This window comes from Gasterosteus aculeatus, chromosome 14, assembly GCF_964276395.1.
Source record: "Gasterosteus aculeatus chromosome 14, fGasAcu3.hap1.1, whole genome shotgun sequence".
NCBI classification, from domain to species: Eukaryota; Metazoa; Chordata; class Actinopteri; order Perciformes; family Gasterosteidae; genus Gasterosteus; species Gasterosteus aculeatus.
In genome coordinates this window covers 16,409,717-16,670,489 of record NC_135702.1, presented here as the reverse complement: position 1 = coordinate 16,670,489, position 260,773 = coordinate 16,409,717, and the positions used below count along the sequence as shown (strand labels likewise).

General features: G+C 46.5%; 15 protein-coding genes and 1 long non-coding RNA gene across 33 annotated transcripts; 7 read left to right on the top strand and 9 right to left on the bottom strand.

Annotated features, from left to right (window-relative positions):
• Window positions 1–29,641: 29,641 nt before the first annotated feature.
• lyz (lysozyme) lies at window positions 29,642–33,274 on the top strand. The gene is made up of 4 exons (XM_040198603.2): window positions 29,642–29,877; window positions 31,037–31,198; window positions 32,876–32,954; window positions 33,037–33,274. Exons 1-4 carry the CDS (start codon window positions 29,751–29,753, stop codon window positions 33,101–33,103), a joined length of 435 nt encoding a protein of 144 aa, XP_040054537.2. The 5' UTR covers window positions 29,642–29,750; the 3' UTR covers window positions 33,104–33,274.
• Window positions 33,275–41,432: 8,158 nt separating this feature from the next.
• mbd2 (methyl-CpG binding domain protein 2) lies at window positions 41,433–60,087 on the bottom strand. Of its 4 annotated transcripts, none has more exons than XR_013452576.1 (8): window positions 59,600–60,087; window positions 58,274–58,327; window positions 56,160–56,319; window positions 53,454–53,594; window positions 50,774–50,864; window positions 50,518–50,695; window positions 46,748–46,921; window positions 41,433–42,119 (listed from the first exon to the last, which is right to left on the bottom strand). XR_013452576.1 is itself a non-coding variant. In XM_040197733.2 (8 exons), exons 1-7 carry the CDS (start codon window positions 59,707–59,709, stop codon window positions 46,804–46,806), a joined length of 852 nt encoding a protein of 283 aa, XP_040053667.2. In that variant the 5' UTR covers window positions 59,710–59,877; the 3' UTR covers window positions 41,433–42,119; window positions 46,761–46,803. The 4 variants fall into 4 exon arrangements, 2 of the variants coding, with proteins under 2 accessions (XP_040053667.2, XP_077944505.1); XM_040197733.2 differs by having other exon boundaries at window positions 46,761–46,921; window positions 59,600–59,877; XR_013452577.1 differs by lacking the exon at window positions 58,274–58,327 and having other exon boundaries at window positions 59,600–59,736.
• c14h18orf54 (chromosome 14 C18orf54 homolog) lies at window positions 59,719–70,335 on the top strand. Of its 2 annotated transcripts, none has more exons than XM_040197730.2 (14): window positions 59,719–59,860; window positions 63,673–63,809; window positions 64,078–64,219; window positions 64,306–64,473; window positions 64,574–64,721; window positions 64,827–64,896; window positions 64,984–65,185; window positions 65,681–65,769; window positions 66,258–66,366; window positions 66,635–66,715; window positions 66,914–66,963; window positions 67,076–67,246; window positions 68,363–68,418; window positions 68,525–70,335. In XM_040197730.2, the coding sequence occupies exons 2-14, from the start codon at window positions 63,675–63,677 to the stop codon at window positions 68,664–68,666; spliced, it is 1,563 nt and encodes a 520-aa protein (XP_040053664.2). In that variant the 5' UTR covers window positions 59,719–59,860; window positions 63,673–63,674; the 3' UTR covers window positions 68,667–70,335. The 2 variants fall into 2 exon arrangements, with proteins under 2 accessions (XP_040053664.2, XP_040053663.2); XM_040197729.2 differs by lacking the exon at window positions 59,719–59,860 and adding an exon at window positions 62,958–63,311.
• Window positions 70,336–72,428: 2,093 nt separating this feature from the next.
• On the bottom strand, window positions 72,429–75,826 carry spag16 (sperm associated antigen 16). Its single transcript, XM_040197901.2, has 3 exons — window positions 73,821–75,826; window positions 73,290–73,394; window positions 72,429–73,207 (listed from the first exon to the last, which is right to left on the bottom strand). Exons 1-3 carry the CDS (start codon window positions 74,697–74,699, stop codon window positions 72,551–72,553), a joined length of 1,641 nt encoding a protein of 546 aa, XP_040053835.2. The 5' UTR covers window positions 74,700–75,826; the 3' UTR covers window positions 72,429–72,550.
• A 3,835-nt stretch (window positions 75,827–79,661) lies between these two features.
• On the top strand, window positions 79,662–114,149 carry LOC120831945 (ras-specific guanine nucleotide-releasing factor RalGPS1). The gene is given in 20 exon segments (XM_040197898.2): window positions 79,662–79,689; window positions 79,692–79,762; window positions 80,877–80,981; window positions 81,286–81,336; window positions 83,387–83,470; window positions 83,992–84,081; window positions 85,541–85,633; window positions 87,404–87,530; window positions 103,468–103,605; window positions 103,692–103,785; window positions 105,065–105,132; window positions 108,112–108,238; window positions 108,873–109,024; window positions 109,723–109,771; window positions 110,072–110,152; window positions 110,458–110,530; window positions 110,620–110,712; window positions 110,821–110,926; window positions 111,011–111,102; window positions 112,143–114,149. Coding segments are annotated over 20 exon segments (1,752 nt in total). The 3' UTR covers window positions 112,173–114,149.
• LOC120831947 (angiopoietin-related protein 2) lies at window positions 88,145–98,085 on the bottom strand. Of its 2 annotated transcripts, none has more exons than XM_040197902.2 (5): window positions 97,829–98,085; window positions 92,513–93,414; window positions 91,625–91,818; window positions 89,757–90,027; window positions 88,145–89,533 (listed from the first exon to the last, which is right to left on the bottom strand). In XM_040197902.2, the coding sequence occupies exons 1-5, from the start codon at window positions 97,876–97,878 to the stop codon at window positions 89,334–89,336; spliced, it is 1,617 nt and encodes a 538-aa protein (XP_040053836.1). In that variant the 5' UTR covers window positions 97,879–98,085; the 3' UTR covers window positions 88,145–89,333. The 2 variants fall into 2 exon arrangements, with proteins under 2 accessions (XP_040053836.1, XP_040053837.1); XM_040197903.2 differs by having other exon boundaries at window positions 92,513–93,411; window positions 97,829–98,012.
• Window positions 103,792–105,030, top strand: LOC144388255 (uncharacterized). The gene has a single exon (XM_078088377.1). The coding sequence runs from the start codon at window positions 103,867–103,869 to the stop codon at window positions 104,770–104,772; it is 906 nt and encodes a 301-aa protein (XP_077944503.1). The 5' UTR covers window positions 103,792–103,866; the 3' UTR covers window positions 104,773–105,030.
• An 808-nt stretch (window positions 114,150–114,957) lies between the features above and the next one.
• Window positions 114,958–127,968, bottom strand: fbxw2 (F-box and WD repeat domain containing 2). 4 transcript variants are annotated; one of them, XM_078088374.1, is made up of 13 exons: window positions 127,627–127,927; window positions 125,808–126,797; window positions 125,336–125,542; window positions 124,917–125,155; window positions 124,723–124,823; window positions 124,433–124,602; window positions 123,896–124,090; window positions 123,491–123,577; window positions 122,901–123,154; window positions 122,694–122,819; window positions 122,320–122,460; window positions 122,069–122,177; window positions 121,583–121,966 (listed from the first exon to the last, which is right to left on the bottom strand). In XM_078088374.1, the coding sequence occupies exons 2-13, from the start codon at window positions 125,938–125,940 to the stop codon at window positions 121,755–121,757; spliced, it is 1,974 nt and encodes a 657-aa protein (XP_077944500.1). In that variant the 5' UTR covers window positions 125,941–126,797; window positions 127,627–127,927; the 3' UTR covers window positions 121,583–121,754. The 4 variants fall into 4 exon arrangements, 3 of the variants coding, with proteins under 3 accessions (XP_040053840.2, XP_077944501.1, XP_077944500.1); XR_013452573.1 differs by lacking the exon at window positions 127,627–127,927 and having other exon boundaries at window positions 122,680–122,819; window positions 125,808–126,448; XM_040197906.2 differs by lacking the exons at window positions 121,583–121,966; window positions 122,069–122,177; window positions 122,320–122,460; ... (6 more) ...; window positions 124,917–125,155; window positions 125,336–125,542 and adding exons at window positions 114,958–116,060; window positions 116,258–116,427; window positions 116,529–116,615; ... (1 more) ...; window positions 117,500–117,694; window positions 118,135–118,357 and having other exon boundaries at window positions 126,505–126,797; window positions 127,627–127,968.
• On the top strand, window positions 118,988–121,699 carry LOC144388256 (uncharacterized). Of its 2 annotated transcripts, none has more exons than XR_013452574.1 (6): window positions 118,988–119,695; window positions 119,812–119,945; window positions 120,209–120,356; window positions 120,452–120,700; window positions 120,810–121,078; window positions 121,385–121,699. It is a non-coding gene; the product is annotated as an uncharacterized LOC144388256 (long non-coding RNA). The 2 variants fall into 2 exon arrangements; XR_013452575.1 differs by having other exon boundaries at window positions 119,293–119,695; window positions 120,185–120,356.
• A 3,509-nt stretch (window positions 127,969–131,477) lies between the features above and the next one.
• crb2a (crumbs cell polarity complex component 2a) lies at window positions 131,478–152,848 on the top strand. The gene is made up of 13 exons (XM_040197897.2): window positions 131,478–132,059; window positions 138,591–139,283; window positions 139,853–140,048; window positions 141,670–141,809; window positions 142,354–142,524; window positions 142,607–142,720; window positions 143,002–143,955; window positions 144,788–145,365; window positions 146,908–147,073; window positions 147,692–148,562; window positions 149,365–149,481; window positions 150,195–150,321; window positions 150,549–152,848. Exons 1-13 carry the CDS (start codon window positions 131,750–131,752, stop codon window positions 150,768–150,770), a joined length of 4,659 nt encoding a protein of 1,552 aa, XP_040053831.2. The 5' UTR covers window positions 131,478–131,749; the 3' UTR covers window positions 150,771–152,848.
• A 665-nt stretch (window positions 152,849–153,513) lies between these two features.
• dennd1a (DENN/MADD domain containing 1A) lies at window positions 153,514–170,356 on the bottom strand. Of its 6 annotated transcripts, none has more exons than XM_078088368.1 (23): window positions 170,191–170,356; window positions 166,845–166,909; window positions 166,403–166,446; window positions 166,267–166,316; window positions 165,783–165,902; window positions 165,555–165,624; window positions 164,796–164,876; window positions 164,562–164,615; window positions 163,345–163,455; window positions 162,269–162,369; window positions 161,818–161,863; window positions 161,635–161,736; window positions 161,434–161,559; window positions 160,903–161,004; window positions 160,710–160,797; window positions 159,895–159,935; window positions 159,401–159,472; window positions 159,256–159,312; window positions 158,807–158,956; window positions 158,315–158,379; window positions 157,474–157,611; window positions 156,487–156,733; window positions 153,514–156,284 (listed from the first exon to the last, which is right to left on the bottom strand). In XM_078088368.1, the coding sequence occupies exons 1-23, from the start codon at window positions 170,205–170,207 to the stop codon at window positions 155,268–155,270; spliced, it is 2,964 nt and encodes a 987-aa protein (XP_077944494.1). In that variant the 5' UTR covers window positions 170,208–170,356; the 3' UTR covers window positions 153,514–155,267. The 6 variants fall into 6 exon arrangements, with proteins under 6 accessions (XP_077944494.1, XP_077944495.1, XP_077944497.1 ...); XM_078088369.1 differs by having other exon boundaries at window positions 158,819–158,956; XM_078088371.1 differs by lacking the exon at window positions 157,474–157,611.
• On the top strand, window positions 169,877–180,528 carry LOC120831948 (serine/threonine-protein kinase Nek6). 2 transcript variants are annotated; one of them, XM_040197904.2, is made up of 12 exons: window positions 169,877–170,451; window positions 170,740–170,837; window positions 170,936–171,095; window positions 173,908–174,008; window positions 175,289–175,429; window positions 176,088–176,150; window positions 176,382–176,492; window positions 176,815–176,923; window positions 177,099–177,206; window positions 177,373–177,467; window positions 178,307–178,420; window positions 179,376–180,528. In XM_040197904.2, exons 4-12 carry the CDS (start codon window positions 173,931–173,933, stop codon window positions 179,484–179,486), a joined length of 930 nt encoding a protein of 309 aa, XP_040053838.2. In that variant the 5' UTR covers window positions 169,877–170,451; window positions 170,740–170,837; window positions 170,936–171,095; window positions 173,908–173,930; the 3' UTR covers window positions 179,487–180,528. The 2 variants fall into 2 exon arrangements, with proteins under 2 accessions (XP_040053838.2, XP_077944502.1); XM_078088376.1 differs by having other exon boundaries at window positions 169,896–171,095.
• An 839-nt stretch (window positions 180,529–181,367) lies between these two features.
• On the bottom strand, window positions 181,368–186,012 carry psmb7 (proteasome 20S subunit beta 7). Its single transcript, XM_040198203.2, has 8 exons — window positions 185,875–186,012; window positions 185,135–185,228; window positions 184,355–184,452; window positions 183,790–183,930; window positions 182,637–182,752; window positions 182,277–182,335; window positions 182,028–182,179; window positions 181,368–181,572 (listed from the first exon to the last, which is right to left on the bottom strand). Exons 1-8 carry the CDS (start codon window positions 185,934–185,936, stop codon window positions 181,461–181,463), a joined length of 834 nt encoding a protein of 277 aa, XP_040054137.2. The 5' UTR covers window positions 185,937–186,012; the 3' UTR covers window positions 181,368–181,460.
• A 1,879-nt stretch (window positions 186,013–187,891) lies between these two features.
• Window positions 187,892–196,409, bottom strand: LOC120832366 (nuclear receptor subfamily 5 group A member 2-like). Of its 3 annotated transcripts, XM_040198601.2 has the most exons (7): window positions 196,275–196,409; window positions 196,086–196,188; window positions 195,853–195,994; window positions 192,268–192,881; window positions 191,686–191,805; window positions 190,553–190,694; window positions 187,892–188,445 (listed from the first exon to the last, which is right to left on the bottom strand). In XM_040198601.2, the coding sequence occupies exons 2-7, from the start codon at window positions 196,185–196,187 to the stop codon at window positions 188,144–188,146; spliced, it is 1,422 nt and encodes a 473-aa protein (XP_040054535.1). In that variant the 5' UTR covers window position 196,188; window positions 196,275–196,409; the 3' UTR covers window positions 187,892–188,143. The 3 variants fall into 3 exon arrangements, with proteins under 3 accessions (XP_040054535.1, XP_077944492.1, XP_040054536.1); XM_078088366.1 differs by having other exon boundaries at window positions 195,853–196,188; window positions 196,275–196,403; XM_040198602.2 differs by having other exon boundaries at window positions 196,086–196,367.
• Window positions 196,410–213,138: 16,729 nt separating this feature from the next.
• LOC120832334 (LIM homeobox transcription factor 1-beta.1) lies at window positions 213,139–241,033 on the bottom strand. The gene is made up of 8 exons (XM_040198535.2): window positions 240,510–241,033; window positions 239,198–239,384; window positions 218,569–218,801; window positions 218,297–218,472; window positions 218,081–218,158; window positions 215,843–215,909; window positions 214,755–214,922; window positions 213,139–214,114 (listed from the first exon to the last, which is right to left on the bottom strand). Exons 1-8 carry the CDS (start codon window positions 240,574–240,576, stop codon window positions 213,957–213,959), a joined length of 1,134 nt encoding a protein of 377 aa, XP_040054469.1. The 5' UTR covers window positions 240,577–241,033; the 3' UTR covers window positions 213,139–213,956.
• Window positions 241,034–249,146: 8,113 nt separating this feature from the next.
• mvb12ba (multivesicular body subunit 12Ba) lies at window positions 249,147–259,308 on the bottom strand. The gene is made up of 10 exons (XM_040198035.2): window positions 258,922–259,308; window positions 256,412–256,534; window positions 255,493–255,600; window positions 255,289–255,385; window positions 254,354–254,483; window positions 254,069–254,206; window positions 253,586–253,680; window positions 252,798–252,853; window positions 252,002–252,061; window positions 249,147–251,373 (listed from the first exon to the last, which is right to left on the bottom strand). The coding sequence occupies exons 2-10, from the start codon at window positions 256,520–256,522 to the stop codon at window positions 251,287–251,289; spliced, it is 882 nt and encodes a 293-aa protein (XP_040053969.1). The 5' UTR covers window positions 256,523–256,534; window positions 258,922–259,308; the 3' UTR covers window positions 249,147–251,286.
• Between the last annotated feature and the right edge of the window lie 1,465 nt (window positions 259,309–260,773).

Here is a 260,773-nt window from a genome sequence, read left to right as displayed (position 1 = left end):
TGCATTGAAACAGCACAGACATCGTCTTCTGTCTATTGGTTAAAGTTAGTAACGATAATCATTACCAAATGAACATGTTATGTTTTATTAGTGCATTCATCCTGGTCAGCTGCATTTGCTTATGTGCAAGTCAGATGGTCAAAAGATTGATCTTTTGGAAACCCACTTAATGAATCACAGCATTATTTAGATCATTTATAACGCATATTTGAATACCCGTGTTTAATGCAAAACATTTCTTTTCATATTTGAAGTAGTTCTTAATACCAGATGCAAGAATATAACAACGCGGCCATCTTGGTGCTGGGAAATTCCTGACAAGCATTGCCGCAAATGTGTCACTCAGGCAATCAGACCACTTCTTCTATTTTATTTGCATTTGCTCTGAACGCACCCTTAAGGTCTGTTGCTCTCATCCCTGAGCATTTGGTCTTTCCGATCTGGTTTTGGCCACGTTGAGGTCATTGCAGCTCCAAAGTGTCTGTCAGTGTACTTAGTTAGTATAATAGTTGTGAGGCTGTGTTGTAAATCTCTTTCTTAGCTGAGGAGAATGCACCACATTCAATATTCTGTAATAAAACACTCTGTCACTACTCTGATGCTCATTCACTGCTGCTGCTGTTTGCCAGATAGGGGTTTGTCACATATTCTTAAATCAAATTGAACCAGCACTAATAAAGCAGTAAAGTGTGTGTGTGGGGGGGGGGTATATGTAAAAGACTACGTTTGGATACTCTAAATTATTGCATTGATTTTTACACAAAACCAACCTCTTGTACAGAGAAGCTCTCTAATAATTACACCTCTCCTTTTCTCTTTGTAAGTGGTGTTAGTTTAGATTCTTGTGTGTCAAATGTTGTTTCTTGCTCTAATCAGCATTCTGAGAGGAATGTAACTTACCAACTAGGCCTCTAATCCATACGACAAATGTTCCCATACAGGTCCTATATGGCTCTACCTGGGTACGTTAAAAGTTATCTTACTTCCTTAACTGGATCAAGGAACATGTCACACAAAAATCTACAATGATCAGGTTTTAAAAGTAATGTCAGCCAGTGCGAGAAGGTGAAGGACTAAAGAGGTTTGCGTTTGTAGTATCAGCTGTCAGAACGGGAGGGTTTCTTTCTCGAAAGATGAGCAAAGAACATAACTTTTTTTGACGTGAAAGATGGTTTTGATCTTTTCAAAGATGTACTGATAGACTCTTGTCCATTCACTAGAACCGAGTATTGAGTATTGACAGTGTTCGATGGCAGGCTTCTCAGACGATCCCCCAACGCCACCAAAGAAAGGCGATAGGGGAATAAGCTCACATCCCAAGGACAAGTTGCTTAAACCTCAACAACAGAACAATCATCAAATAAGCGTGATCGCAAATGATGATTGGTGTCATCTTGTCCGTCTGTCATCCCCCATCTTCTGTCTCTGTGGACGCAGGGCTCCTTCATTTCTGTTATCATGGTACAGAGAGCTACTGATTTGCCTCACAAAGAAATAGACTTTCAGAACACAGTGAGAAGATGGCTGATCACCTGAAAACACAAGAGGAGATGAGATGGGGATCAAAGAAGAGGTCACGGAAAATTAAGCAATGTCAGGCCACACAAAATGGGACAAAAATGAGATGGAATAGAGTGGTTGAGATTGCGACCTAAGATAGGTACGGTAAGAACAGGAAAGAAGAGCCATAATAGATTAGATGTATGAAGATTAGAATTTGAGCTAACAAGCTAAAGCCATATAGCAAGACAGATCAGATGAGCTTAAGATAAAATGATCAAATGAGCTTAAGATAAGCTGAGGTCAGATTTCATGTTCCAAGGTGAGATCAAATGAGATGAAATTAACACAAGATGAGAGCTGATCAGCTTAGGTGAGTTAAATCAGCCTGCGACAATAAGTTAAACAAGAAAGGAAGCGATGGGAAATACCAGGTGAGATGAACAAAGACTAGATAAAGATGAGATTAGACATTGTCATATCAAACAATCACAAATATCACAAATGTGTGTGAAGTCCCTCCCAATTCTCCCAAAAAAAATCTGTTAACGCATGATAATAACATTGTCGGAGTTAATGGATTGCTGCGTTAACGTTTTTATAACGCATTAACGTGCACAGGCTTAATATCTATATACATTTCACAGCTATAAATATTACTTCCTGCCATTAAAATGGTTGTATGGCTGATCCAGAGCTGAACCGCTGTATTCCTGAACCCAACCAAGGAAACCAACATTAGAACTTCATTTCCCTTTTCTCATGGGAGTATGGATCCAGGGGAGGGGCTCGATGTTAAGTCGGATCAGATGGACAGGTCATCAGAAAGTAAACCTGTAAACAGACTACATAGAGAGGGTGAACTTTGAACGTCACAAGGTCAAGTATCTTCGGGGTCTTGGTCACAAATTAGAGTAGAATGGATCTTGGGAGTGAGCCATGATGCAGGCTTTGACTACTCGTATGGTTGACACCGGCGCATCCAAAAACAGTACACGGAATGGGCTTCTGTATTTGACGAATTAGGAGTGGGAACGGGATGTCCGTTACACAATGGGCAATGTGCAGATAGAGAAAAGATAAATTGATTATGAATATATACTTATAACTCTGAATAAATAACAAGTGCACAGTAAAACACTTGTGTCACCCCATGTGAGAGCTTTATGGTACAAATTAAGCACATAACTCCAGGAAGGATGGCAGTACATCTAAATGTAAAACCACAGCAGCGTTCAGATCATCAGTAGCATTTCACCTTCGGGCCTGTGTTACTTGGCTAAATGAATTCTCCAGCAGAGAACAGAGAACTGCTCCGCACAGCGTCTGCTGCTTCATTTTGACATAAAAGCTATAATCATGCCCATCAATAACGCATCGTTTCAGCGTGGCACTTTATTCCTGCTAAAGGGGACTTCTGTATAGGGAAGGCCTGTATTTCTGCTCGGATTGACTCAATGGCGCCCTGGATCCACAACAGAAGGCCTGCCTGATTGTGACCAAGCAGACACGTACAGGGTTTACATTACCGTACAGTTGACTGTCATAGTTCCCTCAGAAATCTGTGATGGAAGCCTGTAGATTGACAACCACCGGTCTTCAGTGTCCCAGTGGACCATTTGAAACAATAAGTACCTCTGTGTTGAGTGTCTTGAGAAAGACAGAAGAATCTTTAAAAATAATAAACCTCCCCATTTATGCGGCTGGCTCAGAACAATATAACATGTACTGTTAATATATTGCGTTGCTCGTTAAATCAATGCTTTCAGGATTGCTGTGTGGTTTGTGCTCAGCTCTGTAAAGTCAAAACATACGACATTCCAGTTCCATAGATCTTCTAAACGTTAATGTGGCTGTCTGGCAGGTCTTCCAACCCCAAACGCTGGATTTTGTTAATGAGTCCTGTAATTAATTAATACTAATAAAAACGAGTCATTTGGCGGTTTGCCTCCCTCACGTATCCTTGGCCCACCCCCACATCCCCCCTACACAGTTACGCACGATTCTCTACATTCGCGTTCGCCGGCGTTCCACACCAAACGGACGCCAATGTTAATTTGAAAGAAGCCTTAGGAAGGACATCAAAGTTAAGACCTTCCTTCTCAGAAAAAGGAGAGCTATTGTCTACAGTAGTGAAAGAGTTAATAAGCTCCAACCAGAGCAACACAGCTTTTAGTCGCATTGTGCTAATTGGGTACATCAAGCTGATTTGGGCGTGTGAGTCCCCACAACCTCCAAAACCTGTTCGTAAAAATGTATACAAAAATCTTGAACGTACAAATTCGTAGTGATACATACGAAATAAATACGGACTGCAACTGATGAAGTCCTATTCAAAGTGAATGGGGACCTGCACCCTGTAAACACACTTTGTGAAGGGTAACCATGTCAAATAAACGTGTTATGATTGCATTTTTAACGAGAAATCATTTTTAACGAGAAATCAATGTTAAATCGTAAGAATACAATACTAACCCTAACCCCCTCCAAAAATCCAACATGGCGGAGAGACGTTCACTCAAGAATCCGACATGGTCCGCCATGTTGTTCACTCAAGGGGGCGTGGTTAACCACCGCCAGTTCGTATGTATTGTTACGAATTTGTATGTCCAAGATTTTTGTATACATTTTTACAAACAGGTTTTGGAGATCACGTTGCAGTCCCAACATTTATCTGACGTATTGGAATTACATTTTGCTTGGTTTTTGAGCAAATACAAGCAAATCCAATTACCTCTTATTTTGGGCAAACTAGCAAATGCATGAAATACTCTATAGAGAGAACAGCCCTCCTTATGCTGCGTTCACACCACAAGCGACACAAATGATTTAGATTCCATGCAAAGCCAATGCACAGGACGCAAAAGCTTTAATTATTACTTCTTCTACATCATTCAAAATAAACAATACCTTATTGAATAAAAAATTAACATCATTGTGGTCCCATTTTGGGGTGTGCCATATACAGTTTAACTGTAGAAACACCCGTGGTGAACAAACACCGACTCCTCACCCGCACACGCCAGACATGCTCCCATACAGCGGCCAGACTTGCTGCGATACCCCTTTTGTTCAGCGCACGGCTGCTGCTCCCGCTCACTGTAGGGTAGCATATAAATATAAAGTAACTCGTGAATGTGAAGGTAGGCAGCTATTTGCGACCAGAATTATAAATTCAATCCAACCTGGACAACTGTGAGCACCCGGGAGGTGTGGGGGGGCAACTCGAGAGCAGAAAGATGGTAGAGCGTCTCAGGAGCTGGACGGCATGATGGAGAAAATGGGATGCCGCTGGACTGTGTGATCATCGTACCTGTTAAGGAGCTGATCGATTCGGAGGCCGGAGGCTCATTACCCTGTCCACTCGATACTGAGACCGGCTCTGACATTTACTGTATGGACCCTGAAGGAAATGACCTGCACGGCTGTCGATTAGACACTGAACCAAAAATACTGATTTGAACAGAATTTTTTTTATTTTCATAGTTGACAATTGTTTGTTAATCCTGTTTGTATTGCTTTTCGTTGCTCCATTTTTTCAAAAATCCCAAAAGATCAGCCTCAACAACTTTTTTTATCATCGTGCAGCAGAAGCTTTTAAAACCATTGCCCGAGCTATAATAAAAGTAGAACACACCGGGGTTAAAATGGTTTACTGGGGTTATTTATACTAAACCAGGGGTACCCAACACTTGTTTGGCTTGGAGCATCTTTTCAATTGACCAAGTCATGACAAACTACCCCACACGTCGTCCGATCCATTCACCTGACTACTAAATAAATTTATAAAATTAATAATAAAAAGTAGTTTTAGCAGTAGTGCAAAAGGAGCTTTGGTGTTTTGCAAAAGTGCAAAACGAATAGTTAGGCATAAGAAACAAAAAAACAAGCCACTCGTCTGTCAGAAGCGAGGGAACCAGGCCTTAAGATGTTTGCTCACCAGCCACTGTGGCTAGCGATGTGGATAGCGATGTGGATAGCGATTTCATTAGCCACAATTACTGTTGTTGGGAAATTGTGTTTAAATTTGATTAAAGTTGACTAGTGTTTGCTACAATTACTCGAATAACTCCATTTACAATTGTTTCAAATGTCAGTAACCATTGTAAACGGCCAAATCAAGTGTATATGTACAGTCACCTGCAGGCCAGCCCTATATTAGCATACATCTTTCTCTCAACAACATTGATTAACAAAACAAAATGAAATAAAACCATCATTGAAACAAAGAAACACCCCCCGCCCATATGTTGAAATATGTTTTTGGGGGGGGGGCGACGATCCCGGGCAGCGGACCTCATGGTTGCGTGCGTTGCAAGGCAATGAGCACTCTCAGATCAAGCTAACGTAATATGAAAAGGTCCAAACTCTCTGGTGCAGATGGACGAAAACGAAGAAAAGAGGAGGAGGAGAAAGTATAGAGGTATGTATTTTCATCTCAGACAAGTCATTTCATGTCACACTTACGATGATTTAGATTAACACTCTGGTTGTGGGCTATCGTTCACATAGATAACGTTGGCCTTTTAGCCTTAAGGAGCCGTTAAGGACATTAAGCATTATGAAGCTGTACCCGAACTTTTGTGCATAGACAAGTGAAATGCTAATGTACTTGTCCAAATGAAAAGTGCCTCAAATCGTTAATGTTCAGCCATTCTCTTCAGATTAGCTTTCCATTTTTAATCTGATAGTAACTGGTTTTATTGTTTGTAATTGCATTTTATGCTTGTTTTATCTGTTGGTTTTATTGCTTATCTGTTTGTGCTATATCTGTGCTGGTTTTACTTTAAAGTGTCTTTGAGTACCATGTAAAGCGCTATATAAATAATATATCATTATTACTGATATTTTGCTGACAAAATTCTCTCCCGACGTGTTTAACCCCCTGCAAAGTAAAACCGCTTCTTCATCAACCGGATCGTCCAGAAAAGGATGCGCCATGTTTGAGAAAACACTTTAGTCTTTAAACATTACAGAGATCTTATTATTATTTTTTCAAATGCGGAAACTGCGTTAAAATCCGCCTGAGTAAAGAAACTTGAGGTTTATTGAAAAAAATCTGCTCCCGACCAGGGCCCTGTTCCTCGTACGTGGCTAACTGAGTCAGCCGGATAATCTTCAGGATGAGATGACGTAGATCAGGCTTTTCGGTTCCCTGAAGCAGGTTTGTCTAAATCACCACAGCAACACATCGACAAACTTGGAACGTGCTCCGGCGCAGGTTCATCTGAGCTGCTGGATTAGTTCAACACTCCCCGGAAAAAAAGGGCAGCTCACTTCCTCATTGATGAAGGAGCGACATCAGTTAGATTAACGTTTTATAGGGAGAAACTTCTCCCAGATAAAAGACCCGTTTATGTCCTCTATGACGTCCTGTACGAGCGCTACAGATGCTGAGGACAAGGAATCATTTATTTACAATATTTCCTCGTTACGTTACGTGATGAACACCACACGCTGCAGCCGAGCGTCCACTGTCCCACGGACTGTCTCACACCCTGTCTCACACACCGTCTCTCATACGATCTCACACACTCTCATACGGTCCGACACTGTCTCATGTCTCACACAGTGTCTGACATCACGCTGTCCTGTCTGTACAGTGTTGCGATCTGGAAAGCCGCTGCATGTCGTGCTCTTCGTAACGTCCTGTTGGTTTATTTGTTGCTTAATACACTTCCACAAATGTCTGATTATGAACAATGGATATATGATTCTCACATTCACACACATAATAAACTCCTAGTTCTATGTGGTCATCTACATACATATGATACATAAGATGATACGGTACATAGATCCTATTCATTCGTATCAATTTGATTCTTTGGGCTTGTTTTCATCTACATACTCTGAAAGCGTTGAGATCATTATTCTCATTGGATGATGATCATCCATGAAGCCTCCTGCCAGCAGACACATTTAAAGAAATATAATCTGATTTAGAGTGACGAGGCACTTAAATGAGCAGTTACATTTTACCAACACGCATATTGTTAACTTGTCTACGATAATTTGTCGGGTGTGTAGCCTCGCAGGGGGGGGCGCTGTCAGTTTTGATTATATGATTCATTTAATTTTATTTTGTATCGCACAATATCGCAAATTTGCCTCAGAGGTCGTTACAGTCTGTACACATGTGATGTCCTCTGTCCAGAAACCTTCACATCGACACAGGAAAAACTCCCCAAACAATGAAAAAGTATTTGATGGGAAGAATAAAAGGGAAGAAACCGCTAGAGAGACACAGGACGATCCTCCAGGGACGGACAGACTGCGATGGACGTATAGAATGAACAACGTAAAATATGTATCATACATTAAATTCATCCGACAGAAATTATTAAAATGAACATATTATCTCATCATATGTGTTCATGATCATTTCCTGGTTGTCAGCGGAGAAAAAAGACGCTCTTCCTTTAAGTTTACTTGCCGTTATACCGTTAATCTGAAATCTCAAAAAATCTTTACGGTGTCAGGTGCTCAAAAATGCAGGGTTCAGGCACAGATTCTCACACACTGAACTACAATCCGACAGGGGACTACAGAAAGACATACCTATATATAGAAGGGGAAACTAGCGAGACACAGGAGAAACAAATCAGGCACACAATCAGGGAGATGATAGTTGACAGGTGAGTGACAACAAGGCCGGGAAGCAGCAGAGGGCGGAGTCTCCGGACGATGACAGAAACACAGCACACACATGAGGAAATAAACCAACGGGGAAACACGTGGCATAACACAACACACACAGCGACCCCAATGAACAATGTCTCTTAGAGCGCAGGGATCTTAACCAACGGATCTGTATTAAAAGATGAACATCAATTTGCCAACAGGTGAGGGAGCAACAAACACAACCCGCCCTGATTCTACATTACAGCCTAATTTATCTTTTAAATCTTATTTGTATTTATTTGGCACAGACAGCAAAAAATGTATGAACGAGGGGCACATAAAGCCAGAAAGCTAATCAATTTGTTGTTGCCGTGTGTAGTTCTAAAGCTACTAAAAATTCAAACGTTGAGACCATTATATATATGTACATTTATCAAATATAAATGTATAGTATAATACATACAACATTGTGTACCTATGATGTATATCAGAATGATGACGTGGAATGGATGTGGCTCAAAGTGGGCTTGTCTTGGTATCTTAGTATCGCCTGGGACTAAGATGTCATGGTCCTTTATTGTCTCCATTGGGAAATTGCTTGTTCCAAATACAAAAAAGACCCCTTAACCTTTTCACTGCCGTACATCCTACAATCAGATCAATACATTTCTTTCTTTCTTGCTGGATCATAAACCAGCCGTTCTTGAATTTTCTTCTTCTTTGTCTCCTCTTCATTTTTGGTTTCATCGCCAGTTTTTGTCTTTTGTGTGTCCACCCTCCGAGTTTTCTTACACCTGCTATGTGCCGCCACATCCTTGTCTTGAGCAGATCTCCTCACGTTGTATGAAAAGCCTTCACATGTCACGTGTGTTGCATCAATGTTGCTTAGTAACGATGCAGGCAGCTCCACTACACTACGTCCTACATGGCAGCGAGCGCCGTCTCCTGCTGATCAGACTCTTCTGTCGACTGATCGTGCTGTGGAGAGGATGGTTTCCATTGTCCATGATGGTGAGCAGTTTGGTGAGGGTCCTTTTGTCGGCGACTGAAGTGATGCACTCCAGTTCAGCACCAACCACAGAGCCAGCCTTCTTCACCAGCCTATCCAGTTGCATCCTTCCCCTTAGTGCTTCCTCCCCAGCACACCACCGCGTAGAGGAGGACGCTGGCGACGACAGACTGGTAAAACATCTGGAGGAGTTTGCTGCAGACGTTGAATGACCGCAGCCTCCTCAGAAAGTACAGCCGGCTCTGCCCTTGTCTTGTAGATTGCGTCAGTGTTGGCAGACCAGTCCAGTTTATTGTCCAGGATCACCCCAAGATACTTGTATGTGCCTCCCACCTCCACATTGATCCCCTCAATGGAAACCGGTAGCATGGTGGGCTTAGACCTGCGGAAATCCACCACCATTTCCTTGGTCTTAGCAGTGTTCTGTTGTAATTGGTTGTGCTTGCACCATTGCACGACGTCCTCCACCAGGCTCACATACTCCCCTCCCTGGTTATCCCTGACACACCCCACTGTTGCAGTGTCATCTGAAAACGTCTGCATGTAGCAAGACTCTGTATTGTAACAGAAGCCAGAAGTGTACAGGGTGAACAGAGCAGGAGAGAGCACAGTTCCCTGTGGTGCTCCGGTGCTGCAGACCACACTGTCAGACAGGCAGTCCTTCAGTCTGACACACTGTGGCCGCCCTGTCAGGTAATTGGTAATTCATGATACGAGGCGATCGTCCACGCCCATCTGCATGAGCTTGTCTCCCAGTCTGAGGGGTTGGATGTTGTTAAAAGCACTGGAGAAATCAAAGAACATGATTCTCACAGCACTTTCTCCCTTGTCCAGGTGAGTATGCGTCCTATGCAGCAGGTATGTGATCGCATCGTCCACTCCTACCTTCTCCTGGGATGCGAACTGTAGTGGGTCCAATGCGTGTCGTACCTGAGGTCTGAGTATGTGCAGTAGCAGTCTCTCCGTGGTTTTCATTATGTGTGACGTGAGGGCTACCGGGCGGATTGATTGTTATTCATTTCAAAAGCCTGATGTTTCTGGGGGAGAATTAAAGGTTGATACTTCTAAAACAATCCTGTTTTTCACCCATGGTGAGGCCAAAAAGACGGGATGACGACAGCACCACTGAGGACTTCTCATTTGTCCGTGCGGATTTTTTTGTCAACTGGCCTCTCCCCATTTCCTTCATTCTTGCACCCAGAGCTTTTCTGTCGCCTCTCTCTGCTGCCGCAGCAAACGAGGGTCAGAGGAGCTTCATCAATTAGCAGCCTGTGTTCAGCACTCTGCAGCTATCCTGCTTTGACAGAGTGATCGATCTCCAGTCTGCACACACATTGCATCAACCCCCCCAAGACAGAAGCAACCAGCAGACAAAGCTGTTGGACTTCAGAGCAAAAAGTCTCACATTTACGGTGGCGCTGAAGTGCAAAACACAACAGCAAATAGGAAAACACAACGACATTAACTCCTTACGGAAAGGGGAGGGCCTTATAGCAGATAGCAGAGGACGGACCCTTCTGATTGGACAGACGGACTGTCTGTCTTTTAACCCTCTTAATCCGAAGCCTTTCGCCGGCGACGAAAAGTGACATGAAGGATTCAAATGACCGTGACTCCTTTAACTATTTGCACAATCGGAGCGCGGGACGCTGCGGCCGACACGGCTCGGCGACCGGAGTCCGATTCCTTGGCGTGACTGTCTCGCTCAATGCGTGACACTTGAGAGCCCTGTTTCATTTCCTGTTAAAAGACAGACAGTCCGTCTGTCCAATCAGAAGGCTCCGTCCTCTGCTATCTGCTATAAGGCCCTACCCTTTCCGTAAGAAGTTAATGTCGTTGTGTTTCCCTATTTGCTGTTGTGCGTTCTTATTTGCCGTTGTGTTTTGCACTTCATGGCCACCGTACACATTACATGACAACAAGACAGAAGCAACACCAGCACCAGAAAAAGGACATCTCGCCAGAATATGTTTGGGAAAGGACTCTGCCGAGGGTGCAGAAGAACGAGGTGTGGAGGATCGGGACGGTCAGGGAAGACAGGAGAAGACAGGTGGGGAACAACAGGAGGGAGAGGAGGGACAGGAAGAGACAGGTGGGATCAAGCAGACAGCAAGGGACTGGTGGGGTCCAGCAGGGTGGGGGGAGGCGAGTGATGGGGGCCAGGAAGGGACAAGTGGAGGACAACAGGTAGGGCGAATGTGTGGGGAGGGGACAAGTGAAGTCCAGCGAGAGAGTGAGGGGTGTGAGAGGGGGGACGGTGGGGGGTGTGGTGGAGTCCAGCCGGCCTGCCAGGGGAGCGACAGAGTGACTGAGGGGCTGATTGAGGCCCAACAGGTGGGCCAGGTGAGTGTGGGGGTGAATGAAGAGACAGGTGGTGTCAGACAGCTCAGCCAAGAGAGAAGGGAAGGTGTGAATGGGGTTCAACAGGTGGTTCTGGGGGGTGAAGAAGGGCAGGAGGAGCTGGAAAAAAGTCAGGAGACACGTGCTGAGGAAATGCTGTCTGAAAGCAGCGCCGAGGACATGGAGGGGGAGGAGGAGGAACGTAAAGCCCCCCTGAAGAGAAGGAAGACGAGGAGCAGCGGAGGAGCCTCTCGAGCCAAGAAAGGGTCAGAAAACAGAAGGAGCACAAGAGGGAAAGCGGGTGAACCCGGGTCCTCTGCTGACTGGGATTCCACTGACAGCGCCTCTTCTGGTGGGACGGTGACCAGCAGGTACGGGGTGGGGAGAGTGAAGCTCTTCCTGAAGGTAACAAAGAACATGAAGGGGGTGGACATGGAGGAGTATTTTTCTGACCTAGAGAAGTTATCTCGCACTGCTCGGGAGGGCGTGAGAAAGAAGGGTAGTGGGAGATGCACCCAGCAGGAAGTCTTCCGGATGAGGAAGATCCTCCTGAAGATAAACAGAGGAAGCGAAGGTGCTTCTGTGGACTCAGAGCGGCGTCCATCCGGTAGACGAGGAGGATCCTGGCCGGCTGACGCATGAGGAGATGCTGGTGGGGAATGACTGAGGAGTGGAGCCAGCGTCCAGATTGACGAGCAGCTCAAGCATTTAAATTTTCGTGTATGTGACATGTTTGTGCCTTTAAGAAAATAAAGGTTTTTCAAGAATCAAAAACTCGATGAATTTGACATATGTGCGCTGAAGTAAAGGGTATAATGTGAAAATGTAAGAAATGTCTGTCATGTGTATAACAGAGAACCAATTGTTTAAAATCCCAACTGTCAGGTGGTGAGTTGAATAGAGACAGAAAAGGAAGATTACTTGTAAGAGGACGAGGAGGAGTGCTCATGGAAATGTCTTTTCTCTTCTGGTCAGTAAAGGAGGGCAAACGGTATCTTTCTTTCTACAGTATTTTATTTCAGTAAAGGCTATTAGTATTTTCTTTTCTATGTATATTTACTCTTCCAAGAGTATTTTCCTTTTGTAAAACTGCATGTATGACACTGTGATTCTATGTTCTCCCTGTACAGCAAGGTGTTCTCATTGATTGTGTTGTCCTCACGTGTGGATCGTGTGAAATACAGCGACTTATCAAAGCCAAAGTCAATTTGGGAAGAATCAACAATGTCAGCCTTTTTTTTACAATCGACCGTGTCCTCGGCGCCGCGGTGGACACACAGAGACGCTTTGTGAGCACGGCTCAGAAAGTGGTTTGACGGCACGCGGCGTCGGCGTGCAGCGTTTCTGTGATGCTCACTGTTACTGTCGAACTGTCACCAGAAGGTTCCCTTCACTAACAACTACTGACACGATGCGGTTAAAGATGTAAATACCGACCGATGGACTGCATCCACTTTGCTTTCCTCCAATGCTGCACAGATGTATCGTACATGTTCAGGCTTCCTGATGTCTCTTGCAGGTTGTGGGACTGAAGAGCGGATTCGGACTCTTTACTCTCAAACAGTCACTTAGAAGACTGAAGATCTGTCCTCGGTCCCCAAAGTGAAGGACACTCTAAAGAGCACAACTTCAAATTAGTTGTGTTCTAAAGTGAACAAATACCTTCAAATGTCAACTGTACTAATACTGAGTGCAATCCACTCTTAAGTAGGAGATTAACCCTATAAAATATTTTAATAATACTTTGTTTACTTCCGATAATCATCACCGGGAGCTGCTGCTCTTCTCACACCCGTCAGACTATAATCACTTCGTCGCTGGTATTACGGATCATTTGAAAGTGGACGTCAGACTCTCTGTTGTGAGACCTGCACTGTTTTAAGGTTTACATTTGACTTTCAGTTCGTTATTTGACTACTGATTTAAGTGAATATAACTTTGTATTGGATGTATTTAAACATGGGTAATTGCCTTTCATGTGAATTGATTGTTTCATTAATAGGAGGTTGTCGTGGCGCAGCGGTAGAGAGGGTGTGCTGGGAACCACAAGGTTGGTGGTTTGAGTCCTGACTGTCCCATGTCGAAGTGTCCCTGAGCAAGACACCTGACCCCTAATTGCTCCCGGGGCAAAATGTAAAAAGCCATGTGTTAAAAATGTAATGTTGCTGTAATGTCGCTGGATAAAAGCGTCAGCTAAATGACCTGTAATGTAATTAATACTGTTGTACCCCAACGTGCACTAAAGCATCTCCTCATCAGTAACTGTCCACACACTGCGGCTCTAGCTGGTTCCTCCACACTGACACATAAAGGGGTTCCCCTTTATCCTGACAGAAAATACATTTGATAATTAGGCCATTTTTTTGGAGCAGCCCAAAAAATGGACATGGGTTAAATGAACTATTTTAAGTTTTCTCAACTTTTTGTATTGAAGAGCGGAGTCTTGACTATGTGGTTATTTGACAGCAGCGGATTAGCTGCCGGATCAGAGCGGCTCCGGCTGCATCTTGTAGCCTTTTGTTCCAGCTTGGTTTTTTGTCGCTTGGCGCTGTGGCACGCAGCTTTGATTCTTCATCACGCCATCAGGTGACAGTCTGACACTCGTAGCTCAGTAGGTCGGGATCTTGAGTCTCTGTCACCAGCTCTTCTTCAGAAAAGTTGAAGAGCTTTTAAGATTTTGAAAACAGGGACTGTGTTTTGGCAGCAGTGTGCTGCAGAAACACAGGCTCAGCTTCAAACTCTGCTTTAAACATTACACACTAAACCGCAGTAAAATTACACACGGACTGTGGTGTAATGACGATGCGAGTTCTATATTTTGTAATACTAGCAACGGAAGAAGTCGTCCCTGGTGTGTCTTTATTCTGATTGGACAACACACCGGACAGACATGGTGTCCAGAGAGACTTCTGAAAACCACAACTCAAATCTAAACTATTTACAGTTGGTTTGCATACGAGTATGTAGTCATTCGCCAAGTGACAGTTAAACAGCACTTGTGGAAGTCAATTCTTCAATTAAAAAATTATATTTGCAATAAAAAGCCTTTTCATTTTTTTTAACCAAAGGCCGGAGTTCTCACTTGATTCAAGTAGCTCGATAGTCCGCTGTACGTATCAGCCCGTGTGTGTGTGTCTGTGTGTGTGTGTGTGTGTGTGTGTGTGTGTCTGTGTGTGTGTGTGTGTGTGTTTTTTTCAGTTGCTCTGACCTCTGTTAGCTGGAGTCTCACACTGTCTGTAATTACATTTCTAACTTCTACAAGCCTAATACATGCACACACACACACACACACACACATGCGAACAGCACTGCCCCCTTGAAGCTGCTAAGCTACATTTAATCATCTTTGCAATTGTCAAGAAGCACTATTATGATGGAGGGAAGATGATTATTTTAGAGCTAGTTAACACTAGCTCACCCCCTATGGGAGCACGGGGGGGGGGGGGGTTATACAGGGAGGGGGGCGAAGAGAAACAGCAAGAGGTAGAGGGTGAGTCTGTGAATAAAATGAACGACTAAACGTCCACAGAGACATCGAGGCCGGTTTTTCCCTTCGCTCATAAACAGCTTGTGGAGATATTTTACATCCTCATATCCGATCGTTTACTGGTTCAGTCGAAAGCGTTCTGTGTCGTTTGGGACACTGTACTTACCCACCTAGTGGTACACTTACATCAGCTAAAGGTTTATTTAGGAAAATCTGATATTTCATTTCATTCATCGTCTGCTGTGCTCCGACACTTCCTTATTATTATTATATTACTATATTATTATATCTTGTTTTGACTTAATTCTACATACAGAGTTTTATTGCATTCTTTACTAATTAGCACCAAATATTACGTCTCCTAGTAATTGACCCAAACAGCTGCTAGCTCCGCTCATTTTTCCTCTGTGAGTAACATTTACCAGCTAGTGAAGGCTAGTGTGGACAATAATTGTTATGCTCTCCGGCTGCAGATCTTCAGCAGGAACCAGTGACTTTGGGGCTGAGAGCAGAGAAGGTCTTTAAATGGGATTTGTTGACGACAATCAATAGAATAAAAACATTTAGTTTGAATAAATATATTTAGATCAGAACATTTTCTCACATCACACAACAATGAAGGTGTGAAGGACATTTATATGTGTCTGACTCGCCACCAAGTCGATTCATCTGGCTGGAGACTAATTAAAAGGTAAATACTAAAAGAAGATGATGATCAGCACACATGCACACTCTCACACACACACACATGCAATGGGACACACTCTCACACACACACACATGCAATGGGACACACTCTCACACACACGTGCAGTGGGACACACTCTCACACACACACACACATGCAGTGCGACACACTCTCACACACACGTGCAGTGGGACACACTCTCACACACACACGCAGTGGGACACACTCTCACACACACACACATGCAGTGCGACACACTCTCACACACACGTGCAGTGGGACACACTCTCACACACACACGCAATGGGACACACTCTCACACACACGTGCAGTGGGACACACTCTCACACACACACGCAGTGGGACACACTCTCACACACACACGCAATGGGACACACTCTCACACACACGTGCAGTGGGACACACTCTCACACACACGTGCAGTGGGACACACTCTCACACACACACACAGTGGGACACACTCTCACACACACACAGAGGGGGACACACTCTCACACACACAGACAGTGGGACACACTCTCACACACACATACAGAGGGGGACACACTCTCACACACACACACAGTGGGACACACTCTCACACACACACAGAGGGGGACACACTCTCACACACACAGACAGTGGGACACACTCTCACACACACATACAGAGGGGGACACACTCTCACACACACACACACACGCACGCAGTGGGACACACTCTCACACACACACACACTCACACAGTGGGACACACTCTCACACACAGTGGGACACACTCTCACACACACACACAGTGGGACACACTCTCACACACACACACACACACACAGTGGGACACACTCTCACACACACACACACGTGCAGTTGGACACACTCTCACACACATGCAGTTGGACACACTCTCACACACATGCAGTGGGACACACACACACACGTGCAGTGGGACACACTCTCACACACACATGCAGTAGGACACACACACACACATGCAGTGGGACACACACGTGCAGTGGGACACACTCTCACACACACATGCAGTGGGACACTCTCACACACGTGCAGTGGGACACACTTTCACACACGTGCAGTGGGACACACTCTCACACACACGCGCAGTGGGACACACTCTCACACACACATGCAGTGGGACACACTCTCACACACATGCAGTGGGACACACACACACGTGCAGTGGGACACACTCTCACACACACGTGCAGTGGGACACACTCTCACACACACATGCAGTGGGACACTCTCTCACACACACGTGCAGTGGGACACACTCTCACACACACGTGCAGTGGGACACACTCTCACACACACGTGCAATAGGAGACACACTCTCACACACACATGCAATAGGAGACACACACACACAAACACGTGCAGTGGGACACACTCTCACACACACATGCAGTGGGACACACACTCACACACACGTGCAGTGGGACACACTCTCACACACACGTGCAATAGGAGACACACACACACAAACACGTGCAGTGGGACACACTCTCACACACACATGCAGTGGGACACTCTCTCACACACACGTGCAGTGGGACACACTCTCACACACACATGCAGTGGGACACTCTCTCACACACACGTGCAGTGGGACACACTCTCACACACACGTGCAGTGGGACACACTCTCACACACACGTGCAATAGGAGACACACTCTCACACACACATGCAATAGGAGACACACACACACAAACACGTGCAGTGGGACACACTCTCACACACACATGCAATAGGAGACACACACACACAAACACGTGCAGTGGGACACACTCTCACACACACATGCAGTGGGACACACACTCACACACACGTGCAGTGGGACACACTCTCACACACACGTGCAATAGGAGACACACACACACAAACACGTGCAGTGGGACACACTCTCACACACACATGCAGTGGGACACACACACGTGCAGTGGGACACACTCTCACACACACATGCAGTGGGACACACACTCACACACACATGCAGTGGGACACACTCTCACACACACGTGCAATAGGAGACACACACACACAAACACGTGCAGTGGGACACACTCTCACACACACATGCAGTGGGACACTCTCTCACACACACGTGCAGTGGGACACACTCTCACACACACATGCAGTGGGACACACACTCACACACACATGCAGTGGGACACACTCTCACACACACATGCAGTGGGACACACACTCACACACACGTGCAGTGGGACACTCTCTCACACACACGTGCAGTGGGACACACTCTCACACACACGTGCAATAGGAGACACACTCTCACACACACATGCAGTGGGACACACTCTCACACACACGTGCAGTGGGACACACGCAGGAAGCTGCTGATTGGCTCAGAGTCTGTCTGTCACACTAATCGGCTGCTGTCAGATCGCCGGAGCTTCAGTCCGACAGAAGGAAAAAGGGAGAGAGAGAAAGTGGACGAGTGCAGTGTCACTCTGTTGTTTACACACACACACACACACACAGACACACACACACACAGACAGACACACACACACACACAGACAGACACACACACACGTGTACCTGGTGGGCTCAGCTCAGGGCTCGTATGCTGATTGTCTGCTTTGAAGTCTAATGAAGATACATTTTTTGGTCTTTGGTGTTTTTCAGACTGCACACTTAAGTCAATAAAGCAGAAAAGCCTTTTTGAAACTGGTCCACTGTAACTAAACTATAACTACTACACTATAAGTATAACGCTACTGGCAGCTTGCAACGATACGTCCAATACATAAAAAGTGTGTTTATCAATGAACCTGGCAACACGTTCAGCATTAACCTGATTTTAGAAAAATAGAACAGTAAACGAGATTATTTCATCTGTTATTGCAACATCTTTAGGAATGACATTTACTCTGTGAGAGAAGAATACGTTTCAGCTTTTACCCCGTGAGTCTCGGACGCAGAATAGCAGAGATACAGGTTGATCAGGTTGGTTACAAGTTTTATTGGCAAACAATTCGTGGAAACCGTGTAGACGCCAGGTCACGCTTTTCACTCCCATCCTTCCTTCTCGGTCCCTGCTGCCCTTTGTTGGGGAGACACACACATCTATACACAGATTATCCCGGCACCGTTCCCTGAACCCCCCCTCGCTATGTTCCCCCTCTGCAGCTGAGCTAACCCCGCCCCTCCACCACCACAGATCGCAGGTGTATGTAGGTAAATAAAGGATTGTAAAAGGCTCCAGCAGGCCGGGACTCCTGGACCCTCTGATTCCCTTTGTTTCAGGCAGGAACAGGGACTCTGAGTCTGAATGATGATCAAACTGACTCGTCAGCTCTTGTTTTCCCTCAGACACCGCGGAAGCCTTCTGCTGCAGGATGAAGAGTGGAAAATGAAGGTCAGATGTCTAATTCATGTTTTAATTAACATGTATTAACCGAACCGCTCTTTGTAATTCCAGGAGGAGGACTTTGACTGCCTGACAACCGTGTTGGAGTGAAAAGAACCACACTCGCCACTCAGTGAGGCTGTACAGCTTCCTGCAGGAAACTAAGATATAAAGGCGCTGGTCCAATGTTTGCTTATGATCCTTGGCAGTCATGGTGAAGTAAATGTTAAGTTTAATTTCATTAAGCTGGTAAAGGATTCATCTTGTTTTACAAGATGTGTGGGCTCAGAGACACATGTGGCCATCTGTGTTGCATTGCATTAATTTCTTCTACTAATGAGAGGTTTTGGAGGACGTGTAATTGATGGCTGGATGTTCTCTGGCCATGTCTTTGTCACTCCAGCAAATGTTACATGCTTGTGCAGAAAGCACTTGTTTGGTTTAGGTCTCTTAACAAAAACAGTGGTGTCTTTTTCAATTGTCAGCCCAGATCACCACTATTGCAGAAAGTGCTGAGAGCTGCATACGTGGGAACTATTAAAAAATCCATCAACCGGTGGGAGGGGAAAAGAGGAGAAACTATTCAGATGAATGTTTTGTGGGAACAGTCATTGTTTTCTGTTTTTGTAGGACAGCTTTTAAAAAAGATGTGGGAGATCATTAAATATGAAGGTAGATTTGTGTCTTTATTATGCAAACAAACAAAAAATGTTTCGAAAGCAATTTTCTGCATTGCAAACAAAGTTTGTAAGTAAAGATATTTAAACTGAGAATAAATTTTTAGTTTTGCTTATGAAACTATTGTTTTTGCCTGCAAAACAAAAAGTGTTGCTCTGGAAAAAAAACAAAAAAACTTTGGTCTCGGATCAAAACGTTTTGCGATCGGAGTTTGTACGTAGTGGGCGGGGCTTATGCAGCTGAATGAACTAGGAGTTTCTATTGGTGGTTCTAATTTGTCAATCAATCTCTACTGTAGCACAGACAGTCAACTCAGACGGTGCCGTGCAACTCTGTCATACCAGCGTATTATCTTACAAGCATTAGCATCGAACTACTCAAATGTGACTTGGTGTTCTTTAGTGCAAAGGCACATAAGTGTAGCCCCAACGAGCTAGCTAGCATGGCTTCTGTGTATGTCAGAGGTCAACTAAAAGCTAAAAACCTTCACCTAAAAAAATAGACGGTTGTGTTTTAACGTGACGGCGGACTTTTCGACCGCGCAGGACCAAATGGCGCTCTGCTAAAAGACACAAGTGGACAGCAAAAGTAGATCATTTAACACTCAATAGACGGACTGCAGCACTAAACCAGCGTCTCATGTACTCGTTGAAACGCCGTCATGAGGCTCAATGAGTGAGGAGGAGAACCTGATGCCTTCAGACCAGGTTAAACATCTTGGCAGGAAAAACTGGATCTTACCAAAAAAGTGGGGAGGTGGATATATAGATTGTATTAAACTACTCAATTGTTAAAATATGTTTAGATGTATTATTTATAATTTGCTGTGGCCAAGTCAAAATGTGAAGCAGCAAAGGAGAAATACAAGCTTATCTTCCCGTTATTTTATTTTATTATTAATAGAAGCACTTTATTTCAACATGCAGACATTTGCAGTAATAGTATTAGTATCACATACAGTGCATGCCAATCTGATGTGGCATGTATGGCCTCTCAGGGCCACAGAAAGATTCAAAAGTGAAGGGCGACATAAATGTAAATATTTGACGGGAAACAGATTTTACCAACATCTCACATAATTATTCCTGTTTTCCTACATGGGACATCATTTGATAAACCTTGGCAGCATAGTGTCATGGGGCCAGAACGAAGGTTGAACTCAAAAGCAGGATTCCGAGGATAAAATAAAAGATTTTATTTTGGCAGCAGAGGGATTTAAATAGTTTGTTCGGGATCCGTGGCCGGGGAAGACGCAGGAGAGGCAGACAGGCACAGGGGTCCAGGCGGCAGGAGCGATGCAATAGATGGAGGGAGAGGTAATGATCCGGCTGGCTGGAGGGGTTCTCCAAAGCCGCGGAGGGCAAAAGGGGGAAGCCGGGGAATCTATCAGGTTCCGGGGAAGCAGGCTGGGACGAGGCTGAAACACGAAGAAAGGTCAGTGCAACAAAAAAACTCTTTCTTTTGAAAATCAATCTCGGGTGAGAGCTGGCCAAGTTACCACTAGGAGGGCAAAACGATCTGGCGAAGACTGGTGCTCCTGCTGCTCCTTAAGAGGGGTTCCTGACGGTCGTATATGCAGGACAGGTGTGACAGCAGGCAGCCACCAGACTCCGCCCAGGTAACCGGGGAAACCTGCTCGCCCAGCCTGAACCACACCTCCAAAGCCAAGTCAGATCATGACACATGGAGGTCTGAGGGAAAACGGTCACCTGTTGAAACTGTCCAGCATCTCACCCGTTGCCATGACAACCTATATTACCTCAATTTACTCATCCAAGCCCGTGGGAGTGAGTGAGGGTTGCCTGGGTACCATCCACACAAACACCCCCCGGAGACACTCACATACTGTGGGCATCAATTTCCGGCATGTTTCAGCATACTTAGATTAGCACACACTCAGTGAGTCTCAGTAAGAGTTTATGAGGCAGCGTCAGAGTGGGAATGATACACAATCCGCCGCCCCGGATCACTTGTAATCCTGCAGTCATTAACGGGATAATGTCCACGGCTGTGGCCCAGACGGTTCTTTCAGCACCAAGGACAGAGACTGATCAGCGCTCCGTTTGCTTTTGTGTTTGCTGTGTTCGGGGAGGCAACGGGGATTATTTTCAAATGGAGTTACATTATATTATAGTGTGTGTGTGTGTGTGTGTGTGTGTGTGTTCTGCAGACCTACTGACTGTAGGTCAGTGCAGTGACTTCCTAAGCTTCAGGCTGAACTTGGTCCCTCATTTTCTCTAGATTCCTGTCATTGAGGACTGTTTTGTTACTGTTTCTTGCCAACGATTCCTTGAGCTTCAGTGTAAAACCACCATCCAGATAAGAGGTGGAACATTGGCGGCAGGATACTCACCTAATTGTGTTTTCACCCTAAAAGCAAAACAGATATTTTGTGTGTTTAAGTTACATATTGCATGTTGATGCTTGTAGATTCATCATTTGCAAGAGTTGAATATACACGCATATATAAAATATTTTAACTTTAATAATGTGTCAGGCCTAATAATGTTGAGACAAATGGCAGCTGTTTGTGGCACCTGGGGCGCGACAGTAGGACCGGATAAACATAAGCGACCGGATGTGTGTTGTGAATAAATGTATGCGGCCCACTATCACGATTATCTATAGTTTAATCAATAACTTTGTTGTCTTGTTGACCAAAATACGTTTATTATGAGGAATGATGAATATATATCAGCATAGCCTAGCAGCCATTCTAAGGAGCCCTTTGAAAGTGATTCCGGTGACTGAGGATGTCAGCGGCTGGACTCAGTCCCAGAGTACAGTAACCAAACACAAAGTGGACGTCAGTAATCCTGCCTGTTTAATCCCAGTGGCACTGAAGTCCCCATAATTACTTCAAACACGGCCAATCGCACCATTAGCGCCTCACGCTTTGATCTCTGTCTCTCTGAATTTCTACAGTTGGATTTTTTGTGCATCTCTGGTTTTGACGTTGTTTCCCCTCGTTATTTTTCTTTGAATTGAGGGTTGAGTTATTGATTAAAAGCTTTCTCCATTGCATCTCTAGTCTTTTATCTTATGTTAATGTGAACCGAACAATGTTTATTAATAAAATAACACTCGCTTCTGCAGAAGCATCCCATCTAGATTTGCAGATGTGCTTCCTGGTTGCAGGAAAAACAAGCGCAGAGGAGAGAGAGGATGTGCAAACATTGTCCGTGGACTGCAGGATGGGCGAGACAGACTCAGGGGGGTCTCGGGCTTTATTGATGAGCCCAACTGCTGACGGGAGGAAGGTGTTTTTTTGGCTGGAGGTCTTGGACCTGATGAGGGGCTCAAACGGTTTGTGTCCGGGGTCAGAGGGGTCGGCTACAATCCTCCTTGTTGGCTTCAGGGTCCACGAAGCGAACATTTCTTCAAGAATCCAGCCAATCACAATAAGGCATTTCAAATCTGAATCTATATTCTATAACAAAACCCCAGTCGCGCCCCAGTGTGAATCACAAACAAAAGAAACATTTTGTTTCACGACATAACTGAAAAAAATGTGTAAATATAATTTTTTTTTGCCAAATATACTATTTGTAGTAATCTGAAATCTAGTGGAAAACATTAGAAAAACACAAAATATGTATATTCCTTTGCCAATATTCAAAATATTGGCAAAAGTTGGCATATATATATAATCAGTCTAAGCTGAGAAAAATAATGACAATCAAACTAATGTAGTGTAATTAATTATTATTTTGTTATATTTCATTTCGCTTTTTATGTCACATTTTGTGCCATTGTGAAGTTTGCCACACTTTTTTCATCTCATATTTCATGAAACGTTGTAATTTGTAGTTTTATGTTATAAAACATTGTCTTTGTTAAGTGACTGTGTGGACTCACTTTACTGTTACCGTGTACTAACCTCATGTCATTGATTTGTTTTACATTTTGACGTTTTTTCTATTGTTACATGTTACTTTGTTTTGCATTAGCTTGTTTTTAGTGTAAGTTACGTCGTGTTTTGAGACAATATTTTGTGGTATTTGTAGATGCAAATGTGTTTTTCATTTCAAGCAGAAGGCGAGGATCTAGTGTTTTGTGGACCGCAGCTTAAACTGCCCCCCCACACTCCATTAGCGTGCGTCCCATCCAGGGTCAGCCTGTCTATTTCAGCATGAAAGTCCTGCGGCAGCCTTGTGACCCTGAAGGTTCTGCTGCCTTGGAGATACCAGCCCTGAAATGAACCTTCGCTCCTCATCCTTCACCCCCCCACTTCCACTCAGCGCCTCTTTTATCTATTTCCATTCCTTCACTCTGTCGCCTCGCTTCTGTTTTCCTCTGAGTTCTCTTGCCTTCCTCACCATGTTTTAAACACTTGCTTGTCCGTCCATCTGTTTTCCTCTTCATGGACTTAATACAAAGGGAGGTTTCTCTGCTTCAGTCGCCTTGTTTCTCCGTCGTGTGAGTCTGACGAGGGAACGGATGCTGGAATTAAGTGTTAGAATTATCTATGGAAAGCTAGTAGGGAACCGGAAGGTTGTGCTAAATGTTTGATTTTGTTCAAGATTGAAATTTGTTGGTTTGAATGTTGAACAATGAAATATATGAATATATGATCAATTGTATAATTTAACCTCTGGTCCCTTTATAATAAATTTCTTATAACATTTAGGCTGTCTAATAAAACTCAACTGAGAGAGAACATTTCTTCTATTCAATAACATGATATTATATAAATATCTACAGTGTATGTGTATCTATTTTTATTTATTTTTTGATATCGGAGCAATTGTAGGGGGAGGAGAGTCCCGTTTGTTGTTGTTGTTGTTGTTGTTGGTCCAGCAGTGCTGGCTGCTTGCTGCCGATCGTCTCACTTTTCAAACCACGTTTCAGGTGTTGACGAATGTATTCTGTCAAGTGCTGAACATGAAATGAAGACAAACAAATGAAAATGGGACATGTGAGATACTGGCCGCAGCATTTAAAGGCACCTCATCAAACCGCTGCATGAGGGTACGTTCAGTTCTGTGACCTCCTGCTGTGTCTAATTGAGATGCAAAAGGCTTCTCTGCGCCTCGGTATCAGACACCAAAGGCCCGTGACAAAACGTCGCCATCGCTCGCTCGCTAATGAGACCGCCAATAACTGAAGAGCTGTGTTCACACACACACACACACACACAGATGAGCAATGGGAGTTGAATTGCGTTTTCCAGTTCATTCCGCCGCAACCAAACTCATCATCCTCTGCATCATTCCTCTTCATCCTCGCGCTCGCTCCCTCTTCATCCTCCTCCTCAAACCAATCAGTGACACAGAGAGAGGGGTCATCGTGTGTCTCTATTGAATACTGGAGTCATTATTCTAACTCACAGTGAATATAAATAAAACATCTCTGGGTCTTAATTCAAGCCGAGGTGTCTGCGAGTCTTTCATTCAGTCCAGATGTGAACACAAACATAATTCACTCAATAAGTGAGTCGCAGGTTTCCAGGTTTCCTGTTTGTTGTCTCACTGTCCTCCTCTTTACTCCTCATTGATTTATGTTCCAGCGCCTTCATTAGGTTCTTGTAAATAAACACAAGTTCTCTTTTCATTTAGTGTTAACTGTGACAAACCACCACATGCCGCATTATTTAAGGCCTTATTCAGGATTATTACCCTTTTTCTCAGTCGCTTTGGTACATTTCTTAGATCAGATTTGAAATTCTCAAAACTACCTGTTCTTCACATCATTGTTTCATCGTGCACATTAAAAAGCATTTTCTCATTTCTTTGAACAAGTTGTAAATGCTTTGGTTCATCCGTGCAAATGATTATGTACAATTCTCTGCTGTTTCCTGCCTGATGTCAATGTTGGAGACATGGAAACTGACATTGTTCCAAACTCTCACGTACTTTGGGTCGATGTGAGGCTTTCGGGACAGAGGATGTCGCATGTGTACAGACTGTAAAGACCTCTCACGCAAAGGAGTAATTTGCGATTTTGGGTTACACAAAATGAAATGAATTGAATTGAACTTTGGCAACTCATCTCCAGTGTGAGCCTCTTGTTCGGGGATGAGATGCCTGCAGAATGTAAAAGCATCTGGATTGTGTGGCCCAATAATGTGTGCACAGCTGGCTCATCAACTCACATGTCCTCGGCCTCTTCCTCTGTTTTGCCTCCCAACTCCTCTTCCTCTTCTTCTTCTCTCTGAATACTTGTTGACTCCCTTGAACTCTTTGTCCTTCCACTGTAACATTGTGTTGTGATATTTATATACTTTGTATTTGATGGTTCATGAGATGCACCTTTGTTGTAGAAAGTCAAGATTCACCTGCCAGCAAAAAAAAGTCTAATGGAAATATGTTTGAGATTATGACAACTCGTTCAACCATTTTGCCTGTAGAGACTTATGTGATGAACTAATGTCTAAATGTTATAAGACATTTTGATCAACACGTCATAAGGAATTGATAATGTGGGAAACAGCAGAGAATTGTACATAATCCTTTGCATGGACGAACCAAAGCATTTGCAACTTGTTCAAAGAAATGAGAAACTGCTTGATGTGCACAAGTCACACAATGATGTGACGATTGAACCGGTTTTGAGTTTTGAGAAATCTGAGAAATGTACCAAAGCCACTGAGAGAAACTGTACCAGGTTGATACCTGGGAAGTTTGTGGAAATTGATTTGATTGCCAAGAACATTTTCCACCAGTGGCCACTGATTATGGCTTAAGCTTTGTTTTAAATAGTAGTAGATAGTCCAGCTGCAAATGAGCGTGGCTGAGGGTTAGGGTTAGGGTTAGGGTTAGGGTTAGCAGACTCGCACCATATCGAGACGTGAAGGGCTCATTAAGTTAACAGGTCTTATTATCAGGGGATTACACACTAAGGAAAACTTACATTAATTGGACAGAAGTAACCACATCTGGACGCTGAGGTAGATACTTTTTTATTGAAACAGTAATCTATTCTTTACAATGTTTACCCAGGTAAGAATCAAGTAAGGAAAGTATTTTTCTTGTAGATTTATCTGCAAACAGACTTGTTTTTGGAGTCGCCCCTTATGAACGAGTTTGGGAATTTCAGAATGAGATGTTGCTGCAAATTGCAGAACTAAGGCAACAACTTCTATCATGTTATTAATTCCTAAATGTCTGAAGTTGAAGATGTTTTGGTTAATAGCCAATAGTGTGAAACGATTCATTGACATCAATACAATTATTATATCCTAATAGCTAAAGAACGGATAAAACATTAAATGATTTATTTATTCCTTTATTTTAATGCACACCAATCAACAGTTGTAAGTGAACCAGAGAGGCTAATTTTCACCTGCTAGCCAGATGTTTTTTAAAGCAGCATAAAATAAAGAAAATCTCAAAAGGAAATGTAATGTACGTATAAACAAAACCAATACACATTAAAAGAATAGAACACGACAATAGACTGGAGCAACAACAGCAGGCTGCAGCATGCATGAGTCCTTCATCCCATTGAGGAAGAAGAGGAAGCCATTTAGCATTGTTTTACACACACAGAGAATAGTTCTCTGCATTCAACCCGTCCCACGCAGCGGGAGCAGGTAGGGGACGGGTGTCTTGCTCGGGGACACTTGGACGGACCCTCACATCAATGCAGGAAAAGGAAAAGTCCAGAACAGAGGAAGCCCTGTGGTGTCTGTGGCTTCACCAATCAGATCTCAGGTCTGTTTCAGCGAGAAGGAGAGGAAAGATTCCTTACGGGGGTTTTAAGTCCTGCAGCAGCAATGCTTTGCAGAGCTCGGCCTTGTTCTATGCTGCGGGGGATGAAAACAAAGGGTCTAAGGATAAAGGCTGTCGCATAGTGTGCTAAAATGTGTAGCAATGAAATGTGCTTGACTCGACAAAATGAGATCAATTCCATTAAATTACAGAGAAAGATAATGAATAAACAGCTGGTCCTTTGCTGCAGAAGCGTTTTAGAACTACACAGCTGTATCTGGACAGGCTCCGTGATTGTTTACACCGTTTTAAACATCTCCTCAGGCTCCCTCTCTTTCCCTCTCAGACGAATCCATTCACGTCGCCCCGCTCGCTGAGCTTAATTGATCCAACTGCCTGTGCTCGGCCCGGCTGATTAATTGCACTCTGTGCCGGTGTTTTGTGGTTTTGAGACGAGACCAAGAGAAAGAAAACGAGCGAGTGCGATTTGATGAAGAGCGGTCAGAAAGCACAGAGCGGCCAGAGCAGAGAAATCTCGTGCCGCAAATGGAGTTCAGGAACTCTGAACTCAGAATGGAACCAGCAGCAACTGGCAGCTTCTCTTCTTTTCTCACTTTCTGTAAAAATGAAATTGGGTTCTCAGAAGAACGAGCAAATCCTGAATAACACAACTTTATTTTGCACTTCCATCAAAGTAGATTCACTAAACACTTATATCACCTTTTACAATGTTTGACGTTCGGTATTTGCACACAAACACACCAGGTGCAAAGTCTAATGCTTCACCCTCTGAGCGGTCAGAACCCTCATTCTATAAATGTGATGTGACTTTATAAACATCCCTCTCCAGAAGGTCTCTGTGGTTCGGCTGCAGAGAGGACGCAGCGGCTCAGGGACACTGCAGGGAGGTGTAAGCGGCCTCCGCTTCATCTCCTTTAATTCATCTTGTCTCTATCATATTTATTTAGTATGTTGTTGGTTCTGACTGTGTGAGCAAACATTACGAAAAGTGAACTTTTCTTTTTTTTTCTTTATCTTTGGGAAAATCCCCTAAAGGCCAGGGTTCAAAAACTTTTTTGAGTAGGTCATAGGTCAATGTAAGTAGTTTTCTCTAAAATGTTATAGAACAAGGTGAGTTTAAGTGGGAAGCTTGACAGCGTTTATTTGTGTCCCGATGTTGTTGAAGCAGGAATGGAGAAATAAATATTGCAGCTATCTTAGAGTGAGAGTAACTCACATATGTGTGCAGAAGCCGGATGATCGTCCAGTCCAGCAGGTAGAAACAGGAAGTAACATGGCGTCACATCAAATGACACAAGTCCTGGGATTAAGGGCTGCTCTTAGAACTTGTGAAATTATGAAGGTTTATATATATATATATATATATATATATATATATATATATATATATATATATATATATATATATATATATATTTATATATATCTCATGCCCGTCCTTCCTGACAAAGTCTTTAAATGATGATTGATTTTAGCATCATGTCATGGTAGTCGCACTGGAGTGAATTTGTCGTTCGAATTCTGAATAAAAAGAGTCCTGAATGTAGACGTACCCGTGTTGGAAAGCTGCTAGTAAACCGATTGCTAATATCCATATTCATAACCTGAACTATATTGAGACGGTGTTATGAGTTATCGCTTTGAGTGATGGTGACAAAAAAACTTTTTGCAAAAACTTTTACTCCGACTAACATAGTCAACAGTAATTACGGATCTCCGCTACTGAGCGAGCTCGCCGGCCAGCGCCACCTAGTGTCTGCTGCTGACATCACATGGTCTCTTCTCACGCCAATGAAACAAGATGACGGCCTTCAAATCCCCAAAGACATTGGGTGACATTCCTGTGAATTTGTTGTCTTCTTACGTGACACATTATACTCAGATGTCAGTGACACACATGCCACTGATTTACAGAGAAAGTACTAATGTGGCATCAAGGGATGAATACAGAGTAAATATGAACACACTTAAAGCTTTTTGATGACAAATACTGATTGAGCATTACTTTGTTCTTCACACCTGCTTCTGTTAAACACAGTCGGACACTTAATTGACCGAGATGAATTAATTTATAAATAAATTTGTATCGTTGCCACATGAATTTCATAGTCATGACAAATAAATCTGGTCCAGACCTTCTGTTTTTGTATATATACTTTCACGTCTTTCTCATCACACTAATAACGTAGTCAGCATGAAAACAAAGTTCGAGATCAAAGCTGGAACACAAAACCGACGGAAAGTCTAAGCTCCCCCCTTTTACAGGACAAGGTTCAGAGAAAACAAACAGACACGGTGATTCCAGCTGAGCTTCTTGACTATAAAAAGGATTAGCAGCAGCTGTTGAAATATCCCGTCCATTATGAGGGCTGTGGTGTTTCTGCTGTTGGTGGCCGCGGCCGGTGCGAAGGTCTACGAGCGATGCGAATGGGCCCGCGTGCTGAAGGCTAATGGGATGGACGGATACAGAGGCTACAGCCTGGCCAACTGTGAGTATTCTTCAAAAATACACAAATATATTACTCACTTGCTGAACATTTTTACTATTGTGAAAGATAACCACACAAGCCTACCAACTTAACTGTATGCGTATCTTCTGCACTCTAAGAAATTTCACCATAAATTAACGGTATTTTACAGGGAGCAAGGACGCCAGGAATGTACCGTTATTTTACGGTATAATACGTAAGCGGTTTTACATGTTACCGTATGTTACCGTAAAATGGATTACTGTATGTTACCGTAAACTTAACCAATTTTACTGTGAATTAACTGCAATTTACTGACTTTTATTTACAGTGCCCTACCGTTATTTACGGTATGTTGTTGTATATTGGATTGCAGTTCGTTACCATAAGATTACTGTTTTTGTGTTATACATACCAGAATGTTACCATTTACTTATAACCGTATACTTTTGCATTCAATTCCCCACAAATTAAAGAAAGACAACTCATTTCGGTCACAGTGGTTGGAGTTTATTAGATGCCTTTAAGACAAAAATGTTCGGCATTTGTAACCAAGAACAAAACATAAAATATGCCGCATGTATACAATAATAAAAAAATGAATCATAAAATTATTAGGAACAAGGTAAACTAATTGCAACAATACGCTATGGAACACTTTCAATTGACCGCAGCAAACGGCTGGCGTCCTTAATCCAGAGCCTCTGTAAAACAAACCAAAATGTAATATTTAGAAACACTGTCATTGGTAAAATATTAAAATTACAAAGATGAAGACAACAAGATGTAAGGAAAGAGAATGTTAATCAGTCTGCTATTATTGTAAATTGACAGGTTTAACTGTTTATTCATGACATTGGCTGTTAATTTACACGCAAGGGATGGAAATTTAACTGTATGTTACAGTTATTATGACATACTGTAAAATACCATTAGAAATGCACCGTAAATTTACAGCAATTTGTTACAGTGTGTGTATGAGTGTACTTAAAATCTGAAAAACTTGTACCAAAGAATGTACTGTAACATTAGAAAGACATTTGTCTCAGTTAAAGAGCAGCCGTCAGTTGTTTTCCAATTGTTTTGATAATGATGTCATGGAGGCTTTTGTGTCGTCTGTGTGTTTCCACGCCAATGTTAAGTTCTCAGGGAGTGTGTGTGGTCACCTGCTCTGCTTCAGGGGTCTGTCTGAGCCAATGGGAGTCCGGTTACAGCACCACCGCCACAAACTTCAACACCGACAGATCAACTGATTACGGCATCTTCCAGATCAACAGCCGCTGGTGGTGTGAAGACGGGCGGACCCCCCGCTCAAAGAACGCATGTTCCATCCCGTGCAGCGGTCAGTGAAAAACACCCAAATGTCAGGACCAAAATGAGGACTCAGATGCAGAGGGTTTGGCGTCTTTATTCGCGTCGTGAAAAAACAAACAAACGGCTATGAGCTGTCAGCGTTTCTGACGAAAGTTAACAAACTAAAATCTCTCTTAAACGAGGAAAACGAACGGCTTCGAAAGCGCGCTAAAACTAAATCTAAGAAGCTCAAAAACTGCAGCGAGATGTTATGTTTCCAATATTACCAGTAAATGTAAAGGTTCTGTATTAAGGAATTGTGTCCAGTCTTACCAGCTCTGCACCTTTAATGGCCTTTGTGTAGTATGATGCCTTTGTGAAGCTTTTTTGTACTAATCTTTATAAAAGCGCTGTATAAATATTGTACGTATTAATTGCACTGTGTTGAAAGAGCCGAGAGAACAATTTGGTGTCCTCCATCATGTGAATGTGGATGTTGTGTACCGTTTAGAAGCGTGTTTGGTTATTAGCTCAATGGAAATGAAACTAATTGATACATTATTATATTCACAAATAATAATAATATTGGGAAACCAGCCAGGGATCTCAGACTAATAACCAAACTATAAATAGAGTTTCACAGTCAGTGCTGAATCTGAATGGATAAAACAAGCTGCAATAATACATGTAGTGTATTTATAAAAATGATAAAATAGCTATCCATTTTAGCAGAACTTTATTCTTTCATTGAACAACAAAAACATGAACATTGAATAAAACACTGTATTCCCTATGATCACCCCCCCAAACACGTCCACTTCTAAATGTAAAATGAATTACGTTGTTTCTCCCTGAATCTACGTCTCTGCGTCAACATCGAGTGAAAAAACACACCGAATGTGCTGCATTCCATGCATTTTTAAAATATAATTGATGACGTTTTCATTGCTCAGCATTTCATTTGCAGTAATTTCTTTTATTTTTGATAAGTCACCCAACTCAAGCTTTTTGATCTCAACTACATTTAAGTTGCCTGAAAATTATTTAGAGTGCGTCACAGCACAGAGACGCCACTGATGAACCCCACAAACTAACTTGCACTTTCCTCTTTGAAAATATTCATAGTTAGGCCTAGACCAGCCCTTAGCTGGGCTGCTGTAGGCCTAGACTGCCTTTTGGAGACGCTGACCTTCTCTTCTCCCTCCTTCTATTCACATCTCATTAATGCACATCACTAATTCAGCTTCTTCCCCGGAGTCTTTGTGCTTTCTCTCCTGACAGGTTTGCATGTATCATGGCTCTATCTGGACTCTGGTCCTTCCTCCTGACATCATTATCATTAGCCGTCAAATTACTACTAATGACACGTTACTATTTTTGGTGTCATTGTTAATCTACTATATCCGCTACAGCCACACTTATCATTATTCATTCTTCATTATTACCAATTATTCAGCATGATTCTGTGTGCTACTGTCAATATCATGATATATGAATCCTCTCTGTCATATGCTTTGAACATATTCTAAATCGTTTAGGTTCATTCTGTACACATGACATCTATATATCCGTCTAGATCCTCCTCTGCCGCTAGGATTTCTACCTTTTTGGGGGGTTATGACTCTTCCAGAGGCTTCACTCATTACGTAGCATGTGCTGTATTCACAGTTAAGTTGTTGTCCAATTTTAGAAGGACCATTAAAAGCCTGTTTTTTCTTCACCCCAGCACTTGTTTCTGATGATGTCGGAGTGGCAATCAATTGTGCCAAACGTGTCGTCAGGGATCCCAGCGGCATGGGAGCCTGGTAGGATCCGAGTCTCCAACCTTCATGCTTATACAGCACAAACCTTTGCATATGGAGAGATGACTGTTGTCTCTGGTTCCAGGGTGGGCTGGCGCAATCACTGCGAGCACCGTGACCTGAGCTCCTATCTGGCAGGATGTCGTCTTTAATGACGGCATAGAACCAGAATACTGTTGTTGCTTCGTCAAAGTCAAATGATTACATTCACATCACCACAGCTAAAATCTTGTGGTTATTTCAGCGTGTATCTGTCATTTCAAATTCCCGCTCATGCCGGTTGTTCATCAAAATGTGAAAACAATAAAGGGATTTTGAGGTAATTTCTTCATGTTTTTCATTTTTGAAATGACAAGCGTGCAAATGAATCAACTTCTCTTATCATTCAATCATTTTTTTAACAAGCTCTTTCAAGCGGCCTGACGCAAGAACAACTCGTACATGCAAAGCAAACCTTGATCTTGGTATTTATAAAGCTCTGTGAGCAGACAAGCTTTTTATTTGTAAAGGTCCCAAAGACTTAAGCAAACAGAAATCTTCAAATATTAGTTTTCAATGGTAAATAGACTGTACTTGTATAGCGCTTTTCTTGTCTTGTGACCACTCAAAGCGCTTTAACACTACATGACATCATTCACCCATTCACACCCATTCATACACTGATGACAGGAGAACCACACACAGTGACACCTGCCATCAGTCACTAACATTCACACACTGTAGTCGCAGCTACAGGAGCCATGTTGGGTTAAGTGTTTTGCCCAAGGACACATGGACATGCGGGATAGCAGAGCCTGGGGTCGAACCGACAACCCTCTGATTGGAGGACGACCGTGCTCCCTACTCACTTTGGGATTTGTTATACTGGCTTTGCAAAGGCTTGACTGCCCAATCAATCAGGTAAATGGAGACCTGAATGAACATTTCTTTTATCATTTTTTTTGATTGACTGTAGACTGAGATCATGTGTGATGGAGTACACCATCCTTTGAATATAATATTCTGTACGGTTGCACATTGAGATTTCCTATATTTCTTGGTGCTCTATTTAGTATTATTTGAAAAAAAATCCAAGGTCAGGGAAACTTGGAACCATACAAACTGGGTTCAGCTGCTATACTCACTAGAAGGCTTGTCATATTCCTTAAAACGACAGTAACAGATATTGCATGGGTGCATACAACTTGTGTACTACTGAACCTGTAACAGATCCAAAAAAAACCTTGGCAGATAATTGGTTAGAGGACAGCGTGGTGTTTTCTTATAGTTTATATATTTTTTCATAATTCAAGGCATCAGTCATTACAGCACAAAACTATTCCCGGATGCTTTTTATCACAGATTCAGTAAATAATGATTCAAGTTTTAGTGGGACATATTATAAACTAGTACGTGACGCAGATAATCAGCAAAAAAAACAGCTTCCTCTTCCTCCAATTGTGAAAAGTAAATGCGGAGGTGCCGTGAACCTGCACTCTATTCTTCATGGCCACTAGGGGGACTCCTTTAGTAGCATAGATGTCACAGTGTGGGTTTGTGTCCTGTTTTATTTTGTAGTTTCCTGCCTCTTGTGACTTCCTGTCCGGTCATTCCCTGTGATTGTCTGCTGTGTCCCGATTGTTTCCACCTGTGTCCAATCACCTGCACCTTCACATTGTATTTAAACCATGTGTGTCTCTTGTCCCTTGTTGAGTCATTATGTTGAATGTGTTTTGTATGTTACATTACACCACATGTCATTTAGCTGACACTTTTATCCAAAGAGACTTACAATAAGTGCATTCAACCATAAGGATACAAACTCAGAAGAACGAGAAACAAGAAAGTGCAATTTCCTCAAATAAGCCAATTTACAATTTGCTATAGATAAATGGCATTAAAAGTAAAATGTAAGTGCTACAGTTAGTGTGTTAGTGGAGTCTGAAGAGGTGTGCCTTTAGTCTGAAGATGTGAAGGCTCTCTGTGGTCCTGATGTCTTCAGAGACCTCCTTCCACCATTTAGGAGCAGGACAGCAGAGAGTGGTGATCTAGTCGAGTGTTTTGCTCTCAGTGAGGAGGAACAAGCAGTTTATCACATGCAGAGCGGAGAGTGCGGGAGAGTTGGCTGTCGAGTTTCACGCCGAGGGTCCCAGCAGTCAAAGTGGATGTTAACACGGAGTTGCCAAAGTTAACCGCCAGGTCCTGGGTCGGAGAATCTTTTCCCGGAAAGAGAAGTAGTTTAGTCTTGTCGGGTGAGCGGACATCCACTGAGAGATGTCAGTCAGTCAGACAGAGATCTGTGCCGCCACCTGTGTCCAAGTGAGGGAAGGAGAGAATTAGTTGTGTGTCATCGGCATAGCTGTGGTAGGAGAAGCCATGCAAGCAAATGGCCTGAGAGAGTTGGTGTAGAGCGAGAAGAGGAGGGGACCCAGGACGGAACCCTGAGGAACTCCAGTAGTAAGAGGACAAGGTTCCGACACAGATCCTCGCCAGGTTACCCGGCAGGTGCGGCCGTCGAGGTAGGACGAGAGACGGGAGAGAGCAGAGCCTGAGACACCAAGTTCCTGAAGGGAGGAGATCAGGATCTGGTGGTTGACTGTGTCAAATGCAGCAGATAGGTCCAGAAGGATGAGGACAGAGGAGAGAGAGGAGCTCTAGCAGTGTGGAGTTGTTCTGAGACAGCAAGGAGAGCAGCCTCTGTGGAATGGCCTTGAAGCCTGACTGGTGGGGGTCGAGGAGGATGTTATGGTGGAGATAGGAGGAGAGTTGGTTAAAGGTCGCACGTTCAAGGGTTTTGGACAAAAAGGGAAGACGAGAGATTGGTCTGTAGTTGTTTTCTTCCGAAGGGTTGAGGGTAGGTTTCTTCAGGAGTGGGTTAACTCTTGCCTCCTTCAGAGAAGTGTGAAAACAGCCAGATAACAGAGCATTGTTGATGAGACAGGTGAGGAAAGGAAGAAGGTCAGGTGCGATAGATTGTAGAAGATGTGATGGAAAGGGGTATGTCGTGAGTCCTGGTCTGCGTTTTGCCCTCAGGCACTTCAATTTTTTGAATAATGTCTTTATTATTTGCAAATCTGCGATTGAGTCCAGGCTCCCATGCCGCTGGGATCCCTGACGACGCGTTTGGCACAGTTGATTGCCACTCCGACATCATCAGAAACAAGTGCTGGGGTGAAGAAAAAACAGGCTTTTAATGGTCCTTCTAAAATTGGACAACAACTTAACTGTGAATACAGCACATGCTACGTAATGAGTGAAGCCTCTGGAAGAGTCATAACCCCCCAAAAAGGTAGAAATCCTAGCGGCAGAGGAGGATCTAGACGGATATATAGATGTCATGTGTACAGAATGAACCTAAACGATTTAGAATATGTTCAAAGCATATGACAGAGAGGATTCATATATCATGATATTGACAGTAGCACACAGAATCATGCTGAATAATTGGTAATAATGAAGAGTGTTTTCAGGTCATGAAAGTAACACTTTTCTTTTAAAAGTCAACACAAAAGGTAGTTCAAAATATGAACCATACTTCGGTCTCTGGCAGGCATATAATAGTGTGATAATTTGACTAAATCCCTCACATAATAATTACAGTATAGCATTGTCATTCATCCAGGAATGTATCAGATTACAGAAGCTAAAGATGATCTGCCGTCCCAAATCACTCTAAGAAACGAAAAGTCTTGGCAACTTTTTTGACGTTATCTTGGGGCTATTTGAAAAAAAAAACTATTCCACAGCTTTCAACTCAATCTCACGGTTTGGTAGATACATGTTGTCCCAATCGTCACAAGAATCAAAGTATATAGGCTTTGAGGAAGGACCTTCCCTCACTAGTCAATGATACCATGCGCAGTACAACCTGCCACTTATTACCTCATGCAAGCACAGCTGCTAGTGTGACAAACCTCCTCTTTTCTATGGAGCCTGTGGTGTTTTTGCTGTGAGCCTTTCAACCCAACATGACTAAGACTTTTTTCTATAACATGTATATAACAGATCCTTGACGTAGGCATTTCATACAGGTGGACAGCCGGAAAACCCAGCAAGGTAGAAAGACCCATTCATGGCTTCAACGATTGGGCGTAAATATATATCATGATGATAAATATCATCATAAAGCGACGTTATCGGCTGCAACTCCCGTTTAACTTTGGCAATGTTTTCTGATGCAGAGCACGATCAGAGCTGCTGTTACGGGATTGAAACCGAATTCCCTGGACCAGAGAGGTAGAGAGAGAGAGACAAGCATCTGGCAGTGAAGCAGACATTAAAATGTGTAGTTGCAGTGATCAGAAACTGGCATCATAGAGGCATTAGCAGATGCAAATGAGGGTAGAGCGGGCAGGCTGCTTCATCTCGTCTCTAAAGCCGAAGCACCACACACAATGCGTAGTCACACATAGGAGGTCCAACATCTGGACTGGGAACAGTTTGTGCCACGGATCAAACAGAAGCAACTCCACATTGTTGATTTAGATATTTTAAGAGTCTACCCAATATATGAGCTCAAATTAAAAATGTTCATTGTGCCAGAAGAAAGGCCATGGGGTTTTTAAAAAGGAAATGTACACGATGAAATATTCAAGCCAAGTGTGACTGTAGAACATACTGTTTACCGTCACATTTTTCCACCAAAGCAAATTTTTATACACAATTTGTTTGTGGTACTTGTGGTACTACTGCGGAAGCTCAAGCACAATCGGCTGAGAATATTACTCTGTATCACTATCTCAACTTATTTTTTGAGTAAAACCACTTTATTATATCTTAACAAATCCCAGAGTTTTTTAACCCAGCTAAATATTTTGTACACGCCAAGTGCCATCACTTCTTTTACAATTTGTCACATGAAGAGGAATCAGTAAAGAACCGAGCAGAGAAGAACAGGGGAAGTGAGGAGATGCACATGGTTATGGTTTAGTATGTCAGCAGTCATCCAGTGGCATCGCCTTTTGAGTAAAATTAGTAATAAATATAATTTTGAGTGCGTACCAGCAGCACCTGAATAAAGGTGCTGCCGGTACGGACTCAACTTGTTTAAGTTGTACTTATTGGATACGGCATGTGTACTAACAAGAACTAAGAAAAGGGATAATGTACGCTGTATTATCTTCTCTTCACTGGCTCCTGTTAAATCAATAATAGCATTACATGAAGGCGCTTATAACACTATATTACACTACTGGAGAGCAGCGCTCCATAGATGCTGGGTTACTTGAGCTTCCCATAGGCTTAAAAAGTAGGATGAGAGCCAGAGACTTGAGTTATCAAGTTCCCCTTTTTGTGGAACCAGCTTCCACGTTCAGCCTGGTGGGCAGACACGGTCACCTCATTTAGGATGAAGCTTAATGGTGCATCCACACCAAACGGGAAGCTGCGATTACATGCAAAGTCTTTGCACCAACGCAACGAGACTGGAGCAACTTTGGGAGGGCGTGACGCTATGGAGCGATAGCTTGTCAGCGTTGAGATGCACCCCGTCGTCACTGACTTCCTGCAAACAGACATCAATGATAACGTGTGTGGCTGTTAAAAGAGCCGTTTGGTTGTGTTGACCACACGGTGTCTTGCTATGGGGCAGTTCCCTTGCCAGAGAAGTATAATGTGAAGGCGGTAAAGTCCAAGCCAACGAGCTATCAAACGGTTAGTGTCATGTACCGCTGGAAGCAGGAGTCATCCAGACACAGTTCCTGTAGAAGTTGGTGAAATTTACTGAGGTGTCTGCACCTACGGATGCTATTTAGTACAAAAACACAACGTCGTTGGTGGTCCAGCAACAGGTACAGATGGTTCCATGGTTGATGCGGAAGAAAAACAATGCCGATTTCACGGTGATAAACCACGCCCGTCTCCCTCGTGTCTAGCGCAAATACGCGGTGCATGCAAACAGAACAAACATGATGCCCCGAGAGTCCTGCAGGGCATTTAGAACGTTTGAGACAACGCAAAATATTCACATTGCGTTTGGTGTGAACGCAGCATAAGATTTCCCTCGTTGATAACGCGTATCTAAGGGCTGGCTCAGGTTAGCCAGGACCAGCCCTTAGATACGCCGCTTCTTAGGACTGAGCTCCTCTCTCTCCTCTTCTCCCCTCCTTCTTTAAGAATTCACATCTCACTGCACATCACTCATATAGCTTTTTCCAAGAGTTTTAGTGCTTTCTTGCCTCACAGTTTGCATGGTTATGTGTCCATCACTATTACTGTCAACATTAATGCATATCACAATCATTATTTGTGCTTTCTCACCTCACAGGTTTCCATGGATCACGGTTCTGTCTGGACCCTGTTCCCGCCTCCTTCCTTTCATTCTCAGAAAGCATTTCCTGCCCACTACTTGCCCAGAGTACGGAGGTGGAACAGAACTAGAACGCAACGTTTTTGAATTTGTTCTCCCTTGGTGCCCAGTAAATTAACTACAGGTCAACTTAAAGAAATGGTTCCCAAACTGGGGAGGCGCAGTAGAACTACAAGGGTGGTGAAACTTCCCACAACAACCCACACACACACACCGGTATAATAATATACAATCAAATTATAACAAATTGCAAGGATAGGGCACAATATCATGTGGTTGCACCTAATAAATACAAATTAAAGAAAGAAATCAAGCAGAACCGATGCGACATTGGGCACTGTGTTCCAACTACACTCCCAAAGGGAGAGAGAGAGAGAAAAAGATAGACATAGATAAGGTTGTAATGTGCCATGGTGGACAGATTTCTGACTGATGTGAGGTGTAAATCAGATGATGGTCTGTATCTAGCTGTAACAGGCAACTCGACCACCACAACAACGACACAAACAAAAGTAAAAGTATGGCAATATAACAGGACATATCTGTCCCTAGGCTTTACAAGCTCGGCCAAAAAGAGAGACCCCAGTGTCATCAAATATTGATCGCAGACAGTATGAAGCCCACTAAATTGATTGGTACTTCATGGCACTTATTGCAAGGCAAGGCAATCGTATTTGTGTAGCACATTTCAACAACAAGGCAATTCAAAGTTAAAAGGCAATGAAGACAAAACCCAAATTGAACATTGAAAATTCACTAAGTGGGGCTCTAACCAGCCGCCATACTTTGACAACATTTGTGAAACAAAGCAAGCCCACACCAGTCTGATCAGTATGATCTTGCTGTTAAATGTGCGAAAATACGTCGTTTGCACAATTTTAGGTTAAATTTAATACTGTTTTATTTTAGGTGACGTGTACTTTTAGAAAGACAAACTAATATTTCTATAGTGTATATATAGGCTTGCAAAGGGATGGAAAATTCCTAGTAAATATACGGTAACTTTCCGTAAACTTTGGGGAATTTTGACCTTTTTGCAGAAGTTTTTGTGGGGGAACCTAAATGCCGTTGAGAACACGACCATGCAAGCCTGGCTCAGGCTTTTAAACTAAAAACCAGATACCGGATACGGAAACGTTTTTCCACGACCGAAAATGCAGCAGGAAGTATGTACATTTTCACAATAAGATTCAAAATGAAAAGTTTGTAGACTATAAATGTGTCTGCGATGCAAGCAAATAGTACAGTAACATTAGAAGAGAAGTTAATTCATAAATAAAATAAAATGATCGGGCCAATATGAGAGGGTCAGCAACAGAAGTTACTACACGCTGCAATACTCATTAATTGGTGCACTGTTTGATGCAATACAGTTAATATTATAGTTTATCAAGGACGTTTATGGTCGCAGACACTGATGTTTATTTTTCCACATGTTGAGCTGTTGCGTCAGTGAACGGAGCAGAGACAGTTTAAAGAGACACAGAGTGAATGTGTCTCTACCAGTAGGTGGCAGAATACGTCCATTTAAACCATAGATTTAATCATATTTACTTGTGTCTTTGTTAATTCTATCAGATGCAATGTGAGTGCATGTGAGCGCGCCTCCCTGGTTAGCTCACATGCGCCGCTCTGCACTGCCTCTTACGCTTATCACTGATTACAGCCCTGGTCCCGGGTCCTCCTCAGGTAAACCAGGTGAGCTCTGCCTGCGTTTAGCCTTAGTGTGCACTGTGAGCACAGCTGTTATCACCATTAGTGCTGTCGACATGTCGAGAGCCATTTAGAGGCAATCAAACGCTCCCGTACTCGATCTTGCACCTTTAGGCAAAGTGATAATTTATCATTTTATTGGGAGTCGGCTGCTTAAAACTAACTTCGCAGAAAGGCTCTGTGAGGCCGGACGGTTCTGAACACAAAGTCAGGCTTGTCACATAGACCGGCGCTCAACCCCCAATAAAACCACAAAATGTTGTTTTTATTTATCATATGTACAGAGAGACCTTTTTCGGAGCCGCACTAGCTGTCTGCCCCGACTTGTGTGCTAAGCTAGGCTAATCACTTAGACATTATCATTCTTAATCATCACGCTCTCAGAAAGATGGCAAGTTGGTGCAGCCTTCCTCTAAAGGTTGAGCTAACTGCACAGTATTGATTAACCACATCAGAGGAAACACGGGTCTCACACCGACAGACAATTGTGAATATAATCATTTATTTACTACAGTCCAGGAAATGTACACATTTTCTCTCAAAGTATAAAATTTGTCTTAAATAAGCAATCTTTTAGTTCATATTCATGTAAATTATTATTTCATCAAAGACCCTTGAAAACTGACAACAAATTCAACACCACAAACAACCAAAATCATCAGCGAGCGCAAGAAGAGTTGGTAGAGTTAGCAAAAGCCGTCCAGCAGTTTGCAATCTGACTTTGGGTTTGTTGAGGGCTGCTCAGTGTGTCCTTAAAAAATAGAGATTTTCCAGCATCATCTCCAAATCCAAGAAAAGTGATATCTGAATCTGAGAAGTGAGTCAAAGAAAGCACTTGTTGTACGGATGATAAAACCCCGCGAGGATTAAAGGCTTCGGTTGTTGCTTTAGATGCTCCACTCATTGCTGCTGTTGCTCCTTTCTATGTTGCCGTTTCTGTTGTTGCAACTTTTAAAGCTGCAGCTACTTGTTGTCTTGTTGCTGATGCCATTATTGCTTTGGTTGCTGAGATTTCCATAAATCCTGAAAATGGTTTCCTTAACGGACAGGATGACGGAGACAAGCGATCGCTGCAGATGCGTTTCAGTCTGAGGGTGGTCTGGTTTTGGTTTGTCATCTGGATTAAGAGGAAGCTGATTATAAACCTGAGGCTGGTGAACAGAGGAAACCTGGAGAGAGAGAAGAGTTATTGTCACAACCATTTCTTTAGCATTTGAAGTGACAGTGATCGCAGGAATATACAAGAATACATCAGGACGCTGTGAATGTGGGTCATTAGAAGCTCCTGAGTGATCTTTGCCAATGACCAAATTTAAAGAGGGACGTTTTTTCCAAACGGTTTGACCAGTTCTGTTTCAAAGGACATTTATTAGAAGGGGGGATTTTGTGAGCTGTTTCATTTGAGAAAGGACCCTCTCATGTGAAGAAGAACACGTGTGTTGGTGGGCACTCGGGTGTGTACCAAGTCGTTTTCTAACAGAGTATCTCACGCCTCTAAACACACCTCTTCCTCCTGCTTCCATCCTCTCTTGAAGCCAAATTGACTTGTTAAGCTCGTCTTAAAACCTACTTAATAAAAACGGAAGAAACGCTCTCTGCCACCTTCATCCACCTCCTGCTGAACAATAAACATCAGCCTCTGGACAAAAAAAGTCCAATTAGTGTGGAGAGTCTCCGTGCTAATCATCCGCTTCCCCATTAACCCCCCGACACCTCCTCCCGTCGGCTGCATTAATGAGGGGGCGGGGCTGCGGCGGTGACCCCCGGCCTGCGGAGGCCCGGTTCCCTGCGCAGAAACGTTTCAATTATACATGAAACACCAGCGTGAAGCACAGACGGATTGATACCCAACGATCGGATGTCCGTTGTGGATCCCAGGCTTAGTGATTCCCTCCATAAGGGAAATATGTCATGAGTCTGAAGTCACCAACCAGCCAACTACTTTGGTCCCTCATTTGAACAAATGAACACATTTTAAATCTATAATTGTGCCATTTGAATCCCTGCTTGTTGCAATTCGAATCCTATGTTGTGCCATTTTTGAATTTCTAATTTCCTCTCGTGCCCTTCTGAATAATTCATTTCCTCAATTCTGTTTATTTCGTTATCTCATGTTGGTCCGTCCTTTTGTTGCCATTTTGAAAACATTGGCATGTTTTGAACACCTCGTTTCCTCTTTTAGTCCTTTATGGTGCCTCTTTATTCCCTCTCTTTCCATCTACGGAGAGATACTTTTTTTAAATATTCCAAATTCTCAATTTGAATCCCATCAACTCCACCATTATAACGTTTCCGTGACCTCATCCTTCCCATTGTGACTCCACCAGTGTTCAGAATTCACCACACAGGGATGAACTCTTTGTTTCACTGTATTGATTCATTGTTTTACTATTTCAGCATATTAATGTGTCCGTATCTGAAAGTGCTCCTTCAGTGTTTCAAAATGTTCATGTTTAAGTGTGATAATCCTCAGCTCAGTCTTAATTACTCTCTAATAATTAGAAAATCCTGATAATCTGCAGCTTAATCGAGCCAATTCAGCTGACTGACAGCACACACGCACACACACACACACACGCGCACACACACACACACACACACACACACACACACACAGCAGTTATCAGCCTTGTGAATGACTTTGAAGCAGATAATTCTCTGTGTCTCAACATCCACTAATTACCAGCGGCTTGAAAATGCTGCAGGTGTCTGAATCAGTTCCTCTGGAAATTACAAGATACACAGCTAATAATCACGCACACACACACACACACACGCACACACACACGGGCCAGTGTGTTTGCATCAAACGGCTACAGTCCTTCCTCAGTCAGCAATGTGAAGCGTCTCGATCAGATAAAGCCGCTCTGCACATTTAAAGGAACAGTGTTTGACATCCACATGGTCATCAGATCAGTCGTCACTAATGTCCACGTTCAAAGAAACGTTTGACCGCGTGTGTGTGTGTCGTCCATTTTGCCCCGTTGGACGGAGGCATTAGGGTTACTGCGTGGCATGCGGACACTGTCGACATGCAGCCGAGTCTGATCAACGTCAGACGTTTGGTGTCCTGGTGAAACTGAATTTTTGTGTGACGACGCGGCCGTTTTTCACCTCCAACTGGTCCACCGGCTCGTACTGACGCGTCTCCGACGGTCGGCACGAGTGAGCCACACAAAGCCAACGGAGACATTTGCCGTCCCGTCACGAGGAACCCTCGGTTGTGACATTGATTGTCGGTCGGCGCTCTTTCACTCAGGCTAACTGAACTCTCTGTGGAGAGGACAGTTGGTTATTTATAGATAATGTACGCATTTAGCTGACGGCACTTTAACCTTAAAGCGACCTTTTGAAAGCAGGAAGCCGTGGAACCGCCGCCACCGCGCCTCCGACGAGGGTGAGAAAGGGTGTAGCGAAGGAGCTCCGTGCCTCCCGGTTTCATTCCTGCGGAGGAAGCAGCATTGCGTCTGACTCCCGACGTGTTTCCCTGACAGAGGAAGCGAGAAGCCACAGAGGAGGAAGAGAACGGGAGACACGAGCTCAGCCATAAAACCCACATGAATAAATGAGCAGCAGGGAACCAACAGAACGGGCCGAACGGGCCGAGGCTCCTGCAAAGATTTACAAAAGGTTGTTTCAACAGCTGGAAAGCAGCCCGAGAGACACACACACGCACGCACACACACACACACACTCACTGGCTGGCCGCAGCCCTTTCTCTGTGCAGCTATGAACCCCCATTAGTAATCACTGCTCGACCCTCAGCGGCGCTTTTTGCCCAAACGACTTCCATCCAGCCAATCTGCATAAATCTGCATTAATGGCCGATTTTTCCCTCCGCAGAAAACAAATGTGCTTTAAAGAAAAAAAACGCTCCTTATCTGTGAGCTTTCAGAGGAAACACACACCATCCATCTTACAACGCACACCAGCTATTAACAGCTGACAGCGCACGGCGCATCAACAGCACTCACGGGGGAAACACAACGCGAGAGGTGAATCGACTAAAGTGTTTTAACTATTCTGAACCGCACGATGACATCAGATGAAAAGTCAACGCAAAGACACCGACGGACACACGAATGAATCAACGCGTATCGATAGCGTACAAAACAACACGGATGCTGCGGTATTTACGCCCCGTGACCAGCGTGAGCGTCGCCTGCCGCCGACCAATCAACCAACTAAAAGTTCATTCCGGACAGAAACACAAAGTTAGATCGACTACTGAGCTAAAATGAGGCTTCTTCGTTGTAGAATATTAATGCTATTGTGTGTTCATGGAACGCCAACAAATCAGTCCTCCAATTGCCTTTAGAGCAGAACACGAGTAACTGCAGCTAAAGCTTCTCCAGCTCCATCAAATCCTTTGAGGGTATTTTTCTGTGTTTTGGGGCACAGTGGAGATTTGCATTGAAAGGCTCCCCAGAGGATGATCCTCTGTGACCTCGCCTTCATTCCACCGTCAGCACCAACGCACTCCCGCGTTAAATGGTGTCAAATGATGAGGCTTTTCTGCTTTCTCTGGGAGAACCAGGAGAAAAGCTTCCAGATGCAAAACCGGTTTATGCCAAAAGCGCTGTCTGTTGCCACGGCGACCCTGACCCGGATACGCAGCTGGAAGCGGGATGATGGATGAACGCAAGAACTTCATAAAGTAAATGTTCTTTAATTTGGTTTTGTTTACAGGCTCTGCAGAGTGAAATATAACCAACAAACAGTAACACAACACGCGCACACACAGAGGTAACACAATAACCATTAACACACAATCCAACAGCCCCACGGCCCATCAATCACACTCGCACACACACGCACGCACAGACACACACACACACATAGTCAGCTGCTTGGCTGAGTTTCAATCAGACGCCAAGAGTCCCATCAGCACACACACACACACACACACACACACAGACAGACACACACACACACAGACAGACACACACACAGACAGACACACACAGACACACACACACACACACACACACAGACAGACACACACACAGACAGACACACACAGACACACACACAAAGACACACACAGACACACACACAGACACACACACACAGACAGACACACACACACACAGACAGACACACACACACACAGACACACACGCACACAGACAGACACACACACACACAGACAGACACACACACACACAGACACACACGCACACACACACACACAGACAGACACACACACACACAGACAGACACACACAGACAGACACACACACACACAGACAGACACACACACACACAGACAGACACACACAGACACACACACACACACACACACACACACACACACACAGGGTTTCTGACAGAGCAGATGTGCGTCTGCATAGTTTGGAACTTTCTTTAAGCTGCAGCTCTGAGTGAATAATATCACAATAGTATAATAGTAGTAACTGCGTTAGTATCACCGAGTTACTAATATGTAGTTCTGTGGATGAGCAGTTACTTCCTGCAGTATTCCTGTTGGTAGTATTTTAAGTACTGTGGTGGATTAGCTGTTCTTCAGTAGTTAATAGTTCAGTAAATACACAAACTAGTGTTTTGGTTCAGTAGTTTGGTGGTTTTGTAGTTCAGCAGGACTTTGGTGGTTAGAAGTTGTACATTAGATGGATGTATATATATATATGTATATATGTATATATATATATATATATATATATGTATATATATATCCCCTTGTGAGACAGCATATATGGAATTGGCCACATGAATATGTAATTGTAGATTATGCCCTTTATGGGACAGGGATGATGAATTCCTCGCTCCGTCTCACCTGTCCGTCTCACCTGTCCGTCTTCAGGCCGTCTTCAGGCCGTCTTCAGGCCGTCTTCAGGCCGTCTTGCCCTCCAGGAGCTCTCGGGTGTTTTCGGCGGCCCGCGCCAAACCGTCAGCCATCAGCGCGTCCTCCAGACTCCTCCTGGCCTGGTGGACCTTCAGCTCCTGCTCCCTGAGGACACATTCACAGAGGAGCATGTCTCACTGAGGCCCCTATGCAAGCACCACACCGTGCAACAGACGTCCCACAAACCACACAAGCAGCCCGTGCACTGCAAATACAACACACGAACGACGAAAGACCACTTTCAACATCCGGCCTAAAACCAGGAGAGTGCAGAGCAGCAGCAAAGGAACCACGCAGTGTGCTTGAAGGAAGCGGCGGTCAGCAAGGCGGCTTGAATGCTGTGATGGAACGATGGCTGAACAGTAAATGACGTTGAGCTTTTGAGTGTTTACTGTAAAAAGCCGTAGTCTGAGGTGAAAGTGGGAAGCATTGGCTGTTCTGCTGAGGAGTGAACGGTTGGTGTCTCCATCCTGAGAGTCCACCTCTAATGGGGCAAAAACAGAAAGGGGACAAGGAAGCGAGTTGTCCTGTGAATAAAACCTGCGTTTATACGTGAATGTCGCCAGGCGTGTTTCTTCACTGAGAAGAGGAGAAGATGTCCAGCAAGGAGAGAAGAATGAGACACGGCCGCGCAACACAATGCGATCTGCTTCTGTTAAAGGTGATAAATCACCGGGAAAATGATGCAGTTCAATATCGGTATTAAAGAAAAATTAAAAATTTGAAAGCTTGATGGAAGGCTGAGAGAAAACAAAAATAAACAAAGAAAAGAATAAAACCAGTTTGATAAAGCAGAGGATGTAAGAGGAGGGAGGAGAGGAATGAGAGCGATTTAGGATGACAAGCACATTCCACTGAGCAGAGAGGGGGAAGAGGCAGAGAATTGGAAATTAATGGAGGGGAGAGATAAGAAAACCAGGAGGAGTGGGAGGAAGGGAAGGAGAAGGGAGGCAGGAGGGGGAAATAAGAGCAGAGGAAGAGGGGATGAAATGGAAAGAGAAATAGAGGAGAAAGACAATAATGCATTGTTAGAGGCAGATGGGGATGTAAATAAGTAAATAAAAGAAAAACACAATGGCGGTAGCGGAGGAAGAAAACACTGAAGAGTCACATGATTCAGGAGGAGATGTGACGCGTATGGAAGGACACCGCTGCACGATAAAGGAAGGAAATAAGGAAAAGGAAAGAAGCAAAGTAAAGCAGGAGCAGGATAAATACGGAGGTCAGAAAATGTAAAGTGTGCTGAGAAAAATGCAGGAAATCAGTGAAATCTTCAACATGAAAAGGTGAGGAAGAAGAAAATCTAAGGGAAGGACGGAAGGAGGTAGAAGAGAGCCAGAGTAGAGAAGGAGATAAGGAGATACGAGAAGGGAGCGACGAGGACAGGGACACCGACGTGATATATTTCTGCTGTAATGGCTTCGGCCAGCTGTTCTCTGCCACGTTTTCACCCAAACACACACACACACACACACACACAGACTCACACAGCCTGTGTGTGTGTGTGTGTGTGTGTGTGTGTGTGTGTGTGTCCACAGCGCCCCCTCCTGTCAGGGCGCAGTAGCGATCTACGGGGTTTACAGCCACTAAAGGACGGAGCTTCTTATTCGCATCCCCTTTCCTTTTAAAATGGATGTAAGCGTTGCTTTATTTTATTGGATTATATAATTGTCACAACAGGGTGATTAAATATACGTATAGAATTTGTGCTTCTGCCAAAGAATGTAGTTGAACAAAGGACGGGATGGAGCTTGACAGTTTGATTCACCCAGCTGACTATTTTCCTTTTTCTCCCATCACTCATTCACACTTACTTCCATTATGCACTTGTTGCTTTTAGTTGAATTCAATCTTGCGGTAAAACAACTTACATACGACATTTCAGTAAATCTAAAAGCTCAGGTTGAATTGTCTCTGAATACCAACACCAGAAAAATGATCAGCCACACCAAACAGCGAGCCGTGGAAACATTTCTACACCCTTAAACTACGTCCCAACACGGACCGACCACCACCTACTCAGTGTTGTGAACTCGTTAGCAAACCACACGTATTCCCACAGAGAAACGGTCGCCCTCTTTCAGCGTCGTCCATTCTTGTGCATGGGGAGAATAAATGAAGCCTTAAACTTGCTACAATGTGTCTCTTCTTTCTCTTTCCATCAGGCCACAATCCTTCTGAAAGCTGATTGGATGCTGGAGGTCCATGTGACCCGGGGCTAACGCCTGCAGAGAGGCTGTGCACCTCTTCATCTTCATTCATACCGTGTTGCTCCTCATCTCATATCGCCCATCGCTCACTCTACTACTTATTACTCCCACTACCCAGCATGCATCAGCTATCTGCACTTCTCATCGGCCTCCAGCTGCAGCTTCTCCCTCTTCAGGGTTTCTTACATGGCTGACTTGACAGAGAAACATTTGTTTTTTACACATTTTAAGCATTGCTCTCCTCACGCATGTATACTAAACTAAAAGAAGATTTGTTGAGGAAGATAAAAGTCCATATGAAAAATAATGACAGTGAATAAGGATGTTTGGGGGCTTCAGAGGCGCAACGTTACAGATAATACGGTAAAAACACATTACGACGTGCTCAAAAATACTGCCAAACTATAGCAACTATCTAGAATAGTTATGGACTAAAATATTGGTAGTAAAATACAATAACAGCCAAACGTTTGGACACATTTCCTCATTGAATTAAATGAGAAAATGTCATTTTTATTAAATGTAAAGCAGACTTTGGTTGAATCTCTTTCTGCAGAGAGCAGGAGGATGATGATTTAGGTTTTTATTGGTCTAATTAGCTGACGTTGAGCCGTGAAAAGGAAAGACGGGAAGTTATAATCTGCTTTGCCAAAACCAAACCGAAAACAGGATCTCTAAATGCTAAAGCATCGCGCAGCAGAAGCATTGACTCAGTTACGACTGTGAAACGCTGCAAGATTTATCAGCAGTTACAGCCAAACCTGAGAGAATTGAATCTAATTGAAGGAGAGGGTTCCTTCTTCTTTCAAAGGTTAAACGTTCAGGAAACTATGAGCTCCACAGACACCTGATGCAATGTGATGAAACGCATCTTATCAGTGAACATTTCCCCAGATCATAACACACGTTGCCGCGGTCAAAGTGAGAATGTCTTATCGGAAACATAGTTACTGCCGTATGAATCATCTATGAAGGAACAACAAAAGAAAGTCTTTCACATACAAAAAAGAAAGCAGTAAACGGGGTTTCTGGCCAGAGAGGCAGGATGTCCAGAGAGAGCGCGAGAGCACATCCGTGAGTGTTTCACCATCATCAGATTGGCACCATTGCAAAGCATGTCGAATCAGCTGCAGTTTGCAGTGTATCACGGATGCACACACAACTATCACTGCATGACGTTGATGCTGAAGAGTAAAACATGGTACTGTTTATTAAAATAAGTGTATATTTGTGCAGAAATATCCTCAGAGCCTGGATCTATAGTATGTACATCGTGTTTGCGACTCCAGTTGGGGCAATCGGACACAAACAGATATAAAGTATCTTCATCGCCTCCATGAGCTGATGTTTGGGAACAATTACAGAGACTCATTTGCTGTTGTGTGCAGCTTGCAGCACGCATGAACCCATTCTTCTTCTCCTTATCTGTCAACCTGCAGAACAGTGAAAAAAGACGGCGGTGTGGGACCAGGCGGCGGCCACGTCGCTCACCGGATCTGTTCGTCGGTGACGGTGAAGGACTTGCAGAGCGGCTGGGACGTGTTGAGCCAGATGGCCGGGTTCTTTTCGGCGGCCACGGTCGTCTGTCCCGTTATGGGGGCGGAGCTCATGTGCAGGGCGCTGGCGATGGCCGACAGCAGAGTGTCATCGCTGGAGTCCGGCCCGACGCCTGCAGGGAGGGAGAGACCTCGCAGGTCAGAGGTTGCGGCTGCGTCATGGCGCGTGTTCTGACCTGCTGGAGACTTACCCTGCAGGCCTTTGGGCAGGCTCATGGTCCGCAGGACTTCTTCTGACACGTCTGATGACTGCAGGCCTTTCAACCGCCTCTCCCAGAACAGCTGCCGGCAGACACAGTTGAGAATGCGTTTCAGTTCCCTTCATAGTTTTCTGATTGGCTCCCTGCCCCGAGTCTGCTGCCCTGTTAAGACTGTGTTACGCCAAGCAAACACTTCCTGCCGCTGCCGCTGCCTCTGCCTCTCACCAAGAGCTTCCTCAATGTGAAGCATGCACAGGTGAGTCCACCCACCAATACTGAATACCACGTTAGAACTACTCGGACGTTACCCGACAGCAGGCACGTGCACAGCTGGACCCCTAGTGGGGCTCAGGCACCTGCCCTTTTGCCCTGTGTAAGAAAAGTGCCCCTTCTGCTGGAGCCGAGCTTGTTCTTCATTCAATCAATATTTAAAAATATTGAATATTTAAAAATATTGAATATAAAAATATTTAAAAATATTGATTCATCGATTCCCCCCAAATGTGTTACGATGTCAAAACACATTTATTCTTGTGAGAATTCTGCCCCGACATGCTGCACACAAGTCTCCGCCCTCTTCCTCCTCCTCCTCCTTCCTCCTCCTCTTCCTCCTCCTTCCTTCTCCTTCTTCCTTCCTCCTCCTCCTCCTCCTTCTTCCCTCCTCCTCCTCCTTCTTCCCTCCTCCTCCTCCTCCTCTTCCTCCTCCTTCCTCCTCCTTCTTCCTTCCTCCTCCTCCATCTTCCCTCCTCCTCCTCCTTCTTCCTCCTCCTTCTTCCCTCCTCCTCCTCCTCTTCCTCCTTCTTCCTCCTCCTTCTTCCCTCCTCCTCCTCCTCTTCCTCCTCCTTCCTTCTCCTTCTTCCTTCATCCTCCTCCTCCTTCTTCCTTCCTCCTCCTCCTCCTCCTCACCCCTCTTCCTCCTCCTTCCTTCTCCTTCTTCCTTCCTCCTCCTCCTTCCTTCTCCTTCTTCCTTCCTCCTCCTCCTTCCTCCTCCTTTTTCCTCCTCCTCCTCACCCCTCTTCCTCCTCCTCCTTCTTCCTTCCTCCTCCTCCTTCCTCCTCCTTTTTCCTCCTCATCCTCCCCCCTCTTCTCCTCCTCCTTCCTTCACCTCTTCCTCCCTGCTCCCCCTCTTCCTCCTTCCTCCTTCCTCCTTCCTCCTCCCCCTCTTCCTTCCTCCTCCTCCTTCCTCCTCCTCTTCCTTCCTCTTCCTCCTCCTCCTTCCTCCTCCTCCGCGCTGAGCGCCAAACGGACAAACACGTGATGACGTGTTTTCTCCCCCCGACAACATTAGCACCTCTGAAAACATTACGTCGCATCTGGTTTGTCACGTTTAATGAAGAGAGACAGACAGACAGACAGACAGACAGACAGACAGACAGACAGACAGACAGACAGACAGACAGACAGACATACAGACAGACAGGCAGACAGACAGACATACAGACAGGCGGTGAATTTAAAGGCATGTTTTACTGCTCTACAAACAAAAAAAGTTCACAGTTTTGTTTAATTTAAAATTGCAAGTATTGAAATGAAAGGTAGGCGTTAAGTTGAGCTACATGACGGTCGGTGAGGTATCTGGTGGTATGTTATTAGTGTAATGCTGCTTAAGCTTCAGAAAACAGTGTGTGGTCTGTGTTTCTCAGCTTTATGTACAATCATCAATCATCTGGTCCTTCCACTCTCCAACAGTGTGTCCCAACTGGACAAGCACCCCTAACGCAGAGGAAGCCGTCCGTGTTCTCTGGGACCTCCATGAGGAAAACGAAGACCAGCTGAAGACAGAGCTACAGGCGTCCACCCGCTTTCCCTCAAAGAACCTGCAAGAAGTCCTTGCATTGTAGAGGAGAACACTGGCCAGCACATCTTTCCCATTTGTGAAGATGCTAAAGATCTATGCAACACTGCCACTGCCAACAGCTTCAGTGGAAAGATCCTTTTCAAACCTGAGGAGAATAAAGAACCGGCTCAGGAGTCTCTGTGGGGAAGACTCCCCGGCCTTCTCCCGCTGGCCATTGAAATAAATCACAGTGAAGTGATGCTCCTGTGAAGATACTTTAATTTATTCAGACCAGAGTTTTGAGAATATTAGAATATTTTTGGATTATTGAACATTTGGTTATACAATATGGCCTTGTTTTGTCTGTTTTGGCCCGTTATTCATTTATTTATTCAATTTCATAATTTGAGTTAGTTGGTTAACGAAAATACATATTTAAGAAAGAAAATATCCTACTGTGTTTTTTATTTATTTATCATTATTAATTTCAGAATTAATTTAGGCAATGGGTTCCTCTCTTTTTGGTTCTATTTTGTCTTCAGAATACAGCCGTAGAACTTTGACGGTGAGCCCGTCCATCGGCGCGTCTGAGGGGGGGTTGGGTCGGAAGGTTGATTTTAGTTTTATACCTTTACTAATAGGAAGATGAGATGAGATCTCCCACCACGCTTCTTTCTCTCCTTTTCATCATCAGCATCCTTCTTTCCTCCTGCCGAACACACCGTGTGAGAGCCTTTTTTCCCCATGACACCTCAGCACCGTCTAGAGGCCCCAGTCCCCATGACCACCTGCTGTACCCCCTGCTCCCCTTGTGTAGCAGCCTGACCCCGCCCCTGGGCGTTGCCATGGCGACACCAGAACGTGTGTGGAAGTGTGTGTGCGTCAGCCTCTCACCTGTCTGGGCTGCTCACTAGCTCTCTGCAGGTCTGCCTTCACCTTGTTGCTGGGGTGGCTCGTAACCTTGGTAACGGGCTGTTTAAAGATGGATGCCGTCTGTCTTATTGGCAGCGCTGTGTTCAGGTCAGGTTTTCCTCCCTGGATGAGACGGAGACAGAGTCTGTGTGTTGGTGTCATGTTTCTTTTACCTTCTTTATCATTCCTTTTTTTCATTCCCACCATCCCTCATTCCCGGCCTTTTCTCACTTTTACCTTCTCACCTTCCTTTCTCTCTCTTTCCTCCCTTTGGGACTGATAATGGACCTATAATCTGTGTGTTTGGGCTCTGTTATGTTTGCGTGTTAAAGGGTTAACAAACGACAGGAAGTGTGTGTGTGTGTGTGTGTGTGTGTGTGTGTGTGTGTGTGTGTGTCTGTATTCCCAAGTGATGAGTGATGAGTAGAGCAGCATCCGAAAGTTACAAACTGTGTCGATACAGCTCACACACAAAAGTCTCACACAGACACACACCCTTTCAGTAAGTTCACGTTGGTTGCTTGTATTGAAAACAACATACGTGTGACAGAATAAAAGGTGTGTGAATGATCACCTGAGTGGTGGTTGGTTTCATTACCACATGCAAGTCAAAAATGTCTGCCGTGTTAAACGCCTTCTGCTACCGATCTTCTCACATTCACTCTCACACTCTCCAAATTGTCCCAAACAATTGCCTTTAAACAGAAGTCAAACCAGCTCTAATGCCCACCTGCCCTTTTGCCCTGGATAAGAAAAGTGCCCCTTCTGCTGGAGCCAAACTTTTTCTTCATTCATCAAAATTTAAGAATAAAAAGTTCTCATTTATTCTTTTCGCCGCGCCCCTCCCTCTTCCTCCTCCCCCTTCTTCCTCCTTCTTCCTTCTTCCTCCCCCTTCCTCCTCCTTCTTCCTTCCTCCTCCTCCTTCCTCCTCCCCCTTCCTCCTCCTTCTTCCTTCCTCCTCTTCCTCCTCCTTGCTCCTCCTCCGTGCTGAGCGCCAAACGGACAAACACGTGATGACGGTGTTTTCACCCCCCCGACGTTGTTTGGTGATAAATTAACCACAACATTAACACCGCTGAAGACATTACGTCGCATCTGGTTTGTCATGTTTAATGAAGAGAGATACAGACAGACAGACAGACATGCTAGAGCTCCTCTCTCTCCTCTGTCCTCGTCCTTCTGCACCTCTCTGCTGAATTTGACACAGTCAACCACCAGATCCTGATCTCCTCCCTTCAGGAACTTGGTGTCTCAGGCTCTGGTCTCTCCCTTCTCTCGTCCTACCTCAACGGCCGCACCTGCCGGGTAACCTGGAGAGGATCTGTGTCGGAACCTTGTCCTCTTACTACTGGAGTTCCTCAGGGTTCCGTCCTGGGTCCCCTCCTCTTCTCGCTCTACACCAACTCTCTCAGGCCATTCGCTCGCATGGCTTCTCCTACTACAGCTATGCCGATGACACCCAACTAATTCTCTCCTTCCCTCACTCGGATCTCTGCCTGTCTGACTGACATCTCTCAGTGGATGTATTTTTATTTTACACTCACTTTTATTGTTTTGGATGGTGTGTTTGGGTATCAGCTAAAATAAATACATGAAACCACAGAGTGCATCTTCATAGCTAACGTAGCTAACAGAGCTAAACACACTGCTGATTGCATTGGCCGCACTGCTGATCAAACACACCTGGAGAACATCTGCCCTCTACCTACTGCTCCCGACTAGGTCTTCCTGATTTTGTCACTGTGTGTGTCAAGTTTCATTTTTCTACAGAGCAACAGATTTTGTCTCAGCAGCGTAGCTGCTAGAATCGCTGCCAGCGTAGCTGCTATAATGGCTGCTAGCGTAGCTGCTAGAATCGCTGCCAGCGTAGCTGCTAGAATGGCTGCTAGCGTAGCTGCTAGAATGGCTGCCAGCGTAGCTGCTAGAATGGCTGCTAGCGTAGCTGCTATAATGGCTGCTAGCGTAGCTGCTAGAATCGCTGCCAGCGTAGCTGCTAGAATGGCTGCTAGAATCGCTGCCAGCGTAGCTGCTAGAATGGCTGCTAGCGTAGCTGCTAGAGTCGCTGCTAGCGTAGCTGCTAGAATGGCTGCTAGCGTAGCTGCTAGAGTCGCTGCTAGCGTAGCTGCTAGAATGGCTGCTAGCGTAGCTGCTAGAGTCGCTGCTAGCGTAGCTGCTAGAATGGCTGCTAGCGTAGCTGCTAGAGTCGCTGCTAGCGTAGCTGCTAGAATGGCTGCTAGCGTAGCTTCTAGAGTCGCTGCTAGCGTAGCTGCTAGAGTCGCTGCTAGCGTAGCCTAAACCACAGTCATTGGAAAGTTGGGGCTACTGATGTTTTAGGGTGTTTTTCTAGTTTCGGGTGGTATTAGAGGACAAATGACCTTCTAGTGAGTGGGTCAGCTGACCAAAGGGTCAAGTACCCACATGGCTAAGAAGTGAGAGTCAACAGGCCTATGAGACTTAAGACAATTCAGAGTTAATACTGCAACATCTGATGTTGGAGCACTTAGAAGAATGAGAAGTGCCTGGAGACCTGTGAGACCGAGACACGTCTGAGATCATTGACTGGACCTGAGCACTTACAGCCCCGGTACCAATGATGGGGGCAGATGACAGACCAGCCTCACTTGTCCTCCGTGGTGAATGGGTGTCAACTTGGTGCCCAGCCCCCCCACAGCGATTCATCAGTGTTACCTTGGCCAGGCCGAGCAGGTCGTGTCGAAGTCTTTGTTTGTTCTTCTGCATTTTTCCGGGCAACATCTTTCCCGTCCGGAAGTCGAAACATCCCAGATCCACTTCGTTTCCGAGGTAACGGGACAACTGAGGCTTACTCCGGAACTTCTTTCCTGAAGGACTGATGGAAGAAAGAAGAGAGAAGGAGGAGGGAGTAAGACGGATAAAGAGAACAATATCTTAGTGTTGCATTTCAAAAAAGTATCATTTGTATTCTTTTAATTGTCAGGAAGTACAGTTATCCTAGTTAGAACACAAGTGGTGATAGCTTGAAAAGGAGTTGTAGTATTATCAGTGATAGAGGTATCTTGAATTCACATTTCAGGCAGACCAAAGTAAACTTTTAAGATCGGCTCCTTAAACACTTGGAGGGCCAAAGTCAGAATCAATCCTAGTCAGAAGGTACTGAGAGATAGAACCATGATCACACAGGTTATGGGCGCACACGCAACTCCTGCTCCTCATTATCACCGCCGGCAGCTGCCATCTTTACTTGTCTGATGGTGCGATCACTGGAAACGCCTCGTGTCACATTTAGTTGAGGACGATCCACCCAGAGGTTGTGTCTCCACCAGCTAGCGTGTCTATACAACCATAAGGTTTGTTCACTAGCACCTCTAATAATACATATACATGCGCACACACACACACACATATATATATATATATATATATATATATATATATATATATATATATATATATATATATATACATATACATATATATATATATATATATATATACATATATATATCTGTATATATATGATTACCCTCCATGACCATAACAGGCAAATTAACTTGTTGATTTGTTTTCTTTTTTTCTGAACCAGCATAAACATCCATCAATGTTCAGTAGCAGTAATATAATATCTATGTATTAAATACATACATAGGTTGTATAAGTTTATATTGATATATACTGACATTAAATCTGACACCTGCAAGAAGTGACGAAGCAAACCAAGTTATCACAGATGACCCACAAACATGGTCTGGGCTGCTCTATATATATATATAATATATATATTATACATATATATATATTATATATATATATATGTATCCATCCGCCACTCAACTTGATGCCTTTATTCACAATGTAAACGCTCAGGAAATTGTTGGATACTATATAAAACACGTCAGGTTTTACCACCTAAGTTTTGCATCTATTCATGACAAAAATAAAAGGTTTTCATAAATATATTTATGTGCGGATTATTTGCACAACCCCCCCCCTGAACCTTTATGTTCAAACCCTTCAATAAATAAGTGGGCACCAGACAGAATGTCCCTAAAGGTCCTAAAGGGCAGTTCGTCCTCACAGAGACTAAAGAGCCAGAGAACAGTCACTCAGCTGCGTCTGACATGTAGGTCAGCGGCAACAAAGCAGAGATCAGAGGCTGTGTGCGTGTGTGCGTGTGTGTGTGGGTGTGTGGGTGTGCGCGTGTTTGCAGGCGTGTGCACATGTCTGACGGTATCATAGATATTGTTTGTTCTTTATCTCACTGCAGCTCCGTATTGAAGCTCCACGCCGCCATAACGGAGGGAAGCGGTGAAAACAGCTGAGGTTCCGCTGTATTCTGAAGCCGAGGGACTGAATGTGAAACGGCTTCCTGTGGAGCAGCGAGGGTTTGTAGCGTCGGAGCCCTCAGAGGCCCCGGCGGCCTGTTTACTGCTCTTCCAGTCAGACGGCCTGCTGACTGGTTCCCTGACTGGAACCCATGAGTCACGTCGCAAACTGAAAGCAAAGGCGAGCAACAGCTGCGGAGGCCTCAGGGTGTGACGGAGCCCGCCGATAAACAGGAAGTGAGCCGCCGCGGCTCCGCGGGCGTCACGGCCTAACCACTGCATGCGCGACATCGTTTCCGCTGCCATTTTGTGCAGCTGCAGCTGGAGGAGACACATAAAAAAGCCTCGGAGGGAACTGGGATCTGCCTCAGAGACGTGAGGGGGATTCAGGAGCACGGGGACAGAGAGGAGCTCCTCGTCGTTCCAATCCCCTCCTTGTTGGTGTTGTAATGTGCATGAAAAGTGCATGAAGGATGAAACAGAGCTGACGCTGAAACTTACTCATTACTGATTTTCTTTTCTTTTTTTGGATTGCGCTTCCATAGAGTTGGGGGACTTGTGAGAGAGAGATTGATTAAAATAAAAAGAGAAAAGGTCAGACTTTAAGCAGGACGGGCTGAGGCATCCCGACTTCACTCCTTTTTGTAATATTAAGGATTGCTTATACGGCCTACTGCAATCTTTCATACGTCACATATGCTATAAGAATGCTACAAAAGGGGCGGACAAATCAATAATGAACATATCAATTCAGTATGGCAGCACACTAGTTATATACATGAATTCAAAATACCACAACAAACTACAGCCACCAAAACGACCGTACATCTGGATCAACACCTGGCTGAATGTGTAAATATCAATAATATGATGATACGCTGGAACCTGATACATGGCTGGACCATGTGTGGCGCCTACCAAGCGGCTCCTTCTCCTCCACCTCCAGCCTGCGTCGACACTGCCTCCTTTCCAATACGTTTTTACCCCAAGGGCCCCCGTGATGGGTTACGCGCACTCGTCTCAGTAATTGAGGACATCTTTAAGGGCCTGCCTGCCTTTCCCTTCTGAAAGAGGAACAGCCGATGGGGAAGCTCCAGACACTCGACCGACCGATGGTGTCACTTTATCAGCCAAACTTTCCCCTTTACAGGGCCGCTGGCTAAATGTGCCAAAAGCATCCCTGAATTATACCAAGGAAAGTGACTTACTTTAAGTTAATACTGAATGCAACTCGATTAAAGCTATATTGCTTACAATGACAGTTTGATGTGGTGAATAACATGCATTGGTACTCTGTAATGAGCTCCTTATAGAGTAGTTAGCCTGGATGGCGGAGTCCGCCACCTGCAATCTCAACCAATGACTCCTTTAACCAAACGGCGTGAATTACCACCATTAAATGTGTCGATTCAATCGATCTTCCATGTCTTCATTCAGCACATCACGGTGAAACAACGGACGCCAGCGCTTTGTGACGAGAGGGCCTCGCCGTGCGAGCTTCACCCCCCCCCGGCACCGGGTGTAGCTAACTAGCCCACTGGATCAGCGTGACTTCTGATGGGAGAACTTCTGATCCCTGACGTGCGAACAGCGGAGCGCCACGTGCGCCAATAGACGCTAAAACAAACAACAATAGTGTGTGTTGATCGTCAGATCCACGGGGCTGGAACATCTAAAGAATGTTACAGTTGTGAATAAACGTGTTATGACGACATGCCTGACAGCCACTGAGTCATCCAGCACCTCCCGATCAACGTGTAAGTGCACGTTCACAAGAGTGAGGAGCGCGTCCCCCGCGGGGGGTCGGGGGGGTCGGGGGGGGGATACCTGTAGTAGTAGACGTCGCTCTTTCCAGCGCTCAGTCCGGACTTCCTGATCACCTCCTCTTTCTTCCAGCCGGGAGGCAGCGCGGGGCAGTCCGACCTCTTCTTCTCCATCACCGCGCGCTTATGCGTCGCCCCGCGGCGGCGCTCCGGCCGGGCCGGCGGATCGGTTCGCCCCGGCGGAGGGACCCCGGCGGACGAGCAGCGTGGCGGCGAGCCCCTCGCGCCACAGCGGCCCGGGCGCACTGACGTCACGGACGTTACAGTAACGGCGGCTCTCCCTCCCTCCCTCCCTCCCTCCCTCCCTCCGCCCCGCCGGTCTGTGCCGCTTATTTCGCGTTAAGTACGAATCAAAAAAGTGCCCCGGTTCAGCGCGCGAGCTGGGCTCCCCCGGGGGGTAAACTGCATCCGGCTCCGGGTTGAGTTCGGCTGAGCAGAGCCGCGAACGTGACGAGCCTCCGGAGGGAGCCGAGCGGCGATCGGAACTGAACAGGACCAAACGGCGGCGGGCTGTGACGTCGGCGCTGCCGCACGCGCACACGCGCACGTACACAGAGATCGTCTGTTGAGACAAACGGGCGACCCGGCGGGGAAACCGAACGCCCGTTAAAGGGCCAGTGCGTTGCCCCCGTTCGTCTCCCGGTCACTAATCAGCCGGTTGCGAAGAAAGACGTTTTAATGATTCAGTGTGATCTACAAATCAGAGTATACTACAAAGATGACATGTTTTTACTTTCTTACAACAAGATAATATGTTGTTCTTATCCTGTACAGAAGTATTGTGTAATTACATTACGTGTCTCAAACCTGCATTCTGTCCTCTGCCCAGCAGGGGGGGCTCTTCTGATTGAATAGAAGTCTACGAGAAAACCACTTTTCTCTTGATTTATTCTCTCAGTAAACGTTGTAAAGATGAATCTATGGTCTCGGTCTCTAGTTCCAAGTCTTCATCAATGCAGCATGATGTTCATTTAGTGAATTATCGTCTATTTAGAGCGAAATAGACCATAAAGCAGGGCAGGGCGAGCTCGCTGGGATGCTGCTTCCATGGCTGTATGCAGTGTCTCTACCTCACTCCTCCGCAGTCCAAATAGGGAAACTTCCTTTCATTCGCTGTATTAAAAGAAAATAACATAGCGACGGCAGTAATCCAAGATGTCGATAGTACAATAAGAACACAAGGCTTCAAATCCATTTTGGGATACAGCCAGGAGTGTGTGGCCTGGACGGACACCCAGCTTCACAAGTGCCCTTAAGTCACCCGTGTGGATGATGAAAGACTACATCCATGTTCATGCAGTATTTGGTTTACATTTACTTGCAGTTTAGTTTTACAAAATACTTTTAGTACATGAATGTAATATATATATATATATATATATATATATATATATATATATATATATATATATATATATCTCAGCATATATCTCAGCCCTACTACCAACAGTTAGGATGAGTACGAGGTGCAGGGACGTCATACATCCGCTCCTGTGAAGAACAAGCACCAGGGTGAGTTCTAACAACGGGGACCTGGTTCACAGCAGAACTCAGACAGCCACGGTTCCACAAAGAACAGGCACAAGGATCACAGCGAGCGGAGAAACTCTCATTCCAGCTGTCAGCAAGTGATTCTGCTCCGTCATGAGAGGCCTCAGATAGATCCCCGACACTAGAGCCCCCCACCCACTCCAAGAGTGACCTCCGCCTGGCAAACGAGCTGGACGGGTTTTTGGTTGCTTTGAACAACAGACAATGGGGCAGTGGTGACACCATCCCCCACGACCCCGTCCACCAACCCTGCATGCCCGGGGCCCCCTCCCCCCGCACAGCAGGAGCCCATGACCCCGGGGGTAACATGACAGGGTGGAGCGACGTAGAACCAAACGCTTAATCGAGCTACCGAAATGTCCACATCCTGCAGGTCATCAGCGTGAAGAAACACGGGCGGCAGAAAGCAGTGAGCGAGGCCGCTGGACGTGTTGCACCACTTACACAGAGGACGTCTTTAAGAAGAATACAAGTAGGAGGAGGCGATGCAACGTTGCTGATGCCAACACAGAGAAGAAGAAGGAACAAACATCCATAGTGTTTCTTGGGTTGTGGGAAATAACTCGGACTATAACTAACGGAGGTTATGTCCTGTGCAGCGCCGGCGCTCCGCACACGCACATCACGCACTGCACATGGGCACCAAGCGTCTGGGGGGGCATCCAAATTTCTGGGACGTGAAAAATCATCACAGTAGGCTACTAGTATAAATAACAAATAAAATATGTCTAAAGCATGTTAATATGCAAAAGCAATACAAAAGTAATAGTCCTAGACCAAATTAGTGGAGAAAAAGGGGAAGCTCCTGTGCGCCCCCCCCCCCCCCCCCCCCCCCCACCTCCCACCTCCCAGTGGTTTGTTTGATTATGCCTCAAATCTCAAATGTGGCAGACAGCTTTGAAACGGCTTCGAAAAGGCATCAAGAGTTGGGGCGGAAAAAAGAAAAAAGAAGAGACAGCGGGATGATGCTCGCGCGTCGCTCTCGGGTAAGACAATGTTTTAAATCAGGGGTCCCCAAACTTTTTCTTGTGGGGACCGTTGCCAGCGGTCAATTGGCGGCCAGCTGGCCACATATACTTGCGCTCATACTCGCCGGTGGGCCGTATTCGGTACTCGTCCGCCCAAAGTTTCTGTTACCGTTTTTGTTATCATTTGTTTTTTTTGACCTGGTAGCTGATTTTGCAGCTAGGAAAGGCAGGCGTGGGCCTCTGTAGGGCCTTTGACAACTGATGGTAGTGAAAATGTTTGTAATATAGTTCTATCGCATAGCAGAAATGTCTCTTTTATAGAGATGGTAAAGTAAATTCTACTGTGCAGTTTGTACTTATGTATGGTTATTTGCACTTTAAAATTTGCACTTTATTATTGTTATTTTTACTTATGTATATTATTTACTGAAGAAATGTGCACATTATTACTTACACGGTTATATACTTCAGTTCCAAATCTGTGTTTTTAGTAATTGTGGTGGTATTTGGTATTTATAATTTTTATCTTTTATATAATTTATTTCTTTTCATGTTTGTTTATGTAAATTATTTATGTTTAGAAGTTCTTTGGGGAATAAAGAGAACCTAACTAATAAATTCTGAATGGTTGTTATTGCTTTGGTGGTGGTGGTGGTTGGTTGGGGTCGGGGGCACCACCAAGCACTTGTGCTCAGGGCACCCAAATGGCTTCTTACATAAGCCAAAGGAATATATTACATATAGATCAAAGGATTCAGGCCGATGCCCCTTAAAACATCTGGACTCGGCATTCATTCATTTGTCTGCCCTGATAGTTTTGTTCCGGGTGTCTCTCCTGAGGACGCGATGCGTGAGACTCGCGCGGCCGGCAGGGGGCGGAAGCGTCCCTCAGCAGGAGGTTTGGTCCGGTGGAGCTCGAGATGCTTCCAAAAGTTCCCGAAGAAGCCCGAAGTCCATCGCACGCAGAACGCCGGCCCGCTGACCGCCGAGCCGCGCGGGTCTCCGCCCGGTGACCACGAGCCGAAGTCCGCTCACAGCCGCCACATCGCGGCCCAACGTCTCCGGGGCCAACTGACGCGGCTAAGCTAGCTGCTAGCTGCTAGCTTGAACCGCGAGTCTCCCGCGGCGCGGCGGGGACGCGCCTCACTGCGCGTCACCGCCTCCGATGCAGAAGCCGCGTTGACCCTTTGGATTCATGTAATTAGCCCGTACTGCTAACTAAAGTTTATTTTCGTTGTCAGTTTATTTCTCTAGTGCCTAATAACGTCAGTTAGTTGGTGAAAGTGAACTAACAGCGTACCGACGTAAACTTTTGATGTAGTATTATTTTATGTTTCTTACACACATTGTGAACACAAAACGTTAGTTACTGTTTGATGAAGGTGTGTTTGTTGACTTGTAACTTGTTTCAGGCTACTTGACAACAGATGCTCCTCTGCTCCCCGGCAAAAATGTTTTAAAAAAGCCACGGGTTAAAAGTGTAATGTAATGTAACGTGATGTGATGTCACAGCTGCTCCTCCTCTTCCTCCTCTGTGCTTTGGGCTTGTTTTGGTCAGCAATGGAGGCCGGCGGCTCGGTCGCAGACTGCGTGTCCCCCGAGTCCACGGTGACCTCCCTGCTGTCCAGCTCGGGTCACCTGAGGAGCGGCCTGCTGGCCCGCGAACACGACGCCACCTTCGCCTACAGAGAGCAGGTGGGCCGAGCTCCTCCTGGTCGCCCCACACTGACCACGAGGAGCCAAATGGTTAATGCCTCACGGCTCCAGCCGGACACTGTAGATGCAAGTTCTGCACAGGAAATGGTCATTTTACATCTCGAAGGCGGTGTTTCCGATTAAACGTGTGGTAACCTCTGAGGGATTAAAGCCCTCCGGGTGTTTTGCAGTGAAGACCTGCCAGTGGTCTTTCTCATGTGGCCCGGCTTTCTAAAATACATGACTGAGGCTTAATGACTATTTGCAGAACTACATCTCGGCCTCTGCAGCGCTGGACGCCTACATCACAGACTACGAGAGGAGTCGGCCGGGCGGCGTGGCGTGGCCCAGGAGGCCTCTTCCCCCCACATGCAGCCGAGCCGGAGTGAGCGCGCTCCGAAACAGAGATGGTGGGTCACCACACTCGTCGTGGGAACCACTGTTGTTTTGGGAGCGTTTGTCTGTTGTTGTCTCCGTGTGATTTTGTGTGTTATAGTTCTCAGGGAGCGCTTGACCGACAGGGAGCTGGACTTCCTCAACCTCCCCGTCAGCTCTCTCCATCACCGTGGCAACCGAGACAGACTTTCCATGACGACGGACGAGCTGCTGTCCATCCCGTACGACGGCTCGATGCCCGTCACTCACACCTCCGCCTTCATCCAAGGTCTCCGAACGCATCACCTCCGCCCTGCCTCCATCAAATGGCTTCAAATGTGCTGTCAGTGTGTCTCGGTTCTTCTGACGCGTCCCGTCTGCTGATCCAGGTCTCCTGTCCCAGTCTGGATCCTCAGAGCCCTGCTTCTCCTCCTCCAGACCGGCACAGAGAACCTCTGACAGACTCCTTGGCAGCCAGGGTGCCCCCCAGATGAAGCACCACCAACACCACCACCTTCATCCAACCAGGAGCTCCAGGTTCAAGCTGCTGCCACTAATCCTTCTAGTGTTCTGAAAGATATCGGTTCTGACCTGTAAAAGGTCGACCTCACATTTGACCTTTCATAACTTCCTCTCTTCCAGGTGCAGAGAGAGGCCGGCGGCGGCCATGTTGAATCCACGTGTTGACGTTTCCTCAGTCAGCTGCCCCGCGGTGACCACCAGTCACATGTTTATTCCTGCTTTTGGATGTAATTCTGAGTACGACTCGTGAATGACTGGTCCCTGTTTCTGTCTGCAGTCCGCACGCAGAGCAGCGAGGTCAGAGTGGGCGGAGCCTTCTTCGTCCCTCCACTTCCCCCGCTGGCTCACCACAAACAAGACTGACCTGGACTGCTCCGGGATCACCAGCGTCCCGGATCTGACGTACCCGGCCTGGGTCCACCGCTGTGACCTCAGTGAGACGCCCCCGGCCTCCGAGGCACAGCTGTGGGATGAGCCCGGTAAAAAATGTTGTTTTTATAATCCCATATGAGAAACTGGATTTGCTGTCAGGTGCAAAATATAAAAACAAAACAAACCAAAAAAAGGAAGATTAAAAAAAAAAAGATAGATAATAATAAAATAATAAATGTGTGCGTGTGTGTTCTGTGTCCAGCAGATGGCAGCAGCACAACACAACTCTGATAACACACAGCACTGCTGTATTTGCTCTATGTTCCTTTTATGTTTCAATAACTACCAGCCTTGTATCATGATCCTTTGTGCTATTACCTCGTAGATCTTTAGGTACGTGCACATTTAAGATCCTCATTCATATTCGAGTCAGCAGCTGCTGGTAAAGTCAGCTGTGTCTTTAGCCAAATCATGGAGCTGTTTGAGTGTCTACTGAGAAGAATTCCTTTGACTTTGGTTTGAAATATATCAACAAGATGATTATCTGAGAACATTTGTTGTTAAAAACCAAAATCGTATTTCTTTTTGGTCGGGCTCTTCAGGTGTTCTTCTGCCCGGAGCTCCCAGGAACAGAGCTCCGTCTTGGGTAGCAGACGTGGAGGAAGAAGAGCACGACCAGACGCCTGCTCAGGTGAGATGATCAAACACGTCATTACAATGTCTGACGCGTGCGTCGCCCGTCTACTATTTGAATCAGATAGATAGGAAATAGTAAACACACCCAGAAACCGTTATAAGATTAGATTAAAGCGGGACACTTATTATTTAAGACAATGAATTGAAATAAAAACAGGATGAGAAGTGTATTTGCCTTTGTGTTGCACTATGCTGGATTGAAACAAATAACGTTTATTCTACACCCTTTTCATTGTGGCCTCGGCTGAGCACGATGCCGGGGGGGGGGGGGGGGGGGGGGGGGGGTCACTGCTACTTCTCACACAGGCAGTCCTACTAATATATATATATATTATTATATTGCTGATAATTCACAATTTATGGAAATATTTCACTTTGCTAACCACGCTTTTTTTATACATGTACATGATCAGAAAAAAGGGATGTCAGAATGGTCCGTAGCATGTGATGTTACTGACGGTGTGTGTGTGTGTGTGTTACCAGGTTGACAACCAGCAGGCTCTCCGAGATCTCAGGCTTCATTTTGCTGAAGAGATTTCTCTTCTGGCTGCGGGGAGACGCGGCCCCGACGCCACGGAAACGCTCCTCAGAGGTAATCAGACAAATTCTCAACCGAGTTTCTCAATCTTTATTTCAACAATGTGCAACCTTTTGTAATTAAGTATTTCTTCAGCCGAGTGTCACCAGTGAGGATTGTTTAATGAAGAAACAAACACAAAGTGATTTGACATGACATGGGTTTATCACACAGATGATCTCTGACCCCTTGCAGTACTCCAAAGTACACCTAGTGGTACTAGTACACCTTTTTCACAAACCTTGTTCCAAACCAATGCTGCTGTTTGTGTCCTTCCTGTCAGACAACAGGATGGAGTCTCTGATCCAGAAGGCCGACCAGGTGTTGACCCGTCTCTCTCACAGATCCAGAGGAGCGGAACCAGGTGAGGTTCTGCTCTGATTCACAGCGCTCCGACAACGTTAACGGGTTGTTGCTCAGAACAGTGTGACGGTTTAGTTTTTGTTCGTTCTTTACAAGTTTAACCTGATCACTGCATCAAAGAGGTTGATCGCATGTGTTGTCCACACGGTGATGCTTTTTCCTTATTGAACGACACTCGTTGTTGTTGTTGTTGTTGTAGTTGGACCTACAGAATGTGCTGAAGACGTCCGGTTCTCAGCTCAGGCTCAGGTAGCCACTTCACCGTTACCTTCCATTTAACTGCACGACCAGTCACACTCCCTCTGCTCCAAGTCCAAATGACCCCCCCCCCCCCCCCCCCCTTCTGCCCCCCTGCCTTCAGGGAGGCATCTCCGGTCTCCATAGTGACGTCATCTTCAAGCAGCCTGGTCCAGTGGAGGCTCTGAAACAGATGCTGTTCAGACTACAGGCGGTGGAGGCGGAGCTTCAGCGACAACAGGTCCCGCCCCCGCCGCCCGTCGGGCTGCAGACGGAGGAGGCTCCAGTTAAGCAGGTGGGAGCCCTCTGACCCCCCGTTTAGAAGTGTTGATGACAATGTGTAGCTTGTGTTGTAGCGTAAAGAAAAGCTAAATAGGGTTCTTGTCATCCGTTCGTCGGCCGCAGTCATTGAGGACACCTCAGGACACGCCGCTGTGTTCCTGAGGAGCGACGCCCCCGATCCTTCTTTCCCACCAATAGCAGCCTGTCCATGAGCCGGCTTCTCCCCGATCGCACATTATTCCTTCAAACGCCGATCGATCAAAGCACCCCGACAACAAACCTCACTCATACGGAGCCAACAGACATTTCAATATTTGATCATCCTTCAAAGACACAGCTGGGCTCACAGAGCAAACCAAGGAGCTGATCGTTGACCTTGGGTAACAAGAGGCACCCCCCCCCCCCCCCCCCCGTCTACATCAACAGAGCCAGTTCACACCTTTAAATGGTGAATGCACTGTACTTGTTTAGCTCTTTTCTAGTCTTCCAACCACTCAAAGCGTAACATGACACCATTCACCCATTCACACCCTGATGACAGGAGCTACCACACACAGTGACACCTGTCCATCAATCACTAACATCCACACACTGTAGTCACTGCTACAGGAGCCGTGTTGGGTTCGTGTCTTGCCCAAGGACACATGGACATGCGGGTTAGCAGAGCCTGGGATCCAACGAGCGCACTCCCCACTCACCCACAGTCGCCCGCCATGACGTTCCTGAGAATCAACAACCTGACATGGTCCTCACACATCCCGGTGAACAAAGACCATCAACAGCTGTGTTGAGAACATTCTTACATGGGGTGTACAGGACAGCAGCGCTCTACAGCTGGTGATTAAACATCGCTGAGCACCAATCACATTGGTCAGATGAGGAGCCTGAGAAGACCTTAATGACACAAGCTGTTCAGAGACGCTGAAGGATCAGCTGATCTCCAGACTCCTCCACTCCTCCTCTACTTCATCATAGAAAACCCAGACTGTTGTTTATTTTCTTGTTGTTTGTCTTGTGTACCTCCGAAGGGCCTGCAGCTCTTATTTCCTAGTCCAGCATGTGTCATCGGACCGTGGACCGTGTACCGTCCCAGTGTCGACGTTAACGTGTCACATGGTTTGTGTTCCAGAGGCTTGAAGATGAAGCGCAGCTGGAGAGTTTTGCTGGCGGCCCGTCACTGCAGAGGTAACCAACACCGACTTGCTGTGCCTGACATGTAGAAGATGTGGTGTGGAACCAAACGCGACCATGAGTGGGGAGCAATCTTCTTAAAGCAGATTTCCCTCCTCAGAGCAATGCATCACCTGAGCCGCCTGAAGGTGCTGGTGGAGGAACCCCGAGAGAAACACGCGGAGGAGGAGAGGGACGAAGATGAAGGACGCTACTCTTCTTCTTCTGTTGACAGACTCACCGCTCAACAGAAACCCTCCTGAAGCCAACGGACTGTTGACCAGAACAAGGGACATCCTGTCCCCGTCAACCAGGGTTCTCTGTGTCCTGTTGTTTCCACGTCCTGTCCTCTTCTCACCATGTCCTCCTGTTACCGCGTCCTCCTGTTACAATGTCCCCCTGTTACCGCGTCCTCCTGTTACAATGTCCCCCTGTTACCGCGTCCTCCTGTTACAATGTCCTCCTGTTACCGCGTCCTCCTGTTACCGCGTCCCCCTGTTACCGTGTCACCGCGTCTTCCTGTTACCGCGTCCCCTTGTTACCGTGTCACCGCGTCCTCCTGTTACCGCGTCCTCCTGTTACCACGTCCCCTTGTTACCGTGTCACCGCGTCCTCCTGTTACCGCGTCCTCCTGTTACCACGTCCCCTTGTTACCGTGTCACCGCGTCCTCCTGTTACCGCGTCCTCCTGTTACCACGTCCCCTTGTTACCGTGTCACCTCGTCCTCCTGTTACAATGTTCTCCTGTTACCGCGTCCTCTTGTTACCGCGTCCTCCTGTCGCCGCGTCCTCCTGTCACTGCGTCCTCCTGTTACAATGTCCTCCTGTCACCGCGTCTTGTGATATTCAGCAGCAACAGAAACATTAGATGATTCTGGATGTGGTTTGACTTAAGAAATGAAAAAGGTGCAATTTATTTGGACAGTTACACAATGCAGGAGGAAATCCATGACAGTGTCACATTAAAGCCGTCTGGTCTTTGAGAAGATGAAAGGATGCTTTCAGGGGCTAAGTTGCTAAAAGCCGACTCTTTTTACACGTATGCTACTTGTCCAGTTTCTCTGAACTGTCTGTGTGCTTCATCCTTCTCACCAAACAAGAGGATTTTCTTAATCTTCCGATGCTGCGCTTTAAATTGTATGACGAGTATGAAGCTCTGCGATGGCGAGGACGTTGACGCTGAGGAATTACGAGACAGACAAACACATCCATCTTTTTAGCCCCTGGAAGCATCTGCTCAGCTGCTGAGAAGTGTCAACTGTATTTGTACAACTGCCAATACGAATGAGGGATATTATGTTGTTTGTTATTGCGCTGATGTTTTAATGTAAATGGTAAATCTATCTATTCACAGCTGGGCTAGCAGTAGAACGCAGAAGACGTTTTCACAATGCTGGCTGGAGGTATATAAAGTGTTAGCATGCAGAATGTTAAACCAGCTTGATAAACTTCAAAACGTCAACTGTGAATAGAGCCTTATTAATAAACACTGTAATGCTTCTCACAGTGCCATGTTAGAATGCTAAGCGTTACCTGTTAAAGGTATAATATTCCTAAGTGTCTCATGCTAAACGTCAGAAGCTAAACCTCTACAATAAGGATGTTGTGATCTAAATGAGATGATGAAAGGTTTTCCTCTATAAAGATGCACCATTATTTATTTAGGCAAAGTTTCTTGATACATAATTGATGTATTCGGCATGTTTAGTTAAATTCAAAAAATGTTTCATTATTTATATTTTGAAACAAACATCAGATTGAAATTGGGGAAAGTGGGGATTTTGTAAAAATAGTTCTACGAATTTGCATCATATTTGTTATTTACAAAAGATGGGGCAGAGCAGAGCCTTTGTTCCAGTCTTAATCTGATGAATGTTGACCAAGTGTAACGATTAAGAGTCCACCATGTACAATACAAATAATACTGATTTCACATTGTTTTCTCATTTTTCAAAGCTGTAAAAGTGTCCTTGAACCCTCAGATGAAGTGCAGACATAAAGGACTGCCTTATTTCACCAAGTAATATAGTGTTGATTCTAGACTAGATTACTGCAATTCTTGATAAGTACTCCTATACTCTTAAGCCTGATGGTGGTCACATCTGATGGTGGTCACGTCTGATGGGTTTATATCTGATGGTGGTCACGTCTGATGGGTTTATATCTGATGGTGGTCACGTCTGATGGGTTTATATCTGATGGTGGTCACGTCTGATGGTGGTCACGTCTGATGGTGGTCACATCTGATGGTGGTCACGTCTGATGGTGGTCACGTCTGATGGGTTTATATCTGATGGTGGTCACGTCTGATGGGTTTATATCTGATGGTGGTCACGTCTGATGGGTTTATATCTGATGGTGGTCACGTCTGATGGTGGTCACGTCTGATGGTGTTTATATCTGATGGTGGTCGCGTCTGATAAGGTTTATATCTGATGGTGGTCACGTCTGATGGGGTTTATATCTGATGGTGGTCACGTCTGATGGGTTTATATCTGATGGTGGTCGCGTCTGATGGTGGTCACGTCTGATGGTGGTCGCGTCTGATTGTGGTCGCGTCTGATGGTGGTCACGTCTGATTGTGGTCACGTCTGATGGTGGTCACGTCTGATTGTGGTCACGTCTGATTGTGGTCACGTCTGATTGTGGTCACGTCTGATGGTGGTCACGTCTGATTGTGGTCACGTCTGATGGGTTTATATCTGATGGTGGTCGCGTCTGATGGGTTTATATCTGATGGTGGTCGCGTCTGATGGTGGTCACGTCTGATGGTGGTTGCGTCTGATGGTGGTCGCGTCTGATTGTGGTCACATCTGATGGTGGTCACGTCTGATGGTGTTTATATCTAATGGTGGTCACGTCTGATGGTGGTCGCGTCTGATGGTGGTCACGTCTGATGGTGGTCACGTCTGATGGTGTTTATATCTGATGGTGGTCACGTCTGATGGTGGTCACGTCTGATTGTGGTCACGTCTGATGGTGGTCACGTCTGATTGTGGTCACGTCTGATTGTGGTCACGTCTGATTGTGGTCACGTCTGATTGTGGTCACGTCTGATGGTGGTCACGTCTGATTGTGGTCACGTCTGATGGGTTTATATCTGATGGTGGTCGCGTCTGATGGGTTTATATCTGATGGTGGTCGCGTCTGATGGTGGTCACGTCTGATGGTGGTTGCGTCTGATGGTGGTCGCGTCTGATTGTGGTCACATCTGATGGTGGTCACGTCTGATGGTGTTTATATCTAATGGTGGTCACGTCTGATGGTGGTCGCGTCTGATGGTGGTCACGTCTGATGGTGTTTATATCTGATGGTGGTCACGTCTGATGGTGGTCGCGTCTGATGGTGGTCGCGTCTGATGGTGGTTGCGTCTGATGGGTTTATATCTGATGGTGGTCGCGTCTGATGGTGGTCGCGTCTGATTGTGGTCACGTCTGATTGTGGTCACATCTGATGGTGGTCACGTCTGATGGTGTTTATATCTGATGGTGGTCACATCTGATAGTGGTCGCGTCTGATGGTGGTCACGTCTGATGGTGGTCACGTCTGATGGTGGTCGCGTCTGATGGTGGTCACGTCTGATTGTGGTCACGTCTGATTGTGGTCACGTCTGATGGTGGTTGTTCTGCAGATAACCCCCTTTTACTTTTTTTAGAACCTCCTTTAACAATATTACAAATTTAAAATGTTATGTAACAGAATTGCAGCACAACCTCGAGTTGTTTGCTAAATTACGTGAGTGAACAGTACATTGTGGAAGCGTGATTCTGTTTGTAGAAACACAGAATAGAGCCTGTGTGTTTCCTCAGAAGTAAAGTAAGTGATTATTAGAAAATTCCTTTAAAAGGTGGTTATGACGACAGGAGCTGGGCACCAAGCCTCAAGACTACAGGGTACCACTTAAGTTCCTACTAGGCTCCTTCTTAATCGGGTTTATTTTTGCTTCCTATTTTAAATTACAATAAAGTCAGATGTCTTATACAGCTGCTGATGCGAAGATGGCCTTCAAAATTCAGGAATCTGGTCTTCTATTTCATAAGGTTTTAATGTTACACATTGTTTCGAAAATATTCATGTATCCATATAAGTAATGCTCTCAAATAGGTTTTTCTTTGCACGGGGAACTGAAAGCACGGCAACCGCTGGTCTCACTGTCCCGCCCAGACGCTGATCACCCCGTCTCTCCCCGCGCACGTCACACTCTCTCCCTCGTGGTCGAACGTCACGCTCTGCACTCCATCGCCGGATCCCGACAGGCTACTCGTCACGCCGGAATCCACCTGCACCACCCTGAGCACGCCGTCAGAGCCGGCGACGGCCAGCGCCTTCCCCGACGGGCTGAACGCCACCTGGTTGGCAGCCAGTGGCCCGGCATCAACCGTCGCTGTCGGCAACGCAGGCTTCCTGGCGTCCCACAGGTGGACGATGCCACGTGTGTCGCAGGAGGCCAACGTGGCGTCGCCCGCTGGGCTGAAGGCGGCGTGGCTGCATGGGTGCCGGTGCCCATGGAAGCTGGCGGTGCACGCGCCCAGTCTGGCGTCCCACTCGGCGAGCGTCTTGTCAGCCGAGGCCGTGAGGAGCAGGTCGGAGAGGGGCAGGAAGCAGACGCTGCTGACGGAGGCGGCGTGGCGACGCAGCGTGAGCCTGCAGCGCTGGCTGTTCAGGTCCCACACCTTGGCGGTGCGGTCGGCGGAGCAGGAGGCCAGGACGTGGCCGCGGCAGTGGAAGGAGCAGCCCCAGGTGGGCCGGCCGTGGCCGGGCAGCGACAGCACGCAGCGGCCGCGGGACAAATCCCAGAGCCGCACCTGCAGGCGCAACGGAGACCGCGTTGGGGTTGTCCTTTAACGTGTCCCCCCCCGCCCGCCCCGTGCATGAAGAGGAGCTCACCGTACAGTCTCCACCGGTCGTTGCCAGTTTTGCTCCGTCGGGGTGGAAGCTGCAGCCAGACAGCCAATCGGAGTGACCCTCACCCGTCAGCAGCGTCTGGCCAAGCTGACAACACACGCACTACGTTTCAGTTTATCATCACATTCATCTTCCTATTCCTTTTACTTGTTTTCTCTCATCTAGTAGTCTTGGAACTTGTCTCGTTGTATCTCAAATTATTGTACATTTTAGATCATTCAAACAGGCAATTAAGTAGAACAAATGATATGAAAGTAGTTGTCTTGTCTCATTTGATTGGATCTCATCACATGACTTCATCTCATATCATATATAATCTTCTACTTGATCTAATTTATCTAAGTAATCTCATGTGTCATCTCCTTTCATGTTATCTCATCTCGAGTGACATTTCATCGCATGTTGCATCTTGATTTATTTGATCTCATATTTCATTTTCATCTGACATTCACATCTTATCTCATATGTCACCTCATCTTATATTTAACCTCATGTTATCTCATGTTATCTCACCTTCTCTCCGTTGGGCAGCAGCTCCCACAGCCTCCAGCTGCGGTCATCACTGGCGGTGGCGAGGATCAGTTCTTGTGGATGAAGGTCAATGCAGCTGATGGGAAGCTCGTGGGCTCTGAAGGAAATGGTGTTTTCCCATTTTTGAAATGCCCCCTGAGCCAGAGGAGGGTTCCGCCTGCTGCAGACGGGAAACTCCGTGTCCTTTGGATGTCTGGCTACGGTGCGTTTGGTTGGTGATTTGTTACCACTGCCGCTCCTTTTGATGCTGCTCTTTTTCAGGTTTGGGGATTTCTCTTCATTCAGTCTTGCGTCGGTGGGGTTTTGAACTCGGTCCTTTTCCAAAGTGATGAGCGTTTTCTGCCTCAGGGCTGCTTGATATTTATCCTCCAGCTGCCTGAGCACCGGCTCGTAGGACTCCAGGTGTTTCTTCAGCTGTTGCGAGTGCTGGATGAGCCTGTTTTTCTCCTCAGCGACTCGCCGGTGCTGTAGCCGGTGGAAGTCCCTCTCCCTCTGCGTCCTCACCAGGCGCTCTCCTGCAACCAGCACGTCCTGTCTGAGGCGGTCTGTCTCCACGCGGACCGTCTCCAGCTCCCTCTGGAGGAGCTGCCTGTGTGTGAGAGCATCAGGAATGAAGACGCCCGTCCATGCCGTCCTTAGAGTTTCGCTCAGGAGCTTCTGAGCCGATCCATACCACTCAGGCTCGAAGACATTCAGAGTTTGGTTCAGTCCGGCCCTCCGCAGGAAGTTCCTCAGGAAGTCGTCCACTGCCTCCGGGGTTTTGGGGACGATCTGTCGTTTGGACGGGGTGGGTGTCCTTATGGGAACCGCGGAGAGGGCAGCCTCCCTCATCTCCTCTTCACATTCCTCCTCAACATTCATCCTCTCCTCCTCCTCTGAAAAAAACCTCCTTAGTTGCTTTGTCTGCTCGCTCTTTCTTTCATTTTCTCTCTGCCTTGCACTTCCTTGTGTACCCGTTGTCACGGTGACAGCCTGCCTTCTGTCTTGCTTACCCGCGCCGCCATAGCAACTCTTTAAATATATATAATAACTTTTTCATAGTTATTTCCTTTAGTTCATTTACTATTCCTATAGTATAGCTTTACGTGAATAACTCTTTTTTGTGTTTGACAATGTGAGTCTCTTTAAAAATGTATATATCAATATTACAGTAACAAAACGAACACAACATTAATTGGGTATAATTTTAGATTGAAAAAAAACGAATTGCTGCAACCGCATCAAATGAATGTGCCGCCAAAGAGCGAAACGTTTACATGCGCCGTCGTCTCGCTGGGAGCCGAGCGAGGAGAAGCCGTGATGTACGAGCCGGAGGACGGCACGTGAAGGCGTCACAGATGCACCTGCGCCTGAAGGACGCCAGCTCACAGCTGCGCTCTGATTGGCGCCCAGAGGCGCGCTCCGATTGGCTGCTGTCACGAGGGGCGGGAGCTGTGCGGGGAGCCCAGCGGACGGTTAGGCAGAACACCTGCCCGTCAAGATAAGCGCGCCGCACCTGTCACTTCCTGCTGTCGGTATTTATTCATTTCACGTACCCCCCCCCCCCCCCCCCACGACTACGGATAACTAGGCGCGTCACAGCCATGTTTGTATGATTTCGGCTAATGTATCCCGCACGGCTCGTGGACCCTGCGGACCACACGTTACGACCTTGGCTTCACGTTCGACTCAAGGAGGAGGAGGAGTAGCCCCGCCGGGGAACCTGCCGGGGAGGACGCCGCTCGCGCTCTATCGACCCCGGGGACCGGACTCCTCACGCGGACTCCTCGCGGCGTGTTTTTAACGGAGCAGCAGCAGCGGCGGCGCGGGACTCCGGGGGACGGTAGGTACCGCGGGGCGCTAGCTCGCTGTAGCTCCCTCCGGCGGCGGCGGCAGGCCGGGCGGGCGGGCGGGCGGGGGGTTCGTGGGGGCTGCGTGGCGTCGTGACGGGACACCGTGCGGACCGATGCGCCCTGATTCATGGTGTGTGTCACTGCGACACTTGACACGAATCTCGGCTCGGCCGTCACAACGTGTTTGTGTTTGGATCAGTGGCGCCTCCAGCTGTTTGTCGGGCCGTAGGCGGTATGTGCCCCCCCCCCCCCCACACACACACACACACACACACACACACACACACGAGAGAGACAACGCTCAGTTTCACTCGGTCATCAATGACTGCGGATTTGACCCTGTGTAAATGCATTAACATCTCCCAACAAAACCCTGCACAGTAGCATTAAATGTTATATTAGGAGAGATTTATGATCAGCTGGTGATCCAAAGGACTAAACGCATATCTAATATCAAATGTCCCCAAGCTTCTCTCATAACACACAGATATTTAATCAACATTTGAATGCTGTTCTTTTTTTATTTTGTTGCATACCGATTCATTCTGCCTCTCCATATGGGATCACTAATCCGCAGGATTCTGATTCAATTTGATTCAGCAGAAATTGTACAATTATCATCGATGTCCTCCGAATGTCCGGCTCTCCACAACAAGCCCCCAAGAGGAGCGCCGGGCTGCCATATCGCATCCAGTGCGTGCTGTGGCATAACCCGGTGGGTTGGGTGGTCCCCGAGGCAGGTATGAGGCCTGCAGGCGGCCTTGGAGGAATGCCTGCTCGAAGCCCCTTGCATGGCAGATCGCTGGGTATCCAGTTGTCCTCACACAGTCTACAGCCAAGGGGGGAGCAGGAGGAACACATCAGCAGGCCGCTAACGGGCTAAAATAGTATCGCGGCGTTAGATCTCCAGTTTGCGTTATGGGTTCCATGAAGTCTGAGCGTTGTGAGGTCAAATTACAAGAAAAGCCAGTGGGAGGAAATTTGAAGGAGAGAGATGGAACTTTCATTCCTTTTTATCTGGTGTGTGTGGACTATTTTTATTTATTTACACCTGTAAATGTAGGCACACACCTTCTCATTCAATGGTTTTTATTTTTTTATTTTATTTTTATTTTTTGGGGTTTACATAGATTTTAGATTCTTCAAAGTTGCCCCCTTTTGCTTTGACCGCTCTGCACACTCTTCATGAGGTATTCGCCTGAGATGGTTCTCCAACACTCGAAGGATTTCCCAGAGGTGCTGAGTAGATGTTTGTAGATGTTTGCTGCTTTGCAACTTTGCGGTTCAAGATTCTGACAGTATCCCGGCGTAGAAATTGTTTATATGTCACAAGCTGTCGTGGTGTTTTTACCCAGTTGAGCGTTATTCATTGTTGTTAGTAGTATAAGTTATAACCATGACTCAATCTTTACACACGAAAGACAAGAAGCTCCTCCATGACGTGTAGAAATAAAATCTGCCGCCTGCCGACGAGCAACGTCAGTTGTTGTGACGTCACACCGGTATGAGCGGCACGGGAGGAATTCATACCCTACGGAAGTCTGATACCGTTTGAGCCGCTACACCGTGCAGCACGAGGTTCAACTCATCCCAGACCCTCTCCATTGGGTTTATGGATGGCAAGTCATGTGACGCAGCACTCCGCCGCCGCTCTCCTCCGTGGGCAAACGGCCCCCTCAGAGCCTGGAGGCGTGTTTGGGGTCATTGCTTCACGGTGGGAACCACACGTGTGGAAACCATCCGCTTACCTTCTCTTACAAAGACACGGCAGGTGGAACCAACGATCGGGGTCATCAGACCAAAGTGCATCTCCGCTGGTTCAGTGTCCATTGCTTGTGTCTCCTGACGCGAGCTCGTCTCTTCTTCCCTTTGTTGCTTCTTTGGAACAATTGGACCACGAAGGCCTGATTGACGCCGTCTCCTCTGGACAGTTGATGTTGATGTGTTGACCTCTGCGTTTATTCTGAGGTGCTGTTAGTTTCTGGGGCTGATGAACTCAGCAGAGGTAACTCGCCTCACGAGAACCAGTTGGCGGCCGGCCATTGTGGTGGAACTCCATTCGGAGAGAGCATCATACCTGAGTGATGGACCGTAGACAGGCTGGCTGTGGTAGAGGGTGGTGCTTCGCCTAGCAGAAGGTCGTTAGTGGAGATGTCCTTTGTTGGCTGACCACACCATACTGCAGCCCCTGGTTCATGCATTTCCCAGAATGCATCTTCTTAACATGGCGACAACCTCCGGTTCTGCAAAGACGTGTCTTTCCTTTGTATCTGGCCTGTCCACGTCCACATTCCAGATCAATAACTTCCATTCATGGGTTGAAGAAAACCACAACATGGTGCCGGCTGGAATCCAAGATACTCGCCGGACTCGAGGCTTAAAATGGTCGTCGACAAACCGTTGGGTGACGTCACGGTCCTCTTTTCATCCATTTGTGGTCTTCTTGCAAATAGTGTCTTGTGATGTGTTAACTGACCTTCATGAAAGGAAAAAGCCGAGCTAAATTGCTCTATTATGTGTTTCAAAAGAGAGAACCTTCCCTTGTTCTCCATGAATCACACAGCAGAGGGCCTTTAGATGGAGGGTAATGTCTAGCTGCTGGATTCCATTCCCCCTGCTGCAGGATGGCTCCTCAAGATGTGATGACCCTGCTGCTACAGACATAATGTAGCACCGACCCCCTGATCCGAGCCTTGAGGATGGAGCAGCAGGCAGGCGGAGGGCAGCATTGTTCCGTTGAGGGAACACTGGTATATTACAGATCAGTGCACAGGTACTGGTTTATGCTATGAGGCCTTTCTGATACGAGTGCTTATCTCCGCACGTACGTGTTGCACCACCCAAAATGCCCTCTTGCAGTGCATGGACACACAGATATTCTTTTCAGCACAATGCAGCAACAATCCGTTTAGAATGAGTGCGAATGTATGTAAGTAAATTGTGGTTTACTTTCTTTGTTTGGCAACTTGGATAACAAACATCTCTAAAGGTTAATTTGTTTTATTTCGACTTGTATTTCACTTTCAAAATGATGGACTCTAAAGACAGATTCAAAAGTCAAACTTGAGGCACGCTTTATCCTTGAAATTAGCCCAACTCCATCAACACTGTGCCGGACGATTCTTCTCACATGACTCCTGATGGGAAACCTGGCACTCCAACGGGCTGCGTGGTCGTCCTGAACCCCCCAGTGAACCCCCCAGCTCCTCACAGAGTACAGGGGTACGTTGCTGTAGCGGTGAAAGGGGCCACCGCCATCTGGTTGTCACAGACTAAAACCCTTTAATCCTGGATTATAATCCAGTTTCTGAATGAGGGATTGTCATTGCTGCGAGTTGGTAAACGGGCCGGTCTCATGCACGTGCTGGGTCTTGTCATGCGTGATGGTGTAAGGGTGAGTGCGTGTGTGGTTGTAGTGGTTCTTCGCCCGTGCAGTACTTCAGATGCACGTTGGGGGGCGTCGTAGCACTAAAGACGCTCCGACGCTGTTCTCCAGCTTCTGAGTTTAAGCGAATATCGTCCTCACTTCAGATGAAAGTGTAACTTCTTCCCTGTGGAGCAAACGCCTTTCTATACATGGAGGATCAACTAAGGGTGGAGGTGTTTGTTTGGAACAGATTGAATCACCGCCGACCGACAAAGGACATAAAAGTAATTCAATTAGGATTCTGCTTTCTTTTTGTGATTATATAAACTGCTCTTTCACACCCACACAACTATGTAGCTTCCAGCCATGTAGGAATGTGGTAGAATCAACAACAACAAAGCGCTGCAGATCAACAGGCCTAATATAAACAATCATATACACGCATCCGTCTTACTGTCTTTGTCTCGTTGTCATTTCTCCCATGAGATGCGCTGTTTCAAGGAATAAATAATGTTTTATTCTTGTGAATATTTAGACATTGGGATGGCTTCTACCAGCAGCTCTGAACGCTGAAAACGAGGTTGGCGTCTTGTGTCCTCCGTCTGCAGGCATGGATGAGCGGTTATGTGTTCCCGCCAGCTAGAGGCTCCTGTCCCGCGCACCCCGCCATGTATCGCCGGAACGGCCTCTCCGATGGCACCAGCATCCACTCAGTCACCTCGGAGGTAAGAGAGACCCTGTGCGTGTGTCAGGGTGTCAAACCCATTTCAGGTTTAGGCCCGATGCTGCCCACTTTGATCTCCGGTGAGAGGGGGGGGGGGGGGGGCGGCGCGTGGATGGTCCGGCCGACGGGGGGGGGGGGGGGGGGCGGCGTCATCGTCAAGCGGGCGCTGCCGCCCGGAGTGACGCCGCGGTCGAAAAGGTTTCCAGGCTGGGCGCCCACGCTTTTACGCCTCAACCTATCAACCCTCTTATAGAAATGCACTCGATGTCTTGGCAAAGTAGCAAAGTCGATAGTAAAAGCACTGGACCCCCCGGCGGCCCTGAGTTGGACACCTATGATTTACATGGTAGAAGTGTCCGTATCGGAACAAGAGGACAAGCTGTAGTTTCCACATGCAGACCACTTCCAGGTCCGTCTCATTCCAAAATGACTTGTTGTACGTGTCTCTCTGCAGCCAGTCGTCCTCTTTTTCCATTATAAAAGTTCCTGTGCATTTGGTTCTTCTTGATTAAAGTGCCAGAGCGGAGTCTTATTAGCCCAGGAGGGATAAGAGGTATTGAAAGCACATCAAATCAAGGCTGAACTGGCTCATGGAAACCTCAGAGGCATACATGCCATATTATCATATTTAAAAAAAAAAAAATTGATACTATGCCAGGGACCAAGCATCTGCTTTGACTTTGTGGACTCCTTCATGAGCGAATAAAGTGTGTGTGTGGAAATCTTTATTCTTAACGCATTTTCAGAGCCGTCTGACTGGAATAATGTGTTCAAAGGTTACCGTCCGGACTGATTTTTAAACAAAAATTTTAACAGCAATAAATAATAATGTGCTCTTTATTGGTGGACCCGGGGCATCGGGGGGCTGGCAGGTTTCTAGTTACCTGCTAGGTAGGGTAGCAGCTGCTTTCCTTTATTTGCTCGCCAAAGACAACAAAAATTGCCAAAATCTCTCTTGCGTCATTCTCATTCAGGCACTCCCACTCATAAAACAGCACTTCTTCTAAAATCATTAATGTGCAAACCAAAGAACTAGACTCCATTTTTGACTTTATTGCCCTTGAAGCCTCAGAGTACAGTTTAAGTGTGTGTGTGTGTGTGTGTGTGTGTGTCAGGCCAGCAGCAGCTCTGACTCTCTGGATGCGCCGTGCGTGGACTTTGCCAAGAGCTACGACGCCGTGGTCTTCGATGTGCTGAAGGTGACTCCCGAGGAGTTTGCCGTAAGTAAACGTACAACATGACGCATCATCAGTTTGCTCACCGCTCTTTGAAATGCTAAAGAGAAAGATGTGGACATTGAAAGCAAAGATGTAACAAGGGGCTAAAGGGTAGTTTGGTAGGAGGTTTGGGCTATCGGCAATCCAAGGAGAAGAAGGTTCCACAAAGACTTCAATCCAAGGCCGTTGATGACTCTTCCAGATGTCTGCGGCCGCTTGACGGACTAAAGGAGAAACTTCATTCCATCTTCTCAGACAGTCGATCATCGTTGATCCCATATTCTGCGATTTCTTTTTCTTCTGTCAGAGCCAGATCACCCTGATGGACGCACCGGTCTTCAAGGCGATCCATCCAGAGGTAAGAGACCCGTGTCGTCAGCTAGCTGCTCTCCTTTCACCACGTAGGAAACCAAGTTCCTGTTCGTACAGTCTGATCACCGACATGAACAGCCAGACTGGAGTTGATGCATACCTGCAAGCTTGTTGCTTTTTGTGTGTTTTTATTGAGAGCAGGGGGGCAATCAGCGATGAGACCTCTGCAGCGTCTTCACTTCCCCTCCAACCTTTTATCCTTTCACTCTAAATCAGTGTTGGCGACTTTCTAAATTAACACAACATGCGTAGTGAAGGCACTGTGACATGAACAATGGTGCATAAGCCCCCTGAGTCGACACCTGGTGGAACCCCTTTCACTGCCGTCACAGCTGCTGTCTTTAGGGGTCTGTCTCCACCAGCTCTGCACATCTAGAGATGGAAATGTTTGTCCGTTCTTCTGAAGCTCAGTCCGATTGGATGGAGACGGTCTGTAAACGGCACATTTCAAATCTAGCCATAGATTTCCATCGGATTGAGGTGCTTTGATGTAAACCGTTCCATTGTAGCTCTGGCTGTGTGTTTAGCGTTTGCCGCCATCGGCGTGTATTGATTTAAATGAAAACGTTGATAAAACTCAATCCATCCATCGTCAAACGGCTTACCCTGCACACAGGGTTGTGAGGGGCTGGAGTCCATCCCAGCCAACTTAGTTATAGTCAGGGTTCATCCTGGACCGGTCACCAGCCAATCGCAGGGCTACGCAGAGACAAACAACCATTCACACTCACATTCACACACCTACGGGCAATTTAGAGTCACCAATCACCCTGATCCCCAGAGCATGTCTCTGGACTGTGGGAGGAAGCCAGAGAACCAGAGAGAACCCACGCAGACACGGGGAGAACATGCAGACTGCACACAGAAAGGCTGCTGGGCGGAGTGGAACCAGGACCTTCTTGCTGTGAGGCGACGGCGCTGACCACCACGCCGCCGTGCCGCCCCGATAAAACTCAATCACACTAAATAGTTACATGATAATCTTTAATAAAAAAATAGTTTCTCTAACTCGACCTCTTTACATTTCAGCTGAATCCTTTGTGTAAACAGTCCAGGTGTAAATCCACAGCAGTCACATTATGATGCGTTCAGGGTCTGTTTCATCGGGCGAAGGTTAATTATGAAGTGATCATCATGTGATCTCGTAAAATGTGTGTTGGTGAGAAACTTAAAGGAGACACTCAACATGAGTAGATATTAGCGATGTATTATGAGAAGTTTACACTAACTAAGCAGCTTATTTTGAATCAATGAAAATCTAATCTTGTAATCTTATTTGATCTGTGACTCTGATCCGATCTGAACCGGGACTTTTATGGATTATTGTACCACAATTTAAAAGTAATTTCCCTCAGATTCTACAAGTCCCCAAGAGTCTTTTTCCCTCCTCACAGAATGATTCCAGTCCTCCTGTTCAAATACTTGTAATACCTTCCCAGCTGTTGGCACTGGGCTGAACCCGGACCGGTTCCCCTCGGTCAGTCAGTGACTTTCCAGGCACTGCTCCCCCCTGAAGGGTTTCCTTCCTGCCACAGAATGCACTGAGACATTAGGGACCGGGGATTAGAAATGAACACATGCCGTCTATTCAAGTTCCTCCTCCTCTCCATCGTGGTCCTTTATGTGTAAGAAGAGGACTCCGCTCCGTCCTCCACGAGGCGAGCGAGTTTCCAGTGGTACACGGGATCCAAGACCAGGGTTAAGACTCTATGACCCCGTCTGACCCTTTCTAATGATGCACCTTCCACGTTGAGCCAGGAAATGAACACTTGGTGTCGCTTGGCAAATATGTCAAGAATGAAAAGCGTCTTTAGGAGACACGCTGGTCAGTTTTCTCAAATTAAAACTTGTTTTGTATTCTCTCTGTGGTGCGTCCCGGTACTACAGCCGAGTTATGTTGAGCGTTCATGAGAACGAATGAGCACATAAGGGCTCGTCAAATGTCAGACGCCTCTCATTCCCAATGCAAGTCAATGGTACTGCTCATGGGTACAGGTTCCTTTAGACGGGCGTTAATGTGCTGGTCTGCTTGGCAGGAGCTGGCCAGCTGCGGATGGATCGGGAAGGAGAAACACCGTTTGTCCCCTAATGTGGTGGCATTCACGCGCAGGTTCAACCAGGTACGTCAAACCTCCATGACTATAGTGTGAAATCCAGTCATTGAATCGGAGAGCGTGAAGCGTGTTGGGCCCAAGGATCTTCAGGCTGTTGCAGTGAGCCAACATCATCATTTGCTGTTATATGGGCAGAAGGTGGCGACGCTACAGTCAAGTTCTTTCCCTACTTGAGCTCAACCCAAGGAAGCTCGTGGATGGATTCCATTGCTGTTAGCTTCAACTACGGCGCTATGAATCACATTGACAGTACGTTGGTGGAAAATGGTGACGCGTTGCATCAGACCGCCACCGTCCGTCCTCCCCGGGCCACGTTGATAGAACCCAGCGTGACCCAGGACGAGGGACTAGACGTTGTCATGTGTCGTCCTCTTCCTACAAGTCCACGTCTGCTGTGTTTTCAAAACACATCTCAAGAGTTGATATTTCAGTTCTGATAAATTCACAGAAATGAAATGTCCGACATGGACGTTCTACATCTGTGCGGCTGTGATTCCACTTTCAACGTGTACCTTGTTGTGTTTCAGGTGAGCTTTTGGCTGGTAAGAGAAATCTTAACGGCCCAAACGCTGAAAATCCGAGCCGAAATACTGAGCCATTTTGTCAAAATAGCCAAGGTGAGTCGAAACACATTTCACAGTAACACACATAGGTTACTTATAGGTTAATAGGTTACTTATAGCTTCAGAACCAGAGGACTCAGTTGTTATGTCTGTTACTGTTCCAGTGGGATTTGTGTCACTGAGATGTTTGGTTATCCGACGTGGATACGTTTGTAGTAATGAACAGCTGGTGACGTGGTTTAAGTGTAGCTTTTTATTTATCATGGGCCACTGTCTGTTGCTTGTGAAGCAAAGAATCAATAACATCCTGTGAAGCTGCAGCATGAAGGAGCTGGCCAGGTACTTTATTACACTAAAAAAGGATTGATGGGGAAAGCAGAAACAAACTGAGCTGGAAATAATAGCAAAGGGAGCTTATTTTCCTCCCTGAGGTCAGAGTGCAGGATGGGAAAAAAAAAGAAAAACTATGCTATGACGTAATGTTCTTGACAATTTGCAAAAATATTGACGAGCGAGGCGAGACTAGTGAAACCGCACCTGGCTGCTCACAGACCAACGAAGTATCAGCAAATCCCGCCCCAGGACAGCTGATCGTAGGAGATGAGGGCTGCTGGGGAGGAATGTTGGGCTAGATCGCCTCTGAACACCCGTGTGTCCGTTCAACGGTCAACCCCTTGAAATATCCCAAACCCATGAAACATAGATGGGATTTGGAAAGGCTCGCAGAGGTCAGAGGTCAGAGCGATAGGCCACAGGTCCGCCAGGGATCAGGGCGGGTGAGGTAGAGGTTGTGAACCGCAGTCAACGCTCTCACACGTGTGCCAGAGAGAAAATTGGGCTGCTTGAGTTGTTCCTTCATGTATGTTGTGTTTGCATGTTAACGTTTTATGCCGAAGACAAGAATGCACACGTGATGGGGAATGTCCCAGACGCCAATAAACACGTCGAAGGTTGAGACACTTTCTCATTGAATTTAATGAGAAAATTTGTCCAAACCTTTGACCGGTACCTTGTATATGATGTCTGTAACTAATTACTTTAAACTGACTAAAACAGGCATGTATTGGATCATTATGTTCATATATATATATATATATATATATATGTGTATGTGTGTGTGTGTATATATATATATATATATATATATATATATATAATTATAGTGTAATCTCAATGGAAACAAGAATAACCGTTTTCTTTTTACAATTGAAAGTAAATTTCTGAGAAACTGAATATGCTGACATGGCTGAATAGAAGTAATACAGACACAAAGCTTCAGGCCCATTTTGTTTTCTATTACCTCACACACACACGTACCTTATTTATATGTTTAGTGATTAACTTCAAATGCCGCTCAGCGTAGTTTTTGGTGCATTTGTTAGGGACTATTTTCAGCAGCGGATGAATCCACAGCGGATGCTGAAGTGACTCTCACCCTTTTCACTGGACTAACTGGCCATGAGCGCACTGGGAGAAGCTGGTTGGGTGAGTGAGTATCTGTGTTTGTTCCCAGAAACTGTTGGAGTTGAACAACCTTCATTCCCTGGTGTCAGTGGTGTCTGCTCTGCAGAGCGCTCCCATCTTCAGACTCAGCAAAACCTGGGCGGTAAGACTACATGACAACTCGTTACCATGACTACCGCGCCACACCCGAAGGTCCAGGTCCTGCTCGGAACCCGTACATTGTTAACATTTCACAACGTGTCCGGTTTGCAGCTACCTGGCCTCTAGATATCATCCAGAACAAGCCAGTAGGGCCCAGTGTTTTCTCAACAAGCCGCATGACGGGGTTCATTCTGAACTTTGTAAAAAGAAAACGTGTAAAGTGAATGCAGAAATACCAACACATGGACGCTTTTATTATTCAAATAGGGTTTATGATTGGCCTATTTTCACCAATACCACGTCCAGCTGTTTCAGTCCGTGTCAGACCAATAGATCGCTTTATCTCGGGAGGAAAAGATTCCTGTGCTTGGCTGCAGAGCTCACTCGACCCTTGAAGACCAAAGTGCGTTTTTCCGGCCGGCACCAGAGTCTGATCACACCAAGGACCAAATGCTCCTAAACCAAGCTGGTGTGAAGGTGCTCTAAGACCGATGATGATGGTCGCCACATGAATGCATTGACAAAAACACCAAGGATGTTGGTCAGATTTGCGTGCAGTGGTGCTTCAGCATGAGTTGGATTTATAATAATAATAATAATAACGGGTCAGGAAACTTGTAGGTTTGAGGTGGATCAGAGCGGACGGCTATGACCGCATGTTTCGCTCTTAAGGGGCTCCGTTGGTTTTTTTCCTCTTCTCCAAACCGGGTCACAGATGGATGTTCGTGACCCCTTACAAGCCGTTTCCCCTGCAGGCCATTTGAGTGCAAATTGTCTGCTCCTGGTTTTAAGTTTTGAACATAAGGAGTTTTACGGTGCTGCATGAAAGACCATTAAAAGTGTTCATGCCGCTCACCGAGAAATCCTACAGGAAGGCTGACTGGGGCGGCTGTTGATGTACACAGAGACATTTGCTTTAATAATCACTCCTTGATCCCCCTTTTAATGCAAAGAGAGGGTTTGTAATAGCTGGCATGCCAACTTAAACTATAACGCTTTTAGAGCATGCTCACTTTTACACCTTTTAGTTTTTCAGCACCTTTTGGATCCAACCAAATTCTAAAGGTCTTGATTTGTATCTATTAGGATTATTGATCCGATCACTTCTGCGGTTTAACTATATATATATAATAAATATAAATATATATATAAATTATACTCGGAATGTGAGTTTTTCTTTCTGGTGTGATTCAGCGGCCGGGTCTCGAGTTTTTCTTTAGTACAGCTGATGGAAACCAACACCACTTAGTGCCCGAGCCAAAGTATTGGCTCACATATTGGCAGAAAAGAATAAAACTGGTTTTGCCAGATGAGTGTGAGTTGCTCCGGACGAGCTCCTCTAAATCAGTGGTTCTCAACTGGTCTGGATCCAGGACCCACCATCACCCCTTAATGACAAGATAGAGACAGTATGGAGACAGAATACGTATTCCAACACAAAAACAAGTTTCATGAAAAAACAAAACGGCCAGCTGGTAGCGATGCTAGAGCTTTTTTTTTTTTTTATTATTCTAATTTTTATTTTCCCAGGCAAAGGCAAAGACCCATTAAAAACCCATTAGACCCACCAGTTGAGAATCACTGCTCTAAATCACTGTCCATGAACTGGGCCAAAATCCGACCAAACGGGAACATCTGGCGAGAGGCAGAGAGGTAGCAGCTACAAAGGCTGCAGGTGGTGCCACAGACTGGGTCAGATGTGACGTCTGTGCTTCGCACTGAGTAGCTGCAATCAAATGTGTGTGTGTGTGATGCTTCTTCTTTGCTGTAGCTGATCAGTCGGAAAGACAAGGCCACATTCGAGAAGCTCAACTATCTGACATCCAAGGAGGAGAACTACACCCGCATGAGAGAATACATCCGCTCGCTGAAGATGGTGCCCCGTATCCCATACCTGGGTAAGTCCTCCGTCCGTGGTCCTTGCTTCATGTTGTCTGTCTCAGGCCTGACTATATGCCTTGTTGTTTAACTTTAGAGGGTAGAATACATTGTGCGTTTCCACAGAAGCTCTTAACATGTGGAGTTGTGTACCTTCACATGTTTGGCTGCATGGTCCATGATTTGGGTCCAGAAAGGGCTTGAACACCAGAAGAACTTCATGAGAGAATCTTTTTCTTTTCTGTTTCTCATGAAAAGTGTGTATGACGTGTGGAAAACGCACAACTCACAGACTTCATCGGACTCTGAGCTTTCCAGAAGCTTTTTTGAACCTTTTCTGTCCACGTTGAATTAGATTCAGGTCTTCTGTTTGGGGGCAGCGGCTCCACTGAGTGCACTTTATTACTACTCTGAATGGTAGTGTTATCAATAAGTCCTTATAATAATATTCTTGACTAGATGGTGATTAAGTGCAGGAGGCATCATGGTCTCTTGAGTATCAATTAAAAAAACTCCTTTTCACACTTTATCCAATAACTGATGAGCCGCCAAAAGAAGATGACCGGCTGTTTTCAAGTTGTTGCAGTTATGAGGTTGTGATGGGAACCGATTAGAATGAGATCAACAAGACGCGCAGAGTTCTACATATTTATTGCGAGGTTAATAACATAGACTATAAAAAATAATTTGAATGAGACTGCATATATATACACAGAATACCTGGTACATACTGATTCTGCACATTGATGCAGTGACAACATTTCCAACAGACCAGGGCGCGTTGGTGGGTAGAGGGAATAACCTTTACTCTCATAACGTCGGGTGACTAAACGTACTGTAGTTCACTTGCTAAAACCGCTGTGAAATTGTATTTGTAAATCTGCTCCTCATTCAGTTACAGGGGGTCGTGAGGCCGTGGTTAACCTAAAGGACCTTTCATGGAGATCTGCCCGGTTTAGCTCCTGCAGTCCACCAATCCTGCGTGACAGGATATTTTATTTTCTAAATGGCAGACAATCGACTGGTACTTCCTTTGACCTATTGGGCTCCCTGGCCTAAAGTATGCACATCATGTGAAACCGCTAGTTAGAAAAATGACTAGGTCGAGTTAATCTGAGGTGTTTTTTCAGTCAGTCCAGCCTTTATGTGGAGCTAGCTTGGCTAATAATGACTTTAGTGTTCCATTAGGATTTTATGCTTGTTGATGTTCTTAAATTAAGTGATCAGGAGACCAATTGTTTACTATTGGCCATTCCAAATTTACTTACCAAATCTTAATATTTTTTTGAAGCTATATTGTGAATATAAGGCAACTGTAAAAGAAAAAAGAAAAAAAGAAGCAAAAACTAAAGGTCAAAATGATGTGTTTCTGTGCTTTTTGTGATGTAGAAACCCTCTGATAAAACCAATTCCCTTTGGAATGACTTTCCATGACTTGAAGCGTTGGACTTTAGCCTCTTTTTGGGCCTCTGCTGCAAAAATGGCGTGAACATACTAAAAATGCTCATTCTCTGCAACTACAAGGTCTGTCGGGACATTTTTTGCTGTCGGGATGAAGGAAAACGCACGAGTGGGATCCGATGTGTAAATATCTGTATATATGTTACTGTTTAAGAATAAATGGAGATGGCACACAGCAAAACATTTTAAAATTTCTGATTCTCCTATATAAAAAGCGCTTACATGGTATCCCTGCGCTTTAATACATGGAGATACCTTGTAAGTCATCCCAGCATGTGGACGGTATTTGGAGTATTTTCAAACTGAGTGCGCTTTGTAGCCAAGTCTCAAATCTGTCCAAAGGTGTGGGGCAACCACAGGTTTTAATGGAAGGTGTTTGCATTGGGTCTTATCATCATGGTCACTTTCTTCAGAGAATAAGCTCCTCCTCTGAACTCGGCCCAGTAGACGCCGTCCTGGTAGCGGCTGCGGTAGTGCCCACCGCGGTACCACACGCCGCTCAGGTTGGAGTGGGCGCAGGCGTTGTACCACCACCCTCCCTTCTGGTAGTGGGCACAGTTACCTGGAGGCACAAGGAATCAAATCAGACCAACCGGATTCGCTCTCTCCTGGGCCGGACACTGGAAAAGATCCGTATCGCAGAGGACTGAAAGTCCCCAGGCCCATGGCAGGCTTTACCACCAAGTGTATCAACGGCAGGAGCGGCGTTGTATGCAGCGTTCAGCAGGTGACATCCCAGCAGCGGTTAAGAAGGCCTCTGCTCTCTGGCGCCGCATCGTACTCACCCGCGTACACGTCGTGGTCCCGGTCCAGTGTAGTGAACTGCTTGCCGTTGTGCCAGGTGAGCGAGTCCCCGGCACTGCCGTGGTATCGGCCCACTCTCAGCCTGTAGAAGTCTAACTCCGACTCCACGCGGAAGCTGGCGTACTCGGCAAAGGTCTTGCGTCCGCTCCAGTCCTCCAAGGTCACCAGCAGTTTGTAGGTGCCCTGGTTGGTCAGCCAGTAGATGTTCTCCAGGCCCAACCAGTATTCGCCATCAATGTTTCCAAACCCTTGCTGTGAAGGGGGAAAGAAGTGGAATTAGTTGGGAGTAATCCATTCCTACTGTTCCTAACCCATGATTCAACGTTTTCCAAGAAAGCAGCAATTTCTCCTCCCCTTGGAGACAGCCGGGACCTTCCAACAACAAACCGCCCGTGTTTTGCAAGCATCTGGAAAGGCCTGTCATGTCGAAGGGAGAAGCCGGGAGCAATGCCATAATGGCAGGTCACGTTTAAGCTCCTCCCGCTCGGTGTATCTCAATCACTGGTTTCCATTACACCACACATGGGTGCAATCAGGAGGGAGTCCTCGGCTCTGCCAAACTCGAGTCTGTAATTGGCTTTAAGTGCATTGTTTTGTGCATTAAGGTTAGGTTGGGGACTGATTGGGTCTGAGGACAGCTTGGCAGTATTCCTCCCTGCTTTGGTCTAGAATCAAAAGTATTGAGAAAGAGTATCCATATTTAGATGTCCTCACTTAAGGCAACAAGATGGAAACTAAATGTCTCACCCCGTGCACCAGTGTTTATGGATCGTTTGGTGGGAAACACAGCATGAAGTCTGATCACTGCAAAACAATATGAGCATTTCATCCCATGCATTGGGTTTTGTTTAGTTCAGACTCGATAGATATGCGACTACGGGGAGTAACTTTATAGTTTTTAGGGGATGAGTCTTTGTTGAACGTTTGGAGCAACACGAGAGTCTGAAGAAACATTAGCAGAATAACAATCCCATCAGCCGCCGCTGTGATTTGTACATTAGCATGCTAACCCACTCAAACAGATTAGCATCATGTCGATGCACGAGAAGTCTACGAAACGCAGAACCTCGCTGGTGCGCAGTAGTAGGCAAGGCAATTTTATTTGTATAGCGCTTTTCATACGCAAGGCAGGCTCAAACGCTTCACATCATTTCATACAATAAAGTGAAAAACGGCAAATAAGATTTTAATTTTATCTAAATTGTTTAATTAAAGGCAGAGGTTAAAAGTCCAATGTAGGTAAAATTTAGCAGAAGGCGAAGCTGAACATAAGTTTTCAGTCTTGTTTTAAACGTGGTCAGAGTTGTTGCGTAGTAACTAAATGATGCTTTCCCATGATTTGTATTTACTCTGGGAATCACTAACAGATTGGTGTCAGATCTTAGTGATCTTGAAGGCTTATGTAGTGGAAGCATATCAGTGATATACTTTGGCCCTAGTAGTAGTAGAAAGTTAGGTTGACCACTGGTCACCCTCACCATCATAACTACGTAGTGGAAAGGGAGGAACCTAACTGGCAGAGATGGTACCTTCCATCTCGTGTGAAACGGTCATAATATTATAAATCCGTCTCAGCCGTGAAGTCAGCGACCATGTTGGCTGGCAACAATCTCTGCAAACGTTAATGTAGTCTGGTTGCAATTGCCAAAAAGAACATTGTAATTTCCAGTAATGTCACTTTCAATATGAGACGAAACTACCATATGGAAATTTTCACAAGTGCACAGAACGAGTGTGTGTGGTATAGAGAATTCATTGTGAGCCGGAGATGAAAATGCTAAAACATGAAACCCTTCTGCTGGGTAGAAGCCATATGGAACCTTATGATCTCAGCTGAGAGCTTCATTACCTTGTAGGTCTCCCAGTTTCTAAAGAAGTTTACTGAGCCGTCCTGACGTCTCAGAATGACACTCCAGCCGCCGGGGTCATGTCCCTGGTCACACCAAACCTGCATGAGTCGGTTGCCATTGTCTGGTTTTAGGAGGTACATGCCGCTGGTGGTGTATCCGGACTCCAGAGCCTCTAGACAGTCTTTGAAAGGACCTGCGGGAGAGATGAAATGCTCGCTAACAAAGCTGTGTACTGCTTTCATGACTGGCATTTATTCCCCCCAGATGGCAAAGGGATCCAGTGTAACATGTGCCAAATATGACAAATGCTTTCCAGTATTTGTGTTCCTAACCACAGAGGACATGTAACCGGCACATTTAAATGGTCATGTCTCATTATGCCTTTGAGTCCAGTAGTTCCTGGTGTCATCTGTCCGCTTACTGAAAAACTGTGTAAACGCACATCAGGGTATGGACGGGTCCACACTTCATACCACACGGGGTTCATATCATTTCTGACTGTTTTTTCTCTCCAACTGGAAACGTCTGTAAGCTCGCTGCTAATTCAGTTTGTGTATTTTTGGGCTGTGAGGAGAGGTTCTGCACAGTCGTGAGTTTGATTCCTGATTCTCCGGATTACGCTTCCTCCCACAGTCCAAAGACGTACTGCATGCCAAATACTAGCCGCGACTATCTGGTACAGTTCATATCCAGGTGTCAATATGGTTATATATTTAACACAGAGGCTAAAGTTAAAATGAACTGTTGCTAATTGCATCTCTGCGGGTATGAATAGTTCTGCCGTTATTTTCCCACAGTTTAGTAAAAACGAGGACCATGTGTGGCTAGAGTCCGCTGCAGTGACCAGCGAGGACCACATGGACGTGTCTGTGACGGCACGGACTTACCGGACGGCTCGCTGGTGAAGCCGTACGTCGCGCTGGGCACCGTGGCCAGCGGGGGGGGCAGCGCCTTGGTGTTCTGGTCGTTCTGTATCTCGTTGGTCATGGGGTTGTTGGTGTGGCGGGTGAAGGTGGGCGGGTGGTAGGGCCTGTAGCCTCCGGGGGACAGCGGCGGCATCTGTACGGCAGGCTGAGGGATGGCGGCGGGCCGCGGGCGGGCGGGCCGCGTCCTGTCCTGCACCACGGGCTGCTTTTGTCCCCCCCGCTGACACTGCTCCTCCAGCTGCACCAGCAGAGCGCTCTGGTTGTTTGCGAGCGCCGACAGGTGCTGGTACTTGTGTTCCAGGTCGCGGTAGCGCGAGGCCAGCCTCGCCATCTCGTGCGTGTGGTTGAGCGTGCGCGTCTCCAGCTGCGAGGCCTCCAGCGCCGTGTCTCTCTTGCGGATGATCTCGTGCAGCAGCTGCATGTAGAGCTGCGTCACTCTGGAGTTCATGTTGCGGCTCTCCTTGCGCAGGAGCTTGACTTCGTTGACCACCCCCCCGTCCACCTCCACCATCTGCTGCAGCGCTTCGATCTGCTGCCGCTGCTTCTGCAGCTCGCCGTTGAGCAGCTCCAGCTGCTGCTTGCTGACCCGGTTCTCCAGCAGAGCCTCGGGCTCCTTGGAGTTCACGCAGATGGCCCCGTGGCTTTTCTGCTGAGGGACGATGAAGGTGTAGGAGCATTTGTCCGTCTGGGCGGCTCCTTGGTCAACCACGGCCCGCTTCTGCCGCTTGGCCGCGTAGATGAACTCTCTTTCAAAGATCTCGTCGCTGTTCCCGATTTCCTGAGCGTCTCCCTGGAGAGACGACGCGGGTCCAGAGAGCAGCAGGAGCACCAGCAGAACCGCGACGGGGACCATCATAGTCCTGCTGCAGCCAAGAGTGGGCGAAGGATTATCATTAGTTGTCTCCTCCCATCGTCATGACATCATTCACTGGAGTAATACTGCGTTTCACCCAATATCTGCGCTGGATGATTATTCGCTCTTTTCCGTAGTGAGCTGTACCCAGCATGCAGTTTGGCGGGGTCATCTTTATAAATGTACAATTATTAGTCTTACAAATAGTGTGTGTCACCAGCTGTTGTGTGGTGGTGTTTTACCCCGTTAAGTTTGCCGCTTCTCGATGACGATGATCAGTATTTGGTCTCCGTGATATCTCTGAACTAATCAAATCAATCAACTCCAATACTGATGTCCATCATTTGTAGCACTGCGCCGGTCTAAACGATCACACTGCGATGAATTGCTCAGGCTTCCTCGTTTCCATTCTGTAGCCAAACTCGTGTAATATGCCGTCTGTGTGATGTCCGTCTCAGGACTTTCTCTGTGTTGGCGTTGACTTATATGCTCATTAACGTGGGGCTCTGAGCTAGAGATGACTCACTTAACCCGAATGATCAGGCATCATTCAATATACATATCAATTACATAAATAATAAAACCGTGTCTTTAAATATGACGCATTGTCTCTGTCATACACCAAATGTATTCTGGTTTGACACAAGAAGACATTGAAAAGTTCCCACTTACTCTGGGAAGTTGTGATTTCTTTTTGTTTACATTTAGATTGACTGATCAATTCATCAAATACCTGCTGAAACCAACTTTCTGAATATTTCAGTTTTTAGTGTCTGTGTGGCAAATGAAAATGACAGCAGCCATCCTATGCGTTCTCTGTGGTTCTCTGTCGCTATGTGGACTGCGTCGCTCCTCCAAGGAAACACCAGCATTCACTTAAGACTTTGACATCATAGGCACCTACTTTGGATTTAACGAATCCAACGTGTGTGACACGTCCGGCGTGAAGCTGTGAACATGGAAAGTGGATGGACGCAGCTGACGAGCTTAAAGAAATAATGGTGTTCAGTGTGCATTTTAATAGTGTGAGTCTGTTTCCAGCCCGTAATGTTAATGCACGCGGTGGTGATGATGGATGTGCCAGCTGTGGGAGAATCTGTGGATAAGCCATTTTTTCCATTTCATTTCTCGGCCCTGACGTCCTGTAAATGTCACATAACAATATTACACATCCCACAGTTAACTGTGCAGAATGATCGACCTCTTCTAAAGCCTGAGATGCTGCACAGTCCTGCTCTCTGCACTCGTTCACTCACACAGAGCGTTATGATCTGCTTGTCCTCGTTGGCAGATTGTCATGTGATCGGTCTCCTGCGTGGTTCGTGCTGCAGGGACGTTTCTGAGATGAATTGTTCATTTCCTGAACACAACGTAATCCATCCCGGAGCGGGAAGCTTCTTTGTGTCGCTTAGCTTCTCCTCGGGGTGCGGTGTCGCTTATTAACGCTGAGCGATGACTCGCACAACGCGCTCTAGAATCTGTTGCTTCTGTGTACAGCGACTCTGATTGTCCGTATCGTGTTGCGTCGAATGAGCCTCTTCAGAGCAACGTTATATTAAAAATAAAAACAAAACCACTGAGTCTCGAATAAAGATCAGGTTGGGACTCATTATACAGTTCGGATCAGGCCACAAAGCTGAACGTTAACTTCAAATGTGGGTTAATTAACGTAAACTAAAAACATCCTGCTTATCTAGTTTTACTGGTTCAGCAACGAAACCACTACGGTGTCGAGCTCCGGCCTCGTGGCTGAAGGCCGAGACTCTGTCTCTGTCCACATGGCTGCATCTCATTCGTGTCCACATGAACCGGGACCCGAAACGATTGGAAAAACAACCGGTCATTTGTGTCCATCGTGCTGGACCAAAGCTCCCCAGATGCATTACCAAGGCAGGTGTGCGGAGACAGGGAGGTCAGTCCGTGGCTACAATGTGTCGGGGCACCTGTCGCCTCTCACACCGCCATCTGCCACCACCACACGGAGGACTAACGCAGCCCTCTGCTGCAACTCTCCGTCTCTTTGTCACCATGTCGGTTTCTGGCACCCCTTCCTTCACACACACATGCACACCCAGTAGGAACAGTTGCCACGGTGACGCATGTTGGTTGCCGGACATAAAGGCCATGACCGGCACGGGGGGACACACACACACACACACTCGATTGAACTCGCTAAATGAACAACTTAAAGTACGTAAATGGTCTGAGTCCTTCCATTAGTGTCTTCAGTAGAAGTATCCGTCATGAGTGGAGCAGAGGTGTCCTCCCTGCAGCTTTGTATACAACAAAGGAAGCATCCTCAATGAAGATGAAAGGTGTGTAGTTTTTTTGTAAAACGTGTCTGTTCCCGTTTAGTTTGTCTCGCACTCGGAGGTCCGCCTGCAACTCGTGTGTCCGTTGCCAATAGTTCACCGTTATTCAATCCGTCCTCACGCAGCGGTCAACTGGCAGCCGTCACTCACAGCGAGTAATCAGGGGAGACGTGTCCTCATGCAGCCGACTGCGATGCACAGGCCCGTCTGTAAAGCCTGCTTCAGATCCACCAGGCGAAGGGCGGGAACCCTTAAATATGACCAAGCACCTTTCAGACGCCCCGAACTTATCAGAGAGCTCAAAGAACGACAGGTTAGCAAATGTGATATAAACATGAACACCCCCAAGCTGTCCCACGTGCAGCCCAACACGAGTAGCTTAGCCTGGTTTGGCCCGGGTGACCAGACGTCCTCTTTTACCCGGGTGCATTTTTTAGGTCTGGAAAAGAGGAAATGTCCGGGTAACAGAGTGTGTTGCACTTGATGTTTGACTGCGTTTGGAAAACTGTTGACTTGCTGGTTTGTCATAAACAAAGTAAGCGAACAGGTTTCGCTAAGTTTAGCCGCTAGCAAGACCTCTCGTTAGCGGCGTTGACAACCTTGTTGTAGCACGCTTGGACATGGATGCCAGTATTACGCGCTCTTGGGTGTAATGTTGTGAGCTGGAGGGAGGAGGAAGGGAGGTGTTGTCGGGTGAAGCTACAGCCGACGGGGTGTAAGTTACGCTTCGTGCAGCGAATCGGGTCAGATGGTTGGAGATGAACCAGCACAGGGTTTTTTTTAGCGTAATGCTACGTTTGCACCCAACGTGACGCGAACGCGTCTAATCAAAAACTCTATATAAGCTCCGCAGGACTCTCAGGGTACATTGTGGTCCGTTCACGTGTATCGCGTATTTGCGACTGAGAGGGCGTGGTTTACCCCCCTGAAACACTTGCTCATGCTTCTGCGTTTTCAGAGAGACTCAAGGAGTCCCTTACGTGTCCCTTGCGTGTCCCTCGAGTGTCTTTTCACACCTTCTTGTGTGCGTCGACCCATTTTTCTCGACTAGCGTCTAAAGCGACGCAGCCTCCTGCAGCACCAGGCTGTGATTGGTCCGCTGACTACGTCTTTTACAGAGTCTCACGTCTCCGTTTTCACAGCACAACACGGCCGTTATTAAAAGGAAGAACGTTTACCAGAGAACGGATCAGATTGAAGAGCTTTTAAATATGAGCGCTTGTACAAGCCGTCATTGGCGGACTATGAGGACGCCGGATGGCCTCTGATTCATGGAGGGAGATCTCCACCAACGAGGGGGACAAAGTCGTGGAGGAAAATACGGGACAAATGTGTCCGTGATGAAAAGCAGCAGTGTGGATGCACGGGGCAATAAAGTCTATGATCAATATATAAAGCAACCAACTACTTCCACACACAAAGACGTGACTCGCAATAAAGGTCCGAGGATGTATCGTACAGCTCGGGATGCTGCTGTCTGCAGGTCGTCAGTGACGACTGGGAGCATCTCGGCGCTGATAGGCTATCGCGCCGCAGCGTCACGGCGTTTAGTCGCCAAAGATGCAATATTTCAACTTTTGCATTTGCTGCGTTTGGGCGTTTGACGCGACTTCGCCCGAAAGTAGTGGCACCGTAGTGGCACCGGTAGCTCTGCTGGCCCCGAGCCGTCTGCAGGGCGAGTCGCTCGTCTGCGAGCCGCGTGTGGAGATGCAGTCAAAATGTTCATGTCACTAAACACGGAGCAATGCACATGCATGCTGGGAAATCTACTAGTGCGGTAATAATGGACCCGAGCGAGTCACTTTGAGGGAAGTTTTCCTTACTTTATTTGTGATGGAACCTTTCATTTAACCAGATAAGTTGATTGCAAACGAGTTCTCGGTGATTACGGAGACCTGACGTACTTTCACAGAACGACCTGCAGTCAGAACAAAGTCACACTGTGCAGCAAATCCTTTTCTTATCATATGTGCCGAGCTTAAAACTGTGAATAATAATATGCACATAAGTCTTTCTAGTTCCCCACATATAAAGCATGCGGTCAGATGGAGGCTTGCTGGTACGACAGTCTTCAGTGTGTTGCATTTAATGTCCCATAATGGCTCCACTCACCTCCACTTGTCTGTTTCCTTACGCTTCCTCCCTGCTCGGTCTCTCCTCATTTCCTCCAGCTTCGTGCGTTGTTCTGTCAGAGGAACGTCCTCATAATGTTCCCGTTACCTGCTCGCACAATGGATTCTCCGAGGAGCATAAGGCTGTGATGACGCCTTTACTCCGTCTCCACGTGTCCAATCAACGGCTCATCTGCTGCAGAGCATTTGTCTCCCTGCGTCTCGTCCTCCCGCCGACTCGTCCTCCCTCCGTCTCCTTGCCATCACAAGTGAGGTCTCTTTTTCTCAAAGTAATTGAGCAGTAAGCCGTGGCGACGCCCCTTTTGCCCCTCCCCTCCCCCTGCAGGGAAACCCCCCCCACCCCACCTGCATATCTAAGCCCTCCTCCTCCCACACGATGAGGTCTGACCGGCGCAGCGAGGTCACGGGTTGGACGCTGCTCTCTGAGGGACGCCACTGGGGACAGAGGTGGTTACTCTGCGTCTTCTACGGCACCAACGCGTCCGTGGTGTCGAGGAAAGAACTTGGCCGGCAGCGTTTCTGAGCCCTCTCCTGAACTTGACAACGCGGTTCTCACATTACCGGTCTGAATAAATGTTGCTTCAGGGGAAGCAAAGCTTGCACATAATGCGAGCGTCCTCCAACAAACGTCCCCCGGGGCGTCGCGGCGCTTGTGGATGTGGTTTTTCTACTGTTGGATAATGGTATCTGTGCTTGTGTGAAGACGAGTGAGGTCAGCAGCCACTTGATAGCGGGACGGGTGCTTTACGACGCATGTGCGGTTCCGTGTCTCGCTACCGGACGGGCCCACAGCCGGAGCTTCCACCGCTCCTCCACCGCTCCTCCACCCACTCACAGGGCTGCGGGCTGAAGGTGGGGAGTGATTCCCGCTCTACGTGGATACTCTGTGTTTCTGTTCAGGCTTTGGCTGGAGTTTGTTATGTTGTCATAGTGATTTGACTGGTTACATAAAAGCTGACCAACCCTTCTCAGCGAACATCCACAGGCTTTGTGTTTGCTTGCGTGTTGTGTGATCGGCTTTCATCCCCGGATTAAAAACAAGCCGACGCGTCTCCGTCGTGGTGACTCCCTCCTCTGGGGGCGGCGGTGCTCATGTCGACCTGCGCCGTCACTTTTCATTTGTCTTCAGAAGATTGTTTACACATTTTCGTCTTTTCAAAAGTCAACATTGAGTTTGACAAAAGGAACCCAAGAGGCTCGACGGCGGCAGATTAGAATCCGGAACGGAAACCCGATGACGTCCATTTAAGTGCGGTCACGCAGCGCGGAAGCGGAGCACATCCAGATGCAGCAGAGCGCGACGGGTTCCTTCCTTCGTCCGAGTGTGTGTCCCGACAAAGGGACCCGGGACCTTTTGTGTCCCGTGTTGAAAGGAGGACGTGTCCCAGCCCGTGACGTCTCCTCCATTCAAGTCCCTCAGTCTGACCTCTAGTTACAGTTGCTGTGCATGAAAGTAATACAGTAAATATACGTGAAGTTGCTGGAACACTAGTCCCCATGTAGTGGTCATGTGACTGTTGTTAAGATGCGTATCATAACCTTGTGGTCGGCGAGCTTATTGAGCGCTCTGGCTGGAGTCGGAGCGCCGAGGACACGGGAAGCTGCACAGCTGCAACGCATTACCAGGGTGACCTCATCGGCAGCATTGTGCACAGGCACTGGTGTTGTGTTATGCAGATGTAATGTTTGGGTCCGAGCTGCCAGCGCAGCTGACCTCACGGACAGCAGTGTGATTTTGGGTGTAGCGTGGAGGAGCAGGCAGCCGGCTGAGGACGCGATTCAGCCCATTGGAATTAGGTTTGTCATTCCTGGACGTTTTCTTCTTTTAAACCGCAGCGTGTCAGTTGATTCTCCTTCATAAGGAGTCATGTTGCCGTGTCAGCGACATGCCGGCTGGCTGGTGGGCCTGAAGTGAAGTTTCTCATCACTGCCTGATGCTTTCCATCTCTTCCTGCCCTCATCAGTGGAGCTCCTCCACGTCCTGTACACCTGGCCGTGCTGCCTGACGCGCTCTGTGCTGGTAGCTAGTCCCCTGACCCCCGCGCCCTGCCCTTTGACCTCCGCTGCCCGACCCAGGCTTGGCCGAGTGTCATCCGTGCGGCTCACCATACGAGGTATCCGCGGGTGCGTTGGTGAAACGACGAGCCGGGGGGGGTGTTTAGAATATGTGAGTGACCACAGTTCTAGTTGGTCTGCAGTGCTGTCCTTGGTTCTGGACCAGCAGATCTATAATGTTCTATATCTACAGCGGGGGGGTTATTACTAACAAATAAGAAGCATTTCATGAAGCGTTGGCTTGCTGCAGGTAAACTATTGGATCTGCCCCAGATGTTAAATTGACAAAGTCAGGTGATGTGTAGATGAAGAACAGGACTCAGGACCCAGGAGACACGTGTCCAATGTGGAAGCAAAGGTCAACAATGCTTTGTTTACATGTGTAAGTAACTCATCAGACTTAATCAGACATCGACTAAAACACTTTGAATATTTACTTGCTCCTCTGAACTCATTTTCATAATCTTCCTGTGTGTGTTTTTATTCCCTCCCGGTTTCCCTTCTTGTCGACAGATACAATATGCATCACATTCTACGTGGTCATCACAACCCAATATTTGGTTTCGTGGGATTTGTTGACCGTTTGAAAAGAACGAGACTACATGGCGGCTTGTTGAGCTGGTGGTCGCACGCAAACAACGTGCTGCATCATTAAGAACAGCGGTAATGTCGTCATGTATGTCTGTCTGGGAAGGCTATGGAATTTTAGATTAATAGCAGACCCCACATGACGCACCTACACACACACACACACACACACACACACACGCACACACACGTGCTTGTTGCCCGATGCAGAGAGCAGCCGGCTGCACCAGGACGGCCCTTTTGAGCGCTGCAGCGCATCACAACCTTCAGTATCGTCATGTGACCAACACGCACAACGAAACATTCTACATCTGATTCACTTCAACAAAGCTTATTCAATTTGTAAAAAGTTTGAAAGAATATACTGTTTGCCAAAATGAAATCTAAATCTAAATTTGTGGTAGGCACAACGTTTGAGATCAAAGTTTGTACCACAGTAATTAAATTACTTTAATTTGTTTGATTTTCATTTGGGCATTTTGTCGTTGTGCTATAAATACCAGTCAAAGGTTTGGCCCGACTGTGAGAAATACTGAAAGTTAGTGTGATATCGACATGCATTATGATGGTCTAGATGTGTCATGAACATAGTGTCAGTATTCAACGATATAAGAACTATCTGTTCATGAGCACATGTATAGTTGGATACCAAGTGTTAGCGTTTCTTAATCTCCTAATTTATTGGGAAAATGAACACGTCCACCTGCATGTCCACTTGTCCCCTCTGGCCTTTTCCAAAGCCCCATCTCCATGCACGTCCCATCGAGTCACTGTGGGCGTATTCTGGTCCCGGGTCTGCAGATCACTTGAACCCCCGCGTGTTCCTGTCTGCCCCCTCGGGTCTGGAGGGGGAAGCAGGCTCAAACATCTTGAAGCCCTTTTCAGGATGGAGGCTCAAAGTGGCTCCGTGACGACGGTCTGTTGGCCCCCCGACTCTAACGGGAGGATTTGAGGTTTATGTGGTTGCAGGATTAACTTATCAGAGTGACGGCTGATTCACTGGGTGGAATCTTTCCTGCTGGGGAGCCATCGTGCTCCTGCAACTCTCCCATCGTGTTGTCAACTCCACATCATTTCCCTTCACACATGTGGGGGTTCAGGTTGGTTTCTGGTGCCGAGCGGAAAGGCTCCACATGGAGTACAGGGTGGAGGTGGATGGGTCCAGCACCCAGTGGGGAAACGTGACACCGCTGTTCACTTTAACTATTTCAAGCCAAACAACAAATGAAGCTCTTTAAGCCGGTTAGATGCATTGCTTTCATCATCTTGGCCTGATATCAGCGCGTTGGAGGCGTATCTAGTGGGTCCATGACAGATCAACAAACCCCCACAGGAAGAAATGATGTCACGGGGATTTGACCAGAGAAGCTCCACGACCCGAATCCCTCACAGACGAGAGCGAGCCTCCACGTGGGCTCCGTTGGTCCCCCTGCACAGCCAGAGGAGATTGCCATGGACCACAAGATGAGCAGCACGAGAGCAAAACCTCAGCTAAAATGTACACGATGCTTCTGTCCTTAATTAACCGTTAATGATGTGAACCAGCCTGTCACACCCTGCTGCTCACGCAGCCCTTTAGTGTCTGCCGGGACGTACCGCCTCTTAACCAACTCCAGGTGACGCTGGCGTCCCCGACACACACGTGGGATCCGCTCACGGCTACTGTTGGTCCCCCCGCCGCCTTCATCTGCTCGCCGTGAGCCGGTTGCTTACTGCTGATGGACGGATGGGCTCATGCGACCTCAGCAAGGTCTTTTTCTCATCCTGGGACCGGGTTTGAGGTTTGGGACGGACCACACGCTCCCCTCTGAGGACCCGGTTCACTGGTCACATCTCAATGCAGTGTTTATATCCGTCTGTTTATCCTTCGGCCACCATGAACGCTGCTATTCAGACCGAATGCAGCTGCACAAATGATCATAAGTGGTTGTTAAAGTCCTGCAGTAACACAAATGAGCAGTTAGTCGTCGGCCCTGTTTTTTTACGGGCGTTTTCCAGCTCTGGATTCAGGGGAACAAATTGATGTCGTTAACATCGCAGGCAGGATTCGTTTCCCATAAACACATCGTGCAGCGTGGTGCCGCAGCGTGGGCACAACCTGCTTACTGAAACACACGCTCCACGTCACCCGGGTCACAGCGTCCCGCCGCCCCCCCCCAAGCCGCCCTCCTCACCGCCGCCGAGTTTCCAGTCTGGTATTTAGTAACCGTTACAGGGTAATTAAGACAAATTGTAGGAAAGTCGTTGACTCGGCAGATGTTTTCCAGGTGACTCTCGACACGCGCGCTCTGCTTTTTCCTCCGTTAAAAGACGCCAGAATCCGACTGCCCTTCAATGACCAGTTGTTCCACTTCATTCCCTTTGAACCCTGAACGAGATTCCTTGGCAGATCCAAGCGCCCAAAGTTAAAATCCAAACCATTAATCAAAGGTTCCGATGTATATTCATGAAATGATACAGTAGAATCTTTGCTGTGTTCATATTCAAGTGTTTCCACTTGTTGTGTTTGTTACATTTTAATTGAGTGGGTTCTTCACACATGGACACAGCATTGAGTCCATTTAAATGCTTTTAATAAGCCAATCATTCACTGTAATGTCAAACCTTAAACCGTTTAATAGGGATTCTCTTGCTGTGACTGGTGGAAAAGTGTTAAACCGTTAGTTGTGTTTCCCCCATCAGGTGGAAGCCTTTCATTCCCCAGAGGAACACAAGTGGCCCCGTTTCACTTCTGACTGCGATGCTTTTCTTGTCGTTAGACGTTAGACGCCGCGGTTCTGTAATTCCTCATACGTGAACCAAGAGGCTCGTTAGGGTTCAGAAAATCGATTGTTTGAGGTCGGGTCGGCCTTTGAGCAGCCGAGAGCCTGACTTCAATCATCGGGTTACTTTGAGCTGCCGGGGGCATCCCAGGATCGGGGGCCCCACTAGTGCTCCGGAGTGGGTGCTGAGGGGTCCCTGTGCTGTCTCCTGCAGGGATCTACCTCTTGGACATGATCTACATCGACTCGGCCTACCCGGCATCGGACAGCATCCTAGAGACGGAGCAGCGGACCAATCAGATGAACAACCTTCTGAGGCTCATCTCCGACCTGCAGATGTCCTGTAACTACGGTAAAGAACCCGCTGAGCGGGTGTGAGGCGCCGATTCGTCCTGCGTCCCTCTCGTTGTACTTACGTCCTCCCTTTTGTTCCTCCAGATCACTTGGTCACGCTGCCACATGTCCAGAAGTATCTGCTGTCCGTCCGCTACATAGAGGAGCTGCAGAAGTTTGTGGAGGACGACAACTTCAAGTGAGTTCTCTCTTGTTCCCCAGAGGATGAACCCTCGTCTGTGGACACTCTGTCCAACCTCGGTGCCACGCAGCCTGGTTCATGGAATCGGCCGCGAAATTGAGTCCGAGCACAGGAAGCTGGACTGGAGAAACCACAGGCAGCTGGTTTAATGCGTCCCCACAGGGAGCTCGTTGGTCCACTCGGTCTCTGTCCCACTATGAGCAGTCCTCTCTGTCCCACTATGACCAGTCCTCTCTGTCCCACTATGACCAGTCCTCTCTGTTGTCCCACTATGAGCAGTCCTCTCTGTCCCACTATGAGCAGTCCTCTCTGTTGTCCCACTATGAGCAGTCCTCTCTGTTGTCCCACTATGAGCAGTCCTCTCTGTTGTCCCACTATGAGCAGTCCTCTCTGTTGTCCCACTATGAGCAGTCCTCTCTGTTGTCCCACTATGAGCAGTCCTCTCTGTTGTCCCACTATGAGCAGTCCTCTCTGTTGTCCCACTATGAGCAGTCCTCTCTGTTGTCCCACTATGAGCAGTCCTCTCTGTTGTCCCACTATGAGCAGTCCTCTCTGTTGTCCCACTATGAGCAGTCCTCTCTGTTGTCCCACTATGACCAGTCCTCTCTGTTGTCCCACTATGACCAGTCCTCTCTGTTGTCCCACTATGACCAGTCCTCTCTGTCGTCCCACTATGACCAGGCCACTCGGTCTCTGTCCCATTTTAACCAGTCCTCTCTGTCCCACTATGACCAGGCCACTCGGTCTCTGGGCGCGGGTGGTCTGGTTGACGGGGGTTTTCACGCGGTCATTCCCGAGGCGGCGCTGCTGTCTGGGGGACGCTGTCGTCCTGGTGTGACGCGTGTGCTCACTCAGTGCGTCCCCCCAGTGGACTTCTTAGGAATAGCAGCTACTTTCATAGAAATGCAATTCATGTCTTTGTCATTTTTACCCTTTTTACAGTCATCCAGCGGATCTACTGGACAAAGGGGTCCAAACATCTGAGATGACCATGTCTGGTGTATATACACCATGTATGACCATGCTGTAACATAATGGAAGCAGTCTTTAGAGTTTCACCGCACACAACAGCTTTGGTCCCGTCGTTCCCCTCTGGCCACAGAGACCATATGAGACCTATCGGGTGAACTTATAGTGATATATTATATCAGTAAATGGTGCAACACAAACTGTCTTCATACCGGTACGTCTCCTGAAAGCAGCAGAGAGGCTGGTTGAGGACGCTGGACGTGTGTGTGTCTGTGGCGGCTGGTGATGGAAACCGTTTGTGTTGCAGACTGTCTCTGAAGATTGAACCTGGCAACAGCTCCCCTCGCATCGCTTCTTCTAAGGAGGACCTGGCAGGTAAGACGCACTCCTGGTAGAGCTTCTCTCATGGAAAGCTCCTCCAGGAGTTTGACTCTTATTGTTTACCAGGAGTTTAATCATATTTCTTATTTAGTTTTTTGATTCAAAGAACAACAACATTCCAGGACCCACCAACACCAATATCACGTTACGGGTCATTTAGCCGACGCTTTTATCCAAAGCGACTTACATTTTTAACCCATTGCATTTTGCTCTATCAAACTCCTGCGTCCTCCTCCCAGCGGGGAGCGAGGGCGTCCCACAATGTGACCCACCGGGCCTCTGCACTCCCTCTGGTTGTCCCCTGATGACCAACTGACAGGTGTCATGACTCCGTTTTACCTGAAGTCGGAGGTAAACGGGTAGACGGAGAGGACGGCCCGCGTCTGACTATGGGATGAAATACACATCCTCAGAGGGTGCAAAGAGAAAGGAGCGTTCTGAGAGGGTTAGAACACAGAGCAGGTGATGAAACGTCTTGGTACTTGCAGTACACGAAGGTGGTCAGATACTGTTGTGTCTGTGTGGGCCACATCTGGCTTAGAACTAACCGATGTGTCTCCACCTCAGAGCAACAAAGGGGGGGAGACGGATCAGACTTTCCATTGAGCGAGTTCACCCTTTTGTTAAAGAAACTTGCATACTTCTAGCACAGTATGCAAATGTTACGCAACATGTGTTCTTTCTTTAACAAGCGTATTTATTTTAACCCTGATCCTGATGGGACCAAGAAACGCTGAACGCTGAGTATAGATGATTGGATTCTGTGGAAACGTCACTGAGTGTTTAACGATGTGCTGTGTGAGTCAGTGATTCCATCAGTTCTGTTTGAAGACGTAGTAAAAGAACACGCTGTGGGTTCACTCATATGTCGCTAATAATCCGCTTCATTTACGCCTCTATCGTTGGATGGAAGAGGGCCTGTGATCCAGCGCCGCGTGAGCCGGGTCCTCAGGGACCGGACACGTGGGTCCGTGTCTCACAGGCCGCCCATGTGTGTGACGGTTAGGAGCAGTGTTTCCCCCACTGGTGATATGATCCATCTTCATGAGGTGCTCATCACTGGACTCATTGCTTACAGAACCATAATACCCTCGCAACCCTCGCTGGTCATGTGATCGCGAACTGGCAGGAAAAGCGCGTTCTGGTTCTGTTTGCTCATTCAGAATAAACATGGCTCACATTTGTCAGGCGGCCGGACAGATGTTCATACATCACGGCGTGCCGGGTGTGCAGAAAGCCCGCCGCCGCAACCCAAACCAGCGCACGTGTTTACGAGCCGAGGGCGTCATTGAGGGGCCGCTTCGTGCCGCCACCTTACATGTAGTCACCTACTTCCTACGTTGCCACATACGTTCGCCCATTACGCTTTCCTCTGTTCGGCCGAAAGATTTTAATTTGAACGAGTTCCACAGAACATCATCGGTTCCCCCGTCAAGCACCCCGACGGCACGGCGGCGCAAACTTCATGGAACGCCACCAACAGGCGTCTGGCGCGGGATGGGCCGCGGGGCCGCGGCGCTTGGCACCCTGCGCGCTGCCTCCGGCGGCCCGAGCGGCCCGGTGGGTTTCCACTGAGTGACTCAGAAGTTCCACCTGAGTCAGTTCACCGACGCGGCACAGGGAGCGCCGGCCGGGTGATCTGCGTCCCTGCGCGTCCCATTCAGGACGCAGTCAGGTGATCCGACAGCGGGGAAGAGTTCACGTTTAAATGTAACGTTAATAGAATTCACTTAGTTGATGACGTTGGTAACCGATCGTGTTTTTGAAACTAGACGCTCAAACGAACGGCTCTTGAGGTTCACTCCCCCCGTACAGCCCCTGAGCCCCCCGGTGTCCACGCTCTGTCCCTATGGGCATCAATGTAGCAGCACACGTTTACTGTGCTGCTAACGGCAGCTCGCCTGTACTTATTAGTCCAAAGACACTCTAGAGGCCGACTAACATTATATATAGTTTGTACTTCATATCAGGAACAGAAATGGATGAAAGTGAGCTCAGGGAGACGAGTTCTGAACCTGAAATATCATTTTCTACGTCAGTAATGTTACAGAATAAATACACAAAGAAACTGAACTGGCTTTGCTCCTTTTGTTGTGTGATTCTAAAGTTTACATTTAGTCGTGTTTTATGGAGCAGGAGGAGAACGATGTGTGTGGTGACATTCAGCTGCTGTAGTTTGGACCCATTCTGTAATATCTTAAGGTTAAAATAGCTTCTTTCCTCTGCAATAGATAAATAAGTCCTTGTTTTTATTGACAACATTGATGGAATCTCCTCAGCCTTAATGTATAATACTTTTTATTTAAAATTACGTAACTATTTAAAATTCAAATGAAATCAAACAGAAAATGCGCAGCAGGTTGCTAGGCAACAGGAGCAGCGGAGGAAAAGCTGATGACGCAAACAGGAAGTCCCCCGTAGGACAGACCGTCCCGCTTCAGAGACCGCTCGGTTCAGCCCACGCAGTTGTTGCAGGACCAGTCCAGGTCTACCAAGGATGCAGCCTTGGTAGACCTGGACTGAGTCCTCTCCTGATGTGTTCCACCAGTAAACATTGTAAAATGAGTTTATGGTCTCAATCTCCAGTCTTTTTCAAAACAGCATGATGCTCATTCACACACACCATAAAGGGGGGGATGCTTTAGGGCGGGCTTACTGTGATTGACAGCTCTCTACCAGGCCCGTGCAGAGCATCTCTACGTCACTAAACATGGTGACTTCAGTTAAACTAAACCGAACTCGTCACAGCGGCTTGGTCGGTGTGTTTTCCACGGATCAAAATACAAATTGTGCCGTTAGTTTCTGCTTGTTGAAAAACTTCCAATGCAGGTTCACTTGGTTTTAAGGTCCACTGATACAACGGTGATTGTGATGATTTACTCACCGAGTAGAACACGAGAACCTGGTCTCTGATGATGGTACTAGTACTAGTAGTAGTACTGTGGCAGTGATGATTACTGACCTGTTTTCCAGGACTGTCTGAGGTATCTGCCTCTCTGAGGTATAACCGGCGCCCTACGTGCCCCGACGCCTCCGTGGGGGTTGGTGTTCCCACCCCCCCCCCCTCTCACCACAGGAAGAGCCACAGTCTGGGAAACAAGTGAGTATGAGAGGCCTTTTCCTGCAGCACGTACAGCCCCGACCCTCTGTAGGCGTGTAAACGTCTAACCGACACGCACGCACACACACACACACACCCACACGCACACCTCAGGGTGTGAAATAAACCTCCCACTGCTTTACTGCTCAGGATGGTACCTGAGGTGTTCAACACTCTGATGAGGTGGGACACACGGGTACAGAACCCTGATGTCACAGGAAACAAATACTATACAATTTGACTGCTTGTCTTTTTTGTAATAACTATCCAGTAAATAGTTCTCATTTAATCTGATCACCTGCTTTCTTTTATTTGTAGTTTTTTTTTTGTGAAGCAAAAATGATTCATTATTATGCTACATACACGTATCGTTATTAGTATTGATTTTGATGTTATCACTATTGTTATGGCGAATAATATTAATAATAACCAATAGTACTAAATATAGCAATAATGGTGGTAATACAGCAGCAGTATCTACCACACACACACACACACACACGTAGCCATGCAAGCAACCGACAGCAGTAAAACACTGATGATTTGTTGAATAAGTCTGATGTGAGGAAAGTGGTACCCGCTCGCATGCAGAGAGGATGGCGTGACCTGTAACCGGAGGCCCGTGTGTCTGCAGCATGATGTGCCAGTACGGCATGTCACACAGCCGCAGCGCCACCTTTCCCACCGAGAAAGCACGACACCTGCTGGACGACAGCTTCCTGGAGTCCCAGAGTCCCGTGAGGACCGAGCCGCACAGCACGTCCGTGTCCAACGGCCTGTCCTTAGGTATCGCCACAACACGGCCTCCTTCACACACTGACAATGTTTTCATGTGTGCGCAACAAGTAATGCAGCGTAGTTTGTACACGAGCCTCGACATGATGAGCCGCTAACAAAGTCAGTGACTTAATGGCAGCCGAGTGCCCGTAGGTCCTGGGGGGTGGTGGCGCACACACACGGGATCCCTTTGACTTATTTTACCTGAACTCTTGTATTCTACTGAGGCCACATGGGTGAGTTTTGTAGTTGTGTAGTAATTAAACTTACACATTTGAACCCAGAACCACAACACACTTCACACACTGGTCCTCGTGTGGCTTCATAAGATCCCATAGTCACTTTGGCGACAATTTGGGGCGTCTGGTCTGTTTTACAGTACAGGTCATTTAGCTTTTATCCAAAGCGACTTACATTACACTTTAAACCCGTGGCTTTTCACATTTTTGCCTGGGGAGCAATTAGGGGTTAGGTGTCTTGCTCAGGGACACTTCGACATGGAACATGGGACAGCCTGGACTCGAACCAACAACCTTGTGCTTCACAGCACACCTTCTCTAACCCCTGCGCCACGACGACCCACTTTTATTTATCACGCAGCGAGTAAATCAGACAGGAAGACGCGGAAATCTACTATAAAATGATATTTTTGGTGTGATGAAATACGCCTGGTTGTCTTTACTCATAAGCGCGCTGTGCTTTGACAGGCAGCAGTGAAAGCTCCTTTGGGGAGGAACTGTCACCCGGCATGGAGAGGTGAGAGGCAACATCTCGTATTCTCAAATTCATATTTAGACATTTGAGGCGTGTTAGCTAATAAAAATAACGAATCACTTTGAATTTGTCACCACTTTTAATCAGCCCCCATGCTGCATAATATCAATGTCTTTGAATGTCAGCTCAGTCATACTGTATATTTATGTTGGTTCCAGCAAGAACATAGAATGAATATTTCCTATAGATCCATGAGAGGCTTTTAATTCGCTTTACTTCTGGTGAGATGCATTGAAAAGTAGAAGTAAAATCTGTGACTGACTGACTACGTGTGACAAACAGGGGCCGTATGTACGCAACGCTGGGCCCCAACTGGAGGGTCCCGCTTCGCAACTCTGCCTGGAGCCGCAGCTACGTGTTCAGGTACATGTTCAGGTGCGCCTTCGGGTACAGTAGGACAGTCTGAGTCCCTGCACTCTGACTGTGGATTATCGGGCCTCGTGCACAAGCAAAACGTACGTATTCTGTGTTGCATTTAAGTGACAGCAAGGAGCCCAACAAGTGACGTGTACACAGATGATTGGAACTATAGTTGCTGCTAAGATACATACACCAACTGAGTGGTGCAGAAATAGACTAGTTCATCTCGTATAACGAGTGACCTCACTGTCAGATCATCACGTTGGTTTGAGTCTCTTACTCCGCTCTTCTCCTCTGCGTGGCTGCAGCGAGGCCAGCAGCGTGACTGTTGAAGGCCCCCTGCGGAGGAAAACGATGCTGAAGGAGGGACGGAAGCCCAAGGTGCGTTGCTCTGTCTGCTGAACGCCGGCCACGACACCACAGATGTGCCGAGAGCTTCCAGCCTGAGCTTTTCTCTTTCCTCGTCGCAGTTGTCGTCGTGGACCAGGTTCTGGATCGTTCTGTCTGGATCAACGCTGACGTTCTTTGGGGCCAAAGCACTGAGGGCCTCTGAAAGGAAACACGTGAGTATCAACCTGCTGTGGTCACACGTCCAACGAGACGTTACAGGGACGAGTGAGCTGCTTAATGGAACAAGTCCAGTTTAACGTCAATGCTGTGACCGTACACAGTACAAGTCCAGCCCCTGTAAGAAGGTGTGTGTGACCGGATGGATGGTGGTGCTGCCAGATGACCCAGCCAGACCCAACATCTTCCATCTGAACGACCCAGACAAAGGTCAGCCCCGCCCACACGGCGCCCGCCGTTTGTCTCTTCTTTAAATCCACGTCATCACACGCAGACGTTTGTGTCACTTCACAGGCAACGTTTACAAGTTCCAGACCGGCTCCCGGTTTTCAGCCATCATCTGGCACAAGAACCTGGAGGAGGCGTGCAGGAGCAGCAGACCTCAGGTGTGTTCAGCTCGGGTCCAGCAGTGGGGACACATCGTCTCCGTCCATCCTGTCCATTCTTTTGAACAGGATGTCTCAACACCTTCAGAGAATGACTTGTAGATTTAGTATCAAATGATTCTGACTTGAATGGGAAAACAGCGGCGGGTTAAATCTAGTTTCTCGCAGTCTGACTGCAGCCACTTCTAGAAGATGGCTCAACGGTCCATGTGGATGCTATCACGAGTGCTAATAACGTGCTAACTGGTCCAGGTGTGTCTGTAGAGGCTTCCTGCAAGCAGTCGGGATGTTGAGTGTTGCTCTCTGGGGAGCAGAGCGAGCGTTCAGGGACGACCGTGTTCTGGATGTCGACTGGACCTGACAGTACGATGTGTTTTTAAATGGAGGCGGGCATCAACTGGTTACCAGTGAGCGGAGGATTGTGGGTGAACTCGGGTCAAAGACCAGTGGAGCTGCTGGATGAGCCGCAGGCCGGATGGCGCTGGCGGCGTTTGGAGCTTCTGAGTGAGATCTCCTGGTGCCGGTCAGCATGTTTCTACAGGGAGCTGTTGTAGCGGCAGGGAGGGAAAGTTGACATTCAGTAGCAGGACGTTAGTCAGGTCCTTGGCCGGAGAGTCTTTAGACCTTTAGTCTGGTCGATGTAGATCTTCAGGTGTGTTCGCCCCCCCGCTGGGACGTCTGTCAAACGGGCAGAGATGTGTGGTTCTACTCGTGTCTCAGATTGGGGAGGAGACGGGATCAGCTGGGTGTCCTCAGCGTATCTGTGGTGGGAGACAGAGCCGAGGTCGTTGGTGTTCAGGCAGAAGAGGCGGGGACAGAGACAGTCCAGGGGTGAGAGGTCAAGGTTCAGAGACAGATCCTCTCCAAGCTGCCTGGTAAGTGTGGCTGTCAGATGGATGAGAGGGTTTTTTCTTTGCACCAGGGTAACCGTCTGTCTCCTGTTCTAATCTAATCAAAGGTATCACCTTGGCAGGGATGCTAACGTGGACTAGCCTCTGCTGTCCGCGCGCTGACTCAAATCTGTACCGTTGTTTCAACAGATCCCAGCGAACCTCATGTCGTTTGAATGAGAGCGGACGTCACCCAGCGGCACCAAATAAAGGCCACGAGGTACAGTGGGATTTAATGGTGGAAGAGGCGAGAAGCATCTGACAATGCAGAAGAAGCTCTTGGATGCTGGACGAGTGACACTTCAGCTCCAGGACTTGATATAATGTGTAAGAGTCCGTTTCATCACTTGACGTCTGTCATTCTTGGTTCTTCCGGCCCACGTTGGGTTGCTGTTTGGGTGGAACCACCTGTGGACACCAGTGTTATTTGGCTGTTACGTGTTGCACTTGTGAAAGTGCTACTGCAACGTTTTCTGTATTCCGACATCCTACCGGAAACGTGGAGAGCAGTAACAACGCGTTTGGGAAGGATGAGCAGCAGGACGTCGTCATGTAAGAATTCGTAGTGGAGCCACCGTGGAACCAGGACGTGCCGGTGAAGAAGTGAAGAAGCAGCCTCAGAAGGTCCTCTTGATGTTTGCTGATGCACATGACAAGCGTTACAAAAAAGCCAAATTGCTATTTTCTACAGAACAAATCCTCACCATAAAAATGAACCAATGGGAGTGCAGAAGAGAGCCAGCTGTGCACATCAGGCGGCCGCAGGCTGCTGGATTTACAATGAAGTACCAAGTGTCAATCACCTGTATGTAAATACTGTATTTATTTGTAAAAGAGTTTATTTTTTGACAGTTGGCCATCAAAGGGAAACGGTACGATGTTCATCAGTTGGTGGGAATCACCCTAAAACGACCGCGTCAGCTGCAGGACGTTAGAGCCGAAGCTGACGGAGTCCGTGTGGTGACCTGCTTCAAAAGCCAAACGTTTGCTTGAATTGACTATTTGGCATCATTCCAAGTATTAATAATGATGTTCAGGGTAATTACTTACTTAATTACATCAAGTGAAATATTCTGTGAAAAAAAGTCTCACAATTGAGCTTAAGAGGAAGCAGAAGGACGAAGGTTGGAGCTCGAGATGATCTGGATTGGTCTGGATTATACGGCACCTTTGTAAGCATCACATGCAGACCGCTGACTTCCTGTCCGGGCCACGAAGCGGCTGTGACTCGCGTTATCAGACTTCCCACCGCGGCCTTTTTCTCTCCGTCACCATCTTTGTTTCTGGCGACCAGAAGCTCAACCTGAGCAGATTACAAGAGTCGTTTAACTGTCAGGTCAAAGGTCAAAGGGCAAAGGTGCCTGTGTAGCAATGGGTCCATCCCAAAGCGGTCTATAGGACTCTAAATGGGACCTTAAAACACAAACTAAACATTGCTGTTTACAAGAAGATTTGAAGTCCTCTTTGCGGCGGTAATAAGTCAAGGTTTGTTGTCTCTCGGACGTCTTTCTGCACACGGAGGACTCGTTAGGGGACATTAGAAAGAAAAGCTGAAGAAACTTCTGCACTGGCTTCACTTTTCAGACCAAATATCTGTTGCTTTGTCCCCAAAATGGTGACGATGATTTGATCTGATGTTCACAGAACAAAGCCATGAATAAAGATCCAATTATCCCTCAATAGAACTAAAAAATACGTCAATTAAGTTAAACATTTACTAATGGACGCCATGTCAAACGTTTCCTGTTGTAAATCACAGCAACTGTCCACCATCTGTAACATTATCACGACGGTCGAAACACCGCAATGAAAGAGAATATTAGTCTCTTCAGTTGGATGTTCTGTGTCGCTTTTCAGATCTTTCATCAGTTGGACTATTTCTTCAGTATTAAGTCACTAACGCTGCTGACGCCCTTTATTAAAGCGCAGAGCGGCTTCTGCTCATCGTGCCAGTGACCCACTAGGGAACGGGACGTCCCGGGTCCTCTACACACGCCTGTGAATGACTGAGCCGGTGATTCTGTTTACTGTCGCATCACATTTTTGAAGAGTGGAAACTTCTGTACAGAATACTTAACTTTGCTTCATGCTATCTGAAGGGTAAATGCAGTAAATATGTAGAATGAAATAAACAATTGAACATGTTGAATTTTTAAATATATCTGATGTAAAATCTGTACCAATGTCATGTTCTGAATGTTCTATGCAATCTGAAGGCACGGTAGGTTTCTGTGTGGTAACACACTGACAAACACGGGGAACGTGATGGGACTGAGTGACTGCTGGACATAATGTCTACACGTGAGGGACGGTAATGGTACATGTTCAGATCAACAGCATTTAAGAACTAACTGGGACATACAGGCAGTAACTTAAGGTCCCGCTGGAGGCCGAGACTTTTAAAGGACACGTCTGAGGCAAAGTCGCTAGTCACAGTTCTAATGCAGTCAGCGCTCCGTATACCAACGTCCTAGTGGGCCATGAGGTCTCATTTACTCTATTTAAAATCTTTGCGTCATGCTGATAAGACTTGAAACGCTTCCCCAGCCCCTACCTGCCGCCCTGCTGGCAGGAAGTCTGCCGTCCATTGGACTCTGAGCTGGGGGGGTTCGGATGGGAGGACGAGGGCGACACCGGAGCCACACAACAGCAACGAGACCCGCTGACGTCGATGACCGAACCTGTAAGCGCCCACGCGTGTCCTAAAGGATGTAGGACACGCGTGGCGTTCATCACACGTTAACAGGGAAAACGCTTATTGTCCCTCTGACACATGAATGGACTCATACAAAGTACCTCGTGTCTCTACACAGACAGTTTAGTAAATGATGCTTTTATAGCAAATCCTGATGGATCGTTCTGCCATTTATCAAAATATAAATAGCAATTATTAGACAGGAGAAAAAGTAATATAACATCACTGTGTTTGAGTCATGTGGTGCATCGGCCAGACAACAGTACAAAATACAATTTATTGGTGTTTTAATTAGATTTGAAAAAACCTAAACGCGCACACACAGTCTGTACATCCGCCGTGTTCCGTATGGTGAGTGAGAAACATCGTTAGTCTGTACACGAGACAAAGGAACCGCCCGTCAATGCAAAAGTCAGGCAACAAAAGCACTTAACGAAGAACTGAGACGTGGCGTTGAACTGGCGACCTCGCGAGGGAAAATCCTCCAATCTGAAGTCTACACATCCGATTGGCTGAAAGTCCCTCGGCTGTGCGATGCCGTACAAAAATAAACTCAATGCTTCCACGCGGTCGGAGATGTGAAAACGCAGCTATGAAACGAGGGGCGATAAATAGGAGGGAAAGATCTGCAGCGCCTGGTGGGTCACATCCACTCAACTGAAAAGGCACATCGCATTTCTCAAGCGCGTCCAGTCGTTCACGTGAAGGTTCAAGCAGTCGCTCACAGCGGCTGACTTTCTTCAGCTGGTCGCCAGGGCGACACAAGGGGAACCGCCGTATCGCCCCCGGCGACCAGCCCGCGCTGCTGGTGGGTCAAAGGTGGCTTCCAGGTCAGGTGGGGATGTTGCTCCGTCCCCACGACCAAACCAGGGCCGTGTTTATTGCAGAAGCTTTTGTCACGTTGTCGTTGGGAGTTTCTTGGCTTCCCCGCCGGAGACCAAGTGGAGGCTGGCCGGTCTCTCCAGACGGGCCCTGTGAGGATGTCGGCTGCTCGTGTGGTGGAGGACAGAACGGATGAAATCCAGGCGCTTTGGTCCGTGCGTGACCCACGTGGGCTGTGGCGGTCCATGTTCCCCGTTGGCGGCTACCCGTTCTCCTTCCACAGTACCAAGTGAATGCTATGGTCGGGCATGCTGGTGGCAAACACCAGTCCCGAGTCATTGTCCCCGTCCAGGCCGTTGAGCCAGGACGTCACGCCGGCCAGGAAGCTGGACCCCCGTTTGGACTTCCTGTAGGCCGGCAGAGGCCAGCGGCCCGAGATGGCCTCCGTCCTCAAGTCCATCACGTACAGGAAGTGGTTGTCGAAAAGGAGCGCGAACACCTCACCGAAGCTGAGCAGGGACAGGTTGCCGGGGTCCTGGGTCTTTATCACCCTGCAGGACGGGACAACAGAGGAAATATCACCACTCATCCATCTGAAGGGTCCTTGTTTCTTCACACGTCACTAAATACGAGTGAGACCAAGATGATAAAAGCAGTGGAGGAGTTCTTGTGTGTTTAGCAGCCAGTCATCTCCATGAATACAAGGACACATTCATGAAACCCGATGTGCTCCTTCTACTACGTTTACCTGAGGATCTCAAAGCTGGCAAAGTCCCACTGGTACACGCCGAGGTCGGAGCTGCAGACGATGTGGCGCCCATCGAACTGCAGGCGGGGCTGGAGGCCGATGCTGCGGTCCTCCGACACCGACAGCGTCTTCAGACACTTGCAATTGATTTCTCTGCCCAGGGGCCACACCTGCAGGGGGCACGGGGGGGCACAGGGAGGGCATGGGGGGGCTCCGATCAGGCTCAGACAACAGCAACGACGGCCGGCGCTTTACTCTCAGAGGGCGTTACCTTTATCTCATACTTATCAGCACTCAGGAGGATGTGGTCACCAGGACTGTGCACCACCGACTCCACCTCACTCTTCTGGAGCAGCACCTGACGGAGAGGAGAACAGCTTCATGCTTCTACTGAGGTGTTTGATGATGTCACGTATCGTCGTCACCCTTCTTAATCTAAAAGGTTTGATTTCTTTGATAAACAATGAAATAACATGCAATGCGTCTGTAAGTTATTAAAGTCATGAAAGAAAATGATTGACAAATGATGTTTGAGTTGGTTCCCATGGAGAGGCGAGAGCTTTGATATGTCCACATTATATCGTCCCGAGGAAGCGACCCGTCCCTCACGCAGTAAACGCGTAGAGTCACGTGAGATGAGGCGGGGGGGGGGGGGGGCTGACCTTGGTGACCCACTCCGTGTGGCCGGTCAGGGTGTTGAGGCAGGCGCCGGCCGACAGAGCCCACACCTTCACCATGAAGTCCGCCGAGCCGCTGACCAGCACGTCCAGCTCGTCGTTGTAGTCCACGCTGAAGACTGAGCACACGGGACAGTTACCAACAGGCCACACGGGCCGCCGTCCACACGCCTTCTACATGCGACCCATTTGGACACACACGTGAAGCGCTCGGGGAGAGTTAGCTCGACTGCTAATGGTGAGAAGTGCTTGTCTGTTAGATGCTTCCCACTTTCAATAAGGTTTAAGAGGCGGGACACAGAATCCCTGTTGTCCCTCGGTTGTGTCCTGCAGCGTAAGCTGGACCCTCAGAGCATCAAGTCAAGGCAACTTTCTGTATATCGTTATTTTAATCATTTTTTAAGGTTTCTGAAAGATGTTTCTGCTACGATTCCGAACTATTTGATGGTTTATTTAAAGATGAATACATAATTAAATATAATATAATTACAAACTCAATCTGATTTATATTTTTTATCTGTAGGTTTCTTTACACAAGCTTCGTGTTTGTTGAGTCTGAACCGACCTGCTCCCGTGTGGCCACGGAACTGCTGGATTTTAGCTCCTGTGCTCCACTCCCACGATGCAATGGTGTTGTCAAAGGACCCGGTCACCAGCTTCTGTTCGTCGAACTTCACCGCGGCGCAGGTGTGCGTCTGAATGCCGTAAATGCACTGACCAGTGCGCACGTCCCATAACTTGGCAGAGAGGTCGTCGGAGCCTGAAAAACAAGCAGCGTTTGGCTCTTTGACAAACGCGGAGACGTTCTGCACAACAAACAGGCGGTTTGCTAACATGACGAGGGGGCAGAAAGGGACACGAACGCAGCCGACCCGCTAGCACCTCGTGTGCTGCCCGGCTGCCTGCACAGACTCATGAGGCAATGAGGCAAAGAATCATGTCCTGGTCACGTAGTGTCTGGCTCAGTGGGGGCGACGTGAGTCGTCTCTCATCAAACCCTCAAAGTGAGAGAGGAACAGCCGCCGTTTATCACAACATAAGACCAGGAAGCAGAAGATCAACGTCTGTGGAGCGTCTGTCCCTTCTCGTCCACTGAGGCGACCTCAGGGATGAGACGTTTATTTGGCCTGGAGCGTTTATGTGAGAGTGGATGAAGCAGATCAACGTGATGTGTGCGTGAGAGTCCCCGGCGTGCCGTACCTGTGCAGAGGAGGCCGTCCTTGTAGTAGAGGGCGTACACTCGAGCGCTGTGGCCAATGAGGGACGACGTCTCGAAGGCCTCCTGGTCCTGCAGCTGCACCATGCGCAGTTTGGCCTTCAGGTAGACGGCCTTCCAGTGCGGCGCGTCCGGGATGGACTCATCGATCCTCCAGCCCAGCTCCCGACACACGCCCTGCCACACCTCCGTGCACGAGTTGATCAACTGCCAGGAGACAAGCGCTCGTTGGAGCATTTCAACCCTTTATGGATGAGTGACACGTTCCCTCGGAACTAGAAAGGCTGTTTCTTTGCATTCGTTTGTATATTTAATCTTTATATTCTGTGCCTGTAATATTTTACCAGTTTGATAAGCATCACAATAGAAATCTTCACTGCACAAAACCTTAACGTGGTCAGAACTTCTAGACCGCGCAGCCCAAACGTCAACTACAAGACCTGAGGAGAAGTGACACAAAGTTACAACTGGCACAAAGGACGTCCTGTAACTCTGTGCTACCAGGGACAACTCCTGGGTTTACATACAAATGCCAAAGGATTTTACTGAAGTGAATAAGCAGAAAACCTTCATCTAAAACAAGAAGTCACGGTTGTCAAATGGGGGTCGTGGGACCAACCACAGAGCGCCTTAAAGCAGCGTGACACAAGTGTGCGCTCTGAGCGACTGACACGTCTTCTCCCTCCCTTTGTACGCCGGCATCATCAGTCACCGCTCTGGAAGTCGGATTCAAGCTACTTGGCTTCCCCCCCTTAATGTTTCGACTGCTCAGCTACTTTCACACACGTTGGGACGTTCACGGTCTGAAACCAGGTTTTGTGGACCAAGCAGGGGAACTATGGAGGACTAAAAGTGCCACAATTAAATAAATAAATACACCATTAAATAATTACTTAAATGTGTCATTCATTAATTAAAATTGGAATTAAATAAATAAATGTGTCATTAAATGTGTCATTAATTAATTAAAATACCGATTCATTGTATGTAAAATGCATATATAACTATTTCACTATTTACATTTACATTTCATGATCCTGCGTTGCAGCGCTTCATGAATTACTTAAAACTGTCAAACTGACCCATCAAAGTCAGTGGGCGGGGCTAACGCGAATCTAGTCTGATCCATTGCTTTGGTCTGAAGTACCTGGATAGAAACATGGAGGATCTCCGTGAACTTTCCAGGGAGTTGGTGAGAGACATTTTAAACTTAGCAGGGGATGTAGAAGCAGGACCTGCTGAGTCCGAGCATGTAGCTAGTAAAGCAGAGGAACTTATTGAAGTTGTTGGAGTCATTTCCGCACTTTCTGACGAAGATATCGACCACAGAGTAATTACAAATCTAGAAGAAGTTGTCCACCGCTTCTCTGGTACCAGGGCGCATCAGGCCCAACACACACAGGGACCGGGCCGTTTGCCGTTTGACATACCGAGTGCAGTTCTGGAGCATCAAGTTCTTTGTGGAGTTCCCGCAGTTCAAATCGCAGCGATGTTCGGAGTGTCAAAGAGGACCATCAGGAGGTGCATGCAACAACACAGTTTAAGGTATTTACACTAAATTCATGAGGTTTCTGTTTATCAATTGCTGCTCTCATACACTCTGAAAGAATATGGCGTTTAAGGTAACATTACTTGATGTTGTGTTTTTTTTGTTTCTACAGAAAAACAGATCTCTATTCAGCTGTGAATGATGAGGAATTGGACCATATTGTAAGTGAAATTCACAGAAGTCATCCAAACACCGGCTACAAGCTAATGCGTGGTCACCTGAATGCAAGAGGTGTGCGTGTTCCAAGTGAGTATAATAATATGGGCATTATTTAAATGTATTTTTAATTCGGAGCTCTGCCCTTTTGAAAGGTGAAGGAAGCCCGCTTTTGGAAAGACATCGCCTCTGAGATGTAGAATGTGTATAATAGAAGAGAAACACACATTTCAGGACAGCTGACTTCTATCATCAGGATAGACATGTCCTGTGATTTTTAGCCTCCTGTTTAATAGAGGTGGAACAATATCTGACAGTAATATTCTCAGCTGTCCGGATGTTCCTCCCCTCAGTCTCAAGACTGCAAGAGTCTTTACGCAGAGTAGATGCAGAGGGAGTCTACATGAGACGTCTGAGGCTGCGTGTATTAAGGCGACGGCAGTATTTTGTGCCTGGCCCAAACTCTTTGTGGCATATAGATGGCCACCATAAGCTCATCAGGTCAGTGATATTAGCAGATAAACAATTCATCGTTCTAGATGTTTCATTACAATTGTTTCACAATAAAGTTGTATGTTTTCATGTCTTTGCAACAGGTGGAGATTTGTTGTCCACGGTGGGGTGGATGGATTCAGTCGTTTAGTGGTCTACCTGACTGTGGCTGGCAATAACAGAGCTCATACGGTCTTACAGAGCTTTATCGCCGCTGTTGAGCAGTATGGGCTGCCATCAAGGGTACGGTCTGATAAAGGGGGGGAGAATGCAGATGTAGCAGAATTCATGATCAGAAGCAGAGGTACCGACAGGAATTCACACATCACAGGCAGAAGTGTCCACAATCAGCGGTAAAGAAATATGTTTGGCAACTAGGCTCACACAACTAAAATACCAGTTGAATGTACTTTAGCATATGTCACATAAATTAACAATTTGACAATTTTATCCTAAACACAGAATAGAGAGGATGTGGAGAGATGTTTATGAACATGCCCTGGACCTCTTCTATCAGATCTTTACTTCATTGGAAGATCAGGGAACACTGAATCCAGACAATGAAGTCCATCTTTTCGCTCTGCACCGGATTTTCCTTCCACTGGTTCAGCAAAGCCTAGACTCTTTGAGATGCTTGGAACTTTCACGGTCTGAGAACTGAAAGGAATCAGTCACCACAGCAACTCTGGAGACGTTACAGAGAGCAAGGCCCTGAGGAGGATCCTACTGAGGTTAACAATCAACTTTAAACACGTTTCTAAAGTGTTTGCCCAAAAGGAATTATGGGAGGAAAAAATTGTGCTAAATGTGGTACTTTAAATGGAACATTTACTATATTGTCTTTAAAATCTCCCAAGCTTTTAAAGATCAACCTGTGAGCTGTAGTTTCTACAGTGCATACTACAGCTGTATTATTTCACAAAACTTTAATAACTAACAATTTCTCACTGACTTGGTGACCAAAAATAACAATCTTGTGTTAGGACATGTCAAACTATTTTTAAGTACAAGTTTGATTATGCTTGTCATCTTTTCAGATTCCTGAAGAGTATGGGATCGACTGGAACGGACCTCACAGCCTTCATGGAGGCACTGTGTCAGTCCCCGAGGTTCAGCTGGCCCGTGAGCTCTCAGATGAAGAGGTTGCAATTTTGCCAGCTCCAGGAGTTTCTGTTACTGATGCGCTTAGACTATATGTAGAGACTGTGGAAGTGTTATCAAGAATCTTAGACTGATGTCCGACACGTTTTTATTTTTTGTGTTAGAACAAGCAGTCAAAAACTGAAAGTTTGCTTTCCTTTAAAAAAAAAATATATATATATATGCCGAATAAAAATAAAATAAAAAGTCAACTGCTGCAGTGTGTTAATCAGTTTTCAAAGACACTGAACTTGTGTCTGAAAATACTTAAACAAGCCCAAATCCAGTACTTTTTATAGCAGCGACAAGTGCTTTCTCAAAGTCCATGTAGATCTTGAAATGAGCTGGCAGCTTTAGTGTTTCAAAGCATGTGGAGGACGTAGGAAGGGTTCCCTCAGAAATCACCACTGTCAGTTCAGGAGGAAGCATCTCCCAGCCAACCCAGGATGTCAGCAGCTGGGCCAGGGTACCTGATGAAGCTAAAAGTCATACAATGGATTGAAGACATTTAGTTCAACTTTATTTGATCATATCTATCCATGAGACATAGAAGCATTTTTAAAGAGAAATTAGGTTTATACCCGTTTCAATGAACATCCTTAGAAAGCCAGTGATGCGGCAGGTGGTGTCCAAGTCAAAGTCTTCATCATCACTGTCCTCAACTGGCCATGTGATTTCTTCTAGGAGCATCTTAAAGAAAACAAATTGTAATTTTAAAAAGGGAGATGCAGATCACATTATTGGAAAATGGAAAAATAGCCAGCTCAGTCATGGAAAAAAGACGTAAAATTCATTAAGTTAAGTCACAAATATAACTAAATTACTGACTTACCTGGGGTGTGAACTGCATTTCAGCCATTTTGGGGAAAAGAAGTGGGACAACATCTGGCCTAGATGTCAGCAGGGGCCATACCATCACATCTTTCAGTCCCTTTCTCAACTGTTTAATTTGGCGCATGGTCCTCCCAACGACCTAAGAGACAGACAGACCCATATTACAGCAGAAATCCTTAACCCAAATTTGACAAAAGTTGGCACAGTAGAACAAAATGTTAATAAAAGCACAATAAAGTGTCTTATAAAAACCCATTAAAACTTGAGTACTTAAACTCTTGTGTTAACATTAACAAGCCAGGGTTCAGAATACATTCTATAATTTCAACAAGTACAGCAATGAGTTCTGTCACTTAACCAGCAGGAACTCACTGCATGGAGTAGAAGTTTATTATGTAGCCATCTCCGATTTGTTTTGGTGACTGCCGGAAGATCCCAAGACATGGAAAGATCTGAAACTGTGGCTTTCTGTTCCGGTGTAAGTTCTTCATGTTCAAGCTAGAATAAGGACCATACCATTTATTATATCTGCCCAAGCAATATTTTTTTACATGGCAAATTATCTTTTAGGTTACATACCAGTTCTATGATGCTCCTGATGTGCAGATCAGGACAGTCTTCAATAACAACAGTAGCCATTTCTGGGTCCCCATTGAGCAGTACATGAATTACAGCAGGACTTAATCCTGTAACATGGGGACCGTCATGCAGAAAAGTGTGGGCCAACATCCTTCCTGCAACCCGGAAGAGGTTGCTTTCAATAAGTGCCTCTGATGCTGCTGGAACAAGATGGTCAGGTTCACCCTCAAATAGCAGTGTTCGGCCCATTCCTCCTGTAAAGTACCAAGAGAGCAGGGAATAAAGTCACAACAACTAACCTCTTAAATACATAAAATTACATCATACTAGTGCAGTGCCCGTTGAAAATGTGCCTGTTTGGAACGGGCGATTACTTGGCCTGTGGTATTGCTGCTTGTAGAATTCACTTAAACAAAATTGTAGCCTACTCCAAAATGACTTACAGACCCCAAACCACTTCAAATGCAACCCCCCTGAATATCCTACTACTGACTTACTGATTTACCTGACACAAAACATTGCCCACCGGCCCTCTGCTAAACAGCACATATCTGCGTTCATCAACCACCAGAACGTGTGCGAGTACTTACCAAGATCTAGACTGAATCCAAACTGGAGTTTGGATATGATTGTTGTCATAAAGTACCGCATCACTCCCTCTCCGATAGCAAGATCACCTGAAATAAAATACTGATAATAACACAGTGGAAAAAAGTGGCAGACAAATACGGGTAACTTGATTAGCTAACATTTAACAAGCAAGGGAGAAAAATAGTCAAAATTATATTGGCTGTAATTTAGAACAGCATCCTTAATATTGATTATTCCAGATAAGAGTATATTGTGCACAATATTCACATACATAACATTTTTTATCAATTATATAATTTTGTGCATTCCATTCTCCCATTTTCCAATGGGACAATTCCATATATGCTACTTGAGTGGTATAAACTGTACTGATGTATTTATATTATAAACTTTATATTACTTACCAACCAGAGTACAATGAAGTGGACATGCCCATTCTTGCTGCTGTTTATAGAATAAGAGAAGCTCCCGTTCCCGGTCCTCTTCAGACTCCCTTACATCCATCTTCATTCTAAGCGGTTTCCCAGTTGCATGTTCCCTTAGCAGATTTTCTTTGAAAACTTTGGCAGCTTGAGTGGGTTCCTCAATAATCTTCCATTCTAAACAAACAACAACAAAGTTATCTATTCCAGAGACATATTGTGAGTTGGCATGTTACCTGCATATACAGATACCCTCTCACTCTACACAACAGGAGGAAAATTATGTTATTTCACTGATAAAACGCGGGACCCAATAGCTTAAAAATCTGTCACAACGCCGAGTTGACATAAAAACGTCATTCAACAAAAACTAAATATTAGAAAAATAAAAAAAACAGGTGCATGTTATTAATTGCCTGTAACTATTATCTTATCCAATTCTATATTAAAAGTGTTCGCTTTCTATTGACTTTTCAGTTACACACAATCTTATAGCAACACTATTGTGATGACACATACCACTGTCTGTTTCTTTGCGATCCAACTCCTCGTTGACAATCACTGCTGGAACTACTGCACTCTCAGCTGATGTTTCAGACCTCACTGGAACACTGTCACTGACTAGGGCTGTCTCACTATCATTTTCTTCCCTTTGGCCTCCCTCTTGTTCTCTTTCCTCCATGGGTGTCCTCGAAGTGAACAGAATCAAAATGGTCATACTGGCTTATTTGTGTGCACAACACTCCAAGAGGACATATTCCCAAAGAAAATGAATATGCTACCCTCGCATTGCTTTAGGAAGTACATACCCATTGCAGCTCAATCTGTGCAGCTTCATCTCTGAAAAGGGAACTTCCATCTGACAAGTGATGCAGGGGATGACTGGACCAGAGGCAGGACGTGAGCTCTCCTAACAACAAATGGCTTTTAATTAATGATTAAAAGTCACCAGTAATCTTTGTTTTGATTATGTATTAAACTAGGTCTCTGTAAATTTATGTACACAATCTAAGGGTAGATCCTGTTGAAGTGGACGTATGTAGATTGTAGCCTGCCCAATCATCGTCGATGGATCTTTCAGATAGGCAAGGGTGTATCCAGTGCTGGGACACTGAAGCAATGCAAGATTTCGACTGCGAGTAGATCCTAAAAGTTTTAGAAGTTCAAAGCCTCCCCCTTGTTGGAGCTTCGGAAACACTTCCATCAGTTTATTTGTTATAACCATGGGATCGTGGTCATTCCCTGGAGAAAAACAAAACAAAATCATAACTCACCTCACCTTAAATTAAGCAAATAAGCCTGTGATAACTATTATTCACAGTATTAAAATGAATTACGTTTGAGTCACTATACAATTAAATGCAAATAATTTCAATGAACAGAATTTGTTTTGTTTTGGTAAATGCCTAGTTTCGCACTGACCTGAAAATGTTACTTTTTGCTCTCCAAGTCCTGAATGAGGAAGTTCAGCTATAACCAGTACGCTTGGAATTTTATCCGCATTGTGGTCAGCCAAACAACAGACAGTATGTGTGTAGCTTCTTCGGCTAACTTGGACTTGTGCTGGTCGTCTCGTCATATTCCTTCTGGCTCCAATGTTGTATGGCGCAAAGAGCCTTGCTACCTCCGCTGCAACACAGAAAAACGTCACCGCTCAACGGTCACCAGTCAGCTAAAACAGTCTCTACTTCTATCTTGGGATGCTCAAACCAGCTAACACCATTAGCTAACTAGCGGGTTTTATGCTCCACCAATTAACAACGAACGTGTCGCGCACGAAACATCATAATACCACATACAAATACATTTTCGAGTCGATCTAATTTAACCCACACGTGTGTCCCGAATCATTAATGAGTAGCACACCTGGCTAACATGAAATTACTTAGCTTACCTTGGACAGGTGTACGTGATTGAGCGGCCGGTATCTGCTGTGACTGAGCCGCCGGAGCCGTTGGACTTCTGCTCAGAGCTTCCTCAATCAAATTCGCTGCTTCTCTCAGCAGCTCCGGGCAACTTTTTGACATTTTGTCCTGCACCTCGCACGGCGTCTGCGTCCTTGGTCATTGGGGCTAGCAGGACCGCGTCATCTCCTTGATTTTTAGCCGTTGCAATGAAAGTTCTGTTTAACAGCGTATCCAAACCAACGTAGAGGTGAATAGCGCCACCCAGTGTATTGGAATGTGTTCAGTAGCTCTGCAGCGATCCATTATCTGGAATTGATTTGTCTTGACTTGATGCACAGGGTAACCAATCAGGCGTTATGTTCCGCCTACCAACTTTTGATGGGTCAGTTTGACAGTTTTAAGTAATTCATGAAGCGCTGCAACGCAGGATCATGAAATGTAAATGTAAATAGTGAAATAGTTATATATGCATTTTACATACAATGAATCGGTATTTTAATTAATTAATGACACATTTAATGACACATTTATTTATTTAATTCCAATTTTAATTAATGAATGACACATTTAAGTAATTATTTAATGGTGTATTTATTTATTTAATTGTGGCACTTTTAGTCCTCCATAGGGAACAACGCAGCGGATTCATTGTCAACGACGCCCCCCCACCCCTCCCAAATTCACCTTATTCCACTGTTTGCAGACCCGGCAGCAGATGAGCAAGGTCTCCGGGTCCAGCCAGTGGATCAGGTAGAAGGCCAGCTCCAGGGGAAGGAGGCGCAGGAAGTCGCGCTTTAGCAGAGTCTCCAGTCCGTTGGACAGATGACGGAGCTGCACGGCGCCGCTGAGGGAGATCAGGTGGTCCAGAGAACGGTTGCGCTGCTGGTCGCTCAGAGTAAGGAAAGCGGCAGAGACTGACTCCAGCCACCCCTCAAAGGCTGCCTTCTCCATGGGCACATGGGAGCGACCTGCAACACCTGCAGCAACACAACACAAGCATCTGCAGCTGGAATCTGGAGTTCAGCAATAAATTGAGGAATTTGAATATGATGTTTTGTTATATGATGAATAAGAATGTCTTATCTTTGACACGCTGTAACATGATCAGAGTTGGTTTATATAACAATTTTTGTCCAAGTTTGCAAATACGTGTTTTAACTGTGAATGTTGGGACATTAAAATGGACAGATGCACAATGTTAAGTGAGTAGTTATCTTCTGACTGTAGATCATCAAGCTTTACCTCAGCAGGACAACTGCGGCTTTGGGAATTTTCCATTAATAAATGAAATCACAGTATTTTTCTATTAAATTGCACTGTGCAGTGACCCAGTTTAATGATGATTAATGTTTCTTATATTTGCATAGTAATCTTGTGTTATTATTCAAACCATCCGTCAAGTCAAATTCCAAACATCAGCAGGTAACAGATGCATGACGTCATGTTTATCTCCCGTCCCCCGGTTACATTCTGCAGTGCTTGTGTCTTTTTAAAAATTATTTCCCTATTTTGAAGAAGTGTTGGATAATAGACACATTTACTTACACACTACTTACATAACCTGACTATATTAAAGTGCTGTCAATGACATCAGCTAATTACTTTACGAGTGTATCCATCTGTTTATACATTAAGTCTAAGTTGGCTAACGTTACCTGGCTAGTTAGCAACTTTTATTGGAAACGTTAGCAAGTAACGTCATTTAATGGGAAATTAGCTGCGACTAGTAACAAGCGATGAACACTACGCGCTACTGCTAGTAAGTAAAGTCGCACGTAAACGTGTAAAGTCGAAATGTCCACCAACCAGAGAGTTGCAGGTCGTTTCTGTCGGCTCGCTGAGCTCACATAGCGCAGCTAGCTGCCGTAAGCTAACCTGTCAGCGGGCAAGTTGAAAGGATTGTCCAAGTGACCTAGCTTCGTAGCTAACGCTAGCTAACCGCCAGGATGAGAGCGCTTGAGTCTGTTGGTTGTGAATTACATAGTATCCCCAATATGATAGCGGCGGTCTTCATTTATTCAGTTTTCATGTCCGTGCAGGGTGTGTTTGAGTAGTAGTGCGGACGGATAGCGGCTCTGTTCTGACAGCATGAAGCCCGAAAGATAATGGAAACGCTATCCGAGCCCGGCGCCATTACGCCCTCCGCACTGTCTTACAGGAGAGGGACCAGCAACATTTAAATCTTCTACAAAAACAAACGGACATAATCAGAACAGGAATACTACCTTCCTTCCTTATACTTCTCTGACAATAAAAGCTGTATTACAACGGAGCGTTACAGACAGTAGCTGCCTGGGTATTATTTATATTCATAAGGCCTAACTCGTCTGTAAGACAACGCTGCGGGCTTTTAGCTCCGGCTCGAGCAGGTAAACCCGCTTCCGGTGTCACGAACAATGTGGAACTGTGAGAAATATGTGACTGGGACCAGTTTGTTCTCTCCCGCTGGTCCCACAGCAGATATGTAGTCTTTGGACACCAGGGCTCATCTCGGACTTGGTGGAACTTAAATATCTCAGAGTGCCGCTGTGCACGTTACGGACCACTCGGTTGGGACACGTTAAAGCGCGCGAGATAAGAAGGTGTCACGCGTAAAGCGGCTCGCTGGACTGTGGTGTCCAACCATCACCACCAGAGGGCGAACACGTGACCGACGGAACAAGCATTAGACGCCAGGAAGGTGAATCCCATCACAATCATGGACCTGATTTTGGAATCACTATACTTATATACAATTTATTTTCTGTAAAATTGTTCTATTTATTATTCCATTCCTGTTTTATGCATTCCCTGTTGCTGCTTAGTCACTGTAACGTATAAAAGTAAGAGGTTGTTAGTCTGCTGTTATGTAAGTTTAGGTTTATTAATACATGACGGGTCAACGTGGTCTTTCTCAATGTGTTGGTTTGTTGGATACTGTATTACATCATGACATATTATGGGTTCAAATGTTGCCCGTATTCAATTGAAAATAGGTGTACTTTATTTAAATTTAAATGATTCATCATGATGTATAACAATATATCCTGAAGTATCCTGACCTCAAGCTTCAAGAACTCCCCCACAATGCTACATTAACATGTACAACCAACAATCATCATTCCAAATCCGAATGGGAAAGAAATACCAAAGAAATAAGATATCATTCATTTATTTATCTTGCACATTATTATTTAGTTTAGTTTGTGTACAATAAACACATATTTGTATTGTAGATTGTGTAGGACACTGGAACCATGTGTGTAATTAGTTCATGTTTTAAATGAAGTGTTCCATTTCTCAAAGGGCCCAAAACTGTGTGATTGTGTGTTGACAAAATTGGACCTGTTTTCCAAATCTCCTCACCTTGAAATACAAGAACACATTACCATTGAATAACCATATTGTACACAAAATGAATGGAAGCTTTGAGAGGACTTATTCTGAAAACTAGATGCTTTGTCATGCAGTACATCATTTCAGCCAACGCTGGGACCGATTATGTATTCTTTAATTTACCCGATCAGTTCATAACTCTGGGCTGGTGTTGTACTGCATGTGTTCTGGGATGTGTGTGACGCCTGCGGCTTCCTTCTTACATTTCTTACACTTACAACAAGCCACTACTTTGACTTGACTCCGCACTTGTTATTTTCTAGCGACAAAAGTGACTCCAATACCCAAAGCTCTAACTTTCAAATAGATGATTGACAGTTCCCTCCTCCACTCAGATGTCAGCATGAAGTCTTCCTGTACCAGGTGCCGCATCAATAACAGCTTCACAGCCCACGTGGTGTTCAGACGCTCAGGCGGTGGCCGTCAGCATCTGCTCCCTGTGGGTCCTTCATGAGGGGACACGTTCATGCTGAAGGTGCTGCTGACAGCTTGTCCACTCCAGCAGGAACAAAGTGAGGAGAGACATCTCACAGCACGCGGTGTCGTGTCCTGCTGAGCTCAGCGTGCCGCTGACCCCCAAAAAAGGCAGACTGATCCGGTCCAAACCGCTGCTGAGCCCAGCGAGGCTGGACGTTGTCTTTCAGTCGGCGTGACGGGTGACTAACGGACGGTCTTAACTTGTTGCTCACTCACTCGAGAGCGGTTCACCGCTGCACCCGTATCTGTCGCCGATTAGGGAGGAACCTCCCAAGGACAGAAGATCAGCAGATCTGCTGCGGCGGCGTTTTCCCTCCGCTGCGTTCAGCGGTGCAGCGTTGTGTTTCTGCACAGCTGGCATTCGTGTGGTTTCACGTACTCAGAGAACATCCAGAGCACGGACTTGGTGCCCGTGTCTCAGTACGTTTTCCCTCTCGACTGCAGGTTCAGTTCAGCGACAGAGCAGCAGGGATGCACGGGTTCTCACGGCCTTCAGCACCAACCTGTGCTCAGTGGCCTGCGCTTCGAACCTTTCCACCTCTAGATTCCCCTCTAGGGTGAGTTTTAGAAATCTGACACAGTGTCTTCCGACTTCACGGGAAACGTACAGTTGTTGGTATGAAACAGCTTTGCTGCAGAGATCGTTTTCCAAATGAACTTCCAATGTAGATCCGGTTAGCTTTTACGTTTTTGTATGCAACAAAATAACTGATGGTATGCTGGTTTGCGTCTATAGTTCTACTGTAGGAAGCAATGTACACCTTTTCACGTTGGAAAAGTCCAAAATGTCCAAAACTTTAATGCTTCATCGCCACCACAAAGAGTTCCAGTTCTGATAAGACTCACGATAAATACTTGATCGCGAATGGGTTTAAATAACGTATCAAACATCCGGTTCCAAAGACTGAAGCCAATGCAAACCTGCATCCTCACTACTGACCACCAGGGGGCGCCGCCACTGATCGGATACATGAGAAAATCTCCATTCTACAGATTGATACCTTAAACTCAATCACAAGGTGCGGGCCACCTTGAAAAAACCCAGAATGTCCGCAGGCGGAAAGATGGAAACAGTCACGGCTTTAGAGTCCTGGAGCACGTTTGGCCAAATCGAAGTGACACCTTCCTGGCAGGTGATTTTAACACGGTTTGCCTCATGAGTGCTGACGACTCTCCAGGGTTCAAGATCCAGTCTCAACTGCTGGGAAGCATTTCGTTGTCCAAACAGCCTCCCAATTAGACGTTCTGGGTGAAGGCCGTCTACGGGGCACTAACACCGTTATCCACACGCACAACTATGAGTGACTATGGGTGACACAAAGTTCATGGGTGCAAATCTGCCTGTTGGGCTGTGGGGTGTCAGGCCCAGCTGGTGTTCAGGGAGGGATGTGGGGGGGGCAGAGGGGGGCAACGAGTCGCCAACAGGCCAAGTGATGGATGCCTGACTGCTAAGCTCCACGCTACAAAGGAGCCACCGAAGCTGCTGAAGACACTAAAACCCGACCTGGATCGGCTGGACTGCGCCGGTCAACGCAGCACCAGAGCCTGATTGGTTCACACGAGCTCGCCGGGTAAAAGACAAAGACAAAGCAAGTTGAGCATGTAATCAGTCATGCATGTGCTCAAAATGTCATGCAGTTTGGAGATAATAACAACAATGTGCACACCACGATTAATAACAGAACAATAACTAAACAGAGGTCACATAATTGAGTTATTGACAGCTGAACATTGCATCGCATTAGATTCACATCGCATTAGTATTACTCTTTGGACATTTTTAGACTTGTCAGCGATGGTTTGCAGGAGAAACATCGCCAAAGGAAGCGATGTCCTGTGCTGTGAGACACAGACTGTCCGTATCAGCTTAGTTTGCCTGTTTTATCAGTTTCACAGACGGCTCCTGTCCACACAAAGAGACGAATTCAAAAGGTGCCTTTTATTTCACTCCACTGTTCTTTCTATGTGCACGACACTGGAAGTTCAAATGTAGCTGTGATTTGTGTCATTCTACCAATACCAATACTTTAATGGGATACAGTCTTGATGCACAAATGACTCCTTAAATAGGACGAGGATGAAGCAGGACGAGGAGGAGCCTCGCCAGCAGCAGGCGTTGATCCAGCTCACGTTTTGCCGTCGCCTCTCTGCCCTCGCGGCTGATTGCGCTCGGAACGGGGGAGGAGGCCTCGTCCGCCGGAGCTCCGGTCGCTCAGTCGCGCCGGCGTCTGGGCAGCGACAGCAGCTCGGTGAGGAGCAGCAGGATGTAACCGCTCGAGGACTCGTCTTCTCCCACCGCGCCGCCGTCCAGCTTCTCACCATGGAGCCGGGGAAGGTTCACCCCAACCTGAAGACGCTGCTGCTGACCACGATGATGTTTAAATGGGGTGAGTGGAGAGTTCGGGGGGGCCAGTTTGAAGTGGTCCTCGTACCTGGAGTTGAACGCTGCGAGGACTTGATGGAGATCCCACTGTGAATCCCAACGGAGATTCAGTGTGAAGTTACTGTTTAATCCTCTTTGCTGCCGAAGCAGCAGGTTGTCACAGGGATTTAAACAGCGTCACAAAATGCATTTTGTCTTTGCTGCTCTTTGGTTGGGCAGCGTTCAGGAATGTGTCTCTGAGAGCTGCTGCTCTCAGGACGGGGCACAAGTGGGCCTCGCATAGACGTTGGGGGGGTTGTTACAACAGTGAGGAGAGGTCCGGCCGGTGCACAGTGCGCTTCCACCGGACTGACAGACCTGGAGTCAGTGAGGATGATTATCGCAGAGGTGGTTTGTTAGATGCATCGTCACGCGAGAGAAAGGCTTCGACGTTTGAACTGGCTCTTTTATCAGATTTGACACACGACTGGTTGAGAATCAGAAGCTCCGCGTCCTCCTCTCACATCCGTCTGCGCATGAATGGAGGCGCAGAATGAGGTCGCACAGGCGCCGGAGAGTTTGCGTTTTTGATTCCAAATAGAAGCTCAGGCGGCAAAAAGTCAGCTCACTTATATCTCACATATGGGTTTTAATTTCGGGTCGTCTTTGATGGGACGAGAAGGTAAATGCTCAACTGTAAGAAGGAATAGCGTTTGCATATTCTGTAAGATTACAATACGTTTGCAGCATGTATTTAAGTCCAATGGAACCGATCTGTGGATAAGATGACAAAGTGCGCAGCCGCTTCCCTAGACTCGTCAAGAGAGGGTGTGTGTGTGTGTGTGTGTGTGTGTGTCAGTGAGCGTTTATGGGATTCAATTCAATTCATTCATTTTATTTTATTTTGTAGAGCCCAAAATCGCAATTCGCCTCAGAGGGTTTTACAGTCTGTACACATACGACCTCCTCTCTCCTGAAACCTTCACCACAAGAGTCCAAACTCGACAAAGCAGACTACAGGACATGTAGGTGTATTTGATATATACTAGTATATGTACTAAAACGTGTTTCTCAAACTAATTTGACTCCTCCAGGAACACAGAGATGTTTTCAACGTGCAGAAAGCTCGTTAGTTGTGCTCATTGTGAGAGAACGCTTGAGGGCCCTTGTGGCCCCGTCGTCTCACAGTTTATGGATAAAGTATTTCATTGATCCTTTTCACCGAGATCAGCATTTCAGCAAAGTTCAGAAATGAATCAACCGGGAGGTTTCATGACCAAAGAAACACTGCAAAGAACTGCTGAGCAAGTGGGGGATGAGCTGTGTGATCACAGGTGAATGAATACCTGCTGGATTCATGCACCTGGCCCCGCCCACTAGTTAAAAAAAAGTCCCATTGCCATAGACATCATTTTATACAGAGTTGACGTCTATAAGCAACGGTTCAATGTGAGTGAGATGTGAAGATCCGCTTTGTGTCAAGTGCGGGGTTGGTGTCAGGAAGTGATTAGCCTAGCTTAGCATAAGTAATCTCTGTTCCAGAGAGAATAGAACGCACATCAGATCAGATGGTGACTTGAGCATTGAAGTGGCGGGAGGTGAACGCTGACGCTCCACACGTCAGTTGCATGTGACGGATGTTATTCTGCGCACAGTTTTGTCAACAAACATGAAACAGAATGTTGAAATAAACGCAGTCCAGAATATGATCTGGTTACTCCACGGCTGAGGACGAGTGAGAGGACGAAGAGCATGTGAGCGGCGACGTGGTGACGGAGCGGTTGGAGCTGGTAATCTGCAGGTATCCTGCTACTCAGAGATTAGAGGAGCACAGAGATTGACCCAAAGAGACCAGAGGGATTACAACATGCAAAGGCTCTAGAGGTCAGGGAGGCCATCAAGCCTGCTATGGGGAAAAGGCAGGATGGAGATTAGCAGTGGGGGGTTGGGCGGGAGGAGGAGAAGGTGGAGGATCCGGGAATCAGAAAGGAGGTGAAAGGCGCGCAGAGTGGACCAAAACAACAGCGTAATATTCAAACCACCACCAAAAATAAAGTAATCCAAGGTTTAATAACCATAGTTAAATGAATTACAGTTAAGTGAAAATCACAGAGGCAGATGCATATAAATGCATGTGATTAAAGATTGAGACGGTTCAAATCTAATTAGTTCACGGAGGGAAAAGAGGCCTGAAAACGTTCCTCCCCTCACCGCGTTTGGATAACAGCACTCCCGTTAAGTTTCTCAAGCGAGGGATCACTTCAATCAACTGAGCTGTTTGTCCCGGTCGCCTTCGCACATCAAGGAGACTTGATCCTAATCTCCCAACACCCGTCCGCCACCTGGACTGGTCCCACTTTAATGCCCCCATCTCCCCCCCCCGTAATCCGTAACCTCCACACACCGCTTAGGCCGACAGGAAGATGAACCTCGATTGGAAATGACAGCAGCCTTCTGCTTGTGGTCAGAATACACCTTAATTATATCAAACCTGAGCCATCATGGGGGTTATGGACTATGAGGTGTTGCTTATGGACTATGAGGTGTTGGGTATGGACTATGAGGTGTTGGTTATGGACTATGAGGTGTTGGTTATGGACTATGAGGTGTTGGTTATGGACAATGAGGTGTTGCTTATGGACTATGAGGTGTTTGTTATGGACTATGAGGTGTTGGGTATGGACTATGAGGTGTTGGTTATGGACTATGAGGTGTTGGTTATGGACTATGAGGTGTTGGTTATGGACAATGAGGTGTTGCTTATGGACTATGAGGTGTTTGTTATGGACTATGAGGTGTTGGGTATGGACTATGAGGTGTTGGTTATGGACTATGAGGTGTTGGTTATGGACTATGAGGTGTTGGTTATGGACTATGAGGTGTTGGTTATAGACTATGAGGTGTTGGTTATGGACTATGAGGTGTTGCTTATGGACTATGAGGTGTTGCTTATGGACTATAAGGTGTTGCTTATGGACAATGAGGTGTTTCTTATGGACTATCAGGTGTTGCTTATGGACTATGAGGTGTTGGTTATGGACTATGAGGTGTTGGTTATAGACTATGAGGTATTGGTTATGGACTATGAGGTGTTGCTTATGGACTATGAGGTGTTGCTTATGGACTATGAGGTGTTGGTTATGGACTATGAGGTGTTGGTTATGGACTATGAGGTGTTGGTTATGGACTATGAGGTGTTGGTTATGGACTATGAGGTGTTGCTTATGGACTATGAGGTGTTGCTTATGGACTATGAGGTGTTTGTTATGGACTATGAGGTGTTGCTTATGGACTATGAGGTGTTGGTTATGGGCTATGAGGTGTTGGTTATGGACTATGAGGTGTTGGTTATGGACTATGAGGTGTTGCTTATGGACTATGAGGTGTTTGTTATGTACTATCAGGTGTTGCTTATGGACTATGAGGTGTTGGTTATGGGCTATGAGGTGTTGGTTATGGACTATGAGGTGTTGCTTATGGACTATGTGGTGTTGGTTATGGACTATGAGGTGTTGCTTATGGACTATGAGGTGTTGGTTATGGACTATGAGGTGTTGGTTATGGACTATGTGGTGTTGGTTATGGACTATGAGGTGTTGCTTATGGACTATGAGGTGTTGGTTATGGACTATGAGGTGTTGCTTATGGACTATGAGGTGTTGCTTATGGACTATGAGGTGTTGCTTATGGACTATGAGGTGTTGCTTATGGACTATGAGGTGTTGCTTATGGACTATGAGGTGTTGGTTATGGACTATGAGGTGTTGCTTATGGACTATGAGGTGTTGGTTATGGACAATGAGGTGTTGCTTATGGACAATGAGGTGTTGCTTATGGACAATGAGGTGTTGCTTATGGACTATGAGGTGTTGGTTATGGACAATGAGGTGTTGCTTATGGACAATGAGGTGTTTCTTATGGACTATGAGGTGTTTCTTATGGACTATGAGGTGTTGCTTATGGACTATGAGGTGTTGCTTATGGACAATGAGGTGTTGCTTATGGACTATGAGGTGTTGGTTATGGACAATGAGGTGTTGCTTATGGACAATGAGGTGTTGCTTATGGACTATGAGGTGTTGGTTATGGACAATGAGGTGTTGCTTATGGACTATGAGGTGTTGGTTATGGACAATGAGGTGTTGCTTATGGACAATGAGGTGTTGCTTATGGACTATGAGGTGTTGCTTATGGACAATGAGGTGTTGCTTATGGACAATGAGGTGTTGCTTATGGACTATGAGGTGTTGGTTATGGACAATGAGGTGTTGCTTATGGACTATGAGGTGTTGCTTATGGACAATGAGGTGTTTCTTATGGACTATGAGGTGTTGCTTATGGACTATGAGGTGTTGCTTATGGACTATGAGGTGTTGCTTATGGACTATGAGGTGTTGCTAATGGACTATGAGGTGTTGGTTGGACTGCTGATGCGCCGCCTGTGACTTTTTTATTTTTCATTTTGGATTTGTAGAATCTGCATGTTGTTTTCAAACTGCAATCATCTTTATACTTGCAGCTTGCAGTAACGAACTCGCTGTCTAATCTGCTTCTGTCATAATCCGGGCAGTTTGGAGTTGTGGATTATGGATTTTTACTTTAACTAAACCAATGTCTGAGGTGCATGCTCGTCCATCAGCGCCATATGCTGCAGACACTTTTTATTTCAGGTTATAACGAGAAATCCCTCATCAGCAGTTTTCTCTTAATAACTTAACACAAAAGGGCTCATTTCAATCTCACAAATAAATAACGTGTCCAGAAATGACGGTTCTTGGTTGTAATTACCCGCTGATAGTCCTGACCACTCTCTTCTAATGAGGGGAGATTAGAGGCGTGACGGTGTAATCTGTTCCTGTTCCTGCTGGCGGAGCGCTTGGTGGTGTCACACACACACACACACACACACTGTTCAGTGGCAACAAAAACAGTCACATTTTATCATATATTGTTCCTGTGCAATTCTTTACAAAGTGACTCATCTCATTAAATACTCCCTCCCTCCCTCCCTCTCTCTCTCTCCCTCTCTCTCTCTGCCCCCCTTCCTCACCCCCATAACTCCCTTCACTGTTAATATCTTCCACTTCAGTGGCACTGTGGCAACAGAGCAGTGATCAAAGTGGTGGAGCGGGACGTTGGGAGTGCTGGATGGGGGAGTGTTGGGATTGTCCTCACAAAAGGAATGTGGACTAATTCCCCAGAGACCTCGTGCCGCTGGCCGCTGAGGGGAGACAGCGTTTGTATTGTGACTCCTCACTCGAGCTGCTGTTCACATCAACTGTGGGACCAGGGGGAGGACAGGGGGGACCAGGGGGAGGACAGGGGGGGGGGGGGGGGGGCAGGGGGAGGACGGGGGGAGGACAGGGGGAGGACAGGGGGGGACAGGGGGGGACAGGGGGAGGACAGGGGGAGGACAGGGGGAGGAGTGGCTATTCATAGAGCACAAAGCACAATTATAGCTCACGAAACCTTCAAACCCATTAAAACTCTGCTGCAACTCCGTCCTGCAGGCCGATAGGGCCTCATTTTTTCTAAACTATGAAATATCCTTGTAGAATGTGGACATTGTTGGACATATGTGAAGATGAATATCCATTAAAATATCTCTTTGTGATAATTGTGATAATTTGTATAATATAGGCAAGTTAATTTGCATATGTGTGTGTGTGAGCCCCCCCTTTCCCCCCCACACACACACACATATGGGGTCAATAGTTTGTCCGTAATCCCGTCAGGATACAAATCGAACGGAAGCAGACAGCGGGACACGTGTGGGACGTCTGCACATGTTGGATTTAACACGTCTGCCTCAGGAGAAGAAGTGAAAGCAGATTAGAGGTCGAGAGGTGTGGAGACGTCCAGACGAATAAGAGTGGACGCTCTCGGGTGTCCTGTTGCGTCCCCACTATGTCGGTTCCCGTGTTTAAGCTGCTTCCCGTCCCAGCAGCACGTGGCTCTTTACGCGGGTCCACGTGAAACGACGTCTCACCTCACCGGACTTTCTGTTCATCTTCACGTAATCACTCGGTGACACTTCAGTGTGAACATGACAGATTATTCCTATGACAATACACCGCTTGGTTTAAGCCGTGAGGCCCAACGCGTAGCCGTTACCCGCCGCTCAAAGTCACTGCCCCCAAACATCAACGTCAAGCTGTGAATGACCACTGACGGTCGTATGATGTGGAACGTAAAGCAGGTGCACGGTACTTTATGGCTCAACACAGCGATTCGCTCAATCACAACGCTTGATTTTATCTCCCCGTATTATAATTAAGTTTACAGTGGTTGGTACTTGTTTTTGGGATCTATAGCAGAAGCCGTTGCCTTTCCAGGTCCAATCAAGGTCTTTGACGAGAAGATCCTCGTTGATGCACCAGGCTTTTTATCACCTCCAGTGTATCTGGTCAGCTTTAGAGGAGCAGCGTGTGCATCAGAATGGACTTGCATGCACGTGTGGACTGACAGTGTCTGATTCGTCTGAGACCCCCTTGCCGCTCTCAAGTACCCACAGTACGCCCTTAACACACATGAAGTAACATCGCATTCTCTTTAGGAATCCTCTGCAATGCCACGTCGGACAGGTGTCTGTCCGCGCCCTGCCACAACGGAGCCACCTGCGTGGACTCCATGGACGACTACGCCTGCATCTGTGCCCAAGACGGGGTCCGCCACATGGGCAAGCACTGCGACCAGCTGTACGACGCCTGCGCCTTCGCGCCCTGCGAGGATTGCGCCAGCACGCCCGGCACCGCGGGGTACCGCTGCGTCTGCCCCGACGGACTCTCGGGCGAGAACTGCACCGAGGAGGTGGACGAGTGCCAGAGCAACCCTTGCTCGGGGCCCCGCTCCCTGTGCGTGGACCAGCCCAACGGGTACTTCTGCAGGTGTCCCGCTGGCTACGGCGGGCGGGGCTGCGGGACGCGCGTGACGGACTGCGTCGACGGGCCCTGCGGGAGCAACGGGACCTGCGTGCTGCGCCCGGAGGGCTTCGGGTGCCTCTGCGCGCCGGGGTTCGAAGGGGAGGCCTGCGAGCGCGACGTGGACGAGTGCTCCTCGGAGCCCTGCCAGAACGGGGCCATCTGCGTGGACGGCGAGGCGGAGTTCCGCTGCTTCTGCGTGCCCGGTTTCCAGGGTCACACCTGCGAGATCGACATCAACGAGTGCGCCTCGCGGCCCTGCGAGAACAACGGCACCTGCATCAATGAGAAGGACCACTACGAGTGTGAGTGCCTGGAGGGCTTCGCAGGTAGGTCTGTTTGGGAGAGGTGCTACAAGTGCCCGTTTGTTTTCAATAATGTGCATCACTGTAAACTATCACGCCATCAACATTCATCTCACTTCTTCCTGCTCGCGGACGGCGGCTTACTTGTTTTTCTTCTCCTTGTTCCTCGCCACCATCCGTTGTTTCCAGCGTTTGGTTCGTTCCTGATAAAGCGGGCATGGCGAGTATTCTAAGTGGGCAGTCGCCTTGCCAGATAACCCGGACTCAGATAACGTCTCCGTGTGAGAGAAGACTCTCCCGTCTTGCTTTTTCTCTACGGGCCTGTTGTGTGTCAGAGGACCTCCGTGTTATCTGAGGGCAGTCGGCTGTCACGCCGTCACTGTTTGGAGGCTGTAAAGCGGCTTCGTATCACAGGGGGCATCTGGGTATCTGAACAGACAGATCGACCCAGACACTGATGCTTGTAGACAAAACAATGTGACACATCGTTTGACTGTGAACAGCAGCAACCACAGCTTCATTCCATCCATTCACCACAATCATCATCATCACACCCCCCTCCCCTCCCCTCCCTCCCCTCCCTCCCTCCACAGGAGTCAACTGCGAAATGGAGATCGACGAGTGCGCGTCCGGGCCCTGCCACAACGGGGCCACCTGCCACGACTTGATCGCCGCGTATTCCTGCGAGTGTTCGCCCGGGTTCGATGGCGTGGACTGCCGAGTCGACGTGGACGAGTGCGCCAGTGATCCCTGCCAGAACAGGGCCGTCTGCCACGACATGGTGAACAGGTGGGCAGTCCCGACAATGTCACCGTAAATTAATGGTAACTTATTGTCATCAGGGACGTCAATAACAATCCGTTTTTTTCTGGTATGTTAGCGTAGGATCACTGTTTTTCACGGTATATGCCAGAATATTATTGTCCATTTACGTGTAATACAACCCAATGTTTTAATAATAATATAATTTAATTCCCCACAAATAGGAGAAAGACAAGTTCCTTTTACCGTAAAAACCATAAAACGAAAATACAGAAATACCGGTTTTTGGTTTCAAATCAAAAACGGTAAAACCGAAGTGGGCGCCCGTTTTCTCGTTTTTCGTTTAGATGCAAAACACAAGACAAACTGCTTTTTCGTTAATCCCCTTTTGGTTTTTGCCTAAAAAACGAAAAAAACGAAGCGTAGGCGCTAAAGCGGAAGTATGTCGATTTTCACAGTAAGCATCAACGCAATAAATTGTTTATATGCTAGAAATCCGTCGGTGATGCCTGCGGTTACCAGGGCAACATTCAAAGACAAGCTCATGTGTGTTAGCGACAGTAGCTGACTACACGCAGATGTATTTTCATTCATCCAACGATACTCATCCGTTCACTATTTGATGGAATATAATGTAGGTAATAATATAGTTTAGTGGTTTGTGGTCCCACACTCGTCCCACGCATTGTGTTTCAGTGACCACAGGGACCAGTAGGTGGCAGAATACCATAGATTTAATTATATTCAACTGTTTATGTTATTTATTTAGGTTTGCGTGTTTGTTTGTACAATGACTGCGGTGGTTTCAGCGCAGTGGTGCGCGCCTGTGACCAGGTTGTTAAACAGAAGGCGATGTGCGAAACAACCATAGAAAGCACGTGCGTCTTAGCTGCATCTATTGCCATGTAGTTGTGTGTGAAATCTGTATTTGACCCGGTTACGGACCTTTTTCACCTGAGCTTTGAATGATAATTGAAGGTACAGCCCGTAGCCTCTCCCCAGATACAAACACTACCTGTTTGTTGTGGTATAAACATACATTTGGTTCCAGATACATTTAGTTGTAAACAGCATTGTTTAACTATGCGGCTACATGAACCGTGGAGTTAGTCAGACAATTTGCCACTTGTCCGATTTTGCCACCAAATAATTTACGGTGTCATCTGCATAGGTTTGCATGTCGATGGCAGATTATTGATGTATAAAGAGAACAGCAGTGGACCCAGGACAGATCCTCTGGGCACACCTGTGGACAAGTAGGGGGCAGTAGATTGACAGTCCTGTATTTGGACATACTGTGATCTATTTAGCAAATACGATTTGATCCGTTTAAGTGTACCTGAGGAGAAATTGTGCAACTTTGACAAAAGAATGTGTTCCCTCTTGAGATCAAGAAATACAACTCCAACAACAGCTCTTTGACCGATAGAAATGTTGGTTCTGTAGAAGTCTATAAGAAAGTTATCTGACTTCTCTGGTCGTCCTCAGTAAACACTGTAAACACACTGCATCTCTAGAATGAAGTCTTCTTCAATACCGCACGCTTTTCAGTTAGTGAATGTACTGTAACCGCTAAAGCCGACATAAGAGAAGACTGCTGTGAGAAATTGCCTGTTCCTCATTGACCATTTATTTGTGTCTCCTGCAGCTATGAATGTGACTGCAGCGATACAGGATTCCAGGGTGACCACTGTGACGTGGACATCCCAGAGTGTGCCTCTGATCCCTGTCAGCATGCTTCCTCATGCTTAGAGGGAGTCAACAAATACACTTGCTCCTGCTGGCCAGGTACCGAGTACATGTCGCACATCCCCGTACCCTCACGAGGACACACAAGCTGTGGATTTATACTGAACCACAATCGGATACACCGGCTTCCCACTGAGATATGGACTGGAAAATTCTTCTAGATGACGTTTGTTTTTTGTTTCTAAGCCGTCCACGTTTGGGGTGGAGGAGTCTATCGCTGCCATGGTCCTGTTTTCAATTCATTTCAGTAACTTAATCCTAAACACTGGACATTTACACTACAACAAATGCACTTATTTTAAGAAAGCTTGTATTATTATATCGTTTTCTTCTTTTGTTTTGTGTCAATGTACAAACGTAGCCGCCTGTTAACAAATGAAACGTCCTGAGGGGCTTTCAAGGAGTCAACCAACTAACAACAAAACCACCTACAGAATATTAGTTCAAAACCCAAATAATACCCGATTAAACATGTTTGCTGCCGTGTAAACTCTCGCGAACACGGGCGTGACCCCGGTTCTTCGTGGGGTCGTGTGTGTGTGGAAGCTTGTTACGTGTGAATAAAACGTTGTGTTTTCTGCAGGTTACACGGGACCAAACTGCGAGATTGATATAGACGAGTGTTCCGAGCTGCCCTGCGAGAATGGCGGGGAGTGTTTTGAGCGCTCAGATCCGTCGCACTGGGTGCTGGACTGGGAGCTCCGGTCTGAGGATGCAGCGGGGTACATCTGCCAGTGTCAGCCGGGCTTCGCAGGTCCGCAACATAACAACAACAACAAAAACAGCCATATATCATTTCATCGTTTTATTCATCCTCGTTTCGTTTCGCACCACAGGCGAGAACTGCTCCGTCAACATAGACGAATGTGAGTCAGAACCCTGCCAGAACGGAGGCGCGTGTGAGGACGCGGTCAACGGCTACGCCTGCACCTGCTCTGCAGGGTTCCTAGGTGAGTGTCCGACAGCTGGAGCCCAGGCAGGTACCTTTCACACACCTTCTGCCGTCTAACATGAGGTCAGGTACATCCCGTTTGATATGTTTTAAAAAACAAAGAAGGTGTACTAACTGTCCACCGTCCCGAGTGTGAGTGACGCTTGATGAGAAATCACCGAGCCTTCTAGAAAGAATTCTGGTCGTTTGACATCTTTTGAATCAGTTGCGAGAGCCACCAACATGGAAGGGGAGTCATGAAGTAGTAGAAAATAACCCCCAGTTGTCGTCCCCCTGCAGGCGATCTGTGTGAGGTGAACGTTGACGAGTGCCAGAGCCAGCCCTGCCAGAACGGCGCCTGGTGCGAGGACGGCAGGGCCTCCTACAGCTGCCACTGTCCCGAGGCGGAGGCCGGCGAGCTCCCCTGGGGGGGCCGTCACTGCGGCGTGAAGCTGCGCGGCTGCGTGGGCCACGCGTGCCAGAACGGAGCCACGTGCCACCCGTGGCTGGCGGACGGGGAACAGGGTCACACGTGCCTGTGCCCTCACGGCTTCTACGACGAGCGGTGCTCCACGCCGACGACCTTCTCCTTCTCCACGGGCCGCTACGTTCACATCCAGGTTGCGTCCGAGGGGAGGACCCGGAGGGAGGTCGAGCACCCCGTCCACCGCGGGCACGGGGTGCAGCTGCGCTTCCGGACGACTCTGCCCGACGTGGTGCTCTTCTTCAGGGGGGATGCGGACAATCACCTCGTCTTGGAGATCGTGGAGGGAGGTCTTCGAGCGAAAGCTTTTTCCGAGGAAGCCGAACTGGATGCGACGTTTCCTGGACTGGTCAGCGATGGAGACTGGCGGGACGCCCACGTCTTTGTGGATAGCAAGGGCCTGGTGCTGATCCTGAAAGGCCGTGGCTGCGACAGGGATGGATGCAGAGTCACGGACGGCGGCGCGGATGAACCACCCTACCTGCCCTCCGAGGCCTTCACTCACGTGTACGTGGGCGGAGCACCAGAGGAGCTTTTAGAGTTCTCCGCGAGCGGCGCGGGCTTCATCGGCTGCATGGAAGACCTGATGATCGACTCTAAGCCCGTCCTACCGCAAACGCTTCCGAAGGGCCGAGGCCACGAGCTGGGATGCAGTAAGACCGATTGGTGTAAGCCCGACCCGTGCCATGGACATGGACGCTGCGTGGACCTGTGGACCAGCTATCAGTGCGCCTGCTACCGTCCCTTCCACAGCCAGCGCTGCACTGACGGTACCGTCTACCACAAAATCTAAATCTCCAGACAAATCTTGTCAAACTAGTCCTAATAGGTGTAAACTCAATTTATTTTGTACAGCCCAAAACATCAAATAAAGAGATTGCCTCAGTCATGAGATAAAGGGTGGAAGGCGCTCTGGGCCTTCGGGTATCAGAAGTGAAGGTGCATATAGAGCACGGACCTCGTCAATGAGGCAGGAGCATCATAATGTGAATAGTCAGTTATTACACTGCCCGCTAGTTTCATTAGCAGGATATTTTGTAAAGGGGTGATGTATATATTGTTTGTCGAACCATACGTTCCGTGTTTGTATGATATTTTTCTGTATCGTCCCCTACAAGTACCAGCTTAAGCAGTCAGTGTGCTCGTTTTTAGGAAATAACTTGCAGGGAGAGACAATCTACTGATGTTTCCAGCTTGACTCAATCTGTTGAGTGATGTTCCACCGTTGTACAAACTCTATGACGTAGAGTATTTGTTGCAGTAACAGGAAACCTCATCTTTGACAATTGAAGCCAAGATACAGGTGACAGCAAAGAGGGTTCAGGGTGGGAAGCCGGTGAGGGATTGTGGCAGAGGGAAATCCCTTATGGCTGCAACATGACCTTTACTCTGATAAGCAGTTGCTTTTCTTTTTGTATGTGTTTCAAACAGAAAAAGTCCGTCCCTTTGTGAGCCGTGACAGCTCTTGTTTAAGTTGTAGGTGTTTTAGCACAATGCCGATGATCCACATGATCTCCCATTTGAAGAAACAGGGTTGATTTTAACTTTGTGCCGACACGTGAGCTGATTAATTAATGCAAACTTCCAATTCTCCCCTGTCAGAGTTCCCGTCATGGACATACGGCCATGAGGACACAGAGAGCTTCAGCGTCTATGATGTCGGGAGGAGACACGAGAGCAACTTCAGTGTGTCCTTCTTCCTGAGGTCGCTGAAGCCCGACGGGCTGCTGTTCCAGCTGAGGAGACCCACGGAGGAGGAGGAGGGCGGGGAGGTATACTTCTCCGTCTACCTGGGGATGGGGAGGGTCTTCGTCAGCTCTCTGCCCAACAGCGCCCCCCTAACAGCTCCCATATTTGTGACCACCGGCGAGAAGCAACTCCTGCAGGTGGAAGTGCGCCACCGACAGGTGATCTTTGAGCACGCGGGCCTTCGCTACGGGATCGGAGAGATCCCCGCGGTCAGCCTCGGCATCGGGGATCGGGCGTACGTTGGGGGACTCCCGGGAGACTGGGACTCCAACGCGTGGGGGGGGCATTACAAAGGCTGCCTGCAGGACCTTCGCTTGGACTCTGTGCATCTAGATGTGGACGCCTGGAACAGCTCGGACGGGGAGGGAGCGTATCTACCGAGTGATGCTGGGAATGTGGAGACGGCCTGCGTCAGCGACGACACGTGCAAGGTAGGAGATACTCTTTTCTCCACAGTAGAGCTGCATGAACGAGCTACAAGCTTTCCTTTACTTCAGTTCCGCCTTACTATTATGATGGTCTGACTACTGTTCAAAAGTTTGGGGTCACTTAGATGTCCTTATTTTTCAAAGAAAAGCACAGTTTTTTTCAATGAAGATAACTATCACTCCCGTGTTCTAATGGGACGTTGGGTTTGCTAATCGCCTGAGAAGACTAATGGACGATTATAAAACCCTTGTGCCATTATGTTAGCACAGCTGGAACAGTTGTTCTGGTGAAAGAAGCTATGAAACTGGCCTTTGGGCTCGTTGAGTAACTGAGTACGGCGGTGTGAACTACTCCGTTGTTGCAGTGTGAGGCCCCGGTGCACAACGCAGGACGAGTAGACGCCTCACGGGTCGTCAACTGGCAGCTTCTTTAAATGGAACCGGCAAAACGCCAACGTCTACAGCGAAGAGGCGACTCTGGGATGCAACATCTGAGACTGGCCAACGCAAAGAACAGATTCATGTGCACAAAAGAACACAGACATTGGACAGAGGAAGACTGTAAAAAGTGTTACGGACACATGAATCAAAGCTTGAGGTGTTTGGATCACACAGAAGAACATTTGTGAGAAGCAGAAGAGGTGAGAAGATGGAAGAGTCCTGACGCCTGTCAGGCCCGGTGGAGGTGACGTGGTGATCCGAGGCCTCTTTGCTGCTGGTAAAGTGGGAAAGGTTTGTGGAGGAAAACTCAAAAAGGAGCGGCGGCGTCGCATAACCGTGGTCCAGTTTTAAAGTTGTCTTTGCTATTTCCTTCATCTCGACTCCTACAGACGCAAACAGCTGCCGGTTTTTGGCTCCCTTTTCCCTTCCCTTGAAGCCAGACGCCTCTGGCCTCTGGCTTCAAGCGGCGAACAGCGATCCCGAAAACGTGGTCGTTTGAGGCAAAGTGTCTGCTGCAGACATAAGTGCTCCCCTTTGTAATGCTAGTTAGGTCCTTCATCCCGCCGGACAGCCTGGACATCACCATCGAAAGGAAGGAATGAAACGACTGATGCGGCTGCTTTGGGGAATAACAGGAACACGCCACAATAACTCGTTGCTCGTTGTTTGCATTTGTTTACCTGTGTATTTCTGGTAAGGTGTGTGAAAGGTCTATTGCTGCAGAGGAGTCTTTGACGAAAGCAAAGTTTGAAGGACAAGATTAATATTTATAATTAAAAAAAACATTATTTCTAACCTTGTCAATGACTATATTTTCTATTCATTTTGCAACTAAATAAAAGTGTGAGTTTTCATGGGAAAAGAAATTGTCTGGGTGACCCCCAAACCTTTGAACGTCAGTGTACACTCAGTTGGGATGAGTGTTTGAACTGACTTGACACTATCGTCCATGTCAAACATGCACCTCCTCCCAGTTTAGAGCTCTTACGCCGTCGTATCGAGGCTCTCACGCTCACAGAATTCACATCCCATCCCATCGCTAACCGGTTTAAGCTTTCACACTTCCAACCCTGCTCTAAATAGTCTCAATGTTTCTGTCTTCAGATGAAGCCCTGTCTAAATGGAGGAGAATGCACCGTCACGTTCAACGATTTCCTGTGTTCGTGTCCGGCGGAATACACCGGAAAGACCTGCGAGACACGCGTGTGGTGTGTGGGCCGTCCGTGCGGCCATGGCGGCTACTGCGTGGACCTCCCCGATGGATTTGACTGTAAGAGCATCAGAATCATTGTACTTGTACCTCTCTGAGCCAAACCAGAGCACCTACAATAGATTCCATCCAATTAGCTGCTTTGACTCCGACTGAACTCAAAGAGATTTTTTATTTTTAACATACAAGTAACGTGCAAATAAGGATTATTGTAAATGTGGTCCTGTGACTTTGTAATCTCGTATAAGACCACCAATCCTTCTTAAGAGTGCCGGACGATAATGATGCCAACCATCGGGTTCTTCTTACCAGTGTCAGCTTCTCTAGTTCACTGCATCTCACGCAAGTCAGGCTTCCTTATGGGTTCTACAGAGTAGAACTTAATTCTACTCTAGAGAACTTGACTGTGAGCAAAAATGTACATTTTACCCAGTTTAGCATGACTTCCTTCTCCGAGATGTTCTTTGTTGCTTTGTACCAAATCTAAAACTTTGGAAAGGCGTCTTTGTTCAGGTTCAGATACACAAACAACTTGATCTCAAATCAAATCTGAAGGTGTATTTTGCATGTTTATTGTGTTGACCAGTTCAGGGAAGCTAATCCAAATTGTCAGATTGATGAAATCAAAATGTAAAGGATGTTTTACAAAAACAATCCCTTCTCCCCATTGACCTTCAGGTGTTACCAACGCCACGTTTGAGAACAGCCCCGTGCACTACAGCGCCGGCGGCTCCCTGGCTGAACCCGTCTCCAGCATATACGTGGAGCTGCGGACCCGTTCGGGGAACGCTGTGCTCCTGAGGGCCTCCCGGGGCCCCGACCTGCTGATGGTGGGTCTGCTGGATTCGTCGGTCCGGGTGGAGATCCACATCGGCAACAGCGTCGAGGCTCTGGCCTTCACGGGGGTTCGCCGCGTGGCCGATGGGGGCTGGCACCGCGTGAACATCTCAATGGCCCAGAAGGGACGCAAAGCTTCCCCCTGGGTGATCACCGTGGACGGGATCACGGACGCCAGCAGCGCGCCGCAGCGCGCGGGAGGCGTCCGCTTCCTCAACGACAAGTCGGCCACACTGGCCCTCGCGGAGAGCTTCACCGGCTGCCTGGGGGCGGTCAGGGTCGGTGGAGTCCACCTCCCTTTCCTGGACGACTACAAAGCCCCGCAGCCGTCTCAGTTCCACTTAGCTGGAAAACCAAAGATCCGTTTGGGTTGCACCGGCGCCCCCGTCTGCGAGCCCGACCCCTGTGCAAATGGGGCCACTTGTGAAGACCTCTTCAACAAACGGGTCTGCGTCTGTTCTTCGGGCTGGGGGGGCGAGCTGTGCGAGACGGACGTCGATGACTGTGCGTCTCAGCCCTGCGTCCACGGGAGCTGTAAGGACTACTTGGCTGGGTTCGAGTGCCGATGCCACCCGGGATACGCCGGCGAGCTCTGCGAGGAGGATGTGGACGAGTGTCAGCGCCACGCCTGTGAGCATGGAGGCACCTGTCACGATGGACCCAACATGTACACCTGTACATGCCCCAAGGGCTACAGCGGCCCTCGCTGCCAGTGAGTACTGCCTCCTATTGATTGGCTGGAGCAGGAAGTGGTACGATAATATTTATATAGCGCTTTAAACGGACGTGGTAAGAGGTACGCTGAGGTGCCCTGATACCACAGCACAGCAGATGAAGTAATAACACCAAGTGATACTCAGATATGAAATACCAGCTGTGCCCGAGGTGTGTGTATGTTGAATATGAATATGCATGTCAGTTAGTGTTGATGAGCATGACATCACAACATGAAAGGTTGGGATCGGGATCGTAAGCACTTCCCGCCTGGAAAAGAGATAAACAGGTCTACTTACCATTCAAAAGAGCTTCCTGGTTCAGGCAGGTCCAAAGACAAGGAGTGAAAGCCAGAAGGGCTCCTACTGAGGATGTGAGGCTCAGGAACGTTGGACGGACACAGACTCTTACTGAGAGCGCTTGGTTCTGTCCCACTGTCACATCATGGAGCTGTCTCCAGGGTCTGTCCCACAGACCCTTTGAGCCCGTTATGAAATGCTACCATAAGTCTGCCTTTCTGCAGACAGTGTTCAAGAAAATGACCCATGATTCATAGCAATGAGACATTCAACTGGGGTTACCAGTATACATAGAGGAAGTAAACTAATAAACTTTGTTTGAGGCATTAAGGGGGGACGTTGTGATTGGGTCCACATATTTATGGGACAGATCCAGACATGAGTAAAAACTTTAAACCCATTGTGAAAGAGAGAAGGCCGGACTGTGTGATGTGATGAGATCCATCTGTGTATCTGTTATGTACCGTTCATTGAAGCAAAGTGACCCTCCTCTTCCTTCAGGTGGGACTACCCTCCCATACAGTGTGGTAAAGATGTCCGCTGTGAGAACGATGGGGTCTGCCGTGATGGGCTGTGGGGAGCCAACTGTACATGCATGCCCGGTTTTACAGGCAGCAGGTGAGCCCTCCTTTGGATACCTCAGAAGCTTTGTGTTCTACTGCCAAAATCCAAGATACACAAATATTTTTTTCCTTAAATTGGCAAAAAGGCGTCAGCACGAAACATATTTACAGACCGTATTTTTAGTTGGAGAAACATTGACACGAGTTCATAAATGAAGGAATATCTTTTTTTCTTGGGGCTCACTTAATTGATAAGAATGTAGAATAGGAATCTAGGAGCATCGCCCTCTCCAGTCACACTGTACGCTAGAATACAGGCCCTGTGTACTGTACCAGGTGTGATGACTGAAGAAACACACCGACCTCTGCATGGTGACGTTGGTACATACAATACAATACAGTGTAAAGAGCTTCCACAGAGGACCTTTTCACTTGGGATCTTTAATAACCTGGTCAACAGGTTTATACATCAACAAAATTAAATCAGAGTTTTGAACCTGACTTTACCCAATTCAAAGATTGGTCAAGGCTCACTCACAGATTTAAACATTCTGTTTACAATTTAAACAATGGAATCAATTGGGGCTATTCATTTGTAGTGCCTCCAGTTTATTTACTAAATGATATGAGAAGGACAACAAAAACTTCTAGCATGACTCCAAGTCCAAATGGCTTCAGTAGACCCGGTACATGCGTACCTTTGGAAGTGTCCTCTGTGGGCTACAATGTGGGTAAAGCCGTTTTCTGTGTGTGTCCTCTGTGTCCCAGGTGTGAGTCGGAGATCGACGAGTGTGCGTCGAACCCCTGTCGACACGGCGGCTCCTGTTTGGATCGATTCAACATGTTTGTGTGTGAATGCCCGCCTGGCTACAGCGGTCCAACCTGTGACACTAACGTATGTCTGTTAGAATCTTCTTTTCTTCTTTGGTTTTCTATAAACCTCTCGCTTGGGTATCAGCGCCCCTCGTTAACCTTTAGACAAAGACGGTCGGACGGGTCCTGCACACGTTGGACCTGCACCCGGATGCCCCGTGTGCCCTTTCAACATCCGTGTGGTTTCTGTTGTCAAGTACCTGAAGACGTGACCTCTCCTCACCCTCTGCCCCTCTGATCCTGTCACAGAAACAAGCCCACAAACAAGGGGTCCCCTGGTTGGTGGTCGCCATCCCGCTGCTCTGCTTCTGCGTGTTGATCGTCATCATCGGCTTGACCTTCGTGGCGCTCACGGCGCGGAAGAAGCGCCAGTCGGAGGGCGCGTACAGCCCCAGCACCCAGGAGGTGGCCGGGGCCCGGCTAGAGATGGACAGCATGCTCAAAGTCCCACCGGAGGAGAGGCTCATCTGACAGCCTGGGATGAAGGGTGTGAGGGGGTCCGGGCGCCGCGGGCAGGTTGCTCTGGACTCGCTGTGGAACACAATCTGGGCTGAACCAAGGGGCAGTTGTTGTGGGGACACAGCCCCCCCCCCTACCCCCGCCCCCCCCTGCTGGTGGTGGTGACCTGTGTTGTGGGACACCACGGAAAGAGAATGCATTTTGTTTCTAGGTGCTACCCAATGTAGTTTGTCCACAGCAGGGCCCTAGTAGTCCTACCTAGTGGTCCTACCTAGTGGTCTACCTAGTGGTCCTACCTAGTGGCCTACCTAGTGGTCCTACCCAGTGATCCTACCTAGTAGTCCTACCTAGTGGCCGGGCCTGGTGGTCCTACCTAGTAGTCCTACCTTGTGGCCTACCTAGTGGTCCTACCTAGTGGCCTATCTACTGGTCTTACGTAGTGGTCCTACCTAGTGGTCCTACCTAGTAGTTCTACCTACTGGTCCTACCTAGTAGTCCGGCCTGGTAGTCCTACCTAGTAGTCTGGCCTGGTGGTCTTACCTAGTGGTCCTACCTAGTAGTCCGGTGCTCCTACCTAGTGGTCCTACCTAGTAGTCCGGCCTGGTGGTCCTACCTAGTGGTCCTACCTAGTAGTCCTACGTAGTGGTCCTACCTAGTAGTCCGGCCTGGTGGTCCTACCTAGTAGTCCTACCTAGTAGTCTGGCCTGGTGGTCCTACCTAGTAGTCCTACCTAGTAGTCCGGCCTGTTGGTCCTACCTAGTGGTCCTACCTAGTAGTCCGGCCTGGTGGTCCTACCTAGTAGTCCTACCTAGTAGTCCGGCCTGGTGGTCCTACCTAGTGCATAGAGGCAAGTTCTCTCAAACAAATGATGATGTTCGGGACCTGCAGCCAAGACGCAGGGCTCAGAAGCTGCAGTTCCTCTCTCGGCCACTAGGCGCTGGATGGAAGAAAAACAGAGTGAAAAAGAACCTTTTTTATAGAACAAAGAAACATAATTCATCTCTCCTGTTTGACTTGCAATGTGGTGACCTGTGTTTCTTTTTGTCAGAGCTTTGACTCATAGCTAAATCCTTTATTTGTCCCACAAATTTGAATTTGCAAAAAATATATAATTCTAACATCATTTTGTAGCGTTTTCTGCTGCAATGGATGAATGGCTCCAACTGCAGAAGCGAAGCCTCCAGCAGTTCATCTCTGTGATGCCGATATTCACGTAGCTCAAGCCAACCTAAACGTACCGCTTCCCCTTCCAACAAAACCAGCTGGCATAGATGTTCACTAGATTACCTAAACTCATCCCATGAAACCCCACGGACTGCCGTCACACTGAGACCCCCCCTCTTTTGACAACGAGGCCTGGCTCTGCGCGGCGTGGAGGGTCATACACGCTCAGTCATGACAGCCGGTGATAAATCAATCAACATAATAAGGTGCTGAGTTCCACGAGAACCAGAAGCAGCTTGTGTTGTAAATGTTTTAGCATGAGACTTGGATGACACGGCACGGGTCTGTACATTTCTGTCTTGATATGGTTTTGCTGTTTTTAAAACTGTCCCCATTTACTTTTCTATGTTTCTCAAACAAATGTTTGACAGTTCAACATTTAAAATATGCTAAACGTTCCCGCAGGATAGAAGTAGTCCGTTAAACACCGAGGAGCAGAGTGGGTAGAGATTCACACAAAAAAACAATGTGATTCTACATTTGAAGGTCCAGTTTACTCCCCAATGAGGGACCCTCCCTCTTTGTGTACAGTTTGTATATTTATGTTGATTCTCCATGTTGACACTGTGACTGCTCGTGTATCACAGGCAACGCTGGTCTAGAATCAATGCAGAATCTATTGGACCCGCGTGTGATGGAGTCACGTTCTCAGAACATCAAGTTTAAATAAGTAAGGAAAGGAGGAAGTACTAAAAGATGGAGCGTTCTGCAGCGCACTGTAATGTGATGGAAAGTAATAGTTGTTAAAACAAACACGTCATTGAGTAGATATTTAGATGCTGGTCGCACACTTCGTTTTTTAATGTACAAAATCTGGAATGCGTATAATGTGTTACAAACATGCAATAAAAGTGCATCTGTGAGAAGCACGTGTTCAGTCAGGTGGTCCTGGTTCATAACACCCAAACAAAAAAAGAGCAGTGCTTTGCTTTTTCATGTTTCTTTAGTATGTTCTGGTGTGATTTGAGTAAAGAAAAGCCACACATTCAGTCCCTAAAAGACCATATTTATCATGTATTGTGTTCCGGACCGAAGTGTAAACAACAGATGATGTCTTCACGAGCACAAATAATCAGGAGTTATTGGGGATTGACCTACATTTCTATATTAAACGTCCTTTGAATATGAAGCGGCGGACGAGATATCTGACCAACAGACAGATGCAAAAATGGACGCGGCTCAGATGGGACAAGAGGACGATCCTCAGCTGGTCCAACGCCAATCAAGTGACGCGGACGTAAAAGAGGAAACATTTGTATTCAGCAATAGGAGACGAGGCTACAAACAAATAAAGTGTCATCTGTACACAATCACACACACACACACACATGTAGACATGGACAGCATCCTCCAAACAGGTCACCTGGGGAGATTGACGAGGAGCGACGCGCTCGCACTTCCTGTAGTGGGAGGGGACAGAAACCAGTCTCCAAACTGGGAGCCCAGTTGACTGGGAGTCATCAAAGCCAAAGGCAGAAAGCAACGAGGAACTCATCTGTTCATCTAAAGAACCCCTTCAAAACAACAACAGTCCACATTTATATATTTAATATATGCAGTATACATGTTTCAAATGTTAGGACCTATAACAACACCTTATGTAATACCTAAACAAAATGCTATGTATATTTATTACACATTTATATATATGATGTAATCAGCCTGACGGGATACAAATGTAACACCTGCATCATGGACGTCTTTGTGCCAAACAAATAAATATAAGTGCATTATAAAAGATATAATTCAGATGATTATCTGATTATCCAAATGAAGAAATAACATGTGTTGTATTATATTCTATTGGAAAAGAGATGTGCAAACCACACATTCTGAAAAAAGAACATTACAACCATTTCTTGTGCGGGGAAAAGTATGTAACATTATAGTCAAGCTGTTTATTACAAATGCAGCAGATCATTACAAAATGAGAGTTTGTCACAGTGAAGTAAAACATTTTGTTTGGTTACATAATGCAGTGTTATTACACACAAAGAAACCACAAGCTTGCATGTTAAGATTTCATAATAAAACAAACGGTAGGAGGCAACGCATGTTCACGGGGGTTCCTCAGGAAGGCCGAACAGAACAGAGAAAGTGTGCGTGGATCTACCAGAAACATCAACAGGTGAACTGACTGCATGACGGAGGCACCACCCTCTGCTGATACCAGGAGGACCTACTTCATCTGGAGCTACAGCTACTTCTAGAAGTGTCCACCTCAAGACACTCGTCCTCTATCAGGAAACGACTGCACGCTACTTTTAAAGTCACAAACCTACAGCGCTCGATGAATGAAAGAGCAACTCGTGCACGAGCGGCGCTGGACTGTTGGGACCTGAACATCTCAAAGCATAGCTGGCGTTCGGCTGCTGCTCCCTGGGGTAGGACGGCGCAAAGAAACGATCAGACAAGGAAAACCATCCGGGCGGTTTGTAGTGTTGTGGGCCGTTCAGCAGCACGGCCGATCGCGGGGGGCCGGGCGGTCGCGTGCGTGTGAGATGCATGAACATTCATACATACTGGACCAGGACCTTCTGTCTCAGCGGATGACACACCGGCTCTACTCCACATGCGCAACGCTGGGGTGGGATGAGACATGAACGCAGCCTCACAAACTGGTTGGGCCGCTGGTGGTGCTGGGGACCAGTGGGCTCGGCCGATACCATCAGCAGCTAACAGCACAGGCTGACAGACCGCGAGCAGAGAGGCTCATCGCTGGTTCAATAAACCCGCCGTGTGTTTCCACGAGCGGCAACTATAAGACTCCCTCCTTTTAGGGAGCGTCTCCCTTCCCACCAGCAGGGGGCCCGTCCCGGATTCTGCATCCCCGTCCCCCCCCGGACCTCCTGCCCCATGTCCTGTTGGGGAATCGGAGTCCTCCCGACCACCAGCTGTCCTTTGGCAGCATGTGAAGCTGCGTACGCTGATGTGGTGAGGAATCGCACCCGGTGACATTAAGGCATTAACTATTTAGATATCGCTCATCTTCACGCTGATGCCATTGTTTCCTTATGGAGGGGTCAGTGTTACGTTGACCCTTTCACCACCAGGTTCCTGGTTAACTTGAGTGTGCATGAGGAATAATAATAATAATAATAATAATAATAACAGAGCCCTATAAGCTGTTGTCTATTAACTCATTTTAAGGTTAAGCTTGTATTCGAGGGGGGGTTGCATATGCAGAGCAGCATGAGGTCCAGCTATGTGGCGTCAAACAGAAGAAAAGGTCCCGTCGGTCGTGAGGTGAGTTCGGGTGGTGACGGGAAGGACACATCACAGGTTTTAGTCAAATGTTTCCCACTTTCTTCGAAGGTCCTCCACCTTCTTTTTGGGGGGTGTAGCCGGCTTGGCCATAGTCAGCAGATCCCCAAAAAGATCCAGCGTCTTCCGGCCGTCTCCCTCGGCGCGGAGCGGCTTTGCCGCTGCGCTGGGGACCGGCGAGCAGTCCGTGAGGCCGGGCGGGGCGGGATTGCCGGCGGAGAAGCGTGACAGGGAGGTGACGGAGGGGGCGTACTGGGCTCCGTAGCCGAGCGGCAGACCCGAGCTGCCGGGCGACTGCCGTCCGTAGAGCCCCGGCAGCGCGGAAAAGGACTGCGGCTGGGCGGCGTGCGAGTAACAGCCGGGTGGAGGCCCGTAGGCCGCACCGAAGGGATTGGCACCCGCAGGGGTGGAGAAGCGCATGTGAGGGGCGGCGTGCCGCAGGGGACGGGCGAAGGGGTTGAGCGGCGCGTGAGGTTGCAGTGGGAAAGGGGGCAAGCCCTGCGGGTAGAGCCTGGGTGGGAGCGTTGGTTTACCGGACGATGCCGGCGTGCCGGCGTCCGCCGCATCGCTCACCGAGCTGCTCAGAGGGTCCAGACTCATCAGATCCATGCTGTCCTCCGTGGTCCTGCTGGGCTTCAGCAGGTCTCCATCTGTGCTCATGCTCAGCGCTTGTCTAAACTCTTGCCCCCCCGACGTGGTCCCTCCCTCGCCGGCTCCCGCCGGCTTAGGGCGCAGCTGGGCGGCCGGGGGTGCGAGCACGGAGCCCAGCTCGGGCGTCTTCCTCCCGTGGGGGCGTGGGATGGTGATGTAGCCGTGAGCGGAAGGGTCCAAGGCGTCGGGGCCCGGGCCGGCGCCCTCGCGGCTCGGAGAGGGAGCATCGATCGGCAGGGGGGGCTGGGCCGACGGAGGCCTGCCGCAGGCGAGAGGCGCGGCGTTGGCGGCGGCGGCGGGCCCTGCGCTCCACAGCTTGTTGTAGGGGTTTGGGAGCCTGAGGCCTGGAAGCGTTCGCGAGTGTTCACCAACACTCAGGTCCATCCGCTGCAAACACAACAAGATCCAGACTTTTAGAACGTCAACCCAGCTCCAACAAACAGTTCCGAATTCATGGGATCAAAGGTCACGTGGTCAACAGTCATTAGAAATCATCCTCAACACAATGCGTTTGTTGCTTTGAACCCAAACACTGCGGTTTAAGTGAAAGTGAGAGACACACTAGAAGAGCATCCAAAGACCCTCTGACCTGGTAGGTGAACTTGGCTTGTCGCTCCTCGGCGTCTTTGGGGGTCCTCAGGTCCTCGAGGCTTTTGGCCAACGTGATGGCTTGGCTCTCCGGTTCGTCCTGGCAGCCGAAGACGTCGCCCAGCAAGTTGATGTTGGAAAACTTCTCGTTTACCGGGCTGGGAGGGGCCGTGTGACTCTCCGCCCCAAAAGCAGGATCGACGCCCTCTATCAGCTCCACCTCCTTCAGGGAGCGGTACGGCTGCGGCCTGCAGGGGCGGGTATCGGTATTCACTTCTGTTCTTTTCATGGCTCCACCCACCCAACCCGTAAAAAAGACCGTTCAGCCTTTACCCCAAATAAAGATGCACCCACACCAGAGTCCATGTGCGTATCCCAGCCACCCTCATGCTTATCGACTGTCAACACATCGTCTCGACATTATGGTGAGTGGAGTTTAGTTTGGAGCCCAGATGACAATAGTCCACAAACAATGCAGCACTAGTTCTGCTTGAGTTTTAGCTACGAGTATCGTAGTATATCGGTGTGACCTGTACGCATAACGTGGGTCTGTAGTCTGTACGAGTGACTGTCGGTCTCCTTGTTTCATTAGTTGACAGTAAGTGTAGAAAAACGACCCTGTGGAGACACGTTCTCACAGCAGCCAACTTCAGGAGTAACCCTAGAGACGCCGTTGTGAAACGTCTGAGTAAAGAGGGAATGGTGGGCATGAATCAGGAAACATCCTCCAATAAATGGGCCTTAGATTGAGGCTGAATACGACCAGGGACCTTAAAGGGGGAAGATGGTATAGAAATGTCCGTGGGACTAATCTTCATCATAGCACAAGTGGTCTGATCCAAACCAACACAAATGCACGATGAACTCCAGCCACAGTGTCTTAGAACCCAGACACGGGACGCACGGACACACATTTCATTAGAAGGCAAAAAAGAGGAGTTAAGAAAAGCTTATTAATGAGTGCAGAGCCAAGGAGAGATATGCGTACAGGGGCGACCACTCGAAAGGGACGGAGAAGAGAAAGCTGTCAGGGAAGCCAGCGATGGCGTCGTCGTCGTACTGCAGCTCGTCTCCCGACGAGTCCTCGGAGAGAAAGACGGTGTAGTGGCGAGTAGGACGGACAGAGCTACGGCGAGGAGAAGAAGACAACAGGGAATAACAGCTGGTTACATGTAGGTTAGTGGAAAGCAGTCAAAAAGGATCGGCGGGAGGAACACCAGGGGAAAGGAAAGCTCCGGGTGAATTAAGAGCAGCACGTTGCGGTTCATCACACACGACTGAGTCTAAAAGAAATTAGACCTCGACGGGAAACAGAAGGAAATCCCCCAAAGTGTGGACGACTTTACTCTCACTCATAGATTAGCATGTTTGCTACTTCCCAATTGACTTTATTCACTAAATGACTCAGCTGTCAGGAGGGTTTATTGACAGTAACTGTCCCTCAACAGCTGAACACCTGGAGCCGTTTTCCCGCATTAAACCAAAGACAGAAAACTGTTCCACGTTATGTGTAATACCATCATCTCAAAACAGAGCTGCGTTTACAGTTTTCCATTTGATTAAACCACGTTAGGATGTGGTGAAGTGGAGCTGTCAGGCATTGCTCACATTAACAGCTATCTTACGTCGCATGTGACTAATTGGGCGAGAAGAGCAAACTCTGCAGTGAAGATAACTGGTGAGCCATTGCGTTAAGAAGGTCCGCGTGGGCTCGTAGTGTTTCTCCAGCCCTCCGTCTCGAGCTGCTTGCGTAGCTGTAGAGATATTCAGGCGTGTTTGATCGCACCGTGGGCCGCGTGAGGTACTGGGTGAAATGGAGGTAGGCTTACTGGTCAGCGGTGCTCTCCAGACTCACATTGCTGCCTGGTCTCTTCAGCAGCACTGGGGGCCGAGCCTGTGGACGTAAAACAACAGGATGGTCCTCACCACGGAGAACGTGGATTATATCTACAGCAACAACGTTTGGAGAGGTTTTAAGGTGAGACGAAATACTTGGATTCGAGGGAAGGCAAAGAATGGACAACAAAAATCAGCAGTCTAAATATCCAGTATTGTCAAAATGTAACTTTAATATTAATAGTCGTGAGCAAAGATGGAGGCCGCCCCTCGTTACCCACTGAGATGCGTCGAAAAGTGATCTGCGAAGCGTTTTGAAGTCTTTAGCAAAGTTTTGTAAAGTTTCCTCATGTGTGTAAATAAAGAGGGATATGGATGTGACTCACGGACTCAAAGTGAACTACATCCCAAAGCATCATGGGAACGACGGTAAACACAACAGACGTGGCATAGAGAGTATGGAATAATCGATATCTTGTACCCACATCGCTGCCCACCTGTCCAAAGTGCACGGTGATTGACTTGTCGTCCGAGGTTCTCAGTGGCCCCTCCCTCCTGACTGCCCGGGTGGAGGAGGGGAACTCATCATCCATCACCGCGGAGCCGGCTGAGGAGAAGCCGTTTTCTGCCTGCTCCTGCAGGCGGGAGGACGTGACATATGAGAAAGGAGAGGAGGGAATGCGGGGGGGTTGTTCTCAAACCGTGGGGCGTGGCCCCCTACTGGGTCGCAGTGGTATCACAGGTGGGAAATACGCAATTATTTCATATATCTATTTATCAAGAACTTCTCTCGTTACCAAAGTACAAAGACATGAAACGCGGTAATTCATAAATACATGGCGACACGCCTGTTCTTAACAGGTTACGCTTGGTTACTCAAATTCACAGAGGACAACGATCCAGAGCGCTGCGTCAGCAGCGAGGGGCGACATACCTTCTGCTTGAGCCGGCTCTTGACTTCCTTGATGCGCATTTTTGCATGGTCCTTCGCCTGTCGCACAAACAACGCAGAGTCATTTCCCTTCTGGTTTACAACAGTTCGCGTTCTAATCTAGGACAGAAGCCGGCGACGTGCTTACAAACTTGTAAGCGGTCTTCATGGCTGGGTTCGCTCTGGTCTTCACGGTGTTGAAGATGGCTCCTCCTCCTTTCTGTCAGAGAGCATCCACACAACATCTGTGAGTGACGGTCACATTACTGGACTACGCATCTGTGCTTTAAAAGGCGCAAAGCAACACGTTTCATGGAATGAACGGTATATATACACATTCTTTTTTTCAATTCTGAGAGTCTTCCCAGAAGCAGAGCTAGAAAAGTGAGATATTGACTGACGCTGACCTTGCGGTTACTAAATTGATAAGGCTGTAGAGACCCAACACAGGCCTGACTATGGTCTTATCTATTACTTCCAAAGTTGCCTAGAAAACACAAATTGTTGCATGTTAAAAAAATAAATACGACCCTATTGCGAGTAACTTTAAAATCTGCTTAATGGATTTCTTCATTCATTTGTCCCCCAGCAAAAAGCAGAGACCAGAGTGGACCAAGTTGAGAAGCAAGGAGACAGACTCACCTTCACAGTGAACAGCCACTGATGGTAGGTCTTGTCACTGCCTGCGGTGGATCAATAGAACAATAGAAAGGTCAACAGGTCGTAGGCGTGCTGGGTAGCTGCTAAGGAGGTCAAGGAAACCTACACTCTCAGAAATAAGTACGGCTGACCAGGATGCTGTAAAGCTTCGACCGTGACAAACATCCCAAAAGGAATTCCATCGCAGCGGGATTCCAAAAATGTCAAATAAGCCATGAAATACAGAATAGTATTCATTAATTAGTTATATTCTAACAGATATTTATTCATAGGCAAATTATTTGATGGGCTTTAGCGGATTCTGATATACGAGTCAGTTCACTTGATTTCAAAAAAGAAAAATCCTCCTCTTATATGAGACGATAAATGCAAAATAAAAAACAGTAGTAGTAAATAATGAGTGCCACTTTTAGGAAAGTTGGTGAGCTGCCCGCCGCATTTATTGTGTGACAAATATGACGAGCCCGATGGTTGTGTTGAGCATGGAGGCACTTTTAATCATTATTAAAGTGTTGTTTTATGTTAGCGTTAGCCCGCCTTATACTTGTACCCTTGTTTACCTCAGACGAGGTATGACGGCTCCCATTGTTGCCCTCTTGTGGTTACATTGATTTGCTTTCAGCAGCAACCTCCAACCCTTTCTTCAACATTTATAGGTTCACTTTCATACAGAATAATTCCATTTCTTAATTTGACCTTTTCCAATTAGTTTGATGCAACAGCTCAGTGATCCTCCTTTAAATGGACTCTTGCTTCCACGTCAGTGGCGACACACTAACACACTACGTCTGATTCACCTGCGTATTCGCCCATGTTGATCTCCTCCTCAAAGATGTCACTGAAACCCTCTCCAGAGTTCAACAGGTCCAACCTGCCGTCAATGAACTGCAAGCAGAAACCCAACCCGTGTTCAGAGGGGAGGAGGAGGGGGGGGTGAGGTAGAGAAGTGTGTGTGTGTGTGTGTGTGTGTGTGTGTGTGTGCGTGCACACCTGTTTGAAGAGCTGCAGCTGGATGGCGTTCTGGAGGAAGTGCCTCATGGCACTGGAGCGATGAGTCACAAAGGTTTCCTCATTAAACGTTATGGGCTCTCCCTGAAGAGGCAGAGAAACACGCGGCCACAGTGTTGTACCCGTCCGTCACAATGAACATCGTGCACGCCGCGTGCAGCAGACCCGCAGGGTGCGGAGCTTTCTCAGCTCAGGGTGCAAGTTTCTAAATGAATATTTATGTACTTTCACCCTGGAAATGGATAAAAATGAGCCTGTTCATTGGTAGAGCCCGAGGTTTCAGAACACAGTCCACAAATTAACGGGTGGCAACTGGTCCCAACGGGCTACTGGTCCTGTGACTGTCTACATGCAGGCTGCTGTAAAGTGTAACTCGGGGTTTGACAGGCGGTCGCGGTTCTGTTGCTCAGTGAAAGACGGCACCTTCTTCAGCCAGCACACTTTGCCGAGCCACCGATGCCGCTGAGCACCGACGCGGACCCACCGGTGGGATCAACGGCGGTCTGAACTCACCAACTCAATCTGCAGGGCGTTTCTGTAGCTGCCGAACAGAGCCGCCTGCGTCCTGAGGAAGGCTCGGGCCACGCCGTCCCCGGTCGTTGTTGAAACCTTCCTCAACCGACTCTTCAGAGACGAGACCTGCGGAACGCGACGCTGCTTTGTTAGGACGCAGTTTGAGCCGTGGAGGGCGTGCCGTGTGCAGTAGCTCCTCACCACATCGTTGGGCAGGCTTTGGAGGTCATCGTAGGGGGTTTCCAGCGTGTTGGTGTCCACGTTCAGGACCACCACGTCATCCAGCGCCATCCCTCGGACCTTCTACAAGCAACACAAGCAGGAGACGACTGAGGGCTCAAAGTCACCGGTACAATTTAAAGTTATGAAGTAACAAACACATACCTCCATGAGACTGGAATGTACTCCAATGAGGAACGGCATGGGGGCACTGAAACAAAGAGACAGTTTTATCCAACAGTATGAGACAGATACAGCCGCCGGGGACACTCATGGGACGACGTCGAGCTTCGACTCCTCATGCAGTGTTCTTCAAATGCTCCTGGAAGTCCATGACGTTCTGCGTGTAGGACCGTCACCATGACTTCTTTTGTTGAATGATATATTTACACAATATTAGTGTCATCTCAAAGACTATTCTATGGCACTTTTATAATAATAATAATGCCCGCAAAACCTTTTACCAATTAACTTACCAATATTCAGACCCGGGAAAGGAAATGTAGGAAATAGTGAAACATTCTAAATCCTAAAGCCGCCAGGGGCTCCATGTTGGTGACAACCTGGTGCAGGAGGCCAGGGAGACATGGAAGCTGCAGCATCACAGCAGACTCACCAGCAGTAGTCCAACAGATGCTGAGGCAGGACAGGAATGTAAACGTGTTGCCAGTGCATCGGATACAACATGGCCGTAGACCCATGGACACAAGCCGTTAACTGGGGACAGAGACAGATGTCAAACCCTACGTGACGCATGAAACACATTCAATGTTCTCACATAATGCTACATGCTATTTTAAGTCATTGTTGAAGATCTCATGCAACCGTAAGGATGTCACGGTCCTACCGTTGGTATCAAACATGGTGGAGTCCAGTTTGTGTCAGAGAGAAATCTATTTTACTTACATGAGGATCCTTAGCGGATTCGCCACTAGCCTACTTTTACCTTGAATTCCCAAAGGAAACTTTATCGGAACATTGATTTATAAAGCCGACGATTGATTTAATTTGGCTGCTTTTAAACATTAATTCATGGGAAAATGGACCATTTTTGGGTTCTCTGTTCACCATGAAGAGTGACAAAAACGTCTTCTTCATGAGAGAAAGAAGTGCGCTTTTAAACGGAAAGGTTGACGGTTCGATGGCCGGATCGAGGAACATGTAAAAAGTATGACCCTTGTGTAGGATTCCTCTAAAACCAACGCTCTAAAAATGAGATCATCACCTGAACCTGAACAAGAACTCTGATATTCAAGGGATGTGGGGGGGAATTGTTTTTGTTTACCAATATAAAATATATATAAAGCAGAGATTTGTACCCTGCATGTAAAACACACAGCGAGTTGCACATTCTAACATCAGAGAATGAAAAACTTAATTTGTGTGCGTGCATTAATATTTGCTGTGACAAGGTCATTTTTTCATCCCTCTCTGGGACAGAAAAGGTGGGATGAGATATTTCTGTTCTCGACTATTACGACATATGTTCATTTTTCTTTGGATCCATCGGCTTTACTTTGTTTATCATGAACACAACTTTTAGTGTGTGGGTGACTCGTATTGTACATTCGACGTGAGGGAAAACATGAACAGCTCACACTGCAACAGCAACAACTCATTAAGTACCAAGAGGACATCGAGAGAGACGTAACAGAGCCCATCTGAGGGGGACAGAGGGTGGACGCTACTTACAGTGCTTAGCTTGCTACAGCAGATGAGGACTCGGCGTTCATAAAGCATACTAGCGTACAGGTGAAGCATGTTATTGACGTCTACTGCTACAAAGTACTCGGTTAGGTTTCTCTGCGGGGGTCAAACACAACAAGAGAGAAAAACAAAGTTATTTGTGGTGTTTTCAACTTTGGTTCACGTCATGACACTGTTCAGGACAACCTAAACACAACCAGGTACATCGTTCAAACGTGGGCAGTCGCAGGCTGAAAGTTCAAAGTTGACCGTTCCTATACATATTAAACATTATTGTCTGATCTTCTATTCTTATTTATTCCTTTTCTGTACTTGCAGGCTGCAACAGGCAAGGCGACCAGCCCTGTCAAAACTTAAGTCATTTTAGCTGTTGCTAGGCAACCACAAAATCACCTGGCCTTCCCCGTGTCTGACAAGACGGGCCAAGAGGATGCCAGCTAACAGCCGGTCGCTCAACCTCAGCATCAGTACGGAGGCTTCGGTCTGCTTGGTTAGCGTCTGCTAAACACAAACGAGTTGCTGTCTCGGGGACCCGCCTCTCAATTTGACCGATTGGGTACTGGGGAGGTGGGAGGGAAGGGAATTGACCCCCGGCACCAACTTGGGAGTTTTATTAAACTGTATTAGCCTCACAACGCTGCTGCAAAACAAGAAAAACAGCAACGTAAGAACACAAACACTACAGAAGAAGAAACAGTGACCAGGCGCCGCAAAATAGTCTTCAATGAGTGAAGCTTTTGCGCCCCCTTGTCCAACGGCCAGCAGAAAAGCGCCCTGCGCAATAAGAACGTTTTCTTTTTGTTGGATCAGACCAGCCGTAGTCACTGTGATCAGTGCGTGGGAAATGTGTGCGCTACTTGGGCTTATTGTTATATTGTATTTAATTCCTCTTGCACTATGTTGTTTTCTTGTCCATTGTCATACTGTCTGCTGTCACGCACAAACCGCCATGTCTGACATATTATGGTAAAAATTGTTTCCTGATCAGTCATTAAATCGCCCTATTATTAGGAAGCTTACAAGTCGTTACAGTTTAGCAATATCTGCAAGTTCATATTTAACAAACTTCTCTTCTAAGTACGAGATATTTGCCGTTTAAGCTAAATGTACCAGTCAAACAATAGATTTGTAGTCAGTATTGATAGCATTGAGCTAACCAGGACGTGCAGCAGCACACAGACACAAATCACTTCCTCACTCACGTTCTCCGGGATGCTGGGGAGTTCCCTCGTGTCCGGCACAGTGAAGAAGGAATGCTGGAGAAAAGGGAAAACAGGAGCCGGTTTGAACTGATTGAATCCACCACTGTAGTGCAGAGAAATGAAAGGACTGCCTGCATGTCCAGCCTGGTGCGGATACATTTAGCACTGACTCTGAAGGTACACACAGGGAGTCATTAGCGTGACCTGAGCTCGGTGCGGCGAAGCAGGACTCACCACACCGAGATGAACGGGGACCCCGGGCTCGGGGATAGGCAGCGTGTGCAGGGACACCAGGAACTCCTGCCACTGGCTCTCCTGAAACATTCACAAGATTCAAAGTTAACACGTTAATCTATGGGATTATTGTTGCCGAAATTCATGTGCTAACATATTTTAACGCAGTTAGACAGGAGAGACCGAGGCCTAGTTGAAGATGTGAAAACCGTGCAGAGGAATTCCTGGGGACGAGTGTCAAACAGACCACTTTAGGACCGCTAGGCTAAGATAGCTGCTAGGCTAAGCTAGCTGCTAGGCTACTTCCATCTCAACGTCACCCTGCACAGCACACGGTCCACAGAGGACACGATGTCCCTAAAAGACTGTGGTTTGAAAACGTCCTGGCTGAATGTGGGGACAGCCGTCAAATGGAGAGTTGAAAACAAAGACGCTTGAAGTGGACGCTAAGGCCCTTTGTCCTTAGAAAAAAATGTTTAACCTAGATTAATACATTTCAAAATGCGAGATTAGCCTTTTTTTATTCACAGGCATGGCATATTACCCACACACCACTGTTATGAACTGTAATCGATCTATAATAAATAAAAACATACAAATATGTAAGGTCATCCGGCAATGATGAAAGCCCACTTATATTAATATGTTAATGAAAAATACTTTTTACTTTTTTTCTCAAATTGAGCTCAAAACTAAATACTGAGGTTAAGCAAACTAAGAAACTCCCCATAAGGGGCTGAGACGGCGTTCAGGACCTACCTGGCCTTTGATGGTGTAGTCAGCCAGGATATTAAGCAGCTTGTAGAAGACTTCAAACCAGGGCAGGTAGCTGAGAGGACGAACACCAGTCGCCACGTCGGTTAGATTAGTATTCACAGAGGTCATGGTCACATTGTAAAATATAAGAATAATTTGGTTGCTCAGCTCCTGGGTGCTATTAGATGACCATGCAAACATCTCCTGGAGCCAAAGGACACACACACACACCTGAGGATGCAGTAGCAGGTGTGTGCACCTGAGGAGAGGCGACAGAAGCCGAATCTCTGTTTGCTCTCGACGTCGGTCAACACAAATGTGAAGTTCTGGCCGACCTGGTTGACTGTCAGACTGCAGGGGGAGAGAGGTTTGGGTGGCAGGCAGAGAGGGGGAGAGGTTTATAAATAAACATAGAAATATTAAATCCCGTCACACGGCAGATAAACGACATGCTCTTGTGCCTCATGCAGCTCTCTGTGTGGCACCTGCTGCAATCACGACGTCAATAAATCCAGACAAACAGGGAGCGTCAATCCAACATAAATGCTTTTCAATAGATGTTACACATCTTTAGTTCCTGCACAATGAGCATCAATCGAAAATCAAATGATTGATATTCCCCAAATTCCAATGAACTAATATATCTACTTCAATTTCTTACAGAGGGGAAACACTATTTATACTGTAAACAGTTCATATATTATTCATAGTGTACCTGTCCATGTTGAAGGGGAAGCAGAACTTGGGCACAGTCCGAAGAGTCTCCTGTTGGACCACAGATTAGAGTTCAGCATAACGTACAAAAACAAGCAAAAAGAAAGAAGAGTGGGGGGAAACAACATCTGCCAAACCTGGTCAGTGTAGTCTTCAGGGAACTGTCTCCGCACCTCGGGCCCTGTTGCACACGAGCAGACATGGAATGACCGTGGACAAGTGGACACAACCAGTCGACAGGAAATGATGAGAGGCACGAGGAAGACATCTTTAGGAAGAGACAACGTCTCTCGCTAGCATCCAGGAAATCGGTCACATTTTTTGAAAGCCGTCATCTAGCACCAAACTAGCTTTTTACATATGGCGCCATAACGTTAGTGACCCGCCAATCTATTCCGCTTGAATACTAGTCTGAGGTCCAAAGACGTATACTCACACAAAAGAGTTCTCTTCACATTTGTGGAGCAGGACAATGGGATTTGTGTGCTTCTGTGCATTTTGCTTTACAAATACTGTAGGGAGCATTTATTTGTGCGAGTGAGTTTTGAAAAGTAGAACCTCCAGCCTTCAGGTACTTACCAGAGCTGTGTGTGCCTGGATGGGCCACCTCCAGATACACTTCAAAGGTGGACCCGGGGCTCTCCCTGGAAGAGATCACGCATAGTGAGCGTGGTGCGCAAAGTAAGCATATGTACCAGGTAATAAAGCGAGTTTATTTCAGCTTTCGTGGGAATAAAATAAGCCAGTTGTCTTCAAAGTGTTTCTCATTTTGTCACGATTGGATTGAATGAGGTTTTGTTTGCTGTGGACTGAAGATAACTGAAGGCTTGCTATGCAAACATGCAAGTCACATGTAATATGACGTGTTTAGTCCTTGGGCCAATCACCGACCAGTTAACTGACGCCGTGTTGTGGCTCCCTGTTTGAACACGTATCTAAAACAAATACATATGTATACACAACATAACCGTTGTATTAAGGTACCAATAGCAGACACGGAACATTTCAGTATGAAACACTAGATGTTGGTTCAACCTGACCTTTGTTTGCGTGTGTTGCATTTACTCTTCTTTCTTTTATACACGTCTATTAATCATTTTCTATCCGGCCTTGATCAAGTGAAATCTGTTTTCAACTTCCTTCGTCAGCGCTGTTGCCGTCTACGAGAATGCAGGATGGCGGATGAGAGGACCACAAGTAAGGACACAGACATGTCTTAATTATGATTACTAATTATTATGGTAACTTTCAGTCTATTAATATCACCCCCCGATGCGTCTTCACACTTTGGAAGTTTTCTCTCAGTCACCGACCACCGACATCAACTCAAACATCAGCAGCAAATTCACTGACCCGATGCCTCTTTCTCCCATATTTAGCCACAAGAGGTCAACGTTTTCATGCAGATGTGGTCGGCCTTTTTGTGGCTAAATTGTACCAAGTTATACTTTTCCAAAAGTGATGATGTGTAACTTTCTTTTTTTGGAGGTCAGCAATTGCATTCTGCATTCACTCTGATTTTACTCTACAAAAGCACAGCGCTGCCGCTGTCCTTTCAGCACCGCGCGGACCAGCAGATGGAAGGTGACGTGAAACAGGCTGTAGTGCTTAGCTGCCTTTAAATAAAATAGCAGCAGCTTCATCCTGTAAGCGTGACCATCGGTAAGAGGCCGAGGTTCAATCTAGTCACGCTCAATTCAATAACTTATCTGAGGTTCTCAAGCCAGTGCGACCGTTAATAATGTGGCAGCACCTTTTTAGTACCAATACATTAATCCAATCATCTACGGGCTGATGTTTAAAAATAAGATGTTTGCGTATTGCTTAACCGCCAATAAAAAAGACCTAATGACATATTTGTTCCCGCACAGGGTTGGGACATGAACTGCTTCCTGAACACACTGCTGACACGAGGATTCAGGAACAGGTCACGGTCTGCAGTGAGTCAGTAACTGTCCCCTCTGCTGCTGACTGACGAGCCGTGTTGACGGCCTCATAAAAGACAAAAGGTCTTTATTGGACTGAGTTCAGCAATAAGCTGAAGGTAAAGACGTGACTCGTGTAATAAACCCATTAGCGCATTTCCCATGAATGCTACAATGACCCGAAGTCCTTGTGTTTTGGGTCTCCAGATTTTAAAGGATTGGTAAAAACAAGCAGCAGAGCCTGGATGTCTGATGCTAGTGGGTCTCTCTGGTAGCGGGTCTCTGGTAGTGGGTCTCTGGTAGTGGGTCTCTGGTAGCGGGTCTCTGGTAGCGGGTCTCTCTGGTAGCGGGTCTCTCTGGTAGTGGGTCTCTGGTAGCGGGTCTCTCTGGTAGTGGGTCTCTCTGGTAGCGGGTCTCTCTGGTAGTGGGTCTCTCTGGTAGCGGGTCTCTCTGGTAGTGGGTCTCTGGTAGCGGGTCTCTCTGGTAGCGGGTCTCTCTGGTAGTGGGTCTCTGGTAGCGGGTCTCTCTGGTAGTGGGTCTCTCTGGTAGCGGGTCTCTCTGGTAGTGGGTCTCTCTGGTAGCGGGTCTCTCTGGTAGCGGGTCTCTCTGGTAGCGGGTCTCTGTGCTAGCGGGTCTCTGTGCTAGCGGGTCTCTGGTAGTGGGTCTCTGTGGTAGTGGGTCTCTCTGGTAGTGGGTCTCTGGTAGCGGGTCTCTCTGGTAGCGGGTCTCTCTGGTAGCGGGTCTCTGTGCTAGCGGGTCTCTGTGCTAGCGGGTCTCTGTGCTAGCGGGTCTCTGTGCTAGCGGGTCTCTGGTAGTGGGTCTCTCTGGTAGTTGGTCTCTCTGGTAGTGGGTCTCTCTGGTAGTGGGTCTCTCTGGTAGTTGGTCTCTCTGGTAGTTGGTCTCTCTGGTAGCGGGTCTCTCTGGTAGCGGGTCTCTCTGGTAGCGGGTCTCTCTGGTAGCGGGTCTCTCTGGTAGCGGGTCTCTCTGGTAGCGGGTCTCTGGTAGCGGGTCTCTCTGGTAGCGGGTCTCTCTGGTAGCGGGTCTCTCTGGTAGCGGGTCTCTCTGGTAGCGGGTCTCTCTGGTAGCGGGTCTCTCTGGTAGCGGGTCTCTGGTAGCGGGTCTCTCTGGTAGCGGGTCTCTCTGGTAGCGGGTCTCTCTGGTAGCGGGTCTCTCTGGTAGCGGGTCTCTCTGGTAGCGGGTCTCTCTGGTAGTGGGTCTCGTGCTGCTAGTCGGTCTTGTCCGGGTATTGAACTACAGTAGTTTGTCTTGTCGTGTTACTGTAAACTAACGTTACAGTACAAACAGGTTTTCATGATGAAAACTCAGCGCACTTTCCTTCACGGGTACAATGACACCGAGTGTTGACAAACGAACCGGAAACCCCCAAAAAGGACTAAGGAGGTCCAGAAGCGAACCCTGCGGTATCTACGTACAAACCACCGCATGTGTGTCCTTCACTCAGGTCCTGAAAACGAGCATCCACCCCCGTGTTTACAGCCGCTGTAGCCCGCACACACGCGCGCGCGCACACACACACACACACACACACACACACACACACACACACACACACACACACACACACACACACACACACACACACACACACACACACACACACACACACACACACACACACACACACACACACACACACACACACACACACACACACACACACACACACACACACACACACACACACACACACACACACACGTTCCCAAACTACCGCTGACACGTTCGCGCAGAGAGCTCCGTGTTAGCATCGAGCTAACACCCCGTGACTCGCTGGCGTTAGCAGCCGCGGGGACCCCTCCACATACCGCTAGCGCGCTTTGTTTTTCCGTCCCGTTACGTGGAGCCGCGCCAGCGTCCTCGGCCCGTGTCGCAACAAGTCAGGGCCTCCTGCTGCGCCCCGCGCCGCCCGACGACTCGCTGGAACAAGGCCGACGCGGCGGCTAACAGTTCGCGGCACGCCGGCGGACGAGCGTTCTTACTTGATTCGGGACCCCATCCTCGGTTCTCGCACCGCTCGGCGTTGAGGTCGCGCAGACGCGTCTGCTCCGGAGCTGTGTTTTTTTTATTTTTTTTTCAGCCGCTGACCTGTCACACGGAGCGGTACGCCACGGTCCGTCGACGCGCAGTGACGCGCGGCCTCGCAATGAACTCTGGGGCTTGTAGTCGGTGAAACGTCGCAAGTCTGTGCTTGAAAACGGCAGCTTCCACGATACGTGTGGCAGACGACGGGATATCGGCCGGTTTGGTTCATATATAATATAGTTATAGTCATAAAGTACATTAAGGTTCTGTTGTCTGATTTGAACAGCATGACAAAGAAATGTGTAACTGCTAGTCAATGCATTATATTTCATACTTTTTTTAAATGTTACAAAATATGCATGGACAAATAACAGCGGGTATCCTTTTGTTGGGTCAGGGGGTCCTTGAGGGGGATAATTTATTTTCATTATAATGACGCCCCTAATCAACACAATGACATAATATACATACTTTTTTTTGTGTGTGTCAAACACTTTATTTGATAGTTTGTTGTACAGCAACAGCCCGCATGTCACATGACAACACGTGGAATGACTGAAATAAGCAACAAAGCAGCCACGAGGCTCGTGATGTAACGTCACAGGTGAATCGCGTCCCAGCTGTGAATCTGCCAACCTGTCAAACGTTGAGCAAGTTGCATTTCGTTTTGATCTGCAAACGTTATTGTGGTTTATTCTGCAGACGCATTCGCGTAACGTTACGTGGGCTGTCCCGCGAGGACCGGGGGAGAGGGGAGGAGGGGGGGACGTGTCTCTCGGCGGGGGAGTGGCACCATAACACGGACCAATGTAACGCGAACGAGCTGCTTCAAGCGAGCGGAACACGCCTGGCTGCTCTCTGGGTAAGACTCCATTCAAACGACCTCGCCCTACACTCGTGCAGTTAGCTTAGCTTAGCTTCTACCCGTTTGCTCTGTGCGCGCGTGTGTGTGTGTGTGTGTGTGTGTGTGTGTGTGTGTTACTGCGTGTTAGACGGACTGTAACGTGGTGTCGTTTAACGTCACGCGTCCGCTTTGACGTGTGATTGAACCCTGTTTCCACATCGATAGCTGCTCTCCTATAAACGGGCATCACGTCACATTGTTTGCTTTTACTTAAATATCTCCGTTAAACTCCGTGTAACGTCACCGTCTGTTTTAACGTGACGTCACACGGACCTGCGCTAAACCGGCCGTGACGTTAAAGGGAATTATTATTCATTTAACGTTGAAACAGACGCGCGGTAAACAAAGTGCGCACGGTGTGTTTTGACGACGCGTCGTGTTCACCGTTACTTGGTGGGAGTGACGTCAGTGAAACCGGCAGTTCGGACTGACGCCGGTTTCATTTCACGCGTTGACGTGAGGTCACTGCCGTTACTTATGACGTCACGGGTTGAAGCTCGCCTGCGCGTCGTTCTAACTCGGTGAGATTAAGTCGCGATAGTGCTGCAAACTCTTGAAATAGGCGTTTCACAACAGGAAACCTCTGCAGGGCAGCTCCTTTTCTGTAAACTGCATTGACAATTATATGACTTGGAACACAATATTCAACATCTAAGCACATTGGCTGGATACTAACAATGTCTTCTGATCGGCCGGCCGGTTAACATGCAGGGTCTGTGTGGGTGTACATGAACGTTACGTGGAATGCTGTAATTACACAAGGGTCAGCTGGGAGAGGACCGGTGTCCCCGGGGACGTGTCTCCACTCAGAGGGAGGCCATGTCTTCACCGGACACGCCGACATGCAGCTCTGCCGTTCTCCAACCGTGTGGCTATTGTAGGAACGAAGAAACCTACAACTGAGAAAAGTCTACGGACTTAAATAAACAGGGGCCACGTTTATAACAACGTCACAAACTCCCATCCGGCTCGCGCAGTATGTTCCAGGCGCAGGTATCTGGTTGAAGGCGTGCTTCTTACCAAAAACCCGCGACTTTAAGATGAAACATTTGTATCAGAATGCTGCTTATGTGCAGTCTCCAAGGTTACAAGTTTTATGCCAAAATAAAACCGCTGTAGACACAGGAATGTTTTTTTATAGATAATGTTTAAAATACTTGAACGTTATGATTCAGCTGATCTAACATTCTGATACTTTTGTATTTAGGAAGGTTGATCATTTTCTGAGAATTACTCAGAACTATTCTATCTAATTCTATTCCACAATAGAAGAAAGAATACACCAGATAAACCCTGCACAGGTCCCCAAAGGCACATTGTATTTATAAAGTAACGTTTGGTTGAAAGATAAAACTGATGTGAAAGCATCCAAAAGGAAGTCAAAAGACGGAGGTGACTAACTAAGTATTTTAGGGCCGAAAAAAAGGAACAAGCTCATTTTTATAACTTTGTGCATGCAGCTTGTGATTCCAATTCTTTTATGTAAAGTTTCCCGCTGACTCAAGTGATGTCACTTAAGTCAGCGGTTTGAACATTAATCACGTGCAGAGGTGGAAAGACAGGAGCGTCCTGTTTTAGGTAAGCAGGATACAGATGTTGGCTATCAGGCCGATGGCCTCATACCTGGTATCCATGGCGATAGGGCTGACCAAGTCAATTCAATGTGCTCTTAAAATCATCAAATGTCCCTGTAATACTTTACATGTCCGGACATACTTACAACCCTATTGCATGTTGTTGAACAGGATTCATTCAGTCATAAAGTGGTTTTATTCAAGATAGAGGTTTCCTGAGCCTTCACAATACAGAGTCCACTGCTTTCTATATAACATTGGATTATATACATTACAACATTTTGGCGTAGTCACGTTTTTGGTTAAAACATGCCGATTTTTTCATACATTTAAAAGATGTGGCGGTTTCTGGGTTGGTTCCACGCCGCCAAATCTGACGTCATCACTCCGTATTCTTGTGTTTCCAACGGTCCATTTTTGTAGTTCTAGTGCAGAAGCTTCCCTAAAAAGGAGGCGCTAACTTGGTGTTAACACTGAAACAACACTTTGGGTGGGTTAACAGCTTGAGAAAAAGACACTGATGGCACATCGCTGTGTATTGCATCTTTATTTCAACCAATAATGCTTTCCAATGCTTTTTTTGGTAGGTTGTATATCACTACAAAAAGGTTGAGAGCCGCTGGTGTAGATCAGCGTGTTCATGTGCTTTATGTGTATACTGTTCGGTAACATTTTTCCCTTTTCAAAGTGGATTCAATGCAGGTCAAATTCTGTTATGCCATCCTCGCCCTCAAGCCCCGGGGCTCTCCTTCCCCCTGCAGTCAGGCTGTCTCTCCTGTGTCAGTGCACAGGCAGCATAGTAGAAAGAAAAGTCCTTTTTTTTACATGGCAAATGTGTCCATGTTGAACCTTAACGTGTTACCAACTGCGTGAAATAGCACAGTGGTTTGGGGTGACTTGCCAGTCTTAATAAGATGCCGTATTGCGAATGTCAGCGGTTGCAAATCCCTTTAGCTTATTACTTAACACACACACACACACACACGTTACGGAAGTTTAGAAGACGTATTAGATGACACAGAGATGTGGTATCACTGCCGCTTCCTGCTGTCATTCAGCAGAACTCATCTAGGCAGCGAGCAGGTCACCGCGCTCGATCTCTCACTCCGCTTGTTGCTTTTCAGGCTCTCTCGTTAAACACGGTGTGACTCTAAAGGAATAGTTGCAGATTTGATCTTTAATCTTCCCTGTTGCAGGACTTGTTGGCTGTGATGCGGCCATGGAGGCACAGAACAACAACCAGCAGACCTTAGACAACCACAACCATCTCAACAAAGCACCCGGTCAGGAGGATCAGGTGGGACATTTCTCCAGCGCAGTAAGGGACAGGGTCAAAGTGCGTATGACAGGGAAAGGCTAGATGTTGTTCCAAAACGCGTGCTGTCTGTTGATCAGATTTCATGCCTTTTGTCTCCACTGCGTCTTTACATAAAAATGTTTGACAATTACTGGAAATGTGATTATTCTATTTCTTGCTGAGGGCGAGATTCCATTTCATCCTCACCAAAACAAAAATGATACATGCGTGTTTTACCACGGCTGGGCTATTTCCTCATTCACCCACATGCTGCCAGAGAATCACCAGGAACTCCAGTGTGTGACGTACTGCTTTTGCAAGTTAACACATTCATTCATTGAGCCCAAAAAGGGCCGCGGCGACCCGAACAGCCGCTCGCTGCTCTGCTCGCAACTGGCCGCGAGTGTTAGCTCGTTAGCGTGTTAGCTCAACCCCAGAAGAGGGACACTTTTTTCCAGGTGTGCGGTGTAGCTGCAAAGTCTTTTTTTCTCTGAAGGTTCGCTGCTCATTTTGACACACGATAACGCTCGCCTCCCATTGGCCACTTCAAACAAACTGTCACCAACAAGCAACAAGCGTGTCCCGTAGCAACGATCGCCTGAGTTTTTGGCGCGTTTAAAGAAGCCTATTATTGGCCGTCTAAAAAAATAAAATTATATATATATATATATATATATATATATATTGTCTGTGATTGGAATATGGGACTGGAGCTGTCCCTGACGGGACATATCAAAATCACCCATAAATCGGGATGTCCCGGACAATTTGGGACGGTTGGCAACCCTACAGCTCGTTAGCGTGTTAGCGTGTTAGCTCGGGCGATACCAGAGGCTCGACAGACTGATCTAACGTAACTGATGTCGGATTTTCCAAACAGACTCCGCTCCTCTGTTGGGCACACGTTGTTACTTTACATCACAGGTCATTTAGCTGACGCTTTTATCCAAAGCGACTTACATTGTATTTTTAACCCATTGGCTTTTATATTTTTGCCGGCGGAGCAATTCTGGGTTAGGCGTCTTGCTCAGGGGACCTTGGACACGGAGCAGCCGGGACTCGATCCTTGCGGTTCCCAGCGCCCGCTCGCTACTCCTGCACCATGTCGGCCCCACACACGTTGTGCTGGTGCATCTCTGGTCTCTCCTTGTTCCTCTTGTGTCGCTCTTTTCCGTGTTTTCACGTAGCAGCAGAGTTACTTCTTGTTGTGAGCTTTACCCAGCATGCACTTTAATGCACCACATCGTCGGAACTTTTGATTTGTTTTTTTCCATGTACAGAAAAACGCTCCGAGCTGTAAGTACTTCTGCACTCTGGGTAACTTCCGGATTGAGAAGAAGATCGGAAGGGGCCAGTTCAGTGAGGTCTACAAAGCCACGTACCTGCTGGAGGGAGAGCTGGTGGCGCTGAAGAAAGTCCAGGTACAGCACTCGGCAGCAGGACCTTTGTCCCAAGTTCATACACAGATCAAGACAGTTTCATGTATTTTTATGAACTTGTCCATTTAATTCCCTCAATAAACATGGTTTTATGCTCTTTGTGGTCGTAATCTCAAGTCTTCTTCAATAAAGAACGATGTTCATTTAGTGAATGACGGTCAAACCACAAAGCGAAGTATGCTGTAGGGCGGGCTTACTGTGATTGACAGGGCCATACAGCGTTCATAAGCAGATGTATCTACAGTATAGAGAAGATGATAGTATTAATTTAATGGGATAGTAGCGGGCATCATAACAAATAACAGAACACCAACAAAGTCATAGAAAGTCCTTAAGAACATCCCAACATGATGAGTCCCATACGTCACCTTTCCAAAAACGCTGAAATGTCTCCACCTTCAGTGTCACTAACATTAACTGCTCTCAGGCCAAGCTTTCTGACTAAGTCGGTCTCACGAGTAATCAAGGTTTATGTCATTGCCATTGTTTTATGTCCTTATTTGTGGCATTTTAGTGTTTCCCGATGGGTCACAATGGAGTACGATTTCGGGGTTTACCCATTCATCTGAGTCTGGGCTTGCCAGGGCCGGCCATCCGCCGTTACTGGAACTCATGTCAACTAGTGTCTTTGTCGCTGCAGATCTTTGACATGATGGATGCCAAGGCCCGTCAGGACTGCATCAAAGAGATCGATCTCCTAAAGGTAAAGATGGTGGAACATCGCCGTGTGCTCAGTGGGTCGGTGACACACAACTTGTGCTTCGAGGGAAACGTGAGGATGAGAGCAAGGACATCGGCATTGCCCACACCATCACCCTGAGCTCACCTATGTTTGTTGAATCTTGTTGCAGCTGCTGCATGTTGTGTCAAAAGCAGCAAATAAGAGATTAGTGCCTACCAAGAACAATTGTCTCTCTCCGTTTGTCCACTGCAGCAACTGAATCACCCCAATGTGATCAAATACCTCGACTCGTTCATTGAAGACAATGAGCTCAACATCGTTCTGGAGCTGGCGGATGCAGGAGATCTGTCCCAGATGATAACGGTCAGACAGCACCAGTCCGCGTAGCTTCACTTTGGATGAATACTGATATGTGTTATTTGCTAAGCCCCGCCCACCTGCTAGTACTGCATCGAGCGCAGCGTGCTGGCTTGCAGAGCGTGGCTGCACACTGCCACTTACTGCATTACCTGACGGAATATTATCCATCAGTATCCCCATTACACTACAGTAGCCTGAAAGATGAACAAATAACATAATCCATTGCATGAAAGCCCGTCATGGGAGGAGCTGGCTGATGCTAAGGATTAGCATCTTTCAGTGAAATAGTTTTTTGGTTCAATAATCTTGCCTTCCATCTGTTCAGTATTTCAAGAAGAAGTGCCGCCTCATCCCAGAGAGGACTATATGGAAATATTTTGTGCAGCTCTGCAGCGCTGTGGAGCACATGCACTCACGCAGAGTAATGCACCGCGGTAAACAGCTACTCACTGGCACTTTAACATCTCCATATTGGTTTGTAATGTGATCGAACTTTAATTATTACTTAGCAGTCAATATGCAACGTAGTACTTAGCAAAGGTCATCGTTCTCTACAATTTACAATGTTCTGATAAGCTGTGTGTGTGTGTGCGTGTGTGTGTGTGTCAGATATCAAGCCAGCCAACGTGTTCATAACAGCCACAGGGGAGGTGAAGCTGGGTGACCTGGGATTGGGCCGCTTCTTCAGCTCCAAAACCACGGCAGCGCACTCCTTAGGTAAAGCCTCTTCACAGCACGTGTACGTCTACATTCATAGTACTTAAATGCAAAGACCTGTTTAAAACCAGCTCTGCATCAAATCCCCTGAATACCGTGACAGGCGTTCATTGTATGAAGGCAATGAAGAAGTTATCACTTTTGACCAGCGTGTTCCTTGTCTCAGTGGGGACACCTTACTACATGTCGCCGGAGAGGATCCATGAGAACGGATACAACTTCAAGTCCGACATCTGGTCTCTGGGGTGCCTTCTGTATGAGGTACGGTCGCACCGCCGCTCCCTTGATGGGTGGTAACCTCGCCTCGCAAACAGAGAAAGACCTGCTGTGGTTCATTGCATCCAAACAGAAGAACCACTAGAACTATTCTGCCTGGATGTGGTCCAGATGTTGTGTTCACCAGAATGGGACATTATGACCACGGCGGCACGAAGGCTCCCTGGGAGCGTGGGTGAAAACCTGCGGGCGCTGCCCACTAGGGGACTTTGGGACTTTACAGAAGACCGAATAGAAAACAAGTTGCCCAATGATTTTGTCTTTTCATCGGCTTTGTGCGTAGCTGCATGTCTCCATCCAGATGCTGGCCGTCTCCGTGGACATAATGAACTCCTTTCTCTGTCACATCTCCATGTACTTCATCGGAATGCATCGTGGCACTGGTCTGACGGTCCTCTGTGTCCTGCACATTCTCTGTGCATGTGAGGATGTTCTGACTGGCCAACGGAGACTGAATGAGTCTCCTTTATTCTCCGGCTGCATCGCCACATCCTCCACATGGCAGATACTCTGCATGCCTCCTTCTCCTCTGCCACGATCGCCGTTTCTTTAGTTTTAAACACTGCTTCCCTTTTTAGCGCTTCTCATGATTTGACTAGTTTTTCCTTCTTCACTTCACTCTACATTCAAATGTCTCCTGTAGTGACTTTACTTTGACTTTTGCAGGACTTAGTGAACAGCAGTTTGACCACACACCCGAATCAGAGGGTTGACGGTTCGATGCCGGGTCCTGCCGACTCGCTCACACACACACACACACACACACACACGCGCACACTACTTCTATCTTCCTCCTCATCCAGCCTGTCTGCTTCCGTCTCCAGATGGCGGCGCTGCAGAGTCCGTTTTACGGGGACAAGATGAACCTCCTGTCGCTCTGCCAGAAGATAGAGCAGTGTGACTACCCGCCCCTCCCGTCTGACCACTGCTCTGAGAAGGTAGAGCAGCACACACACAGATGTTACCTCACCAGGTGTTTACTGCTATGGTCAATGGTGTCAATCCAGCGCTTTGTATCTAGAATCTCATATTTTCTCTTAGTAATGGTTATTGCTTCCTTGATATTCATACTTCATACTTTGTGTTTATGTGTGTCTATGCTTCCACGTGCTGCATGGCTCAGTGGGGAGACTGAGAGCAGGGACAGCTAGCTTAGCACGATTGGGAGCGAAGGCATCCGCCCTCCTACATCTGTAGAACCACACAACAGGGATTCCTGTTCCTCTCGGGCTCCATTGTTAAGAAATCAGTGAGTCACGCTGGTTCCCCCGTTACAGTGACTCAATCCCACACGCCGAGGCTTTGTCTCCTCCGTGGAGCCTGATGTCTTCGGTTGTCCCTCCGTCCTTTCATTGCGTCTGGCTCGTGACTTTGGAGTTTATATACCAATGAGAAGCCGCTAACAAAATACGAAAAACATTTCGGGACATCTCCCGACAATGAATGCACTAATCGTGACACCTTCTCACAAATCTCTAGATCAGCCATTCCCAAAGTGTGGGCCGCGGCCCCCTGGTGGGCCGCGCAGGTACTGCAGGTGGGCCGCGAGAGGTCATTTACAATAAATAAATAAAGTTTTTTGTTTAATTTTCAATTTTTAAAAGTTTGAAATTAATGTAAAAATATGTATGATGCGGCACATTAGTTATGTGAAACATTAGTTGATGAAGCACAAACAATTTAAACGGACAGATTAATAAAACAATAAGGCTCTCGCTGGAAACGGCTGCTCTTGTCCGCCTGTCGTTGTTCAACAAACGGGGCGCCCTCTTGTAGAACCGCAGTTCTAGATGAAGCGATGACGTCTCGATGGACTCGGATGGAACCCGCAGCTTTAGCTCGAGGGTAAACGTGCTCGTGGCTACGACGGCTAATCCGGCCTTCTTCCCACAGCTGCGGGAGCTGGTCAGCATGTGCATCAACCCGGACCCGGACCGGCGGCCCGACATCGTCTTTGTGCAGCAGATCGCCAATCAGATGCACGTGTGGACCTCCAGCACCTGAGCGCCAGCGCGGGGGGGGGCGCTCGGCGTGAGCTCGGCCTGGTGCAGCAGAAAAGCTCCCGCCTCACCTTTCCCCTTCGACCGTGACGCTTTTGTGTCACGGCTCCGCAGCGGCGCCGCCCGCGCGTGGTCTTCCCGAGAGCCCACTTTGTTCACGTGGCCGAGCTTCGTTAGCTGAGGACGGAGAGCCGTGCTCGCACGTGTCTCTCAGCTTCGTCCTCCACCTGGGTGCCTTTCCAGGTGCCATTGCTGTAGGGTTCAACTATTTATCAACCTTTATTGGAAGCGAAAACAAAAGGTGATAGCTATTTGTGTAATTGACGGGTCTAAATGGACAATTCCAAGTCCGATGTAAACAAGAGCAGTTGCTGACAGAAGGCGGCATCGGTGTGAAGCTTGTGGCAGGAAGGTCTGGTGCCTCTGAGACTTCTCCAGAAGGTCACCCATCATTTTGTTGTCTTAGACCTGAGACCTGATGACCCACAAACGGACAACGTTTGCGTCTTATTTAACCCGCTGCATTTTGAACCTGCAATGATCTTTGTCGCCTTCATACGTGTGCACACTGTTTTCAGTACGTATGTGGATTCAGACCCGTTGCTGTGAACGTCACTCAGCGTAGAACCAGAAATACGTGGATCCACTTCTTTCATTCCCGATATAATACGACAGCGGGGCCGTTTATGAACAAGCTGACTGGCTGAAGACTGGGATCATTGCTTAACGTGAGAGGCACCATGAGGCTTCCATCAATCTGACATTGGAAGAACATTGGTATTAGTTCAGTGAAATTAGATCAAATCTTAGATTTTATTTTAAGTATTTTTAATGCTGCAATTTATTGGTGTATAGTTAAAATCCCACCATATGTGTATAGTTTACAAACACAGAATAAAGTGACTGGATTCACTGATACCGATGTGTTGGTGTCAGTAGTAGTACTTTGCTGAAGGAGCGGATCTAATGAACTGTACTTATAGTCATTTATTTATTTCTTTGTGAATGACTTGTATAATGTAATAAATATACGAGTTTCCAGGTTGCATCATGTGTTTTATATCAAGCGTCATCTTCCATCCGCTGTGCTTTGATAAACGGAGACTTTCTACTGTTTTACTACGTCCTTTACGGAGTCTCACATCTCCGTTTTCACAGCACAATACGGCCGTTATTAAAAGGAAGAACGTTTACGGGAGAACGGATCAGATTGAAGAGCTTTTGTGGGAAGAAATGCGTATATATGAGCGCTTGTACAAGCCGTCATTGGCGGACTATGAGGACGCCGGATGGCCTCTGATTCATGGAGGGAGATCTCCACAAACGAGGGGAACAAAGTCGTGGAGGAAAATACGGGACAAATGTGTCCTTGATGAAAAGCAGCAGTGTGGATGCACGGGGCAATAAAGTCTATGATCCATAAATAAAGCCACCAACGACTTCCACACACAAAGACGTGACTCTCCAGGTCGTCTTCAACAGAACACGTGACTCCACCTGTTGTTCTGGAGGTGAATCGCTCTGCAACACACGCAGAAACGTCTCCACCGTCCTTCGTGTGCAGGGCAACACACAACTGCACCGTGACTATTTGAAAATAACAAAAGTAATATGTGGAGACAATATTACCAATACCATATCTATAGAAAACTACTCTGTGATCTTTATGAACACTTGGGATCAGGATTTAATCAACGTCAAAGAACTTTTCGGACAGCGCCGAATGGTTTGATTTGACGTCTCCAGTTATTGGGGAAAAATCATCCCTCTCGTCAGCCTCCACAACTCCAAACTGTCATTTGAAGCAAACAGGATTCAGAGCGCGCCTCTTAAAGAGAGCCTCTGCTCAAACCGCTTTGAGAAATAAGTGGTCAAAAACACAAAATCAACTCAAACACTTTTATTGGAAATCATGGAAAAACATGCGTTTTGTGTTAGGAATTGTGAGGGGTGCACGGAGGGAGGCGGGGTCAGTATTTTAGGAGGTGTCCATGGTGAGTACGGTTTCCTCCACCACCTCCAGGTTCAGCGCCGTCACGGACTTTGTCAACACACTGGTGGTTCCTCTCTTGTACTTGTAGTCGCCGGTTCTACAACAAATAACAATAAAATGGATATGGAGCTGAAACGTTGCAACAGACACGTCTCACAGGACGCACCTCAGGCAGCAGCTGTGCACTCACACAAACCCAGTGGTGACATGAGGTGCTGACGCCGCGTTGGAAGAAGTTAATACAAAGACTAAGAACCCTGCATGCAGCACTGTGTATATAATGACTAACTTTATTACCGCACATTATGCTGTTGTCAATTTGAACTAGTGTTTTAATTAATGGTTTATTCACACACGTGCACAAAGAATAGTGCTACAATTGTTGGATGTTGAAGGAACTGTGATTAATATAAAATACTCAGACTCTCACTATACCGCCTTGCATGTGGTACCAATAGATTCCTGCTAATACAGTGTGAACACAAGCCCTAAACCCCAGAAAGAACCATGCTAGGACTCAAAAGGACGATCGTGTGGACGAACAGGTCTCACCTGACCCCCTTCTTGTTGGCCTCATCGTGGGGCCGGATGTAGTCCAGCTTGCCCTTGGTGATGACGCACAGGTCAATGTTGCTGCCAGAGCCCAGGTCGTTAAAGATGCCCGCGGCGATGGCGTCTCGCACCAGCCGCTTGGCGTCCTCCTCCTTTGAGGAAACGGAGCGAATGAAAAGCAGCACGTTATGACAGGACGTCTCCGACTCGCGATGAGAGGGTTGCGGGTCAGTGCTGTCCCGCACTCACCTCCATGTCCGGCTTGTAGCGGTCCTCAAACACCGCCATGGCGGCCAGAGACCCAGAGCCTTTGGGAAAGAAAACCAGCGATCAGGTGGGACCCTGAAAACCCACGACGGCTTTATGGAAGTCAGATCGTGTGCGAGATCAGACCGTCAACTATTACACACTGGGCCAGATTACTGAGCAAGGGCGAGGCTTTGTCCCCAAGGTGGATTAATAAAAAAACCTTTCCTACTCTGCAGCTTTCATTTGGTTTACTCGTCACATAAGTAATCATAACCGTGACATTCAGGCTTATTTCATCATTCCATCCCCGTATGAAGATGTTGGAGATCTATTGCAAACAAGGTGGGGGCGGAGACTGACCCATGGTGACGTAGGGCAGCTTGTCAGTGGAGCCGTGAGGGTAGATGCTGTAAAGGTGAGGACCGTTGCAGTCCACTCCACCCAGGACCAGAGCAGCACCGATGTAGCCCTGATACCTGAAGACACACACTTATCAAAGCGAGCAGGAAACAGGCAGGATGGATTCTTCAGAGGAAGTGGAATTGCACCACTGTTAGTAGCCGTCACTTTGATTTCACTGGAACAAGAAAACTAGCGATGCCGTCGTCAGGTTATTTTCGCAGCTCATCAGTGAGCGCAGCGGTACGAGCTCCTTGTCCTGCGTGTGTTCAGATTGTGTCATGGTCATAACAACAACGCACTGTAATGGGGAAACTGACGTTCTCCCTAAGGTTTCTTCCCTTTTTTCCCTCTTGTAAGGGTTTTTTCATTTTTTGGGGAGTTTTTCCTGTGCCGATGGAGGGTTTCGGGGCAGAGGATGTTTTATGTGTACAGACTGTAAAGCCCTCTGAGGCAAATTTGTAATTTGCGATTATGGGCTATACAAAATAAAATGACTTGACTTGACAACGAACAACACAAAAGATTGTGACACATTTGTAACACTAATAAATTGTACATTAAAGAAAAACGACCCCGCTGAACTGCATGCTGGGTACAGCTCACACACCATCACAACAGGAAGTAAACCGTTAAAAACACGCAGGAGAAACAACAACACAACTTGTGGAGCCGTGTGCCGTTTGGAGGGTTTTTGGTTTTGAAAAATACGACGTAAGTTAGACCAGAAACGATTTACGGGAAAATGTTTTTTTCCAACTTTATTGAGAATCTGCCACAAGACAGCTTGCAAGTAGCGCAGCGTCTTAAATAAAGTAATGTGTGTCTCAATGCGAGGTTTCTGTATTTGCCCATAAAGCCTGAAAAAACGGGTCATTTGGCCGACGTTTTGACTGACTGACTGACTGACTACGGCCTTCTGAAAGTTGGTTGAGCCGCTGGCGTCGCCTCTCGTGGCAACACTAGCAGCAGCTGACACGCTGACAGGCTAACCCGGCATCAATGAATACCGTGATATGCCATGAAATCGCCAGAATCCTACAAAGTACCTATATAGATATGAGTTTTTGGCCATAGCGCCCAGCCCCCCTGTGCTGCGTGTCGAGGCGTGTACCTGAAGAGCATCTGCTTCAGCATGCGGTTGGCGGTGGCCACGCGGGGCACCCGGCCTGTGGAGAGGGCGTGCAGCTCCAGGTTGGAGGAGATGATCTGAGTGGTCATCTCTGTGTCTGCAGCTGTTCCTGCCCCACAACAGCTGGGCAGCAACACAACAGTCAGTGAGAGAACACTCTTCACATGGATAAAGGATATCTTCTAATCTGAAGATGTATATTTAAATGAGCTCCAGCGTTTAGACAGACCTGGATAACGTCAGCAAATTCAAGCAATATGACGTCATAATAAACAGCAGAAGTCCATTAGAAGCTCTTTCAAGGGGTTTACTTGCATTATCTATACAGTGGTCTTAAAACGATAATTACACGATTTATCAAGAATATTTCAGAGACAAATCATTTGAGAAAAGTTATTGTGACAAATTAAGTTTAGCATTAGACCATTTAAGCATGCAGCCCAGAGAGAGTAAATCTATAAAACACATCAGCTCTTCAGCTTTCCTTTTGAAAACCGCTGTCGCTAAAGGTCCAAAGGCCGACCTCGGTTAGAGCTCAAGCACTTACTAGATGTTGGGGGAGATGTAGTGGATCTTGGAGCAGTTCTTGTCTGCCACTATCATGCCCTCAGTGGCTCTGGTGTCTGCTCCGAGGATGACGCCATCCTACACGGGAAAACAAACCGGTGTCAGTGAGACTGTTCTGCGTCATTCTGACACTTCCTAGTCCGTTTCTCTCATGCCTCAGAATTCCGTCCCTTCCTGACCAACACACACCAGCTTATACGAGTATATTTCGATTAATCAGAATGGTTAGGAATCCATATTAGATGGTGACGCACATAAAAGACAACTTAATATTTTTCTTCTGAATACCTGAACACTATGAGTCCTCATGGTTTGGCCAAGACCAGAACCTTAGTAGATTTATGATAGAAAGACTAACAATGTTATCCACAACTTCTTTGTTGTAAAAAAGAAAAATCATTCAAAAAATACGTAAACAGTGTTATTGAGTAGACACTTCATCTTAAAATCCCCTCGAGTGTTTAGGTTGCACCTGCTTGCAGACGTTAGGCCACACTAACATGACCCAAGCTGGTCGATGAATTGTCCCTCAACTATTACCGTGGCTTTGCTATTAGCTGATCAGCACTAGGGATGTGTTTTGTTTGTGTGTTGTTTGGGGCTTTTCCGATACCGCTGCTGAACCAACAGCGGCAGGTACCGAGCCAGCCTTTCCATTTCCATCTAAATAGGCCTATTAAAACGTTGATGCTCATTCTCACGATGAGCTAGAAGGACCCAGGGGACTTTAGACGAGGACACAAGCGCCCAGGTCACTCACCTTGAAGACAACACCACAGATGGTAGTTCCTGTTTTGCGAGCAGCAGGCAGACTGTATCCCTCTTTGTTTGCTTCACCTTCCAAAACGGCATTCCTGAAAATAAATAAACAAACAGATCATCACCATGAAAGGATGGAACCGGAAACTATTTGGAAAATATATTTGTGACCTTTATGTTCATTCATCTATAATACACATTTAATCCCGTATACAACGTGTTTTTAACGTCTACAGTTCAGAGGAACAATGTTACAGCCACAGATGTAAGTACATGGCACAACATGAATGAAAGCCTTTTAGTTATCTAAATGCAGCAGTACAGACAAACCAATGAGAAGCCTTTTAAGACGGCACACAGAGACGCGTTAGCAGCTCGCTTATTATTCACCCAGGTTAGCTCGAGTTAGCGCTATTCACCGGTGCCGCACTGGGTTAGCGTTGTGTGCGCAGATAGCGGTCTGAATAATATGATAAGAGAAGATATTTTTTATTTATTCAAAGTCAACGGTTATATACTCAAACAGAGTACAGCACACGTAAGTTAATGTTCGCTTCGCATGCGAGCATTCATTGTAAAGCTAGTGTAGGAAACGCCTGAGTCATTGTGTGGCTGTCAAGTCAACATGAGCTAAGCTAGCATCACTGCGACGCGCGGATCAAACCGGCTCACCGCTACGACAGAATAAAGCGATAGCACCTCATCAAACGCAGCGAGGTGGTTATTCTGCTCTAATTTTACCTCTTGCAGTTTTCGAAACTGAAACCTCCGACCGGTGACTGCCGCACTGCCAATGTCGCCATCTTGGTAAAATGAGCCTTGTGCTTCCCGGAAGTACAGGAAGTGGACTTCTTCTTCTTCGCCTTCTTCTTCTTCTTCTTCTATGAACATAAATCCATTTCTTGAAATTCTGATTATTCTGCGTCACAAAGTCTTCTCTGAATAAGGGAACTCGTCTCGTTGTAAAGATTTGGAATTAATAAATTTTCTGTATGTGTATTCAGAGCCAGTAATAAACAGAGTCTCGAAATATTAATTAAAAAAAATCCACGATGAAAATTGATAATAATAATATAATAACGTAATAATAACCATTTAACAGCTTCATAACTTCGTCGTCACTACGTTCCCTTACTTCATTTACTTACTACTACTTTTTGTCTAATTCAGTTTTTCACATTTAGTAAGGAGTTAGTCTCGGCTGGTAAATCCGATTGTACTTACTCCCAACAGAAGGTCTGTTCTTGGCCTGTAACACTGTGTATTTTTAATCATGGTACCATGTTTTGTCCTTGAACAGGACGGATGCCAACTTGATGCCAGCTGGATGTCAAGGTCGACTAGGAAATGGGATCCCGTGAGGAGGACGAGATCAGATAGTGTGCCTCCAAAACAAGATGAGTGCATTATGTTGATTAAGCCTTTTATTAAGGCAGAGTGGTTAAAACAGGTGCTTGAAGGTGTAATCAGTGGGATCTGATAACAAAGGTTTAATGTGCCCTGACTTTAACATGCACAAAGTGTGTTTGTTTTCTTATCATAAACCTCCCTCATGTTCCAGTTCCAATACATTATCATGGAATAAATAATTGGCTTCACATATTGCACTACGTTCCGTATTTTCCTAAGGGAGATGTTGTGTGTTGTGATGACTAAAATGTTGTCTAAATGTTGCCTTTGTGTTGGTGCTGCACATACTGACCCCCTCATCCCTGCAGAAGTCAAGTAACCAAGCATTCCTTAAACCTCCAATCCTTGATTTAAAATGTTAGTCTATCACTGACTCATATTCCATAATAAAAAACATGTCACGGTAAAGTCTTAAGTAATGTAATGCAATGTAATTGCGCTCTTATAAGGAAAAACATTTCTTTTTAATATGTCAATAATATTATTCACTATTAGCATCATGTAGGGTTAAAAACCAAAGGGCACTGTATAACATATGTTTACGGCACAATTATTATTATTGATAATTATGTTTCACCTGAAAACAGAAGTTTATTTTGGATAATTAAACGTGTCAAAAGCTTTCATAGAAAAACATTTAGTCAGTTCTTATACAAACTGTTGTATTAGGATTAACTCTGTGGTGTCACATCAACCTAATTCTAGTTCCCCATTTTCTATCTGCTCTCTCCCCTTGTCACAAACACTCAGACAGACGTTTTAGTTATTAGCTTTCACGTTGCTTAACTGAGTTAATTATCTTCAGACTCACCAGTGATGCTTTTTCACTGCTCTGTATCTTCCGACATATAGACCTTTGACAATTATTAAGAGGACATTAAAATTGTCACAGTTGTGAAATGTCAGAGTCACCATGAAGAAAACCTGTGTAAATAGATGTCAAACTCTTAAAATGCCATTTCTCTTGATGTCCTGATGCAAAATGCTCTGATAGTAAACTCGTATCGCTTGTTGTTTATTGTATATTGTCTTACACCTTGTATCCCAGGCCGTGACGTTCTTCTGGATGCGCCGTTGGTTGAGCTAGCGCAGGTGCTAATGGGGCCCAATGGGGGCTGGGAATTGGCAGTTGACCAATAAAGCCCCCCGTAGTGTCAAAGCTGTGCCCAGATGTGCACGGAACATCTACCCGCACGTGACTGACCGACTACTGCAGCAGCTTTGACCTTTACAGTCGGGGTGGTCTGCCTCCACGCAGCCACAGCAGCTGACTGTTAACAGCGCAAATGACAGTAGTGCTCCTCATTATCAGCCACCAACACATTAAATGTTAACACAAGTCTACACAAAGTTGAAAATGCTTTTATTGAAAACAGCAGAATCATATGCAAATAGACATGTGGGCTGTAGCTGTAGGTCACCCGGTTCTAAAGCCGGTTTTTGTTTTTAAAGTAAAAACATGCATGTTCGACTGTCAGATTGCTCCTTTAAGCTTACGAGTAGTTTCAGGGGATAAAAGTCTCATTTACAATATGATTTAACTGTACATATTAATGTGGAAATCCAGTGTAAAGCAGAGAACAACATCAGGGATAATCCATCACAGCTTAATGCCTCCGTGCGGCTGCAGGCACTCACACGGCGCCTGAGTGTTCATGCCCAGCTTGGCATGGAACAACTCAATGAGCAGATTGTTGCAGGGCACCTCGCCCCCCAGGTGTTTGCAGTACAGGTATTCTTCGGCGAGGGCGCTGAGAGAGCGCAGCTCGGACAGGCAGAGCAGCAGGTGAGCAAAGCGTCCGAGGACGTGCGAGGACGTGCACAGCGTGTACTCCAGCAGGGCTCCTTCAGCCTGCTCCTGCACGCTCTCTATGAACCGATGGTCCTCCAGCTGCTTCACATCTGGTCAGTGGGCGGGAGGGGAAAGCGAGAGCCAATGAATTTGTGTACGGCAACGGTTGTCAAACATCACAGGGAGAGAAACGGAGAAGTAACACACTTGGGAATCATAACGGTTCATTTAGTAATAATACTCCAGGAACCCACATTAAGTTCCTTCGAGTTCTCTAGACTCCTCTTCATAACTCTCTGTTGAAACAAATAGCAACAAATAGCATGTCGCCTCCCTCATATGTTGGGTCTCAACCACTTGGCATCACGTCACTGACAAATTCTCTCCTACAACAACATATTTTACTTCTGACTGGACTGCAGTGTTAATTTTGGCAGCTATTTTTGATTTAGTCTTAGTCTTTAGACAGAAAAATGCATACTAGTTTTATTCACATTCACTCATTTTAATTCTTCTTAGTTTTAGTCGACGAAAACTAGACGACGAAAAAAGACAAAAATTAGTTTTAGTCACATTTAATCTACAACTTGTCTAAAACTGCATAATAGTCTATCTTGCAGTACTTGGTTGTCCATTAGATGTCCCTCATAGGACAGGTCTATAGATGTCCCTCCTAGGACAGGTCTATAGATGTCCCTCCTGGGACAGGTCTATAGATGTCCCTCATAGGACAGGTCTATAGATGTCCCTCCTAGGACAGGTCTATAGATGTCCCTCCTATAGGACAGGTCTATAGATGTCCCTCATAGGACAGGTCTATAGATGTCCCTCCACAGGTCTATAGATGTCCCTCCTATAGGACAGGTCTATAGATGTCCCTCATAGGACAGGTCTATAGATGTCCCTCCTAGGACAGGTCTATAGATGTCCCTCCTATAGGACAGGTCTATAGATGTCCCTCATAGGACAGGTCTATAGATGTCCCTCCACAGGTCTATAGATGTCCCTCCTATAGGACAGGTCTATAGATGTCCCTCATAGGACAGGTCTATAGATGTCCCTCCTAGGACAGGTCTATAGATGTCCCTCCTAGGACAGGTCCATAGCAGGTTGGCAAACTTTTTGACTCGCGGCCACAGTGGGTTGTAAAATGTGACGGAGGAGCCGGACCAAGAACCAATGGTTGAAGTGTTTGTGTGAGCTGATATTACATTACATTACATGTCATTTAGCTGACGCTTTTATCCAAAGCGACGTACAATAAGTGCATTCAACCATAGGGTACAAACTCAGGAGAACAAAAAACAAGAAAGTGCAATTTCCTCAAATAAGCCAATTTACAATTTGCTATAGATGAGTGACGTTACAAGTACAATATAATAATATAATATGATATAAACGACATGTGAGAAATCATTACATGAAAGGATTTGGATTTTAACAAATAGCAAAGCATTTATTTGGAAGGCAATTAAACTAATTGGCAAAGGTGTAACAACTTCATGAGGACCAGGGACCTAAACGCAAACACTTTGTTGTCTTTGTCTGTTTACTTGCAATGCTTTTGACACGGCCACCTGTCACGTGTGTGGCGCCTCTACGTTGCTTAGTAACGAGCGGACGGTGGCCGAGACGGTTCAACAGTCTTCTCACGATGTGACGCGTGAACTACAGTTGAAATGCGTGAGGCTTCAGCCCGCTAACAGTCAGCTAACAGGCAGCTAACCCGAGACAGCCGAGCTTAACTAACGAAGCCACGTTCAAACTCGCCGAAGCGTAAAATAGTCGTCGCGGTCCGCAGTCGGTGCACAAGAACCACCGCTGCGAGCGCGCGTTCTGGGTTCGTGGATGACGTCATCGTGACGCGTTAATAACCGCCGTACTTTGCCGGTCTGTCGTCTGTCAGCTGCGTGCGAATTTAGGGGGAAAAGTATCGTGACTTCGTCAACCACCAACATGTTCGTCTTGTTAACGAAAGTTAGAATAGATTTAGTCATAGTCTTTATTTTTTAAGATCGTTTTCGTCACGTCTTAGTCTCGTCTTAGTCATGGAAAAAAGGTTCCTTAACGAAAACATTTGTCATAGTTTTTGTTGACGAAATTAACACTGCTGGACTGGAAAGGAACCTCGGCTGAAATTAGTAAAATATTCTTTTGGAAAAGCACGTGGCTCACGTGTGCTATCAAGCTTTTCCAAAAGCCTTAATTGGCACTAACCTGGGTTGAAGAGGACGATGAACTTAATGCAGGCAAACTCCTGACGGTCCACTTTTATGACATGAAGCTTCTCAACCAGCTCCTGTCCTCTCTGGATGAGGCCGGCTACTCCAGCGTGGGACGCCACGTCGGACAGCTCCATCTGACCCAAAGAGCACATGTACTGACATCAGGAACCGTCCCAGACGCCTCTCTGTGCTGCACGACCTTTACATCCACGTGTCCGACCTCCTTTCCAAAACCCTGTTTGGGGAGGCTGGACCGTATACGCCGCCGGCTTTGTTTTGCCACTCAAGACTCCAAAGCTCAGGAATTATTACGTTACTGTTGGAGAACGTTTGGTCCCTAGAATCAAACCTGATTGTCCCCTAATGCCAATGTTCAGTTAAACCCAGATTTATATAGACTTATCTTTCCAGATTTTTATGTGGTTACATTTCAAATAATCCTTGATCTGTTTAGTAGTCTATCAAATAACTATGTTCGGAATTCACCATCTGATATCGTTTTGTCAGGGGAACCGTTAGGCCAGCAGAGGTTTCCAAATAGCAAACCGTTGCCCCCCCATACAGGGAAAGTGTTAAATCTATCATTACAGGCGTCATGGGGATCTGATTTGGAAATGATTCTAGTGTAGGCCAGTCCAAACAGGTTTGGGATACATTTCATACCTTCAAACAGATCTGTAGGAAGAGTAACATTTGGTGTCTTGGCAAAAAGTGAGTTTTAATGTGGAAGTGGTATGAAACAGAATGAATGAATACAGTAGGAATGGAAATTAGATGGTTCTGGTTCTTTGTAGCCGTGTGTTTCCTTTCTTTACATTTTATCATTTAGCTGATGCTTTTATATACAGTGACTTACTGTAAGTGCATCAAACCAAGAAGGGAACAGAACCAAAACTTTGAGAATCAAGAAAAATACAATTTCTTCAAGAAAGCCAAGCTACAGAGTGCTATACGTAATTGCCATCATAAATGCTAATGACGTGCTAACTAGTCCAGCTACAGTCAGTAGTCGGAAATTCAGGTTAAAACCAGTGGAGCTGCTGCATTCTGGATGGGCTGCAGAGGTCGGACGGCGCTGGCAGGTTGACCTGCGAGGAGGGAGTGAGATGACCACAGAAACTTTACCTCCTGCCCAGTGACCAGTAGCAGGCTGCCCTCTTTGCCATACAGGACTTGTCTGGAGATGACATCCAGGAGCAACAGGTCACTCCAACAGCTGTGCAGCAACTTCATCTGGTCATTCACCTTGGAGCAGAAAGAAGATCTTCCATTATTGTGATAATAATTATGCACGTTAGCTTTTTCTTCATCCCCACTTTAAGCTTCAGATCTGCGGCTACAGGAACCTTAGAGTACATCCATATCTCACGCAAGGCAAGGGTCTTTATTGTTACTTTTTAAAGGTAAGCACGGAGTTTAAGTAGAACAAAAGAAACTGTCCACCCATTGACTTGGTTGAGATGCTGGTGGGGGAACCTTCAACTCCCCCTGCTTAAGCCAAATAAACATACCATAGAACATGTGCATCAAAGTTACACGATGAAATGTAAAAGTATGCCATTTCTGCATCTTCCAACATATTTGGACTGTTATTTATTTTAGTCCTGATATCGTTGTGAAATCAATCGATCTGAAGATCCCTTTTGTGCACCTAAAATGCTATGAAGATATTCATTCCAACAAACACGAGCCCTCAGAAGATCTCACCTTAAGTTGTTTGAAAAAGATGGACGTGCGAGCCCACTCAACGATGGAGAACAGCGTCTGGTCGGCCATGAGACACATCAGGCCAAAGCTGCTGGGGTTCCCGTGTTTCTCACAGTCTGTCTGCTCCTGCAGGAGACGAGCAGTGATCTTATTCTGAAGCTGCTGCTCATCTGGATCACAGCGCACAAACTCCGTCACTAGCTGTGGCATTCTTAGGCCGCGCAGAGGGAGGTGTCTGGAGTATAGCTCATCGGAGTCGAATCCTGCAGCCGAGTTGTTGCCGTGCTCGGACTTGATGGTCCAGTTTGAGGAGGAGGTACACTGGTACTGCTGGACTCCGGGTGAGTCAGACGGCAGGAGTGAGCTCAGTGTTGGAGGCTGGTAGCTGATACCATGGCTCTGCATTGGGTTGCAGTGAAGGATGGGAACTGGATGAAGGCCACAAGTGAAGGTCACGTCTCTTTGCTGGGTTGAGGAGCCCAGCGATGGACTGCTGACTATTCTGAATCTGCTGGCTTGAATCAGCGCCTTCCTCTGTTGCTTGAGGGCGCGATCACGCTTGTACATGGGGCCAAACTTGTTCCTGCCACCTCGTATCCGATCTGCACGAACAGCTGATGGGATGAGATTTGTTAAGAGAAGTTCCACTAGGTTGTTTACAAGCTACCCATCAGATTGCTCATTCATGATGGGGAATCACAGAACATCCTTCATATTCCTCATCTTGAAGACAACAACTGGGAAAAAACCTCGGATGTAGATTTCTCAGCAAGTGAACGGTATATTTAGTCAATTTCCCTGAGAGTTGCCCTTTCACACATAGAAATACTCTGCTTTGCAGGAAGTCGGAGCTGAACTGGGTTTGAATCAGGAAGCAAAATATATGAAACACTTTACAACGTTGTATGTTGTACGAGTGCTGTCCCATTCATATTTTAAATGATTTCAAGCCCCAGTCTCTCTCACTAAACCATTTACCAGCTTCCGTCACTTGAGTCCCTGAGGCTTCAGGGTGGAAGACCTTAGACAGGATAATGGGATTGGGTCCATTGTCTTCACTTTAAGATGTATGTATTCTTCCAGAGGTCAACATCCTCATACGCTCGCTGCGAATTCCTGCGTTGCGCTGATGTCACGACCCAGCGCTCCCCTTCCCCGGAGTACTGAGGCCTTCAAATCAGGTCCCCAAACCCCCCCCGTTTACTGTCTAGTTGGTCGGTCCCGTTTTGTGTTAGTTTGTTTGCACGCCCACTCATCCCTACACACCTGTGTCTGGTTCCCCATCAAGCTGGTCTGTGTAGATACCCCCCTTATCCCTCTGTGTTCCTCGAGAAGTCTTGTGTAGTCAACGTCACATTCTGAGCGTTATTTGGATCTCCTGTTTGTACCCCCGTTGAAGACTCCTTGTTTGTTCTAGACCTCGATGCCTCCTGGGGGCTCTTACTGTATGCTGATCCGGCTCCGACATCCTCAAAGGCTGAGGGAGGCCTGTGACAGACTCCGCCGGGTCTGGTTGAGGCAAAGTCTTCTGTAACGCATCACAGGAGACCGGAGTAGACCCAAGCGCAGATTTAATCAACAGGTACACAGGGAGTAGGCTTAGTGGTAGACAGGCACGGGGTCGAAATCCAGGAGCAAGGAGATGGGCGAAGGTACAGATGGGGATCAGGCAGGAGGCATCGAGGTCTGGAACAAACAAGGAGTCTTCAACGGGGGTACAAACAGGAGATCCAAATAACGCTCAGAATGTGACGTTGACTACACAAGACTTCTCGAGGAACACAGAGGGATAAGGGGGGTATCTACACAGACCAGCTTGATGGGGAACCAGACAAAGGTGTGTAGGGATGAGTGGGCGTGCACAACCGGCAGACACACAACGGAACAAACTAACACAAAACGGGACAGACCAACTGGACAGTAAACAGGGGTTTGGGGACCCGATTTGAAGGCCTCAGTACTCTGGGGAAGCTGGACCGTGACAGCTGACTTATGCGTCCTCTCTCCTCGCTTGACCACCAAATCGTTCCCCTTTCAGCATCGTGAAGAACCGTCCAATCCTTTAAATGCACCTTGAATGAAGACGAGGAGAGAGGAGACTTCCCGAAGGGGCTAAGAGCGAGGCTACAACGGTTAAACTAGGATGATAAATAAATGTATCACACATCACATTCTGGTCTAATCATGCCACGGTGTCAATTTAATTTATAGTAAATATATGAATTGTCTCATTTGATTATAAGATACACCCATCGGTGAACAAAACAATGGACAGCTGATGCTTACCGGTAAGTAGGGCTTGATTTATTAAATGTGTCCATGTCCATTCAGGGTAAAAACAGGGATACGTGTCTTCTTTTTAAGACTAATAACATTACACTCAAATAGCTTTTCATTTCATTCACAAGAGGCCTGACCTGGAACTTCCTGGCACCTTATTGGCTCATATTAACAAGTTAACACTGTAAAATAGACTCTCAAATTGACAGTCTAATAAAATACTTGGTGCCTAGGACAAATGTTTAAGTACAACAACATAGTTGGAGAAGGATGGAAATCAATAGCACTGATTTTCTAAATGACCTATTGAATATTAAATGATGACAGTACAGTAATGTTGTAAATTAGAAACAAATTGCAAAAACTATGATACGAATAAATGAAAAGAAAATATTTGGGGGAATTCCGTTTCTGTTTTTCATAAATGTTGTGAATAATTTTAAAATCTTTATTTTTAAATGATATATTTATAAAGTATGAGCTATTATTGCTGCTGTGGAGCAATGTTCCTCCATCTGTAATAATATAATACAATAGTAATGTGTTTTTCCTGGGAAAAGTGTCTGATGATAAACAATAAAGGGGCAAGATACCAACAGTGTATATTCATAAATATAGCAGTAACAAAAATATGTACCCTGTTATTTATTTTTGGACCTTTATAAATTAAAATGTGTCACCCCTGAACATTTGCACCTATTGGCTTCATCATTTATGGTTGTTGTTTTCTTAAATGTTCTGGTCGGAGGGTATAACTGCGCAGCAAGAAACATTTTTGATATATCTTTGTACATAAAAAATAGTTATATTATATACTCTTTATAATTGATGCCTGAATACGAATCAAAATCAAAAAGTGAGAGGAAAGTTTGCTGTGTGTAGTTACTGAAATGAGAACAACTCATTTCGAGAAAACGGAAAATAAATGTAGTTCAATTCAATAATTCATCATTCATACAGTGCAGGTGAATAAATCAGATCTATTAACATATCATCAGAGCGAAAGGAGTCAATTCTGGCTGTATAATAAACAGTGAAGATGAGGCCCAGTACTGTTTGTGAACTATTGCGTGTTACGATTGATGAAATATGTTGAATTTTTTTCCCATTATAACCATTAACACCGTTATTATTGTTGTTTCATTAAATTGGTATGGACGTGACAGCACACCCAATTAACGTCTGCTAGGGATTTGATTCTATTTAATTCTTTGAAATGTATATGATTGTGGTAGTCTGCAGCTTTTGCTTCTGATGACGTGGCCCTCGTTATTGGGGAAGCAGGTCACAGTGATGCCTCCTTACCTTCCAGCCGCATGCCGACATGGAGACACTTCTGGAACCTGCAGAACGGACAGCGCTTCCTCTGACTCACATCGACCCTGCAGCTCTGGCTCTGCGCGCACGTGTACTTCTTGTTGTTCTGGACGGTTCTTTTGAAAAAGCCCTGCGAGTAGAGAAATACATCCACCTGAGGAAGGATGCTCTGTTCATGTGGACATTGTGGAAAAACCCAACTGGAGCGGAAGTCAGTGCACCTTGCAGCTCTCGCAGGTGAGCAGACCGTAGTGGTAACCGGAGACTTTATCTCCACACACCGGACACGGCTCCTCCACCCCGGCCCCATGTCGGAACTCCATCCTGGCAAAGAGGGACGCAGCAGCGCTCAAGACACACGGGGGAGGCTGCAGCGCCACGTGGCCCCCGTCCCCGGGGGACCGACCTACCTGTTGATGGACGGGTCGGCCTGCGAGGTGGTGTCCCTGCTGGCGGACTCCGATCCAAGTCGGTGTGAACGTTCTGCCAGCTGCGTCCTTGTGGATGAGGTGCGGTGATGTGATCGTCACAGGAGGGACACTCCGTGGTTCTCGTGGAGCTGCAGCCAATGAGCAAGCCTCAATCCTCGGCTCACCTGTTTCTAGGATTATACCTAAAAAAAGAAGGGCCGACTTTATTCAACATCTACATGCTCCCACTAGGACAAATCATGCAAAGAAATAAAGTTGACCACCATTGCTACGCTGATGACTCCCAAATCTATGTAGCGCTATCACCAAACGACTATCGCCCCATAGATCTTCTGTGCCAGTGCATTGAGCAAATCAAAGACTGGATGTGTCAAAATGTCCTACAACTAAATGAAGACAAAACTGAGATCATTGTATTTGGTGCTAAAAAAGAAAGGTTTAAAGTAACCCAACACCTTCGCTCTCTGTCCCTGAAAACATCAAATAAAGCCAGAAATCTGGGGGTTATTATGGATTCAGATTTACACTTGGAGAGTCACATCAAATCAGTAACAAAATCGGCCTACTACCACCTCAAAAATGTAGCACGACTTAGAGGGCTAATGTCAGCTCAAGACTTAGAAACACTTGTACTGCCTTTATAACTAGTAGGCTGGACTATTGTAATGGTCTCCTTGCAGGTCTGTCAGGCAGCTCCAGCTTGTTCAGAACGCTGCTGCTAGAGTTCTAACAAAGACCAAAAAATGTGAGCACATTACACCAACTCTTAAATCCTTACAATGGCTCCCAGTATGTCAGAGAATTCATTTCAAAATCCTACTGCTCACATATAAATCACTACATAGTTTAGGGCCAAAGTATATCACTGATATGCTTCCACTACATAAGCCTTCAAGATCACTAAGATCTTCTGACACCATCTGTTAGTGATTCCCAGAGTAAATACAAATCATGGGAAAGCATCATTTAGTTACTACGCAACAAACAGCTGGAATAAACTTCCTGAAGATTTAAGACTTGCCAACTCTGACCACGTTTAAAACAAGACTGAAAACTTTTATGTTCAGCTTCGCCTTCTGCTAAATTTGACCTACATTGCACTTTTAACCTCTGCCTTTAATTAAACAATTTAAATAAGATTTTAATTTATAATTATTATTTGCTGTTTTTAATTGTCTTTTAATTCCTGCATTTTATTTCACTTTATTGTATGAAATGTTATGATGTGAAGCACTTTGAGTCTGCTATACAAATAAAATTGCCTTGCCTAAAATCCACAGTTTTACTGTTTTCTTTGATTGCACAGATCATAAATTCAACAATGACATTCAAAGGACAGCCAACATATGAGTTGATGAACGAACATTCTTGAATCCTACAAAGTAATTCTTCATGTGGTATTTGTAGAACATGATGTTTTCCAGCCTCTTCAATCAAAGCAATAGGAATATTTAAACATATATTTATTAGATTCAAATTTCCTTTTACTTAAGGTAAAATATTGGTATGTTGGGGCAGTTCAAGGAGGATGTCACGGTTTGGGGTTCACGTCTTGTTTTATTTTGTAGTTTTCTGCATCATGTCTCCCTGGTAACTTCACTTCCTGCCTTGTCCTGTCTTCCCCTGTGATTGTCTGTTGTCTCATGATTGTTTCCAGCAATCACATGCACCTCCCTAGTGTATTTAAGCCATGTGTGTCTCTTGTCATTGTTGTTAATTGTACGGAGGCCCATGTCCACGTCATAGTTCCTGTCTCCTGTTCCTCCACTACGTTTTGCCTTTTTGGAAATTTGAGTTTGGAATTTTTGACTATTAAAGTCCCATTTTGTTTCTGGAAAACTCTGCGTCTAAGTCCTACCTTTCCCCGAGAACCTTCCTGACAGAGGAGCTATATCAACACATCTTGTCTTGCAGTGTTAGATCCACCATTATAGAAAGGTTTACCACCATGTAATGCCCTTTAAATACACAGGCACACATTGTAAAAAAGTATTCATGGTCCCGGGAGGATTTGCTGTCCTATCAGATAAGTTCAAATAACTCAGTCAACGTAGAATATTATGTTCTTAGGTTTATTTCAAAGGCTTTTTTAACCTGATTTTACTTAAAAATCTGTTATACCAAAGTGGACAGTGTTACAATGTTTGTTTGCATGGAGCCTTGGATTTATTTTTTTGTAGGTTCAGGTGGAATTGCAAAAGCTCAACCTTTCAATTATTCATTAGCCACAGCCAGTCGTATGAATATTTATTTATACATTTAAACTTTGCTGACTTTCTAATTACCTGTCATGTCTACAACTGAGTGGTGTTGGTGTAGGACACAACCTGACGCTTCTCTGTGGTGCTCAGGATTAATCAGCAACTTGAGGTCTGTTGTAAGCTGACGGCTAATTAGCAGGACATATTCAGCAGACTGTACTGAACAAAGTTCTACCCATTCAGAACATTTTAGCAACACGTCTGACATCTTTTTTAGGCAGGTGGAGTTTTCCTGAACAAGTCAGGGGGACTTTTTAAAATCTCTTATGTATTTAACTTTCTGGATCACCCGGCTGCTCCCTGTGCCAAGGATGAGAGACAAGAGGAGTGTAAACAAGGGCTCACCGCACAACATCGCCATAGAGACCTCCAGGGAAGGATGCCCCGCCGTGGGAGAGTCTCCAGCCTCATCACCAGGGCTCTGATCCCAACTTCCTCCTCTGAGAGCCTCCCTCACCAGCACCCATCCACCCCCACACCCAACGATCAATACGTTCTGGGTATCTTCTATGCGTAATTATGGATTCAGACTTCAATCTGAACCGCCATATGAAGACAATTTCAATTTTGTGACAATTTCACAAAATCAGCCAACTATCGCGTGAAATGTATATCGAGGATTCCAGGACTTCTGTCTCAACGGGATTTGGACAAACTTGTCCATGCATTTGACATCAGTGGACTGGACTGTTGTAACAGTGTGTTCACTGGTCTTTACACTGGCTTCCTGTCCAACAAGGACATGAATTTAAAAACCTGCTGTTGGCTTATAAAGCACGGAATGGTTTAGGGCTAAAAGACATGTCTTACCTGCTGCTGCCTCACAAATGGTTGTTGTTGTGGAAATGCGCTATCAAGTACATTTTCCTCGCCTTGCCTTTCCTTGCTGTCTATTGCCTGTTGTGTACTTTAACGTAAGCATGTGACATATACAATATTTTAAAAAAATTATATATAAATGATTATTCAATAGTTTTATAGTTTTATAGTTTTTTATAGTTACTCCATATGCTGACTGTTGAAATAACCCCTTGGGTGCACACACACTAAGTTCTGATTACAGCTGGATGGGTTGCCTTAGAATACACATTCACAGTCCTGGGATGATGAACCCGTTGGTTTTGTTGATCCTGACCTGTGGCAAGAATGTAATCGTCAGTATGCGTCAGCATGGGAGTTCTTTCTTAACCTCAGGAGCTCCTATAGAGCTGCACCAAAGACTACCTCCAGCCCTGTGTTCTGTTCCAGCACTGACGCAGCTAACTCACATCACTCATCGGGGGAGTTAGTGGTCATCAGTAAAAAGCTCCTTCAGTTCAGTGTTCACATCCAGTAGAGGGAGCTGTTGTATTACAGTAAGAGACCAACAAGCTGACAACAAACCAGCTGTAGTTTTACCCTCAACTCCCCCATGTAACTAACTGCTCTTAAGTCGATACTTGCTAATAACTTGCTGATTCATTTATGTGTCGTCTTTGTCGTATCCACCTTCTCAGTGGTAATGTCAACACTTTCTTTACTCTTATTCTCTATTTGATATTCGGCTCTATTGAATGTTTTAATTTCTCGGTCCCCGTTCTTCTAAATGTTGATGTCCCTCACATCCGCGCTGACATCATCACTTCCTGTCTCTTCCTGCCTGCGGCTCAAGGACCACATGGCACTGTAGTGGTAGCCGCACAATGATGGCTGCTCATCACTGATTCCAGTCAGCTCACTGTGTCCTTACTGGACCCGGGTTACCATTCTCAATATTTGAATCATTTCGGTCAGAGGGAATTGAATGTATTGTACATCTTTGATCAGGAGTGGCTTCCTCCTCTGCTGTTCTCACCAAGGTTTCTTCCATTTTCTCTCCCCAGCGAAGGGTTTTTCATCTTTTGGGGATTTCTTCCCGTACGTATGTGAGGGTTTCCGGAGAGTGGATGGCGCATGTGTACAGACTGTAAAGCCCTCTGAGGAATTTGCAATTTAGGGCTATAGAAAATAAAATGAATTCAATTGAATTCAAACTGGCAAACAGTTACTACACCGATGAAAATCAACATTGTCGATGTGTGTATTATGATATAGTATTGCACTAGACATAGATGTTTAAATTCAAGTGTTTATGTGTTGACAGTTCTGTTGACATGTAATTGGAAAGAGATTATTTTAACAATTATTGCATGGAGACATTCAAATTCAACAATTAGACTTTGCATGGATAGCATATATAGATCTGGATTACATGTCATTACTGTTTTCTTTGGATTCCAATCCGCTCTTTCAGATATTTAATGGAGATGAAGTCACTCTTGTTGTTTTCAACGAACTTAGTTTGGTTTGTCAACATCTAGTCTTTTTCTTGTAAAAAAAGGTTGTTGATTAATGTTCACAGTTTTTAATTGGCAAAATAAACCTTATAAACTGCTTCACATTCTGCTTCCTAGAGACAGCTGTCATTTTTTTTGACAAAAAGAAGTTAATTCTCAGAAAAAGTTCAACTAACATTTGAAGAAATGTGTCTCTTTGTTGGTGAGGACAGTGTCTCGTCATGTCCAAATGTCTGCTCTTACACTCCATATAATATACCTTTACTTTGCAGAATAAATACTAATCTCCAACATTTTAAAGACATGCAAGCAATTAAGTTATCTCATATGACAGCAATTTTTACCACTTATTGTTGAAACTCTTTTGTGGTGTTAAAACCATAGTCTGACATCTAAGAAGTTCATAAAAGCAGTAACAGTTTTAAAGCAACAGTGAAGATACAAAGAAGATCAGGCCGCAGTGGATGTTTGAACTTCTGGTCTTTCTGAAAGCTGAGAGCTCGAGCATCTGGATGCAGTTCACAGGCGGCCGGAGCATCTGCTGGGATATGGGGCAGCTTTGCGTGATCCAGGGGCTCAGGGTGACTGCAGGCACTTCTGGCAGGAGCCGAGGTAGCCAGGCTGCTCAGGGTTCCTGCAGAAAGTGTATCCAAGCTTTCTTTACTGGCAGTGGCTACAGACAGAGGTGAGCGCTCTCCTCCATCTGTTTGACCACGGAACGTAAGGAGAGGGGATGCTGTTGCAACTGGCATGGTACTAATCTAATATGTAACCACCGCCTTTTCGGGGTCTACCATTGTTTAGCCTTTGTTATGGCTAAATTCGGAGTTGTGGAACCGGGTTAGAACAGTCTGAGTAATACTTCTCATCTTTTTATTAAACAACAAAGTATTACCACCTGCTTGGATCAAGCACATCTTTCCATCTGTTTTGCTCTCTGGCCTCCCTCATCAGATCCCTGGGTAAGTTGTGAGCTACGTGCACAGACAGGAGGAATCTCACACAGTCACTGTGAGGCTGCACAGCACAGGCGCTGACACCGTGAAGTAATGTGTGGGCTTGACTGTGGGTTTGGAAGTGGAGGCTGGTTGACCGCAGCGATAACTCGGTCACGTCGCCGTGTTAGAGTTAACATCGCTACCCAGCTGTGATGCACACAGGACTGCGGTGAGGACTCACAACCAGGACGTGGAGGAACACGGACATTTTATCCAAGATAATTCATTGTTTTGTGGGGCTTCCCTTCACACACTTACCAAGTGTTTCCCCAACAAACTAGGTTCATAGGGGCATCTTTATATAGATATAAATATATAGTAATATATTCATTATACACTGTCAAACAAAGTGAAATCCACAGTTATTAACTGGCAGCTAACGACAAGCACACTCCACTGCGGTACATCATTTTTTGTTGTTGTGTGTCTACAACAGTGTAGATGTTTTTGAATGTGAGCATCGAACAAAAATCCTTCTGCTCGTGGGTCCCCCATGGTGGTCAAGCGGGCCCCGAAACTCAAGCTGGCAGTGGAGGCTTTGATTACCGCCGTCGAGCCCGTCGGGAACATCTTGCTCGTGTGCTTTGCCTTCACCTTTTTCTACGCAATCCTCGGCTTGCAGGTAACGCGGGAGCGCACACGTGGCTCGGTTGTGAGAGGGTCCTCCCCATCAGCCCATGGTCAACCACAACGAATGGATGCTCATGTTCCACATGTCCTTCGTGACCGTGAGCTTGTTCTTGCTCGACATGTTCATCGGTGTGATGGGGTATACCTGCCACGACAAAGGGAACTGGCCGAGGAGGCGAGAAACCACTCGTGGCGCAGGTGAGGAGCGTGGGGATAGAAAGGGATCGCAGCCACAGACGCATCTCCCTTTCCCGTGTGTGATCATCTGAACATCTGCATTTGTGCGTGCGAAGGCGAGGATGTTCCCTAGGTGCCCGAGGAGACACTGTTCCAAGCGTCCTACTCCCGCATGAGTCTGTCCCTCCACACCCCTCATGTCCTCGGGTCCGTTTCAAGAAGTGGATTTAGTGGAAACTCAGAGTTTGTTAACCCTGAGATGAGGGAAACTCTGGCTTGTCTGTTTCAGAAAGGGAGGTAACTAAAGCTCAGGGTCGGTCACCATGGTAACTGAGCCTGTGAACTTACCCTGGTCGGGAGAATGTCCAGTTCTTCCTAGAAATGACCCAAGGAGCCTGGCGGACGGTAAAGGACAACAATATTGAATTGTACTGGGTGAGTAACTGTTAAAGCATGGAATTTGGAAAGGGTGGACGGTGGAAGAGGGTAAAGAGAAAAGCTCCATTTGGGTGAAATGAGTAGACCTGTGCCACCACCCCTGCCAGTGGGTCTGGGAGTGTGGCTGAAGGAGAAGGTGGAGGAGAGAGTGGCTGGGGTGGATGTGTTCTCAGGTGTGATCCAGGTCTCGGTGAGAGCGAGGAAGTCAAGCGACTGCTGGATCGCGAAGCCGGAGATGACTGGCAGTTCCAGAGGCCTCCTGTGACGAGGTGCTGGACGTGTGTGGAGCGGGTGGGATCGGTGAGAGAGGAGAGGTTACGATAGAGAGCAGATCTAGCCCGAGGCCGGTAGTATCTGCGGGAAGAGATTAGAACAGGTACGGGGTAAAGGGGTCAAACACATTAAAAATAGCAGAAGAAGGCGCCGCATTCAGCCGCCCCGAAGACTCCCACGAAAGACTCCTTTGTCTTTGTCCTGCTCGTCTTGACTCTCACAAAAGACTCCTTTGTCTTTGTCCTGCTCGTTTTTGTCCTGTGAGGCTATGCAAACGCTGGAGCTAATGCCTCACTCAACCTCTCCCCCGTTAGTGGAAGTCGGCTGCGGCTGCGATGACCTCTCCCCCGTCCTTTAGGAGACAATTGTCTCCTCAAAATGCAATACAACAATCGTTTTGATAAACCGAGAGTTTAAGGATTCAAGTCTCGTCTGCTTCAGAACAGAAGGCAAACCAGAGTTAGATCGGGTCAAACCTAGCATAGTTAGGAGGGCCCGCTAGCAGTTAACGTAATAGCAGAGTCTATAACAACAACTGGCACTAAAAACGGAAAGAGCTAAAGCAAACCAGTAATCAGATTAACGTAAAACACTAAATGACGAGTGTTTGAATATGATGATCTCGCTCTTGTGCGTTAGCCTGTAAAAGATGATACATTAGCCGCACCGTTGGATACGACCCTGTTCAAGGCGTGGGAAAAAAGATAGCGGCTAATAGTTCCGGAATTTACGGTAAGTAAAAAGCTTGAGTTGATACTTCAACTTCTACAGCCTTCTAATTTCTTCAGTCTTTTTATTTATTTATTTATTTTTTTAAGTGTTACCCTGTGTTCAAAAAACTTTAGGCTTGGACAAAGAACCTGAGGATTGGCTGAGTTATAATATAGCGGTTTTAATAAAAAAAAATAGAGTTTGTGAGACATTTCAACATGGGGCGTTTTAGCGTTTTAGCAAAATATTCTATAGCTCTTTAGTCCCAGTGCAACTCCAAAAAGGAGAGCAAACACGTGTCCGTTGTGGACGCCGGACAGGCCATTACAAATCTGGACGGTCCGGCTGAAATCTGGAAGTCTGGTCACAAATTCTTCATGTCAATTCATGGCAATATATATGTTGCTCAGTCCAAAATGGTCCCGTCTGGTGGTCCAAAAGAACTGTATTTCACAGCATTTTTGGCTACTGTGTTATTCTACTGTACGTTTTATATTTACTATGTTTTATACAGTACACAACGTGTTGCTGTGATTTACTACAGTAATTTTTACTTACTGTGATTTTCTACAGTACCTTTTATATTTACTGTGTTTTATACAGTACACAACTTGTTACTGTGATTTCCACAGTACATTACAACTACTGTAATCTTTGAATGAATACACAGTAAATTACTGTGAAATGGTTTTACAGCACCTTACCGCTCACAAACACAGTAAATAATTGTGGATTTCACAGAGATTTTTTAATATATAATACATACTGAATCTTGTTTTATATATATTTAATTTATATATATATTCATTAATTAAATATATTAATTATGAATTATGTTAATATAATTCATTAATATTCTGAATTGTATGAATAGGAAAGTCATTGGAAAGCCCTGCGTGTTTGATAAATCATACTAGGATGTTTACTGAAACTGATTCCACCACTGGATGATTGTTCATCAAAGCACACTGTAATATTTAGTTGTATTTCTACAATAGTTGCTTTCCTTAACTTCCCTGCCTTTGTCCGTCGGGAGAGAAAAGTTCAATGCTGGTTCAAGGACGCTCTGACTGGGGGAATCAACACTCTCCATAATACCATTATCATTTTAGCGGTTTAGCTCTAGAGTTTTTTTGGTGTGTTTTACGTTTTCTATATTCCCATTTCTAAAAGTGTGTCACCATTTCATTGGATTTGGTCTAAATCTGGTTTAAATTCTCAATCCTTACACTCTTCCGGAGCCATTTAGGATGGAAGCTGCTCCCACTGTGTGGGATGCGTTAAACGCAGAGAATAATTTCCCCAAGGAGATCAATAAAGGGTTCTTTCTTTCTTCTTCTTCTAAATATAGATGTATGTTGAGTCCCTTTATTGTTTTTAAAGATTTTAAGATCGAAAAAATGTATGCTCCTCCCCTCTAATCCAGAGAGAGTATAGGTCAGGGTTCATTCAAAAAGCTCTGGGTCTGCTCTCCGTTTATTCATTTATACTGAAGTTCATGCAAAAGCCTCCGGGAGGAGGAACAGACTGACAGACTGACATAAATATAGACAAGTAGATGGATAGATGGATGGATGGAGAACGCCCTGTTCAAAATCCGCTTATTACATTACATCACATGTCAGTTAGCTGACGCTTTTATCCAAAGCCACTTACAATAAGTGCATTCAACCACAGGGATACTTATAACAAACAAAGGAAGGTAATGAATGAAAAACAACAATGGGACACATGTAAGAACAGTTTTTGATTATTGTAACACAAATCATTCCCCATTTTCTTTACCTCACGAAAAGAACAGGTGGTGAGTTCCCTCAACGCTTTTTTTTAATATTTCAATTTCACAGGCAAAACCTTTCGCCTGGAGCAGCTCCCGTAAGCATCCACTGCGAACATGTCCATAATGCTTTAATAAGCAGTTTGTCTGGGGGACGAGGTCCCATTTATCTCCCTGTGTATCTAACTTGGGATTTCCGCACTGTTTGAGAAGCACCTAAGTCGGTTTTAGAGGAGAAAATATGAACCATGTGTATCTAAACTGAGGGAGAGTGAAATCCAACTTCACCATTTGTTCCGATGTTAATGTGTCATCTGGGTTGTGTGTCTTGGTCTGGAGTCAGAGGACCTTCAGTTCAGGCCTCAGATGCCAGAAACTCACCTTTATTAATGACAACGTGAAAGACAAAGCTGAAGTTAAGTAGATTCAACCATGACATCATCCTCCTGATCCCCTTTACTTCAGCCACAGAAAAACCCTGACAACATACGTTTTCATCTCCTTTAATGGGTCCCTAAAGAACATTTATCCGTATGTTACAAGTTCACATTAGTAGATTTGATACCGTATAATGTACAGTAATCCCTAGATGTCTATACAGCATGTCTTTGTCATGACAGTGACAATAAAGTGTTGTTTGGACAGACAAACATGGCTAATAACAGAATAATTGATTATGAAAAAGTCATTGTTTGTCGATGTCATAATGACAATAGGAGAAACATAACTAAAGAATTGAATACTTTAACTAGTTAAAGTTGACTTTATCAGTTATGAGTTCCATCATTTTACAGTGGACACGTTTCAATCTTCAGGCCTTCACGTGTAAAAGAAAACCTCTTCTCCTCTAGAGATCTGTACGTGTTCCCCAACTAATAACAAACCAATCAATACCTGCAGCTAATGTACGGCTGGAGCCGTGGGGCCGCAGACGGATTCAACCGACCAGGAGGCAGAAAGCAGCGCTTCAACTGGGTATATCGTTAAAACGCTTTAAGTAACTCACCTCAACACTAATTAAATGTACAGTAAATGTAATAATTAACTGAACTGTTGTCGACTTTATTACACAACTGTAAGAAAGATTGAATATTAACAAGGAGTAGTTTGAATAGAATATTCATATTCAACATGTCTGAACAATATTCATTACCAATGTTGTGTTTATATCATATATGGAAACCAAATTACACACAACGATACGCTTCTCAAGACAAATGAACTCTTAGTGGTAAATGCAAAGCAATAAAAGATGAAAATACGCTAAATGTATTTACTCTCTGGTTGGGTCTCCACCGACTGCTACGTCTCTCAAGACTTAGCAGGGAATGAAAAAGCATCGTTTTAACTCTTATGGTCGTTTTAACCGCTGGTCTGCGCCTCAGTGCAAACGTCTTTCAGACTCACCTGAAGCTGCATGTGGCAGAAAGACCATCTAGCTCGCTGCTAACGTAGCCGTAGACAGGTGTCAGCCATCTTTAATGTTTATGACAGGGCTGATGTCATCAGGAGCCTGCTGTTATTAATGAATAATGTCTGGCAGTGGGAGCTTGGGTTTCAGTTCAGGCCTAAAATGAGCCCATAGCCTCAAATGATGTCAGCAGAGAAGGAGCTCTTTGTAAAACAATAAACAAAGCAGCGTAATAAGTCGGGGAAACAACTCATATTACAGACCACAACAGGGCCACGGGGGCCTCACGCAATGACAGACTGTGGAACGGGGCCATGGCCATGAGCCTCAAGCATTAAGTTCATATAGCGCTTGCTTTGGCCTGATGAATGTATGCTGTACGCATCTGAACAGAGCCGTTTAAGACACTTCGTTAGGAACCTTGCAAAGCAGCCGGCCGGCGATGTTGAGGACGAGCCGCAGCACGGTAGTAGAATTTATATCAGTTTTTATTATTAATATTATTGACACACACGGTGCATCTCTTCTTCTCCATGTTGGACTTGGAGATACTGGATGTTACGGTTACACACTGTCACCAGTGCTATCACAAGACAAGATGGGGCCTTGCTAGTTAGTTAGCATGTTAGCTTAAGTTGCTGTTTCTGTGTAGTGGACATATGGCCACTGTAACCTCTTTTCATTCTGTTCACAATAGTTTTAAACTAAAAAACAGTCCATATCCAAAGAATCAATGTCTGGACGAGTTACAAGTCATTGCTATACAATATAATATAATAGTTTCCTGTCGCCAAATTCAAATTGTGCAAAAAGTCCACCTCGTTTCTCGGGGCAAGTAGCAGAAAATGATCAGATATACTATGAATATGTGTCTCTCGTCAAAACGAAATGACACGGTCCACCATTGTGTGTCCACTCAAAAGAGAATAAAAAATAAATTCCAACAGTTGGTTGGAAGGGCGGGGGGGGGGGCATCAGAAGAGCTTACACGACTACCTGCCCTCTGGGGGCCATTCAGCCGTCTGAGACTAAATCAGTGCTTTTCTCCAAAGTGCGTGAAAGTATGGCAGCAATGTGACTGAGGGCCACAGGTTACAGACCTGAGCTGAAAGTGAGTTTGTTTCCAGATCTGCGTGTCTGACACCGTCTTAAGGTCAGAGGTCACAGCACGTTTGCTTTCGACAGCCCACTTGCCCCCCCGGGGGGGGGAGCAGTTTCGTGGCGGCTCGTCCAGATTGACTGCTCTGTTTGCTCACACCTGTGATGTCAGATTAGCCAGGGATAAGACGCGCGGTGCGAGTGAGCGTTGTCAGAAGCCGTCTCACAGCTCAGTGCGGCGCCCCCCCCGAGCGACGCTCGGAGGGGCCTCCAGCAACTGACGCTCACCTTTAATCTCGTGTTCACAGCGCGGCGCCAAGAATGTGGCGTGTGTGAAGATTAGAATTCCTGTGAGGGAAATCAAACTTACAGATGTGCCCTCACTGGTGTCTGACAGTCAAATCTCACCCGATTCTTCACCGCAGCATCTATTTCTGTTCAGTCTACACGAGTTCCTCTTTGGTCACCGGGGTATGGAGGGAATCATTGCACCGGGGAAAGTCCTGAACGAGCTTCTGATTGCATCACACAGAACGCTGGTGTCTGCACTTGTGTTGGATCTTTGTGAGGCGTTTAACTCCATTGGTCGTCACATCAGATATTTGGACATGTAGTTCACATCAAAGAAACCCCCCCAGAGCTGATTTAAGTCTTGTATTTGTGTCGATGTTAAAGATTAATCTTTCACACGCATAAAAGTGCAATGTGCCATGAAGTTGTTTTTGGTGCTTGGAGAGATTCCACTTTTATAAAGCCATATTTGTTGGAAGCACGCTGCAACTACCGATATATTGATCAAGCTTCATGAAGCTTCATATGGCTCACTTTTATCCAACCAACACGTGTGCCTCCAGAACACTTGGGTTTCCTAGAGTCTCTACATACATACTTATACATAAATCAAGCAAGTCACCTGTCGAACCAGTTTCCAGTTCCAGTCAGGGCGGAAGAACTCCTCTCCGCAGTTACCAGTAGACGCTCCTCTTTGGTAGGGCTGGCTCAGGCTTGCCTCGGACCAGCACCTCGTTGTGCAGCTATAGGGTTGACTGCTGGGGAACGTACGCGCTAATCGCACTGAAATGCGTTGGTACATGCGCTGCTGCTTCCAAAAGAACTCTGGTCTGTGTGAATCGGGCAACACAGCTCGGTACACCTGTGTAGTGCGGCTGGATGCATAATTGATTAAAATTTGAGAAAAAAGGATTTATATTTCTTATAATACTGCTAATATCAACCATTGTCACTGGCTGTGTCCCACTGGCTTTAGCAGGTACTGGATATGAATAAATGTATCTCAGTGGGATCGGTAACGATTGAAGTCACGTTTACATGGGATCCAATCAGCAGTTCCTTGTTATACCACGTACCTCTCACAGCGGGTCCTCTAATGATCACTGGTTTCCAGTCCCGGTTCTTCTGGTCCACATTAATGAGTCTGAATTGCAGGTGCATTGTAGCCCTGAGCCCTGTGTGTGAATGGGTGAATGTGAACATTTTTCTCTTGGCAACTTCACTATATAAATCAAATTTTGTAAACGTGAACATTAACATGTTCACAGAGGTGAACCGTCGGTGGAGACAATTATCCAGCCAAGAAAACACAACAAAGCTACAAAACAATGTAGAAAACCTAACTGAGTGGTGACGTGTCAGTTGGTATTGAGAAACACGATGTTACTTCCGCTCACGAGTTATCTGATGAAACGCCAGCGTGGAGTTCTGCGAGCACGTCTTCTCACCTCGGCCTCTGAATCACCTGAGAAGTGTTTGCCGGTAACGCAGAGGCCAAGCGTTGTTGGGTGGCAGGTCTCATCGTGCAGAAAGCCCCTGACATCTGTCTCCCTCTGTACCTTCCACCTGACTGAACTCAAACCATGAGCTGCCTTTGTGTGCTGCCGTGTATACGCGTCAACTTTTTATGATCAATTGTTTGTCAAGAGGCAGCTGTTTGTCTTTCGCCCTGCAGCTCGTCGGAGCGGAACAAACGGGAGTTATTCCCCTCGTGCTCACTCGCAGCACATGCAGAGGAGCCAGGATCCGCTGCGCGGCGGGTAAATATTGTTGCTGTCTTGTTGGTCGTGAAACCCGGTCGAGAGGCGAGAGAACCTGGCGTACTTTCTAGTCGACCAAATAATGCACGCAAGCCTTTTGCAGAAGGGAAATCACGTCTTCAGAGAACGCTGGATTCAAATGTGGGGTGTGAGGGTTTGCAGAACCTGTCTGGGCTGCCGGAAGGAGTGTGTGTAGCTGCAGGTGTGCATGCTGTGAGTTTAGGGATCAAATGTCTCCGGGTCACAAAGTGAGAACACCGAGGGCCATTAGGCCCAGGGTCAGAATTTAAGCAAAGCGTAACATTTCATTGGTCAGTCGCATCGACCGCACACACCAAACACACACCAAACACACACCAAACACACACCAAACACACACCAAACACACAGACGCTCTGCAGCTACGGCCGGTTGTGTGTTTCTCTGCTTACATTTTTGCGTGCGAAGACATTGTTATGATTCCATCTCCCTAATCTACACCGCTTATTTTGATTGTTTTGTGTTTTCTAATGAAACATGAGACCTCTTTGCATTGTAATCCAATCCAGTCCAATCTAATACAAATCAGAGGTCCTCGCTGACAGAGAGGTGCTTCTTCCCTTTTGTGGGGTTTCTTTGAACTGCACTACTTCGAAAGAGGAAAGAGGCTTCTCACACTGTTTCTTCTCGATGTATGTGAATAGTGTCAAAGCTGGGAATCTGTGCCTCTCTGGGTCCGTGTTTGGGTTCTTCATATATTCCAGAGTATTAATAGATGCAAAGGAACAGCACCACTGCATCTCAAATTACAACACTCATGGGTTGCATCCTTTTTAACCTTTTTGAATTATTTTGCGGGTCACTTAGAATAGTAATATAAATCAACATATTTTATATCGGAACATCATACAGCAACAAGCTGTAAAATATTGTTTGGCTATTGTGTATTATTTATTTTCTGTGTGAAAGTACTCATAATGAAGTCACGCTGTGGAAGAACACATGTCCTTGCACGGAAAAACACACCTGATATGCAAAACCTAGACTACTTTAGTGTCTTCTGTACAGTTAGGGTCAGCATCACTGGCCAGCTGTTACCTCAGGGGGGGCCGAGGGCCTGCTGGGGAATGGAGGGCCCTCCTGCGGCAGGCTTCTCACCTGCACTGGGCGCCAGGGGAACAAACCGCCTGTGAGAAAAAGCCGCTGCTTATCGAGACAGATCTCGGCCGCAGCTTTGGGAGAAACGAGGTGGGGCACAAATGTCGAGCGGCCGTGCTGTCGGGGTGATTGAGGAGCCGGCCAGGTGTCGCCTCGCGTCTCACCGTGTTGCACACCTCAGGCCAAAAGTCAACCCCTGATTCCTGTGATTTCTTCACTTGTTTTTCTCTCCTCACGCGCTGCAGCCTGGCTCTGTCCCTCCCTGCCGTCCTCCGTCTCATCCACCCATTCTGCTTCCTTCCATCCAGCCGGTGAACATCTCCCCTCAATTTACATTGAGACATCAGGATTTCTTTTGGGGCTTGAGGATTCTATAGTTGCTCCACCCCAACACATGAGTGCTGAAGCAGATGCACACCCGTCATGCAGGGACTCGCACACTGACTTAGTACACACTCACTCCTCCCACTCGTTCACAGTCCCCTGAATTCTAATCATCGTCACCTCATCAGTTCACCTCCCTTTACATCTGGCTGCTCTTCACACACTCAGTGTCTGGTCTCGTCTCTACAGGACACCACAGACTCCAACGCTACGTGCCTGAATCCCTACCGGCCGCTTCAAGGGACTCTCCTCCAGTGCGTAACCTGGAACTCGGACTACCGTCCTGTCTACGTTCCATCCTGATCATCTGCCGATTCCTCATATCTCCGTCTGCTTCCATTATGGTGTCAATGAACCATTGAACTCACCTCACGGCTGTCTCCTGTCATTCTCTCCTGTCCTGTTATTATTCCCATTGTTGTAGACCATCATTCCTTCTACCATTTATACACTTACGTGCTACTTTTTAGAGTCACCAGGAACATCTCATGCGTGTCTGTGCGTGACTGTGTGACTGGGAGAAAGCCCACGCACACCCGGGGAGAACATGCAGACTCCCCACAGGGAGGACGAGCGTGCTCACCACCACAGCACGTGCACTCTACTCTATTCGTATTTCATTTCTATTAGTTATATTGCATTACATTGGGTTTCAGTTAGTAGGTGGTCATGGTTATGTGCAGTGTTCTTGCTTATATGTAATATTTCTTCTCTTTAATTGAAGCCGGGACATATAATGGTTTCAATACGTGACCAATTATTTTACGCTTGAAATATCAAAATGATTTTTGACCTGTTTTATGTCAAGTAAGCAAACTTTTTGTTTGTTGCTAATCCGCCATGACGCTTTCTCACCCACAGAATCCATACAGCATGCAGTTGCATATAATAACTCTATGTAAGATGTTGTCATGTCATTGTTTGAGGACACACAGTTGGATGGAATATGTGACACTGCAATGTCGAACTTCTTCTTTGTTGAATGTACCACTGTAAACGGACGGTAGACGGACGTCATTACAGCTCTGTGCACTTTGTGTGATTGACACCGAGGGTTCAACCTGTCATCAGGAGCTGGGCATCGATATTCCCATTAGAGCACCGCCCGCTCAAGGCCCGCTGAGCTGTCCTGCCATTGTTCATTTATCATGGAATTCAACAACAGACAAGAACTCGAGAGAATGCATTTCATACTTTTTATTTAAGCACCAACACTTTTGATAAGTTAGCAAATCTAAAATGCCCGTACGACAATATCCCTATGATTGAAATGGAAAAATAAATAGCAAAGCAATATTAATTTACACTCACTAAACAATTCAAATGACATGATAAATAGCAGAATCAAATCAACAAATTAGGTAAGAAGTTTTTTTGTACTTAACAATGGGATCTTATTGCCTTATTTTAAATAGAATAGCTTGATTTATTGTATAACAGTACATGGGGGAGAATTAAATAAACCGCTGGTTATCCTAACATGCAAAAGTGGATGTGTCTGAAGAACATTATTTACATTCTGAAACAGGTATCAATCAGTTGGCTCACTCCGTGTTTATACAAGAAGAGCTTGGCACTACGTCACATCACCAAAACTACATTTTCCTGATTGTCCCATTAAAATAAATTACCTATTAAACTGAGAAACACGCAGCCTAATGTTCCTGTGACAGTTTGACTCAATTTCCAAACTTTTCATAGCACTAAACACGTCCACATATGTGTACAAAGGTCAACATCCAAACAGAATGAAGATGGAGGCCCACGTCTTCCAGACTCCTGCGCAGACAGCGGCTGCTTTTCCCTTTCCTCTGGCGGGCGGAGCTCGCTCCGTTACATTTGGTGGGTTTGGTCTTGCAGCCACATTTGCCTCCTTACTGACTCATGTCTCACGGAACATGTGTCTCGTGTCCCTTCCGATGCAGGCTCGCCTGTTTGTGGCCCCCCGGGGGGGACCACGGCGCAGCGGGCTGGGCGGTACCGATGGCGACGGCGGCTTCTCAGGAGGCAAAGTAGGAGCTCTGCATGGAGTACAGGCGGTCGATGGGGTTCCCCGCCCCGCGATGCGAGGAGCTTACGTCCGCGGGGGCCACGAAGCCGTCATTCAGACTCGCCAGAGAGGTGTCGCTGTCCATGTCATGGAAGATGATGTCGGTTCCTTCGAAGAGCGGAGAAGAAACAGTCAGACACAACAGCTTCAAGGCGTCGGAGGGACGAGCTGCACAACAAGCCGACAGACTCGTGCATCTGAGTGGAAATGTGTTTGATCAGAGACTCAACCGTCCAGCACATTCAAGAAAAAGCTAACACAGGGTGTTGCGGTTGGAAATAGCTCCCTTTTGGGTTGCTTCCATGTTACTTCTTTCAGAGAGCTGTTGCTTTTTTGTAATACGCCCACATAAAATATATAAACACATTGCAAGTTGAATAGTTTAATGTAATAGAATGGACCTTGGCTGCCTGCACTGACGAGGTTCCTACAGCGAATACCAGCAGCTAGCAAGTATATACATACATATAATGACGGGCTAGTGTTACATTTATTTAGCTTTAGTATTTTTTCTGCTCCAGATATCAAGAACGAGGTCCTTGCAGGTCAGCTTAGACTCTCTTTGCTGCTGCTGCCTTTAATGGAACCAGATTGAAGGATGTTGCTTTCTCAAAAACCTTTAGTTCAGGGAACTAAACACAGTCTTTCCCAGCATGCACCGGGGGGGCAGCTTAGGGAAACACCTGGACAGGTCAACGTGTCTCAGAGCAAGGCAGCGGGTCCAGCCGTGGAGGAGAGCGGTGCTCACCGTAGGGGTTCATATGGTCACCGGGCATCTGTGGTGGCGTGAGGCCCTGCTGGAAGGGGTCCGTGTGGTAGCCACCGTGCTCCATGGTCACCAGCTGCTGCTGCTGGTTGGGAGCTAGATGCCCTGAGTAGGAGCTGAGCAGCCCCTCCATACAGCCCGACATCCTCTCTGTAACAGTTAGATGCAATAAATGGGAGCAGGGTTACAACTCTCAGCTACAGGCGTCACCATCCATTTTCCCCCAAACCTCCTTCCGACTAACAGCTTTGGATCAGTGAAGCCAGCTGCATCAATGGGCTAGAAGGTCTAGTCCCACATAATAAACTAATTAAATCAACTGTTTGTGGTGTTGTGGAATATAACGTTAGTTGCTCTAAGGCTACTTAATGACCACACGGGACCATGAATGCTGCACAACAAACGGCTCTCGTATAAGAACTGATACTGTAAATGAATTGTATAAACTGACTGGCTGTTTGATCTTGAAGATATCTCACCAGTCATCCGTGAGGCTTCATCTCATCCTAACATCAATGTCAAACAACCCCCCCGTTTTCTGGTTTGCTTAGCTCATTTGGTTAACAACAGCATTTTCCACTATAATAAACCCTGCTGCTATGCCAATATTGACACGCAGGAAGTCCCAGAACAGATAGAGGCCGTGCTTGCCAAAGCACTGAGACACTTATCTAAACTGTGTGCTCATATACGCTGGGAGACCACAGCGGCAATAAGCCCTCGGCTATGAGGAGCTGTGCCGCAGCCAGGATCCCGGCTGCGTCCCTCACTTTATAGCTCCACTGACGGGGAAAAGGGATATTTACCCGCGGAGATGCAACTCTGGCTTCCGAGTGCGGGACTCGTTCTAAAGCCTACAAAACTGGAAGCGTTTGCCGACTGACTCCACTCAGTTTATTGCTTCTCTAATGAATGTAATGTTTCAAGCTGTTTCTCCAAATAATTCACGAGTTACGTAGCTCTCCGTAATCACCGTCGTTACGTTTAAAATGGGCAGATTAAATCATGCCGATGGACATCGAATTCTTCCAGGCAGTGTGCAGTATGTACGCACAGATAATTCCCTTTACCTTGGCTGAGCCTCTGGCCGCTGTGTTGCTCCTGCTGTTGCTGTTGTCTGCGGGCTAGCTTCTTCATCTGTAAACAGATGAACAGCAGGAATTATATGTGGCTTTTGCACGAGGAGCGACATGAATTACGAGACTTAAAACATCATCGATAGAATATTGCAGGATGTATATTTGTAAGCCCACCTGGATGTCTTTCCATTTCAAAAACCAGAAGACGAATTTAACAAGTCAACAGTGTGATATGAACTGACGTATTTTATGACATTAAGCACAACCACAAGGCTTATTCCAGGCAACCAAAAGATAATTCATTGAAGTGTGTGGTTACACTTTCCTACCATGTTTCCCAATCCCATCGCTTCGCACTGAAGATGTATTACACTTTAAATGTTTTCTCAGCACTTTGTTGTAACTGCAGCTGGTCATTCAATGAACGTCACTCAAGTGAGGAAATAGTGCATTTGTTGGGGATTTTTTTCCGGCAGCAGATCAATGCACATTTGGTGCTGCAGTGCGCGTTTGTCGCAGCAGGAGCGTGTGTGCTCGTGGTAATGAAGCAACATGTTACCCGGTGCAACAGTGTGGCTCACGGACGTGTTTCAAACAACGATGGTGCTCGACTAACCTGCCGCGCCAGATGGCTGCGGTTACACACAACCATCTGAGACGCCAGTCACTGGAAACAGTTTGGGAAAGGGCGGACCCTTTAGGAAGATACTTGGCAGGTGACTGGATCAACCATCTGTCAATCAAACTCTTGCCAAAGCAAGTTGATTGAACAGAAGAAAGCCAATAGCGCTGTTCTTTGGATGAAGAAACACTGAGGTAAACCTATGAGTTAAAGTCGTACATACAAGTATATTGCATTTAACCCGTCCTAAGCAATACGGAGTGGGGATTACATTCAAAGACAATGAAAAGATGCAGAGACATGAATTCACTCCAGTTCATTCAATGAATGAATGCCTGGAATTCAGGTAATTCACATATTATTTGTAGATGAAATATGTCCTGACATCCCTGACGTCCTGGCGTGGTGGTTGAAGCGGTGATAAGTGGGTAGATGGGCAGCCATAGATCTCCGTTAACTCATGTCTGTGCAGAACCCAGAAAAACGGTGTGCATGCATATTTATTTGCAGGGAAGCAAGCGGGGAGTAATGTTGTATTTATGCCGAGATGATGTCGTGTTGAGTGTTGATGGAGCAGGTAGAATGTTACTGCAGCCAAACACTAAGGGATCCCATCTCCATTCAGAAAGCAGCTATAAAATGACCTGCCTGTCATCTTGCAGCCGGACTGAAAATATCTTAAATTCACGTTTGTTACGAATTGGCATTTTGATATTTTTATTGCTGCAACCGTTATCAGTCTATTTCAGTTAAGGCGGAGCAAGATCTTTTTATTTGGGGTTCTGAGACAAACTTGTATGAAGGACAAAAGTATTGTCGGTCGCGGCTCCAACACAACTGATGCTAGCAGCCACGCCGCCTTTTTAAGGAGGCGCCATTGTTGTTTTAAACACATGGAGCTGCTTGTAGGTACACTGGTAGTTTCTCAAAGGATGCTGCTTATTTCAGGCACAGACGCACTAATTCCAGTCTGATTTCAGCGTCTCTTTGTTTGATCATTGCACGAGTCTTTCTCCCCAACTGAAAACAAATTGCACGACATTTGATCGATTATCTTTTTTGACAAAAGAAAAGTGGTTGAACCGTGATCATTAAATCACAATCAATCTTCATCCGTTGTTCAGCGTTTATTGTGATATTTTGCAGACTATGTGACTTGCTAATAGACTGAAAACTGACTTCAGTAAACGGCCTTTTGGATATTCTGACTTTGGTGAGCTTATTCTCTCAAATGCCACCAAGCCAAACAAATAGTAGATTATAAATTCTTGATCCACTGGAGCTTAACTGGTTTAGACAATTAAGCACTTTTGGCAAAAAAAAAAGCATCAGGTCCCCATTTCACATGTAATCCAGATCTGGATAATGACATCACATCTGCCAGCATTGTGATGGTGTCTTGTCACACGTTAGGTAGCACTGGGCTACCAAAAATCCTGCCAAAATCCTCTTCTTCTGACAAACCTTTAATACTTAACTAAAGTTAACTTATACGTTGGAAGTTCATTGGAGATTTCAGGCCGTCCCAAAATGAGCACGGAGGCCACTGACCACGCAGCGGTACTTGGTGATTTGGGAGACGGGGAGAACGTTTTGGGTACACTGACCTTTGCTCTCTGGTTCTGAAACCAGACCTGGACCACCCGCACAGTGAGTCCTGTCTCTGCTGCCAGTGTCTCTCTCACCTGCAAGTCACAGCAGAGACACACTTATTTTCACTTATGCCAACAGGGGATTCAGAATACACCTGTGTTTGTATTTCCCAAAGATCAGACAGACGTTATTTTCACTCAATTAGAGGCACAATGAATCAAATGTCCCACCTTTCTGCAGGGTTTGGAGGACACCTCGAAGGAGGCCTTGAAGGCCCTCCTCTGCTGGGTGTTGAGGATGGTCCGTGGCCGTTTGGGCCGGCGAGGGTCTTTGCTATCGCCGCTTCCTCTCCCTGCTGAAGGACACTTCTCTGACTTCACATCCACGTCTTCATCCTCACTCTTCTCTGTAACCACACGGGTATAAACGAACAGATTTAATTCGGATTCATTTTTTAAAACGTTTTGTTGGTAAAAGCCTGCGACGCTGTCGCCAACGTCACCTGAGTCCGAGTTGTCTGGACTGGCTGCGCTGAGCAGGTCCCTCTCCCTCTCATAGTCACTCTTGCAAAGCAGCTGACCTCCTTTCAGAACAAACTCGTCTCCTTTGCACAGCTGGCGATCACAGACGCAGCAGCAGAAGCAGCTGAGGTGGTAAACGCTCTCCAGAGCTCGCATTACGAACTCTGTGGGTGCGATCTTCTCAAGACAGCCACTGCATTTGGTGGCAAACAACCTGAGGACACGCAGGGGGGAGACGAGTTTTAACAGTGAGTAACGTATGTAGGGGAGAGGGCTCAATAATCACACATCACATTTCCCACTGGGCTTCTGTCCGACCGGCACTAACAGCCCCATTCACACACTGGGATGCAGGAGAGAAGGTGGAAGGTAACATGTACTGTCCAAACGCAAAGGAAAAAGTGTGGACATCATTTGAAAAAAGGTGGATTTACTTAATCACCAATTTAATGCGCCGCCAAGCAAGCACGGACTGGTTATAGTGGGACAGAGAGGCTGAATGGACTGGTTATAGTGGGACAGAGAGGCTGAGTGGACTGGTTATAGTGGGACAGAGAGGCTGAGTGGACTGGTTATAGTGGGACAGAGAGGCTGCACGGACTGGTTATAGTGGGACAGAGAGGCTGCACGGACTGGTTATAGTGGGACAGAGAGGCTGAGTGGACTGGTTATAGTGGGACAGAGAGGCTGAGTGGACTGGTTATAGTGGGACAGAGAGGCTGGGTGGACTGGTTATAGTGGGACAGTGAGGCTGAGTGGACTGGTTATAGTGGGACAGAGAGGCTGGGTGGACTGGTTATAGTGGGACAGTGAGGCTGAGTGGACTGGTTATAGTGGGACAGAGAGGCTGAATGGACTGGTTATAGTGGGACAGAGGGGCTGAGTGGACTGGTTATAGTGGCACAGAGACACTGAATGGACTGGTGATAGTGGGACAGAGACACTGAATGGACTGGTTATAGTGGGACAGAGATGCTGCACGGACTGGTGATAGTGGGACAGAGAGGCTGAATGGAATGGTTATAGTGGGACAGAGAGGCTGAATGGACTGGTTATAGTGGGACAGAGAGGCTGAGTGGACTGGTTATAGTGGGACAGAGAGGCTGCACGGACTGGTTATAGTGGGACAGAGAGGCTGAATGGACTGGTTATAGTGGGACAGAGAGGCTGAGTGGACTGGTTATAGTGGGACAGAGAGGCTGAGTGGACTGGTTATAGTGGGACAGAGAGGCTGCACGGACTGGTTATAGTGGGACAGAGAGGCTGAGTGGACTGGTTATAGTGGGACAGAGAGGCTGAGTGGACTGGTTACAGTGGGACAGAGAGGCTGGGTGGACTGGTTATAGTGGGACAGTGAGGCTGAGTGGACTGGTTATAGTGGGACAGAGAGGCTGAATGGACTGGTTATAGTGGGACAGAGAGGCTGAATGGACTGGTTATAGTGGGACAGAGAGGCTGAATGGACTGGTTATAGTGGGACAGAGAGGCTGAGTGGACTGGTTATAGTGGGACAGAGAGGCTGCACGGACTGGTTATAGTGGGACAGAGAGGCTGAGTGGACTGGTTATAGTGGGACAGAGAGGCTGAGTGGACTGGTTATAGTGGGACAGAGAGGCTGAATGGACTGTGGTTCTTGGTTAATGTTTAGCTACAAGTGTCCTGTGATACGAGTTGATTGCTTCACAGAAAAGACCAAGAACGTAGCGCACATTAAAGCAACAAGTGAGGAAATGAATTAGAAGGAACACAAAGTTCCTCTGAGAGAGACGGATTATTAAAAAGCAGACAAGTGCCAATTATCCACATGTTTACAAATGACTGTACTAATGAACTGTGTATAATGAGTGTTTGCTGTAAATTCATCTCATACAGAAAAAAGGGAAAAGAAGCTAGATGTTTTCAAGCCAAATGAAGGAGATACATCATGAATTATCGGGCGGCACGGCGGTGTGGTGGTTAGCACCGTGTGATACGCAATAATCAGGTTACATGCTTTCTAGTGCGTGTTGGTGGCTGGCTAGCTCCAGCCTCGTACATTCCCATGTAGCTTAGCTCGCTAGCAAGGAGCAATTCAATACCATAAAAAGTGATTTGTCACTCCCGCTTGTTACCGTAGACATTATTTCTCAAATACGTTCCCATGGGAGACGGCGGGGGGGGGGGGGGGGGGGTCCTTTTCCTCTCTAGGGACACATTGTCCCTCAGGACAGAGAGGAAGTGAGATACTTTCCAGAGAGAAGCCAAGGAGAGAGAAAAGATAGACGGGGAACAAAAGACAAACGACAGAGGGGGGAGGGTCTTTTTGGAAGTCCTAACCATGTGGGGGGCTGTGTATGTGTAAATATGTGTGTGTGTGTGTGTGTGTGTGTGTGTGTGTGTGTGTGTGTGTGTGTGTGTGTGTGTGTGTGTGTGTGTGTGTCCTTTCGTCCCTCCTTCCCAAAAACAATCTATAAAAATATAATATAAATACGTAGTTGATCAGAGGAACATTTATGGCACAAAACATTTCAGATTCATCCTCCTCTTGAAAATGCATTAATTCCCTCAAAGTTACTGGCGATGTGTCCAGTGATCCTATTTGCTCTACAACCAACAACAATACAAGTTCACCGCTGGATCGTCTGCTGCATTCTGGCCTAACTAAAGCCTGACAAATGTCACGTTCAGACAGTAGCACACATTTCTTTCTTGTCCTGATTAACCATTCAGCGAACACTTCATACGACTGGGTTGGGACGCTGGTTTCTGTTATTTGAACGTATCATTCATGGGTAGTACAAAAAGGTTTAATTTTTATAAGAATATCAGTATTAGACTGATCGTTTGGGGGTTAGTTTGATTCATCATGGCCTCGAACCCTCAGGCATTTATCTGCAGTTCCTCCAGCGCTATGAAGCTTTAAAGGCCCTCACGCAGGCAGACATTTCCCTTAGGCAGACCAAAAGTGGCCCATAATCAAAACATTTAAGAGCTGTCTGAAAAAATGAATATTTTAATGTATCATAGCATTGCCTGAGCAGAAAGGAAAAAAAGGAAGACGCTTATTGATCAAATGTGACGCTCTCCACTTTGATCGGTTTTGCAGTAACCAGTGTGGATCACTGGTGTAGGTGGTGTAAGCTGGTTTACGGGAGGACAGGCTGGAGGGATGGGAGGAGGTAGCTTAAAGACAGGTACAGAAGGGCTCAGTGTTTGGACAGCTGTCCTCCTCCTCCTCCTCCTCCTCCTCCTCCTCCCTGAGTGGGACTCCCGTTCTCTATTCAACAGTTCTTTCTCCCTGCTGTCCACCAGCCTCCTTTACATTTACGCCACAGGACCATCATTCCGGATATCAGTGGCTATGAAGTACGAGTTTGCTTTGAATGTGCAGAAGTTGTTTGAAATGTCACAAGTTTTAGCTGCTGATAAAAATGTAAAGACCAAATGGACCTGTTCAGTCCACATAGGTTTAAAATGATGTCTCCAAAAAACGAAGTATTACATTCTCTCCTCTGATAAAGACGCATGCTAATTTAGTTGTTAAAATAAAAAATAAAAAGCTAAGTGGAAGGAAAGTGAACCCGAGTCCTCAGTTGTACAATAAGAAAAAGGCCAATTCAGGGGCGATGTGTTGGTCAGCTGCATGGATTTCATTATGATGCAAATAGTGCAGAATAACCCAACAGCACACGGCTGACACATGGGACTATAAGAGGAGCAAATGATCAGTGCACGGTTAATCTGTAATACTTTATAAATATCTATTTCTTCATATTCTTTCTGACTTTCACTCGGTAGTCGAGGCTGTTATGACATGTTTTCATGGGACATATTTTTGATTCAGAAATGACCCTGAGGCTTCAAGGCGCAGCGAGGCTTTAAACTTAAACAAACAGCTTCTACCAAGTCTGGACTCTTCGTCCTGTTTGTTCCAAAGCCTTGTGTGCTGCAGCTCTCAATGTGAGCGAGCGTTTGTTCCAACAGGGGATTCATGAAAAGTCCTCAGCGGTTGATTTCAGTGAGGACCTGGACCACCACTGCTAGGGGGCCGCCTCTTTGGAGGAGCCTCCTTGACCCTTGGCCCCGTGCCCTATGCTTCCACGCTGCTCCAGCAGCTTAACAAGCATAAAGAGGTACAGGATTAAAGAGGATAAGAGGAGTGGAGAAAGGATGAAGCAGAGAAAAACAGACTGTGTGTGTTCCTTCACAGCTCCCTTGTTTGCTCCCTCTCCTCGGGGAGCCGGCTGACCTAAAGGAGGAGGCTGGGTGGCGGCTTCGGGTGGCAGCTTGTTGGAGGTTTAATTAGCAGGCGTAATCAAAAGATGATTGTGAAGGACGCAGGAGGAAATAAAAGCCGCATTCAGAAAGTGGGGATGTGCTGTTTGCGCAGTCAAAGCTCAAGAAGTCAGAGTAAGGCCTCGGGATTCTCTGGAGACTCACTCCAACAAGCAAAATGATCTCAACAAGCAATCAGATGCACTCATTTATTCACCTTCTGGAGGGTCGCTCTGCACCGAGGGAGACTATCAGCGGTCGTGTTGAGAAGTGGAGGTGAGTAATGTGATCAGAACATAAAAATATTTGAATCAAAAATATTCACGTGCAACATGCATAGTTAAAGATGTGATCGTGACAACGTGGGATATTGGAACCTGCCTGCAGGGCTTTCTCATTCAACCACTGGGTCATTTGTGAGGTCCAACACGGATGTAGGCAGAGTCCGGTGCTCCCAGAAGGTTCTGGACCGGTTTTGTTCAAGTTCTCCCACAGCAGACAGGGGACAGCATTTCTTCATGGAGCCGAAACAGGAGAGCCACAAACACAGAGTGCTGCCAAACGGCTGGAAGACCACCGTTGTCTGGACTTTCATTGTACGCCGGAGCAACACGATTTCCATCACAGTTTTTCTCAATCGTTTACATGCAAACACTGGACCACAAACTGTTGAGACAACTTCATCATGTCTAAGCACCGATCACCGAGGCGCAGAAGAGGCTGTCGGGGCGAGACACCCCCCAATTAAAGAAAATAAACAAGCCTGCAGTCCGGAGCGGGTGGTTCAGGATTCAGCTCCTCTGCACGCCAAGAGACTGGAGTATGTAAACTCGTGTTTTGTGCTTAATTGATGCAGTCTGTGTCTTTGTGTGAAACCAAAGTGATCGGGCTTGTTTGTTCTGTCCAGTGACTCAACCACATACTACTTTGCTCGGTATGAAGGTCCTCATGGCAAAAACGATAGAGCAAAAAAAGATATTAATGTTCTAATTAACCACCCAGAATGAGTAAAGGCCTTAATGAAGTGAAATGAAATGTCAATTCTGATGGATTATCAGGCCGCCTTCACCTCTGGTACCTTGTTTTAAAGGTTGGGACGAGCTTAATAATAACAAAGTATTGATTTTTGCCATTTCATTAAGCGACAAATCAATAGTCAGAGTTTGCGGCTGTGAGGAATTTACAGCCAGCTGATTATTCCAGACCAAAACTCTGTGACACACAGATCGAGAGAAAGGAGACTTTGTACATGGGAGCTCAGGGACAGTGGGGAAATTGCATTGTGGGAAACAGCAGGTTGCCATGACAGCTGTTGGCAGGTTATGTGATATTAAATCTTGGCTGTGATGGAGTGGTGGTGGACACCCTGGGTGAGGCGGGTGGATCCTCCCAATCTTATACATCAGCGCCTATAAGGGAATTCACGCCTTCCAAGATTATTATATATTGTGTTGCTGCAAACGGATGTGCAGTATATCTACAAGGACCTTTGTTTTTCTGTATTGAGAGCATCACTGAGGCATCCGTCGGGTAGGATCCACGAGTAAACAGCAGGTGGAGGTGATTGTGTATTACACGGATACAGCAGAGCTGACTTGTAAAGAGAAGGGAGAGAGGAGGGAGAAGTTGCTATTGCCTCCTTTTGGCAACAAGGGCCAATAAAATGTGATGCCAAGTCGCACACAGAGAGAGTCAAAGAGAGGGAAGGAGGGCGTCCGTAGCCAAGAGGTCCTTAGAAGAGCCTCCGGTCCAACGAGTGACAGTGAAACAAAAGAAAAATGCTAATTAGTTGACGTAGACATTTGTGAAATCCCAACAGCGGGCAGCTGTGCATCAGGTGACAGATTTAAACTCATCAAATACACTCGGTTGGTGCCCTCGGGCATCTGATAATAATGTTTGCCGGTTATCAGGCTTGCAGGTGACTCCAATATAAACGCATCACAACACCCATGTGTGAAAACAAGTAAACGCTCGATAATTCACATGAATTATGAACAAGTTGCAGAAGTAAACCTTTATTTTGAAAGGACTCTGTGTAACAGACCGGTCCAAACGTGACGGGTCAGGGTTTGCAGCTCGGGGGCCACTACTTGGCGAGATGGGAAGGAGGTTTCGTTAAATGGCTCAGCCACCTCTGATGCAACATGAGGGCAAAGCGGTTCCATCCGACCCCCATCAGGGTGGACGTCTGTCCCTGACTGTCCTTTAGAGAGCAAGACAAACAGACCAGCAGGACACAAGAGACACGGAAAAAGGCAGCGGCCTCCGAGAGCATTTCCCAATGACATCAGGCGGATACCAAACCCGACGCTGTAACTCGGTGACTGGGAGCCAGCGTACAGCGTCTAGACACTGAGCCACAGGGCGACAAAAAAAGGGCTTTAAAAGCAAAACCACATGACGGGAGAAAAACCACTGAGAGAGGAGAGGAAAGGAGGAGGAGGAGGGAGGAGAGCTGCAGTAGTTTTGTTCAACCTCTCGTTTTCTATCCTTCATCACCATATCACACTATATGTAACGTGCCCCCCACAGGCACCGTCATTACGTCTCTGCCTCACTGCTGTGCAATCAATCAAACGACGTGCGCGCGATGACGTCATTGTGCGCCTGCCCGTCGCCAACTCAAAATCTGATTGGTTAACGCCACAGCTTCACGTCCGTTCACTTCACGCTTGTTGGACCCCGGCGACACATGATGAGTGAAGTGTGATTGGATGAAAGCTCTTAAGTCCAGCCCTCCCGACGCAACCAAGAGAAAAGCCTGGGAAATGAAGACACTAATAGACCATGGGGAATAATTGTGTTCATATTTAAGAAAAAACGTCTATCAAAATGTAATTGGTATTCTGATGAGCATGTTGAGGCCGAGAAGGCTGATGTATGATGTCATCTCAGGCCAGACCAAGCTTTTATGTCTCCTCAGGACCAGGAGGACAACCTGTATCTGTACATTACATTTAACAAAGATAGTAATGCCTGCATGGTGGTGTGGGAGGACATACTGTACATAAGTGTTGCCATGGCAATCTGGCGTGTTTAATTTAGGGCCAAAAGGCTTTCTGGCCCCTGTGCGTTCGTCCCACAAGCACTGCTCCGGGTCACGGTGGAGTCATATTTCCAGGCTGATCACGGCTGCTGCTCATTATTGCTTCTTGAAGTGATGACAGCCTCAGGCTCACTGGCTGGTGGGGGCGCTGCTCCAGCTGGCTGTCACAATTCATTTGTTTCCCGACACGTTGCTGTCCGTCACCACGCGACGCCTTCAACAGCCCTGCCTCCAGGCTGCTAACCCCCTCACCTGCGCTCACATGCACACGGCTTTGACTCAGCCACCTCCACCTGCAGCCTGCATGAGCTCCCGCTGGTATTTCATTGGTAAAACAACGTTAAATACACCTGCAAAGCAAATGAAGGCACGTGCCACTAGGACACAGCGTTGTTAAAAGGGTCTCGTGTTTTGAACATGGGCGCCATCTTTCACAAATGTGCCATTCCTCGTGGTTCTTTGACCGTTCAACGACATTTGGAACAAGACCGGACAGCGAGATGTTGCAGCTAAAACGCCCCAGAAAAAGATATTTAATAATAATTATTGAAACTGGCAGCGTGGAATTTGAACGTTTGAGAGGGGGCATTTACCAGAACAAATACACCTGATGTACAAAATACATACAGACCGACAGATAATCAAATCAATATCTGAACAATAATTATTGTCACATTACACATTGAAATTAATTATTTATAAATAATAATAATAATAATCTAATAAATAATGTTATTTGCTTATAGTACTATAGTATAGGGCTGCTTTCAAGAAGACATCACATATCAGCTTTATTTTAGAAAAACTAAATTATTTTGCAGAAGTGTAAAGTGATGTCATCTTTGGGGAACACCACAAATATATGTAGAAATAACTTCTCCAACCCCTCTCCTGTGTGTGTGTGTGTGTGTGTGTGTGTGTGTGTGTGTGTGTGTGTGTGTGTGTGTGTGTGTGTGTGTGTGCTGGAGATACGACGCTCATTGGAACACGTATCTTTGATTGGCTGAAGCAGGACGTTTTCTGGACCGCTGAACGAAAAGCTTTAAAGGCCTGGAAACTGCTCCAGTAAAAATCCATCAAAGTGAAATAATACCCAATTACCGATTGGTTATTTGGTGAATGATCTGCCCACTAGCTTGTTGCTCTAGCTATACAACTTAAATAGTAAGTTGACTAGATTTCACACACGTTGGGGGGGATGAAGAGCGGCCCACTAAGTGAAAGTCCTGTGCTTGTTTGACCCGTCCAACGGGTGCGCGTTGGAGACATTAAAAGCCCTGCGTGTCTCATACAGACGCCAGTGAGCAGGTTGGTGAGGGACATCACCGAGTCTGCATTATCTGTGCTTATTTCAGTGTTACCGTAGAGTTAGCCTGCAGGACTAGACATACTAATACCAAACCACACGGTTGTGTTTAAATGTTATATACCCAGTGTTTTTCATGAAAAATGTCCATGCCAGAGTTCATGTACACAGGTCCCTGTTTTGAGGGTTTCTCGTGAGGCCTTTATGACAGAGATGGCTTACGGCGACATGGGCGTTATCATCAGTGCTGGAATAGAACTATTTGTTTGACTGCCGTCATCGGCCTTTTGTGTGCGAGAGGACAACAGACACCCTCAGAGGACTGGCGTCCCAGCTGCAGACGGAGAGGTGGTTACCAGCCTGCGTCCAATTGAACCAGCACACCCACACTGACTCATCACCCGGCTCGCTTTCGCCCAAGTCATCTCTACATTCTGAACGCAAAGGGCAGGCGTGTGCTGCAGGGTTCTGGGTTAGTTTATTCTCTCCTGAGGCTCTGCAGATTAAACACAAAGTGAAGAAAACATGGTGGTTTGTTATTAACATAACGGCCCTGGTGATGTTCGTAGCCTAGCTGGCTTGCCTCCATGAATTCCTGTATTGCGTATTGAGGTTGACTTGTAACACAAGTCTTTTACTCACTTGGAGCGACACTATGAGTGTTTGTCTTCAGTAGTTAAAAAAATCACTGCTTTGTAATAGAGTTTTTTTTAATAACTGCCTTCACGCATATGAATCACTGTGTATTAAAGGTGAGACATAATTTCCATTCAGCGTGTCAATCAACTTGGACGTGCTACTTATGCGCACCCTGGAGGCACAGGGACTTAACACCACTTATACCCTCATAAAAAGACACGGCTTTGGGCAGATAAAGAGTGGGGGGGGGGGTTGTGAATGGAGGCAGACTTTATTTCCCAGGGGAGACCCCATCTCCAGCGCCGACATTTATTTAAAGAAGAATACATCACTGCTGGCAGTGCAGGTTGTCTCCGAGTGTCTGCAGCCCCCCCTGCCCCCACAGTCCAGTCCCAGGGCAACACAGAGTTGATACCTGGCTCAGTCTGCCACAGAGGGCCAAGGAGGGATGACCCCCACTTTCACGAGATGTGCTGCTGCTGATGTGTCTTTGTTGGAGACAAAGAGCAACCAGCGCTGTGTGGGGGCACCGCTCCTCGGGTTAAAGCTAGGAAAATGTCTGGAAAGAACAGATAAAAGTCCAAAGTTTTCTCTCAAATTTGTCTCACAAAAAAAAATTGAATGCAAAGTTTGGATCAATGTAAGATGCAGAATGCAGGAAGGGAAAGAAGAAATAAATGTAAATTCTAGTCTGATTAAAAGCTAATAAGGGAAGCCGCCGGGGAGGTGGAGGCTGTTACATTTCCAACAGCAGGCAGAACCACCGTGTTGTTGCAGACCGAATGAGCTTAAATTGCTCATATCATGTTGTGAGAAATCCCACATCTACCCACCACTTGCTCTTTAATTTGACGCTTCAGACATGTGATTCTGATATGTTACGGATTAAGGTTTTAACATTAGTTTACAGCAACTATCAAGAACTAGAGGTTAAGATGTACAGTGCACACTGGCGCTGGATTTTTTATATATATATATATATATATATATGTATATCTCGATACATCTGTGACGGTTTGGGGTAGTTTCTTGCCTCTTGTGTACCTGGGTTAGTTTCACTTCCTGTCTTCCCCTGTGATTGTCTGCTGTGTTGTGATTGTTTCCACCTGGGTCCAATCACCTGCACCGTCCCTGTGTATTTAAGCCGTGTGTGTCTCTAGTCTCTCGTTGTTGGAGGTAACCGTTGGATGTAGGGTCTTGTTACTGGCCCCCGTCTGCGGTTTTTGGCTCGTTTAGCATTTTTTGAGTTGGATTTTGGATCTTGGATCCAGAATTGGATCTTGGTTCTGACTATTAAAGCCTTATTGTTTGAATATCTGCGTTTGAGTTTTATCTCCACCGTCTACACCCGAACCCCTAACAGAACTCGTGGACAGCTGATTGGGGGGGGCGACCAGTACGAGCCAACCGGACGTGGGTGACGTTACCATAAACCAATTGCATCGATGCGGGAAAACGTTAAAAACGGTCAGTTGTCCTTTCAGCACGCACCAAGGCGACCAGACACCTCCAATCTCCAGCAGAACCTGGCAGACCAGAGACCAGAGCAATTTATTCTCGACCACCGCCACCCGGTCTGGACTCCCAGGGGGGGATATGCCTCCTCTCGGCATCCCGGACCCTGGTCCAGGCCAAGCCACAAACAATACTATAAATAGTTTGAAATAAGGCATTGTTAACATGTCAACAAGTCTCTCCGGATTAAAATGTTCTTGTGTCCCTCTAAAGGTGTGTGTAAGTTCAATGTTGAGTTTGTCATGTGTCTCTCCGTCTTCCCTCGGTGCCGTGGGTTCACATCTCAGTTGGTTGGAACCTGCAGCAGGAAGAGGGTCTTCAACCAAACAGATCATTCTGAACCACAGGACGTTTTGTCTTCTACTAAACTGTTTCTTTATCAGTACATGAGTGAGTTGGGAGGGTTCAATAGTTTCTGCTATTGGTTACAGGTTATATATTCAAAGCGGAGTGGACATTACAATGAGTAGTAAATCGTTTAAATCAGGGGTTTCTTAGTACAGGGCACCATCACATTCCGACGTATCAGCACAAGCTAAAGTACGATTTGCAGTTTTGTTTATTTTCCTCTTCCACTGTGGCCGGTTGCTGAGGTGAAATGCATTCTGGGATATTATACAGCGGTAACTTTTTAAATACAACGGTTGTATCACGGGTTAAAGATCGCCACAAAAAAGTCCACATATGTGCTGCCTCGCCATTCCCACCCTATGAGAGGAGCTCACTGAGGAAAGGGTGGGGGTGAACGTGATGGGTGGAACAACACCACGACTGGCGTTTTCTGGGGCTCCACGTTTAACAGCAGCTCCCTGCGAGGGGGAGGAGAAGCCATGTGATTAGACATGTTCTCACACTGCTTGTAAAAGGTAAAGCACTGTGATTCATCAACAACCCACGCAGGCACCCAAGCGTGAGTCAGGGGAGGCGACCGGCGCGTCTGCTTAGGGGAGAGGTCAGAGGTGATGCCTGGCCTCATGTATTCATTCCAAACTAGTGAAAGAAAACGCATGAAAAGTAATAAACATGAAGGTTTTTTCTGTGTGTGGATGAGTGTCACAGGCGCAATATAATACGGTATAAAGGAATTGTGTCCATTTTGAGAAAAATATTCCCTGGTGCTAAAGTTGTGTGTAAACTGTATTCAGGAATGTTGCTAATGAAGCAGAATGTTGCTGCGTGTCTCCGTCTCCGTGTTAAACACACTAGTTTCTTCCTGTCTGCACCGTGTCAGCAGATACACAAATGTATAACAATCACTGATCAGCTCTGTGCTCTAGATGGGGACATTCACAACTCGAGTCGGGTGTCGTGCTCAGGGGCACTTTGACGCAGGACACATCCTATCCGGGGATTTGAACCACCCGTCTTGCGGATTGCTAAAGGAGCGTATCTACTCCATCAGCTCAGTTATTAATCATTATAGACATCGTACACCGTTTTGACAATGACATCATCCCTACAAAATGAAATCTATCCAATGTGTAAACTGTCGAAACAAACGTTTCCCATAACAGTTTCATTGGTTGTCTCGTTTGTGAGTGGGCAGCAACGGCGCCATCCTTTCGTATCTGAGCCAGTGGCGCCGGTAAAAACCAGTGCGTTGCTCACGCTGGTGTTGCACACGCCAAGAGGAAGAGGCAGGAAACAGAGAGAGAGAGCGTGATATAAGCGGCCGTGAAAGAGACCAACGCGATTACAGACGGCCGTTTGTCCTCATTATTAAAAAGAGGGACATGCTTTATGCAAATGGGGCGCGGCGGCGTAATTAGGCGAGGAATACCAATGAAGTGATTACTGTTACACTGCTGGTGGAGATGCTCTGTGACAGCACACACGCCTTCCTCCTGCTCCTCCGGGGGAACCGCAGGCACAACACGAGAGATCGCACAGGGAAGCATGAGGACGGACTGTGTGTGTGTGTGTGTGTGTGTGTGTGTGTGTGTGTGTGTGTGTGTGTCTCCGTCGAGAGCAGGGAGCTAATAATGTGGACAGCTTGGAGCAGGCAGGTTTTGGATGAGCCCTTGGGGTCTTGAGTCGTCTCAGCCTCCTAAATGCCAGCCGGATTCCCGGGAGAAGCCAGCAGCGCTGATATAACGATTAAACGGGGAAAAGGGAATGCAGAGGGTGTGTGTGGGGGGGACACACACACACACACAACCACACACACACACACAACCACAGACTGGCAAACAGCTTTGTGCCAGAGCGGAGAGCTGCTGTCCTCGTACCAACCACGATATTACAGGAGAAGTCGGACGACGGCACAGGTGGGAAGCGAACCTCCGAAAACTGGATGACGGGTAAATTTCTCTGCCTGAAAACGTCTATCGCAGTTCAGGGGTCAAGCTCCCTTAACGTTCTGTCATGGGTGAGTATTAACAATATTTCAGGTGCTTTGGCTAAAAACAACACACTGTGTATGTAGATGGACAACAGTACAGATGACGTCCCGTGCTTTAAACCCAGCAACACGTGTCAATCTCTGCACGCTTCGGTCTTAGTAAGGTCTTCACTTGGGTTAAATGGCCACGCGTGTGCTGTGACCAATGACCTGTAATGTGACTAAAAGGGCTCTTCTTACAAGGGGAAACGAGCGGCGGCGGCATCCTCCCATTACATGGAAGTTATACAAAATATTACTACCATCTACAAATAACTGCTGATTCTTTTTATAGGGAGCAGGACAGAAAATACTCAAGCCCAAATCCTGGCGCCACCATCTTGGAGCCGCAGTCCAATTTTTAATTGGTGGGAATATTCCTCAAAGTCAGCCAGTGTTCGACGAGGAGGAAGTGGGTTTGTGAAACTAAAGTCTTGACATGTAAAACACACTGATATATGTTGCATTATTGTATATGAATACAAACTATTTGAGGGATTACAAGGATTTGATTCCTATTTTCCTTCCAACTTCTTACTGGTAATGAAAGTAATGATTTCCACAAACCCCTCAGACACCCCGGGACGCTCTATGAATGAAGTGTTATGGCCCACAGAACAGCCGGTGGACCCTCGAACCCCGACCCCTCACTCTTTGATCAGCAGGCCCATTAAGGACGCTTTCATGTCCGGGACACATTTAGACACTCAGACATGGAAGAGGTGCAGAAGGTGAAGTCAGGGTGGAGAAGTGGATGTGCACTGATAAAAACCATGAGTGGTAAAAATGTGGCATGTCTGCTAGAAAGTAAAAAGCTGCAGGTCGGCCACTATTTATTGGCCATTGACTTTCAGTCCGGCTTAACTAAGCTGGAGGAGTTGACACCACATCTCAAACACAGCGGCATGATTTCCCCTTATACCGATTCTACAAATATATCATTGGTGAACTAAGAAAAGCATTGTGATTTTCCTCTGAAAAAAATACTATGGACTTCTGGACTACTATGGACTTTAAAATATTTATTGTAATGATATTTGATAATATTAAGCCATGACATTTCAAAGCAACATCTCTCTCCAGAAACAATGCCCCAGCTATTCAGTAAAATCCACAAATGTTCCCCTTCAAATGATTCTTCCCATAAGGCACAAGTTGCATCCTCCGATTCTGACTGAAGTGAAGCCAATGCATTCGCTCACCTTGCCACCAGGGGGCGACTCCTCTGGTCTTTACATTCCAGGTATGTTGACTCGTGCTCACCGGCAGCAAAAAAAACAAGATAGCAACGGCGGTAATCCAAGATGGCGTCAGCCAAAGCGTCAGCCAACAAATCGCCGGGTGACTCCGCGGTGACGGCGAACTCTCACGCGCACACGACGAGCTAATTTGTGACAGCTGCAACACTATCGGTCATCATCAGTTCAACATCAGCCGACCAACTACCAACTCTGCTCCTAGCTAGCTATGTAGCTTAGCCACATTCACACGTGTTCATTATCTATTACACGGTTATTGCTGTACCGTGACTTCACGCGAGACTTCCCTTTTTCACTCATTTCTAATGAGTTATTTTCAGTGTCGTACTTTGAGAGCTTAACAACAACGTACAGACGTACAGACATCTGACCCAGAATTGCTCTCTGGGCAAAATGTTAAAAAAAGCCATGGGTTAAAGATGCCATGTCGGTGGCTTTGGATGAAAGCGTCAGCTGAATGACCTGTGATGTAATGTAATTGAGGCTGGTTGAAGGGAGTAAATGAGATCGACGTCCTCCTTGTTGTCATGTACTGCGGTGGAAGTGTTACTTTTATTATTATTCTTGGTGCAATATCGAAGAAAAATCCAGAAAAGAATGTGACGTTGCCCCAGAACCCCAGTGTTCTGCGTATGTGCTCATGATATGAATGAATCACACACGCCTGCTGTGTGAAGACAATTAGACGGTCAATCAGCTGGTAACATTCAAAATGGGCAAATATTTCAGCATTGCAACTATTGCATGATTGAAGTTCAGGTAATGGATTGTTGTTACGTCGAATACGGATGCTAAACCTGATCGTAAGTCGCCGGCTCACTCTCCCTCGTTTCCCCTCTTCATCAATGTGCATGAACATGAATTCTACTGCATGCTCGGGCGGCTTTGGGGAAGGATGTCTGTCAATTCCTTCTTCAACAGATTTCTCCCTTATTTTATTCCCATAAAAAAGGTTGTTGAGGGACTTTTTTTTCTTCTGCGCATCAAATCCTTTTTGATTTTCAACCTGGAGGAGTGGTGGAAAGCGTCCGCACAATGTACATATATATATCACGAGCCATCTCACTCTAAAACCTAGAGAGGAAGTCATTGACTCCTCTTTCTACCCAGCACTGTACGTGCAGCGGGGATCAGTTCAAGCTGTGGTATTAAGCCATGATGGATGGGGGGGCATAAATGTACACGTGCAGATTCATCATCATCCTCTCAGAGCGGCTGCATTCAGCTGAGGCTGCCAGAGGCCCCTTGATGATTTGTGGCTCTCTCAACTTTTAGAGTCCGTCCCAGTGTGGTAGAGGAATGCCAAGCTGTTCTGAGGCCAGCGGGAAGAAACACAGATCAATTCCTAATTGACTAACACCGGACTTTGTGTGATAAAACATCAGGAAGCGGACTGTGTAGGAGACGCTGTTACCAAACGGAGCTGAAATGTTCACTTTGCAACAATGCAAAGACGAGTATTTCCAATCGCTTTCATTCATTTGATAGTTTTCTGGGTTCAAAAATATATTTTAGCATTTCTTGTCGTTTCCTCTCATTTACATTTTCCTTCTAACCCCTTAATTGCATGGGCGTCAACGGTCAGCATGGGAGGTACAGCGTGAGACGCAGTACGGCTGCAATCACTTATGTTATTAAGTTTGGATTTCATCGCAGAAAAAAAGGTTTGCGCCAGAGGCTTCCAATAAATGCCTTTTCTTTAACACACATTTCCCCCCCAATACACAGCACACAAACACAGGAGCCTCACACAGGAGGCCGCTGCTCCCGTTCGGTTTTAAAACCGGTGCCTTTGCACCAGTTATGTACAGTAGCATGTAGTATGATGTAAGTATTCCTCATTTCGATGGAACTGGTCTGATGTCGCGACAGTGGCAGGACTCAGTGCCTCCTCTCCTCCCTGAGAGCCCCGACCACAGACTGCGCAACTCATGTTGCCTGCGTTTGAAGTCAAAGTGGGGTCACAGGACCGGTGGCATAAATCATTGGAGCGAGATGATGTTGGAGACCGCTGGGGAAGGGGCAACCTGCGGCTGCCGGGGCAGGAGTCTGGAGACGCGATGAAACCCAATCTGCAAAGCTTTCACGAGGGCTTGTTTTCCCAGCGCCGCGCTGGGCCGCTGATCAGCTGTGGTGTCCGAACAGAACAGCGCTTTAAGGAGCTCCCGCTGGTTCCCGTGTTGTTGCTATGGCTTGACTTTGAACCCACCCCCCCCCCCCTTTTCTTTTCTTTGCCCCCTGCTCCCGGGGGAGGGGGGCATGTAGACTCCCGGACAGCCTGCTGTGTCTGCGTCCAGGATTTACTCCTGGACCCTCACCTGAAGGGGTCTCTGCTTTGACCGTCACACTGGAGTCGTCTGGTTTCTAATCAAATAAACCTGCTCCGTTTGGCAAATGAAATGAAATAACGTCCCTATTGGGCTTATGTCTAGATTTAGGTCACCTAAAGTTGCACAAACTCAATGCCTGACCGAAATCTCCTGGGTTACCTTCTACATACATGACCAGCAGTTAGCAGTTAGCACCAGGCCTTCTTCAAACGAGGACTGAAAGACCACCGTGTCCCCCACACTTGATCACTGCGCCGCACTTTTACATTACACAACACTTAACATCAACAGACAGCGAAACTCTGCATTCAGGGCGGGCTTACTGTGATTGACAGGTCGGGGGCCACTGCAGGAGCCGTACACACGTCACCCCTCCGCATTCCAAACACGGTAACTTCTGTTCACTAAACATGGCGACGGCCACAATCCAAGATGGCCGAACCAATGTTTGATTCCACTTCTTAAATACAATCTAAGATTTTAAACACGTGCTGAGGGAAGCCACCGCACCTCATCAGTCCTCTGGTCGCTTAAAGAATGGATCAAAGGGCTTCTGGAGCCCCGAGCGGCTCCTGCCGATATCTGTGACATGCTAACTCTTTGACAGCCTGATTACTGCACGACATCCTCTAGCGGCGCTCCGCTAACGGTTCTAAAATCTCTACATCTTGCCTTCAAAGGGCTGCACGTGACATAGGAAAACGCTTTGGATCCAGGTCACCAACAAAAACACAACGCCTTGTTCCACAGTTTGTGGTTGTTGGTCACTCCAGATAACGACAGGAAAGGTTTTAATTATGTGTGAAGCCAAAATACGAGTAGAAACCTGAAAATGATTCCCTGGTTCCCTTTAAATAGAGACCTAAAAACCTGGTGAGCCAGGTTCTATTGAGACGTTCAATGGAACTCTTGAGGATGTAAAACATATCAGATTTGGCGAAATGTCCGTCTGCTTCATAGGGAGTAAATGAGTGAACATAAAAAGTGTTGGTGAGACCACTGATAATACGTTGGTGGGTTTTTCTCTTTCACGGCTGTGAAAACACGCCGGTAACCCTGCAGCAGCGCGTTAACCTCCTCCCAGGCGGAGTCTGTGAGGACTACAGAGCCGTGATTAAACCCTCCGTCACTCCTTTTATTGCTGTTACATCAATATTTTTCTGCCCTCAATGGCAGAGGAAGATGAGGGGAGCAATTTAAGCCACAGTATAAAACGGCGAGGCGGTAGCCCGAGAGAAATCCTCCCCTCGCTGACTCTGACCCGGGTCCTGAGCTGCACTTGATTAAAAAACAACATTTAATAAGACGATGCCCTGGTAGTCAACAAAGACTGTGGCACTCACAGACATCCACATGCAGAGTAACGCTGTGGTTTGGTCCCGTTTTTTCCCGTCGTATCGACTGATAAAAAGTGCCTTACAGCGGCCATTCCCAAAGTCTGGCTCCACAACATTCTATTGGGGAACCGATTTCCTCCATAGTCTTCTGTATCAAGTGTATATCAGCAGAAGCCTTTTGGGCCACACGAGGGGGCCTGAATGTGAACAGTTTAGCATGTTCTGTTTGTTAGACCGAAGCCTGTTGCCTTTAATCTGTCTCATTTACAAAGCATTGAACATACCGTATATCTATCACACCTAAAGCTCTTCTGAATGGCAGGTTTATACCTTGCAAGATAATAAAAAAACGATACAAATACGCTTGTCTCGTGTTTTATAGATGAGGCCCCCTGTGAGATAAATAGTTATAGGAAACACATTGCAGCGCAGTTCAGCAGACGTCTCCTCTGCACCTTCACATTCACTGATCGTAGCATTTATCTGATCATTTAAGAAATAAATGTGACAGAGACTGTGAATTATAGATTTATGTGTGCACTTTGAAGATATTAAATATTCCAATACAATATTTTTCTCAAATGGCTTTAATAAATTGATTTAAAAATGTTTTTAATCCTAATTATTTATTTCTCATTTCCATATAAGATTGCAGGGAGTATATGAACTGCACAAGGTTAATGCTTTTATGGTTTCCCATAAAATATATTTGTTTAGCAGTTGGTGATCAACGTGAACACAAAAAAAATATTTTCACATCAAATTATTGATAATATGAGTATTATTATCTCATGCAATTATTCAAATGTGGGTTTAAGCTGGTCGGGTTCCTCCTTCATAATTACCTTAATTTATAGAAAAAAGAAGGGACATAATAAACACAACATTTTGACAAGTGTTTAGTTTTTCTCTGGAACTAATCCGACGGCCATAATTAATTCTTAATTAGTTTTCCTGATATATTGGGGTTTACAATTTTTTTGCATGATTTGTATGTAAATTTATATTTTATTATTCCTTTGGTGAAATTTTGTTTTTTATTTTGGTAATATCTACATTTTAAAAGATCAAATGTATCCGAGCTTATATTCTTTAGCATTTGTATGACTAATTTGATTAGATTATATTTTGATCACATTGTGGCCTAGCATAGCATTTGAACATAATATTTCTTGTATCTTTGCCGTTTTCCTTTTTTAAAGAAGTTAGTCTGTATTTGTTTTTTTTCTAGCACATTGCATATTTATGAATAAAGCCATTCTGACTGTTGTATTTTTCCCTTTATTTTTTACATTTACACTTTACCTCTGTCTCTTTTTAGAACTTGTTTTTAAGCCTTCAGCAGGTTCCAGGGCTTTGTATTGAACCCGGCACAGTTTTTAATCTAAATCTTCCTCATCTTCTTCGTAGGAGACAATTGTTCAGATGATGTTACAAATAAGGTAAAGGGGTTAAAGGTCAACCTGTACGGGGAGACCCGTCTCGGCTGTGCGGGAGATGCGTGTTGCCCATTGTGTTAGCGGACCCCCAGCGTGCAGCGCTGGCGCATGGCGGCGAGTGTTTGGGGGACAAAAGGCCCTTGAGAGAAGCAGACAGGCGCACAGAGACGCCCAGCGGAGCGGCGATGTGACAGCGAGACGGCCCGCTGACAGCGCGCTGCACTGGCTGTCTGGGGGGAAAAGAAGAACCTCAAGGGGCGAGACCACCCGGCTGCACCCCCCCACTCCAACCATCGGCCGTCGCACTCGCATGCCGCCCAATACATGTGCCTCTTCTTCAGGGCCGTTTTCATGAGTGACAGCGAACTGTGGCTCGGACGCGGAGGGTTTTCTTTCATTCTGTTGTGTTGTTAGAAGGTGCATTAAAGCCTGTGGAGGCCCAAACTGTGAAAACACAACACCTGCAAACACACACACACACACACACACACACACACACACACACAGCACGGTGTCCACATGCGCACAACATCATCCTGCTCATGCACAACATTATTAGATATTCCATAATTACATTATATGTGAAAAGCCCCCATTCATTCCTGTAACTAACCCTACACAATAAGATCAATCCGTTTCCATGTTCCATTCATCGGTGTGTGCTTATCCGGTTGTCATTAACGCAACCTTTTATTTGCTCAACTACCTGATTATTAGATTTCAGCAGCAATCTTAATTGGTAATTTCACAAATAAAAAGGCATTTGCTTCTTTATATCCGGCATTCGAATATAGATGTTACAATGCTGTGGATACACAAATGAAACGATCGAGGCCTTTTCCTGCAGCTTTCAATGATCCATAAAGAGCAATCATTTATTTTACTAATATTTCAAAACAGGCGGTCGCGAGAGACTAAAGCATCAAAAGCTTCCGCGTGTATGAAGATACGCACTTTGCTCCACGCGGTCCGACCAGACATCAGCACGCGCCTCAAACACGGAGCTACACAATAAATACACGCCCAGCCTGCCCGGACGCCCCCAAACACACATTCAGCCCCGGGGGGCCCGGAGGCCCCGGGGGGCCCAGCCGCGTCTTACTGCTGGTAGTCGCTCCTGCAGTAGAGCCTCGTGTCTCTGACGTAGCAGGTGGTGGTGAGCGGCCGCTGGCACGCGGCGCACTGCAGGCACTCCTCGTGCCAGGACGCGTCGTTGACCCGCAGCAGGAAGCGGTCCGAGATGACCCGCGTGCAGCCCTCGCACACGGCCCGCTGGAGAGAGTCCCCGCCTGGCGGAGAGGAAGGGGGGGACAAATGAAGCGCTGCGGCGTGGATTCATTTAATGAGTTTCGCGCTCGCTCGTTTAATTGCAACGTTTTGCCCTTGAATATAATTATATATATATAGATATATATCTATATATATATTATATAATGTGTGTCCGCTCTGTGTCTTCCTGCTCTCCATTTTAACGCGGAGGAGATCAGAGATGATCTGCTATCATTTAACGTTGCCGTCCACAGATTAATTACATCGCCTGCACTCCTCCGATGCTATAAATCAACATTATATAAAATATAAGGTTATGCAGTTTGGAGATCCAAAACATCTGGAGGACAAAAATGTGAAAATAAATAAATAATTCTTGATCAATGGTCCCTCCAAAGAAAGTGACTCAAATAAATCAAAAACAGTGTAAAGAGATCACGATGTTGTTGTATAATTATTGAAATACAGAATGCAGTCCCATTTTGCTCAATAACAAAACACGAAACGCACAAAACAAATCTATACGGAGCAGTCATTTCTGACAAGCTGCACAGAAGAATGGAACCGAGAGACGAGATCGAACTTTTGTATTATAAAAAACTATAACCGTCATTTTTATCTAAAAGAGTCCCGTACAGATTAAAACTCTAAATGAGCTGGCAGATGTAATAACCACTTGTTTATGACAGATTTATCCGATTTGTGACGTTTACAGTAGATCTCCTTTCGTCAATAAAGACTTATTGGCTAATAGTAATATAAATAATGATTATACATTTTTTTAAATATATATTTATATATAGAAATAATTTATATATAAAGTATTTTAATATTATATAAAATAAATTGTTGTTCAAATATGTGTATATATACACACACTACATATATATTTGAGTATTTATAAATACGTGTGTGTGTGTGTATAGATAGAAATAGATCATAAATCATATATGATATAGATAGAATAAATCATATATGATAGATAGAAATAGATCATAAATCATATATGATATAGATAGAATAAATCATATATGATAGATAGAAATAGATCATAAATCATGTATACATGCATTGATGATATTATATTGGTAGCGATCATAGCTTGGAGCCGAGTGGAGGTCTGCGGCTCGGTCCCGCGGACTCACCGATCATCCCGTCCAGAGAGCCCGCGTCCGTCCGCAGACGATCTTCTATCTTAATGTCGTTCAGCATCGCTTCGCGGTGGATCGATGACCCGTTTAGAACTTCCACGGGGCGCGAGATGTCGGTGTGCGTGACGAACCCCGCACCGAGCGTCGAGCAGCGGCACGCGGCTGCAGCGATGCAGCCACTAAATACGGATCCGCCAAGTGCTGAAAGCCCGAGCGGGAAGTCGGTGCGCGGGGGGGCAGCTGCAGTACATCCACCGGCTCCAGCGGTCCTAACCGTGCTGTGCCATCCCGAGCTCTAGCCGCCCTTTCAAAGAGGGTCACGGCGGAGGTATAAAAAAAAAAAAAAAAAAAGCCCCCCCCTCTCTCGCCTCCCTCCCCCGGCCTCCGCCGAGCGCCGTCCCCGCCGCGCTGCAGCCGTATTGGTGCCCGCGGGTCCGGATGGATCCGCCTCCACGCAGTGAGCGCGCGTGGGCCTCCCGACTGCTGCTGCGTGTGGATTCACACCACTTGTGTCCCCAAAACATGCCCCGTGCACGACACCGAGGACAACCGGTGTCCGCTTTTTGGACTTTTTAGTTTGGGTTTTAGTTCTGTTCGGAAATCCTGCTCTGCGGTCGCTGCAGCACATTAGAATAAAAGAGAATCCTTATTTATTTCTGTATAAACTGGCAGCGTCTCTAATATAAGCCCGTGCGCGTGTCTCCTGAAGGGGATCTAACGAGCTGCTCATGTGAACTGAGACGATCATTTCAACTGGATTTATAAATATGAAAAGGTCCTAATAAATGCAGAAATGTGGGGACTTTTTTGGAAGTGTCCTTAATCCCAATAGGAAGAGGGGAGGAAAGGGGGGGGGTGTTACACTAAACAGCGTATCTGCAGTGGAGCAGAAATGACTTGATGGTCACTCATGAGATCATATAGAAATATCCTACAGTTGGTTTACTGCTGTCTGGGATCCATCGTTGGTTTCCTTTATTTCCCTTTGAAGGCCTCCGGCCTGAGCTCCGTTTGTCAACATCAACTCGCCGATCTTAATATCCAGCGAACCTGCAGACGAGCTGCGCTCTTTATTGCGACCCAGATGACACGTGCACGAGCCGCCTGCCGATTGTCAAAAGGCGACTTTTGGCTTTCACAATGCGGATAAATATTCACGGCTCCATTATTGAATATTGTCCGCAGATAACGTCGCGTGATTGTACAGGCAGATATGGAACCCAGGCGATATATCCGGTGGTTTCAAATAAAGCCTGCAGATTGATCAGACCCCCCCCCCCTTATCTCTCTCCCCCCGCAAGCCGGAGATCAGCTGTGTGAAAAGCAATATAAAGTCATCAGCTGTCTGCTCTTTGGCTCCTGCTGCATTTAACGGTTTGCTGCAGATCGGAATCATCATGATGTACGAGCGGCGCGAGGAGCCTTTTATTAACGGGAAATGAAATCTATTGAAAGATGCGCGCGGGTCACGTTCAATTAAGAGCGAGGGGGGGGGGGGCATTTAAGTCCACATTTTACAGACCCGTCATAAAATGTGTATTTGATGTAGTTCACAGAACAATAATGGTTGTTTCAGTTAAGAACGCAGCATAGAATCAGCAATTAAACGTTATGAAGGAACTGTGAACCAGGGTACATGGTCAAATAAAACAATATTTCAAAAGAGAAATCATGTGTATGTTTCTAAAAAAAAAAAATAAATAGTAAAATGAAAAAGGTAATTATTTGAAAGGTGAGCATTTAATGTAAAGTTTAGCAAAACCTAATTAATGTCATTGGTGAGTAATATTGGAAAACTGTTATTGAATTTCTTTCAATCGATTAGTTATTTAATATAGTAAATAAAACATTTGCATTTTTCCATTTCCATAATTATGATATTCCTTTTAATCACAGCCAAAGAAGCATCTCTTTAGAATCGGCGTGAGGTAGAATCATTGTGAGGTAGAATGGGCGTGAGGTAGAATGGGCGTGAGGTAGAATCATTGTGACGTAGAATAGGCGTGAGGTAGAATAGGCGTGAGGTAGAATGGGCGTGAGGTAGAATCATTGTGAGGTAGAATGGGCGTGAGGTAGAATCATTGTTAAGTAGAATGGGCGTGAGGTAGAATCATTGTTAAGTAGAATGGGCGTGAGGTAGAATGGGCGTGAGGTAGAATGGCCATGAGGTAGAATCATTGTTAAGTAGAATGGGCGTGAGGTAGAATCATTGTGAGGTAGAATCATTGTTAAGTAGAATGGGCGTGAGGTAGAATCATTGTTAAGTAGAATGGGCGTGAGGTAGAATGGCCGTGAGGTAGAATCATTGTTAAGTAGAATGGGCGTGAGGTAGAATGGTCGTGAGGTAGAATCATTGTTAAGTAGAATGGGCGTGAGGTAGAATGGGCGTGAGGTAGAATAGGCGTGAGGTAGAATGGCCGTGAGGTAGAATCATTGTTAAGTAGAATGGGCGTGAGGTAGAATCATTGTTAAGTAGAATGGGCGTGAGGTAGAATAGGCGTGAGGTAGAATGGGCGTGAGGTAGAATCATTGTTAAGTAGAATGGGCGTGAGGTAGAATGGCCGTGAGGTAGAATCATTGTTAAGTAGAATGGGCGTGAGGTAGAATAGGCGTGAGGTAGAATCATTGTTAAGTAGAATGGGCGTGAGGTAGAATAGGCGTGAGGTAGAATGGGCGTGAGGTAGAATCATTGTGAGGTAGAATGGGCGTGAGGTAGAATAGGCGTGAGGTAGAATCATTGTTAAGTAGAATGGGCGTGAGGTAGAATGGGCGTGAGGTAGAATGGGCGTGAGGTAGAATCATTGTGAGGTAGAATGGGCGTGAGGTAGAATGGGCGTGAGGTAGAATCATTGTTAAGTAGAATGGGCGTGAGGTAGAATAAGCGTGAGGTAGAATGGCCATGAGGTAGAATGGCCGTGAGGTAGAATCATTGTTAAGTAGAATGGGCATGAGGTACAATGGGCGTGAGGTAGAATGAGCGTGATGTAGAATGAGCGTGAGGTAGAATCATTGTTAAGTAGAATGGGCGTGAGGTAGAATCATTGTTAAGTAGAATGGGCGTGAGGTAGAATGAGCGTGATGTAGAATGAGCGTGAGGTAGAATCATTGTTAAGTAGAATGGGCGTGAGGTAGAATCATTGTGAGGTAGAATAGGCGTGAGGTAGAATGGGCGTGAGGTAGAATCATTGTGAGGTAGAATGGGCGTGAGTTAGAATCATTGTTAAGTAGAATGGGCGTGAGGTAAAATAGGCGTGAGGTAGAATCATTGTGAGGTGGAATCATTGTTAAGTAGAATCGGCGTGAGGTAGAATCGGCGTGAGGTAGAATCGGCGTGAGGTAGAATCATTGTTAAGTAGAATGGGCGTGAGGTAGAATGGGCGTGAGGTAGAATCATTGTTAAGTAGAATGGGCGTGAGGTAGAATGGGCGTGAGGTAGAATCGGCGTGAGGTAGAATCATTGTTAAGTAGAATAGGCGTGAGGTAGAATTGGCGCGAGGTATGAGGTAGTCCAATGTCATACAAATGCAACAACCCAATACATCTCCTTCATTGAGATGGACATGCAAGAAGGAGGAGCCCCATTATCCTCACAAAACAACAAAGACCAATAACACTCCACTTGTCCTCATGTCAGTCACTCACCATCAGTCACATGTGACAACCAACGGCGAAGGCAGTGTGACAAGTAGGCTGCTGGTTGTATCCTGGTGGTAACGCACAGTTGTAGGCGACTGTGGGTGAGTGGGGAGCACGGTCGTCCTCCAATCAGAGGGTTGTCGGTTCGATCCCAGGCCCGGCTAACCTGCATGTCGTTGTGTCCTTGGGCAAGACACTTAACCCAACATTGCTCCTGTAGCTGCGACTACAGTGTGTGGATGGTAGTTACTGATGGCAGGTGTCACTGTGTATGGTTCTCCTGTCATCAGTGTATGAATGGGTGTGAATGGGTGAATGATGTCATGTTGTGTTAAAGCGCTTTGAGTGGTCAGAAGACTAGAAAAGCGCTATACAAGTACAGGCCATTTACCATTTACCATTAACGTCCAATGCTTCATGCGTTCAGCCTGCGTTCTCTCTAACATCCAGCAGGGGGCGACTCCTCTACTTCTATTGACGTCTATGAGAAAATGACTACTTCTTCTCTTCCAGTTAGGGTCAAGTACGCCATAAAGCAGCGTTTCTTGATAGATGGAACTTTTTTTTTCGGCTAGGCCTTTTAACCTTTTTGCAGAGTTTTTTTTCTCTAATTGATGAATAGATCTTTTGTTGAGTCAGCATTCGTTTGTACTCTCGTATCACTGCCAGGTTCCACAAACCAACGGGTCACTTCACAGTGACTACGCCCACTTCTTATTTACGGTCTACAGTTGAAGCTTTGCTAGAAAAGAACGGATAAGCTTAACCACAGCCCACCCTTCATACGTGTTAACAGTAATACCAGAAGCCGATTTACAAGGTCAATCACCGTACCTCTGAACTGAGCCTGCGGGCGACCTCTGATTTCAAATTCTGAGTCTTCACAACTTTAGCTTGCTCTGTAGCCTCGTAGCAAGAGGGTCCGGGTGTAGCGTACAGACAGTGGTGGTGCACGCCACATGCTGCTGCGACCCTGAGCGGTGCAAGCTGTTCCCTTTAACGGACGGATTTAACCTCATCTTCATCTGCGGTGCACGGCTCATGTTTACCCCCGGGGGGGTGGGGGGCGGTTAACGAGACCAAGTTGCCACGCATGACGTCCAATCAACAGCTCATTCTGCTAATTAGCCAGCAGCTTTCTTACAGCACAGATGCAAAGAAAGGAGGAGGTTTGATGTTCTCACAATCAAACGCCTGTAAATATAACGCGGCACATGTACACAGGAGGATGTGAGTGTCGGAGCAGCAGACGCTCTTTGATGGCATGTGCCCCACACATTGACTTCCATCATTTCTATGATTTTAAGCAGCAGCTTTATTCAAAGCGAGCTGTAAAACAGTTTCTCTGGAAACCAGCAGCAGCTGACGTCCTTATAAACACGTCTTTATGACGTCTGCGTACACAAAATGCTGTGTGATGTTTCAAAGCACTTGGAAAGTTTAGTGGGAAACTAAGCAGCAGCAGCAGTTGTGGTGAAAACCAGCATAAGGCCCCTCCGGTTAAATGTGTGCAACAAGATGCCGTCAGGTGGTTCTGGAAAGTAACGTGTCTTAAAGCTGCGTTCTGGTCGCTGAGCAACACGGACTCCTCTGATCCCCCAGAAGTCTATGAGAAGACGACTACTTCTCTCTTGATTCATTCTCTCATTGTAAACATGAGTTTATGGCCTCAATCCCTTTAAAGTCTTCTTTAATACAGCACGGTGTTCATTTGGTAAATGATATAGGGTGGAATAGAGCATAAAGCAGGGGATGCTTTAGGGTGGGGGTTCTGAACCTTTTGTAATACAACGCCTTATCTTTGTATTTTAAAATGGTTCATATTTCCTCACAATAAGAAGCCGTTACTCTAGCAGGGTTGTCTTTTTTGTTTGTGTTTCTGCATCAGAGGGAACGTCAGCTGACAAAGGACACGTTTGCATTACAACATTCAAACATAACCGGCCATCATGAAGCATTTATGGGTTTCTTCAACCAATTGGGATTCTTAAGCACATCACGATATCACATAAACTAATTTAGACCCAGCAGCTGCTTTAAGAAAGAAGGTGCACTTCAAGGGTTGATTGTTTTATTGGAGTGTGTTTGTTTCTGCTGGATGTTGTAGGCAAAGACACTTAACGTTGAGGATTCCGAGAGCTCGTCTGCAGTGTTCTACTGCCTCTGCAAACCTGACCCAAGAACCCCGCCGACGGCCCGACGCGTGGTCCAGCCGGTCGGCCCGCCGGTGCCTTTATGTGGAAACAAGTCAGTGCTCTATTAATCAACCGAGCGCAGCACCATCATCAGCCCATTACACGGATTCATCTCACAGTAATTGCCGACACGTTAATTGCACGTAACGACAATCCGCCTCACTCAGTGCTGCAGGAGGAGGTGTGTACAACTCTAAAGAGCGCTGAGTGATCAGTGTGTGCGTGTGTGTGTGTGTGGGTCAAAGAGAGACAGAGCGAGAGTTTCTTCTCAGCGTTTCCATCAGCTGGTTCGGAGCAAATCACCCGTTATCCTCCAGGAAACAGCGCGTGGAGGCAGAAGCAAAGCAAGTGGCCTTGTAAGCGTCTAACATACGCGCCGGAGAAACACGAGAGGGGCCCCCCAGGGACCCGTTTCATTGGACACGTTTATTTGTTCGTTGGTGTCAGCTAGTGTTGGCCATATTTCATGTAGTGTGGAGATGAAGACATTATAAACATATCACTGAAGACATGCTGACAGCAGGAACAGCTTATTTGGCAAAAACACTTTGACTCTTTTTTTCACCAAAAGGGGTAAAAAAACAGAAAGTCCTGAGTGGCCTTTTTTTGCGGGTCCCCATGTTGCTTTTTGGCAACCAATGAACAGAAGTTACCATGTCTGGGACGTGGTGGAGTGACCGCATAGACCTCTGGTGGAGACCCGTCAATCCCGATAGCGCCGTGGTGAAGCAAACCCTGCTTCGCCCCGCAGACAGGAGTTTGCCACCTAACTGACATCAGAGTAGATCTCAGCTCGACTGTATTCGTGCCGCCGTAACCGTCCCACTTTGGACACACTTTCTCATTCGGCTCCAGATGTTGCATCGGTTGCTCGTGAAGCTGGAAAGCCACATGTTTGCTGGAGAGCTAATTAACTCGTGTTTGTGAGAAAAATAAAGACACACGGAGATGAAAAGGCCGACGCAAAGCAATGGAGGACAACCGCACCGAGGGGCTCGCGTCGGCCTTCGTTGTAAGGCGCTCGCTGTGAACTGGGCTTGGAAGCTTTAATGGAACGCAGAAGAGAATGACAACTCACTGCAGGCCCCAACGACTGCAAAGACAATTCTGTAATTATTATACCCGTTTCAACCAGTGTTCATCCCCTTGGGAGGTTGAATGAGCTCAGGGAAGTTATCCGCAAATCTGCCTGTTACATCATAAAGTATCAATCAAGCGTTATCTCAGACTCGGGGTTCATGTGAGACCGGAGAACACGTAGCGGATGCTGCGTGAAAATGAGAATCGGGATGGCACTAGAGAAAGTCTATGATGGAGTGTCTGCGACGGGTCTTTATGCCGCTCAGCATTCAGATGATTGGCTGGTGGTTGTCCTGCTCGCTGTGCCAACGTGGGTGCAATAGATCGCTTGCGGGCAACACCCTACAGCTGCATTCTCTCTACTGTCCACCAGGTGGGCTCCTTTTTACAGGCGTCTGTGAGAAAATGACTCTTGGTTTATTTGATCAACATGGGAAACAGGATGGTTTTTACTTAGTAAACTATGGTCCATTTAGAGTTAAATAGACAATAAAGCCGTGTTCTGTCCCTTTTGTAATATTAGGCCATATACTTATATTCTGCTTACCATCACCCATCACTATCGCTATGAATCTGAATGACATCTATTAAGGTTCATATTTCCTAGTTCTTACAATAGCAGGTTTGGCAGATGCCTCCACCGCCAACATCATCAATGGGTTGAACTGTTCCTCGTCTTCTCTCTCTGGGGGGAGAGATGTGTGGGCCCGTGGGTGTAGCCTTGATAGAGAATGATGGAGAGGCCCCTGTGATTCTGGCCACAGCGTTTGTTGCCATTGATCCTGAATCGGTCCAACTATCCATCGCTTGTGATAGGCAAAGCTATACTGACGGCCCAACTTCAAACATGGGTTGAACGTTCCACAAGCCGATTCTTTGGTTCAGGTGTTCAGGGCCCACTACGTCACGCCAACAACTTTCCAAGGGATGTCCTTGCAGGTGAGATTGAGACTTTCAGGAGCATATAGCACACCTTTGGAATTGTGTTGCTTGCCCGTTAACTCACATATCACCAAAACTGTGACTCTAGACTGGACCTGCACATTGAGTGGACACTAATCGAATGAGTGCAGGTATGTGTGGGCCACCTGACACTGATAAAACCCTTTAACAGATGAAGAAGCAAGTCTCACTGAGGCAGGATGCCCACAGTGATGGATGCTCTTTCTCCTCCAGGCCAGAACTCCGTCAGTGTTTGAGCTGCAGACCTCAGCCTCCGGGTGCGTCTCCATGAACGGGTCCTAATTCAGCCGAGCTGAAGCCAGCAGGAGCTGCTGCACTATGGGGATGTATAATATAGTCACAATGAGCACTGTTGTGTTTTTGAAAGTAGTAAAGAGACGAGGAATCAGTGTGGTTTCACTGGTGAGCCACAAAGACCTTCTGACAGCGGTCAGGTGGAAGTTTGTTGTTGTAAATAATGAGGTACCTTTTGTCATATACGAAGAGCACCTACATATATGCAGCTTTAGCATTGTGAGATCCTTGAGAAAAGGGCCATGTAGGTTTGGAAAGATCCCTTTTATTAAATCATTTAAAACCGCATTGTGTATTCAATTGGGTTATCTTGTCTAAAAATCAGTTTGACAATATGAAATTTGTAAGTATGACACACGTGCAACGAGAAAAGAAACCAGGAAGGGGGCAGATACTTTGTCACAGAACTGTATATAATCAATTCAATGTAGTGACCGGGCTTGCGGTTGAGTGACACCAGGACTCCAGTTAATAATAGTTTAATAAAACCTCATCAATACAAATTCAACTGATGCTGTTTCGTTCTTTAGTGGATGAAATCAGACAATCTGTAACTTTTGATCACTAATCTACAAAAATAATGGTCCTATTGAAACCTCTGACACTGTACATGCAAACGGACATTTTAAAGCACTGTTAATTGTTAATGCAGACACAATGTTGCTTAGCTGTTAAATGGTTCAGCTGAGAAATGATATGTGCAGCAGGCGGATACACTTTCATGGGGACGTGAACCCATGCAAACGACAACACTGCACGTCAGCGTCCTGTGAGCCTTTAGGAGAACGTGCTCACAATACTGAGACAATAAATTACACAAAAATAGAAAATAAAAAAAGGAGTTCATCCATGCATTTATGACTCGGTAACATTGCAGAGACACTTTAAACAAATGGAGTGAAATAAAGTAAAACAAGATCACAGAAATTCTTAAAACTATTGAACACAATACTGCATTGACATAAAGAAGCACTGGAACACACACACACATCTATTTGCAGTGAATGTAACCTGGCCCATAAAGGGTCTAGCAGGGAAGGGGACGATGACCTCTGACCTACTGGTGGTCTGTTCGCTTCACCCGTCTGCAGGAGGAGGCGAGTTCCACTGGCTGCAGATCAAAGACTTGTTGTTGCTGTGATTATCGTGCCACTACGCCTCCTGGGCGAGACCTCTTACTTTGTGACGGAGGACCGTGGCCTAAATATAATAAAACTGCTGAATCAAGTTATCGGACCTCTAAAAACAAACAAACCAGCTAAAAGCAACAAAACAAGTTGAATTAAAGACGTAGCTTAGTTGAAGACGTAGCTTAGTTGGAGGAAGAATATGCACGGCAGGCAGAGGCTTCCAATGTGTAACCACTTTCCTCAACAGAAACAAAAAAAAAAAAAGAGCACTTTAACTGGACTTTGCAATTAGTAACAGTTTCACTGTAAAGGCGCTCAGTGCAGAATACAGAGCATTGCCTTCACGCGGCTTGCAGCATGCAGGACAGTGCAAACCACGGCAGCAGTGCTGACAGTGTTTCCCCTGGAGGGGGGGGGGGGGGGGGTAGAGACAGTAGGGCTGGGTATCCACGAGTCAGTGGCACAGAGGAAGGAGCGCCGGTGACAGGAGGGAAGGAACTTAACGAAATACAAGCAAATATATATTTATATTCTCCCAACGTTTTGAGCGTAGCAGACACCCGACATGGGGAGCCGACTGTAAATTGTGTGGCGTTAAAGAAGCGAGGACAGAGTTCATAGAACCCTGATTACATAAGAGTCTCTCATTGGACGTCAACAGCCGTGAGTGACTGAGCCGGACTGTGCTTTGCCAAACATTTAAATACTCGAAGGGGAGCGTTCAAGATCAAACGAGCGGTTCCTCCTTCCATGACCTTTTTCATATGCATAAAAAACATATTCATTCATTCAAAATAAATTGGTTTTTAACAGTATGGTGTTGGTACCAAAACTGGAATAATACCCAGCCCTGAAAAGAAGGCAGCGAAGCCACAAGTAAGGGTTGTACAGGACGTGAGGGAGGCCCAGCAGCGTAACAGTAACAGTGGTTCTATACGTGCAGGGACTGGAGGTGCTTAACAGAACATCTGTGAAGCACAAACACACACATATTAACGGTAACATCGCTCCCAGTGCATGCTGGGACAACATGACATTTCCTTTTGTATTCCCAACACGCGAGTGTGGACTACTGGCTCTCATGGTGCTCGTGATGATCCACTTCACAGCGTGAAGAGTCTGTTTATCTTGTTTGGAACACGTCCTTCAGGATAACACGGTTATTTGTAACGTAGGAAACAACACGATGTTCTGAGAAAAGTCAAGTGATTATGAAACCACACGAGTGAGATTCCTCTCATTGTTCTTGAGAAAGAAAGTTCCTTTTTTTCTCCTGCGCATCAGTTGTTGCGTAGTGGTTTCAGCCGGAGCCCCCCGGTGTTCTTTCTCCATCACCTCCTTCAGCATCCAACAGAACACACAGAAAGTAACATCTTCCAAAGGTTGGGGAAAGTATTATGTGAGGTTGTGGGTTTTCTCCCCGGGGACCGTATGTTGGGGGCAGCGCCTCAGTAGTGGTGTACAGGTGGATCCTCAGGCCTCAGAGCTCAGGGACGTCCTGGTGGGACTGGGGGGCAGGCGGGCTGCTGCACTGTGCTCTGTGCGGAAACTGTAATCATACTGACAGAGGAGACGCAGCCGTCAGGGTCACGGAATGCAGATTGAGTCTCACAGCGTACGGAGGAGCAACGCTGGCCTCTGGTGGTCACAGCGTGAACTACAGGGACACGCTGCGACCACCAGGGAGGGAGAGGGTTCACAGCTACACACACGCTGCACACTGACTACACACACGCTGCACACTGACTACACACACGCTGACTACACACACCAACTACACACGCTGACTGCACACCCCAACTACACACGCTGACTGCACACCGACTACACACACCAACTACACACACGCTGCACACTGACTACACACACACACTGACTACACACACTGACCACACACACTGTAGTCAGTGTGTGTAGTAAGTGTGTAGTCAGCGTGTGTGTAGTCAGTGTGTGTGTGGTCAGTGTACGTGTAGTCAGTTTGTGTCAGTGTCACACACACACACACACACACACACACACACACACACACACACACACACACACACACACACACACACACAATAAAGGGATAGGAAAAGGACAGTTCATGTTTGTTACACTGGATCTTGCTACAAGTTACCATCACTGTTCCAGGTGTTTGAGGATAAACTGCTCGTTTAGTCCAACTTGATGACGTCGGTCTACTCACCTCCTTCTCAATCTCAGCCAAAGACTTGATTGTGATGCCCATCAGATCCACCTGCTGCAGCTGAAGAACAATGACGGTTATTTGTTTGTTGGCCAGCCAAGTAAACAAGTTCTGCTTCAACTAGTGATTCCTTTACAATCATTAATGCCACGTTTCCACCGAGCGGTACGGGTCGGGTCTGTTAACCATGATTTGGCGAGCGTTTCCACCGCGTGGGCGTGGTGTATTCCAGAAAGTAGTGATGACGTCACTTGATAGGCGTGGTATATGACAGGAAAGTAGCGAAAACTGAAAGCTAACCGCAAACAACAATGGAGGACGTACAGCCGATCCTGTTCCTGCTTCTCAATATGTGGCTGTTTGTCACAAGGAGACGACAATCTTTGTTTGAGCAAACTCCGGCTGTGGTTGTCTTTCCCCTTGCGGCACGCGCAAATGACGACACTCTTTCAACCAATCAACGCTCTGCAGTGAGTCTAGCTCCGCCCTTTAGTACCAAACAACTGTGCCAGGTACCCCAACGGAAGGGTACCCAAAAAGTGGTACGGTTCGGATTTTTGGTACCATTCTCAACTTTTGGCAGTGGAGACACAAATAAAAGGGTACCGACCCGACCCGTGCCGTGCCGTGCCGTGCCGTGCCGTGCCGTACCGCTCGGTAACATATATCCCGCTTACAGAACAGCCACCAGCCACACAGCAGCAGGTTGAGCACCTTTTCCACTGGTTACACCAAACAGGGCTGTTAAAGCACACGACTGAACTCTCATCGGAGGATCAAATCAGGCTCCACTTACATCGGATGAGGCACAGGCGAACTTGTCAGAGATCATGAAAGGCACCCCGTCCATGGCTGAAAGAAGCACAGAGAGAGGCATTTACCGACCATGTGGCCCACGGGGGTCCGTGTGGGGCAGCAGTGCTCGTGAGTCGTGATCAGCTGTCGTACAAACAATGTTTGAAATGTCTCACAAATCCAAACAACCGCTCTCTTTCAGTAAGATATTACCTCGTCTTTAGCATCACTGTAAGTCATAACCCGAACTAGCGTTCGCCTTTAATGCACTGTGTTGTGCTGATTAATTGAATTAAATTTAAAAAAAGTCTTTCTTTGTTGTTATTTGATAACTGCAAAAGCAATAACTAAGAGTTGGTACTGTAGGTTTAGCATTGTGACAGCGTGGAAGCCAAGCGAGGAGCAGAGAACCTGTCGGACTAACCCGACCCCGGACCTGGCTTGGATCTGATAGCTTTGCTAATAATGTGGTAGGGATTCGAGGAGAAAAGCACGCCGAGCAGTACAAATTATAATGTGTGTGGGAGAATGTTGTAACTGTACCTACTCCTCTCAGATATTAAATCATTTGGGATTATTTCAGTATTGGAAAACACTGACGGCAAAATAAGACCCCACAACTTCCTTGATTCCCTTGATCATCACGACGAATCCAATGTTCAATGCAGGAAGAGGAAGGTTGAAGCTTTATTTTAAGTACATTTCTCCACCGCCATGAGTTGATTGGCAGCTTTCAAAAAGACATTAGTGATTTGGTGGAGGGCGCTGAGAAGAAGGCGACCTGCTGACCTGAGATGGCGTACAGGTTGGAGTTCTGGTGCTCGTAGTCCGGTCTGGTGCTGTTCTTCCCTCTGAAGCTGGCTGGGAGGGTCATGGAAATGTGTCTTTGGACCACAAGAAAAGAGGCGTCAGTGTCTTGCTGCTGCACGTCCACGCCGTGCTGCTTTAAAGGTCTCGGTCAGAGTCAGAGAAAGAGATATGAGCGGGTCAGGCGAGTGCGCTCGGGTACAAGATTTGTCTCCTCGTATAAAAAGACAGAAGAAAGAAGTATAACTCATCCTAAAAGTTGTAGAAACTCAAGTAAAGTAGGCAACAGGCAGCACAGCTCGTACAAGAGTAAGTTACGTTTAACAGCATATTGATTAGTGGTTATTGGTAAACTGACGCCATGTTCAAGTGGACGGTTTTTGGGGGGGGTGAGCACGGGGAACACGCGATTTTATTCTTTTTGTTGTTCGATGAAAGAATAGAGTTGATCATTCACAGACATACTTGGGCATGGGGGCCGCTGGGACCGGGGCACAGCTGGAGTTCACAGCGTGGGTGTTGTTGGTGGCGGGGGGGTGCGTGGAGTCCTGGGCCCGATGAACGTTCCCCATGCGGTACCAGATCCCCATGTTGTTGAGCTCGCTGTGGAACAAAGCAAGGAGAGGAAATCTCGGGTTGGCGTAGAATAAACGTCTGCTGGTCTTCCTCCACATTGTGTGGGGACACGTTGCGGCCAAGGTGGGCCCAACGGCCAATGGGGCCCCTGTAAAGAGACGCTCCCTCACTCACCCTATGAAGGTGTACTGAGGGGGGGCCTGCTTGGTGCGTCCCAGGATGCGGATGTCACATATCGCTGCCTCGGTGGAGTCCCGGGGAATGAACTTGATGCAGAGTCGCCTCTTTCGGAAGGCCTGCTCCTCTGGGGGGGCCGAGACAGACAGAGCGCAATCAACATACAGCCGGTCTGATTGGTTCCCTGGGAGCCTTGTTTTGACTATGCAATTCTGTCTGCCGTCTAGCATCGCGTTTGCTGCTCCGCCCTGCCAGCGTAAACAAAAAGTTACATTTGTTTCTGGAACAAGAGAAACAAGAGAAGCTGAACGGTCGTCTGCTGCGTCAGCATCGTCCCCATGTCGACCCCAAGCGTCACTTTGTATCATATTATGAACAGAAATGGATCAAAGTGAGCTCAAGACGACAAGTTGAGCCTGAAATACGTATTTTTAAGTCCAGTAACATTACAAACGTTGACAATAAATGCACAAAGAAACTCTCTTTCTATATGCAAGAAAAAAAATAAAAAGTCTTTGCAAGTTAATAAATGTGTTGGCTGGTGTGGTCGTCAAATAATTGATTGATTTTTCCTCTGCCTGAAGATTACTACTATTACTTTTAGCTAAAAGTTCAGGGCTTAACTGATTTTCAGAGAATCTTCTTCTCAGCATAAATCATATCATGCTCTAGAGGTGAAGCACGTCTTCCTAAATTAAATGGAATAAGAAGAAGATCACAATCTATCTGCATTTTATTTTCTGGGGTTGTCTCGCTAGCAGGTTGCTAGGCAACGCGAGCGCAGCAAGGCCGAGGATGCACGCGGGAAGGTTCAGCCTAAGCAATCACCAACTTGTAAATAATAATATAGCAGTCGTTATCATCAGGGCAAGATTCAGAGATTGAATTTGATTCAAACGGACTGGATGCTTTTCAGTGACTTGATAACTCACGCGTGTCGACGGTCTCCTGGATCGGGATGAAACCCACGGGAAGAGTGTCCTTGATGTCGATCAGCTTCATGTCTACAAGAACATTTCCTAAATGGCTCTTTGGAAGAACAAAATGAGGAGGAGGAGAGAGGAGAGGCGTGTGAATCTGACACGGGCGTGTTCCAACACGTGATGTAAGGTAACAGGCGTCGGCCGATCACTCACATTCTCTTTGGAAAAGGCCCTCGTGAAGCAGAGGTAGCGGGTCACCTTGGACTTGAAAAGGCCATCTTTCCATAGATCAGCATCCAGGCCGTCTGTTGTTGTAGCGACCTGAGGCAGAGGAGTCGGGGGAGGAGGGGTCATTCTATTGGGGGGTGCACCTTATTTAGAAAAGGCCTGTACATTTGTCAGATGTGAAGCATACATGTGTATGTTTCTTGTGTTAGTCGGGGTGTTTTTAAGCGTCCCCCCCCCCCCCCCCCAATGCTCGCACACCTTGGACGACCAGTCGAACAGACGTCTCTGTCTGCGTCATGTGACTCACAACAGCTGCCGGCGCTGCTGGCGGCTCTCTCCTCTACGTCGACTCGGCTCTTTTGGATGTTTTTTCTCCGCAACCAATTGAGTGACGTAATAATCGCGAGACACAACGAATCGATGATGAAATTCGTTGCCAACGCTTTTAATAATCAAATTTTATTGATTTCATCGATTCGTTGTTGCAGCCCTAATGGATATTCCCATTTCTATCGCTGTAAACATGAGTGCGCATAACTAACTTTGTTTCTTCCACGGAGTATTTGGGCTTTCTCGCCACACAGGTTTCCATGGATCATGGTTAAATCTGGATCATCCTTATTACTATCTTAAATATTAGTCATAAAACTGAGAGATTACCGACTTGCACACACAGATACACTGAGATACCACTTTGTGTGTTTGTGTGTATTTACGCTCCCCTACATTTTTTTTTTTTTCAAGTAAAAGGAAAGAAATCATTACTAAGTAAAGTGACTCGTGCTGCTTTTTGTGGCAGCTTTTAAATATCTAGGCAGTGCAGCTTTTTTTGGCTTATGTAATTCCAAATGAATTCATTCATTAGCGTGCTGTTATTCAGCTGCAGATGTGTGAAATAACTCACCACATCATATCCAGTGGGTGCCCTGTTCCTGGAGGCTACGACCCCGACTCCAGTGATGGGGTCCATGGGCATCTCTGGCAACGCCTCGGAAAGGTCCCGCACCTCAGGCATCTCTGCAGCGTTCTAAAAACAAAAACACATCAGGAAAGGTTAACGCCTTGGAACGTTTCCCAAGGGCTATGAGACGGGGGATTACCTGGGATCAACGTCACTTTGCCAGATATTAAAGTTGGATAAAAGCTGCTCTTGCCTCTTCTGGACATTTCATTTACTCTAGAGGCGCAGCTGATGTTGTGTTCACGATGGGCCAAGTTATGCAACTATGCTTAAAGTGTTTTTATTTACTTTTATTCTGGACCGCCAGGCCACAGCCTGGTACCGGTTGCTAACTGGGCCACTAAGATTTGATCCATCGTCCTTCCAAGCAAATCAAAAGTGGAGGTTGGTCTGTGGTTTTCCTCCGGTTACACTTGTTTCTTCGCAGACAACATTAAGTTAGAACCTTTTCTGCCGCTTCAGAGAATAACAAAGACATAATGAAAACAGCCCGTCGAGCATTAAGTGCTCAGAACTGCTGCATAAAAACAGCTTCACGGTGCTGCTGACACCAAAAGGCCTGAGGGCGACGGTGGGGTCAATAGACGGTTATCCACGTCGCAGCATTGCGCCCAAGCAGTGATTCTTTTAGGATCTAAAATGGTTCCAATCCAATGATTGTCTTGTACTATTGTAGGGCTGAGCGCGCTGCACGGCGCCTCCTTGACTTCTTTCTCTGAGATTTACACGGAGCCAGAAGAGCCTCTTGAAGCTGCATGGACAACAGAGACCTCCTGCATAGCATCTCCCTGACTACCACAAGCATCTGGCAAAGAACGGAGAAGTCGGACTGACTCAATAGCCGTCTCAGGTTGAAGAGCAAACATCTGAAAATCCCTCCGTCAAAGACCTTTCTGTTATAAATGGACCTTCCGGCCCACAGTCGAGTCTCTCGGGTAGCTCTTGGACAAACTACAGAAGGTGAGGAGATCGGTGTCACAGGTCAATCCTGAGCGAAGAGGGGTGACGACCCAGTAAAAGGGAAATGGGTGTAGTGCCACTGGGTGACAGGAAACGCAGCGTGACACGGTTAGTCTGCAGATTGCTGCTTTAAGGACCTAAATCTACCACATGGAACGGTAGATTCCAGTGAACCAGTTTATTAAACGTTGCATCATGTTCACAGCTGCAAAGAAATCACTTTTTTTAGCGTATCAATCAATCAGCGCAATAAAACGTCCAAAAACATTCTCATACGGTTTCACCAGTTCAGAAAACGTATTTTTATCTTCACCGGAAATATGAATTGCATCTCCAACATTAGCACTGAAATGACACAATGAGAATTTGAAAATAGAGCAATCAACAATGTGCCCCCTTGGAGCCATTCCCAACTGGCCCCCATCTGAATACAATTATAAACAGGAGGTCTGTTTGGGTCTGCACATCAAAATAATCAGATTCAGAGGGTTTGCTTCTAGCAAACTAAGACACAGACGAATTATAGTTACGGAAATATACCGTATAATACTCAAACATGACGCAACTCCTGCAGTAAATGGATTGCATTTGTCTAACACACGAGCCGCCCGGAGAGGCTCAGATCATCAGTGGCAGCGATCGCACAACCTTTCTTCTCAATTTCCAAGACAAATGTTATATTATTTCCTCCGTGGCCTAATGAAGAAACGGTTACCTGACACTGAGCATCCATCCATAAACGGTCCATCACTACGGTTACCTGGTAACCAACTATTAACCAGAAGAAAACTCCATCACTTTCTTTCCATTCATGTCAATGATAACAGCGGGTAAATGTTGGAATTAAAAAAGAAAAGAGTAAATGTGTGGCCAAGTTTACCGCTAACATTATTCTGGTTTGTCTCAATGTTTATCTATTATTAATACTATTATTATTAATTAGTAACTTCATAATATTGCGGAAATATTATTTATTAATATATAAAAAAAGAATTGCTTGTGGGCATTTAAAGTCCTTTGTTGGGAGAATATCTGATGTGAAAAGATATAAAAGAGAACAACAAACTATTTAAAATGTGACGTGTCGTCCTCACGCTGGCGGACGGAAACAACCGTGTAGACAAACAACCCGACCGATGAACCCGAGCCGCGTCCCACCAACACGCCGCTAAACCCCCGCGCGTCTCCCGGTGGGGGCGCGCGCCGCTCGGCGACTCGGCTAACTAGCTAGTCGGCTAGCGTTAGCACGCTAACGGTGGTAACCGAACACCAGCTGCGACCACCGCGCAGCAAAGGCTGTCAGGCAGTAACGCGGGGTCCCCCCGGTGCCCCCCGGTCCCCCCGGTGCCCCCGGTGTGCAAACGGTCACCACGCGCACCCAACGGAGCCGTTGTAGTGGCGTTATTCCCCGGCTAAGAGAACAGAAGTGTACGTGCTTGGTGTCGGGCGGTGCTAACGGTGGCTAACAAGCGGAGAAACGTCACGCCACTTACCGGTTAACGGTTCGGTTCGATCGATTTGCTCCCGTGTTTTTTCCTTTCTCGCCGCGTCGTGGAGACTCGCTTGTTTTTAAAATACGTGTATCATCAAGGAACCACTGCGGAAAGTAAGCTGCCGTGTGTGCATTCGCATGGTGGCTCTCCGGCTAGCGGCGTCGGGAGGGGGGCTTCGACGGAGCTGCTGGGGGGGGGAACCGGGCAGTGATCAGCGAACCGGCCGCGCAGCCTCGCCCCTGCTCCCGCCCCGCGCCCGCGTACCGAGACGTGAACGCGTAAACGGCAGCGCTCGGTGTCTTCTGCGTGTTTGGACGTTACAGTCCAGAGGTTGACAGGGGACGACATGGACGCATGTTTCATTCGATTAAAGGCTCAGAAACCAGGAAAACACCACCCGCATAAATATATATATATATATATATATAAAATAAAGTAAAAAGAAATGCAATGGGTTAGTAGAATAAGGCTATGGGTTAGTATAAAACAAGTAATAAAGTTAAAAATGTTAAATATTAAAAAGAAAAATATTAAGCATAAAGTGCACTAACGAACAAGTAACAAAGTGACGAGTGACGACAAAGTGATGAATTGCAGTTAAAGTGGCACTATCACTAGTGGCAGTATCACTATGGACATGTTATAGCCACTCAGGAGAACTCCAGCTCCAGGATGTTAAAAAGTCATAATGAGAAAAGAAAAGACATTTTGTTTGTCAAAGGAACGAAGCTGTGATTGTTCCTATTTGCAAACCAAGACCCGCGTCTGGCTGAAAGTTATCGGGCTGTAGCTCCGACATCACATGTGGGCAAAATAATTCATGAAACAAGGAAATACAATTTAGAATCAAAAGAAGTACAAAATAATGATCAACGTGGATTTAGAAAGGGCAGAAGCACCATTGACTCAGCACTGTGTGTAGAAAATGAAATCAGAAAAGCTCAAATAAATAAAGAGTCTAGTTGCAGTATTTCTTGATGTAGAAAAGGCCACATGCTGTGGAATGAAGGTTTGTTAATAGAAGTATACAATACAGGAGTTAAAGGGGACTATATGTTTGGATTAAAAAGTTTCTTCCTAGTAGAAATATAATAGTCAGGGTAGGAAAAGAGTTCTGTCGAAGCTTTACAGGACAACATGGAGTTCCACAGGGAAGCATAAGAAGCCCAATGTTTTTTGGTTAATTAGTTAGGATTGGCATTATTCACAGATAATGACATGATATGGAAAATGTGAAGGAATGTAGAATAAATTGTTAAAAAGATGCAGGAGGAAATTAAAGTTGAAAAATGCAAAACAGTATTTAACTCTATTAGGTGTTTGAGGGGAAGAAACTGGAGCAGACAGGAAGTCTCATCGGGGCCGTTATAGACTCTGGTAGAATCAGTCAGCAGCAAAAAACATGGCTAAAGAAAATAGTTCAAGACTCAGGACTCCATCAGCACTGCAGAGAGAAATGAACAAAATGCCACTGGACATCAGGAGGACACAGTTGTCAATAAAGAACTGGGCGAAATTGAAAGGTCATAAAACATCTACACCGACAAAAGCCCTAGCCCTGTTAAAAACATGCCAGAAGGAGGAAAAACAGCCAGAGAAAAGCTCATTGAGGATCATACTCAGGCCCACAAGACCCATCCCACAGGGCACTGTAAGAAGGCAGACGTTGACCTTCACTTTCTGCAGCCAAAATGGGTAAATGTAGTTACTGAATAGAAAAATAACTATTCGGACCACACAAGAACAATCAATGAAAGAGTAGGAGTAGCATTTGTTATGCCCGAATACAATATAATATTTAACAAAAGAATAAATGAGAATTAACAGTAACACTGCTGTGCTCAGCTGGGCG

Coding starts and splice junctions, on each gene's coding strand:
- mbd2 (XM_040197733.2), bottom strand. CDS start 59,709: ATGGAGAAGAAGAGGTCGGACTGCCCCGCGCTGCCTCCCGGCTGGAAG. Junction 56,320..58,273: donor GAAAAGAAAATCAGTAATGA/GTAAGTTTCAGC, acceptor TTCTTCCATCAG/TCCTTCAGGAAAGAAGTTCC. Junction 53,595..56,159: donor ACCTGCTCGGCCTGGCCAAG/GTAACACTGATG, acceptor CGTCTCATCCAG/GGAGGAAAACCTGACCTGAA.
- LOC144388255 (XM_078088377.1), top strand. CDS start 103,867: ATGGAATCGGCCGCGAAATTGAGTCCGAGCACAGGAAGCTGGACTGGA.
- LOC120832366 (XM_078088366.1), bottom strand. CDS start 196,174: ATGGGGCCGGGGTGGAGGAGCCGTGTCCGGTGTGTGGAGATAAAGTCT. Junction 190,695..191,685: donor TACTGGTCACTGGGCAGGAG/GTAAAGTTTCTG, acceptor TCTTTGGGTCAG/ATGGAGCTGTCCGACGTGGC. Junction 188,446..190,552: donor CATCGTCCTCTTCAACCCAG/GTTAGTGCCAAT, acceptor CCCACTGACCAG/ATGTGAAGCAGCTGGAGGAC.
- lyz (XM_040198603.2), top strand. CDS start 29,751: ATGAGGGCTGTGGTGTTTCTGCTGTTGGTGGCCGCGGCCGGTGCGAAG. Junction 29,878..31,036: donor AGGCTACAGCCTGGCCAACT/GTGAGTATTCTT, acceptor GCTCTGCTTCAG/GGGTCTGTCTGAGCCAATGG. Junction 32,955..33,036: donor CCCAGCGGCATGGGAGCCTG/GTAGGATCCGAG, acceptor CTCTGGTTCCAG/GGTGGGCTGGCGCAATCACT.
- LOC120832334 (XM_040198535.2), bottom strand. CDS start 240,576: ATGCTGAACGACATTAAGATAGAAGATCGTCTGCGGACGGACGCGGGC. Junction 218,473..218,568: donor TCCAGACAACTCGGACTCAG/GTGACGTTGGCG, acceptor GTGTGGTTACAG/AGAAGAGTGAGGATGAAGAC. Junction 214,115..214,754: donor TGACCATATGAACCCCTACG/GTGAGCACCGCT, acceptor CGCTCTTCGAAG/GAACCGACATCATCTTCCAT.
- crb2a (XM_040197897.2), top strand. CDS start 131,750: ATGAAGCAGGACGAGGAGGAGCCTCGCCAGCAGCAGGCGTTGATCCAG. Junction 132,060..138,590: donor CACGATGATGTTTAAATGGG/GTGAGTGGAGAG, acceptor CATTCTCTTTAG/GAATCCTCTGCAATGCCACG. Junction 140,049..141,669: donor TGCCACGACATGGTGAACAG/GTGGGCAGTCCC, acceptor TGTCTCCTGCAG/CTATGAATGTGACTGCAGCG.
- LOC120831947 (XM_040197902.2), bottom strand. CDS start 97,878: ATGAGGAGAGACCGAGCAGGGAGGAAGCGTAAGGAAACAGACAAGTGG. Junction 91,819..92,512: donor CTTCACCAGCGAGCCGTCCG/GTAAGTCCGTGC, acceptor TCTCTCCCGCAG/GTCCTTTCAAAGACTGTCTA. Junction 89,534..89,756: donor GGACCACGACGTGTACGCGG/GTGAGTACGATG, acceptor TTGTGCCTCCAG/GTAACTGTGCCCACTACCAG.
- mvb12ba (XM_040198035.2), bottom strand. CDS start 256,522: ATGCCTGAGGTGCGGGACCTTTCCGAGGCGTTGCCAGAGATGCCCATG. Junction 255,386..255,492: donor GGGCCTTTTCCAAAGAGAAT/GTGAGTGATCGG, acceptor GTTCTTCCAAAG/AGCCATTTAGGAAATGTTCT. Junction 251,374..252,001: donor TGGCTGAGATTGAGAAGGAG/GTGAGTAGACCG, acceptor CTCCTCTGTCAG/TATGATTACAGTTTCCGCAC.
- spag16 (XM_040197901.2), bottom strand. CDS start 74,699: ATGAATGTTGAGGAGGAATGTGAAGAGGAGATGAGGGAGGCTGCCCTC. Junction 73,395..73,820: donor TGCTGCCCAACGGAGAGAAG/GTGAGATAACAT, acceptor GTGTGTTGTCAG/CTTGGCCAGACGCTGCTGAC. Junction 73,208..73,289: donor CGACCGGTGGAGACTGTACG/GTGAGCTCCTCT, acceptor TTGCGCCTGCAG/GTGCGGCTCTGGGATTTGTC.
- LOC120831948 (XM_040197904.2), top strand. CDS start 173,931: ATGGAGGCACAGAACAACAACCAGCAGACCTTAGACAACCACAACCAT. Junction 176,151..176,381: donor AAGAGATCGATCTCCTAAAG/GTAAAGATGGTG, acceptor TGTCCACTGCAG/CAACTGAATCACCCCAATGT. Junction 176,493..176,814: donor ATCTGTCCCAGATGATAACG/GTCAGACAGCAC, acceptor CCATCTGTTCAG/TATTTCAAGAAGAAGTGCCG.
- dennd1a (XM_078088367.1), bottom strand. Junction 161,737..161,817: donor TACATTCCAGTCTCATGGAG/GTATGTGTTTGT, acceptor TGTTGCTTGTAG/AAGGTCCGAGGGATGGCGCT. Junction 157,612..158,314: donor CTGGAGAGCACCGCTGACCA/GTAAGCCTACCT, acceptor TCCTCGCCGTAG/CTCTGTCCGTCCTACTCGCC.
- c14h18orf54 (XM_040197730.2), top strand. CDS start 63,675: ATGGAGGCCGGCGGCTCGGTCGCAGACTGCGTGTCCCCCGAGTCCACG. Junction 64,220..64,305: donor CGCGCTCCGAAACAGAGATG/GTGGGTCACCAC, acceptor TGTGTGTTATAG/TTCTCAGGGAGCGCTTGACC. Junction 64,897..64,983: donor CCTCAGTCAGCTGCCCCGCG/GTGACCACCAGT, acceptor TTCTGTCTGCAG/TCCGCACGCAGAGCAGCGAG.
- fbxw2 (XM_078088374.1), bottom strand. CDS start 125,940: ATGTCAAAAAGTTGCCCGGAGCTGCTGAGAGAAGCAGCGAATTTGATT. Junction 124,824..124,916: donor AGGATCTACCCTTAGATTGT/GTACATAAATTT, acceptor ATTTGTTGTTAG/GAGAGCTCACGTCCTGCCTC. Junction 124,091..124,432: donor TCGCAAAGAAACAGACAGTG/GTATGTGTCATC, acceptor TTGTTTGTTTAG/AATGGAAGATTATTGAGGAA.
- psmb7 (XM_040198203.2), bottom strand. CDS start 185,936: ATGGCGACATTGGCAGTGCGGCAGTCACCGGTCGGAGGTTTCAGTTTC. Junction 182,753..183,789: donor CTGAAGCAGATGCTCTTCAG/GTACACGCCTCG, acceptor GTGTGTCTTCAG/GTATCAGGGCTACATCGGTG. Junction 181,573..182,027: donor GCCAACAAGAAGGGGGTCAG/GTGAGACCTGTT, acceptor TATTTGTTGTAG/AACCGGCGACTACAAGTACA.